This window comes from Fringilla coelebs, assembly GCF_963513975.1.
Source record: "Fringilla coelebs genome assembly, chromosome: 3".
Taxonomy (NCBI): Eukaryota; Metazoa; Chordata; class Aves; order Passeriformes; family Fringillidae; genus Fringilla; species Fringilla coelebs.
The window spans coordinates 100,756,585-101,042,825 of NC_140030.1; the positions used below are offsets into that span (position 1 = coordinate 100,756,585).

Here is a 286,241-nt window from a genome sequence, read left to right on the forward strand (position 1 = left end):
ACAGGCCAGGAGCACAGACACTGGTGTCCGTTCTGTGCTGCTGCCACAGCCAAGAGCCAAAGGTGTGCTCATGTTCCCCCTTGCTCCTTTGCTCAGGTCCCTGTTCACAGAGCAGATAAAAACACTATCTCCCAGGTGAACACAGCTCAGCCTCTCCACCCACCCTTCCCCCAGATCTCAGCAGGGAAACTTGGACTAGGTTTGGAAAGGACACAAAGCAAAATGCAGTTGTTATCAGCTTGGCCTCTGTGTTGCACAGCCCTGGGTACAAGGCTGATTCAGGGTTATTGGCAGGGTGTTTGGCTAAAGGTAAACAGACTCCTCAGCAAGCTGCAGGACAAGTGTGGACAAGTGTCTGAGCTCCCACTGAAACCTGGAGCACTGGGCAATTTGTTTTTAGGGCTCTTTTGCCCTAAAATCTAAGAGTAAACTCCCACCCTCCTTGGCTCAGGAGCCAACCTCACAGCTGGCAAGCCTAAGCTCAAACCACACACAGAGCTCAAAGCAGGCACTCAAGTGAGTGACTCTTTGAATACTGATCTTCAGAGTCTTTAACAGGAACCAGGCTAATGCAAAGTACAGGCAGTCCCACAGGGACTGGGGAAATGGGGAATATCAGCATCTCAAGAGGACTACAAGATAGAAGCAGCTTAAGTGCTTGCAAAATGGCTTAAGAGCAGCTTCACATGGAAAGTGACTGCTGCTTAAGCAGTTTAAAGACGAGCCCCTCTCAAACATTGGTCAGCTATGAGCAGCTTAGTGCAGGAAGGGCTCCTGCCAAGGCTGCTGGGATGGCAGCATGCCACAGGAGAGAAACAAGTGTCCCCTTGGAGCAGGAAGCCTCACCCCACACACATTCCACCCAAGAACGTGTGCCATCCTGGCCTCGGAGCTGCTCTGTCCTCCCTGTGAAAGGAGCCTTGTCCTTCGCCCGATGTTCTCCGGAAAGATCCACAAAGCAGAGTTCCTGGAAAGCTGAGTCTGCTTTCAGAAATAAAAGGAAATAAAATGAAAAAAAATTTAAAATAATAAAATAAAATTTAAATTAAATTAAAAATAATAAAATAAAATCAAACACATAAAAATTAAAATAATTTGTAAATAGTTAAATAAAATAGAAATATATAATAAAATAAATAAAATAAAATTTAAATAGAAAAAGAAAAAATTTAAAATTATAATACAATAAAAAATAAAGTAAAAATTAAAATTTAAAAAATACAAATTTTAAAATAAAATAAAGTAAAAATTAGAAAATAAATAAAATAAATTTAAAAAAAAATTAAAACTAAACTAAACTAAAATGTAGGCTGTGCTGACAGTCTTAGGCCAGGAGCTCCAACTCATTTCTTCCTGCCAGTTTCAAAGAGTAAGATTAGCTTCTGTTGTTCTTGCATCCTTGAATATCCCTGACCTATTTCTTGGGAATTTTCAAATTGTGCAGAAGAACAGGCTTCGTTTGGAAGCTATGGGAGATAAAGAGGAAAGCCTCCATTTCTTCTTTTTTTTTTTTTTTTTTTTTTTTTTTTCTGCAATGCCAGGGTCATCAAAGCACTAGAGCACTGGAGGTAATGGCAGGGGCAGATTGAAGCAGCACTCAAATGTGAATGATGTGTTATTTGCCTTGTGAAGAAAGCAAGAAGAGCGGAGTTGCACTCAGCTGTGAACTTGGGGTCCACATACTTGAAGACCTGGTGAAATGTTATTTCTTCATGAGAGAAGCCTGCCCTTCAGACTACTTCAGGTAGGGATGTTTTTATTATTATTACATGAAAGAGTTCAAAAAAGCAAGACTACAGAACATGTTACTTTGAAATAAATCGATAGCTTAGTCCTAATCTGGAATCCTCTGGCTAGCTCTCATTGCTTCCTGTTAAAAGGACACAAAAAGGAGGAGTTAGGGGCATATAAAGGATCCTTATGCAGGCACAGACAGGTCTTTGCCCATTCAGCAATAAAAAAGATGGAAAAAACACCACAGAAATCTTGGGCAAGGGAAACATATTTAAGTGTAACTAAAATACTCCCATTTGAGCTCTATCCTCAGAAGTCAGGAGTTTGTTTTGGATTTAAAATGCACCCCAAGAAGATAAGAGAACTAGAAGTTCAGTAAGTAGGATTCCCACCTTCAGCTACTGAAGTTTTAGGTTACTGTGGTTCAATCAGAAGCCATGCAGCAACTTCAAAAAAAGATTACCAGGTCACTGTCTGACCAGGCTATTTCTTAGACACTTCTGAAACCTTTTGACAGGATGCTTATCTAAAGCTCACTGATTTAATCTGATTTAGCAGTTACAGTGCTGTGGTTAACAGAAGAGAAAATAGAAGCATAATCTATATTACATGCAAATCCCTGCATCCATGCCATTCCATTTAAAATGGCCAGAAGTTTGCACTTTGCTGATAGAGAAAGCATCACCAAAATACAAACTGTGCTTCCTCAAACATCCAAAGTCTATTGTATTAAGAGCCTAAGAGACAGAAAATTTAGGATTTTCAGTAAGAAGCACTCTAATAGCTTCTGGAGGCTTATTTGACTACTACCCACTTGAATTTTGAATGGAGCACAAACAATTTAATTTTTTTAGTAGCTTGAAGAAAGATGAAACCACAAATGGAAAGATGGCAAGAGAAAATAAACAGATAATGGCTTATATGAAATTGAGTAATTACATCCTGCATTGTGCTTCAACTGCCAACCTCAGCCATCCCCCATCCTACAATCCCATTCCAGTATTTCATTCTGAATACTGCTATACTGCCCCTGCCAGGATTAATCTGTTTTCCGGGATCCCAGATGCTTCGGAAAAGAGGGTTAATTATCATGCCATAGTTGCTGGCTTCCTGGCACATTCCTGCAGGTCTCACTCCCTTGCATGAAGAGCCACTCAGGCTGCAGCTGCTCCATGAACACCAGAGAAGGAAAAGTTAAATAAATCATGCCAGAAATTAAGACCACGCTTCAGCAGCTGCAACAGCGAGAAGGAAGAGCAGGGAAGCCATCTGAATTCATGTATGGCTCCAACCCAGGGAGCTGGCTGGGAAAGGCCAGGACAGGAAGGCTTGGCACAGGGCAGATAAAGCTTTCTGAATACAAGAAAAGGGACTGAGGTTACTTCCTTCAGAGAGCCATGGTCAAAGCACAGCACAAGTAATCTGGCTGCATTAGGTTCCTCCACATCCTGTGAGAATTACAGTCCTTGGAGGAAGAAATCCTCTGTTTTTAACAGAGAAAGGCTATTTTGCATTAGGAGACTAAAAAGAACACAAGTATTTTGCTCTTTTAACTTGATCATGCAGCTGTGTAGAAATGGATTGACCCTTTATCAAATCAGATGCTTTAGCAGTAGAACTTGGGGGGGGGGGGGGTCTCATCATCCCAAAAACGCTGAACACCTATTTGGTTCAGGTTATTTTTATCTGACTCTGGTTTTAAGGAAACCAAATGGCAGCCTAGAAACATCACATTATCACAGAAGCAAGCACATCTGATCACCTCTCCCCACAAGTGATTAATGGTGCAACTGAGAAGATATTTGAATTTCACAACAAATCAGTCATGCAGCATACTTCTCTCTGACTGGTTAGACATAAAATAGACACAAAACCCTGTAATGGCTAAAAAACCCACTGGTAGCTACAGATGTGGGAATGCAAGGTATTTACAAAAAAAAAAGGAACACACAAAAGAATCCCAAATATATTTAAACACATCCCTGAGATGAAAAAAATAATTGAGCAAAAAGTGTTCATGTTCCCAGACCTTGATGCATTATTTAACGGAAGAGACTGAATATTTCCTGCTAAGCCACCAGCACATTCAAACAAGTTCAAGAGCTGTTCACAAGAAAACACACAGCAGGAAAAGGAACAAGTTGCATTTAATTACAACAAAAGGGTTTCAGCCAGTAACAAGCCAGCTTGCCCCAAACATTATCCCTTTCTAAAAGTCAGACTTGGTGACACCGCATCCAGTTATATCATTCCTTTCACAAAGCAGGACACCCAAACATGACCTCCACATTGTGTTTTAACTCTTCTCTTTCATCACCCCAGCAATACACTCTTATCTTGCTGTGGTGGTATAGAAAGTCAAAAAACAACTCTTCACACTTCTTGCATATAAGGAAAAATAAATATAAACAAGAATTAGGGTATCGTGAGAAGAGGAACAAATCTCTCTCTGAACACATCTTTACCCCAAACAAAAGGTGATCAATTGGAAAAAACAAACAAAACATCACCAAAAAACAAACCCAACAAAACAAACAGTGGGACAGACATGAAGACATTACATTGTGAATGACAGCTGCTTACAAGCAGGGAATGTGCATAGCAATGTTCAATGTTTTGCTTGTGTGACTTAGGCAAGAGACAGGAAAAAAACAAAACCCTGCATTAAGAGACCTTGAAGGTTTAATTTTAATCTAACAAGTATGGTAATACCACTGCCAAATGAGAGACAAACTTCACTCCCTATGGAGCAACTGATTCCCCACCTGCCCCACTGTTTGGGCTCTGTTCTAAAGAGCAAGATTAAAGGTGAACACAGACCTCGTGTGGAAGAAAACCAACCTCATTCCTTCCTGAGGACAAGCATCCACTCTTGTAGGCCCAAGAGAAAACATTATTTTCTTTTAACAGCAAAACACCAACAAAAAATCTTTCCTGTTCTCATGAAGACATGAATAAGATGATTATTTTGTGGAGAAAGAAGCTTGCACAATTCTTCATTCTCCTCTCTCTTCTGCCTTACATGTTATATAGGCTACTCATTTTGCATACGGGCCTTCCAGCTGCTATCAAGTACTCTATGATGCACCCAGAAGCATGCTCCATTTGATCTGGGAAGACACAGGAAAGATGCCTTTCACCTGAACATCTTGGGCACTGAATGCTGTGATCCACTGAGGAAACCAACACATTAAAGTGCATTTCTTTTTCTTTTTTTTTTGTTTAATGAAACCTGAATGTTTTAAGGGTCACTCATCCCACACTGCAATTTGAAAACAGACTGTTTTTAATGCTCAACTACAAACTGACTTCTGGAACTACATTAACACAACTAGCAATGGAAATTGTGACAGAAGAAACAGGGTTCCACAGAACATTCAAGCTGATAAAAGAGAAATGAGAGGCTGGGAGAGATCTTTTACAGTTAAAACACTAAGCAGCACAGAGCATTTCACCAGCAGCAAGATAGGGCACATGGACTTCTGCACTGGAGCTGTCTAGAAGCTCTTTCTGGGGAAAGAGCACTGGAGCTGAAAGAGTCTCAGCAGTGCCCCTAAAATGAAAGTCTCATTGCTACCTCACAGACAGGAGGCTGGGATTATTCCAAACCCTGTGCTGAAAGACCTGCCAAAGAGCAGCTGGTTTTCAGTTCCCAGTTCAGACATATTAAAAGCCTGATGTGAATACCTAAAACACCCATTAGCTGAAGCATGAACAAAATGGAGGTAGACAGGGAAAAAATGAATCGTTGATGAGAAAACCTGAAGGACATCTGACTCATTTTCCCTTGTATGATAAGGAATATTTGCCTTGAAATTAAGAATGGGGAAAATCCAGTCTATTGAAAGATGCGCAATGCCCACAGCCTGTAAACATCCTACAACATAACCTCTCAAGGACAAGCACTCTGCACAAATAATCTTGCATAAAGGATGGATATAGATAAAATCCATAAAGACAGAGCAAAGAAATTGTAGGAGAAAGCATAAAATAGCTGATAAAGTAACTTCTCATCTAAGAACAGAACTGAAATGAGCCCTCAGCAATCCACTGCAAATTCAGAAAGGAGAACACACACAGAGCCTAGAATAACAGCTCCCAAACGCCACTGCTTAGATTCCTCTTTCTGGGGGCTTAGCCCAAAGAAGACACAACTCCAGTTCCAGAAGAGAGGTTTCAAAGTACTGGGACAGAACAAATCATCTTCTCCAAAGTGAAAGATTTCTCACCTCATTAATTTCACATCACACAGTTACTTTACCCAAATCCCAATCTCATCTTAAACTACAGAGAAGCAAAGACTATTCACTCAATGAATTCTTTCATGGTCATAATAGATGTTTAAGGTAAATCAGACAGAAGAAAACATTGAATTAACTGTCCAGGTATGAAAGGATATGGTGGAGGCTTTCTTTTTGTTTTAACTACTTTTACCACCTTAGTTTCTATTGTGGTCCATGTTGTCAACCTCCCATGACTTTTACCATTTAGTATGTTATAACCACTGCTTTAAAAAAAGAGTCAAAAGGATATGTTAAACACCAAAGATTTAAGTTTAAATCATGGAAAATGAGGATGAACACATTGATACAGGCTTGCAATTTTAATTTTTAAAAGGCCCCTACGGTGGGACTAGCTGTAGATGGCATCATGCTAATGCAAATGGAAAATAGGATTAAAAAAAAAACCAAAACCACTTTAAATAAGTATGAATTCATACCATACACGTGTACATAATAATTTTCCACGCTAGCTCTGTTTGAAACTATAAATCAAGTCTGTACTACTAAAAGTTCAGTATGTGCAACATTAACCCAATCAAAGCATTTTATAAATACAAGCTTCTTTTTAGTATTGCAACATACTTCACTACTTAACATACTGAAAAACAAGTTCTACATTTAAAATTCTGCTAGAATAGTTCTATCTGCCAATTAAGACTACAAATGGAAAAATACTTGCTAATCTTTAACATTTTGAAAATGCAAATATATTTCATTTTTTTAAAAGAAACAATCTTTTTTATCCTACTGGTGCTTCTTTAGACATTTGAAGATACTACACTAACAAAATACAAACTTCGTAGTAAGCTTACAACATGTACTCCTCAGAGGCAAAAATAAAAAAAAATCTGGTTTGTATTTATGAAGGAACATCCATTTATTATAAAACAAGATAAAAGATATTAGAATTAAGTTGAAACAAGGCAACATTAGAACAACCACTTTAGAGCTTTGTGAACGAAGTGTAGTTTTTAACTTGCAAATCCAGGTGAACGTAGCTCTTAACATGCTGTCCTCTTCTCTATAAATGGGATGAAGTAGAGAAGCAAAGCTTCAAGGTGTAAGGGTTGGAGCCATCTGTGAGGAGACAACACAGAACACACTGTGGGCACAGCTCTCCTGCTGATTCACCAGTTCTGTGTGTTGCACACTCACACATCCACTGGGGTTTGCCTTTTTCACATTGAAAGAGAAAGCTTTTCTGCTGCTACCAACTCTCCAAACTGAGATAAAATTGAAACTGTGAACAGTGTGCTATCTATGCTATCTTCAAAAATATCCTGTCCCTAAGGTCCGTTATCAATAAGTGGACCAAAGGTGTGGGGGAATAGAAAAGATTTAACCTCTTAACACCTCACAGGGAGACAAACTTATAACAGTTAGGAGGAGGTAGTTTAAAATAATATTAGACACTGGCCTGGATTCAATGTTATGTCTGGGAACACCTGGAAAGATTCCATTTATTTCAGTAAACTATCCTAATTGTTCAGTGCAAATCTGGCCTATTGTGAACTTATTTAGCAGGTGAACTCACTCCACTCTATTCTTGCTAGTTTGGAGCTAAATTCAGCTTGGCATCACAATTTCTGGCTTCAAAGAGAACGTGCTACAGGAGCAGTAAATTGAGAGCAATGAGCTGAGTAATTTAAAGAATCAATCCTCTGTTCAAGACATTGCAGATTACTCTGTATTTATTGTGAAAGAATCACAGAAGGCTTTGGTTGGAAGGGATCATCTCGTTGGATCATCCCATTCCAACCTCCTGCCTTGGGCAGGGATGCCACACACTAGACCAGGTTGCTCAGAGCCCCATCCAGCCTGGCCTTGAACACTTCCAGGGATGGGGCAGCCACAGCTTCTCTGGGCAACCTGTGCCAGTGCCTCACCAGCCTCACAGTCAGGAAAATCTTCCTAACATCTAAAACCTAAATCTCTCTGAGTTTAAAATCCTTATCCTTTCTCCTATCACTATTTGCCCCTGTCAAAAGTCACTCTCCCTCCTTTTATAGGCCCACTTTTAAAGCACTGAAAGGCCACCATAAGGTTATCCTGGAGCCTTCTCTTCTCCAAGCTGAACAACCCCAGCTCTCTCAGCCTTTCCTCACAGGAGAGGTGCTCCAGCCCTCCCATCATTGTTGTGGCTACCAGAACCCTCAACTCCTTCTCCACAGAAAAAAAATTCCAGCAGTAAGATCAGGAAAATTTACTTACTTGGGACTCTTATCTGGTAGTGATTAAGTACAGTGAGAGCTTCCACTGCATCTGTCTTACATTCCCATTCCAATAGACCAGACAGTGTTTTGGCAGAAGCTGTCAAAATGAGAAACACAAACGGGAAGGAGGGGGATCAGTAACGTCTGACAGTGGAAACTCAGATCAAAACTGGAATCAAGGCACTTCCCAAAAAGGTCAAATTTTACTTACGTTTTGGGTCAAACACTTTGTATTTAATAAAGCTGAGAACTTCATGATCCTCACATAACTGTCACAAAAATAAAATAAGATATAAAGTTCCAGCAAAAGTGCACATAAACAAATTAGCAAAAATTCCAAGTTCCTGGAAGAGACACACAAAAAGGAAGATTCTGACTTTTTAAGAGAGTTTACAAGAATTTATGGCAAATAATTTAAAAAATATGTTTAGATTGGTAACTCTTTAGAATACCATTCTGTAGCATAAAAAACAAGGCCCCTGTAGCTGTGATATCACTGCTATCTCCAAAAACATATTAATATAATATCAAGTGCTCTTTTTTGGCATTCCTATCCCAATACAGTAGCTCTGAAGTTGTTCATACAAAGACACCACTTGGGAACCAGAGTTTACTTTCAGACAGAGTTGGAAAAATTTATTTTATTGAAATGAAAAAGAACTCACTGAACTGTCAGCAATCTTGCCACTGCCTCCACTTAAAGAGGCCCAGTATTGCATGTTTTAAGCATCCAGAGTTCATTTAGGATACAACTGTGCCAAGGGTTCTAGGTGCATGCTTGTCTCCATTCGAAAACATCCTAGCAGTCATTACAGGGAGTCAGTAAAGCCTTTATGAGTTGTAGTCCTAACTTTCATCTATTTGGCTTTATGTCTTTTCCCTTTCCTCCAAAAAAACCCCAAATTAAGCTCCTCAACTTTAAAAAAATATAAATAAATAAAATGGAAACAGTAACTTCAGAATTGTAAACATATCCAGATGGGCTATAAATATATTTTAAGGAACAGCTCTCTTCCAGTGCCTGTGCTACAAGTCTCCCAGTTACTTGTTTTTAAAAGCAGCACCAGGAAAAACAAGGATAGGGCCCAGAGAGCACTGCATGTCAGTCACTCCAAGTGCTTACCTTTACAAATGTTTCCTCAGTCACACACAGGGGAACATTGTAATAATGCAGCACACAGGAAGGTGGCTGGATGATGTTCTTGGATGCTTGGCCAGCACTGGTGAAGCGATTGTTCTTACTCATGGCAAAATCCTTGTAACTACTCGTGCCATCCTCCAGTTCAAATATCTGGCTTGGAACTACTGAGTGCTGCTTGGAAACACTGGAATTTAAGGATAAAATTCCTTAAATAATTGGGGCTATCATACTTTGCAGGTTATTATCTAACTAGAAAAGACCTGGTGTTTCTTTACAATAATTTGAAATAAATAAAGTAAGAGCATGATGGGTTGGATTTGACACCTTCCTTAAAAAGTACAGAAAGAATGGATAAGACACATTAGGGAATACAGTTTATCAGTGGCCAATCCATGTATTGACAATATGCTTTATGAATGTAAATAAATAAAACTATAAACAGTAAAAAATCAGAGTGGTTGGGGTTGAAAGGGACCCTAAAGATGATCTCCTTCCAATCCCCCTGCCATGAGCAGGAACAGCTTCTACTAGAGCAGGTTGCTCAAATCCCCCTCCAACTTGGCCTTGAGCACTTCCAGGGATGGTGCATCCTCAGCTTCTCTGGGCAACCTGTGCCAGTGCCTCACCACCCTCAGAGTAAAGAATTTCTTCCTAATATCTGACCTAAATTTCACCCTCCTTCAGCTGAAAGCCAAAATAAACAGTCGCAACAACGATAACAGAGTAGTGTGATATTGTCCCTTCGAAACCTCATTCCATCTGCCCACTGGTGGACTATTAATCTGATAAAACATATTTACCAGACATTGAGTCTCTTTCCAAATAACTTGACATTATTGAGATGTGTGACCGCTCTTTCTACAGCGTATTCATCACCCATTTCAACCAGTGCTGTGCCTGGAATAGTCTTCATAAATTTCACCTAAGACAGATAAGGGAAAAAAAATACGCATTGCAACAAAGAGCTCAACCAATAGTTTTATAAAACATTAGGATATATTTTTAGACAATCCTAGGCAAGGTTTTTACAAAGCATTTAAAAGAACTATAGCAGTTTCCAAGTTTCTAATCAATTATGCCTTACCTTCTCAATGTTTCCATACAAGCAGAACAGGTTGAATACCCTTGAGCAGTTCATCTTGAGCTGATGCAACCCACTAACCATGACAACTGACCCAGAAGGATTTCCACCGTGCATGTAAGAGGAGGATGCCTGTGGCAATGGGTAAGCAACGAGTTCAGGAGTGTCCCGAGATCCCATTCGGTACCGGCTTGGCAAGGGCAACAAAGGACCATGGGAGCCTGAGGAGATGAGAGACCATGTTTTTATGCTGTTTGAAATCATTTGCACTATTTAATCATGCATCAAAGCCCACATACATAATGTATATTTAAAGGAGGGGTAGAAGGTTACAGCAATTGCTGAAAAAAGATACTCCAGTAATTACAGAAATCATTATCTTCCCTGCAGCGTGCAAAATATTTGAACATAAACGTATCAGAGGAAATAATTAAAATCAACATTCAGAAATATTACCATCTAGTTACAGAGCTACATGGCACCAAGAAAGAATGTTACAAAGTCGGGATAACAAACCAAACAGAGTGAAACAGAGGTCAGGAGATGACACAGCTCTTTTTCCCAGAGACACGAGATTAAGTCAGAAGCCTGCCTGCCTTTCTACAAAATGCTCATTTGGAAGAAACAGGAATACTTAAACCTCCACACTAATGCAAAATGAAGTGGTCCTATTTTCCACTATAGATAAAGTGACAAGTTTCAGTGAAATAGACAATTTCTTTGTTTTTTTTCCTTTTAGTGATGAGACACTACTAGTAAGCAGTACCTCTCTTCATGGAAAATGTCAGTATTGCAGACCAAGGGGAGGATCCCTGTTTTTCTGAGACAAAAATAATGTGAAACTCACATAAGCCAAGTATAAAAGGAAGTTTTGTCTTTTTTTTTCCCAGCAAAAAGCAGTAATGACAGGGAAAGAGTGGTATAGGAGGAGATGGACACATTACTTAAGGTAGAAGGATGTATCAGAAGAATGAAAAAGAACATCACTGAATCAAGGTGGGACTTGGAAATGCTGGAGATTTGAAGAACCTTTGGAAAGAGTAGGTAGGATGTCAACCTACATTGTAAAATATCATAAGTACCTTTGCAAAGAAAGAAGCAAAACAAATCACATTGCACCTGACAGCTGAGAGAGTAACTAACTAGAAAAGTCACATGTGAGTGGGGACATTTGTTACTCCACCCTGAGGTCTTTGCTCAGCACATGAAAGTGACAGCAGACCTTGCCTTAGAGAGAGCAGTGGTAACAAACATAGTACTTTATAGCACTGATTCCAAAACATCATTCCTCTACAGTCACATAGCTGTACCTTTCCTGAACCACCTAAATTAGAAGTGCAGATGCCAACAATTCATAGCTTTGCATACAAAAACATCAGAACTCTCTGTCGTACCAAAGCACTGATCACACTATGTTGCCATTCTCTAGAAGAAAACTGCTTTCCCAATCCAGATATCATTTTCTACCCATTGCCAGGGTGATGGCAACTGAAAGGAAACTTTCTTCCAAGGAATAAACCTGTAGAGCTGAATGCTTTGGGTGACAGGAAGAGGTGAGGCAATGAGTGCACATGGATTTCAGTGAACCAGCAGTGTTTCAGTAGGCAGACTGACAGCACTGCTCATGCTGAAGGGAACCACAGACAAGCATTGATTAAATATGTAGAGTTCCACAAAGCATGTAAGAAATCATAACCAGCTGTCATCCTATGTTACTTACCATAGCCATCATGTCTAAAGGATGATGGGTGCTCTCCCAAAATAGCTTGTCTCTGCCGGCCCTTCCCTCTGTCTAACGTGGGAAGGGAAAGAAATCAGTTTAGTATGCACAACCAGGCACTTGATTTCTCCACTTAAGACACAAAGCTTCTAGTTAAGAAGTGAAAAAGTAATTTGAGTCCTTGTTAATTTTATAAACGATTTCTCATTCACTCTATGTCTAAAAATACAAGCTGTAGCCCTGGGACACCAAAATTAAAAGACTGCCATCTGTATAACAAATTGCACTTAAGTTGATTGGGGGCAGTGGCCAATGAGGAGATGCAGACATTTAAAGTTTATGGAGATACCCAATAGTTCTCCTAAACAGACATCACACATTAGTATAGAAAACACCATACAGCAGGATTTACCCATGTGTCTCTTAAAACAAATTTGAAATGCAGTACTTTTGAAAGACAGTACCTGAATCATAATATTAGCTTCAACAGCAACACATTTTCAAAGTGGGCTTCTTTCAAGAAGTTTCAGCATAAGCCAACAACAACCTGTATTACATGGTTTCATAATCAGTAAACAGAGAGCATTACATATGTGTACATATATATTTACAGAACACCTACTGATTTATGGGTGTGCTGAAAGGATTGTACATTGTGGCATTACCAGCAGCACATAACAGTTCAACTGAGGGAAAGCATCACTGAGTAATGCACTTACACAACAGTCAATCCTTTAAGAAAACCCAGTTCTCTAGGATATAAAGTTAAGCAAGGGGTCTACATTAATGGAGGGAAGCAGTGCCTCACAGCCAAAGCTGTATTTTCCAATCAGATCCATGCTGCATGACAAAAAATAAAATCTAAACTTCCAGATTTCTTTGTGGTAAGCAACAATTATTTTCTTACAATTAAAAAAAAAAAAAGCCACATTGAAAAGATGGGGCAAGGCATTTATCAGTTTACAACAATTCTCAGGAAATTTAAGTATGACTGCAGAAAAGAGTAACTCCAGCCCAGTGCAGTTGGAGATATTTTCCCCAAAACCAGGAACTATTTGGTTACACAACAGTGGCAGATGAAAACACATGGGGCCATTTCTGCTCAGGATCTCAAGGCCAGGTTCCAAGTCAGATATTTACTTTGGCAGTAAAATCTGAAGAGAGAGCAGTCCTGAATACTTTCAAATATATAGAAGAAAGATTACTATAGTCAAGTTTACTTTTCCACTCCCTTTTCAGGATAACAGCTCTGGTTCTTGGCTCTAAAAAGCAAATGAGCAGTCAGATCAAGTATTTTGAGCATTTAAACTGTACATAGTAATCATCTCTCAGAAAAATCAGTTTTGTAATTCCAATCTGTGAAACTAAGTGCTTTGAAACTGCCCACAGTAAAATATAGTCAAGAATCACATTCTTCAAATAAAGAATTCTGTGAGAAAATTTTGACAAGTATTTCCTCTTTGTGCTGGTGCAAGTCTCTCCTTGCCCCATGCTTATTCCTTCCTTGAACAAAGCCCCTGGATTGTGCCAGTACAAGTACTTGTGTAAACAAGCACTGAAACACAAGAACCAACCTGTGTTAAAAATAATTCTGAAAGGAAAGGTTCTTAATTATCTTCTTTAAGCTTGGGTTCCTTGATTTTTAGTTTGTTTTTACATCAGGTCCTTGAGTCACTGAGTAAGCTGGTATTACCACCAAAAGAAATGCTCCAAATGACAGTTAGAAATTTCTGGCTAAAGGCCAGCAGAATACTAAGTCAGGTGGGTTTATTTCATTCAATCTAATGCAATATGAGTTCACAGCAGCAGGCACTTGTTAGGAAGCTTACTTTAGTGGAGAAAGACTATGGGCAATTTATTACCATAAAAAACTAAAAACAGTTCTTAAAAGAAATATTAGTAAAACCCATTTCCTTCCTAACATTTGAAGGGCAGGTGTGAAAGTCTGAAAGGATTTATTGGCATGTCTGTCCTTGGAATGAAATTCCTTTGGGATAAGATCTTTGCTGCAGTGAGAGCCCTACAGCTCAGGTCACATTATGTTCAAAATCCAAATAGTGCTGTTGCAAGAGTGAGTTGAAGGACAAATACATAAACTCTTTCAAAGAAAACCCCAACTCCTTGATTACTTTTATGAGCAAAACTGCTCTAGATGCCTTTTTTGTCAAGTATATTTTACTGTTCATTCAACAATTTATATTCCCATTGTCCACATAAATGGATGTGGATCATTAGTAAATGAAAAATCATATTACATACAATATGTAAAGATTGAGATCGATAGATATATAAAATACAAGTCTAATTTTTTTTCCTCTTGTGTATAGTAGGGTGCTTATTTATAGAGAATAGAGACAGTAAAAAAGGAAAAACAAAAGAGCAGAGTTCTTGAAAAGAGCAAGCCACACCTATCCTAAGTTTTTCATATTCCACTGTTTGCTCAAGTTTGGGGAAGTTTCAGTTCATACAGTCATACCTATCTGCAGACCAATTACATAATGCATTTAGATGCACAGTGTTACAAGTCAGTCTCCAAACACTGCAATGATCAAAAGACACAAGGGTCAAATTAATCCTTCCAATTTTTCAAATTCAAACCTTTAGATTTTTTTTCTTGTCCTTGAGTTTCGTCAGAATCCCTTTTCTTTGACTCAAGATTTTGAGAAAAAAAAATGAATCCAAATACAAATAGTCATAATCTACAAGCTGCAACCAATACTGTAGCTCCCTTGTTAACTTTTTACAAGAACTTCATTTTGAAAAGCCAAGCCCTAAGTTTTTAGTTGTACAACAATTATACAAGCCCAGTGTCTCTGCAGAATTACTCTGAAAGTGCAAATCTCTTGAGACAGCCAAAGCCCTGGTTCTCATGTAGCCTTTGATAAGTAGATATTCTATCTTGGTCACATTGTCTTCACTTTTCTAACTTTACATTGAACATATTATTGTACATAGGTTACTGAACACTGCACTCAATAGTTACAGATTTTTGGTTATTTTTAAATAAACACTTAACAGGAGTTAGGCTAGACAGCAGTTTGACTGTACATATATAATCATAGTTTCCACTGACATGAGTTAAGCCCTGAGAATTTTACAGCTGAGTACTCAAGAGACAGTATGCCTGTACCAATTATGGATCTCCCTATTTTATTACTTAAGTATAGCTGAGGGGAGTTACTGGTATTGCACTCAGTTCCAATTATCTGCATATAAGGATTGAACTTCCCTACTACTAAACAATATTTTACATTGTTAAGTCTGAATGCAACTCTCACATACAGCAAGTAATAAAAAGATTACAACGTCAATGATATCAACAAAAGGTTCTTAATTTTGTAGGTTCTCGATTTTTCAATGGTAATTTTAAGGGAAATAAGACCAGCATACATACAAACTTGAACAGAATGGGTACAGTCTATCATGTTTTTCATCCCACACAAATCTGAAGTACTGAAAATGTCCTCCTTTAAAAACTTGTGGTGGTGGTGCATGCAGTATGCAGACATGGTGAACTGCAAGTCTGAGGTTTTTCAGAGGGTTTTTTTGTTTGTTTGGGTTTTTTTTTTGCTGATGCCGATGTGGTGCATGATGAAGTGTAGAGTCAGCCTGCTGAAGTCCTCTATCCTTCTTAATGCCTTGTCCAACATAGGGGAAAAGAGTCCTTTCGAAGGAGAAGCAGTGTGCAAGTTTGTAGTTTATAAGGAATAGTCTGTGCCAGGTTTCCTCTCCTCCAAAGAGAGAGAGCTGCTTGGAGAAATGCAAGTCCTTGAGAACTGCGAAGGTGCTTGGAGGTGTGGGCTCCTTGTTGCACTAAGTGGCTCAAGCACACGGCAGTAGGGGGCACTAGGGCTCAGGGTTAATTCCCTGCGGTGGCACAGCCTCCAGCAGCACTGGCCTGCTTTGGAAGGACTGCTGCCACACAGCCTGACCACGTGTGAAGGGCTGGCATTAGTACAGTCAAACAGCTACAGTGAAAATGGATCAGAACCTACCTCGGCGGCCCAGATATGGCTTAGTGTAGTCCCAACTATCGTTGTCGTTCCTAATGACATTAAGTCGAGTTGGCTGTTCAAATAAAGTAAAAGAGGTTAAGCCTTGACTACATGTATTTTTTTTTGGAGTAAAATTAAAAGACAAAGTTAAGCATTACCCTTGCATATTCAATTTTTAGTGTGCAGCATCCTGCATAGATATCCGCTCCATTGAGTGCAGCCTTTGCCTTCTGGGCACAAAACACTGATTCAAACATACACATCATGTTAAGGATCTTTTTCCCCAGGTGTCTCATTCACGTCTCTTTTATCTGATAGGGCCTTTTTACTTTTGTAGCCTGCAGGTATTTCACTATTGTATACACTACAAGAACTCCAAAGAGACTTATCACAGTAGTTATTTTACATCAAAAGGATTAAGTGTACACCCTTTTTAATTCATTAGCCAAAAAAACCCACATAACTAAAAGAGAGACTTGGAGTGAACAAATACTCATCTTGCCTAAAAAAAAATAAAACAGGCACATGCATGTACCAGGCTCCAACACCCAGGTTATTTCATATGCTGCTCATACTCCAAGATTAGTTTTGTGATTAGCAGAAAAATGTGCCTGAGCCTTGGCACATCACAACCCATGACCTCACCCATACTCAATAATATATGGCGTCAGAAAGCCTGAACTTTGCAGCAGAACAGACCTTTTGCACCATCTCTTGATATAATTTAGTGACATTTTAGAAAAAGTCCTACACAACAGAATGTGCCTTGGTTTTTCCACATTCCTGCAGCCCAGCTTCTTCCAAAGTGATGCAGGTTCACTGAGGAACTTAAAAATTAGGAAAGTTAATCTTCCCACACCTATAAGAAACTGGAACTGGAGAAATAATGGGTACTTCAAGTAGCATTTAAATTTGAGCAAATTTTTGAACTTTTCAGATAAGGCTTGTCTCGAAGCTCACTTTCCTTGCCAACCCCAACTGTTTACCTTGCTGCTGCATTACCTCACTCACATTTGTGAGTTTTCTTTCAATTGTTGGCTGGTTTCATTTTCAATAAAAGGCATGTTACAGAACTTAATTCAAAGGACATAAGGATGGCAGTTTCTGAGTGCATGCGGGACCCTCCCCACAACTTCCCTAATCTCTCACAAGATGAAGAATAACCCCCAATTGTGCAAGTCATCTGATGGGACAATTCCATTTAAGAAAACTTAACACACACTAAGTCAAATTATTGTCTATTAGGACACACAGTTTAAGTTTTCTACATGGATAAAAAGCAATTTGTTTGAGTTAATAGAAGATAGGTCGTTCCCTTTGCCTAAAAAATCATCAAGGCACCCATCACATTGATAGTATCTGGAATCACAAAATAATGCCAAATAATTTGGCAAATTTTGTCCAGATAACAGTTAAAAAATGGATGTAAATGAAGCTTTAGGAAGAGGGCTGTCAGAGTTCCATAAATTAAGGCCGAATCATATCAGACTTTGGACTTCATAAACCACAGCAACACACCACAATTCTGAACATTCAACCCAAGAACAAAGCTGCAAATAGAGTCAACAGTAGGATAATAGAGCAGGGAATTTCTTCAACACATGATGCCCAAGAATCAAGGTCAAGGATGCCTAAGTTGGCCTTTGCTTTATGAAGTCAAAATAGTAAGACAAGCAGTACATACTGGGACTATTTTAGAAGAGTCTGAAGAAGACAAATTGCATCTCTGCAATCCCTTACCCATTTCTTGACTATCAACACAGGCAGAAGCCATGAAAGTTTTGTGTAGAAATGTGCATATAAGGGGTTATCAAATCTGTGATATTATTCATATCTGCAATTATTAGACCCAGGGGACTATAAACATGTTTATCAACCACTGTTGACAATGCCATTTTCCTAAAAAGATATGTGCAAGTACTACTTTTCTTATAGACATACAAAAATTAGAAGTTATCATGTCTTACACAGAAATTAAGAAATTATTTGGTCTCAAAATCACATGGTATTTTATATGGTAAACCAATTTGGAGTCAAAAACCTACAGCAAAAAAAAAATCACACTCAAAAAGGATATTCAACCATGGCTTGTATTCCATTTCTCTTGAATATAACAATGCGCTGAACTTTTCCAACAGGGTTGCACACAGTGTACAAAACATCCTAAGGAAGAAGAAGAAAAAAATTCTAGTCAGATGTGAAATTCCAATCACTTTTGGTCCACAGAACATTCTCCTGCAGTGGCCTTTAAGTGCCAAAGATCAAAGAAAAGGCTTGTTAACTTTCCATTTCTTATTTTCCCCTCTACAATCAATACATTCATGATTGGCATTTTTATCAATCAGTATACTACAGGCAATCAAATCTTAAAAACAGGAAAAGACCTCCATAAGTAATACTCAAAAAAATACTGGTTTAACAGTATCTTCAACTATGTCAAAACCCAGTAAATGCATCCATGTCTCAAGCTCTGCTACCTTTGAAGCACTGTCCTGCAGTAGTTCTACCACAGCAGAGAGACACAGCAGAGAGACACAGCAGAGAGACAAAGTGACACTTGTAGTTGTAACACATTTTGTAGGTTTCCAGCAGCTGAGCTCATGTTCTTTTTCAAAGAGTAATGGGGAATAGCTCAAAATGTAAACTTAGCTTATCAAAATGAGAATTTCAACAGTTTTCATCCACCTGAAGCAAGTGGGTGCTATGCTCCTTCCTTTCTTTTTATCTAAACAAAATACCTCCAGAATTATCATTCCAAGGTTTTGGTGTACATACTCAGGTTTATTTGGGAGTCAAGAGGGAGAAATAGCAAAGGAAGTAGGTATAATATTTATTATTATGTTTTACAGAGTAGAGGAGCAATTGGGAGGCAAAGGAGTAGGGGGCATGTGGATTTCTTAAAACTAAAACAAACACAGCCCACACAGCCTGAACCCATAAAAAAATAACACCTGTGAGATCATTTACAGCATACTTGGCAGCACAAAAGGCTACCCACCATCTCTCCTGTTTGGGAGAAAAGATTCCTAGAAACTTTCCAGCTCCAGGTGACATTAATTTTCATATGACTTTCCTTCATAATTTATCGCTCAAAAAATTTATTCACAACCACTTAATTAAAACCAAAAAAATTGTCTTTCAAAACACAAGGTCTACTCAAAACCTTATAAGTGTCATTAGCCAGCAGTCACACAGACAACTGGATTTTTAAATTATATTTCATAATTCAGCTACTTTATATTACCAAATCAATCAAGTGGTTCACCAGACACAGTAATGAGGGCTATTTATTAAGAATTTAAGCCCTTGTATTATATACATACTAGAATATCAGAATTTCAGTTGCCAAGGTACACCACACCTTCCTCATGCATGTGGGAAAGTTTCTTTGAACAGACAAATCCCTGAAAAAGTTCTGCTCACAGGTAAGGAAACAACGAAACTGAACTTCAAAGACCTGTACACGATATCTTGGGCAAAACTCTTCAAAACACCAACACCCCCTATCACATGGGGATGAAAAGCAATTAGGAATTAATTACAGTTAATTTGCCCTTCTTGCCCTTTGCTGTTAAAGCCCTCAAAAAAACCAAAAATGTTTTGAGAGAGAGAAGTTGATCACAATTGCAATTTTAGAAGAATTTTGCTTCTGCCACAAGAGGCCTTTGAACCGACCAATTTCTCTCCAAAAACTCCATCTTGTTTTGAAAGTAAAGCTCTTAAAAACTTTACAACAGTTTACTGCAGGTATTCAGACTTGCCACTTAAAACTGGTTGCAATTTTTCATCTCTTTTTTCTAAGTGTAGTTCAAATTTAAGAAGAGTGTTGAAGAGGAAGAAGTAGTATTGGGCGTTGTGTCTTTTTTTTTTTTTTTTTTTTTGAGAGGGAAGAATGTTTTGCTGATTTTTGTTTTCTGTTGTTGGGGGTGAGTTTTTTTAATAATGCAGACTTTGCCTGAGGCATTCTTAAATTAACTAGTTTTTAACCCACTGGACAAGTGCAAAATTTGTATTTTTCTCACCACATTTTTAGCTGTTATGGGCACAGCTGCTCTCCCCAGTTGCTGTGACTATGCTGCCTTCAATGAGCTCTGCTGCTTGCCAGGATTTCTGGAAATCTGCCTGCTCCCAGCACTCATTTGTAAATGCTAAAGAAACAGCTGGGGGCAGTGGGAAGGAAGAGGTTAGGGGTGGGTTGTTTGTTTTTAAAAGAGCTACTGTGCCAGAGGCTTCATCCTCAGAATTCCCATGGAATTCTCCTAGCCCAGAACCAGGCTTCTGCTCCCAGTTTCTTCAAGCATCCACCTTCAACTGAGCAGCTCATGCAAGGCAAATTTAAAATGCATGAATGAAACAGAGTTTCCAAAATTTGTATTACAGTCATGTGCAAAGAATACTTTAATTCAGTCAGTGGATTTGTTCACACAGCTCAGAGCAAGTTTGTTTTTAAACACTAAAAACAACTCATACCATGGCATGCTTTTCTACAAAGAAAATTGACAGGAAAAACAAAATTCATCACTCACTGATAAATCAACAGACAAAAAGCTACTGATACTCTCAAGACAGTGAAGCAGAAAGCATGATGTGGAACTGACTACTTGAGTAATTTCAGGAACACAGTTGCAGTCAATTTGCTCTCATAATATACAGCACATTAAATAAAACTTGATGCTTTCATTAAGTTACTTGGTTCCACACACCCCAAACACTTTGACTGATCCATACCATCCTACATCCCTAAGAAAAGTGACTCATATTTGTATCATAGTACACAAATTTTTTTTTCCCTGAAATACTTCATTGCAATTTAACATCTACTATAAAATCTCCAATGAAAAATATAAGCATTTAATGCATGATAAAACATAACTGCTTAAATAACAACAACAACAAAAAACCCTGTGTCTTAAAAAACCATGTACACATGCCATTAATAAATGGCAATAAATTAGAATGCAAGTGTATAAATGGTACAACTTGAAATACTAAAAGGAAAAATATGTTGGCCCAAATAAAGGTAAGGAAGATTCCATCAAACTGGAGTTGATTGTCAGAAGATAAAGGTTTCACCTTTCCACAAAGGGAATACTTAAGAAGGACTGCAATAAAATAACCCCTCCCTACTGTAAAAAATCCTTGCTCTTTAAACATACACCACTCAGAGCCTAAAGGCCCAATAACAATCTTGATGTTGCGGCAACACATTTGGAGAGATTCCAGAAGCATGCAGCAACTTAAACATTTCAAAATCTTCACTTCTAAAGTCTTCAAATGTATTGCAAGTCATCTGTAGGAGACTGAATTGTCTTTATTTAAGAACATGTGTGCTACCTATGTGAATATACAAAAAAATAAACAAAAGAAGAACACAAAACATACCACGGTAATTGGGTAGAGAGGATTCTGAATTGACAACAGGAGAACTTTATTCCCACCGGATGGGTCATCAGTGTTCCCTGGCCGTGTGATCCTCTTGCTTGTGGAATAGTTGAAGAAAGCCTGCTGCCCAGCAATGTACACAGGCTCATCTGCTGCAAAGGTCACACATTTCTTTGCACTCTCCACATTTTCAAACTCCACCAGAGCCTGGCGCTTGAACGGCATCATCATGACATAGCTGGTGAGGGAAACATCACAGTAAGGTTTCCTGCTCACTCAAAACAGCTCCCAGGTCCCATGATGGTCATTTATGACATGTTTTTCTCCAAACCATTCCTAAAAAAGACATACCATATGGTTCCAAACTTCTCAAGAGCTTCCACGAGATCTGCTTCCACGACAGATTCACACAGCCCTCGGACATGGACAACAGGAGAAACAGAGACTTTGTGATGACTTCCCCCGGCATCCTAGCAACAAATTTAAAATTCATTTAAAAATTCATTTTAAAATTCAACACAGAGCAAGGAACACTCCTATCATTAATTAAAATTAAATACTTGGTAGACACTACACTGGGTCCAGAAGCAGCCATCTAAATGCACAATCTAAGCAAGTGTTAAATAATTTAACTTTTGTTTCCAAACAGATTGCCAAGTCCAGTTGCTGAAGTCTACTTAAAATAAAAAGCTTTTCTGATTTAATTAATCTGTTTGCACACACAGAATTTTTCTTGTAGTAAAAAAAAGCAGCCATTTAACACTGATTGAATTGCAGGAGGTCTTACACACACCCTATTCATTAGGAGCATTAAAAAAAAATTAGGACATGTCTGACGGCTAAAATATTTCTGACATTCTGCTTGCTGATGCAGGAATTTTTTTGAGACAGGCTGGGAGAATAAAAAAGCAAGAACAAACGAGGGCCGTCCCCCATTGTAAACTGAACACAAATTGAGTATTTTTCCAACACTCCACAATGCAAGAAAATGCCAGGTCTGGATTATGGTTGAAATAAACCCAACCTCTCTTTTAATTCTGAACACACACTTTTAAAAACTCACAGTTCTGTACATATGGGGCTCTTTTCACCCCAAGGCTGACTACTATTAATGGATCCAGACATCATACATTAGCACACAGAGTTCCCACCATAAATATTTTTCAGAGCTACTTTCAGACAGGCTCAGTTCTGTGCAGCTGAAGAATGTGGGCTGGAATCAGCTTATCTTTCCATGAAAACCCTGAAGTAAGGCTGAAATTTACCTTAAATATTCTAGGACACAGAGGGAAAAAAAAAAAAAGCCAATAATGAGAGATGATCAAAAAGATATTAGAGATAATAAAGGGCACACTAAAATATACTGCAAATACCCAGCACACAAATTTCATATTTGTAAGAGCAGTGTGAAGTTGATGTACTCAAATTTAGTGACTACATCAATGTGTTCCATCTAACAGATCAAGTCTTGTTGATTTGTCACTTAAGCAGCAGCACAACATCTTCTGGAACATGAGAGAGATTCTCATTTGTAGCACAAAGGAGCATTGAGCTCCAATAATTAAGTAACCACAATGACTGCTACTACTGTTAGACATTCCTCTCTTCTCTGTCCATTTGAACAACAGATGCCAGGATAAAACACATTCCAGATAACTACAAATTGAGTTTTGTGTGTTTAACTCCTGTGGTTCCATGTACAGTTATCACTGAATAATTACAGATTTTTTCCTTTAAATCAAGGATTTGACCATTCTGTTTGAATCAAAAGCCAGCACTTCAGGCTTCCTCAGATGTCAGAACAATCAGCTGTGTAATATTTTAAGCTTACCTTACATTTTATTTGTTTGCAATACAAAAGCATTTTATGTGGCAATACATTTCTTTGAATAAGAACTGTGGCAATGCTGAGAAAACTCCACTAGCGATATTTGTATAAGTTACCTTGTATCCTGAATCAATCAGCTCCAGTGTACAGCAGGAGCAGTGATCAAAGGAGTCAGGAAAGGTTAATACTTTGAACTGCAAATGCTTAGGCAATTGCAGAAGGAACAGAACTACAGAGAGATTTTATTTTCAGATTGTATGTTCTTAACCCACATACATACTTTTCAAAGCTGAAAAAAGCACCTGAGGAAATCTTCAAGAGAAAACTAACAACAACCACCACTTTTTCCTGCAGACCCTATTACTCTAAGATGTTGAAATAACAGGCACCTTTATTTACAGTCTACAGAACAATCAAAAATTATTACATCAATTATTCATTGCTCTGCATGCTTGCTACTATATTAAGACCCCAGTTAGTGCTAGGGGGATGCATTTTCCTTTTAGGTTTCTTTAATATACTCAAGAAATCCCATCTAATATTATTTGTGTCTAATCACATGGTGAATACAAGCAATGATTTACTCATTGAAGCAGACTCACCACAAGGAATAGTTACCAGCAACCTAGTACTTGCTACTTACTACCTTTTTGAACTAATATCTCCATCAATCACATCAAGCTTTTCAGAGAATGGACACTCAGAAGAGTATTTCTCTCTCCCTCCCCTTCCCAGCTCAAACTTCTGGTTTAGTTTCAGTTCATGTTCCTTTGTTATGCACATCCCTTTGTATTTTTATCTACTAGCAAGTACTAATAGGTACAAATCTTCCTAATAGTGCAAATTCTCTCAAAAGTTAAGACTTTTACACTTGCATCTTCAAATCCTTTATGCATGAGTTACATGGACATGTACTGGTGTCTGCATTTCTGCAAAATATCAACTCATACAAATTTTGCTTTCTGTTATCATTAAAGCAACCTTTGGCTTTCCAAACCCAATTTCCTTCTCCCAGAATACCATACAGAAGACATTCTTTTAGCAAGGTTTAGCAAGAGATTTAGAAAGTACCAAAACCTGCCATTATAGCAACCTGTGCAGAAGCTCCAGAAGCATTGAATAAAAAAAAAACCCAAAACAAATAACAGAAAAACAACCCACCCATACCCCCCCCCCCCCAAAAAAAAAACCCAAACCCAAACAAGTGATATCTTGGCGACTTGCCACGAACTTAAAGACTTACCTACAGAGAATTTCAGAACTACTTTTATTCACATAAAACCACTGAGGTGGCCAAATCAGAGGGTCTGTGCTTTACTCCAAATAGTTTCTAGCCAGCAGCAGTGAACAGCAGCACAAGAACCAAGCACAAATCAGTCCTGAGCCAGGAAGCCTCAAACTAACATTCACATAGCACATGGGCTGCTGAAGGATGGGGACATGTGCCACAGGTGCAAGAAAAGTCTCCACAAGGGGCAGACACATATTATTGTCAAACAAGTTTTGCAGCTACAAAGCTGCAGTATCAAGCAAATCTAGAATGATCCTGGATTTCCTCTATGAGGACAAATAAAATCACCAGACCACTTGAAAAATCAAACGTGTCTGAGTGTAAAGTGCACAGCTAAGGTCAGAACATTCACAGCTCATCCAACTGCTGCTGGAATTTCTCCCCAGAGAAAAACAATGCAGGATTCTGACCAAGATCTCACAGCTACTGTGTCTTGAAAGCTCCATGTGCTACAGTTGGCACACAGACAAAGGTTACATCAAAGCATCTGCTCACACACTGACTAACAACCACCAGTATTTCTCTGCCTACAAAGGAGTCTTTCAGTAACTCAGCTCCCACGAGAGCACAAAAGCTCCATGCAAAACTCCAACACCACACTTGCACTCCACCAAAGCCAGGAGAACAGAGTAGCCAATGTTACAACTGTACCATTAATACATACATACATACATACATACATACATACATACATACATACATACATCTTAAGAGGATTTAAAAGCTAAATACTAATTTATTGAAGAATCATTAGGCTGGACAGAAAATGCAGTTAATTTAAAGAGATAATGGAACAGACTTCCTGCTCAAGACCAGTAACAAGGACAGAAAAGGTTTCCCTCAAGAAAGAAACCAGGAGCATAAAAATCCTTACCCTGAAACAAACCTGAGGCACAAAGGGAAGCACTGACATATCCAAGCAGATAAAGTACAAACAAGTGACTTCACATACTTAAGACTGCAACAGAAGCAGCTTCAAAGAATGGCTGTGGCATTTTAACATCCATTTTTTTGTGACCTACATACCTCTAGACAACATTTGAAACATATCAATGGTTTCTTGCCAACCAATTACAGTTTGCCATTCCAAAAAGGAAGAAAGTCATCATGGGCTGTACAATGCCTGTCTTGCTCATCAACTCCAGATTAGAATTTTCTCACCGTTTGCACAAAAATTCATCCTTTATCCTTTCTCCAGTCAGACACATTCGGTATACTCATATTAGCCCTATTAATTTGTACTACCTTTTTTTGAGTATCTGCTTCTTTGTCTTTCACTATTTACCTCCTCCATCTCTCTTTTTTCCCCTCACTGCAAAAGGATGGCACTTCTCCTTCATATTCCCTCTGCCAAGTACCTAAATATACTCTTATTTAGTTTCTCACCTTTTAGATTATCTTAATTCACTCTCAACTTTCTCCTCTCTCTGCATCCCTCTTAAATGGTCTGAAATTTGTTTTACAGATACAACAGAACTGGTGGTGGGTGGGGGGAAGTGTCTCAGAAGAAACAAGCAGACAAGCCTAAGTTAAGGTTCCACGGCAATGGAAGAATGTATCACTTTTGTATATCCTGGATTTGTGCTTTTTTAATTGTTGGTGGTTGGTTTAGGGGCCTGGGGGGCAGGGCTACACAGAAGAGGGGGGTTAAGATTAATCACACCCCATATTCTGGAAGGTTACCTGGCAATTTAGTTTTGTTTTGGATGAGGAGTTTAGGTATCATTTCTCTTTGTTTAATGCATCTCTACCACTGTGTCCTTTCAACAATTTCAACTGCTACAAAAAGAATGCCTGTACTATGACCCCTTCTGTTAACTCTGAATTTGACCTGAACTGGCCAGGTATTTGGACTCTATCATTGTCCCAGGTCCCTTCCAACTTAAACAGTCTATTTTATTTTCCTCTCTGCTCGTGACACTCTGAATATCCTTAAAAATATATAAATAAATAAAACCAAGCAAACATCATCCCAAATCAAAACCCCACAAAACACAACATCATCAGGAGATTCAGCCTGAGATATTGGAAGAAGAACCAACCTGAAGGTAATGTTTCGGATTTTTTTTTTTTTTTAAGGAGGACAAAGGAGGGAAGATGACTTACATTTACTCAAAACCAGCTTCTAGGACAGAGTTCATTAAAGAAATGGACAAGTCAGTGCAAAGTAGGTGAAGATCTGAACTCACTGCATTTCTGCCTGTGCTAGACACAAGCAACTGAGTTGCAAAGAGAGCTGCTTTCCATTTAGCACCCAGGGGGTTTCAACAGAGTGGCTGAGAAGCTGCAAGATCACATGCCTGTTTTACCTTGCAGCAGCTGATAGCTCTGTTTGTGTATTCAGACACCACATCTCACTTCCCCAACTGTAAGAGCAGGGATAACAGATCTTCCTGACTTCACAAGAATGCTTAGCAGTAGGTATGTCAGAGACAGTGAGGGAGGTGAGTGCTACAGGTGGTACAGATATGACATCAATCCATAGAACCAGCATTTAAGGGAGGAACAGGGGATGGAGCTGAAAGGACCTCAAAATTCTGTTAAACAGCCCACATTATCCCAGTGTCCTCACCCTCTGCTACACTGCAATTCTGATTCCCCTGACAGGGCTTCACTACCACTCAACACTGCTTCTGTAAAGGTCATTCTTCCAAATCACACTCTCTCCCACTGAATACGTCTGCAGGAACACATCCTGCTCCTTCCCTGGTCAACATCCTGGTCTGTTCCTGGCTCCTCAGCCTGGAGATGAGCCATGAAGGAGAGGGTACACCTCTGGCTTACAAGAAGTCTCCCCACAAGTGGGAAACAGAAAAACAAAGAGCAAAATAAATGTTGGATTCTCTCTGGATCTCGCATAGAGATTTCTAGGCACCCTTTTCAAAAAAATCAAACCAAAACGAGCCCCACAACAACAAAAGACACAAAACAAAACAAAACAAACAACAACAAAAAAAAAAAAAAAAAAAAAAGAGGAATGAAGGGCTTCTTCAGCCAAATGCAACAATCCCAGAACAGGAAACTGCCACAATAATAAATACAGCCCAGGAGGGTGACCCCACCAACCTGCCAGAGGAGTCCTAGCACAAAAGACCTTTTATACAAGGGCATATAACCCATATGAGTTGGGTTAACTGATACAGTTTAGTACAGTTGAGTACAGTTGACTGATATTTCAGTGCATATGTGAGGGAAAAATAAATTAAAATAAAATAAAAAAATAATTAGAAAAAAAATCCCACCCAACAAATCATATGGCTGCCAGACTCATATCACTCTTTACCCTGATCATCCACTCCTTATCATCATTTCACCATCATTTCCCATTTCTCCTCCTAATTCCCCATTCACTATAGTTCCTCCTACTTATTTTTCTGCTCTCTTCTGAGGAATCCAGGACACTTACACTTCTTCCCTCGTCTCAGCCTACCTTCATCTTGTATGTCTGAACCACATACAACTTTTATAAGCTGAGAACATTTCCCTGCAGAGGAATCAGCAAGATACATCACAGAATACATAAGTTTCCTGCACATTTTTGTATTTGTTAGAAAGAAAAAACCATGAAAATTCACATTTACTAACTCAACTTAATAGAAGTTGGCATTTTGCTATTAAAAGCTTCACATAAAATTACTAACAAAAGCACTTGGTCATTCACTTTTCATATCTCCATTTGATGTTACAGCTTATGCTTAAGAAACCAGTTCCATCTCTAGCATCAAGACAACTCCTGCCTCCCCAACACTGAATCTGTGAATAGTTTTGCCAGTAAATTGTCAATGACACTGTCAGTGACACAACCAGCTGATGAAAACCCCTCATATTCTTGACTTGCTACACATTTGTTTCAGTTTCTTTACTCACAAGCCTCAGCACATGCCATACTTGAGATGCAAAAGGTGAAGTCACATACCCCATGGTGCCATTACCATGAAGGGTAAACTTGAAAAAACTGAGACATTGAGATATCGTGACGACACTCTGAGCCAGAGCCCAGAAAGAAGGAAAAAGAGACATATAAGAACTAGTTGATTTCATAAAGGTGCAGAAAAGAGGAAAGGCAAAAGCAGAATTTCCTTTCTACTTGAAACACTCACTACGTGGCGTTCAGCTCTCCTACATGACAAACTTTCCAGATAACTTAAGCAAGTATAAGGATTTCTTTCAGCACTGGCCTTTAAGACAGAGCACATTACTAAGTCTTGACTGCAACAGAAATGACGCTCTGTCACAAGAAACTTGAGAGTTAAAACAGTTCTCTTCGGAAATTTATTTTGTAACAGTTTATCAGGAAACTTTTGTAATAACGTGCTGCTTTGGGCTAAGGTAAAATTAATTTTCTCCACAGTAGTATGGGCAATATTTTGGATACGTGCTCGAAACAGTGTTGATAATACAGAGGTTTTCCTTCCTGCTGAGTAAGAATAAAGGTTTTCTCTGCTTCTCCTGCGGCTCCACATGTGAGCACAGCCAAGACAGTGACCCCAAGTGACCTAAGGGATATCCCAGACCCTATGAAATCCCACTCAGCACATAAAGTGGGGGAAGAAGAAAGAAGAGCAGGATTTTCCTCACCTGTACCCTTTTGATTCCCTCCCCCATCAGCTGGGCAGGAGTCAGCTGCGCAGCGCTTGGTTGGAGAGGGTTAGAGAGGGTTAGACCACGGCAATAAATTTAGCAGGCACCTTCTCTATCAGTAGATTTAACTGATAGAGAAATGAGAGAAATGGTAGCAGCAAATACTCCCTCATGAACTCATCCCAGTGATAAGCAAGTTCATTTTCACAAATCACAAAACAAGCTTTGATATTAAATCAATGTTTTCTTGATTTGGCTTATTCAACTAAGAAACAGAAAGAGCCATCAAGGAGAAAAATGGTTGTAATCAGATGGACAATTAGTTAGATAAGGAATCAAACAGTAGACAGAAAGGTCTGGTTAGCTCAAATTTATGGGTCAAGGACTACGTTGATACTTAGATGCAAATTCACGAGAAAAAGGTACCTAGCAAAAAAAAAAAAAGTGAACCATCGTGCTCATAGCAGTGGGAGGGAGAAAGTAGAATTAGAAATTAATTTTAAAAGGAGGCAACGGTTTAAGATCAGCCTTATCGCCGTGTGGTGCCAGACACAAAGGTAGAAGGGAGGATGAAAGGAACGCTCGGCCGCGGTTTCAGCCCCCGCCGCCGCCCCCCCCGCTCGGTGTTTCTATAGTTACGCTCAGCAACAGGGCCGGCACTAAACTTGCAATGGCGATACCCCGAGAGGCGCCCAGCTGCCCGCGGAACAGGGGCAATCCGTGAGCTCCCGAACCCACACCCCTCACACCCATCCCTCCCTCAGGCTGCCGGCTCGGCCCATGCCCGCGGGCGGTGAGGAACAAGCGCACGCCGGCGGCGGGCAGCACGGAGCGAGGACCCGGCCGGGAGCCCCCGCCATTCCCACCCCGCCGGAAGCGCCTCCATGCCTGGGAAGCGGGCAGAGGGCCCCGACCCCGGGAAGGCCTCGCTGCCGTGGGAAGCCCCCCCGCCCCTCCCGAGCACGGCCCCCTGCCCGCGGAGCAGCGGCGGGGGCGGTCGCGGCCTCGCCCGCGGTAGGGGCGGGGCGGGGCGGGTCCCCTCCCCCCGCCGGCAGCCTGAGGGGAGCCGCCCCCTGCCCGCCAGCCCCGCGTCTCTCACCCCGCCCGAGAAGCCGCCGCCGCCGCCGCGCGATGCGGGGGGCTTGTCCCGCCGGCCTTCGCTCTCCTCCGCGCCGCTGTACTCGATCTCGCCTTCCTCGGCAGCGGCACTGGGCTTCAGCCGCTTGGCCTGGCTCTCGTAGGCGCCGTCTTCCTCCTCCTCCTCTTCCTCCTCATACCGCTCTCCGGACGACGGCGACGACATGTCCACGGGAGGGAAGGGGCTGCCGGCGGGGGAGACGACGCGGGAGCAGGGACGGAGCCGACGGCGGCACCGAGCCCGAGCGATGCTCTGAGCCCCGGCCCCCGCACACGGCCCGCCCCGCGCCGGCACACGGCCCCGCCTCCCCGCCCGCCACAGGCGCCGCGATTGGCTCCAAGCCGAGGAGGGTACGGGCGCGCCGCGACGATTGGTCTTTAGGCGTGTCCATCAGGAAACGGAGCGGTTCGATTGGACGGGGAGCGCGCCCGTCACCGCACTGTGGGGCCGCCTCGGCCGCGCCCCCTCGCCGCCGTGCCTGAGGGCTCGGTCGGGGGGAGGCGGCGGGAGACGCTCTGAGGGTCCCTCCGCGCCCGCCCGGCGCCCCCGGCCCCGGGACCTCTTCCTTGCCGATCACCGCCTCCGGCTGTCCCCGCCGCCTTTGTCTCCTTCCTAGAGCCACCGGCTGATGGGGCAGCGCGGGACGCGGACCCCGGCGCTGCGGTCCACTCCGAACGGCGTCGCCGGTGTGTCCCGGCTGCGAGGGCCACGGCAGCCGTGAGTTAGCAAGGTCACAGAGGCCTCGGTGAGCCGTGAGACCGCTCCTCACCACCCACACCTGGCCCTCGGCCCCGAGCAAGAAGCTGGTGCTGGTTCACGTGGCCCGATGGGGTCCGGTGTCCAGCGGGTGAGAAACAGCAGCGGCCTTGGTGTGGTCCCTGCGAGCTCGGTGAGCTGGAGACCTGTCTGGATAGCTGGCACGGTAGTGCATGTAGGTCTGCTTGCTGGCAAATGGTAGGGCTGATCTAGTTCCTTCTTCAGGGCGATGTTGGTGAAGGTGGCTACGGGAGCCCCTGCCTGTCTGCACAAAATCATAGAACCATGGAATAGCCCAGGCTTGAAGGGAGCTGGGAAGATCATTGGTCCGACTTCTGTGGGAGGAAGACGAGATTATTGAGCACCCCGGTAGCTTGGAAACCTCCCTAGGGCGACAGGGACCATACCACTGCATTCCTGTGTTTCAGTCATTGGTTGTTCTCACCGTAAGAAAATTTATGTTGTGCCTTCTTTTCTCCATGTGGTCCTTTGTGAGGAAAGCCTCCACCCTCTTTGTAGCCCTCTGGTATATATTGAGATTAGCCTCCAGCCTCCAAGCCTTCTCCAGGGAGATAAGATGTAACTCCTTCCATCTTCCCTCACAGGGCAGGTTGTCCTTACCACCCAGTTTAGTGGTATCAGCAGCCTGGATGAAGGTGCTTTCAAATCCATCACCCAAGTCCTTGTGAAGATGGACAGTGTGGAGCCCAATGGCAATCTCAGGGAGACCCCACTTGCAACAGGTTGCCACCCTGAGCTGAAATAATTGGTCACAACCCTCTGAGTGCAGCCTCTTGGCCAATTTTCTATCCATCTTGCAAACCACCTTGCAAAACACAGTCTGCATCTTGCCACTTAGTCCAAGAGAAGGAAGGCTTCCTCATCAGTGGAGGAAGCCTTACAGTGTTGTAAGTGGCTTACAGAACTTCCTAGCTGAATTCATTTCTGTGGCTGCCAAATCCAGAGAGATGTGGAGTGGAACCCTGCTAGAAGTAGATCAATGGAGAATGGATATAGGATTGCTTTCTCAGTTGAGCAGCCAAATAAGAGGGAGGCAAATAATTCAGAAGACAGCCAAAATAAATATTATTTTCTTCTTCCTTTGCTCTGTGTGTGGGGAAAAAGTACCCCCCCACACTTGTATCAGATAAAATGTTGTTCAATCTGAAATGGTGCTTGTAAGTTTTCTGAGCTAGAAAGGAAAGCAAATGGTGTGCTGTTTACTCATTCAGTTATCCTGAAACACGGTGATAAAGGCAATTCTCCAAGAAGTTGGAGGAGGTTCAGTTTCCCAATTTGCATCTCTCAGATAACTCATCTCATCATCTCATCATCTCCTCTGCAAGCACATACATATGATTTAACTCAGCTTGCTGTGTTTCTCACCTTCTTGTTTTCTCTTTGGTCTTTGTTTTTTAGTTTGTGCTTTCCTTTCAGTATTATAGTTGTACCTATTTTTATTCCTAACAAAAAAAAAAAAAAAAAAGCTCTTGCAACTGTGAGAGCACACAGCCCACAGGGCTGGAGCTGTGCACACATCTCTTGTGGTTGAAACAGTCAATGAGGAACATGCCATCTGTGAGCACGAAGCTTTCCTTTCTTGGCACTTCTTTCCAAATACACCACTGAAATTTCTGCTTTGGACAAAAATGCTTACGTGCCAGATGACATTTCTAGTAAATTAGTTTTGTGTGATAGGGCCCTGGGATTTTAGCAGACAGTTTCACCATAACACTTGAAAAAATAACAGCCTGAGAAATCACAGAATGTACCAGAGTCAGAAAATTGCATTGGAACACTGCAATAATCAGATTTTCTTGAATAATCTAATTTTCTTTCGTGCATGTTTTTAGAACTGCTTTTCTGAAAATGAGGAAATGACATACTGTTTGACCAAATTCTTATTTACTCAGTGTTCCCTGAAACAGAAAAGTTTCACCTGCTCCTGTGCAGCATATGGTCACTGGGCTGCAGACCCTGCTGTGCTGACTTAGTACAGTGTTTAATGATCCCGCTGTGGAGACATTAAGATATTTTAAATATTTAAGTTGAAACATTGAGGCTTCCACTCTCAGCTACTGTGAGCAGCCTTGGAGCAGACATTCCCTCTGTGCCTCGAGCACAGGAAAGGAGGGAAGGAATATGGAAATACACCCCAATTATGTAAGTTTGAAACTGAGCAGCAGACTCAGCAGAAGGATTTCACTGTCATGTTGCTTGTCAGACCTGCTTCTTTTGTATAAAAAGAGAAGAAAGATACTAAAGCTGCCTGAAATAGATCTTTTCATACAATTTTTATTACCTGGAGCTGAATTCATGGTTTTAGTCCACTACCCTCCAATAAGAATAACAATTAGTGTTATTTGCTTACCACCATGCAGTCAAATACAACCACATAATTGCAGAAAGAGGAGAACAATGACATGAAAAAAAATCCCCAAATCTGGTAGAAATTTAAATCATACCATTATGCTCATAGTTTGGAAGAACATGTTGCTACAAGGACATTTTAATCCCCTCTTCCTTTTGTGCCTTGTCTTTCTTACATCCTTTACTGTAGTTTAAATTACATTATTAGTTCACTGTGGCAGGGAATGTGTCTTACAATGCTGAAGCATTACACTTGCAGAGTTTTTGTTCCTTCTTTGGAATTTAGTCTCAGCAGTTCAAAAAAGCAGTGCACTGATCACCCTCCTGTTGGATGGTAACACTACCTCGGTTGCAGAGGGATGGTGAAAACACCAGCATACCTGGACAAACTGAACTAGACATTTTTTCTCAGTTTTAATTTTTTTATTATTTTCTTTTCAGTTTGTCCATGCTCTCCTCTAGGCTGGACAGCACTTACTGCTCCTTGCCACTTGCTACTTGGCATCAGACTCCAAATAACTCTGAGTTTAATTCTCTAAGTAAACTTGGTCTAGTGAGTACTTCTGGGAAAAAAAAATTCCTTTGATTGCAACTGAAAAACATGATTTTTAAATGCTCCCATGCCAGGGGAAACCCAACTGTGAGTCCAAGTACACGATCCATAAATTCCCAAAACCAGAACTGAGTGCCAAATAAAATTGCATTATCTGTGAAATGAGGTCGTAAGCATTCTAAATGGTCCCTAAATAAGTACATGGCTGGAACGTATCTGGCCAAAAGCTATCTACACATCGCTGCTCTGCCCCTGCAGCACAGTACAGCAGCTGCTCACCTCACATGGCAGCGCTGCACTTTCCCTGAGGCAATGAAAAATACTCCGAAGAAAACAAGGCTGCTTTACCAGAGGAAGGAAGAGCTGAGGAACCGCTCTGGGCACGGCCTGGGCTTCGTGGCTGAGTGGGAGGAAAGCAGAGCCTGAGCTCCTCTTTGCTACCTGGGCTCAGCCTGCTCAGCGCACCGAGGGAGGCTGAGGCCCCACCAGAAAATGAATCAATGGCTGTAAAATAGAAGTCCTTATCGCAAGAAGTGAGGCATGAGGGGACAAAAGCAGTCTGGCTTTTGCAACTTTCGTCTTGACATTTTCCATTATGTGTATTTTTTGACTTTGCATGCTTTGTTCTTTTTCTTTGTTATATACAGGGGGTGTGATTAACCTCTGTTAAAAGGATAAAAGGGCAACCTGACAGGGTTATCCTGTGGGATTTTTCAGATGTGAATGCAGCGGAGATACAGCAGCAGATAAGAGGCACTACACTTGTTTGCACTAGTGCAGCCACAGCAGAGATGAAAGTCCCATTGTCACAGCTTTTACCCAGGTATGGGGCCCCTCGGTGGGGGGTGGTTTTTTACCTTTATGGTTTCTTTGGTCACCGGCATTCCTGCTTGGATGGACAGTGTAACCACTCAAGTCTAGTCAGTACTTCCTCTCTCTGGTTCATACCACTTTTCTCTGCATAAACTCTAGACACTATTTGTTGTTCAAGACGCTGCAATAACACTTTCACTTCTCTATCCAGGGATGGCTTTGCTTCTTTGGAGCTGTAGAATAAAATTACTGCAGTTCTGAAATACCTTCCTTTTGCTGACAGGTTGCTGAATTGTCAGCATCTTTGGAAGAGTTGGACGCCTCCAGTGACATATGGATGTGCTGCACACGTTGCTGGTGCCCTGTGCAAGGTCGAGTGCTTGGAAAGAAGCCCAAACAGCTTCCTGGCTCAGGAAATGTGGACACAGAGTGAGCAGGACATTGGGGTAATGAAGGGAAAAGAGGACTGACGCACGTGGCCTGCAGGGTTAAGAGGCCCTGGCTACCTGTCAGGGTAATGCTCTCAGGACTGCTCACACGAAATAACCCTGGGGCACCTTGTCTTGCTGAGAAAGCCAAAAGCCTTCCTGTCCCATGGACACAAACCATGCCCTTAGCCAGCTCTGACCTTTGCTTACACCCTGAACTGTCATCTGTGGGGACAGTTGTATCCAGACACCCAGACTGTCCTCCCTATCTTAAAATAGCTGCTCCATTTTAAAGAGATTTTGGAAGCATTTTTTTTTTCCTAAGTGTGGTATCCCCAGAGGAGGAAGGGGTAACAATGCGGTGCTTACATTAGGCAACAGCTCCTAAAAATTATCAGTGCTCTATTAGTGAAGCAGGGTTTACTTCTCAGACTCACCATTTGGTAAGCACCTGTGAAGAGCTGCCAGAAAGGATATGATTGACTAAAATAGTAAATTAATTGATGTCTGGTGGCTTGTATTTTGGTCTTGGATGGTGAAAATTTAACAAGCATAAAGCTCAGTGTCAAAGCAAGAGAATTTTTGGGAGCCAAGTGCTTTCCTATGAGTTTTTCCTATTTCTAATCTTGATTTCCTTTGTCTCTTTCCATTCAGGATGAAGCAGCAGCACTGGACTACTTTCTTTGCTGTGGTAGGAACACAAACTGGTGATGGATTTTGATCTGACTGGTACACAAGGATATCTACAGGGTGAGGCTGGGTACAATACAGGGGTTTCCCCACTTTTTGCTGGCTGGAGATGCACCACCCCAGAGCACAAACTTGTCTTTGCTTGGGTTCCCAGAGTGATTTGTGCACATTACACAGCATGAATACTTTGTAAGACCAAAGCAGCTCTGCTTTCTGATGTCCTTGTACTTGATGTGGTACATGAGGATTGGTTCTATTGATTAGCACTAAAATGTTGTCTCTGCCTATTTTTGCCTAGTCCAAAGAAGGCTTTTCTGGCTAAAGCCAAACAAAACATTTTGTACCATTCCACCCAGCTAGCTGCAATAGCCTTGGTGTAAATCCCTTGTGATTTCCCTACAGCATTACTTTTACCACGTTCCTGGACTCCCTGAGCCTGACACTAAGCACAAGGATTTTGACTGTAACAAAAGGGGTGAGTTCACCAAGTATTGCTTCACAAGGAGGAAATTAAAATAAAATGAAATAAAATGAAATAAAATAAAAATTAAAAAAATTAATTCCCACTTGTGCTTTGTCCTAACTGACAGCATTTAAACCTGTGACAATGACGTGGCTGCTGCTGGCAGCTGCAGCTGACAATGCTCTGGTGGGGGTGGAGCATCAGGCTCAGTGAATTCATGGTAGGTATCTCTGTGCACTCAGCTTTCTCTTGTGCAGTTGCAAGGAAATTCACCACCTGAGCTATGCAGGACTACTCATTCAGCTGGCACAACCTCGCTGCCTGAGGAAGTGCTGTTTATATGAGTAAGGGCTGTGGAGCATCTTTGCTGCCCCTTCAGAGCTCCAGTGACTTGGCTAGGAAGTTGCATTTGATGAAGCATGTCCCTAAAGTACCATTGACACATTTACTTGGGTGACACCTCAGCTTTTCACACTGCAGGAGCATTCAGGCATTGTCCAGCTGTTGCCACACATTTAGATAGGCTACCTGCCAAAGATAAGTAATTGTAGTGATATATGTGAGAGCAAACTTTTGAGATTTTTTTTTTCATCTTTTGGTGTCTTTGCTGGAGAAGAGTTGCTGATGAGAAGAAATCCTTACTATGCCAGCAAGAATACTTGTCTAGCACAAACAGTTTCTCCAGTAAAGTTGTTGCAGCCTCCGTGAATTTTTAACGTAGCTACAGCTTTTGCTCTTAATATAACAAGGCTTCCTGGAGTATATGTTCTAAATCACTAGCAGCTCAAATGCCAAATATCAAATAATTAATAACAAAATTTACTCCCAAATTAAAGACAAATGTAATGGTCCAGAAATACTCTCATTAATCATTCTGTAGGCCTGTAGAAATCAAAAGTCATGAATTAGCCCTGTCCTGTTCCTCCCTAAGCCACGGCTTAAAAATCAGTAGTCATATTTTTGTGGTTAAATCATTCTGAATTATTTTGTTCACTTTGTGGTTACTTGAATCTGTATCTCATAGCTGGATCATGTATTCAATTATGATTTGAAGTCCCCACAACAGCTGCAGATTTCCTGTTTAAGGAAAGCCAAGATTCTCCCATACCTGATGCATTATGGGTAAAGAAATGAATGTTGTTACTTTGCTAAAAGTGCAGGTATTGGCCACTGTGAATACAGGGGGTATGTTTCAAAGACAAACAATAATCTACAGAATCAAGTATTACACTGGACTGACTGTGAAATTTTATCTTCACATGCCTTAGAGTTAGTTTTGTTTCCTAAAGCATTTCGCCAGATAAATACTCGCTTTCCCCGCTTTGCATTAAGATTTTGCATCTTAAATATTTTTTCTACTGCTGTGCTTCAGGAAAAATTTTAAGTTCTTGTATGCCACAATCCACCAGGACTAAAATTTCTGATACAAAAGCAGAAAACAGCTGAAGAGATTTATAAAAAGGCCCTAGGAAACCCAGCTTTAGTTGCAGCAGTATTATTAAATTCAAGCCTCAAACAGAAGAAACAGGTGGGCATGGCAAAGGGTCCTTTATCCAGCATTACCTGGGGAGAGTGAGGATGCTCACTCATGTAGCTCCCTGCTGCTTGAGCTCTTTTGGTACAGCACTGTGCTTCAGCTGCAGAGCTGTGCAGGCACAAAACCTGGGTGTATGCTATGCCTAAATTGGGGAGGGGGTGGGGGTGCACATCTACACGTGGGAAGCAAGTTCTTATCACCTGCTGCCTGCAAGCCAAGCACATCTCCCTCACACATGAAGGCCCAGTTTTGCCCTGTGGTTTCCCCAAACACCCCCCTCCCTGCATCTCTGTGTAGCTGTTGCTCAAACAGGAACTGTTTTGCCTTCACAGCCTTTAGCAGATGATGCTTTAATCTCCCTTTGGCATCTCCCTGCCAGTTGCCAATGCAGCCATGTGCACATCTGAGAGCAAATTTTCTAGGACAGCACTGGGAGGTAAAATGCTTTCCTTATTTTTCTCTCTGCCTTCATCCTAGCTCCTCCAGCTCCCTTCTCTGACCCCTTTTTATATCATCCCCACCTTTTGCTGGCCTCTGACTGCAAAAGCAAACTGGTACTTGTTGCTGGTGCTGGGACCCTTATATAGGTCAACTGCTGTAAGTCAAGAGTCTGAGCTGCAGTCAGCCTGCAGCTGCTCCATGATGCAGGAGGGTAATTGGGCTTCCACTTCTTGTGCCACTTGCCCCTGCCTCTCTTCTGCTTCCTTGGCAGATCCAGAAGGGCCATGCTGTGCCAGCCCACCTGGCTGCAATCTGCACAGAAATCCCTGGTTTGTCAGTCCAGGAGCCCAAAGCAACTGAAAGACCTTCCCAGAGCCATGGGCATGGGGCTTGTCCTACTGCTGGGAAATGCTTCTGCCCAGTGTCCTTTCAAGCAGACATCCAGAGCTGCAATTTAAAATGTTACTCAGAAATGTTCTATGCCTGCAGGTGGAAGGGGGGAGGTGGCATCTGCCAGCTGTTGGGTTGCCCTGAAAGGCTGTTTTGTCCACAGTGAGACCCCCTTGCCCTCTCCAGAGATGCCAGTCCATAGAGGAGTTACCTCACCAGAGAGAAAAACGTTGAATGATGCAGAGCTGCCCTCCTTGTTACGTTCCTTCTTGGCTTGCTTAGGCCTCTGAGCCCCCCTGACAGTGTTTTGTAGGGTCCTTAGCACGGTCTCAGCATGAGCCTCAGTCCCTCTCCTATCAGCTTTCAGTAACAATAAATTGAAAGCAAATCCAAATCTTTGCCCCATCAGAAACCGCAGCTGCAAAGCTGTCCTATTGTTTCATAAGCTGCTTTTAGTTTTGAGCCTTCAGACCTGTGGCACATCCGCTGCAAAGGTTAAATTCAAAATTTGCTGCACAAGCGTAGTGAGGAAAGTCTGTTTCTCAGCATACTTGAGAGTCCCCAGCCCCCTCCAAAACAAAATGGAAGTGTCTCTGGTTCAAGGCAGCCCACACGGCAGCGAGCTGCAGGAGCTGTAAGCTATTATTTTAGTTCCCAAGAAAAGTAATTACTATAGCAACCAACACATCCAAATGGCTCTTTGGCTGCTGCCGAGACACAAACAACTTGCACACAAAGGCACATCAGAAACATGCTGTGTAAAATGTTCTCCAGTAGCTCTGTGTTTTCCAGAGCTCTATAAAGTGTGCGTAACAGGCTTCTGAGAAATGACTGCCAGAATAACAGCAAGCAATTGTGCTGTGCCACAATCCCAAAATAACCTAATCAATGGCTCAGTATATTTGCCCCTGAAGAGATGAAGCAAAAAAAAAAAAAAAAAAAAAAAAGCAGAGGCTCCATTTTAAGCCTGTGCACCGGGAAGTTTCCAGCAGAGCTGAAGATACATACAACAAACAGACAATAAAATGGTGGGGGAACGTCTCTGCTTTTGTTCTGCCTGCTGATTGCTGATTCCAGTTCCCTGCAGGCTTCATGTGCCAGCTCATCCCCTCGGGCTTGTACAGAGAGTGTTGGAAAAAGGGATTTAATTACAGCCTTGTAATGCTGGAGGGTGTAAGAAGCAATGTCTGCATTCCTTTCTGTGTCTGTGCAGCAACCAGCCCCCACAGATCACATCTCCAGCTGCAGTGCTGGGCACATCACTGCTGCTCTTACTGAACAAGGAAGTTTCTTGAGCAACACTAAGCTGTAATCATTGGCCATTGGCATTGCTTAAGCATTACAGTGTTTGGAGTGTCTCTGTCACATTCAAATCAAAATGCCACTGGTGTGATAACAGCTTAAGAGCTCCTGGCCTCTGCCTGCAAAGCTGCACCACTTCGTGGTGCCGAGACAAACACCCTGAGTTCCCCAGAACAAGAGATCTGGTCCAAACAACCTGGTCCAGGAGAATTGTCCAAAGTTTCCTCACAGGACGCACACTCTGTCACCTGTCTCAAGGAGGGTGAGTGGCATTAACATCCCTCTCCTGTTCTATTGCAGAAGGCAGCTGTGATGAAAATGGAGGTTATGGACCTGGGTAACTCAGAACAGAGTTGGATCCTATAAGTGAGCACAACACATCAGAAACTTGAATTGCCCTTTAAAATTATTTTCTTAACCAGTTGAGTCTCAAGTCTTGCTCTGTGTCCAGAATAAACTCAAAATCACAGCTGGATTTAACATAAAGACAAAATAAAGGAAGGAAATGTAGTGATGTAATTTATTACAGAAGTGCCTGATGACTGAATAAAAAGGGATGTCATAGAGACAGTTTTGGTTGACAGTAGCCTTTTAAGCAAAGTTACTTTATTTTGGATTAAAGAAAATCATGGGGAAAAAAAAGCAAAGTATTTTGAAAAATATATTGAAAAATGAAGCATTCCTACAAAAATAGCATAAGTATGTATAATACCCATGCTTCACTTCTGTTGTGCAAATTGGTAGCTGCCTTGCAGGCACCTGGAATTTCCAAGCTTCTGATCCCAGGTAAATAAATTCTCCTCTAATTTTTCTCATAACAACTTTATTTTGTGATAGGAGTTGACTGTATGTTAAAGGGCTCCCTTAAAAAAAAAACAAAACCAAACAAACAAGCAAACAAACAAACAAACAAAAACGCACCAAAACCAACAACAACAATAGCAAATTTCTTTTTCACTGTGCACGTTTTTACCAGCTTTGCAGGGGGGAAAAGACAGGATCAGTCACAGGCTGACTTCCCAGCTTGCCTTTTGTACTAAGCAGAAATATCTTGCCTGGTGTAGAGGAACTGGGACCAGTGGGACCAGGCACATAACCTGCCTTCATGTCACACTTTTTCTATACCTGCTGTGATAGAGCAGATAAATCCTTGTTCCTCACTAGCATTTTGCATTTTGGCTTGGGAAAGGCTGCTGCATTTTCCAAGTGTGAGAGAGGGCAGATAAGGACTAGAGAGCTGATGCACTATCCAGCTGCTTGTGCAGAGCTGCAAGGCAGAGAAGTGAAACCAAAGTCTGAGAGATGAATAGTGAGCTCCTCTGAGCACTCCCTGGCTGTGGAAGTGCCCTGCTGCCATTGCCAGGTGTGTTCAGCCCCAGTGCTGCAGTTTTTTTCTGGAATGAAAAAGGAGAAAATGAAAGGAGCTTGCATTTGACCATCAGTTTAAGCAAAACTCAGTGTCACAGTGATCAAGGCCCCAACCCCCATTTTCTTAAAAGTAGGAATGACTAAAAAGAAAATCCAGTGAGGTGAGATGTTGAATATGACTTGCATGTATCCTGCCCTCCCCCTTGCTCACCTCCCCCAGTCACCAGTGGCAGAGGGGCAGGATGAATGAGAAGGTCAGCCTTCTCATTTGAGAAATCCTCAAAGTCATGAAGCAGGATTCTTGGAATACCTTGCTCAGATCCTGAAGCTGACATTGCTCCTTACTGTTCCCTGCAGGATTCAGGCTTGTGCAAGGTGGTTTTTTTGAAGTTTATCTGCCAGCCTGAAAATTGTGTGGCTGGTTCATGAACAGATTGGTCTCTGGTATTTCTTTGGCAAGCACAGAGCCTTAGATGGCCACTGGGGCTCGAGTGTCTTGCATCTGTGAAGGGAAGTGAGAAAATCAGTGCTCATGACTGTTACATCAGACCAAGAGGTGGACCTGGACCTTTTCTGATGTGACTCAGAGAAGTAAATCAAAATGGCAACTCCTCTTGTGTTAAAACCCCCACAGCTTAATGAAGTCTTGTCTTTGCAGAGCAGAAATTCTTCCTGCGTCCGGAGAAGTACATTAAGAGAGAGGTGTTGTGGGAGCTGAAGTGCTAAGGAGTGAACTTCTGGGAATGCTCTGCACACAAAAACACTCCATGAATCAGTTATAAACGAGACTATCCTTCCATCCATCCATCTGGAGTATTCCTCGCTTCAAAAATTGGGCTGCTCCCTATCCTGTCTCATATGGGAGGTGCTATTGATGAGTAGAAAAAAGGTATGTTTTCTTAAAATGTTGTTTGTGGATAGAGAGCACGGGTTATGAAGGTGCAGAAGGAAACACAGGAACTGCCTTTGCTAACAAATGCAGATTTCCAAACCATCTCTGCCCAGCCCCACTTGGGAGGTTTGGTTTCTGTGTTCGCTTGGAATTTGTAGCTGGTCTTGTCAAAAGATGATGGCTGTGTTGGAAATTAATATTTACCAACTTCTGGTTGACCGATTGAAGTTTTTTGGAGGGAGTTATTGGTTCTTTGAACAAATTTTGAAAATGGGCCCTCATAGAAACACAACCATACCAAACTGTAGTGAGATGCTCTTGTGCTTTGCACTAGAGAGGTCAAAAATGTGCACATACACCACTTAAATGTTGCCGGGGTTTTCCCTGCAGACTAAAAATACCTGCAAAGACAGGCACAAGTCGGTATTTCAGAAGATGATGATTTTTAATGGAGCCTGGGTCAGAGCCACAGGTTTAATAATATCAGTACCCTGGCCAGCAAATGCCCTGAGCCTGATTTACAGCACCATCAGCAGTTGCTGCTTTGTGCTTCTTGTGGGGGGGGCTAAGGGAGGGCACAAGCTGAGGAAACAGCATTTTATCGTGCCACACTTTGCACGGGCCATGAAAGTCGTGTCGGTGTGATGCAAGTGGGCTAGAGAAGCTGCTGGCGGAGATGCTTCGGCCTCCGAATATGCGAGGTGGCGGCTGGGCTGCCCGGCCTGGCAGCGCCCGCAGCCTCGCTCCCTCCCCTCGGCATCCTTCCCGCTGCCCCCGGCATCCTTCCCGCTGCCCGCGGCCCTTCCCGGAGGCTGCTGCTCCCGGTTACAGACGTTGAGCTGTCACAACGGTTTAGCGCTCCGCTCCGCCGGACACGGCGCGGCTCCGCCCCGCACGGGAAGGAACGAGGATTGTTCTGGCTGCCCTTTGGAGCTGGGAGTGCTCCGCTCCCGCCGCCATTGCTTCTTCGTCCTGAGCGTCCTTCCCCGGTAGGACTGCGGCTCCCGCCGGAGGTGCCGGTGGCCGGCTTTTAGGAAGCGATGACGACGGTGCGGAGAGAGGCGTTCGGGCGGATGCCTCCGGAGGAGGGAGGCGGAGAGGTGGAGAAGTTCGTCTTACAGTCGGACAGCGTGAGAGTGGAGATCCTGTCTTTTGGGTGCATCATCACCACTCTTGAGACAAAAGGCAGGGATGGGCAGTTTTCAGATGTTGTCCTAGGATTTGACACTTTAGAAGGTGGGTCTTAATACGTTTCTTTGAAAAACAAAATTTAAAAACCCACAATCAGGCAGTTTAACCAGCACTTACTGGTTTATTGCCACACTGCCTGACCTGCTTGTAAGGCGCCCCCCCTCCAGTCATGGGCTGAAGAGATACAGTTTCTGCTGCCTCTCCTGGGCTCGTGGTGGATGTGGAACAGGGACACTGGTGGCAGTGTGCCACTCTGTTGGGGCAGCTCTGAGTCATTCCTTAACTGGCAGTGACAGAGGCTTTTTCTTTAAATCTGCAAAGAATACAAGATCCCATCAGGCGGCGTTAATCAAAGATGCTCAGGACTAATGAGCTGTCTGTCCTGTGAAACGCTGGGACTGCAGTCACCTATTTAGCGCTGGAGAGAAGCAGAGAGAGACACTGAGCCTATAAGCAGGATGGGCAGGTCCTGGAGACTGCTCATCCTATTCCATGGTTCTATTTAACCATGTGCTGTTTCTCTGGCCAGGTTACAGGGGGAAGCACCCGTTCTTCGGCACTGTCGTGGGCCGTGTTGCCAACAGGATTGCAAATGGGAAGTTCAGCGTGGAGGGGAAGGAGTATCAGCTGTTCATCAACAACGGGCCCAACAGCCTGCACGGAGGAGCCAAGGGATTTGACAAGGTGAAAATCCCAGTGTCCTGTCAGCATACAACCAGTGGGGTTGCGGCAAGAGCGTGTGATGTGTTCACCCCTGAACCCTGTAGCATTTTCTGGTGGTTACTGAGTTGATCAGGTTACTGAGTTAATCAGCTCAGAAAGTGCTGTGAGTGCAGAAACAGGGGGAAGTGAGATCCTGCAAGCTGCTGGGTTGGCTTGTCTTTGCCTGAGTTTGCAGGACTCACTTATGTCATCCTTGGATGCTGAGCAGAGGGTTGCTGTGCTTCCTCTGTGTGACTGCAGCTCTGAGCCTCATGAGCCCCTGAGTTCTGACAGGGTTGTTCTGGGCAAGGTGCTGCTTCTGCACAGCCTAGGCTGGGACACAGCAGTGAGGACCTACCCTCAGGAGCAGTGGAGGCTCCCCAGGCACCAGTTGCACCACCCCGGAGTGCATCATGGAATTGTGAGAGTGCCCAAAGAAAGTTTCCCGGGGAACAGTGGTCTGTCCATGCAGACTCATTTCCATCTGCAGTTTCTTGGCTGTTACTTGCCCATAGCTCCTCCCAGGGTCAGAAGGACATGAGTTTGCAGAAACTTATCATTGTTGCTTGCCTGTGACAGCACTCCCAAGTAAGGTGAGAGCAGGGTGGTGCTGCAGATTCAGTCATTGCATCGCCCCCTTTAGTGTTGCTTTCATCCTGCAACAGGTCCCCCAGGCTCTCACTCTGACTCACAGCACAGGGGGATTAGATCAGGCCTGCAAAATGCCCCAGGATCACTGCCTCTCCTTCCCAGCCCTCCTTTATGACCTCCTGAGAGGAAACAACCTTTCCCTGGCCTCAGGGCAATCAGCTTTTTCTCTGTCCTCCCAAGAGCTACTGCTCAAGTCAGGTATTTGTGTACAGATGGTAAGAGCAGTGGAGGATCTCTTCTCTTGAAAGCCTTACTGATAACCCTGCTCCATTGCAGAGCAGGCTAAGAAGTCTCTGCTTTCCTGAAGCCTTGGGTTTTGTTGGATCAAATGCATTTGTAACCAGCAAGTAGCTGATCCACCATTTCCCCCAAAGAGCACATGAATGTGCTGGTGCAACTGCTTTCATGGGGTTAATGAGATTTTTTTTGGTGAAAGGAATCCAGGCTGATGGGAAAAAAGCCAGAGTGTCTGGAAAAAAATCACAGTGTGAACTGGCATCAGGTTGGGATGAAATGCTCCTCAGCAGCCTTAGAAAAAAGGGAGTACTGGGGATAGCTTGGCTGTTGTACCCCCAAAGAAGACAGTTTGGTTGGTTTAAAGTTTCTTTATACACCCTGACACCTGTGATCTGCCGCTGAAAACATGCATTTCCTCACACCCAGGGCTTCCAGGCTATCTTCTGCAGGCAGGGGATGTGGTCTCTTCTTCTGCTTCTTCACCTTGCTTGCTTGCTGAAGTCTCACCAGCTTGCTGGAGGCAAGGTAGTGACATCTCCCAGCTGGAGCTTTGTGTCCTCTGGCCCACAGGGCATGCTTGGACACCAGCCCAAGACCCCCTCCAGCCAGGAAACAGTCACTGTTCAGAGACAGTGAGCCCTAACTGGTCAACCCTAACAAAATCCACATTCTGGCACTTGGCTGTGATTATCTTGGTCATCTTCTGAGCTTTTCCTAATTTTGCAGACATCAGTGCTGCGGTCAGCGTGTGGTCTGATGAGAGCATCTTGCAGCTGCACTTACAGGGCTGGAGTGTGTGACCACACTGCTGGGGGATTTTTGAAAATAACTCTCTTATCTTAGAAAAAAAACCAGTGATACCTGTACATTTCCTGGACTTTAATAGCTTTTTTTCAAAGAACTTAAATAGAAACTTGTACTTAAAACCCGCAGCATCCTTGCTGTAGTCATGGGAGTTGCAGTCAAACTGCACACTGCGTAGGAGGGCTACTCTGCAGCCAGGTGTATTTGTCACCCTCAGGTTCTGTGTTTGGTGAAAATGCTGGCTTCTGACCATGTCCCATGTTGGTGATCTCTGTGTAGGACATGAGAGGGATCAACTCAACAGCGTTGAGCTGGCCCCTGTTCCTAAATCTGTCCACTTTGATTGGACAGTAACTATTCCTCAGGGAAATGTAACACTTCAGAGAGCCTCTTGTTGCACATCCATCCTCCCAGCATGAGGCCCATGGCCAGGGCCAAACATGTTTGGGCAGCTGTGTACGGTGTGCTGGCTTGCTTCCCTTGCCAGCATGTTTGGCTCCAAGCTGAGCACTCTGGCAGGGACAAGAACCGGGGAGGTCCCAGCTCTCTGGATGTGTCTGACAGCATATCTGATACTGTTTAACCCAATCCCAGCCCCTGGGTAGGAGCCCCCAGTGTGTTCTTACACTGTCCTAGAAGCCAGTGCCTGGGTGGCAGCTTGTTGAAGTGGTGTTGCACATGAGAAAATCCATGGAAAGGGGGATAAGTCCAGCTGCAGGGCAAAAATCAAACATGTGGACTCTCAGGCATGGCATTACACAGGCTGGAACAGACCCCCGGACAGGCTGCCAAATTGCCTTCTTTGTTTGGCTGCTCAGTGGGAAGCTTGTTCCCTGCTGGTGGTCCTGGCTGACCAAGTGCTTGTGTGTTCTTTGGAAAGGTGATTGAAAAAGCCTTTGTTTCAGTGCAACATCCCTTGTGTGCCTTTTGTCCCTGTTTTTAGCCCAGCCTAGGGCAGGAGGGAAGGGCACTGTGCTCCCATTCCTGTCCCACCAAGGCCAGCTTGGGGCAGGAGGGAAGAGCACTGTGCTCCCATTCCTGTCTCACCAAGGCCAGCCTGGGGCAGGAGGGAAGGGCACTGTGCTCCCATTCCTGTCCCACCAAGGCCAGCCTGGGGCAGGAGGGAAGGGCACTGTGCTCCCATTCCTGTCTCACCAAGGCCATGCTCTGTGCAGTTTCTCTGGAGTGCTGAGGTGCTCCCGAATGGCGTCCGCTTCTTCCGGCTCAGCCCTGATGGCGAGGAAGGCTACCCTGGTGACCTGAAAGTCTGGGTCACCTACACCCTTAATGGCAGCGAGCTGGCCATCAACTACCAGGCCCAGACCAGCAAGACAACCCCCATCAGCCTCACAAACCACTCGTACTTCAACCTGGCAGGGCAGGTAAGTGTGGGGAGATGGGCCCCATGGAGACACACTGTGCAGGGGAAGAAAGCCTGGGGACCCGAGGGATGGTCATTGGTACCAACGTGCTGGTCTGGGGGCACATCATGGTTTTGGGGATGCAACAATGAAGGTTCTCTCTGTGCGTCATGGGCTGCATGCAGGAACAGGACCGAATCACGTGGATCTCAGCTGAGGACATATTGTCTCAGGGCTTCTTGAACAGAGACATCCAGCTGAGCATGTTGATTCTCCTTTTGTGTGTAACTGGGGAATTTTGCTCTCTCTTCATCCCTTGGAAAGACTAAGGAGGAGGTGCAGAGCTGGCATGCCCTACTGGTGTCCTGGCATTTCTTAGTTGTATTCTGTTGGCATTTCTGAGAGGATGATGCAGGTTGAAATCAGGGCCTGGAGTGGCAGCACCAAAATACCCAGGTCAAAATGGGCAGAAGAAACATCACAGAGCGGGGGTATGAGATAGCCAGGATTGCAGACTAGCAAGGTTGCAGCAGCAGGATGCAGAGCGCTCCCACACACCTGTACAGGGTCATGTCAACCACATGGACAGTGAATTGCAGCTGTGTTTTAATCTCGCAGTTTATAACTGGGCTTGGAGGAAAAGGATCTGAGAAATAAAGTGTTGCTGGGCAGAGCCATAGGATAATACAGTGCAGTCACACTTGGGTGTGAGATAAAGGCCCTTAAAAGTGTTTGTGAGGGACTACTCAGCCCCTCTGGGCAGGAGCCATGCCCAGGCTGCTGCCCTGAGAATGGCTGTGCAGTTGTTGGTGCTGCTGCTCCTAGGGGCGCAGTTAATACCAGCACTTGCAGTGTGCAACTCAGGCATGTTCCAGAGGAACAGAAGACCTTTGGGCACAAAATTGCTCATCAGATTAGATAGCGACCTGAAGGCTCAGCTTTGAGCCTGCTCCCCTTCCAGCCCAGCAGGTTCCCTGCCAGTATTCCTTAGGCTGTGGAAGAGGAGGAGGAGAACACCCCTGCGTTGATGCAGATGAGACAGCAGGATGGGTTGCATTTCCCCTTGCTTGCTTCCTTCCCCTTCTCCGTGCTGCTGTGTGCTCAGTACCCAGCATGTTTTGGCTAGTCAGTCTGCAGGGTGATAGCCCTCAGTGAGGTACAAGTACAGATTGATGGCCTCATCCCTGTGGGGTTTACAGCTCCTAGGCCCATGAAGGTTTTTGCCCGGGCTAGTACCTTTGTCCTGTGCCCAAGATCAAGATGGAATGAGGGCCAGGAGGTGCTCCAGGCACTACCAGATCAGCTGGGGCGCCACTGTGGACTATCACTTCACAACTGTGCTTAGGGCTGCTTGAACAGAGGCTACAGCAGGAATCCCAGCATTTCCCATCCTCCTGCAGGGCTCCCGGGATGTCTATGACCACGAGATCTCCATTGAAGCAGATTCCTACCTGCCTGTGGACAGCACTCTGATCCCCACGGGTAGGTGGTGCAGCACTTGTGGCACCAGGTGGAAGTGATCTTTCTGAGCAGTGTTGGTGGGTGTGGGGAGCAGCACTGCCTGGCAAGGGGGACACACCAGCAGCCAGGGGACCCCAGGCACAGCGGGGCCTTCACCTTTGGGTGCAGTCCCACTGCACATGAGCAGGGTGGGCAGAGCCAGGTGCTGGTAACCAGGTCCAACACCCGCCCCAGGGAGCAGGCAGGAGCAGCTGGAAATGGGGCCAGAGGCACATGGGGTATGAGGCTGTTTTGTGGGTTCATCCAGGAGACAAGCTCCCTGGGGCACCTGGATGAGTGGGTTCTTTGGTCCAGGTGGCTTCTGCTCAGCCTGGCATGCCTTGCTTGTGGACAAATAGGGGAAGAGCTTAAGGCCATACCCAATCCAGTGCCCTACTTCTCCCTGCTGCTTTCACCATGGAGCTGTTTCACATCTTAGTTGTGGCCAGTTTGCTGCCCCTGCCTTTTGCAGTTCCTTCTTGTGTTCCTTCTTAGTCTTGGGGTGAAAGTAAGACTTGTGCAATTATTAAAGACAGACCCTATGTGTGCAATACCCGCTGTATTTTATGGAAGTGCCTGAATTGGAACAGTTTCATTTTTTTTTCAAGGCATTTATTCTGCCCTCCATGCAAAACCCCTCACCTTTGGGTTGGGGTGGCTATTTTGCAGTGTGCTTACCATGTCCTGGGGTTCTTTGTGCTGCTTTATCACAGGACACTGTATTCCCATAGCAGTCTTAACACGGACAAGGGAGAAAGTGCTGGGTTTGTACATATACAAACTTTCATGTGTTTTCTTGCTCATTGTCTGTGCTTTGTCCCTGCTAAGTACAGCAGTGTCCCCAGGAACTGCCAGCTATGCTGGGGGACAAGGTAGGCTTTGCTGGCATGTGGCTGAGTGGCTGAGTCTGCTGTTCCCCTTGCTTAGGGGAGGTGGCCACCGTGCAGGGCACTGGATTTGATCTCCGGCAGCCTGTGGAGCTGGGCAAGCACTTCCAGAAGTTTCACCTGGATGGCTTTGACCACAACTTCTGCCTGCATCAGGGGCAGGATCGACGCCTTGCGGCTAGGTAGGCTGGGACCTTGGCAGGAGTCCCTACCCCTGGAGCCAGGGGGTGCCCGTTCAGTCAGTCCCGTGTCATCCACCACTGACATCTCCGCAGGGTTTTCCACCCGCCCACTGGCAGGACCATGGAGGTTCACACCACCCAGCCTGGCATCCAATTTTACACTGGGAACCACCTGGATGGCTCCCTGAAGGGCAAAGGTGGTGCCACGTACCCCAAGCACTCGGCTTTCTGCCTGGAAACCCAGAACTGGCCCAACGCCATTAACAAGGTGAGCTGTCCATTCCCCTCCCATGGGTTATCTGGGTCTTGTGGCAGGGGACAAACCCCCACCACCCTCCATGTCTCTGGGGCCCTAAATGTAGGAACAGAGGCTGCTTGTCATGGGAGCACTGAAGACACCAGAAGCAAGGCAGGCACAGGTCACAGTGGCTTTAGACAGGGGTCAGTCAGCACAGCAGGGACTGGACCTGTGCAGCTCAGCTTCCCAAAAGTGTGGGGTCTAGAGCAGATGGCCCCACTGCGGCCTTGCCGCATCCTCTCATATCTGAATTGTTTCTCACGGCCTGGATTCGACCAGCGGTGGGACTCACCCACTCAGCCCCCTGGCAAGTGGTGGGTGGTTACACACTGCTGCTGGAAATGGCTGGGGACAGCTGTGGGAATATGCCTTCAGAAGAACAAAGGGATGCAGCCACGCTTTCTGGTCCCACAGAATGTGTTCACAGTCACTGATGTACTGCTGCTTCTCCCCAGCCTAACTTCCCCAATGCCCTGCTCCATCCGGGTGAGGAATACAACCACACCACGTGGCTCGTGTTCAGCACTGCTTGAGGAGAAGGGCTGCTGACTCCCAGCACTAAGAGGGGTAAGTGCCTCCAGCAGCTGAGCCAGAAATCCTGCCAGGTGCCAAACAGAGCTTTTCAACTACCCTGGGTGAATGCATCTTATATGGGAGCCTCTATCCTCCTCTCTGGTTTTCACACATGGTTTCTACTGGCTTTAGCTCCTGTCACTACCTCTGCTGCTGTCTGGTCTGTGCAAAAGTCTCACACTCTGTCCAGCCTCTCACCCTGGGCATTGGGTTTTGTTTTTCAATAAAAATGCACTGAGAACACCTTTAGGGGCACAACATCACAGCTCCAACTACAGCAGGGGAATATCTAGTAATATTCATGTGGAGCATGTGGGAAGGCTGATGCAGTTGTGGTTGTTTGTTACATCTGCTCCTTCCACCAAAGTGCTCTCTCTAAGTGGTGTGCAGTGCTCATGCAGGATAGCTTTGAGGAGAACAGTGTGCTGGGATTATCCCAGCTGGCTGCCCTGGATGCTCTGGTTAAACTCCTATGCTCTGTCTTGGTTGCTGAAGTAAAGTGGCCACAGCCATTTAGTCCTGCATATACAACTGCAGGAGAAAATCCATCATCCTAACACTGTGTTTCCACATGAAATCTCCAAAATCCTGGATCAGGGAACTATGTGATGAAAACCTCCATGTTTCTGAGGCTTCAGAAGAATTGGCACAAGCCAGGGGATGACAGGACTATCTTATTAGTGAGCTGATAGCCCACTCCCCAAGGAAACCGGCAGACAGTCCTTGCATTAGGCGCTGTGTCCCACCTCCTGCCATGCTGCTGCACCCAGGCTTGCGGCACTTCACCAAGCTTCCTCAGCTGCAGAGATGCAGGAATGCCCTTGCCCCCAGGGGAAGTGCCTGGCCATTGGGCTTGCAAATGTGGCAGCCCTGTCATAGTCAGTTCTGCCACCCTGACACCGAAAGAGGGCTCCCCCGCTACTCTCCTGCGCGCGCAGGTCACATTGTCTGCGAGGGCTGGTATCCCTTGCAGAACAAAGCCCACCAACAGGGAACACTAGGCTGGAAACCAGGGGAACCCCATTTTCCCTGAGAGGGGAGTTTGCCCACCACACTGGAGACCTCAAATATACTTCCCTTATCCCCCACCCCCGGCCAGCCTGTGTGGGGTGTGCACATCCTGCCCAGAGGCACAGGTTCACAGCAGCACCTGTCCCACAACGCACCCCTGTGTCAGGGCATCTTTTCCAACTGCTCACAAACACTGCATGGAATTTGTGGTGAAATGCTACCAAACTCAGGCCAGAGCTCGATTTTGGACAGCACAGCTGCACAAAAGCACAGATGCCATCTTTGTCACTGCTCCCCCTCTGCACCTTACAAAGTGCTGGCTGTCCTTTGGAGTGGCTGCCTGCACCAGCACAGCCCCGCTCCTTGCTCAGGTTCTCATGTGTGGGTTTAGAAGAACCCCAGCCCCCCCCCGAGAGATCCAAGGCTCTTCTGCTCAGTCTTCCAGTGTCTCTGGGTACTGAAAAACAGGTACTAGTAGAGCTGTCGTGTCAGTCTGCAGGTTTATTGTGGAGCAGGTTTGTCTTGAGAGTACAGAAGAGAAAAGGTGATGAAATTCCAGAGCAGTGTGCCCCTCACCAGGTACACAATGCGCAACCAGTAAAATATTCCAAACACTTATCACAGGCTTCAGGCATTTGGGCTAAATCACTGCAGGGTAACATTTGTGTGAGCTCTGCCACGGTGGGATTTGGTGAGTATGGCCAGAGTCCACCTGTAACACCAATGACTATGGTGAGCCCCAGAGAGAATCCAGGCACAGCAAGGACCAGGAATAAAGGCCAGAGGATGCTGCAGCAGAACAGCACCTTCAGGATCTGGACTGTTGACTCATCTTCCAGAAAAGCTCCATGCAATCATTAACAGGAAATCTGTTTCTTGAAAACCATGTGTTACCCCATGTGCAACAAAATCACCTTGTAACTTTATTTAAGCTGTTCTGCTGTGGTTTACACAGTGGAAGCAAACTGCTGATAGAGTTCATCAGAAGCCTGAACAGGCCTGGCTTTCCATTTCAGTGCTTACTTGCTGCTGAAACTGGCCTTTATTTCTGCTAGACAGCCAATCCCAGCAAAAAGATGTTTTTCACTCCTCTGCCTACCAGTTTTTTGTTCACAGTCCAGCATTGTTGCCAGTCCCTTGCTGTGTTGAAGTGCTTTATCATGCAATTCCTTCATACAGAATGAGGACAATTTGACACACCTATACACAAATAATGACTCCTGCAGGTTGTATATTTGCTGTAAGAAACTGGGATCATTCAACAAAGCCATCTCCAGGATATGGGCTGCTTGACAACCATACCAGTTTCTGTGAAGGTTAGAACTCCTGAAGGCAGCTGATAATCTTGAATTTTAAGGATCTTCCCTCAAAAAAGGAAAACACGCCTTGAGGTGTTTTAAAGTTTTCTTTACATCAAGAGCCCAAAATGCAACAGGTTAAAGTAGCAATTGTCAAGTTATTAATAATTTCTATTACCTTTAAAGGTTTCAGCAGATGTTATTTGCTTAAAAGATGTGTTTTGGAGGAAAGTTTATCCTTAGATTTTTGAGGCATCTGGTATCAACAGTCAAACACCAGAGAATGAGCTTTGCAGAATAAGCAGATCAGGCAGAAAAATGAATGCCCACTAAATATCAAGGAATGGAAAGGGCATATGCAAATTTTTATCCATCTGCAGACAGAGATGGATTTTAAATTCCATTTCAAGGAGAAGAAGAACTAATCCTTTTCACTGAAGACCATTCAACAGTAGATGTGAAAAGTGACTACCTTGAGAAGATACCAGCTGGGATTAGTGATTCCCATTTTAGACATTTTTCATCCACGTTAGATGGCACATAGCTAAAATTACCCAAATGTTAACAGAAGCAGCAGGGCTACTACAGAGAAGTTTTAGTTAAAAATACACATTTTATTTCAATGTGCCAATAAAAAAGTCCCACATTTTCATATCACGGGAAGTTAATTCATACAATAAAAAGAGACCTGTGCTAGTCTATTGGTGTGACTAACTCAGAAGACCCAGATCATGCCAAATTTTAGTTGATATACTCTTCTATCTACATTCTTACATTTACAAAGACACCACAAAATCCCTTATAATAATGTAAGCAAAATAACTTTCTTCCTAAAAGATTAACTTCATAACTTTAATCCATTCTTTCAGGACTTGCACTCCGTTGAGGGCTTCCTGATGGTGAACGGCTGAAAGGAAAACAATCCACAATTAACATTTCAGTAGTTGCTTGGGAATCACAAATACAGGAAAAAGCAACAGGAGTATACCCAGACTCTGACTTCCTTTAAGCATTTTTTAATAAAATAACTAATCACTACTGACAAAAGTTAATGGGTTGATGATCTGGAGATAACACTTTTTTTTCTTTACTGTTATTTTTAAAATGAGATCACTTTAAGGCCATCCAAAGGGTATTACTTACAGTGATCTCCAAAGGGGCAAGATACTTCTTCACTGTTCTGATACAGCAGCTTGTCAAAACCTATCATGGTGATCACTCAGCATTTATGAGCACTTCTTCATGCCCTTGTGATTGTTTAACACTAAAGTTGTAAAAATGAACTATTAAAAAATTCCAATCAGGGAAAAAAATGCTGCTGCATCTGTCACTCCACATATTCTACACATTACTCTGTGCATATACTGAGAGAGAGAAAACTATTTACTGACTTACTGTGAAAGAAAAAAAATAATCTAACAGCAGTGAACATAACAGGCCTGATCTTCCATTCCTGACTGCTGTGCCAGGGTACTCCACTCTACCTTCCCCAATGTCAATGTAGCTTTTAATGAGACTGAAAGCTGATTTCCTATATTTATTCTATGCTTTAAGCTCATCAGTCTCTGTGCAATAAAACTGTCACTGAACCACAAGAAACCGGGGAGCAGACAAGAAGACACTGCTACATAACCCTGAGCATTTATCAGCACATACACATATTACCATATAGAAACCAACAACCACACCATTATTGCTGTGAAAGAGATCTCAGCAAAATACCTTTCCAGTACTTTGCTACAAGCAGCAAACTCCTCAGCAGAGATCAGTGCAGACACTACAATGCCAGCTCTATGGAGTCTATGCTATTAGTAGGAGACCAACGTACCTTCTCTTTGGAGATGGTGACCGGGACTTTGACCGGCTGCCAAAAGAGAATAGCAACAATGCAGCTTCAACATCAAATCAACTTTTATGCTTAAAAAAGCCCTAACCTATCAGAAAGCAAATTATAGGAATCTAGCCAGGTCCTTCCAATGGTAGTTTTCAGATCAACTTTTACTCTGATGGGGATTCCCCACTTATTTAGTTAGCATGGAGATGCATTTTAAGCAACTTTCTTCAGCAGACAAACAGAAAAGGGGTGGTACTCAGGTGAGGCTTTGAGAAAAGCAACATCACCAGACTGCTGTTTTATGAAAAGCATTAACAGAGCTCAAGGTCTTTATCTGATGGATAGAAAAATTTAACAGAATGGGGACAAAGGCACAAAAAATTAGTACTATGTTGGAAACTACCAAGAATTAATGAAAACCCAGAGACAGGTAAGGAACACACTCCAAAGAGCTGCAGAGGAAATGCTGTAATTTCTGTCATATCACATAGTGATTAGCTGGGGACTCATGTTAGGGGGATATTTTTCTAAAGGACCAGGCTTTGTTAATCATGCAAACCTAAATTTGAGATGCTACTGCAGGCTCCATGTGTGTGTGCTCACCTCTTAGCTGGCGAGCCAGACTTTGATCTGCCATGAGACCTAGACCTGCAAGAAAAAACATAGCTCAGCAGGGAAACAGAACATGCAGGTTCCCACATTTGGGACAGCAGGATTCACACCCAGTGGATAAGCACTGTCATGCTGAATACACAGAATCCTGCAAGTTTCCAGGGTTTTGCCTGCAAAGGTTCCAAAGAAGTCTTTTTACATGGATGCTGCACATGTTGCTCTGTACTTTGGTTTGGTCTCTAGCTGATGACCAGTGTTGGCCAATGCAGGTGGCAGGAACACAGAACAACCCAAATCCTGACCAGTATTTTCAGAGAGCTAATAAAAAGCCATGCTCTAAACTTGCAGGTTTTGTTAGACTTGAGCAACATCTGTCACTGCAGTTGCAGACAGCTCATTCCTAGAAGTATATTCTCTGTAAAGTTCATCTTATATATCCACTTACTTCAAGTATTTTTTTTAATGTTTGAACTTAATCCTTATGAAAAAATACGTGGAAAATGTCCACCTTTGAGGCTGCTGCACCACAGGAACACTAATACTGCCTGAAAGCCTCACTGAAATTCTGAGATCCCCCAAGAAGTGTTCTACATTCCACATCCAAGTCTTTCCACAACAATTTCCAGTGTGAGTTGTGACACTGTCAAACCAGCAAATGTCATGTACTCATTTAGTTGGTCTCCCTCATGAACCCAGAGCCTGTCTCTGGGTGCAATGCATTCCTTGGACTCTTCTGTAAATAAATACTCTTTCAATTACATTAGTACAATTCTTCTGCCACTTCTGGCTAGCTGTAACTTCCTATGCCTCAGTCACTTAATCCCTATTTACAATGCAGAGTGTCACACAATAGTCCAGAAGTGTCACTACAAGTATCCTTAACCCTGCAGAAAACCAGCATGGTACCAAAAAGAGTAAACAATGGTGGTAAAACCAAGATGTTTTCCTCTTTGAGAGTCTACTGACTGCAGCTGTTTCTGGCTCATCACTGACAGTGAACAGTAGTAAGCCATGATTAAGTCATGTTGGAACAACCAGTACTAAGATTCAACATGGTTTAGCCACAGGTGTACCCAGCCAAAGAAAAGCACTGCTCTACTGCCTTGGGCAACCGTCCTCTCTCCTTACCAGCTTCTGGACTATTTGTGTGAGTTTCTGCTCTTAAGTAAGCCATCTGGTCTTCATCTCTCCCTTAAAACTCCCATCATTGCTTGCTGTCCATCCTCAGAAAATGCCACCTTCAACTGTGGGCTTTTCCACCTGCTCCCTTTAGCTGAAGCTATCCTCTATTTTCCTGTGATTCTTCATGGTTGACTATTCCTTGTTTCCAAGAGCAGCCATTAAAACCAGCACAGCAGACACAGGGATAGGCTGGGCCATAAGCAATTCCATATCCAGAGCAGAATTTCCATTTACTCTTGTTCTTGTTGAGGACACCCAGTCAGCCCTGCTTCCAGGACAAGGTTCCACAAAGCACAGGCTGCTCTTACTTACTATCAAGTAAAGTTTAAGGGAACAAATAGCATCCTGCATTCCTTTAAATCTGACTGTTACTCTTGTGACACGTTTATTGGTACAAAATAATTCTGACAGGTGTTTATCACAAATCAAAATCTTAAAATCAGCTCCTGCAGACTGACACTGATATTCAACAGAGCTGAGTTGCAGAATTGCAGCTGTAACACTCAGGACACCAGCAAGCCCTTCAAGACTTGCTGGCTGCAGACAATAAAACATAAACACACTACTGGAAGGGCATCCTGGTTTCTCAGAAAAATAATGGGAAGAATCCCAATCCTGTGTGTGCTACACAAAGAAAAAGAAACTTTTGAGATTAATTCTACATTTGTTAGCTGTTAATGCAAACTGATCAAACCAGTATTCCTGATGACTATGGTGACCTATATGTTAGTGGTGTGCAAAAGAATAAAAAGAGGAAGAACAATCTTCTGTGCTGCTTTTTAAAACTACAAACCCCTAGATTAGTGGAGGAAAAACACATCTTTTCCTGGAAAAAAAACTTTAACAGTTGTTAGAGAGGCTAACGAGACTTCTAAGAAACTCTTGCCAACTACCTATAGTCACGTACCTGCTTCGGGGCCATGTAACAGATCTGGATCTAGATCTGGATCTTGATCTAGACCTGAAATTAAAAATTGAAATAAATTAAAAATTGAAATAAACTCAAGAAGAAATTATGACAATTACAGCACTATATAAATTAAAATCTACATGTGAACTTCAGACCTACATGATCATAGACCTTCATGATCATTAGACATTTTACACAAAGAAATTCAGTCATGAGAGATGCCACTATCTCAAGGTAAGGTCTCAAAACTCATTAGTACGTCTGTGAATTTAACTAGGATTATCAGAAACTTTTAAAAGCAAGCTGACTTCTAGAGGTCAGCATATTTGGAAACCTGCTATCCAATACTTTTTGGAATCTAATTAAGATAAAAAAACACCAACAAAAATAATTCACACAGTAAAAATTAATACTAATTACCTTGATCTCTTCAAGGAACCCGACCGGGACCGGCGGGGAGACACGGACCTAGACCTACGAGGAGACACGGACCTGGACCTACGATAGGAAGCTGACCTGGACCTGCAAAGAAAGCAATTCCAGGAGTTGTACAAGTGCAGCTTTTTCGAGGCAAAAGAAGGCAACAGGAATAAAAGACAAACTCAAACACACCTCCTACCACGGCTGCGGCTGCGTGACCGGGAATACCTTCTTCCTCGGGACCTCGAGCGGGATCTGGATCGGGACCTGGGTTTAGGTTAGAAAAAACAGGTATCAGCAGACAGCTGCAGCAACCCACACATGTGAGGCCCTGCTGAAGTCAAAACTTTTTTCAGACAACTAAAGAACTAGCATCTGTCAGTTGGAAAAATGTCTGGGCCTACTTGTCTTGAGCATTTTTACTACCTAGAAAAATGTTAAAAGCTGAATTACATTGCAGAATTACATTAGAATAGAAAACACTGTAATGCGTATTTAAAATAAACCTTGCAAGTTTGCAGGTCGACCCTCTTTGGCCCAAGGTCTAGCAGATCTAGACGATCTAGAAGTATCTATAGGCGAGCGCTGCATCTAGGTAGGTGTTCTCTTCAATCTAACGACGATCAAACTGACAGCCCAATGAGCCAGGGTGAGGCTTGATTGACGCAAGAAGATTTTTCTAGGTGGGAATGTGGTCAATCTGGTGTTCCTCTTTCTAAACCGGAGGGGGGCCCCAATTGAAAGCCAAATTTACTGTTACGGCGGTCACCGTCTCAAATTTTCTGCCCTTAAAGAATAAGGTGAAGCTACGTGTAGATGGCTCGAGGGGATCTGGCCTCTTATGCTGATCACCTCAAGGTCTAGGAGGATCTTAAGTGTCGGATTTGCAAGGCGCCTCAGCATGAAATCTTAAGGCTCGTGACATTCTGAATCAAGGCGACTGACTCAAACGAAGAAACCTGAAAGGTTTTGACCAGGTTGATTATTAAAATAGTAACATTTGATAGAAATAGCAACAAATTGTAATATACACCTATACATTTATTCTACCGTTAAAGTTTAAAGAAAACTGGTGTAACATTGTGTTCTTTGCTAACGAGAACTACACAAAAGCGAGCTGGCGAAGCAACGAGGCCACCCCAGCCCCGCACGTACCTGCTCCTCCTTCGCCGGCTATAGCGGTGACAGTCATAGGCATAGTGGCCTTTCTCACCACACTCGTAGCATCTGTCGTTGGGGTCGAAGGGGCGCCGGGCTGGGGGCCGGTCGTAGCGGGAGCGGCGCGGCATCCCTGTGGATACTTCCACTCTGACCCTGGAGCCGCAGATCACCCTACAACAAGTCCACGAAGGCTCTGGGTTAAACCTTTCACTCCACGATAGAACTACAAAAGCACAGGGACCAGCGAGATTAAGCCCGCTTCTCTCTCAGAAGCCTCGGCAAACACGCGAAATGGACACGTACTTCCCGTCAAGTCCACGGACAGCATCTTCAGCATCCCGGGGATCTTCGAACTCCACGAAGGCGAACCCCGGCGGGTTCCTGGCGATCCACACAGTTCTCAGCGGTCCGTAATAGCTGAATGCTCTCTCCAGCTCGCCTTTGCCGGCGCCCGTGCCCAGGTTCCCCACGTACACCTTGGTCTCTGCGGGATCGGACCGGGGGTCAGCGCGGGGCCGGGAGCGGGCAAGGGCTCAGCCCCCGCCCCGCCCTCCCCCGGCCGCCGCCATCTTGTCCGCGCGGCCCCTTCCCGCCTTCACCGCGAGCGCCGCGCGCCCGGCCGCGCGCCCTCCCCCACGGCCGCTGACGCAAAATGGCGGCGGCGACAACGGCAGCGGCGGCCGCATCGCCTTCCTCCCCTCCCCACCGCTGCCCGCCGGTCGCTAAGCTCCCCGCCGTAATCGCCTCTCTCTCAGACCCGTCTCGCCTTCCCGCCCGCGCAGCCGCCCGCCGCCCGCGGCCCCCGCGAGCTCTCACCGCCTCCATAGCGGCCGTAACGCGACATCCCGACGGCTCCGCCGCCCGCGCGCACGCGCCGCCTCACGCGCCTGCCCCCTAGCCTGCTCCCCCGCCTCCCCCGCGCCGCGTGGAGGCGCGCATGCGCGAGGGGCGGGCTTCTGAATGGGACTTGGGGCCTGAAATTGGAATTGGAGCAGTGAGTAGGAGAGCCTTTTTTTGAGAAAGCGGAGTCCTCGTCCTGCTGCTGGCGCTGCAGGTGATCATCTGCCCAATGGAAGTAAAGCCAGCGGGGCCTTTCTGTCCTGGCATCTCTGGGGTGGGAGCAGTCCTTGGACGCATCCAGTATTGGAGGTGATATCCCCATCAGCTGGTGCGTAGCCGCCTCTGGAGTGCAGGCCAGTGCTTGTTCTTAGAGTGAAAACTATTAGATTTGCTCTCCCTGCTTTCTAATAAACGAGCTGTGACTGAAAGAAAGCAGTAGCTGAATGCAGTGGCGCAAGCCATTTTTACGCAATTCCTGTAGTACTGGAGAGGCTGAATTGAGACTGCCGAAAAGAAAGGAGAAAAAAAAAAAAAAAGGAAATAGCTCATTTAAGCCTCCAAAATACGACTGTCTCATTTTATACCCTTTATATTTTTTGTGTTAGCACTCACAAAACCATTGCATGCTCGCGTTCACAAATCCCTAACAAGTTCCCGAATCGATGACTAGCAGTTTGTTTGGTTCATCCACAGGAAGCACTGCATGAGTGCTGCTGAAATTGAGCAGGTGTGGGGTGGGGGTGGGTGTTGGAATCAAGCTTCCCACCTTCACGGCGGTATTGCAAAGGTTGCTGAAGGCAATCCAACAACCAGGGAGCAAAAATACCTTATTTTTATGTAGCAGATGCACAGAGGGTGCATCTCCCCATATTAACACGCACAGACGAGGCACGGCCTGGCATGTGCAAGCTGCAATCTCACTGCGCCAGCAGGAGCATCCCAGGAGCAAATCCAGCTCCAGAGGGGCAGAAGGCAGCGGCGTTGAACTGCCACACGCCCCCCGACTCCTTGTTTGGCGACCCGGCCTGATGCGTGCGAACCTGTGTGTCATGTATGTGCCCCCCCGCAGCTGAAAACTCCGCACGGGAGCATTTGGTGCGTAACCCGGGCCGGGGGAAGGCGCTCGGCGGCGGCGTCAGGAAGCGGCGGTGCCGCCCGGGGCAGCTCCCAGGAGCCTTCGGCGGGAACGGGAACTGGGGCCGGTGAGCGGGAAAGCGGGATGGGGACGGGGACCGGGGCTCCTGCCCCTGCCCAGCTGGGCTGTGCAGGCTCTTCCTGCCGGGAAGGCATTCCCGGGGAACAAAGCGCTCTCCGGTCCTTTGTGCTCCCCGAACCCCGCTGCGCCCATCGCTCTGCGGCCCCGCTCGGGGCGGGGGATAGTGCTGGGCTGGGAATGCTGGCCGCGGGGGAAAGAGTGAAACAGCACTTGCTGGTGCTCCGGCGCAGGGCATGAGGAAAGGGTAGCATAGCGCTTATCCAAAGCGGTGGAAGGGCTCGGGCACCAGTGATGCGCCAGTGCACAAAACAAAGGCGCTGAACTTTTACCTCCAAGGTTTTGTAACAAAGCAGAGCAATAGATGGAGTGTTGGATGTAACTGGAAAGCTTAAGGTTACCAGAACAGTGGGGTTTGAGGCTTTGCTGTGAGCCTTTAAAAACAAGCGGACTCCATTGGGAATTACTGAAGTGCAGCTTTATGCAAACCACTTGTGTGAATGTCTTTTTTTTTTTTTTTTAAGGCAAATTCTGCTAAAGACAAATCTTTACATGGAGGCACACCCTGTCCTGACGTGAAGAGTGTGAAAAATGCATATTGTATGATTGGCTTTTCGCAAATATTAAAATGAATATGTGTTATGTTAGAAAGTTATGCTGTATTAATTTTCTTAAGTAGTGTGTTAAATATAGTTTTAGGTCATAGCATTAGGTTAAAATAGAAACTATGCTATGTAGGATGCTTTTTTTTCTAAAGAAAGGAGTTGTAGTGAGATAGCAGCCACAGGACACCTAAATATTTCAGAGAAAGAGAATTTATTGCCCCATTATCAAAGAAATGAACTTCTTCCTGCCTCTCTCAGCCATGAGACACCGTTAGGATTAAGAGGAAGAAGTTGAGGAGGACCAGACAGAATCCTTTGTTTGAACGGAATTTATGCATCATGTATGAAGAGTAGGAATATGCAACAGGCTATTGTTTTTAAGGGTTAATCCTCTGTTAATGTGTGTTCTTTTTCGGGCTTATGCTGCCCAGAAAAAGGTACCCGGACATCTGTAACTCTTTGTTTCTATTGTCGGATATTGTCCTAATCCAAATTGTCCATTTTTTTTTATTACTCTAATTATATTGCTATTTTTATAACCATTTTATTACTATGAAGCTTTTAAAATTTTAAAAACAAGTGATTGCCGTTTTTCACAAAGAGCAAACCAAAAAGATTGATTGCATCTGCTGACTGATCTGGTTGTTTTCTAGGTCTTGGATGTAGGAAATATGAATGACTGGCAGAGAAAAAGCCCTCTAGACTGGGAAACCTATGTGAACAAATTGGTGAAAGTTGTTGCAGTTGAGAAACATGAGTATGAAGGATGGGTTTTAACAGTTGACCCAGTTTCTGCCACGTAAGTACCAAAGCTTTTATGAAAAGTAAGATTTTTAGGAGGAGAAAAGATTCCAAGGCTGAATAAACTTATTTGGAGCAAAAATGGCATGTTATCTTGTTAAGTTGCAGTTTCTGCTGATGGCTGCAGCCTCCTTATCTTCTGGTTTGTACTTCCTGTGCACCTCATCTCTGGCTGAGCATGGGAAACTAAAAAGTCCTTGATTTAGAATAAGCACTGCTTAGCAACAACCAAAATACCAGTATGCTAGGAATGTTATTCTGACTGTAAATTCAAAACTCAGCACTGTGCCAGCTTCTAGGAGAATTGCTAAAAAATCAGCTCTCTACCAGCTGAATGCATGTGTTCAAGGTGAAAGTTCAGAGCTTGCAGCCAAGGCTTCAGCAAACCCAGCTACTCATGCTAAGTAAAGCTAAGTGAACAGCATATTAAATCACACAGTATTACAATTCCAAGTGACTTACTCTAATTTAAAACTTACATATTAACTTACATATTACTATTACCTCTCAACAATCTTTAACAATGTGTTAAGGGTTGCTTTTGGTAATATACCAAACCCTGCTTTGGAGTGCTGGAGTGTTTTCAGTGCTTCAGGTGTTGAAATCCTTAGCCTTTGTCCAGAGTTCTTGCAACGATGCCTGGCTTTCCACTCCAGCCAGATACCCAGGAAGGTGTCAAGGCTTCTTTGGAGAGCAAGCAGGGAAAATCAGGGCACTGGACAGAAAGTGGTGCCACACATCTCTGGTATCCCAAGTGAGTAACTTGAAAGTGAGTTTGAAAGGCAAAATGCACCAGGGAATGGGCAGAAATTTGTCTCCTTGCTGCCAGAGCTCTTTCATACCTTATTGGATGTGAGCTTGTCCCACATAAACAAACACAGGCTGGAGGCTGAAAATGAAAACATTCAGCTTCTGATGTGTTCAGAAGAATTGGTTGTTGTTTCAGCTCTGAAGTAGCTCCAATGATCTCCTGAAGTTTCCTATTATTTTGGTAAGGAAGGTGCATGCAACTGTGAGTGATTCTGGTGATGGTCCAGGCCCAAATCAAGGCATATCTCACTGGACACATACCCCCAGAAAAGGCATTACTTTCACTAATGGTGGCAATAATAGACTAGTGAAGTGCTGGGATCAAGTTCTGGAAATTTGCTTCCCACAAGAGGAAGAAAATGGTTTCTAATGCTCTTTGTTGATATATGAGGGAGAGATCCTAGAAATATAACCAGCTGCCTTCCTATTTGCATTTTAGGACTTCTGGGATGCAAGTGCCCTTGGGAAAATACCAGGCTTCTACAATGTGAGCCTGAGCTTTCTGTTGTGTGTTCTGTTGTATTTTCATTTCATAAACTGGCAACAGTCATTTAAAAAAATATATTCTTTTGGCAATGATCAATAAATATGATCTTTCATTAAAAGGTTCTGGTGTTGTCAGCTGCCTTCAGCATTCAAATGCTGTATGTATGAAGGTATCACTATTTCTGAATGTTGAAATGTTTTAGGTTCTTCAGCAGTGTTGGGAAAGATACACAAAAATATTTAGTTTTCCAGACTTGACTTTATTTTTTTGAAGCAAAGTGTACATTAATATTTTGCTTGATAGTGTCTAGAGTAGTTTCAAATTCAAGACCAGCAATTCCCTGCAGAGCCCCACATTTTTAGTATTTTAAGGGTACAGCAGCATGCTTTTCAAAGGATGCTGGGTGCTGAGTATTGCCTAAATACCTGGGTTAGGCTGACGCTAATGAGCTTTTATCTCCAAAACCGTGGAGGCTGCTTCTCAGTCTTCAGTTAAGAACAGAAACTTACACAATCTTCTTTCCTTGACAGCATTGTCCTCGCAACATTCCCAGAGAACGAGAAAGGATCCGTATCATTCGTCATGGGCCACGCTGTCCAAGAGGTGGAGATCCTGCAGGAAGGTGACAGTGACATGAAGCAGCGCCTCGCTCACATCCTAGCGCCCGAGGAAAGCCAAGCCTACAGCGCGGAGGAGCTGGAGAAGAGGAAGAACGCCTTGAAGACTTGGCTGGAGACAAACCACATCCCTGTGGGCGAGCAGGGGGAGCAGGGCAGGACGCTGAGCGTGGCGGGGGTGCTGAGCATCGAGCCGCCATATGGCCCCGAGCAGTGCAGCAGCACCAACGAGATCATCCTGGCGCGCGTGCAAGGCCTGCTGCAGGGCTACCTGCACCAGCAGCGCTGAGCGAGGGCTGCTCCTGGCGGCCCTCGGAGCTCTCCTGGTTTAGGAACCATCCCGGATTAGGAGCTCTCCTGGGTGTCAGTAGTCACTATTTGCAGAAATGCTGCGTTTTGGGTGCTTTTGTCTTGATTTTTTTGTACGTAAAGGAAGGAATAAAGAAGAATAAACTCAAAGCACAAGCATTTTTTCATGTGCTTTTTTTATTAGAAGCAAACTGTTGGATAATGCTGATGTATTAAACTGATTTGTCAGTTTAACTTGTCAGTTTAGAGTTTTTGTAATAGTATTGTAAAAGATGATATATAATACATTTAAACTGTTTTCCCTTGAAAACTAGTTTAATTATCTTGTGCTGAAGGCATGTTTATTTGAACTGCTTACCAAATTAAAAAAATGTTCAGAAAGTTTTTTTATTCTGTTTTCATGGCTGGTTGGTTGGTTGTTTTTCCCATTACTGTTCTCCTAGTTTAGAACATAAACTACAATGTATGTCTGAGTTTGTAAAATTATTAGGAAAGGTTAGCAGGCAAGTCGCAGGTTTTAAAATCCTTATCTATCTATATTTGTTATTTTAGAGCAGCAGTGCTTGGAAAACCAGTCTTCTGTAAAAGGAAAATGTGTTGCAATTCAGTAAGTTTCTTTTTTTTTAGTGCTCTGTTTCAAGTTTATGCCAACACATGATGCAGGAATCATTATGTGATTATTCCTGAGATTATGAATGCACTGAGGAACATTTAGAGCCCTCATTTATCTCGGTGTATTTGTTCTGCCTTATTAGGAGATAAGCACATTGGTATGCTCAAATGCAGCCGGGAAGTCTGCTTAACCCTTGTTCCTAAAAGGCTCTCCTCATTTGTGCTGGGATTTGCCTAAAATGACTTTTCATCTGTCAGGTTTGTGTTGATTTTTTTCTTAAAGAATGTGTGCTGCACATGCATTACTGTGTGTGTGTCTCCCTGGAAAGGTTGGGAGATGCCAACACACAACAGCTCCAGCTGCATGTCATATGGGGGGATAAACCAGGGCCTGAGCTCCCTAGGTTGGTTGGGATGGACCCGAGGTGTGAGCTATCACAAGAGATTTGGAGCAACTTGGGGATGCCTCGTTCCAAGCAAGGCACCACTCCTGGCCATGGAATAAGGACCATGGCGTCAGCTCCTTCACGCTCAGCACAGGCAGAAGCCATGATGGGTCACGCATGAGGGGTGCAAAACTCAACAAGTGGCTCCCGACTGGTCTGTCCCCTCAGAGCCGGACAGGAGCTCTCACTGGGGGCTACCGAGGGCGAGTGTGTGCCCCGGAGGAGTGGGGGCGGCTCGTGCCCCCTCACGTCCCCTCAGGCCCGCTGGGCCGCCATGGCCGCCGCGCGAGACCCGCCTCTCGCGAGGTCCGCGCGCGCCGAGGCGCGGGCCCGCCCCGCCCCGCCCCCCGCGCGGCGCGCAGGCGCAGCGGCAGTTCCTCTATATAAGGGTCGCGCCTGCCCGGGCTCGCGCTGTCATCGGGAGGATGTCGCGATACGGGCGATACGGTGGGGACGGCGGCGAGCCTGGGGCGTCTCAGAATCGCGTCGGGGCTTCCACTGTGGGCAGGGGGGCGAGGGGGAAGGTGGCGGGAGCGGTGGCGTCCGTGCCGCTCCGGCGGTGGGAGAATGTGATCGTTCCCTCAGGAGGCTGCTCAGAAGCACTGCGGCGAAGGGCCGGGACACGCCGGGGGCGGCCGCCGCGGCCGCGGGGTCTGTGGAGAGCGGCCGCGGCCCGGCGGGAGCGCTCTAAGATGGACGCGGTGTCAAAGATGGCGGCGGGGAGGGAGCGGGGGAGGGGCGGCCGCGTGCCCGGCGCCGCGCGCGGCACTGACATGGCGGCCGCTTGTCCCCGCAGAGACCAAGGTGTACGTGGGGAATCTGGGCACGGGCGCTGGCAAAGGCGAGCTGGAGAGAGCATTCAGCTACTATGGACCGCTGAGAACTGTGTGGATCGCCAGGAACCCGCCGGGGTTCGCCTTCGTGGAGTTCGAAGATCCCCGGGATGCTGAAGATGCTGTGCTTGGCCTCGATGGGAAGTACGTGCATGTCTGGAACTTCTTTGAGGGCCACAGCCCTGGATTTCCCTACGCCACACCAATCAGGGATTTGAGCGCATAAGAGGAAAATATTTCTTCCGTTAATAGCTGCTGTGTTTTGCAGGATAATATGCGGCTCCAGGGTCAGAGTGGAAGTATCCACAGGGATGCCGCGCCGCTCCCGCTACGACCGGCCCCCAGCCCGGCGCCCCTTCGACCCCAACGACAGATGCTACGAGTGTGGTGAGAAAGGCCACTATGCCTATGACTGTCACCGCTATAGCCGGCGAAGGAGGAGCAGGTACGTGCGGGGCTGGGGTGGCCTCGTTGCTTCGCCAGCTCGCTTTTGTATAGTTCTCGTTAGCAAAGAACACAATGTTACACCAGTTTTCTTTAAACTCTAACTGTCGTAAGTCAACAGGTGTATATCACAATTTTTTTTTTTTGCTAATACATATAAAATGTTACTATTTTAATAATCAACCTGGTCAAAACCTTTCAGGTTTCTTCGTTTGAGTCAGTCGCCTTGATTCAGAATGTCACGAGCCTTAAGATTTCATGCTGAGGCGCCTTGCAAATCCGACACTTAAGATCCTCCTAGACCTTGAGGTGATCAGCATAAGAGGCCAGATCCCCTCGAGCCATCTACACGTAGCTTCACCTTATTCTTTAAGGGCAGAAAATTTGAGACGGTGACCGCCGTAACAGTAAATTTGGCTTTCAATTGGGGCCCCCCTCCGGTTTAGAAAGAGGAACACCAGATTGACCACATTCCCACCTAGAAAAATCTTCTTGCGTCAATCAAGCCTCACCCTGGCTCATTGGGCTGTCAGTTTGATCGTCGTTAGATTGAAGAGAACACCTACCTAGATGCAGCGCTCGCCTATAGATACTTCTAGATCGTCTAGATCTGCTAGACCTTGGGCCAAAGAGGGTCGACCTGCAAACTTGCAAGGTTTATTTTAAATACGCATTACAGTGTTTTCTATTCTAATGTAATTCTGCAATGTAATTCAGCTTTTAACATTTTTCTAGGTAGTAAAAATGCTCAAGACAAGTAGGCCCAGACATTTTTCCAACTGACAGATGCTAGTGGTGTGTTTTTGTTGTTTTGTTTGGTTTGGTTTTTGGTTTTTCTATTTTGTTTTATTTTTAAATCTTCTTTTTAGTTGTCTGAAAAAAGTTTTGACTTCAGCAGGGCCTCACATGTGTGGGTTGCTGCAGCTGTCTGCTGATACCTGTTTTTTCTAACCTAAACCCAGGTCCCGGTCCAGATCCCGCTCGAGGTCCCGAGGAAGAAGGTATTCCCGGTCACGCAGCCGCAGCCGTGGTAGGAGGTAGGGCTCTGCTTTTTGTGTTTTCATTCCACTGCCTTCCTCTGTGGGCTCCTCCCTTTTCTGTATTTGTTGCAAAAAGTACTTTGCAGTGATGAGTTGGTTTCTGCTTTGTTTTGTAGATCCAGGTCAGCTTCCTACCGCAGGTCCCGGTCGATGTCTCCTCGTAGATACAGATCATTCTCGCCCCGCAGGTCCCGCTCTGGTTCTCTGAGACGCTCAAGGTATGTGGTTGCTGTGGCATTGTTGAAAGGCACATAATGTGGAGCTGAAATACAATGTATCTATATATATATTTATAGCATTTATTATGTAATCAATAAGTTTGTTTTGCAGTCCATATGTTGGTAGGATCCTTTGTGGTGCATAAGAGCTACTTTGAATACTTTGTTTAAAAAGAAAGTGTATAATTTTGGGACTGCTGTTTCAGAGATGTTTTTCTTTTTAACACTGTACCAGAGTTACAGCCTTTGTGGTTAAGGTTTCCAAATTCAACTTCGAATGTACAGGGTGTAATTGCTTAGTCTGGTAGGAGGTGGGATTCATTTTACTTGCATGGCAGTACTGACCAAAGGCGCTACAGCCTTCTAATAATAAAAATTACTTCTGCCAAGCCAACAGATCAGTCTTCTGGGACATTTACAATAACTGGTTTCTGTCTCGCCTGTATGAAGCGTGTGCTAGTAGAGCTTCCATTGATTTTTTCCAGATCTAGGTCCAGGTCACGCTCCAGGTCCAGGTCTGTTGTATGGCCTCGAAGCAGGTAAGACACTTGTTTTGATTCAAACCAGTAATGGTTTTGGTGTTTGGTTTCTTTCTTTTTTTTTTCTTTTTCTTTTTTTTCTTTTTTTTTTCTTCCCTGGGGGAATTTGTCTGGAAGCACTTAGAAGGCTGTCCAGCAGAGTAATATTTGCACTTAATGATTTATGCCTTTTCACAGACAAAAGTAGTGTACAATTTAAAGTTTGTGGAGAGAATTAAAAAAGAAAAGTTAATTTTTATGTATGTAGTAAATTGAGGATGGTTTTGTGTGCTGCCTTCTACTTGGCAGTGAAGAGATGCTCATGCTGCTGAGTACCAGTTCTGGGTGGTTGTGAGCATTCCCATCTTCAGTAACTGTGACCCAGTAGGAAGTTACTTGTTAGGAGGGAAATGGGCCAGACAGGATAGAGACCAGGAAGGTTTCAAAGCAGTGGCACATAACATTTTGTTTAGCACATGCCAGCAGTGTCCTTGTAGTATTTCTGTGAGTTAGTAGGTGAGGTAAAGGTGAATTTTGATTATCCCTCAAAAACAGAAATAGAGTACAAGTATTTTGCTTTTTGAGCTAAGCATGTTGAATGGAGCATTCTGATGTCGAGTGATAGCTTGAATTCTGTCACTCTAGGAAGACATTTTTTAAGTAACAACAAATATTTGAGTTGATAAAGTAACATAATAAATGTGGGAGGAAATTTTCACTGTTCAAGTAGATTATAATTCCTGAGATAAACTGGGAATAGTTTACTCATTAGTAGCCAGATATTGGTGCAAAATCTGTATTATGCTTGAATAAATTGGCATTGGTAACTTGAGCTGAAGAATGGACCAGCTCTTCAGCACACACACTTACTTGTGGCTGATTCCAGGCTCTTAATGTGCTATTAAAATACTTTATGAGATGGTACTTGAAACTATTCTTCCCTTTCTAGAAGGGATACCTGCAGGTAGGAAGGAAGTGTGGGAGTCTGGTCTGGTGTTTTGTGGAGCTGGCAGCTGAAGCTTTGCTGGGGAGCTTCCTGTGCTTGCACTCCTGCCTTCTCATGAGTGGGGTGTCTGCAGTAAGATCTGAAGGATTCCCTTGGAAGGTCCTGGGGAAGGCCTGCAGCACCAGAGCTGTCCCTCTGTGGTTGGTGCTGCTGCGTGGGGTGAATTTGCTGTTGCTGGTGTAGCTAACTCTCCATGTGTTTGCATGCCCACTGGCTGCTTTGCTGAGCTTTATTTTTCTCCTGTTGTAGGTCTGAGTCTCATGGTAGATCTAAATCTGGCTTACCTGCTAAAAGGTGAGCGTTCAAATACAAGTACCACTCAGTTGGTTTTTGTTTTGGTTGGTGGGGTTTTTTGTGGGGCTCTTTGGTTTTTTCCCTCATGATTCAAAATCTCTGTTTGGACTGGTATTTCAGTTGCAGGGTTGATTTTTTTTACTTTTCATAACTGGTTTCAAAAACATTTTTCATACATTACAGGGTTTTTTTGAACAGCTGATTTTTTTTTTTGTGGGGTAGTAGGCAATTCTTCCAGGATTTTGCATGCAGATGTTATACACTCATTACTACAAAAATACTTTTGACAGGATTTGGGGCATGTTTTCTCCTATCTTTGTTTTTAAGTGTCTATAGTTCTCCCTCTCCCTAACTCTGCTCGATTCACTGCTCCTGCTTTGCAGGGTTACTGTGATTTACAGCAGCTTTGAAGCTGTGTGTTGCTCTTTTCCTGAGGGCTCCGGCTTCCTGCATTTTTTCTTCTCACCTGCAGCTTCTTGCTTAAAGTACCTGGGTACACTTGATACCAGCAGTGTCAATGCATTTAACAACATCAGATTGTTCTGGTTTTAAATGGTCAGAAGTGGTTACTGAGAGCACCCAGGTGTACCAACCACACTGACTGGTTTGTTTGTTTGTTTGTTTTTAAACAGCCGCTCAAAGTCCAGATCACCATCTCCAAAGAGAAGGTAGGAATGTCTTAAAACTGGAGTCTGTCCTATGGCTCAAGTAGCACTTGAGCTGGAGCAGTTCCTAGAGAAATTAACTTGGGCAAGGATAAAAGCTCAGGATTTTTACTTGCCTAAATCCGAACTATGAGAAGATGAATTGTTTATGGGCATTTCCTGCTGCTGGTAGTCAGAATGTCATGATATACAGCTAAGGAATAAGAATAGCTGCTGCTAAGGAAACCTTTAATGAAATGTTTCTGAGGAATTTAGAATTCCTCACTAGGGAACAAGTGAGTAATGTAAGGTGTGGAGCAAGCCAATGAAGTGGTGTAGGATTAAATTCCTGCTGGTGACTCCTGCAGCCTCAGGAGTTGCACTTTTGGCTTTGGGCTTTTATCCTCGCCCATTAATGTGCTCCACGAAAGAAGTTGTTTTCCTGTGTTACCAGAGAGAAGTATGTGCTGGAATTGAGATTTCTGAGCAGGCTTGGTGTCTCAGCTCTCTTAATTAGTCTTCAGCTTTCAAGCTTAAAGCAGTTTTAAAGTGTAAAATACAACATTTCTTTTATTATTTGAGAACTGTAAATGAAAACGGGGCAGAAGTCCAGAGGAAACCTGGGGGTAGCATGCACAGTTTCTGTTGGTTTTGCTGTAGGAGTTGTTCTTAATGGTTTCTTGTCTTTTTTTTTTTTTTCAGTCACTCACCATCAGGAAGCCCTTGAAGGAATGAAAGTCCTAAAAGAATGGGTTCAAATTTAAGAAGTTTAGTAAAAGAATTATTTTGTTTACATTATAAGGGATTTTGTGATGTAAGGGCTTAGTCCTAGAAGGCTGTTTCTATTGACTAGCAATTGGCATGAATCTCTATCTTCTAAAAGTCTTGTTAGCAGACTAATACAAAACTCTTCTGTTGTGTTTGTGTTCTGTGATCTGAAAATGTTGGGCTTTTTTTTTTTATTGGTGCATTGAAATAAACTGCATTTCTAACTAAGGAATCAGTTGTGATAACCCTGCTGTTCACAGTTGGGATGGGGAAGCAGGCAGTGTGCCCCTGGGGTAAAAAACGGGGCAGGTTGGGCCAGGCATCATGTGTGCCTTCTGCATCCCTATGCAGCACCAGCTAGAGGGAAAAGCTACCAGTCTGTTGTGTGTATACTGTATGTCTATGTCTGTATTTTAGGAAGTTCAAGGGGTTTTGTGGCGATCACAGGTCCCAAGCATAACCTGCAGGTTGTGTTCAAGTAGCAGGATCTGTGGGGAATTGAGAGCTTAAGTTCCTGGTGTCTGCCTGGTTCCATCCTGGCAGTGAAGCGTACCCAGGGAAGGGCCTTGCTGCTGTGCTGATCTGTGGTTGCTTTGGGTTGCTAGACTGACCCTATCTCACCACAGATAGGTTAGTGAATTAATAGAATAGTTCAGGATTTTTGCCAATTTGCTTTATCTTTGCAGCTGATAATGGCTGTTACCAGAATAGCAAGGAAATTTTGGAGTAACTGGTAATTTTAGGAATAGTAGGAAGGACAGCATGCTGTTTTCCTGGAGTGGCTGAACACCTGCCTGCCCAGGGAAGTGGGGAATAAATTCTTTTGCTTTTGTTTTATTAAACTGTATCTCAGTGTGTGAATTTCCCACATCCCATGCTTCTCCCTCCTCCCAGTGCCTGGTCATGGAAGTGGGATGGAGGAGGAGGGAGTGGAGCCAGCTGGGGCTAATTCATCCTGGGAGAGCTGCAGTGGCCATTCTCTGCACAGGCATGTTGGTCTTGATACTCCTGTCATCTTCCTCACAGGAGGATGTGTTGGTGTGAAACTCCTACAAACAATTCATGTGTATTTTTTAAAAAAACCAAACTCTTCTCCTAATAGTGTCCCTCCCTCCACTCATCATTCCCTCAGGCTCAAAGGTGTAGATCAGACTGGTGCTGGAGGCAGTGTTCACTCTGGTGACAGAAAGGTGACAGCCCAGTCCTGTCACGGCACTTAGTATTTGAGCAGCTTGGCTGCAGCAGTGCTCAGCACTGCAACTAAAAGCTGGGCCAAAGGGAGGAAATAATAGTTCATATTGCTACAGCATTTTACCCCACAGTGGAGCAGCCCAGTCCTCAGAACAAGAGTTTGGCTGAAAGCTTCCAAAAGTGGGACTTTGTTCCAGCTGTGCAGGGTGGCAGGAGGACTACCCCATACCAGAACATGTTGGCAATTAGCAATGGCATCTGCCAAGAATTCATTTTAATGCACTACAGCTGGTCCCCTCTCAGTTGTTTTACTTATTCCCAGTGCAGGAAGGGCTAAAACAGCCTGTCTCTCAGGAAAAATGTCCACACTGTCTTGGAGTTTTATCTTGTCACCAGAGCAACCTGCACTGATCCAAAACCACACTGACTGATCCAGTACATCTTACCACAGGACATGGTCTGAATTTCAGAACCTCAGTGCAAATCTAAAGGTGCTCACTTGTACAAGGGCTTTGGGTTGAACTGTAAACAGAGGGTCCCAAGTCAGCCAGACTGCCTCAGTAAAGCCTTAGTCAAAATGTAGAAGTGAGTTTAAACCAATTTGGGAGCAGCTCCCTATGCCACATGCTGCCTCCGGCTGTGACTATTACAAGAAATATCTGGCTAGCAGGTGTTTGTGTGACCAGAAAACACTACTACCAGGGCCTAGTCCCATAAAAAACAGGTTTCTATTCCTTCTGGAAGAGTTGTCATTTTCCCATTTCCCAGAGTCTAGTGTAAGCCACCTTAATTTCAACAAGCAAGCAAAAAAAAAAAAACCAACCAAAACTCAACAGTACAGTTGCCAACTTGTTTTTCCAGAGGTTAGGGCCTCATTTTGGACCAATAAATATGTCAGGACACTTGGTCTGTTCTCAGGCAGCAGCCATGAGTGATGCTTTACAGAAAGTTGTTCTGATGTCACTGCGTGGTCACAAGCTTGACAATCATCCCGATGATCCGAGATCCTCGGGGGCACATGCACAAATCCATGCTGGGATTCTTGATTTTATCCTGCAGCAGCTGGTCCAGCTCACAGCGCAGCTCTTTTACCAGCTCAGCCACCTGACACACGCGGTAAAAAGCAGAAAGGCAGGGGTAAGGCTCAGCTGCAGCTCAGCTCTGCAGCTCTCCCTGGACGGCCCCTCCTCCTCACCTGGTGAGAGGCAGCCACAAAGCGGATCCAGCCATCGTCCAGGGAGATGACAAAGTCCCCCTTGAGCAGCTGTATGTGCACCTGGCCGCCGCCCAGCAGCACCAGCGGGTACACGGACACCATGCTGCAGTCCCGGATGAACACACGGCTCGTCTTGATCTTCTCGTGGTACACCAGGTACGGGCTCTCAAAGTGCCTGGTCTGGGACAGGGACACAAGAGTCTGGTCAGAGTGACACTGCTCTTCCTGCCTCTGCCACACAGGCCAACTCTGCCTCTTCTGCAGCGGCAGAGAGCAGCAGATGTGCCCACAGTGCACCTGCAGCACTAACAGACCCTCCTTGACCCAACAGAGCTGCCAACTACTGTTGGCTCCAGAGGCTGTAGTTTAACTCTATGCCCAGGACACTCCTAACTCAGGAATGCACCATTATTTACAGTCCTAACACAGGACTGTTTGGTCATTAAGATTTTTTTATTTTAAACATCAATAGGGATCCTCACTGTAATTTTAAACACTCAAGCAAAAGTGATTTCTTTAATAAAAAGAGAGTATGCTTTGCAGAAAAAAGCATCCTGACCTGATAATTCACAGACGAAGGATGAATATGAACATAACCATCATTTTTAGTAACAAACTTCAGCTCTTCTGCTTTTGGTTGCATTTTGACCGCTCCTGTACTGGTCTTCTGGTATTTACCCTCTGGCTTTTTCACCTGTATGGTAAGAAAAAATGTTATAAAAATCTGCTGCACCAGAAAACATTTAACTTCATGGTTTAAATTTTTCAAAACCAGAAATTCTGTAGTAGCAACATGCCAAGTCACTGGAGACAGGTATTACACTCCAGGTGCTGTCCAACCCTGACCTCCTTTGTAACCTCAGCCTTCTAAAAAGGTGTAATTTTAAGTGGCTTCATCACATTTGCTGCTGGCTTCTGTGTGACACTGTAATCAGCCTGTAGGAGCAGCAGCAGTCAGGCAATACAAACTGGAGCTCTGAGACCACAAGCAGCAAACTGTCAACCTAAGCCAGGCTCAAGGCTGCCACACTGAGCCCAAATGAAAGTAGGCTGTGTGGACATACTAGATCAAAGAAGGGAAAATGAAAATGCATTCTTTTACCTGGACAACATTGGGATAGAGTGCAGCACACAGCATAGCTGAGATCAGCTTGATGTTCTCTGCATTTGAATTTGCCTGTGAAATCAATGGAGGATCATTAGGGATCCTACAGTTCAGTCTCTAAAGGTAAAACTCTGCTCCAGGAATGACTGAATTCCTGAAACTGCTTCGCTTTTACGGCTGCACTCCTGTGCTTTATAGAGGAGGATGAGTCACTGCTCCTGCTGCCTCAGGTTGGACCTGAGCTGTGTTTCCCCCCACTATCAATGGAACAAATTGGCCACCACTGTCCTGGTGCCCAGCTGAATTGTTCTCTGACATCTGGCTACAAAGTGGCTTGCAAGAGAAAGCAAGCACAATGGACAGGAATCCTACAACTACCAAACCCTGATCACCCTGATCATGTAACCCCAGGACTCTGGCCCCAGTCTTTCTGACAGCCCACATGAAAAACTGCACGGATGAAATGCTGTGAATTACCTCCTCTCCTGTGGCATCCAACACACCATCACCTCCTTGGGACCACTTCTTCTCAATATCCCTGGCTCTCAATCCCTCCTTCACAAAGCCAATGTCAGAAAGCAGCTCTGCAAACTGCCTCTTCAGACTGGCAATTTCCTACAACAGACAGAGCACTGTGATGGCTGCCACACCCAGCAGGAAGTCTTCCACAGTGGCTCATTTCTGTCACTGGGATTCCACCAGTCCCTCCCTGTGCCAGGCCACAAACACTGACCTACCTGAAGAACTCTTCCCGACAGAAAGTTCTCCCTGCAGTAGTTGTAGCTTGCTTGAGAGCCCTCTTTGATACTTAAACGCCATCCCTGATTGAGAGGATGGGAGGAAGCCTTTAATAAAACATTTCTGCTTGGATATCAAACACATCACATAACCCCAAGAGAGGCTACTGAGTTTTAACTCACCTTATAGGCCTGGAGAAGAGCCAGGTAGTCACTGTTTCCTACTGCAAACTCCAGCTTCTTTTTGTTTGCTTCTTCCCTTTTATCCCATGGTGACACCTAGACAGGCAGTAACAGGTTAGTGTGTCCTTCCCCTCACCACTTGGATGAGCCATTCTAGAGCTACATTGGTATTTTCACAGCAGCTCACAGGTCACAATGCAAATTTTCCCTGTGGATAACAGAAAATATGAGCCATTCAAAAGAGCACCTGATTCAATAGCCAAAGTGACAGTGAAGACACAGAGATCCAAACTGACCTCTGCATTCACAGCTCAGACGTGTCAGCTCCATCCATTTACACTATTTCACAATTTATATTACCAGCAATTTTCACACCAAATTCAGACAAAATGTGTGCACTTCTTAGCTAAAAGAATATAAAAAATAATATTCATTGTTTCTACCAATATAAATACCACTCTGGCTGCTACCACATGGTTTTGAGCTTCTGCTTTTAATGGGACTGTTTTAACAAGCACTGCATTAATACATAAACAGTTTAGGCTAGAAAGAAGAATTAAAATATCAAGTGTAGCGTGCTGCAAGTCACAAGAGCATTTTGCTGCTGCACAAAAGCACAGCCCTCAGGTTAAGAATACTTACAAAAGGTGACTTAAAGGCCAGGCTGGCTGCTATGGTGAGCGCAGGATCCAGGCAGCGGAAGATGGTACCAAACAGCATGAGCTTGCCAATCCTGACATCCACAGGCAGCGAAGCCAGGTGGTATCCCAGAGGAGTGAGCTTTTCCTCCGGAGTTAACGCTCCCAGGTCACGCAGTCGTGCCTTTGATGCCTGCAAGGACTCAGTCCTGGGGGGCTCGATCAGTCGTGATAAGACAGAGTGAAGACTCTGCTCAGAAAACATCTCCAGGATCTTAATTCTTAAGAGGAGGGGAGGCAAAGTTAAAAAGACAAAACAAAGAAAGAAAAAAAGCAGCTTAGTTCCATATACAGGATAAAAAAAGCGCAAGCTTTTGTAAAAAACAATTGAAAAAAGCAAACAGAAAAAGTGCATTGAAGAGCACACTCCATAGAAGAGGGCCTGTAACACAAAGCTGAATCAGGGAGCAATGTAGAGTAGTGAGTCTGTAAGAATAGATCTCTATTTAGTACACTGAGGTTTGAAATAAAGTTTTTACTGCAAAACTGTAATTTGTGCTGCCTTGTTTCCTTTCAGTACAAAGGGGTGTGCAGCGTGCAGCAGGGACAGGAAGGCCTCTTCCTTTTATGTTTGCATGATGATGGTGCTTGCTGTGGGTTGTTGCAGGTGCTCCCTGCAGCAAAGGAAGGACATTCTGCACGCTGGCATTTTCAGGAAACACAATTTACCTTAGACAGAGCTGCTCCAAGGGCACTCTCTGTATTTCTGGAAGCTGTTGTTTTACAAGCTGATGGTTGTAGTGGTGGCTGCTGAAGAGGTGGAAGCAGACGCCTGAAGCCACACGTCCTGCTCGCCCTTTCCTTTGCAGAGCATTGGCCTTGGACACAAAAGTGTCCTCCAGACTTTCCATTCCTTTGCTTGGGTCGTATCTACAGGAGAGCAAGAGACAGGCTTGTATTCACACAGCCACAGAATGGTTTGGCTTGGAAGGGACCTTAAAGATCATCCAATTTCATCTTCCTCTGCTACATGCAAGGAAGATGAAATTGGACTACACCAGGTTGCTCAGAGCCCTCTCCAGCCTGGCCTTGAACCCTTCCAGGATGGGGCAGCCACAGCTTCTCTGGAAAACCTGTGCCAATGCCTCACCACAGTGAATGATTTCTTCCTAACATCCAATCTAAACCTGCCCTCTTTCAGTCTGCAGCCATTTATCCTGTCACCCACCCTTGTAAGGAGCACACAGAGAACAGGCTGGAGGCTGAGCAGGCAGATGCTGCCAACTTCTGCATGGATACAATTCCCACCCCTGCACTTGGATCTGACTTAGACTGGCTTTCTCCACCTTGTAGCAGCTTTCTACAGACCTAGTTTCCTTCCGGTTTTTCCCAGCTCTTTGGAAAACTCAAGGCTTGAAACAGTTTACAAAACCCCAAGGAATAAATGCCAGTACCTCTTCTCTTTCATTTTTCCAGAGTCAATCACATAGACCACGTCATCAATGGTGACAGATGTCTCTGCAATGTTGGTAGAGATGATGATTTTGGTAACTCCTGCAGGAGGCCTGAGGAACACAGACTGCTGTTCTTCACTGGATAGTGAGGAATGAAGTGGATAAACCACACACCTGCAAAGACAACAGGACAAGATGCTCAGGGCATCTCCAGCCTCTTCCTTCTTGGGAACAATCTGCCTGCACACACTATCCAGACACTATCCAGAGTGTTACTTCTCCTTGTAACCATCCAAGGCCAAACACAACCACCATTAAATGTAACTCAGCAAACATTCTGAGATTTCAGCAGCCTGGATCATGCAGAGCACAAAACGGAAAACACTCTTCACTAGGGTCTCCGAGAACTTTAACAACTGACCTTCCTCAGCTGAGGAGACAAACAAAAGGAGGGAGCCAACAAGATAGAAAAGGAGTTATCCTGACTGGAGTCAGTTCACACATTTAATCAAGCTAATTTATCCCTGGATAAAGGCAGGCTTTGTGCAGGAACTAACTCTTTATTTATGGGTAAAGACTGAGTTTTGGAGCTTCTCTGCCTTACCTCTTGCTGTGCCTGTTATTAAAAAGAGCATTAGTCTGAAGCTGTTCATAAAGCATCTTGATTTCTGCTAGGCCAGGCAAAAATATCAACACAGCACCTATATATGTAGATAAAAAAAGATTAAAAAAAATCACTCAACAAAAAGGACAGCACAAAATTTTATTAATGTGCAACTATTGTACTAAAAAAGCACACTATAACAGTCCTTCACAAAAGACTTCTCAAAGTAGACAATTTTCTCACCTTCCCCCTCCCATGTATATCACAAGCTTTGTAACTCAACTAGCAATTTATTTTTTCAAAAATAGTCAGTAGCTACAGAACCTCTGCATGCAAATCATTAGCTTTGGGCTGTCCAAGAAACTTCCAAGAATCTTCTATCATTTATCTCCCAAGGACAATGAAATTACCTGGGGGGTATGAATGTCTGCCAGCAACTATCCATTCCAGCAAGGCTTCAATTAATTCTAGATTAACTTTGTCCAAATCCATGACAGACATTGTTTTCAATACTGCCTTGCTAACCCCTGGGAAAAAAGAAATAAAAGATGCAGTAAATCCATGTCTTGGAAAAAATATCTGTAGATGCATGGGACCAGTTACAGCTTTGTTTAAAGAGCACCTGGCTTAGACCTGAAGAGAGGGCAGATCCATGCTGTGCCTCAAGCAAAGCTGCTTCAGCAAGAACAGATACAGAGAGTGAAGTGGGACTAACAAAGCATCTGAAAAGGGATGGAAAGAGACAGTAGCTGAAAATTGTCCATTTTCAGATGCTAAGAACTAGTTTCAGCCAAGACCTTTGCGTGTAGTTTAAGAGAAAAATGGGTTCTCTTTTCTTTTTTTTTTTTTAAACCAGCAGGAAGTTTCTCATCTGGAACTTCACAAGTGCAAAACTCTGAATTATAGATAAGCATTCAGCTTACAGTGATAATATCCCACATTGTCTGTGTGCCAATTTATTAAATTTAAGAGGGGAATTCACCTTTATATCGTGTAAGGAGCTGCTTCAGAGTTAATTTCTGGTCTGGGTCTGAATCTCTGACCACAGTGTCAGTGGTTTCCAGAAGGCCAGCACGCCTCAGGTCTTCCTCTACTTCTTCAAATGCAGTTCTTTTGTGTCTCCCATTCTGTTCTTGCTTTACCTTCCTCCTGTAGGGACTGCTGTCCTCTAAAACATACCTGGACAGCAGAAGAACATTTGGTAGTGTGAAAAGAAGCCAAACAGTCTCCTTCTAATAACTAACTGCAGAGATAGGGTGTCTAAAATATTTTTTTTTAAGTCTGAGAGGAATTTTGTATAAACCACAGATAATATGAAGGTCAAGGTGCTTTAGTAGAGCTCCAAGAGTGCAGGTGACAAGGGAGATCTGACAGGATTTACTTTTAAAATAAATGCACAGAACTACTGCAATCTCAAGGTCAAAAAGTGTAACCTCAACCTCACCACCCAAATACATCTGAGAATGTGTGAATTTCACACCTTGTCATTGCAATCACATCTTCCAGAAAAAACTGGTCCACAGGAAACGTTCGACCTGAAAGAAAACACGAGAATAAATCTATCTACACAATAAATCTATCTACACAACAGCATGGAGAAAAGAGGAAAAAGACCAAAGATTATTGTAGTTTTATACAGGTTACTATGACATACACTGGTTTCACAGCTCTCATCTACACTGCACTCTTCAACACAATTTCTGACTAGGACAAATAGTGGGTGTCTTCCAAGCCCAGAGTGCTCAAGGCCAGGTTGGATGGGGCTTTGAGCAACCTGGTCTAGTGACAGGACATTCCTGCCCATGGCAGGGGGTGAAACTAGAGGACCTCTAAGGTCCCTTCCATCCCAAACCAATCTAGGATTCCATGGTAACATGCACAATGAACTCACACAGGCAGAGAAGGGCAGATACACCCAGGGGAACACACCCATGTTCCTCTCCAGCTCTACGTCATAACTCAGCAATTTAAAAGGCACATTGGGCTAAAGGTGCCCACATCCAGCTGGATCCTCTCACTGATCCTTTTCTCACAAGGATACAGGAGAGTCTTCAGCTGTGGTGAAACTAACCCAGGGAACCATGTCATGCACACACCATATAATGATTGTCTTCTGAGGAGGGAAATTCTGCTGGTATACAGACAGCACAAAAATGTCAAAATTTCCAAGTCCTTTCTCTCCTAAATCTCATCAGTCTCTCCCTTTAAGTCTTCAGCATCAAATTTCTGGCATACATCCTCATCTTGAATTGAGAAACACTTTGCAAGAAGAAATAGTGAAAACAAATCTCTAAAAGGATGAATGACAATAAAAATGAATGGTTTTCACCTGGTATGTTAATGATTGGACAGGAGTGGAAGTACTGAGAGAAAAGCTCAGCATTCAGGGTGGCACTCATCAGTATAATGCGCAGGTCTGGCCTCTGAAGCATTATATCCTTCAAAACCAGCAGCAGGAAGTCACTGAAGAAAACAGGTAAAAGAACATTTGAGTGTCTTCAGCATTAACTTTCAGACTATTTTTCTCCCCTTCTGTCCATCTTCCTGGTGTTTTCAACAGCACAGCAAAATCATCAGAGAAGTATGAGCTTGTTGGAATAGCCTAGTGAAAAGCAATCTGACTCTTTTCTGGTTGTCCCTTACTGGAGTGTCAGGATTCCTTAGCAAAACCATTTAAACAAAAAGTTTTATAAACGACTTACATTAATGACCACAAGAACATCAGATAAGAAATTAACTCAAAGTAACAGATGAGTCCTTATTGCTCCTCTTCTTCACTGGAAGAGTTACTCAAACTTACCCACTCTTCCCTGCTCACTGTATTTTTCCCTCTATATTTATAGCTTTTGGGGCACGACTAGAAGACTGTCTTGAAATGATTTTAAATAAGAAAGAAGAGGAATCCTTGAGAGACACAAGCTCTTTTAAGTAGCTGAAATACCACCTGAGCTGCAGAATAATGGGTAAGAGACAAAGCCTCTCAGAAACCCACTGCACTGCAGTGTTTGACAAGGAAAACGGAGATGTTTGCCACTTAATTTACAGAGATACTGACAGACATTATCTTTTGCCTGTGATCAGCAGCTAAGTGAGGTAAAACTGCAGGAGGCTAGAGGATAGGACAAGACTGTCAAGTAAAATCTACAGGCTGGAAGGAAATGTGAGCCTTTGTCCCTTGCTCTGCTGAAGCCTGCATGTGAAGAATTACAGTATTTGATAAAAGTTGAAACAAGGAAACTTTAAGAAACAGCTTTGGTTAAAGAATTACTTAACCCTCCAGCCCTATCCAAAACCTCTTTTCACCGCTGCTGCAATGTAAGGGCGCTTTGGAGGCACAGCAATTTCTGAGAGATGTGCTTTCTCACAAGCTGCTGCAGCACAATTTCCTACTGCACAAAGACAAGAATGTAAACCCAGACTCTTTCCACCATCCCATACTACTGCCACAGGATCAGCTATTTGCACCTTAGCCATCTTTGACTACGTTTCTCCATTTTGCTTACAAGTTAAGAGATTATTTACCTTTCTTCTGTTCTTTCGTGAACTTCATCAACAATAACATGAGTGACTCCCTGCAAAGTCAGATCTCCTTCCAGCCTTCTCAACAGCACACCAGTAGTACAGTACAAAAGCCTGGTAGCTGAGGACTTGAAGGGTAAGACAAAGCATTCAGTTGACTCTGGGCAAATTAACACAGTGCAAAGAGAGTATGTGCTGCTGTAAAGCATTTGGTTTCAGCTCAATGCCAGGTTTGACTGAGAGGGAACAAGCAAGCCCCGATGGAAATGGATTTTTATTTCTTGACTGACACTGACAACACCTGCTTCTTACCAAGGGGCATATGAACTGATTTTCCTGTGGATACTGTTTTCTGATAAACAACTCAGATCTCTCTTTCTAGGAAGATTTGGCGAGTCTCTTCCTAGGAAGATTTGGCGAGTCTCTTTTTTAGAATACTTCTTGGAAAAAGCTGCAACACAGACAAAACTTCACTTCCAACACAGCAGTTTTTGTCTGTCTGTAGCTGTACCCTTCAGTCTCCACTTGGGAGACACATGGGAATGCAACAGGCAGAAAAGCAGCCAGTAGCCTTCCAAAGGGCAGCAGGATTATTCATGCTCTCAAACCCCATCACCTCGCTCAATAGAAAGCAAACCCGCAAGACACAGCACTGCACTCTCATTCTGCAAAGTGAACTGTGCAACTTGAGATGAAATAAAACACAGAACATGTTTCATAGTATTTTATAAATATAGATGATACAAACTTGCTTATCTCACTGCATGGTAGGTTTAGAGCAGAGATTCTGTACACTAGAGAAGCACTAAGCACATTTTAATAGGAGTAAATGAAAACCAGCAAGCAAAGCATATGTACCTTTACACTTTCCAGACGGATCTGATACCCAACAGTGAGTCCAATCCTTTCTGTTCTTTCCTTGGCTACACGTTCAGCCACAGAAATGGCAGAGATCCTGCGAGGCTGAGTGCAGATGATGTTTGCAACTCTGCTTGGAGAGCCTTGTAATGAAGCATCCAAGATAAACTGAGGAATCTGAGTGGTTTTCCCACATCTGCACAACAAAAATCAGGAATTAATTAAAAAACCCACAAATGCAACACCTTCCACCCACATAAATGGACTGCATTCCACTGGAAATTTGCTTTGTTTCATTTGTGTGATCCTTCACATGAAGTTCACCTAGGACTGCTGTCACTGGTTACACTGGTCAGAGATAAGCCACCACCCCAACCTTCCCAGAACATGGATCATATTTCATGTTATTCTGTGTATACTTTAATACATAAAATCTCTATGTGCAGTGACATTCCTTACCCTGTCATGCCACTCACAACAAGAACTTGGTGGCTCTCAAGCAAACCCAGAATGTTTTCTCTCTCTTGCCATGCAGGGAGCTTCTGTCTTTCATACAGCATGGACTGAAAGTGCCTGGAAGACTGATGAACAAAGACAGCACAGCAATAAGAACACCACTGGGATGGAATAGAACCATCTGAAACAACAGCTTGTCTCTTAAATATTTATTTCTCTAAAGTAAGCACAAAGCTATGTTCTGCACACTGTACCTTTTTCTGCCGAAACTGTGCGCAGATTTTAACATTTTCATTATACAGAGACTTTGCTTGCACATCATACTTTTTGGAAAGCTTCTTCTTCAAGTTCACGTAACTCTCATTCTCCACAACAACTTGTTCAGGCTCTTCCTCCTCCTCTTCTGCCACCACCTCTTCTTCCTGAGGATCTGACACTGTTGAGGCTTGAGACAGAGAGTGTACAGTTAAATATTGTTATTAGTAAGGAACAGGCAATGAAGGAAAGAGACATGTTCCAGCAGCATTTCCAACAAAGAACCTTGTTAGACTGGGCCTGAGGGTCTGCAGGAGTGTTTCTGACATGCATTTAATTCAACACCATCAGCAAACCTCCCCTCACCTCACCAAACCACCCACAGCTTCTCCAGCCCCATCCCACTTGTCCCTACCCCTGCACCAAGGTCTGGGTGGCCACACTGGGAGCCAGCATGGTTAAGTGGTTTGCCTTCCTGCACATTTTCCATGTGCCTCAGCTCACTTTTCCAATACACAACCACTTCTGTGCAGTACAAAATGCTTATAAATTAGAGTAGCTTTAATTAATTAAGTGTTAAGTCACTGTCAAATACTTTTAAACCAAAGCTGAAACTGGACCAGGTGCTTCAGTGCCTTTGCCTATCAACTGAAGCAGGACTTGCTCAGACTGTCAGCCAGCCCTTGAAAGTTTTAAAGCTACTTTTACTAAAAAAAAAAAAAAGTATTTTATAGCATAAGGAATATTTTATAACTAAAGAAAATTATTTGGGATCTCAGTTTCTGGAACAAAGCTGTCTTTCTGCAGAAGTGTTCAAAAAATGGAATACTCTGTCTCACTGTAGCAAAGCCACAGTTTGTCACTATTTAAGAGCTCTACAACTTGATGCACTTGAACACTGTCTTAAAAAAAGCTTGCCTTAGATAAAAGTAGTTTTGGAATTGAGAGCTGGAAAGTCACCCTGCCACAAGTGACACAGACCCAACTCTCCCCCTATGAAATCAACCTGTCTGCACCAGCATAAACAGAAAGGAATGATGCTTGAACAACGTTCTATAACCACTTTCCACATTTGCTCAGCCTTAAATCCACCTTTCTAAGTTAATCTTGAGGAGCTGCTGGTAATTTTAAGTAATCTAAAAAAAGAGGTTTCTGAATTGATGAGTCGCAGATGCAGCAAAGCTTGCAAAAACCTTCCCTGTTCCCTTCCAAGCACACTTCTCTGGTCCATTCTGGTGAGCTCACATCTCCCACTGCTTTCCATGGATTGTGTGGCAATGGGCATCACTCACTCTGCCAAACCAAACCTTGTGCTCCTAGAACTCAGTTCTGGCCAGCACAAAACCTCTCTGCTGCAGCTTGTTTACAGAAGGAACTTCCTGAGGCACAGACAGATCACGGATCTGGCTCACCACATGACTTCAATCTCCAGAAATAGATTTGGAACAGATGGCTGAACTGGGGGCTCTGCCTTGTCTCTCTTTTTTTATTTTAAATCTTTCTGACTGTTCTTAGCCCAGAAACCACAAAGGAGATTTGGTGTACCTTCAGCCTGTTGATTTGAAGCAGGTGCACTCTCTGTCTGTGGCTTTACAGGAGGTGCTGCCAGCAGGGAGACAGGAGGAACACTGAACTTGTGATGAGTATTGCTCAGGAGCTCACTGATCTCATGTTCATCTTCTAAACAAGTCACCAAGGTGTACACCACTGGCTCATGAGATTCTGCAGCTGCCAAGGCCTTTCCAAAGAGGAACTCAGCAATGTGCAGACGACAAGCAAGAGGCAGATTCTCGTCAGTGGAGTAAAATGCCACAAGAGGTGCTTGAAGGGGATACTTGTTCTCGTCAGGAAATCTCACTTCAAGTTCATATATGGGACCATCATTATGTCTGAGATGAGCATCGTCTACAGAGTTCTTGGATGTGTTTAATGGATGGTTTGGAGGGAATTCATGTCTAAATCTGCATTTTGAACCAAACCTGCAGCCTCCTTGGAGGTAAAATTTACATATTTCCTTTGAAGTCTGTTTTGCTGTGTCCCTTGTACTTTTTTGTTTAGATTTACTGAACCTGTGTGCTAGGTAGTCCAATTCCAAACTAAAAGTCCAAACACGATTTTTAATCCTTTCTATGAATTTTTCTCCACAAATTGACCGGAGGGCAAAAGCTTCTTCTTGTCTCTGCTCTAAACATTCCTCTTGACTGGCTTCAGCAGCTGCTGCAGAAACTTGCATCTTCTCTCCATACCTTTCAGAGAAGCACTGCAACAGCAAATCCTCCAATGATGCCCCAATATTACCATTGCAGGATCTCAGCACTGCCCGACAGCGCTCACAGTCAAAACCATACCTGCACCAAAACAGAGAAAACAGGACAACAAGTGAATGAGAGGCTCATATGAAGCAAAATAACCACAGAACTGCTTGATCAGGCCCACAGCAAGGGAGCATGCATGGCACTGCCTCACACCTCAGAATGCAGCACTTAATAGTTTCAGGGTTAGATTTCCCCACTCAACTACAGAAATTAAACTCTTCAGAAAAAGTTGTCACATATAGAATGCTCCCAAACCAAGCAAATGTATTGAATAACTATTAACCTCTGAGCAAAATGGATGAAGAACACAAGGAGGGCTTACAGAGTATTGAGACCAGCGATCTACCTCTTCATAATACAAATTATTCAATAAAGCATCACCTGGAGAGTTTGTGCACAGCAAATGAAGACACTTCACTGTCTACAATTCTGTGCTCAGCTGGCTCAGCAGACAACCTTGGCATTACATCAGAAGCTTCCTGCTCTGTTGACCAGCACTGTTCATCATCCAGGTAATCAGGCTCATCATCATCTTCTCCAGCTACACTGATAAAAAGAGTTATCAAGTTAAAATGAAACAAAAATAAAATGTTGAGTAGACATAAAACTCTGCCTCTACAGTTTTAAATCCTTCATTTAAAAGGTAGATTTGGCTACCCATCTTCCAGAGTTAATATTGTAGAATATTAACAAAGCAGAGTCAAAACCATAGGATTTGAGATATAATTAAAAGTTAAGGGAAAAAATACTGTTTCCATTTCTAACAGTATGCCTGCTAAAGCATGCTCATGTAGAGAAGCTGGAAGTAGTGCCTCCATTTAAACTAACTCTGATTCAGGTGCCAGCTCCTGCCCTTGCAGCTCTTGAAGGAGTTCTTTCACTCTTCTCTGGTTCTCTGATGTCATGTGTATGGTCTGCAGAGGCATTCTTGCTTCAGGTCTCTGCTTCATTTGCCCTCCTCTTCTGGCAGGGGCACTTGATCTGAAAATTAAAATAGGACATAACCATGACTTATGTGCCTGGCTCAAATGTTCTTGACTGAATTGGGATACTAGGGCCCAAACTTGTAATTCAAAACAGGAAAATCAAAATAAGAGAATTCCATCCCCTAAGGATTATTTAGCTGGAATCACTCTTATGTGACCACGATTTCTGAGTCTTTATCTGCACACACATTGTATCCTATGTCAAATCCAAAATTATTTACTGAACACTTTGCTAGGCAAAGCTGTTCTTAGACAACAATACAACCACATATTTCTAAGCTAGATGGGTCAAAACTCACACAGGATACTAAAATAATTCCAAATTGCTGATTTTCCAGGGCCCAGCTTCTGTTTTGCAATACACAAATATTAATATCCTGTGTTTATTAATGTGTTCTGACCAAAAGTGTCCTGAAATTACTTTATGACCAAAGAAAAAAATCAGAGGTTATAATCTTTAAAAAATAAAACACTTAGCTAGGTATCAAATCCATAAAACATTACTCAAAACAGACATGTAAAAACCACTTCATACTGAAACAATTCCATCACCCTTTCACTCTTCTCTATATTCAAACATGTCCAAAAACCAGCCCCAAATGTCTATGTATGTTCAACATACAGTATCTCAAATGGTCCAGAGTATGCCAAACACCTCTATGCCAATCCCCCCCCAAACCAACAGAAATACCTGGATTCTAGCCTTGGTTCCTCAAAGAGACAAAAATCATCTCCATCATCCCAAATTTTGGTTGAACATTTCCTACTTCCCCCAAGCTGAGGCTTGTTTGAATGGCCACTGCTGCCTCCACGTCTTCCACCACCTCCTTTGCCTCGTCCTCCTCCTCTGTTGGGCTTTCCTCTTTTCCTCCCTAACCAACTCATGTTTCCTTGGGGAAGAAGAGGAAAAAACAGTCCTTAGTTGTGAAGATGATTAAGCCCATTGTGTAAGTCTGAGCACACATTATTTTTCTAAGTGACAAGGCACCCTCTCAAACCACTGTTGATTATCTGCATGTTGGTGTGTCTGTATGCACCTGGAGCAAAAAATATTCTTCTGGAGCATTGTTTAGTGAGTTCTGTGGCTTTAGAAAATAAAAGTAATATTCCTCAGCCAAAAGCTGCAGGTTTGACAAAACCCTCTGGCAAAAGCATGAGCCTACCAGCAGTGCTGCCTAAGCTGGGAACCCCAGTTCTGCTACTCTGATGGGACCCTCTTGGACACAGAAGCCCACAGGACAAACCTTAAAGGGAAATTTCACAGAAGCCACTGCCCTGTCACTTTTTAATTCAGCAGCATGCAGGGCTGAGACTAAAAGGTGGAAGGGAAGCTAAAGCCCAAGATACAATGTTTTTTTCCCACATTATCGCACACTGGGCTCCCTTCTGCAGGGAGCTGTCCATGCTGCTGAGCCTGGTCAGGGCAGTGACTGGACTTGTCCTGGCAAACAGGCGGCCTCCTCCCCTTCTCTCAGTGTCTTTCCCAGCGCTGACAGCCCATCAGCACTGCCCAACATTAACACATCCTCCTACGGTACCTCCTGCTAATGGGAAGCTATTGCAGGAGACAGTGAGCAGCTGGGGGCAGCCCGGCAGGAATTTATTCCCTGGATCTCTGCATTGGCACATCCACAGCCAGGACAAGACCTGATGTGGCCGCCCACAAGTAACAGCCCAAAGGGCTTGGGAAAGGGGCAAATTCCCCTTTTGTGGACGCTCTCCCACTCCAGCTCCACTGGGGCTGGCCAGGAGCCCACAGCCACGCTGACCCCGCCGGGGCCCTTCGGCAGAAGTGAGGGAGGGAGAAGGGAGACCATGAAGGGAGACCACGGCAGGTGCCCCGCGGCCTCTGTCACACACGGCTCCGTCTCCTTCCTCCCAGCTCAGAGCACAGAGCCCCGGGCACGGAGCAGCTCCGCCGGCTCGTCCCGCCCTTCCCCACGGCACCTTCCCCTCCCCGGCTGTCTGGGGACCCCCAATCCTCTCCCAGCCCCGCTCTCCCCGGACCCATCCCCTGCCCACCTCCCCTCAGCCGCCCTCGCAGAGCCCCCGCGCGGCCCCTTTCCTCTCCGCGGAATCGTGGCACCCCCAGCAGCTCCACCACTCCTTTTCCCCAGCGTTCCCACCTCTCTGCCCGGTACCGGCCGGACTCTCCGATCCGGATCCGAGGCGTTTCCCTTCCGGGCCACGGCGCCTCCGCCCGCCCCGCCCCGCCCCGCCCCGCCGCGGCCGCCCCGCCCCGCTCCCCGCGCAGCGCCTGGCGGTGGGAAATGCGAGTGGCTTTAGGCTGCCGTGCCTTTGGATATTTGTGTGTGTGGCCGGAACAGTGACACCGGCTGTTTGTTTCTCAGCAGGCGTGCTGATTTTGAAAGTGTCTCTCGTATTCCCGAGTGAACGATGCTTGAAAGTCTTGGTAGGTGCTCGCTGCACCAAGCCGCAAGTTCCTGAGGGAGCTGGGAGGGCTCGGCCTGGAGAAAAGGAGGCTCGGGGGGTCTTCATCACTCTCTGCAGTTCCCGACAGGAGCAGCCAGGTGGGGGTCAGCCTGTTCTCCCGGGTTGCAAGTGACAGGACGAGAGGAAATGGCCTCCAGTTGTGCCAGGAAGGTTTAGATTGTCTATTAGGAAACGTGTTCATGGAAGGGGTGGCCAGGCATTGGGACAGGCAGCCCAGGGAAGCGCCATCCTTGGAAGTGTTAACCCTGGGATGTGGCACCTGGGGCCGGCCGCGGGTTGTTGGTGTTGGGTTAATGGCTGTACTCAGTGGTCAGAGGTCTTCTCCAACCTTCGCTACAAAACTCAGTGTGTGGGACTAAAAGGGAGGAAAGTGATACCAGTTTCAGAGTGAGGGTGACTAAGTGACAAGAGACCCCAAAGCTGTGTCACTGAGGGGGGGAAGGCCTCTCTGCCATGCCAGCACGCACAGGGTCGCCCGTGACAGCTGCCCTGCAGCACATCCTGTCGGGCCTTGACTCTCTGGATGGAGACCCCACAACCCCTCCAGGCAACCTGTGTCAGGTTGGAGTTTAAAGAAAAAAACTACCACAAAAATAAAAAGAAAATTTACACACTGGTTTGGCTGTATAAGAACTACTACAGCCCCCAACCCAGCGACAACACCTGCCATGAGGGTGTTTCCTCAGGGTCCTTCTGCAGATGGTTGCCACAGCCACCACTCTGATGGTTCATTTGGGTCTGCTCTGCCACAGAGAGGCTCCCCACCACCCCCACAAGGGGAAGAATGCTTCATAGCAATGCTGCTGACTCACATTCCGTGCCACCCAAAGGTGCCTGCTCCCCCAGGGCTTATGTGCTCTGTGGACCCACCTCTGGGAGCGGCCTGTCCACAGGAGATGGAGAGTCAGCTCTGGGAGAAGTGGCTCTCTACAAATGCATTGCTCTCTCTAAATGCAAATGATCTCTACAAATGCATCTCATGGGGTTTTGCCTCTCAGATGCCTTCTTGTCTTGAAGCGAAAATACTTCTATTCTCATACACCATTCTCATTTTTTAGAGGGGGACTGCAAAAGGACACCTGAGTTTGTGCTTGAGGAGAACAGTAGATTTTGTTCAATTTTCTTGTTTTTTTGCTTCTGAAATAGCCAGCTCCAAAAAACTACAACAAAACAAAAAACAAAACAAAAGCAAACAAACAAACAAAAAAAAAACCAAAACAAAAATCCCCTAAAACCTAAGCAACAACAAAAACAAAAAATCCCAACAAAGAAATACTGTGTCCTCTGTCCCTACTGCCTGACTTCATAGGTAGCAGCATCTTCCAGAGAGCTTCTGTTAATTTAGGAGCCTGTCCTTTCAGCTCCTTTGCTGGGGCTCCACATTTATCTCTGCTGCACAGCAATTATACTGAGTTAGGCTGTGCAGTTTCCCATTTCACATTTTCTGCCTGGAGGGTATCTTTGAAGCAGATCTTTGCCTTTCAGGGAGAAATCAGTCTGCCTTTTGTTACTGTGCCTTCTCCTTTATGTCTCCCTGTTCTTATGCTTCAGAGTAGCCCAGTGGACTGGCCCAAGCACTGCACTGACAGCCCTGCCCTTGGGTTACTTGCATTCTCCACATGCTCCCTCTGGAGCAAAGAGCCCTTTAGTGAAGGGCTGATCCTCCTTAGGGAACAAATTGAGCAGGTGTGGAGGGCTGCTGCTCCCCACCCTCCAAACCCATAATTATTTATACTCAAAAGAAAATTTTTCATCATCTAGCAAGAAACAGAAAATACTCAGGTGCTGGTTCATGTTGCTGCTCCCCTGCCATGGCTACTTTGGCAACCTTGCCCTTGGCCCCTGCGCCTTCTCGGCCCTGGCATCCCTAGGAAAGCCAGGGTGTCAGCAGGTAGGGAGGAGCTGGTCCTGTTTCCCTGTCCCCAACTGGAAGTTGTCTTTTTTGGATGCCACAGGAGGTACTTAAGGCCCTCTGAGCCTGGCAAAGCAGCAGGGCCACAGCAGCCACAGCACGGCCCCACGTGGCCCCGCTGCCGTCACTTCCCAGGGCTCCTCGTCCTCCCTCCCTCCCCAGCCCTGTGCAATGCTAATTAAAAAGTCAGAAATTCTGCATCGCCTTCCTCCAAGTGCACAGTCCTGGTTTTTGCATGGGCACATGAGGATGTGACCTGAAGATTATATAATTAGAAGGATTTTGTTATACTTGCATTTCAAATCAGTGATTAGCATGTGACAGTCCCATCTTGGGAAATGTCAGGCCACCATTGCTCTCCTCTCTCTCTTGCTCTCAGTGCTAATTCCCAACTCTAGCAACCACCAGTGCTGAAGGATCTTCAACTAGCCTGGGGTAAGTTTAAAATGTACTCTGCTTGGGGTGGGGTTAATTATGCCATTTATGCCATTTATGCCATTTTTCATATCATGGATAAAGCTAGAGCCATAACTAATTATATTGTGTGTGCAGCACATAAAATTGTATTTAAAGTGTTTTGCATCTTCAGCTCCCACGGTCATTTCCAGCTGATTTCTTCTAAGATTCTGAATGGAGATCTAGCTTCTTAGTGTGATGGACAATCTTGTTAGGCTGCATTTATAGTGAGGTTTCTAAATTAGTTAAAAAGGCTTTTTTTTTTTGCTCTCACCATTTACAAGCTAAATTGAAGTATCATGCTGAACTGACTTATATGGCTCACAGCTGCATTAGACTTAGTTGGACACAAAGTGCAAGAGTGATGAGAGTAAATAACTGATTTTTTGTTCTCTTTAGAGGACTGGGGGTTTTTCTCCAAGTGGGATATTTAAAACAGCCAGCAATCTCAGCCAGCAGCATTTAGACAGTCACCAGGAAGATCCCAAGCATTTATTTAGGAAAACTGTGGATGCTTAATAACTGAAGCAGCAAAAGTGCACATGGATTCTTGCACTGTTACCCATGTCCTGAATTCAGAAGCAGAATGAGGCAGGAAGCTGGACAAACAGTAACAGGCTCCAAGGCTCCAAGGCTAGGCTGTGAACGCTTTACTGAACCCTGCCTGCTTGCACGCTGAAGCTTGGTGTAGTCCCTCAGTCTTTTTGATCTGTGATCCTCTGCACAGCTGATTCTCTCCCCCAGCTGTGCCATTCCACGTGGGGTGAGTGCTGGGAGGGGGAACACGGTCGCACAGTTGCAGTTCAGGCTGCAGGACCTGCCTCCCCTCTCTGCACCGGGCATGGCTTTGTGCAGAAACCGCACTCCTGTGCTGCCTCAAGGGCACAACTCACTGGGACCTCATCCATCCATCCATCCATCCATCCATCCATCCATCCATCCATCCATCCATCCATCCATCCATCCATCCATCCATCCCTCCCTCCCTCCCTTCTCCCTCAGGGATCTCATGGGAAGTGTGTGCTGGGCCCAGGCTCTGTTAACAGGTTGGCTGCTGTGCTGGGCAGGAGGGGCTGCAGTGCCAGCTGCTCGTGCAAGGCACCAGGGCAGGGTTCTTTGCTGGCCACCAGTGGCCAGCAGCATGGCAATCACAAACAGCAGAAGTTCTCTGGTTCCAGCAGATTTGGCTGCTGGAGGGGAGATAGAAACAAAAGGGGAAAATATATCTTTTTGCCATGATGGAGGAATCTGGTGGCTTTAACACCTTCAAATTATTCTCTGGGCTTTGCTCTGGAGATATTATTCTGACTAGATGAGAACTGCAGGAGTGTAAATGAGTTTTAGTGCTCAGCTCTGAAGAAACAAGCACGTCTTTGCCATTTCTTGTCCCTAAAGCAGGCGACCTGGGCTTGAATGGCAGGCCAGGACAGCCTGGGAATGGCTCCATGTGACTGGGTACTGAGCCTGGCCAGTGGGGAGCTTGCAGAGGAGCAATAACATCTCCTTGTTGATGAGGGAACAACCCTGTGGTGGCTGCCATGTCAGACAAACCTGGGATTTGCTGCAGGTGGAGGCCTGGCAGTGGTTTAAGAAGGGGCTTGTACTTGCTGCTGATGTGCACATGGAGTCATGTCTGTGTGTACAGGGAGGGACTTGCTCAGGACTGAGACAAAAACATGAAGTGGGGGATCCTCTCCAGCTTTTAACTGCCTCAAGGGGGCTGTAAAAGATGGATCCAGAATCTTCCCAGAGGTGCACAGTGAAAGGCACTGGGTACAAACTGCAGCTAAGGGAAACCCTGACTGGATGTAAGGAAAAATATTCTTCTTCAGGGTACTGGAGGGCCCAGAGAGGCTGTGAAGACTCCAGTGTGGGAACTGTCCAGACCAGAGCTGGACTGAGTCCTGAGGAAGTTTGACATTACTCTTGATTTGAGCAGGAAGTTGAACTAGAGCCATACAAGGGCTCCTGCTCACCTTGATTCTGTTGTGAGTTTAGGACTTGTCAGCAGAGGCATGGTTTGACCAAGCACCCCACATCCAGGGTCTTTGGGCCAAATACCAATCCTATTCTCCAACCCAGTTTTGCATCCTTTAGGCACAAGCCAGACACTGTTCAGCCAGCTCAGGCTCCCTGAAATCCTGATTCCTGGTGAGGACAATCTTAACAGCTTCCCCACCCACAGCTGGGGGGAACAGAGGACAAACCTTCACTGCAAACTGGGGCAAGGCTCATGTTCTGTTCCAGTGATGAGGAAGGACTGATTAGTTTTGCTTCTTATATTCAGCAATTCAGGAGAACCAGGGAGAGAGAGGCAATGTTACCTATTCACCAAGTACAGCACTGAGCCCTAAGTTCTGGGAAGTAGCCAATGTTAATGCAATTATTTAACATAACAAAGAACCAAGGGGTAACTCAGGAAATTGCAGGCTGCAGATAGAGGACACACAAAGACTTACTCTGGTAAAACAGGTAGAGATTTTCTGGACCCACTTAACCAAGGTCAACCTACTTTGCAGTGCAGTCAGATAGCAAAACTCCTGGTTTGCCTGGAGCAGGAGGGGATGGAGGTTTCCCCGGTGTCCCAGTTTCAAAGAGTCACTCCTGAGCTCTGCAGAGGACACAGACTGTGCTTAAACATGTCCTTAATAGACTAGGCAAAAATATGCAAAAATGAAATCAATTAATTTCCAGCAAAATGCTGTTTTCTTTGTTTTCAGTGAAAACAGAGGAGGTTCATGTTTCTTACATATCTGTTTTGTCTTGGCTACTTGTTCCTCTTCCCCCAGCATTGCAAAAGCAATTCTGAATTTTAAAACTAACAGTTTCTGAATTTTTAAACTAACAGAACTTAACAGAACTAGTTCTGTTAAGCACACTAGTCCTAGTTCAAAAGCCCAGTCTCAGGAGTTTTCTGTGGTGCTGACTAATTTAAATTGGAAGCAAAGTTTTAACAACTCTGCTACTGAAGTTGAATTTATAAGTCTGTTTTGCTCAGAGACACACACTTAAATACGTTGTCCTCAAAACTTCTAGAGAGATTTAGCTATTTTAAAACAACTCGCAGTCTTGTCATTCTCTGGAATACCTAATACCAAAAAAGAAGGGTTTTTTTTTTGGGGGGTGGGGTTTGGGTGGGTTTTGTTTGTTTGTTTGTTTTTGTTGTTGTCTGTTTGTTTTGTTTTGTTTGTTTTTTTTTTGGTTTTTGTTTGGTTTTGTTTTGTTGGTTTGTCTTTGGGGTTTTTTTTTGTGCTGGAGAGGGCTAGAGCACAGAGCATAGGGTGAGAGGCTGAGTGAGCTGGGTTTGTCCAGCTTGGGGAAAGGAAGGCTGGGAGACTTCTATAGCCACCTGCAACTGCTTAATAGGGGTTGTAGTCCAGACAGCCCGGCTTTTCTCACTGACACAATGAAAGGACAAATGGCCATGGGCACAAACTCCAACAAAAGAGACCTTGATTGACCATAAGGAAAAAATTCTCCCTCATAGAAGCAGTGTAGCCCTGGTATGCAGGAGCAGAAAGGTTGAGAATTCTCTAACCTGGGACATACTTAGACCTTGACTAGGTGTGGCCCTGAGCAACCTGGTCTAGCTTTGAGGTTAGCCCTGTTTTGAGTCAGATAACTCCAGAGGTCCCTGCCCATCTAAACTCTGTAAGGACTCTAAGAGTCTTCAGAACAAAAAAATAACTGCTATACTATCAGCTGATTGAAAACAGATGTTACAAACTCTAAGATTTATCTCACTGTGGGAGCTTTCCCAGCCTATTTGTACAAATCCCACTTCAAAGGTCCCTCCATCTTTGCTCAGGTTTTCCACACACCTCACCAAGGGATCCTCTGTCCTAAGAAGTCAGTGGATCTTCTTAGCAAGTGATCTTCCAAACTGCTCTCTTACAAATAAGTTTATCTTTCATTAACTCTCAATCTTAAGATGATGCTTAACCTCAAGTCCCTCCAGTGCTGTGCTGGAAGCCTTTCAGTCCACACCATGCCCTCGAGCAAGAGGCCAGCTGGGTATTCTGTGGCACTGGTAGTGTCACCACCCTCCTCTCCTGGAAATTCCACACTCAAAAGCTCTCAGGTTTAATGTGTGAGACCCAAAGCTACACTGCTGACTGCACCAGAATCACCTGCTTCTGCTCTGACTCCCAGTAGCCACACAGGACTCTTGCATATTTTGCAGTTCTTCCATCTATTTAATGCTCTGTGCCTTTCTCTGTGCCTGCTTCCCTGAACACATCATCCCAGGCTTCTCTGAACCACCTTGGCAGAGCTGTGCCAGCAGAGCTGTGTGCCACAATTACGCTGGCCACTCCAGTCCCGTTAGCAAACCAAGGATGACTCACATCTGCCTTCTGCACAGCTGTGCCCAACAGGAATGGAGGTAGGAAGTTACTCTAGAGTCCTAAATCACATCTGGTCTCCTAGTAAGGATGGACAAAAGCAGACTTGAATCAAACCCTAGAAAGGGGAAGTGTGGATGTGGGGCATGGCCCATGTTGATAAGAGAAGTGTGAGCTGGTACAATCAATTTTTCCGTGTCTCTGCCCCTGTCATTAATCAGGCATCAGGGTCCTAATCTCAATAGCAGCTGAGTGATGAGATGCATTACCACGAGACTGGCTTGGGCACAGCATCATGCCCTGTTGTCCCTGGTTCCCACAGAGGCCACACCTCTGCACATCGAGGTGCCTTGCAGCACTCCCAGTCAGGGAGGCTGTGGACAGAGAAAGCAGGTACAGCAGGACAAGTGCCTCCTAAGGTGCTGGCAGAATTGTGCAGCAGCATTCTAAAGGCAGTATTTCTGTGGCCCAAACACAGGTCTGAGGCAGATTTTTGTTGACTGGTTGCCTAGCAAAAAGCTGACTCTTGGATGCAGAACACCCATGCAAGGTGTTCATGTGCTGTTCGAACTACAGCATATTTTGATTCAGTGTTCATACAGGAAGTATCTTGCTGAGAAGAGAGTCTCTGTGGGACTACATAGAACCTTTTAGTCCCCTGTCCATGGAAGCACAAATGCCTTGGGCTGGGAGGGAAGTGTTTGTACCAGCATCCACTCTGTGGAGGCACTGTGAACCCAAACAGATCTTTAGGATGCTTCATTCTCTCTCAAATCCCTTCTCCTTTCTCTGTTGTCTGAACTTTGAGCAGCTCTGCTCAATAAACCCTTTCTGCATCTTTCTGCACTCAGGGTTCAGATCAGCTGACCCACCCCAGGGCTCACATGTGGGCAGCTCTAAGCCATGGGATGTTCCCAGTGACCAGCCAGAACCCTCCCGAGTGAGGACAGGAGTCCCTGCGAGGACGCACACCCCACAGCAGCCATGGACACAAACAAACACGAAGGTAAAGCATCCTCTTATTTCACTTCTTGCTCGTATGAAAGACAGCAAGAGAGAAACATGCTCTCATAGGAGCTGTCTGCTGGCCACCAGCCAGGCCCCTGAGAGCACCTCTCAACCATGGCAGCTGTGGGCAAATGTTCAGTACTTTCAGTTCTTAGAAATATCTGGGGGTTGACATTTTTATTTCTTATTTTAGAACCATCTCCCTCTCCTCTCTGGAAAATACTCCTGTGGCATATGTAATGTCCAGTGTGGGAAGTCATTCCTTTTCTTGCCTCGTGCCCCATTTCTGCCTTAGGATGTAGAAACACTTCTGACTGTCCAAAGCTGTGTTTCACATGAGGGTGCTGTGATGAAGATCTGCTTCTCTCCCCCATGTGCTTTGTAGAGAAGGGTTCTTGTTCATATCGGTGCCACAACACAGATATCTGCACCAATCCCAATCTTGCAAGCACCAAGATGTATCCAGGCCACACTGCTTGCATGCAATTAATCCTTGCTAAGGTTGGCTGCATTCTAGAAAGTCTGCAAAGCTCAAATCCAGGGTTTTAGTGGTTACTAACTTCTTTCAGAGGAATGTGGTATTTGCTTTCCACCCCAAACCCCCTGCATTGTGCTTTGCCTTGCCACCTCAGAGGCCCTGTGTCCATATGGTGAGGAACTCTTGGAAATATGAGCAGGGGGAGCAGCTCTAGGAGTGTCCACAACTGTCAGCTCAGGAGAGAGACTGGACCACCTCTTTCCCTCTTAAAAGGTGCTTGGTGGTACTACTATTCATTGCATAGTTATCAGAAAAGTTAATTTCTCTCTTATTATTATGATTATTCTAATTTGATGAAATTAGGTCTATGTACCTAGGCCCTTACACTACAGCAGGCTGAAAAGGAAATTATCTCTGGGATTTTTTCCAATTAATTGTTATGTCCTCATGGGCTGCAGATGTTCACTGCAGAAACTGGGAGATGCACAAAGTCCCTTCTTTCCCACAGTGAGACTGTGAGGAGCCTCCTCTGCTTCAGCTCTTTGCAGTGACTTTATAGAAATGATCTGGGTTTTGACTGGGTGCATTCAGAGAGTGCTCATGGCAAAGGTGGAAGTAAAGTCACAGTAGCAGTGATCCTCTCCCCAATTCCAGTCGCACTCAGGAGCAGTTCCTCACTTTTAGTATATCCAAGGACATTACAGACTGATGCACAATCAAATCCACATGAAAGATCCCTACAGATAACTGCAGGACATGGTTCAAGCTCTGTGTTATGTATCAGATTGATAGACACTCAAAGAAAATTTGAGGAGGCTCTTCTTTGCTGTGCTGTGCTTCTACCTGACACCTCCAGTCCTTCACAGAGCTCTGCACTCAATACACCCACCCATGTTGTAAAAACAGCATCTCCTTGTCCTCCCAGCACCTGGTTTGTGTTGTACTATTGATTCAGAAACAAGTCCTCTTGCTCTCTTTGAGTCAGTCCTTACTATCCCCCAGCATGAGCCCAACAAAACTGGCATGGGCCTCAGTTTCCATGATTCAAGAGAATCACTGTACACAGAGCCCCAGCTCCAGGCATCAGGAGAAACTTCTGGCCAAAGGTCAGTTCCTAATTCATGTGGTTGCAGAGAAAATCTGGAAAAAAAGAACCAGAAAGACCAAAGCTGAAGATGAAAACAACCTGTAATTTAAAAATTGAAATGTGGGACTTGGTGCAGGCTGGCTGATGAGTTCTGACCCAAAACAGCTGGCAGTTTGCAGTCAGAGTCACTTCTCCCAGTCAGCCTGCTGCTTCTTGTTTTCCCTAGCTGGAAGCATGAGAGGGTATTTCCCAGAGGCTCAGTGTCTGACCCAGCTATTCAACCCCACAGCTGAGAGAGCCACTAGCACAGGCAGGAAGTGGCACATGGACAGAGAGGAGCACACTGCCTCTCTGCCTCTCCCTTCTGCAATTCATTGGGGAATTTGCTCAAGTTCCTCTGAATCAGGACAAATTCTAGAGACTAGAACAGGGCCATTTCTTAGGTGTCCTTGCTGGTAACCCACATTCCCCCTCAGGGGTAAAGAAAATCAGAATGGAGCTATGCCTTGTATAGCTCTGACTTCCAGGCTTCAACTTTCCACTGGCTGACTGTGCAGAGTCCTCCCTACATGCTTTTCCAGCCTCTGCAGGATTGCATTTCCATGGTCTTAAAGGCCCAGGTTGGAAAAGCACCAAGCATCTGTAGCCAGCATGGAAAGAAGGAGCTTGGCTTTCCCTGGAGTTGGGCATGGGGTTACTGGTCATGTCTGTGACTTAACAGCAGAGGCAAATCCTTGGAGGCAAGGGAAAACCCATCTCAGGAAGTGGCATTCCCAAGGGGAGGCAGTCCAGACGAGGAACAGAGTAGCATGGTGTTTTCTGGGAGTGAGATCCAGCCAGGGAGCCTGATGGAGGGAATAATACCAAGGCCATTGGACTGCAGTTGCCTCAAAGGGCAACGGCAGCACAGCCAGAGGAGATTTCTGTCTGACAACTGAAGGTTTCTGCAAAGACAGTTGGACTACATGACCTTAAAAAGGTCCCTTCCAACTCAAATGATTCCATGATTCTAGGATTAATGCCTAGAGATGTCTCTGCAGTGTCCAAAATACTTCTGCAAAATAGATTTAATCTCCTCCATCAGCTAAGTCTGTTTCAGCAATGTTAAGTTGTATGAGATCAACTGGGATCACCATACCACAAACCCCCAGGAATGACAAAACCAATGAAAAGGTGTAATTTTGGGAGGTTAGAAAAGACATCATTACTGCTTGGATTGCATTGTGACAAAATAAAACTTAAAATTTTCAGATAAGGTATTTTGCCTTTTGTGGAGGTAATAGAAATATGTACAGATATAGTAGAGGACAAAATTGACTGTTTCAGTAGAGAAACAGATCAGTAATGCTTTAGGACAAAAAAAACCAACAAAACCCTGTTAGCTAAGGTTGGTACACAGAATTACACTTCACAGGGAGCAATTTAGTCCTAATTGCACATACAGGCTTTCTCACTTCCTTACATGGATCAACTCTGGCCAGACAAAGGACAGCAAATAAGGTGAATTTAACATCTGAATTTAGGTGAGTCATTCCTATTTTATAACTGCAGTTTATTTTACAAATGATATGGTGTTCAGACCTCCTAAAGTGAGACTTGAGTCCTTTAAAACTGATTTGTTCCTCAAGAGGGACTTCAAACCCTCTGTTCCAGTTATTTATAGCAGCCATTATAAGTCATTTTAATTGACTGAAGTTCTTTATTCCCACAGGAGGGACTGAAAGTGTGCCTGTGAGTACCCCTGCAACACAGATTTCCCAGGTAAAGATGAGCAAAATGCCCTAAATAACTACAAGAGTTTAAAGAGTTACTAATATATAAACAGTAGTTAAAAGCTAAATTAAGTTGAAGGAAAAATGTAGGCATTTACCAGAAACATGGCAACCAAAACACTGCATGAATAAATATCACACATCTTGGGCCTCATCTTAAAAGACCTTTCAGTAAAATTTCTCTGCTCACAACCAGTTGTATTTAGACAGGTGATTTGTGAGCTCAGCTAATTAAGCAACTGACATCATTAGCACCAACTAGAGAATGTCAATTCACTGGGCTTGGGGGAGATTTCATGACTGAGCTTTGATGAGCTTTCAGCACACCTGATGAACTGTCCCAGGAGCAATGATCTGTTGACTGACATGGGGCAGGGGTGTCTTATGCAGCTGGGGCCCAAGTCTTCTCTGGGGCTTTGGGTTATCCTGGCAGCCTCCCAGCCTCTCAGACCATGGAGTGCTCTTGCCTGATAATCCAGAGCAGCCGGAGCGTTGAGTCTTTCTCCATGTCTTTGTCTGGCCTCCCAGCTAGAAACCCTGGTGATCGGTTCCTCCTGAACTCTGTGCCTTGTCTTTGGGCTAACATTTTTGCTGCAATTGGACACCACAGATGCTGTAAGGTTGTCTATGACCACAGCCCAAGGACTATCCATCCTGAAAGATGCAGTTTCAGCCTTTCCACAGTGATGTTTCCTACTCATTTCCAGACTGCAGGAAATGTGATAGAGTTTTAAGCACTTTAATCCCTGGTCTGGTTCAATATGGAACTGTAATCTGAGAGAGGAAACATACCCCTGAAGTGGAAATCCAGACTATTTGAGACCTCCCTTGTCACCATTGCAACACTAATGTCCATAATTGTTTGCAAGTGCACCATGGCAAGTGGAGAAGGCACTGCTTTCCATGAACTACCCAGCACTTCTATCATCTCATCCTCTTTTCCCATCCAGACAGCTCCAAGGGTCCAGCACAGTGCATCCAACGTGCACCTGGGACTGTGTGCTGGAAACACCATGCACACATGTTGCTTTCCAGCTGACACGTGGGTACCTTAATGAATCCTTACATATCAGTCACCAGCTGGCTCTTCCCTTCTGCTTCAGCAAAGGCCCTGTGGATGGTACAGTTACCAAAAGGGACTGCCCAGATGTGGAACAAGGGCTGATGAGTACTTGCAGCTCCCTTTAAGTCATCCTTCTCTTCTGTACTTACTCTGCTGCTCTGACTGTATGCCTACCATCCTTGCCTAGGAATATATATGCTGGATATACTCCTAGCACCAGCTTCCTTACCACTGTAAATCACTGCAGCTCTGCTGCTTTCCTGCTGTGAGGCACTGCAACCCTTCCTAATGCTTGGCTGTAGGAGTGCTGCCCTTAAGCACAGGAGTTAGTAGCTGTTCTAAAAATTAGTTGTTTCCTGGTAAAAGCATGCGTCATGCAACTCAGAAAAATCAGATCCAGGGCTTGTGTCAAACACTGGACTTTGTGCCAGATTGGTTTCAGGCAGTGTCCTCAGGCAGCCCTCTTTTGAGATACAATGTCTGTTTACTTCTTCGGAGCAGCCCCAAAAGGTCTACAGTGATGGATGGGAGATAAGCTGGGGAAGCACCACAGACAGTACTCCTTCATGGCCACAGAAAGTTCTGCTCTTTTCAAGGGTATATTTATAATAGCAGAATTGTTCTGTGCAATATTTCTTTATCATGAGCCTGTTTTCTACTTCTTTTGACAGGCTTCAGCTCAAGGTCCCAGACAGCAGGTCCTGTTCTAATGTAGGACTTAGGCTGCTGCCATGGGTGCAGATGCAAATGGCCATCCCTGTGGAGACAGGGCCCTGGACGGCCTGGCCAGTGCTGGGGGAACCTGTGGGGACACAGGTACTCAGAGAAGCAAGGGCTCCCTCTCATTCTTTCAGTGGCAGCCAGGACAGTGACCCAGCTCACCAAGGCTCTGCTGCCCTCTTTCCCTCCCACTCCTTCCTTCCATAAACCATCCCGCCATCTGCTGTCCGCAACCATCCTCCCTGGGCTGCCTCAAAGCCTGAACAAATCTTTAGGCTGAAAGGACTGTTATTATCTTTTACAAATGTCTCAAATTGCTGGCACCCACCGAGAGAGGGGGGGAGACTCTGCAGTTTTGCTGCCTTGGCTCCGGGAAGCAGCATCAGTCCTGTGCACCCTTTGTGAACAACATGGCTTTTCCAGACAGAGCTGAAAAACATCAGGGCAGCAGGTGAAATAGGAGTCATGGGGCCCAAGAAAGACATACCTAAAGACACATGGCACTGGATGCCTCACTGCTTTGCTTTGTCAGGTTTGAGGGCCACAGTCCAAAGGGAGATGGGCGCTGAAATCTGTAGCTAAATTATTTAGATGCCTAAATGCTTTTTTTGAACAGTTGTTGGACAGGTTTGAAGGACTCCCTATGACTGTGCAGATTCATTTATCCTCTAGGCATTAGTTCAATTTAAGTTATTGTTTCTTAAATTCCACAACTTAAATGTTAAATTACATCTTTGCTCCCATGAATGAGTCAGGGCAATGCATTATGGTTTAACTGTTGCTGTATTACACAATCTGTCTTTTTGGTATGTGTTGCACTTAGAAACTTTAGAAACAAAGAGTTGACTTGACTTTCCAGAGGGTCACAAACCTGTGAAGTACCTCTCTGGTCCTGTAACCATAGGCCATCCCTGTGGAGACAGAGCCCTGTCACTTGGCCAAGACATGGGCAGGGCCTGATACCTCAATGGCTTCCATCTGTTTTAACAGCTAATGGGATTTAAAGGATAGTTTTCTACAGCTTGCTTTTAGAAATGAGCTCAAACCAAAATCCATAGCTACACCATGCTTGGCAAGAGTTTAAAGATAACATGCTGTTCCTGAACCACTTCACTTGATTTTGGATCAACTCTGCATCCAATGCAACAAGAATGTATTTCCCCTTTATGCTAACCCTGACCTGCTCAGGGTTTCAGCACTCCTTGTTCCATCAGACAAGCTCTGTGGCTGGTTGGTGTTTCTGGCTGCATTCATCCCTCAAGCAGCAACACAAGGATGCATTTCAGTGTCTGAAACAGCCACTGAAAGCTGCATGGGGCTGAGGAAGGATATATGGGGCAGGACAGACTCAGGCCAAGCTCTGGAGCACTGAAATGGTTACACAAAGAAACTAAGCTAGCACTGTCACCACAAAAGCAGAGATTGGCCAAAAGCAAAATTCCAAAATAACAGGTCACTGTCTGCTCTTAGATGCAGAGGATATTTCATCCAAGCTCTAATCCAAGTCTTTCCTTATGTTGGCTGAACTCTGCTTTCATAGAGTGTTTCAGTGCACATGGACACCGAATTCTCTGCAGTGGTCCACTTTTGCTGATGCTTTGCAGTTTCTTACTCTGAAACCTGAAGATCAGTAATGATTCCCATCCCTATACCCTTCAAAGGATCTGTGTAGTTTACCCCCTTTCTGGAAGCATCTGAGAAGGAGATGGCCGGGCTTTTAGGCAGAAACATTTCATTTTCAGCTTATTCTTCCCAGACCATGTTATCTCCAGGGCCAGCTCCAGGACTGCTCCACTGGTAGCAAGAGTTGGGGCTGTGATACCTCCATCCTGAAGCAGATCTCTAAAATGGATAGCATAGGTTAGAATGGAATAGCATATTCCAGTTGGAAGGGACAGATTTAGCAAATGAACCCTTGTCACTTGGAGGGCAGTGTGTGATGCCCAGCCCTGATGCAGGCTGGCAGACAGACTGTGCCTTGGCCATGTCAGCTCAGGGTCAGTGTCAAGCACCTGTGAGCAGGGATGGGAATATTAACATTTTGCACAGTCACGGTACTTTATAACCCTCCCTCCCCCTTCTCCAGGCACATATGTTAGGATGTCTGATGATGCCACAACCATCTGGGCTGAGATATCAGAATTAGTGTGGTAATTGTCTGCCCTAAGCAGCCCCTCTAACCCTTCAGGCTATGTTCACAGGTCACAGGGTGTCACTGTGGCCAGGAGGGGTGGGGGAAAATGTTCAGCCAAGGAGTCTGGAGCTCCAGCTGGCTTGGGGACTCAGGGTTTCATCCTGATGAAGGAAGATGTCCTCAGCCTCCTGCTCCCCTCTGCACTGTCCCAGTGCCTGTGGTTCCTATCAGTCCCACTCCTCCTAACCAGGCACTCTGGAAATGTGTGTCCAGCCAGCTCAGAGTGGGGGCTGTGGGGTGAGCGCTGGGGTAGGAGCGGGGATGGCAGGCAGACATCCTCTGTAAAGACACTGCCGGCCTTGACCAGAGGAGGCTGGTGCGTGCCATTGCCCCGAGGTATCGGAAGCCATCTCTGCTCCATTTGCAGGACTCAAGCGCCTGAGTTCCCGGGGTGGCTCTCCGCTTACCAGCAGTGCTCCCGTTTTGGACTCAGTTTATAACCAGATGTTAGGCCGAATTTCTGTTGTAAAGGTAAAAACCTCTGTGCCGAAGCACCTTGGGCCGCGACCTCGCTGTGGGCTTTGTGCAGGCAGGACGAGCCTCGCTCACAGCAGTGGGGCAGAGTCCAGGGTCACCAGCCCGAGCTGCTCCCAAGAGGGAATTCCCTGCTTAGCTCTGTGCCAGCCGCTGATCCCCCTCACTGCCCACCTCCACACCTGCCTTGTCTGCTTGCTCTGCCAGCCTGGCTTGCCCCAGTCCATCTCCTGCTTCACCCAGCTATCACTGGCTGCCTCCAGCTTAGGTGGTGAGCACCAGGGCCTCTAGGGACAGAAAATAGATAAGAGTGGGCACAGTGTCACTGTATACCAGGGGAAAACCTCCTGTTCCCTCCCCAGCACAAGTTAGAGCTGCCTCCTTCCGTGGAAAGGGCCTGTGGCAAAGGACAGAGCTTCTCCACAGCCCTTGGAGAGTGAAGGGTTAGACCTGTGTGGGGAGAGTACCAGCCCCACAAGCACGTGTGGGAGGAGGACTTGCTCAAAACCGGACACGTTCTTGATTGCTCAGCTGCTTTGGAGATTAATAATTTGGCTGCTGTTATTGCAAACCTTCTTGGCAGGTTTCAGGCTGTCCTCTCCTACTACAGGCGGACAGGCTGCAAACTGCCAGGGAGCCTGGAAAAACTCAAAAAAGTTTTTTAAAAAAATCTGAAAAAGGGGTACATCATTGATTGCCCAAGACAAACACCTCCTACTCTGTACTGAGGCTGTAGCAGGGGCCAAACCTCTCCCCATGTTTCCCAGCCATGAAAGAAGGAGGAGAAAGAGGACAGCACCTTACAGGATGGGTTACACCCAGCCTTTGTGACCCTCGGGGACACAAACACCTGAGCCGGGGAGGAGGGACTGAACCCAGCTGTTTGTGGTTGCTGTAGTTGCAGGCATTAGCCTCTGAGCTGAAGGCGGGTTTCACAGAAGCAATGCAGGAGCTGTCACGCATCCAGCATGGAGAGTATGCCCTGGAAGAGAAGGTCAAGAGCTGCCGCTGTGCCATGGAAGAGAAGGTGGCTGAGATGAAGAATTCCCTCAACACGTTCAAGGTAGGAGTGTGACCTGTGGGGAGGCTGCATGCATTCCACGTGAGCTTCCCTGGCAGAGGGAAGCATTCCCCTGCCTCTATCAGTGCTCCCTGTTTGCAAAGAAAATGAGTTAGCAATTGTTTTGGATACACCTGAGGTACTTCCTTTGGCTTTGGGTCTCCCCTCACTGCTCCAACTCACAAGTATCCCACACTCTGGCCTATTTAGCCTTCTTGACTGGCCATGAGGCAGTGCTGAGGCTTACCTGGGCACAAAGCAGCCCTTGCTCTGGGCTGCACATGCCGTGGGTTTATGGCCTGTTCAGAGGCTACTGCTGGGCCACTGTCCCACACCTCTCCCTGGGTCAGGTCTCCTGCATTTCCTGCAGGAACCAAAGCCACTGGGGAGCAGCAAATTAACACAAAACTCTAAAGCCTTTCGAAGTCGCATTTCCACATGGCTGGGAGGAAGTGCAGCCTGGTTTGATCTGGCCCAAGAGGATAAAGACAAAGGGCTGGAGAGACAGCCTAGCAAGAAGGCTTGATGTACACTTTAGACCAGCCAGTGTCTCCATGCAGAAACTGGATGATGAGACAGGCAGAGGAACTCTTTAAAAGTTTTTATTGCAAATTTTCCCCAGGGGGTTTTGCTGAGTCAATACCTTGTGAAGCTAAAGAGGGCTGCTTACTGGAAAAAGCCCATTACTAACCCTGTGACAGGGAGACAGATGGCACCAGGCAAAAGGAGCCCTCAGTGCCAAATGGGCAAGCAAGACAACAAAAAGGGCATATGGGAGAGGTCTCTCAGCAACCAGACACAGGCTTACCCAGGACATTGTCGTGGGGGAAAAGGAGATTTAAAATGCAGATACAAAGAATTATGCAAGCAACAGAAGGGACAAAGGCTCCTCTCACTCTGCTCATGCCCATGTTGGCTATTCAAACACTGAGCTCCCAGTGAAGTCACCTCCTTGCTTGGGGGAAATCCTTTGGTTTACATGAAACTCTTGAGTAGTTCTCCTCAATCCTGCTGCTCACGTTCATGGAACCTGCAGGAACTTCATGCATCAGAGCTCTACATCCGAGTAGGGCTTGGCTGAAAGTGCTTGAGGGCAGATAGACAGGGACAATATGGAGGGCCTCATTTCCTTAGGAAACCAGGCTAAAAGGGCAGATCCATGGCCTGACTGGCAAAAGCTTATACATGTGAGTGCTCACAGTGGGATCTGAACCAAGTGCAACATGTGAATACACATGCTGGAAAACTGCAGAGGGAAATGTGCTCCCTAAGGCCCACCTCCAAATGCTGTTAGGGGCAGGAGTCCTCCCAGTGCTTTCAGCTGGTGGTGGATGAAGCCCTGAGTCTCATCTCCCCCCAGTGCCTTGATCATGTGGCACCACGCTGGCTTGGGTGAGTTGCCTGTAGAATTAAGGATCACCACGTTGTGCATGGCACATGTCACAAATGCTGGCCTTGCAAAGGAAGAGTGTCTAATCACAGAGCCACTCTCCACAGCACCCTGAAGCACCTTCTGTGCACACCAGCCAGCACTCAGAGCTGTGCCACATAAGGCTGATGGGCACCCTGGGAATGCTGTGCTTTTGCCTGTTTCTCAGGAGGAACTCAGCGATGCAAAGTCAATGATTGAAGAAATCAGTGCCAAGCAGGAGGAAATGCAACAGAAAATTGAGCAGCTGCAGCAAGAGAAGCGGCGGGAATCACGGAAAATGAAAGCTAAGTAAGGGTCCAAACTCCAGGGTGCTGAAAATGCTAATTAGCAGTGGTGTCCATTTTGTTCCTTTCTGTATAGCATAATTTCTTAATTTTTTTTCCTGGCTGGATGTGTGTATCAACCCTGTTTATGACCAGAAATGCTTCAGTTCACCCCAGGCTCCTAGACACACACCTCACAGATCAAAGACAGAAGAAAAATGCTAACACCTCACTGTGATTCCAACAGCAAAACAGCCCCAAGCAGCTCCCTGCAGAACCAGGGCCTGGTGGAACAGAGACCCTCTAAAGACATGCTGGGGCTGTTGAAAGTCAGAAGCCTCCACCATTCAGACAACAGCACTGCAATTTCCCCTTCCAAGCTTGCAGGACTCAGTGGGCTCCTGATGGTGCAGTCCTGCTCTGCTTTCCTGTCACCAGCCTTTTCTCCTCTGAGCACAGTCAGAGAATGTTCTCACACTGATGGTGTGATAAAGCAGACAGCTGTCCAGCTTGGTCCTAATTAGCCTCCTTCTGAAAAGAGAGTTTTGATCATGAGTCTATACAGCTGCCTTGATGCAAACACTTTGCAAATCTAGGCTAGCCCCTCAGCTAATTAAGCTATTTAATTAGATGAAATACGCTCTGAAAAATAATAGACCTGAAATAACCTCCTGTAGCCAGTGGAAGTTATTTCCAGAACATTGTTCATGAACTACCAATTCCATCAAAGCCAGCTCCTTTCCTGGTGTCTGCTAGAGTTGTCCTATTTCTGACAGTGTTGGCCACAAATGTAGTGTAGGAGCTTCACCTGTAGCATTCAGACTTTCCAACCAGCTCGTTCTTTGTGTTTGTATAGGAGAGCACAGAAGGATGACCACGGGTCACAGACAGTGCCAACACCTCTCCAGGGCAGCCCGTTTCGATCCATCAACCTCCCAGAACCTGTGCTGATTAATGAAGATTTTACGAGTCTTTTACACAATGTGACTTATGAAAAAGGTAGGAAACAGAATAGGCAAATGCAGTGCCTTCCTCAGGAAAAAAACAGAAAAACATCACTGGGGTAACCTGGGTTCAGGAAGTATTTGCTTTGCAAACACTGTCTCAACAGCCACTTCTTGCCTCCTCCAAGGAGAGGGATACAGGCTGGATCTTCATTCCTGTAGTGCCAGTGGCACAGATACAGAACCAAATGGGGGCTCTTGATAAAAATCCTATTTTTGTTTCTGTGTGAGGGAACAGGGCACAGGAAGGAGAATCACATCTTGATGAAGAAAACACTGTCAACTGCCAAACACTTGGAAGTTGGAATCAAAGAAAAGGAGATGGACCAGAGCCTTTAATTCTATAATTGTCTGGTCTGTCACCTTCTTGCTGTTCAGATAGGAAGATAATAAAAACATAAAAATGTAAACAAAGGCAGAGATTAGATCATCTCATGTGCTGTTTTCTACTCTGTTTTGCTCAGAACCTGTCAGTTGTGGCCTTCCTCTGCCCTATGCTCTGAGGTGGTGTGTCAGCCTCACACCCCTCTTGCACAACCACCTTTCTCACCCACTTCTCCCACTGCTCCTTTCTTTCCAGTCTCATCCCTCTGCTCTTCAATAAGCTCCTTTCCACTCAAAATATCAGCCCTGTCTCTGTGTCAGGTTTCCATCCTCTTTGTTCTGTGTCAGGAGTATCCTCCACCCAACATGCACCTGCATGCCAGGAGAAGCCAAGACTGCTCACGTTCCTCTGCAGTCACACAGCACTGAGCACAGCAGGGACCCCACATTATCTGTCTTCAAGGGCTACAGACCTATGACAGGAGCCCAGCAGAAAAGATCCTCCTGACAGGAGAGTCCAAGAGGGGTGTTTTCATAGCAAAACTGTGAAAGACTGGAGGATTTTGCCCTACTGACAGGGCTTGGCAGGAAGAAGCAAGCTCTACAGTTGCCTTCTGTTGCTAAAGTTCCCTTTGTTCTTCAACAGTGTCTGACACCAGGATCATGCCCATGGGAGAAGGAGGTGTGAAAGTCATAGCAGGCCCAGGTAATAAAATATCAAGCATCAAAAGACAGCAGGACAATGGTTCAATTAGAGTGCTTGCTTTACTGCTCTGAAGAAATGCTTTCAGAGAAGGCATTTCACAGGGGTGTCTTTCACTCTGCCCTGTACTTCCATTTTCCTACTTTCAATTGAGATATGAGGCAAACCTGTGTCCTTGAAGTGTCTCTGGTGGTCAGTGCCAAGGACTTGGCAGAGAAAGCCTTTCTGCTGTTGCTTTCTTAGATTCTAAGTGCTTCTGCAGAAAGGAAGAATTGAGGCTTCCTGATGTGACAAAGAATAGTGAAAGCACCATTTTTCCCACTTGGGAAGAGAAGTTGTTTCTGCTTCTCTAACATATGTCTAATTTTGGATCTTATTTGGCTTGAAAATAAATGCTGGAAGAGTGCAAACCTTGTTCTGCTGAAGAGCTCACCAACTGCACTTTGTAAATTAACTCTACAAGGCTACAGCCCTTGTGAAGCCCAGAGAATGCTCCAAATTCACCTTCCAGTGCTTCAAATGGATGGGAACACAGCGTAGCTGCTTGCTGTAGTGTAACCTGTCAGAGAGATGCTGAGATGTCAGAGTCCATAGAGCTGTCTGTCATTGCAGGAGCAGCCATAGAGACAGATGACAGCCTCAAGCCTTCCCTGGCAACAGAGGGGCAGTCGAAAATGCATCTGCCATCAACAGTATGGAAGCAGCCCAAGGACACCAAGGACTGGGGAGATGAATACATTTCCAAAGAGCAACCCGAGAGAGGCAAAGACATGGGCCAAAGCAGATACAGCTCAGCAGACAACATAATATGTGAACCCTCTTTGGCTGGTAAGGAGTAGAAAACTCTGGCTAGAGAGGCTCAAAGCGGGTGTGAGCTGGCTGGTGATCAGCATCCATGGAGGGAGACACACAGGCCAGTTTCTGCTGCTGGGGGGAATCTCTCAGGGCCTCACACTCCAAGACCTCTGGCCCTTGCATTTGTTGGGCTGTGTGACTGGCAGAACCACTCTGTACCCAGGACCACCCTTCTCCTTTCCAAGACCTGTCAGGTTCAGAGTACTGATGGGATTGCAGCAGAGTAGGTGCTTAAGTGAGTGAAAAATACAACTGCTCATTCTGCACGGTTTCTTCAGGATGGGAAACCCTGATATGAGTTGTTTTGCCTTTGATTGCTTGTTTTGTTATTCTTCAAAAAAATTTTGTACTCATGGGGGAAATACATCTGCTTTGGAGCTTTCTTAGCAAACTGAGGCACTGGTCATGGCTGGGGCATGCTGTACCATCAGGGTGGAGTTTTACATTTTGGGTAAAGAAGACACAAAAAGATGAGACATTAATATAAATTTTAAACAAGTTTCTCCTTTCGTGATCCCTTCACCAGTCTAACATGCAGCTGTCAGTATTTTCTATTTTTAAACTTAACCCTTATCTTCTGGAAGCCAAAAGGCAGAACATCGCCTTGGAGCTGCTGGAGTCAGAAAGGAAGTACGTCATCAACCTTTCCCTCATCCTGAAGATCAAGGCCACGCTGCAAGGGCCAGATGTGAAAAGAAGCACCAAAGAGAGAAGGTATTTGATGTAATGTGCTCTCTGTCTTTTGGAGCCTTTTCTTCAGTCAATATTACTTCTGCATTATCGCCTCACAAACTTTTCTTACATCCACACAGAGATCTTTGAACACTTAGTTTATTTCTAGTTGAAAACTGGAGGCACGGGGAGGTTTTTGGAGTCATTATAGACATTCCTGCCTGTCCCTTGCATCTCGTCCACCATCTTCTTTCTGATTCTGGGTGAAATCAACATGAAGTGGCAGAAAGGCAGTGGCACATTTTGACCAGCTCTGCATCAATGGGTTGTCTTGTGAAAGGGCCTGACAAATGGGACAACACAGAAAGCTGGGGAGCTCTCCTCCAAGCTCTCAGTGGGATGGCTCAGGGCTATGGTTCTGCATCACCAGCCACAGCAACATTGCCTTTTAGTGCCGCTAATTCTGGTCAGCTACTCAATGCATTGCAAGGAAAGCCTAAGGAGCTTTCAAAACACTTTATTAATAGCCAGCTGGAGAGGGTATGTGAATGTACACAGCAGCCAAAACAGGACCCTCCAATGCAGCCAGGGTTCCAGCCACAGGAGTCAGTAATACCTGTGCTATTGTAGCAATAATATGTGCAGTCAATATTACATGTGCAAGGCTGTGCTGACCACTCAGGAATGTCCACTTCAGCAGATTTCACCTATTAGGGATGAGGTTTTGCTCAGTGTAACCAGTCTGATTTGGTCTCCCAACAGCTTTTTCCCCAACTCTTTGCGGTTCCTGGTGCAGCAGCACGTGGATTTACTGCACGCTCTCCAGGAGAGAGTCCTCAGCTGGCCACGACAAGGGATCCTAGGAGACATCTTCCTGAAGCTGACAAATGATGAGGTATGTTAAAGACCTCTCCAGAATCTTCTGTCATGTTTCATTACGTTTTGTTGAGATGTGGGTGGACCATGACACCTTGAACAGAGGGGCTGTGCTGTGCAGCTGTGGCCTGAAGGGCAAGGCCTTTCAGTAATCCTCTTGGAGCACAGTCCTGGGGCATGGCAGCCCCTCTGGTGCTCAGGGATCCCACATGCCAGACCCACCTGTGGGCAAGCAGCCTCATAGCACACCTCCATAAACTACATGAGACCCAGACCTGCTTGCAGGAGCCACACGTGAGTCTTGACAGCTTGAATGTCTGTATTTCCAGTGAGGGTGTGAAAAGAAAGGGGTTCTGATGCTCCCCTGCCCCAATACACCTTGCTCAGAGTTCTGACAAGCAGGTGGGCAGGCAGAGGCCCACATGGTTTGTTGCACTCACTTCTGTTGCCCTGGTGAGCAGCAGGGATGTGTAAAAACTCATCTGATACTTTATGAATTTTAAGAATCTTAGATAAGAAGAGCTTCTTACTGCCCAGCCTCTCTACCCCTCCCCACCTGCAGTAAAGCTTAACACACTGCGCTCAACAGCTGAACACATTTTTAAAACAGACTTTCCTGACAAGTTCCAAGCCCTGAAGGAGTAAAACAGCAGCCCTGCTGCATTGGTGACCTTCCAGCAGTGATGGTGGGGAATTAACAGTTTGGCTGGCTCTGTGACCAAAAACCTCTGTTAAGTTTGTGTGTTCTTTTTCTCTTTTGTCAGAATAATTTTCTGGACTACTACGTTGCTTACCTGAGGGACCTGCCAGAATGCATCTCTCTGATCCACGTGGTGATCCTGAAGGAGGTAAACTTCCTGCCTGCTTCCCAGATGTAATGGCAACATGCAAGCCTGGATCTCTTCCTGTTATGCCTGCACAAGAGAGAACTCTCCGGCCAATCCACTTGTTCTGTTTCCTGGAGGTTGCCGTGACTGACTGGCACCTACAAAAGGCAGCTTTGACACCTTCCTCACTGTCTGAAACCAAAGCAGCTTTTCTGCTGTGCCATGAAACAATGTTTCAGATTAAACCTCCCAAAAGTTTTCCTATGCACATGCTATCCAGACCTTTTCCAGGAACTGGAAAATGGAGGACTCATCCAAACAGAGGGATCAAGCCCTTTATAGAGAAAAGAGTCTTCACTTTCAGCTTCAGCTATTTGGTTCTGGATTCTTGGTTTAAACTTGGAAAGTTAAATATAAAGGTAGTTTAAAGTGCACTAACCTAACCCCATTTGCTTGCTTCCAAGATTATTTTAGAAGTCAATCTCATTTTGTTCAATTAATTTGAGCCTAAATTAAGAACTTCATTCTGAGCAACAGTGTTTTCTTGGGGTTTCCCTGAAACTTAACTAGTGCACTTTCAACGTGTCCCCCTACTTTATTAGGCTGAGTGTCCCTAGCAGATAATCCCCAACCTAAATGCCTGGTGTGCTCCTGTGAACTATTGTAACTCCTTACAGCATAACCACGCATTAAACCACAGAACCATCTGGAAAGAGATGTGTTTTATGGGTGGAAAAGACTCTTAAGTCACTTTCTCTATTTCAGGTAGAAGAGGAAATCAAGTCTGATCTCTACATTTTGTTCTTTCATATAGTCCAGCGAATCCCTGAATACCTTATTCACCTACAGGTAGGGCTCCAGGATGGAAACTCTGTTGTTGACCTCTAATCACATCAGGTGACTTTTAACTCAGAGCTGGTATTTGGGCCTGTACAGGTACAGGGTCCTGACAAACCCAATGAGTTCTTTGAAGGAAAAAAAAACCTTTTAAAGGGAAAGCCAGCTAACAATAGGTTTAGTTTCATATTTTTCAAATGAGGCTTGCTTATATTTGCCAGTGTCTCCAATTGGCCTGAGAGAAACAGCTTTTGTCCCCTGGGAAGCCAAAGGCTCTGCTGCTCTGGGAAAACAGGAGGCCAGAGATGTGACACATCTGAGAGGGCTCCTAGGGCCCAACAACCTGTCCTACAGAGAGATGGCTGATAAAAAGAGTTCTGGTTCACAGAAAGCTTATCTGAATTGTACTGGAACATTTCAGACAAGGCAAATACACAGAAAACAAGCCCTAGAAAATCAAAACATTGGTTTATTCACCCTAAGCTAGTGCATTACCCACACATCCCATGATTACATTTACAGAGGTTCCTTGTGCATTTGCACTGGACTAGTGGGAGGCAGGCCCCATCCAAGTCCCTCAGAAACTCATGGTGCCTAGCAAAGCTCCCCCAGGGCACTGCCATGAGCACTCCAGAGCCCTAATCCATGGTTCCAATAGTGCCTCCTCCCCAGAAAGGGTCAGGACAGCCCCAAACAGCCTGCTCTCTTCTGTGCTTCAGAATGTCCTGAAGTTCACAGAGCAAGAGCACCCCGACTATTACCTGCTGCTGGTGTGCGTGCAGCGCCTCCGGGTGTTCATCTCACACTACAGCCTCCTCTTCCAGTGCAATGAAGACCTGCTGATTCAGAAGAGGAAAAAGCTGAAGAAGTAAGCACAACATCAGCTCATTCTCTCTGTCACCAGGGAAGGGGGGGGGTGGGGGAAGCCTGGCAAACAGGGGGTTTAGGTCCAGGCAAGATCAAAAGGCACATTGCTCTGTTGAAATAAAACAAAGCCCTTTGCATCTGAATGCTGCCGAAGAACCACTGTTGGCATTTGCCCTCCAGACTGAGGTTAGACTTGCCGTGGGCCCTTCTGCCTAACTCTGAGAGCAAAAAGAAAAATCACTTCTAAATCCTTCTAAATAAAGCAGCTACATGTTTCATGGAATCATTTGATTCCTTAAGCTGGTGGCAAAGTCATTCCCCAGTGGGAAAACACATGGGGATTTAGCTCTGGCAGCTCCAAGCCCTGATGAGGGTGAGGACTGTTTCCCTTATGGACTGAGACTCCAAAAGAATGGTGTTATTTTACTGGGGGAGGAGGTAGGAGAAACAAAAGTCTCCCATAACCTATTTAAGTTGAACTATGACAGAAATTACCCTAAATGTAGATTCTCAAGTTGCAGTTCAGAACAATTCCTTGAAATCAAGGCTTTTAGTAAAAATCAGAATCTGCCTTTGCTCTTTGTGATGATTTACCTGAGGAGTAGGACAAGATCAAATTTCAAGGGAAGCTTCCAAGTATGGAGGATGGTAAAGGGCTGGAGCAGATTGCTGGGGAGGGACTGCAATCAGGAGAGGTGTTAAGAACACCACAGAAAGCAGGATGCCCTGCTGGCTGGAGCAGAATAGGTGGAACAGGCTCTCCTTGGGGTGGGCAGAGGTGAACAGGAATATTAAGGTCCCTCCCAGTCCTGTTTTCTGTGATTCTACACGCTCGTGCTCATTCCCTGCCTTATTTCTTAGCCCGACGATGGATTTCTCCTCCCTCAGGTCATCCCTGGTGAAGCTGTACAAAGGTCTCACCTCCCAGTGTACAAGCCAGGAGGTTTCTCCAACACCCAGTGCAGCATCAATGCGAGACAGTGGGATCCACACTGAAGAGGCCATCCAGTCATTCCCAGCAGCACCTTCCTCTGGCACAACCACCCCGTAAGCCTGTTGTCCTTGTGGGCAGCTTTCAAAGTAGGCTGAAAATTCTCTCCTCACCCACACCATGCCAGTGACACCAGGCAGCTACAGGCTGTAATTTCCAAAACCACTCTCTGTATATGGATAGAGAGATGAAGGGCGGGCTCCATCCTGCTATCCCCTACTGTGTGGTTTACAAGCAGGGGATGTTTCAGAGCTCTATCCAGTGCTAAGGCACTATGTCAGGGAGGACGTGAATTTGTTTAGGCCTGACAGTGGTGTGCACAAGAGCACTCTGCAGTATTCACTGTCAACATTACAAGAGCTGGGAAACAGGACCAAGGTCTCAGAGCAGGGAAAAAAATACTTTTCCACACAGCACATAACTAAATGATATGATTCACCATTACAAGATACAAGTACAAAATGGGTTCAAAAAGACACAAGACTAAGTCAAGACAGACACGGCTACTGGTAACACCTGAAAATCTTCACAGAATCACAAAATATTCTGAGTTAGAAAGGACAAGAATCATTGAGTCCAACTCCTGGCCCTGCACAGAACCATCCTTAAGAGTCTCACAGTGTGCCTGAGAGCTTTGTGCAAGCACCTCTTGAACTCTGTCAGGCTGGTGCTGTGACCGCTGCCCTGGGGAGCCTGTTCAGTGCCCAACCACCCCCTGGGTGAAGAAACTTTTCCTAATACCCAACTTAAGCCTCCCCTGACACAACTCCAAGCCATTCCCTCAGGTCCTGTCACTGGTCACCAGAGAGAAGAGATCAGTGCCTGCCCCTCTGCTGTCCCTCATGAGGAAGCTGCAAACTGCAATGAGGTCTCCTCTCAGTCTCCTCCAGGCTGAACAGACCAAGTGATCTCAGTGACTCCTCATATAGTTCCCCTTTGGCCATTTCCAGCCTGATAGGTGCCAAAGAAGATGATGGTCAGAGAAGCACTCCAGACTTACCTTTATTCTTATGACAGCAATTTGTGGCTATTGTGCTTTCTTATTTAAATACTAACAAGAGTTTGGCTGCATCATTCCCAGTCCCCCTCTGTTAGCAGTTATAGATCAGTCCTTAGCCTCCTTCTCCCCAGGCTGCCCAAGCCAATCTCCCTCCTCTCACAGACAGATTGCTCCAGGCCTCCACCTTGGTAGCTTCAGCTGGCACCACCCCCACATGCATCCTGAGCTGAAGACTCAGCTGGAACACATGGAGGGTAGGAGCCCTCCAAGTACTCCTGACACGTTTTGGGGACAGAGTCACTTTACCTAAGGGAGCAACCCAGTCCACCTGAAAAGACAACCAGACCTCAGGAAAGTGAGGCACACCTCCTACATTACAGAGAGAGAAGAAAAGTTAGAATCTAAAATGCAGATGAGCAGGAGAGAGAGGGAGCAGTTGGCTTCTCATCTCAGTTTCTATTCATTTCATGCTGTAGAATATGAAAGTCAGACAAAGCTACTGGATAAGCAGTTCTGTCTTTCCAAGTTTGGTCCTCCTAACCAGCCAGGCCATTTCTGTAAGAGACACCTCTGTTACTGTTCTCCAAGACAGGAGAGTACCTTTTGGCCATAAAATCAACATAACAGGGCTGGGGGAGTGAAGGGGTGGAGGAAATTTATCATGCTGTCTCTGTCATCCTTCAGTATTCCACTTCCGTCTGTTTTTTTGTTTTGTTTTGGTTTTTATTTCTAAGGCATTTGATGCCGCAGATGAAGAAACCGCAGCCAACAGTGATGGAGAACATCCAGGCCGTAAAGCCCCCTGACTGGGAGATGGAAAGCAGAAAACACGAGAGGCCAGAGAACATCCTTGCCTCCTCTCAGCTGACAGAGCAGGAACTCAAGGCCTTGACAGCCCCCTTGCAATCCATCCCTGAAATGGAGTATGAAGCGCCACCGGCTGATGCGGTGGGGAACACCGAGAGAGCCATCAGAACCTCTGTGGAACTGCTGCAGGATGCCAGGAACTTTGCACCCAGCTACGAAGAGTTTGAATACCCTGGGGAGGTTTTCACCATGCCAGGCCCCTACGAAGATGACACCTTCCAAAACCTTGCTCTCTTTGAGAACTGCTCCCCGGCCTCTTCCGAGTCCAGCTTGGATATTTGCTTCCTTAGGCCTGTGAACTTCACCTCAGAACCGGAGAGGACAGACCATGCCTTGCAGCCACTGCCTAAGAGCTGCACTCCCGTGAGCAGCAGCACCTACAAGCGTGAGATGTTCCACAGCAAAGGGAAGCAGCTGAGCAGGTCCCTGAAGGAGCTGCCGCGCAGCGCGGAGGGCGTGAGCACCAGACTCTACAGCACACGGAGCAGCAGTGGGAGCCGTCTGCAGCAGAAGCAGGACAGGAATGTTCAGCCTCACATGATCTCAGCCTCATCTCGAAGCTCCCAAAGGAGCTACTTCCCCCCACAGAGAGGAGCGGGTGAAAAACCGAGCTTTTTGGAAGTAAGGAGGCTTAAATAGGAGGAGGAAAAAAAAAGGCACGTGGTGGTGCAGCAGCAGCAGGAGAGAGATCTGAGATACAGTTAGAGTAGAACATGCCAAAACAGCTTTCAAGCCCACACATTCCAAGACCTCAACTGCATGTACATGCCCAAGGGAGGGACAAGACGGCTCGTTTTCACACACATCTTCCCCAGGGACAAGCACGGGTTGAGGTGCACAGCTGGCTGAGCTAGAACACCTTTAAGACAAGGTAGCCTCTTGTGTGTCTCCACTGTCACTGAGCTTCTTCCCCAGGTCAATGTTCTGAGCAGGTCACAAAGTTTACACAAAGCTGTTCAAAATTAGTGCCGTGGTTGGCACCCAGTTAAACAGGTGCCTTTCCACCTGCTGTGAGGAGTGCTGGGTAAGTGCTGGATAAGTCATGCCAGTGTAAACCAGCATGACTTGGCCAAGCTCAGCCCATTTACACCAGCAGGGATCTGGTCCACAGGTTTTGTTTCACCTGTATTTGTTGCCTGGATTGTACAGACCTGTGTCAAACTCTGTGTGAGAACAGACAGAGCCCAGCAACTGTGTCCCTCAGATGGGACAAGGCAAACAGCACTGTAACCCTTCAGGGGCACCAGGTCCTGCAGGAGCAATGTTTCTGTAGCTTGCAGTGACTGTTCAGAATCAGCTTTGGACTGTCACAGCCAAGGAAGTGGAGGCCAAAGGTGCTCTGAGGTGCTTACATAGGAGTCTGTAGATGCAGATGATGATGGGAGATAGGTTCCAACAGCCTGACTGAAAAGGCAGCAAGGAAACTTCAAAACAAAATAATAAAAAAAAAAAGCCTAGTGAGTGAAGGAGGTGGTAGAAGGTTGAATAGGGGAGATGAGGCAGAGGGAGAAGAGCCATGGGGACACAGGCACCGCAGGGAAAGGGGCCAGTGAGCTCTTTGGCACTCACCTGCACAGAACTACGGCCCACAGCAGGGTGCACATGTGGAGCTTGTCTCCCCCACAGTGCAAAGGAAATCACCATGGCAGTGGTGGGCAGAACTGGAGAAAAGGGTCTTGTCCAGAGTCTTGCTGAGAGGAGCTTGGCACTCTCCCAGAAGAGGGACAGCTCTTTTAGTGCCACATTCACCACAAGGTGTGTGTGCTAATGAAGCCTTTTGCCCCAGCGATATAAAACCATGCTGCAGCAGAGCCAGTAGAAGAGTCTTTCACACCTTATCATAGCTCCAAAGCCTGATGCCTCCCTGCCCTAGGGAAGAAAGGAGAGGGTGGGAAGTTCTTCCAACTGCCCAAGCTGGCTTGCTCCCTCACTGGCAAAAGAGGCTAATGAGCTTCCCCTAAACGAAAAGCTTAGCAAGAAAGTCTCCAGCTCCCTCTAACAATGCTTATCCTTCTATTCCTCTGTCACTGCCTCAGCCCTAGAGCCAGCAACAAGCTCTCTGCAGAGGTACCAGTGTTGCTTCCCAGCCTTGTCAGCACCTCCTCACTCACCAGGTCCCTCCTAGCAGAGAGAGAGAGAAATAGAAAGAGAGAGAAGGGAACAAGAATGTGAGGTTGCAAATGCTGGTTAAATTGTCTTTTCCCTTTTAGGAGCTCCATGCAGAAGACAACACCAGGTTCTGCCAGAAGGATGACAATGAGCAAACATCCTTCAGCGACCACAACCCGCGGCACGAGCCCAAGGGGGGGTTCCGGAGCTCCTTCCGCAAGCTCTTCAAAAAGAAATAAGCAGCCCCAAGAAAGGCAGGCCACAGCCAAAGCACAGCAGTGCTTCCCCAGGTCCCCGAGGGTGGAGACAGACAGCAAGGCCCCAGGATCCCCCTGACTAACACAGAGGGTGGCAGGTGGGGGAGAGGAGACTCACGACTGCCTTACAAATGCATCCTGCTCTTTCTAGCACAGGGCAGGGCCAGGCTTTGGGTTGCAGTGGAGCTCAACCAGTGGGTCCAATAAGCACAGGAACTTGCTAGCTTTCATCTCTACCTGACTGAACTTCCCTCAGTTTTGGAAAGCTTTGGCCGAACCCTAGTATCTTCTCCTCCCCCTCATCCCCCAAAACTGCTTGATTTGCCATACATCTTTGCTCTTCCAAACTCAAGGCAGGTCTTATTTGGCCAGAAGTCTAAAATTCCCTTCTTTCCTCTAATTTCCAAAAAAAAACCACCATCAAAGATGCATTCCAGGAGGCCAGCTTGAATTACCCAGGTGGTTTGAGAAGGTCTAAGAAGCATCAGCTGAAGCACCTGAGCATTGCACTGCCTAATCAGCAACATCCATTCTTTTGGACTTCCATCACTTACTAAAATCCTTCTTCACCTTCTATGTGAATGCTTTTCCTGACTTGTGTCCTGCTGTAGGAATCACTGCTTCTGCTCTCAGAATCACCCATGTCTCCAGACAGGTGATGCAGGCTGGGCCCAGGGCCTGCCACAAGAGAGGCTCTTCTCCACCTTATCCCCAGTGTGGATCAGTGCAGACACTGGTAGTGCCAAACAGTGTCCTGGCTCCTGGTCTGTAACCTGGAATACACTGTGCTAACTCTTTGGCCTGACACCCTCATGAGCCTCATCACGTGCAGTTTTGGAAAGGTTCTTCCAGCTAAAAATTGAGGCACTAGGGCAGGAAAGTTGATGGTGCACCATGATCAGAGCCGTAGCCCTCCTTCTTGTGCAAGGACAGAGCAACGAGGCCACGCACAGGCCACCCTCCTCACACCTGGACGTGACAAACCCTCAGTACCTGGTCTCTGCAGAAGACTGAGAGAAGCTCTGCTGTGACACTCGTGTCACACACCAGCAGCGAGAGCACCACTGGCTCAGTGGGTTACCAGTGCAGTCCTGGTGAGCTCTGGTGTCACCTGAAGCTGGGACATTCTGAGGGCAGTTTCAAGAGCAACTGTGGTTTTATCACCTTGTTCTGACACACCTGGGACACTGGTCTGTCTAAAGGACAGCTTCACCTTAAAAAATTGTGAACTGTCCCCATGGGGCCAACAGCAATGCCTTGGGGGAAATACTGTGAGACTGGGGGCTTGGGACTCCCCGCATCAGCACAAGGGTGGTTGGTGTTTGGCCAAGAGAAGAGCACCCACCATGCTGTGTGGCTCTCCTGGCCATGGCAGCAGGACAGGGAGCCCAGAGCAGGTGTCCATGGATGCAGTGACCAATATCTCCTGCAGATGCAGGGCCCAGAGCTCTCCAGTGTTGACTGACCTGCACCTACCACCTGCTTTTCCTCCTCTGCTGGAGGCAGAGGGGGTGTGTGTGAAAAGGGCTATCCAGACAAGACAAAACTCATCCTTTACTGCAATCAAGGTTTTCCCAACATTTTAAGAATGTGACCAAGCAAAACCCCAAAGATTAAAATTTTTTAGCTTGTCCCTCTCCCATAGATTTTAATGAAACAAATATCCACTTTTCCTCCTTACAAAAAGGAAAGAAGTACTATACTTTCCTCCCCTAGATTTTGGAAACTACTCTGGGAAGATTTTTTTTAAATGTAAGGCTTTTAATGGCAAAAAAATACCCTTCCATCTCCTTCCCTTTCCCTCACATCATAAAATTACAAATTCCACGTCCCTTTCCAGTCAGGACTGTTTCATGCTGACCAGCCACTGAATCACAGAGTTCCTAGGACTTGGCAGCTTTTAGTCAGATGGTGCAGGGCCAGGATAGAAATTATGTAGGAAGAGCCAGATACTTTTAACTGAAGCATCAGCAAAGCCTGCTTGCTCTGCACAGGAATCAGCCACAGACAGAACTGTTTGTTGTCCATGGAACTAGAGCTGTATCATTATGGACAAGTGTCCATTGTAATGCACTGATCCTGTCAAGGGCTCTGATTCTTGTGGTTTTGGTCTCATGTATGTAGTGACACTTTAATCATCACAAAACAAACCTGCTTTTCATATTTGCCAAGCAGAATACCAGGACAGAAACAGGACAAAGGAAAAAACCCTACCTGCTAAGATCTCCTGGGTGAGGAAATCCTTCCAAAGTGGCAGACCCTTGCTTGTAAAATGCATGTGAATTTCAGCTTCTATTTTAGTGATTTAAGGCACAGTCAGAACTGATGGTTATTTCTTTTTGATTCTCTATGAGTTCTTACTTCAAGGCCTATACTTACCACTTGAGATGTCCTTGTACCTGCTCAGAATCTGCAAATGTAAATAGTATGAATGAATGACGCTCAGCACCACACACACACAACCTGTGGCAGGTCCATTTCAAATCCATCTTTAGTGTACATGTGTGCTCTGGATTATTTTTTTTCCTTTGCCAAATAAACTTTGCCTTTAAATACTGCTGTTGCCTCTTGCACTGAATCAGCCAGAAAGTTGCATCCATTAAAAGAAGAAACAGGTGTTTCTCTGGTCCCTTTCTGAGGCAACATTACCCACACAATCCTCTATCCCTACAAGTCCAGCCATGCAAACAGACTGTTCCCTGCATGAAGTTCTAAGACTCTTTATTCAGAACACAGCTGATTCACTCTCAAGGCTTCTGGTCAAGATCCTGTTGTTGGTGTAGCTCACTGTGGCAGATCTTCATCTCCTTTAAGTCTCTTCTAGACCACACCTGTCTATAGCTACACTCCCTGTTTAAGACAGCCATCCTAGACTCAAAAGAAAAAAAGGCTTACTCTGAAATAGATGCAACAAACTTGTCCAAAGCAATTCCAATAACATGTGCCCTTGATCACCTACTTTTGGTTACCTTCTTTTTAAAAACATTACAGATGTTCTGCACATTTGGCAGTTAAATTGTCATGCATCTGGCAAAAGGGTTTTTATTTTATTTTTCGCTTTCAACTTTTCAGCCACCCAGTATAGGATTTCACACTTGCTGGCTAGAAAGCAAGAAAAAAACTTACTCTTTACTTCATTTCCTTCATAATGCACTATTTTCTACTGAACACAAAAGGTAAATTTTCTCTCAGTGGGCAGAAAAATGCATTTAAGGGTGGTTTTGTTTTTTTTAATGGAAAATAAGGAATGGAGTTTACAAAATAAGTTAAGAGGATTTTTGTCTTTACACCTGTATTAGGCCACAGGTTTGTCTCCCGAAGAAAGACTTCACCTATGCACTGTATGAATTTAGAAATGACAATTCAACAATACTTTTCAATGAAGCACAATAATCTACTATGTTCAACAGTGGTACCTCCAGTGATTTCACTAGGAAAATCTAATTTAAAACACACGAAAGAAAAATGATTAAATAATCCCACAATGTCACTCTGAAACATGAAGGATCTAAAATCCAGTGTATTAGTGCTCTTTCAGAGACAGACCTCTCCCTCCCTGATTTAAGAGAGGCATATTAGAGCAGCAGGTTAGCCCACACTGGAAATGGCTTCTTGAGGATGGAGCACTCCAGTGCCTCCATGGCATCAACCCTGAAGGAGGACAACACTCCCATTAGCAGACAAGTTTGCAGCAGGGGCTGCTGAATGCCATGACAATAAAGTGTCACCATGGGGTCACCAGGCAGCACAACAGCGACTTCCCACACGGCAGCTGGACAGAGGCAAATGGTCAGCACCTGCAAAATCACCACACAATCATGAAATCTGGGTTAGAAAAGAGCCTTTAAACACCTTCTAGTCCAATCCCCAGCAATGAGCAGCGACATCTTCACCTAGGTAAGAGCTGGCTGCTGAGAGCTCTTCCAGCCCGACCCTGAATGTTGCCAGGGTTGAGGCATCTTCCACCCCTGGGCTACCTGTTCCAGTGGTTCACCACACCCTTGTAAAAAACTTCTTCCTTATATTTTGTCTAAATCTACCCTCCTTTAGTTTAAAGCCATTACTCTCTGTCCTATTGCAAGAGGCCCTGCCAAAAAAAGTTTGTCCCCAACTTTCTTACAAACCTATGAAGTTCTGCTACATAATCCTGCCTACACATCTTGCAGTGGTTCTGGCTGACTTTTAGCAATGTATCAGCTCTCTACAGTAATACAGCAACTCTCCAGGCCTCCACACAAGCACATTTCATTGTCCAGGCCACACCAGACCAAATCAGGGTCATTTTACCAAGGAGACAGAGAGCATCATCAAAACTATTTAATTTTCTATGTGAAAAGTATTGTCACTAATGCACACATGATCCAAGTAAGAAGCCATTCCAGCTCAGAAATTATTAACACACAGCTGCCATGACACAAACCAGTGGCTTAGCAGTTGCACTAAACTCCTAAATGCTACAGGTTTGATTCTGATCCTGTCCTTTCTGTTTGCAGCTGAGTCAACACCATGATCTGTGCACTGTGACTGACCCCTGGGCTCCAAACAATGTTTACTTTAGGTCCCAGCATGGTGACCATTGTCACCTGTTGTCCAAGTATGTCACCAGGAAAGCACTTTTATCCTCCACCACAAACAGGGAACAGCATTCCCCATTTCACAAAGGAAAGCAGAAACCTACTGACATTTAAGAAACCTGCTGATTAGCAGGAACCATGTGAGGTCGCTCCTGACTGAGCACCCTGACCACTGGGTGGCCTGCTCTGACTTGGCTACACAACAACACAGACAAAAAAGTGCTGAAGAAGAAATCCAGATCAGAAAGCCTCAATTTATGGAATTTTCCTGGTAACCCACTGAGGAACTAATAATTTAGGTAACACTGCCAACAGTATGCTCATCAAAGTGTTTTTATCCAAAGAATTCATAACCTAAACTACACCTCCTGTGGTTTGACAGTTTTTATAAAGCTCCCATACAACATTGTCCTCTGAAGCCAAGGTTTTGAGATCTTCACTTTTTCTTTTGCCAGAAAAAAATGTTTCAAAACAACATTGTTAAAGACATCTAAGAAGGAATACAACTGACAATTTCAAGATCTGACTTTGGTGAAAACCGCTATTCCTGTTGATAAAATGCTTTCCCAATGTAATGACCACCCCAAAGGACCAAAGGGCCCTGATCAATGGCATTGCTGAAAGCATAAAAAAAGGTGATTTCTGCCATCATTCAACTGACACTATCTGTAAGAGACTCAGCTTTCCAAGATCCTGAGATGTGTTCTTCTTCCAGAGAGGATATGTGAGGGAATTTTACTTGCCCCATGAGCCATGTGAACTGAAGATGAGACACTTTATGCTTCACATACCTACTGAAGAGGACATTACAGAGCTCCTTTTCTTCAACACCTGTCATCCATTACTGTCCCAGTCTGGAGTTGAAGAGCAGCATGCAGGTTTATGGACAAACCATGTCAGAATGCTTACAACATACCTGTTTTGTCATGTATATTTTGAACAGAAAAAGCCACTGTGAAGATTAATATAAGTTTGATTTTTTCTAATGTGTCATACAGGACATTGGAAACATTTGATAAGGAATAATAATTCACTTTGGGAGTAACCCAGCCTCTCATATATTACTGAGTTACTATTTTGTAACGTGCCAGAAACACCTCTTTAGTCTCTTATTACTAAAATACATACACTGAACTAGGAAAAATATGTATCACAAGATGGGCTTTTATCCCCCTCAGTGCTTAACTGAAAAACTAAGTAGAACATTTGTCCATTAATAATTTAACGTATGTCAGCCAAACATATCTTTATCTTTATTTCAATTAAATTAAAAACAATCTGCAAGTATATTTATGCAACATTCACTATATACACACGATTTATGCAACTGCAAGGCAATCCTATGTATGCTGATTAATCTATTGTTAGTAAAACATGACAATAGCTATGGAAGTTGACAAGTGACTGTTTTCATGGCATGACTGAAAAAGAATAGCTACTAGCCATGAAATGGATTATCAGTAAACCTTAAAAAGAACATGACATAACCTAGCAGAGATTAACAGTCTTCTAAATGTAGTATATTTGCTTCAGATGATAGTGCTGCTTTTAAAAAAAAATTCGCTGTCACCTTAATGATGTAAGACTTTCATCAGCTCTATCTAAAGAAAGCAATAATTAGACATTATGCTTCCTGGCAAAAATTTATTTTTGAACTGGCACCACAGTATTTCAGAAAATAATAATAAAGTACCTCTTTGGTGAAGCCTAGGTACCCCCTACTACTCATTGTAACAACTTGTAAACAGGACCGCAATACAGTGCTTTGCCTTAATTCTAGCTTGGTTAGGTACCACAGATCTTCCTCACAGTCCTTCTCATAATTTTAGGAAGGTATTTTAAAGCAGGGAGTAAGTAAAGCAAAGGAAAATTAAGAAGGATATAAAGTTCCCTGTTTGAGATTTAAAAAAAGTGCATAATGTTTTCATTCCGAAAACTGTGCCACTGTATGGAACTGATGGATACAAGACTGTTTTTCCTTCCTGTACTGGACATTATTGATCATTACACAAACACAGTCTCTGCTCATTGGCCAAAGAAGTCTCTCCAGACTGTTTTCTGGTACAATCAGCTGTCCAATTACTTTAGAACAAAGTCCTGCATACTAAAACAAGAATAGCAAGTTAACCGGGTTTTCCACTAGAAAGTCTGTTTTTGCAATTCCATTTCTGTACACTACATTTCCAACGCATTGGAGAGTTCTTAGTGTTTGGCATACACATCCCAACTCCTTGACACCACCAGGTTCAGTGCATCCATTGCCAGCAACAGACATAGCACCAGGAAAATGCGACTCCCAGCGCGAGGGACAGTTCAGGAGGAGGGGGCGTTCTCCAGCAAGGGCGGCCCATCCCGATGCATCGATGGGTGCGTGTGCTCCCTTTTGTAAGTTTTTGGAGGAAGCTTTGGGATATGTTGAGAAGTGCTTTGTCGTGGAGGAATGGGCGGTCCAGCAACAGAAGGGAGGTCCACATCCTGCGGTATCAAAGGCGGCGATGGCAGATGCCTCCGTGCTACATGTGGAGAAGGTGTCTGGGGGGGAGGGGGCGTGAAGGGAGAGGGGCTGTTTGGGAAAAAGGTGTTACCAAGTTCGCTTTTTCTCCCCAGGGGTGGAGGCTGGAGGTGTAGTGGTGAGCTAGAGAAAACATCTGGAGTTCGCACAGGTTCCCGTGGCGGTAACTCGGGGGGGTTTGCAGTGGTAACACAGGAGTCAGAGATGCAGGTCCGATCAGGCACCGAGTACCTTGGAGAATACACTTTAGAGGTTGGTTGCCTAGGAGGGATTGCTGGTGGGTTGTCCAGGTGTGCAGAAGTAATCTGAGGTACACAAACACTTCAGTCAGCAAAATCCCAGAGCGGCAGCAAAGCACAGGACCCTGCTGTGAAACAGAAGCCCCCTCCTGCACTGCAGATTGCTCTGAGCAGGGCTGCAGCAACACACGTGTGAACAGCCAAGGATGGAAGGAAGGCAGATGCACAGAGAGGGACAAGGGCAAGACAAAGAATGGTCAAAGGAACAATTTCCATGCTAGTTCCAGGTCTGCTTGCTGGGGAGGTCTGGATATCTTCCACCACCTCCCCAGTAAAAAGCACTTGGAATGGGTTAACACACCAGGAATTTCTTCAAGAAAACTAGAAAAGGGAGAGGCCGATGATGCTGAACAGGGAAAAAAAATAAACTATGCTCAGAAGATGGAGTTAAATAGTCAGAATTATGGAAGTGAACAGCTCCCAAGTTGCAGACCATAGTGACAGGATAACTGATCTCCAACACTATCACGTACACAAGGTTTTCAAATACATTTTGGTAGGATTTCAGATATATTTCGGTGATGTGTCAAGTTCTGCTGACTGGCAAAACAGTTGCCTGTAGTCTGAAAATAACTGAAGAGCCACTTATAAGCTCTCTTCAAAGACATATCTGCTCTGAAGTAATTTTGAGTGGGATTTTCAAATCTGAAGTCACAAACAAGCTTCCACTGAAATCAGGTGAAATTTGACAGTATCTGCAACAAAGCTTGGAACAGATCCCAGTTGCCAGACAAATGCAAAAGGAAAATGGAGCAATGGCTTAAGCAGGCAAGCAGACAGGATGGGTAAGCAAGCACTTGAGCACTACAGGATCAAATATTCTGGTGAAACTTTCCAGAGGACTGAGTTGTGTACAGCACTTTCCATCATTACTGTTCATCAGTTCTTACTCTTATTCATATTTCTTAAAACGATACTCTGGAACAGCTAATCCCAGATGGAAACACCTGCCTGAAGCCTTGAGTTCTCACAGGCAATGCAAGGGCTTGAGCATAGCACATTAGTAGATAAACCATTTCTAACTCTAAATTTAGGTCCCATCTATTTTTCATTTGTTTGAGATCAAGACATAGTGAGGTAGAGCTGTGAAGGCCTGAAATACATGGCTGCTTACTCTTTCACATACAGTTCTTCAAAAAATAAATGTACGGTCTTTGAGAGTTACTTTTCTATCATACCCCGCCCCTCTTCTCCCCAGAAAACAAATGACCTTTTTTCTGCTTACTTACTTTTGATGGGGAGGATTCAGCTGGGGCAGATTCTGGTCTTCTTCGTGGAGGAACAGGAGGAGGGACAGGAGCATCATCTGAAGTTTTGGTAAAGTTTATGGATGACACAGAAGCAGATCCTAAAGGACATAAAAAACCCCGTTGATAATGATGAACTTTTGGCTCAATATTGCTTCCAATAGAGGTGCCATAAATAATAAAGCAATTGCTCATAAAAAGCATCATGAATCAAGGAAGTGGCAAATAAAGCCTCTAACTTGCAGCTGCCAGAGAAACTGCTTTTCTGAACTGCAAAGACCTCTGTGGCCATCAGCTCCTGAACTTTCTTAAGTAATCCTTGAGACCAAAAACACACCACAAACTTATTATTATGTCACAACAGTACTAAAATAATATCCTGAACCTGCAGCCAATGGGCCCATCAACACAGAAATCCTTTCTCCAGAGGCTTTCCGAAGACCTGGCTTGGACACTCAGCAATGGCACAGCTCTGCTAAGGAACTTTTTCCTTTAGGAAGTCATTTCACCTCCTTGTGGCAATCAGCTGAACACAGGAGTAACCTCTGAAAACCCTCGTATGTGAAAGGAGCCTATATCCATTATTAAATACTGAGGGCACACCATAAAATATGAACTTCCTTGTATGTCAGGAAAGACAGAAGAAAAAGGTGTGGATAGGTCCCGATGGATTTAAAGCAAGCAAATAATGATTTTAAGTTCTGCAGGAAAACCATCCATGTACACTGAAATCAGTTCTGAATTGCAAGCAGCAGAATAAGGCACCTACAAACAATTCATTTTGTATTCTCAATGTTCACCATCAGATACTCAACAAATACAAATACATATGGCAGCAAATCCCACAAGTTTGTTTGGGCCCTAGAGATTACCTCTGCCTTCAGTTTTGACAGGTCCTCCAAAGACTTGTACAGTCCCTATTAGGTGTAACACACCTAATTCTGTTCAGTTTCTCCTTTACCAAAAAAACTTTTTAAACAAAATTGAGTAAGAAATATCAAAAGGTTTTGATGCTGCAAGGAAACAAAAGCAATGATTTTTACAGTCACTTGAGAAGGCTAAACCTGGTATCCCCTGCCTAACACCACAAAATGTGAGCACCTACGTGTATGGAAAGGACTGGAGGGGTCCGAGTCGAAGACGCTGCAGGCGTCCGTGGTGCTGGAAGTGGAGGAGGCAGGGGGTGGGGTCAGCGGGGTCCGCGGCGAGTTTGGGGCCGACGCCGTGGCTTCTGTCTCGCTCTCGGGGATGCGGCTGTAGCTGATTTTCCTTGGCTCCTGCTGCAGGGGCGTGGGATGTCTCATGGTACCTGGCCTTGGATTAGAGGGACGAACGCCTGGGGACTTGAGAGGGTAGCTGTACTTCTTGGGCTGAAAGGATAGAAAATATCAACCAAAATCAAAAGGCCGTGGGATCACTTAAATGTAGCTTTGTAGTTATGGAGTGAGAGATCTGAAATGACTTCTGCCATTTATGAAAGATAAATGTAAGCACTTTCTGAAAAATAAATACAAAAACTGAATACTAACAAATCTTGGAGGAGGCTTGACATTTCGTGGCTCTATCTCCAGTGACTTGTTGAAGAGATAATCTGTAAATTCTGTCTCCACACTGTTTCCCATTGGATTCAGGTTTTCAAAAAATCTCTGCAACACAAGAAGGCAGACAACTTGTCAGCTAAGATGCTTCTTAAAACTGCTCGTTTCTACAGCAAAATGATCCCAACTGTTCAAGAGAAGAGAGAACATGTTGGAGTCAGAGGTAATGACAGACTTAAGCTATTAAATCTGCTTGTTGCCAGGCCTTTTCTGGACATTGCTACTGCTATGCTTGGCCTGAAAACCAGCTGTGCAAGTACCCTAAATGCTTTCTGCAGTGCAAAATCAGACCAGGTTTGCTCAAACACTTCCAGAAGAAGCTGCAAACAATCCATCTTTACACTGATGCAGGGAAGACTGCTCCCACAATGCATTCTATCAAAGCCTGAGGAGAACAAATAAAAAAAAAACCTTGCAGAATCTTTCAAGGTAACCTGTCCTGTGACTCTCTGAAAGCACACAGCTCAAAAGATGGTAAGAAAAAAAAGAAAAAAGGAAGAAAGGAAAGCAACCAGAGAGGACACTGCTTAGACAACATCTCAAACCAAGGAAAACAAGCACCAGGAGAAAGAAAGATGTGAGTATCATCTCCATCAACACATGATGTAAACACAGTGCTATCAGGTAAACATGGCACATAAAGGCAGCGTAACAGAGGAGGAAAAGACAACTGGGCTCACTGAACAAATAATTACAACTGAGTGAAGGACAATGAGAATCTGCCAGTTTCAGTTCCTAACACTCATCAATAAGAAGCTATACCAATGTCCCAACAGCTGATAAAAAATGAAACAAACCCAAGAAGCTGCAAGCATTGAGCTTTCTGCCCTTTCTTACACCGAGACGCAAGAGAGGTTTTATGATAGGTCTTCTGCTCATCTCTGATCCAGTCAGACTGACTCTATGTGAATTCAGTCTGTCCTTATGGTTTGTCAGCTGACAGAATCCCCACAGAAGGAAATTGTGTCACTTACCCTGATGTCAAATTCCACTCTTAAACAATATGGCTGGTTCTGGTACTGCTGAATCTCCCCTGTTATCTCAGCTACCTTCCTTCTCTTGCTGAAGTTTATAAGGTCTTTCCCATGGCGCTTGAGAAATTCAGGATTGCCTTCTTCTGTTTTCAAAATGTTGGTTAAATAAATCCCTAAACAGCACACAGAAGACGTTTTCAACACAGAGTACAAAACAAGAACGAAGTTGTGACTGGAATACAAGGAATTCTTAAAAAATTTAATTTGTGCACTGCACTTATTTAGAAAACCCTTTGTTAGGGTCAACAAGAGAACTGCACCTCACCTTCCAAGAAGGGCAACAATTTAAACATTTAAACATGCCCTTTTCAGAAAGATGCCTTTTTGCATCAAAGTCTCAAAGCCTGTGCATCTTTCTATGGTTTAGGAAGCTCACAAACTGAACACTAAAAGGGGACACCGAACAGGAGTGCTTTCTCTTAACTCCCATCTCCATTAGACACCCCAGCTAAATGCCCAAAATTATTTTCAACTTGGCTTCATAATTGCATCAAATAATTTGAAGATTAAGAGTAAAAAGTGCTCTCCAGTTCACAGATCATGTGTCTGGAATTGTCATTATGACTTGAGAGAAATAACTGAAGCTATTCTCATGTGATCCTGCTAACCTCTACTCATCTCTGAAGCAGGACAGAAGGTTTCTTAGTTGATCTTATCTTTCTTTGCAGAGCTCTGGAGTATATCTTTCCCCAATCTGTAAAAGGCCAAAAAAGCCATCAACACTATTTTCTTTCAGTTTTGGCTTGAAGCCTACGTTGGACAAGTGCACTGTCCAGACCTGGAACTGATCTGTAGCAGACACTTAAGTGGCTAGCTTAAGAACAGGAGTGATGTGTGCTTAGCAACACAATCTGCTAAATGTCAGCAATCTACTTCAAAGAAGAACTGTTAAATCTGATGATAAAGAGGATGCTTGGTTTCCCAACTCTGTTTCTACAGAAATAAGACTTTTTAATAGAAATGAGACTCTAGCTGTATTTCTTGGAACACTTGATGAGGAAGAGGATCTTTCTTTTTCTCCCAGTCAATGGCAATAATATTTCCAATGTGACTGCCTTCTATTGAGAGTATATCTGGTTGTAACAGTTCAAACCACACTCAAAGTAAAAAACAGCAAATATGGATATTGCATAAAATAGGATATTGCAGATATACTTATTTTTACTGCAAATAATATCTTCCATGAATAATCACTTTAGGGTTTTTTTCACATATTTGTGTCTGGGCACCTGAAATTACAACCCACCTGTCCTATTAAAATTGACTTTTCTCTCAGTTGTTCATACTCTGTTTAGTCCCTTAGCTCAATACTTTCCAAATGTTAATGTGGGACACGGCTCATCCAAACCACACGTACTCACCAAAAAAAGGCACACAAGGAGGATTAATGGACCTGAGTTTTGCCAAGTATTTCTTATAATGGTCCTCACTCAGCTCATAAGCTTCTTCTAAGATCTTCTTCTGGCGACTTGGAATTTGCTTAAAAGAGAGATCAAACAGGTGGTTTGGAAAGAGAAGATAAAGGCATGGCCAAGCAACAGTACTGAAAGTAATGGTCTCCCACTGGCACCTGAATCAGGGACCACGAGGACACTGCCCCACCATCCTGAGACGCCTTTCTTAAGTGGGGATGGATTTCTTGCTTCTGAAACCAAGGAAAAACCCTCTCTCTTACACCCTGGTTGATTAATTTCTTGGGGCATTTACTTTCCTTGCTCCTTGGAAGCAAATGCTTACTGGCAAGACAGGCTTTCAGTGCAGCCAAGGTACCCTGCATGACACTGCCATAGCAAAAGTGGAAAACATTTCACTGTACCTCAAATGTGTGATCCAACCTATAAACTGCTGCGGAGTTCATAGCACTGACAATCTCAAGGACACCATTAAAGTTGTTTAGCTCTTGAAAAACTTGCAGGATCTCAATTATCCGGCTCACTACAATTACTCTTTCCTCTAGGTTTTCTGTTTCTACAATGCATCTAGATACACAAGAACATTGGGGTTCGTATTAAAGCACTGATGAGGTTTCCAAAGTCAAATATTAACTTGTAACACAAACAAATGCGATTTTATCAAATTACTTAAGGTAGTTCTGAAAATGCCTTGGAGATTTGAAAATATTCTAAGAATACAAAGCTTGAGACCACTATGTTAAATTTCTCACAGGGACCAGTGTGAGCATCTAAACACCAAAACAGGAATTCTCCTAGAATAGAATTTTTCACAGTATACTTGTGAATGGTCTGTAAATGTCCAGATATGGAGTAGGTGCAGATTCAGGAAAGTCACTTACTTTTCAAACCACAGAGTTAGGTTAGTTGTATGCCTTATCATTTTGAGAAGGTTGGGAGAATTAATTTCTTTATCTTCCTTTGTCCACACACTTCCAACTAGTTCTGATGGCTGCACAGCTCTGGAAAAGTAGATGTTTTATCAAAAACTGTAACTAAAAGCAGGAAGGTGTTATTTTTCCAAATCCTCTTGATTTCCAATGAATTTGGAATTCATATTTAGAAATAAATTCTTAAGGTATTCCTTCTACAATGTTAGGCTGCCCTCATGACTAAATGATATTTCTACATTTCTTTTTTAGACTGCAGATATTTCTTAATGTATGTCACTCTTAACCACCTCTGTTCATCTCAATGAAGAATGAAATCTCCACCTCATTCACCATAACAAAATGTGAGTTCCAATGCCTGAATAATTTCTTACAGACAGCTGATGAGATCTGTCATGGTCCTTAATTTGCTACACAAAGCAGGATGTGAAGAAAACTGACTTAATAACTGTTCATACTTCTCAAAGGTTGATCTACTCAGAAAATACCAAGTTGGAGCACAAGACCATTAACAGTATGCAACAGTCACACATACTGCACATGAACTTGGGGAGGATAAAACAAATATTGTATTTAAGAGAGCTTCCTCTGAAAAATGCAAATTAATACGCACCACTGGTAAATCCCTTAATTTCTGTGGGGCTTCACATCAGAGGCCCACAGAAACAATTTCAGGCATGGAGAATATTTTGATTTGTGCCATGTGTTTCTCAGTGGAGGAAAGTTACCTGTAAAAATCTGACTCCAGTAAAGTGAGCTGCCGAGCGATTTCTATGGGATGCAGAGTGAGCAAATCAAAAGTCTCTGTGTGGCCTGGTTTGCTGATATGCCACTCAATTGCTGGAGGGGGGCTCTCAAAAGTGATGTTGTGGCTCGGCCCAATGGCTTGTGCCTGCTTTTTCCTGTTGATTATCTTTGTGATGGATTCAACCCACTTCTTCATGGCTTTGCCTGGCACACAGAGAAAATTACTATTTAGTTAATACTGTTTTTCCTAAGACATCAGTATAATTCAGGAATCTTGGGATGTACCCCAAAACCTACTAAATTAAAGCAATCATATATTCTTTAGGATTGGCATTCTCTACACAAATGTAGAAGTATTCAAAGACAGAAAGAATTCCTCAAGAGCCAATGCTGAGCACAACTTTGCCCAAGCACAAATCAGAACACCCAAATTAGACTCCTGCTCTCATTTAGGTGCTTTTCTTTCTTTTCTGAGTTTACAGTGAGTTTTTGGGAACAAACCTTGCTTTGACCAAAATGCACTTCTGCAAACACCTTGAACTTTATAGTTTGGGTAAGAGCACGTGATTACCTCAGATAACCTAGAAAGTCAAAATAACAAACAGGGAGAAGCTTCTTCCTGTACTGCATTTACCATCAAAGCTGAGAATAAAACTGAAAGGCCAAAAGCCTTTTTAGCTCTGCACCATAAGAATTTCATGCACCAGTCCACTGAAAATTTACCAGTAACACCTACTGAATTAGCTGCCTCATTCTCCCCTCTTTTCAGTGGCTAAATAACCACTAAGTACTTCTCTGACATAGTCTTTTCCTACAAATTGCTCCTGTGTCTCTCTTGGCTTTATTTAAAAGGAAACAGGAAAAGTCTGTACAATCACAACAGCAAGGTGCCCTACAGTTCTAATACGCACTGTGAAGTAGCTGGAAACTCTTGTTTCAAAGAAATAATGGTTTCCACTGTCCAACTTTACAAAAATTACCCCTGTGTAAAGTTTATGATGACAATCAAAGCAATTATTCTGTCCTGATCATGACTCGGTTCTTATTGTTTTTTATTATTTCAGTCCCTCTACAACAAAACTCAATTTATGTAAATAAAAATCATTATTCTGAACAAGAGCCAGATTTTGAATAATAGTGTGTGTGGGGGCTTAATGAAAGTATTTCACGCTCTTTATGAAGTATTTAATAATAATATTTATTATTTAATAAGTATTTAATAATGTCCTGTTTTTCCTGAAAGCAAAATTGATCACACTCTGTATCTTTGAAATGGGATGCTTTAGGATAAATGTCAGCACTTAAGAAACTGTAACTACCTCTTACTGTTCCAATGAACTCCTCCAAACGTTTCAGAAGGTCAGCATCTCTTTCAAAGTCATAGAAATGGTGCTCCACCCAGTGTCGACACACATTTAATACTCTGCAAAAGCAAAGAATAAAGAAACACTCTAGAGCCCAGTCTATACTCCCTATCAAAGCAGCTGCAAGAAAGGCCACTCGCAGCACCAGGAGGCAGTGCAGCCAAAAGGTGGCACTTCAGAAGGAATTCAGGGGGGTTCCCAGGGATGCAGCACTCACCGTAGCTGCACAGGTTGAATGTACTCTTTCCTAAACCTTTTCAGCTCTGCACTAAGGGGTTGGTCTCCGTTCTCCATGGCAATACGGTCGGCTTCTGTTGGCTCAGGCTCTGGAATTTCAAATCTAGCACAGAAGATGGGTGTAAGCACTAGGCCTCTGTAACACCAGTCTTGGGCACAAGCTTCTGGATATAAACTTGTACATTTTACTGGCAATCCTTGAATTGGACAACTTTTTAAAAAGGTGTTTGAAGTGACTCAAAACCAACTGGAAAGCCAGAAGCTTACAAACTCCAAGTAAAAAGAAAAAAAAATGCACTTCATAAGAAGAGTATTTTTAACAGTGGCATACCTTTCTATTAGCAAACTCAGCAACTCTTGAGGTCTACAGAAGGATCTATATGTTGTGAGAAAAGTCCGAACAAAGTTGGGATCTAAGACAAAGAATAATTTTACACTTATGTCAGCAATTACCTGTTTTTTTCTTTTACAATAACTTCAATTATCTGTTAAAATTAAGGATGTCACCCTATCAACTTACAGAGAAGATGATGTAAACCAAAATGGCTTTGGTAACAGTTCAAAACCTCCAAAAATAGCAATACAAGGCAGAACTTAAAACAATTTTCATTCTGTTGAAGGTTCACAACAATGACTTGTTTCCTCCCCCTTCAATTGATAAAAGACAGGATTATTTTCCAATTACTTTGAAATTAATGAATAGATGATTAAATTTATGAGTAACCAACTTTGGTTTTGACAGTGATTGGGACACGAGAACTCAAAAAACACATCAAGTCACTTTGCACTGGATAGAAAGGGCCTCTTCCAGGGGAGAATATTTCCCCTAAACTGGCACAACTGATAACCACTCATGGTTAAGGCAGCCTAGATATTTTTTCACCTGACTGCTATGTTAGAGGTTATATTTATTTCACTTCTAGAAAATCAACTGATTTCATTTAAATTGACTAATTACATATCAATGCATTTAAAATATGACAATGTGTCTTAAAAACAATCAAAACAATCAGAAAACCAAAGCGTCTCTCGTAATTACAAAAGCAAACCCATTTGTTTTCAAATATGAGGAAATGCAGTGACAGCTCACTGGCACTGCACAGAGCTGACTAGAAACAAGGCTAACACTGTTATCACTGAACACAATTAATGAGCAGATTGCAACAGCTCTGCATATTAAATCCCTATCCAGATTTGAAAACCAAACCCCAGCTGGCAATTGTCCTAACGCAGAGTGGCTGAAGAGGAGCTCACAGGACTTGAAACAAGAATTCCTGTAGGCTATAACATGTAGGATAAAAAGGCTGCATTATTTGACCTAATGCTCTACTGGATTTGTTTCCTGAAATATGGATTTTTAAGAGCTGCTTAAAAATCCTTCTTGAATCTTTACCAGCATCTTGTCCATTTGAATGAATATTCCAACTTCCTTAGATCCCTCTAAGTTGTTCATTTGGGCAACAGTTTACTGTCATGTGCTGCACACCTTAACTGTGCCATGTAACACAGCACTTCCTTGCAATTTTGTTGCATGATAATTCTCATTCCTTAAACACTTGGCTATTCTGCTTCTCACATGTCCTTCATTACTCCATTTTCCTAATCATAACCCCTTTCCCACCACTCCTTGAAACTGTACAGTCCAAAATTATTTTCAAAGGCAGAACTCCAATACTTTTTGCAAAAAAAAAGGCATCCCTGTTCACATCATCTTCATCATGAAAATGATGTAATCTATTTAAAAGACACACATTCTGCTGTGCTAAAGAAGCACAGTAAGTCATGCTTTCACAGCTTGCAATCTGTACACAGCATCTACTCTAAATAAGAGATTTTGTCTACATGAAAAAAAGAGCTTTCATAGCAATTAAGATCTTCAGATCACTGCAAGCTCTGAGTCGTAGCTATTGTTAGTTACAGGTAAGGTCAGCATATAAATCCACAATACACATTGAATTTCAAATGAAGTAGATCAGAAAATCAAATCTAACTTTGTTATCTTACTAGCAACCACTGTGACTCAAAATAGTGTACAATATATGAGTAAGTGTTAAAAAAATACAGACACCACCAGTTAGCCAGGATGTCTGCTCATGTGATAATTCTCTCTTCAATGCAGCCAATTTGAAAGCTAAAAAAGAACAATAACTGTTCTATGAGGATTTATAAATAATCACCCTTGAATTCCTTAAGAAAGGAAACGGACACTATGATGACGCACAAGCACTCAACATATCTAAGCTTTAAAAATAGAAGAGTGCTGCCCTATAGATAAAAAAAATTGCCATGACTTTAAAATGTTGGTACCACCTAATCCAGCTGCTCTGAAACAAGAATCGGGCAAGAGGAGATGATGAATGCAGAAACACATTAAAACAAGGAAAACCTACCAGAATATGCAAATGGGGTCAGGACCTGAACTTCTAAAAATAAGGGCAATTTCTCTCATGTAAAAATGCCTGGAAAATTGCTTTTGCAGAGGAGATTTCTCTCTGTTTTGCTGCTCCCCCACAGGATAGTTTGGACAGTCTGCCACACCTTGTGACCAGGTGGACATCAGGGCTGCCTCCCTGTCTGAGCTGTTGTAGAAGCTGGATGCCTCCGACCCCTAGCAGAATTGTTTCCTTAGAGCTGTCCCTGTTGTACAGCAAAGAAATTTTGGCTGATAAAATGGTTTCTCATTTGTCAAGGGGGTGAGGGATGACAAATAAAAGGTCTAACACTCGTATCTACAAATGAGATGGACTGTATGGATCTTCATATATTACAAAAAATTGAGACCTGATTTGACCACAGCAATAACTAAACTGCAACAAATTTGTATGACATTTGCAAAGTGTATCTGTAATTATTTCTTATGCCATTTGACCTACAAAGATAAAAACATAGAGAAAAACCACAGCTAGAGTAAATACTGTCTTTAGACTGGCAGATCAAGGGCTGCCATAACCAGTCACACTGAATTTCAGAAAAACTGCCTCAAAAAGGTAAACACTTTCTGTTCTGGCATCTGGATATAAAGCCAATAAGGACTTTAAAGATCACCATCACAGATACACAATCCTGTGTGGGGCAAGAAAAGCATTTCTACAGTCTGTAGCTATTTGGTTACGTATCACCAAGGCACTCAGCTTCCCAGGTCTCCAAGCAGAGGAGAAGCCTTGAATTCAGCTGATACATGTGTGAAAGAGCTAACCTGGTACTCTGGAGAATTGTTGCCCTACTCACTGCATCTCACAAGATGCAACAAACCCCTGAATGATTTACATCACAAATGGATCATGTTTCCTGTACAACAGAGCATTTTTGGTTGAGTCACCATCTCTTATTTCTTTGCTGCCCTAGAAAAGACTGCACAGAATGGTGAGAACAATGATGTTTTTCCTCATAGATAACCAATTAAAAAACAGAAGGTATAGAAGATAAGAGTGTTGAGAAATTATGCACAATGTAGCAATGCAGCATCACATCTACCAAGATGATTAAGGCTACAAAGACAAGCTACATACATTATAAGAAAACTATTTTTATCCTTTTGGCCAAAGTCTTTCAGGCCACCTCTCAGTACCTATATTCTCAGTTTTCTCATACAATAGTTTTTGCTAATTCTTTGGCAAAGGCAATGCTAGGTTTAAAAATAGTAATAGTGAAGTGCCTTCCTTTCTCTAATGTTGAGTTGTTTGATATTAACTTTCAAGACTTACGACCTAAATTATATCATAAATCATGCCTATAAAATACAAGGCAAAGAGCTAGAAGTTTAAAAAGTTATAAGAAAATGAAGACAGCTACAAAACTGCTCAGATAAAAACTGCCAGCACAATATTGCATTTGGCTTTCTAGTAAAAGTTAAAAAAATTAAAAGAAGAGCAAGAATAGTAATGGAGTGAACAGATATAAATATAAGTATTTTAAAAAGTAAACAGAGTACTAAACTCCAGAAATTATATTCTGCTTACTACTCACTTCTTTCAAACAAATATCCCTGATCTGTGCAAGATATCTAGGACTGAGCTGCAGAAGACCAATCTACAACAATTAAGAGTGTAAAAAGGAAGAAAAAAATTGTTGAATATGAAAAGCACTAATACCAAGATGCACGAAGTTTCAGAATAACTGACATACAGACAGAATCAGAAAAAAAAAATAAAAATCCAAACCCCAAACACAAGCTCATGCTTTGCAGCACAGCTTATGAAAATCCTGGGCTGCTATCAAAATGAACTCCACACACTGAAGTCAGCCTGGATAACCACATAAATGTCTTTAACATGACTTCAACACAAACAGAAACCCTAAGTCAAAAGTCCTTAAATCAAATCCTCACTGAAGTTCTGATTAAGGCAAAGTTCTGAGGACAAAGTATGCAATTGACTGCATCTATCAAGTTGATATTGGTCTTTCCATGGCATGCCAGCATGGACACAGCTGACAGAGTACAACCCTGAACCGAAAACACTAGGCCCATAATTCTCTCCCACAATGCTGGCCCTTCCTGTCACCCAGCTTTAAAAGTCTGGAGGGAAGGCAGTTCTTGTAGCTTGGGGCACAAAGGAAAAAGTATTGTCTAGAGCTCAATTGCTGCAGGCTCCCACCCCCTCCCTTGCATGAGAACAATCTCATGCACATGTAATATCCCATGTGAACTGCCAAACATATTCCCTTTTTACTCACTTTATGTATTTTGCTGCGTGTATTTAACACAGAGAGAGAAGCATGAACAAGTTACTACCTTGAGTTTTGGCTGCACAAACCAAGTTCCTCACCTGCATACATGTGGTATGTCAGCCTCTCGATGAGCTTCACAACAGTTCCTGCCTTGATGATGGGGATTCCAGATTTGGGCTGCATGTTCTCTTCAAACACAATATTCTCTTCAGAGTCGGGTTCTGCAAATCTATAAAGCTCAGGATTTGGAAATCTCATCTGCTCCTCTTTTTCTTCCTGTAACATTGTTACATCCAACATCCTTTCCAGCGTGCTTCTATATTGCAAAGATATCAATGCTGCCATCCAGTTGTTTTTCTCTTCAGCTGATTTAGCAGCAAAAATAACACTGTTCTCATCTTTTAAGATGATTTCAAAAGCATGTCTATACTCATTAGTGTCATCTTTATCATTGATTTGTACCTTTCGCATGAAGAACTTCTCCTTGAGTCGATATTCTGCATTGCTAGCACCAGGAAGTCTTGGCTGGCCATGATTTGACTTACAGCAAATCATCAAGCCATCAAACAGGAATATGTGTCTCTCGTGCTTTGCTCCTACACGTGTGAGTGTTCCTTCCATGATGAACTCGTTACAGCACTGTCCAATGTCTTTACCCTCCCAACCATCAATATTTTTCTGGATTTCATTCATTTTCTTAATTGCTAGCTGCTTCCCCTTCATCTGCTGAGTATAGAACCGGCATGCGGATTCACTTCAGTGGAGGGTGGGAAAAAGGCAGCCTATTAGTACATGTTTTTAGAAAAACACAACCACCACTAACACAAAAACACCAAATCATCCTTCTGAGAAGTGAGGATTCCACTGAGAAGGCAATTTCATCATTCAATATCAGCACCATTGCAAAGTCTTGACTAAAGTATCTCATCTGATAAATTTTCTAGTTATCTTCAGCAATAGATGTTTTACCTAAACACAACCAACCAGAGGCAGGCAAGCTGTGAGTGCTTCTTAGCCCAACAAGCCACTCACTTCTGTAACCAACAGAGCAATTCTAGATGGCAATTATTTGAAAAAAGTACATTCAGAAAAAAAAAGCTGTTAAATGCATTCATGTTCAAGCCTAAAGGTTATCCCTGGCAGCACAAAAACTGTCTGGCAACAAAAATATTGAAACAATTTTAAGAGCAGTTTCAAATTCAAGAACATTACCTTCTAACCACACAGAAAGGTACTTTTAGAATATTTTTAGGTGGATATTTATTATCTGAGCACAATTAACCCACCAATGCCACAACTTTCTACTTACCAGTGAATTCTCAGAACGTCTCAACTACCAGTTTGCAAGGACACATAGAAATTAGAACTGTTTTAAAACAATAACAAATTATCTTGGCTTTGATGTCACTTCCTCTGAAAAAGCAGGCTTGTCACAAACTATTTTGTTCATTGTTTACTAAAAGAGGAAACCGGGAGCCCTGGATTTATAGCAAAGCATTAAGAGCAGAGAGCAGAAAAACCGGAAACGTTTACCTAAGCCTTCGCTTTGCAAGGCTTTTGGAGCATATCCGTTCCATACTGCTTTGAAGATTTAGCAGGGCAGTTATTGCTTGCTTCAAGCACTCCTTATCCTCTTCATCCTCACTTTTTTCTTCCAATTGCTGTGAACATTGAAAGTTAAAGACAGGAAGTGTTACAAGCATTTTGGTACGTGCAAATACAGAAGTTTGACCCAGGAAGAAGAAATCTAACCTTCTGCTGATTTTCCATGCTCCTGCTTGTTATAGAAGTTAATGGTAATAACCAGGTGTGTTACTGACACAGGTGAGAGACAACTCTCTGCTAAGAGCTTAATCTCATTAAAATACAGCACAGTCACTAAGGTCCCCCAGATACAAACACCCTCAGACATGCAGTGTTAAACTCAAACTGGCTTGATTTCCCTTACAGCTTCTTACTGGAACCCATTTCAGGTGTTAAATCTTAAGAAGAACAAGCAAGGAAGGAGATCTCCATACACACCATACTACAGGACAAGATCAAATCAGTCCGTAACACATAAACATCCTGCAACAGGCAAGCTGGACCCAAAGCTAAGCAGAATTCCTTCATCACATTTAAAAATAGAAGATTACAAGGACTCTCACCTCATGAATAACAGCCTAATTAATAAATCAGGCGGAAGGCGACCTTCGAAATTATCTCGAGTCAACCTCCAGCACAACTGCAGAGCCAACACAAATCAAGTTGGCCAGAGCTACAATTAGTTTTGAATTTAAAAACTAAACTAAAACTGGATAAGAAGGGTTAAGAGTTAATATTTTGTGTCTAACTATTGTTATGACCGGTAAATTTTTAAAACAAGATCTGCCATGTTTAAGATTGCTTAAATTAAAGATTTGCATCTCAGATCTTCATTTAAGCACTAAAATGTTTCACATGAGAGAAAAAATAGGTGACTAAAGTTGTGGCTTAAAGATCAAACTGAAATAACATTTGCAGAATTATTAACAGACAAACATTTTAGATTATCACACCTCAAGAATTAGCTCCACACAATTGAAGAATTTGTTTTGGTGGTAGAAGTGAAACCAAGGCCAGCATGAACCAGAATGAGACACCCTTGCAAAAAGTAAAATTGTGCTGTTCAATTCCAGTGTAAAATGTAAGTATTGTCCTTCAAAACTGAACAGAGTACAACACTCATGTTTGATATTTTAATGGGTCAGAGAACAGCACTAATTTTTCCCTAACTAGAGTTAATCATTCAGTGCAACAGCTGTCAATGCCAAAGACTACTTTATTTGTTTTCAGCCATAAGGATGACCACAAAGTTTATTCTAGGCAGCTTTGGTTCCTGTAGCATCATCTGCTGTACTCACAAACTAAGCAGCATTAGGTGGGAGAGCCTACTTGAATAACAACCACTGAAATCGGTCTGAGAATGCACCACAACAAGCATTACTCCCCAGAAGATCTTAGGGAGATGATAGCATCCAAGAAGGAACAGACTACCCTTTTCATATTCCTCGACTCTCCAGATTTAGTGGAGGTATCATCTCCCCTTTGCTTCAGTTTTGCATATCTGGGTTCAGAGAGGATTTCAGACCAAGGAGGGAAGTCCACCACTGGCAGAAGTCTTGAAAGAAAGCTTTGAAAAAGCTGTAACTACCTCTAAGATTTTGCATCTTTCCTGCACAAGCATTCAGAGAAGGCTCTTTGCCTTGTGTGCTGCCTTTTTACAAGCTTCCATCAAAACAGTCTGGCTGGGTTTCCTACAATTTCTGGGTTGCTACTCTTCAGCAGTGGAAGAGCTTGTTTAAGCCTGGTCTCCTTGAAAGTAAGCCTTACTAGGTCCTACAATATTCTGTACATTCTCTCCAGAAACAAACTAATAAAGATTAACATTCATTGCTGCAAAGCATTCTGCTCTTATGTTGCTTTTGACAGCAACCTCTGTCCAGTTGCAAAAATGTTGGTATTTATCCATGTCCCAAAGCAAAACACATATTTACATATAGAGAAAGCAGATAATACTTTCCCAACAGGATCCATTGGGAGTAATCCTATTCCAATGGTAAACAGAAACTACATCAAAATCCAGTGAGTGTAATTATGCTCCAGGTTTAACATTTAGAAAGTGCTACGTAGAAATGTGTGTTGTCTTCTGTGTAACACCAGCACAAATGGCAAATCAAGCAGTACTCTGAATTACTGTGAAGACACTTCTCTGGACACAGGAATTTGGAAGTTTATATTCCAGCATGGTACTGTACAGTTACCAAAACCGGACTTAACCAGAAGTCAGTGTAAATTACAGCAATGATTTCATCTTACACTGCCCCCAGACAGTTTAGAAAAGGTGGAAAGTGAAATGGCATAACTGGAAAGCACCCAGAAATTTTCTCTGCAAATCCCACTCATTCTTTTATAGCTGTGCAGTGCCCCCTAATGAAGAAACCAGGGAGATGCTAAGTAAATGGTGAGGGGGGTTTTGTTTGTTTTGGGGTTGTTTCCTTTTGTTTGTTTTTTTACAGAAAGTGCACTATATACTACAAAAAATATTATAATATTATGTGAAGGAAGTGCAGACTTCTGATTATCAGTAGTATTATAGAGATTGTGGGTTTTAACAATCTTATGAGAAAATATTGGCTTATCATTCATGTGATTCACAATACTCCAGGCACAAGACACTGCTCATTCAAGGAAAACAAACTTGGAAAATAAGACTGCTAGGGAAGTCTAACAAAAAAAGTACTCTATATTCTAGACCACAATTTCAGAAGAGACACCAAGAAGTGGAAGACAAGGTATTTTGTTCTATGTGTCGCATACCACAAGCATTACATATTGCAGAAAATTCCAATGAGATAGAAGAGAAATCTTTCTCATGCAGTGCACAATTAGACTGTGGTAGTTGACCTCTTACACTGTCAGAGTAGCATCAGTGATAGAAAATACAGAGGAGAACCATACCAGCAGGTGTCATGACAGATAAGAAGTCTTGAACTTCAGGGTTTGCATCACAACCTAGACTTCTGTCTTCCCAGAAAATTAAGTCTAACCACTGAAATTTGTGAACTGCAAGTTCCCCAGTTCCTCTGGGAATCAAGACCACAACCTCAGTACACAGAAGACACAGCTATTTTGTAATCAACAATAAAACCCAACAGGGTTTCTTCTCTTAGCAAGGCAGGCAGGTCTGCTGGCACTTGGCCATAAACCAATCCTGGAAGGTGGCTCAACAGCACGGATACTTGAGAGCACTCTCTAACTTTTTGTAATTCCCAAAAAACACCAAAAAAACTCAGCCCAAAGCAGCAGTGTACAAAGTGCTGTACAAAACAAAGTGCTGTCATATCTAGAAACTTTAAATTTTGAGAAAGCATCAGGAAATCATCTGGGACAGTAAATGGGGCCAACTGCAGGGAACACTATGAACTTCTGAAAAATGCTAGCAGACTAAAAAGCACCTCACACTTGAACCTTGAAGGAAACTCCACATGCCACATTCCTGAACATACATACACAGCTTCAATACACTGAAATTTGAAAAATCATTTTGTTCTCATATAAACTCAGACAATCTTGAGCACAGTGCAGTAATAGTCATACAGTTACCTGTTTATTTAGATCTACATTACAGCAGGAGTGTCAGTTGCATTGACAGTGGAACAGAACTTAGTATCTTACTGAAGCAATGATAAAAACCTTTTCTCCACTCAAAGTTTAATTATGTCTTCTCAGTTTAATTTTTAAAAGTTACATAAAATAGCACATGTCAAATATCAAACCCCAGATATCAGATAATTAGTTACAAAAAGCCTTCAGCATTCTCTTGGAAGTACATTTTAAAAGGCTCTCATCTTTTATTTCATGCTACTTTTAACTCACAATATAAAATATGATCAACCCATTGGGAAGCATACTGGACAAGTAAAGCATCAAAACAGAGGAAAAGAAAAAGCATTTAAACTTCTACTACAAGATTACTTGTTCCTTCACCTCTTTACTGTGAGAGTTAAAATAGATCCTAAATATATGTTGAAAAAACAAGTATATCAAAAGTCATCCAAGCCCAAAAGACATAAAAACATTTGGGCTAAAGAAACATGTGAATTTAAGGAATTGTTACTTTGATTGCCCAGTGAACGTTCTTATTTGGGAAGGGGTGTGTGTATATGTGAAATCAAAATAATTATGTTACAGAATTCAATTACATTACTCTGAAGTCCCATATTGAAAATCAGGATGGACACTGAGGAAAAGTCAGGAAGACCCATTGAGAACTGTATATTACACAAATCTGTCAGCTGATGTTTCACCAATTCAACAGTTCAAAAGGTTTCTCATGTGGCCAATTTGCCATTAGCATTTCCATAAAGGACTACAGCCTGTCAGAAGACCATATTCCAGATGTGCTCCAGAGCTGGGTGCTCCAGCACCCTGCTAAGTGTTTTACCTGGTGTCTGCTCAGCAGGAACAGGTACAATTTTGCTCTCAGTTTCTGCAAGTTTGCTCTCAGTTTCTGCAGCTGGGAAGGGATTCAAGTATGCAATCAATGTTAGGTTACACACTCAGCATCTCCTTCACTAAGAAAGGGAAAGAAAAGCAAAGCCTTTTTTTCAAATGTCTTCCGAGGTTCTCACAGAATTATTTCCTAAACATTCAGACTTCTTGTAGGTTATTAGCAGCCATTTATGCATTTTACATTCCATTACTGGGATTGGCTACTTTGCCTATAGGAGGCCTTGACTTCTCAAAGTACAGAAAACCCATTTACTCTGCATTTTTCAGAAATATGGGGTTTTTGGTTGTTTTTCTTTTTTTGCATGTGCTGATGTCTCCTCCACAGCAGCATCATTACCTTTCTGCAACAAATGTACAAGTTCACACAGATCCTTCCAGAGCCTTCATGCTCTGAAACTCTCTTCTCTCTTACTGTCACTTTGGTTTGTCTCATCACTATTAGCAGACCTGCAGAATACATTAGAAATTTAAAACTCATAATTTAGTTCATAACATTTAGTTAGATCAGTATTTGAAATATCACAGAATATTTACCTACGTGCTTCCACACTTGTAATTGAGGTCTTCCATTTTCTTCCCACAAATTTTCCATCACAGTAAAGACAATGCAATTTGAAAACATCTTGCCTTTCTCTTTTGTAATTCCAAAGTGGATTAAAATCCACTTTTTCTGTTTCAACACAATTCAAGTCTGATCTTTGCCAGAAAATTTTGCAAGGCTGTAAGCAAAACTGGATGACACCTCTCATGTTTGGACAGAAACGTACAAATTTTTGAACAGAAATGCATGAATATTTTGACACTACATAAGGTGATTGCACAATTTCAGAGATAATTCGGAAAAGGAAGGGTAGAACCCTGTTGATTTTTTTTAAGAAGAACCCTGGTGGTTAAGTAAACAAAAACCAGCAGGTGAAATGAAATGAAACAGCAAGTGACAAGAACAAACCACAAATGGCTTTGTTGTTCCACTTGTGTTTGTTATTTCCTTTGTATTTCCATCAGTTTCCATTGAATATCTGGAAGTATTGACAGAAAACACAAACCTCCACTTTTATAAGAGAAACAAAGAAAGCTGGCAGTGGGACTAAATCCATAGCTCCATATCCAGAAGTATTTCCAGTTAAGAGATGGAAGCATATGGAAGTCTCAACCACTGCACTACCTCTCTCCAAGGATCTGCCTTTTGTACACAAGGGTGGCAGGAGAAGAGGACAGGGAAATACACTACGGTTTTTACAAGATTATGCAACAATACAAGTGTATCAGAGACTGTATCATGACTGCCATAGTCACAAAAACTAGGAGTTGGAAATCCCAGCTAAAATAAGCTTCTTAATATTCAATCTTTGATGGATTTTGCCAAAACATTAATTTAGCAGGGAAAAAAAAAGAACAAAATTTGTACAAATTCCTGTAACACCCATCCATTTTCATAGGAGCATGGCCTTGGGTGTTCAGCACAAGCTGCTGCCATGGAAGTTGAAGTGCTCTCTACCATCACTAACAGCAGCCACTGAAAAATGGGAACAAATCAGTTAATACAGCTCTTGGCTCCCACAGAACTACAGAGCATTTGCCATGCAGGTGGTTCTGGAAAATTGATTGGAAAACAGGACTTTGGAACCCTACGGTTAAATGCGCAAGTGAAGTCGTAAGTCTGGAGTTCAGGACATGCTTCATTTGACTTCCCAAAGTAGTCTGGCCCTGTGACATCCTACTCCTGCCTCAAGGGATCAAAGTACAGCATTTGCTGTTACAGGTCCAGCAGGATTGACTGACACAGCTCAAGCGCCACTGAGGACTGGAAGGCAAAGGGTCACAAGGAATATTTTATGCTCACTTTGTTATATTTTATCCAGTTTTTGCAGAAAAGCAATTTTAGAGGGATAATGGAAAAAATATTCTCAGAGGTACCTATTTAGAAAGATTATTAGAAATTATTAGAAAATTTCCTGGAAAGAGACATCTGCTTCTCAAAATCCTAGGTACATCCAGTGTATAAGGAAAAAACCCTATGAAGCAAAACATGCAGCCCCATTACAACTCCACAACAGATGACATCAATCACTGATAAACGAAGTGACACCCATGTGCATAGATTCATCTGACACAAACACAGGCAACACATCAATGAATGTCACAGCTAGAAAGAAAATTCAGAACCAATTAGTTCAATTAAAAATAACCAAATTTCTGGGAAAAGTGCACACACACCCACAAATGTATGACAAAATTTTATTTTCCTCTTTCAACTTCTCCCTTTTGGCTGATGAACACACAACTGACTTAAGGCATAAACTCACTAGCACTTAAAGGAGAAAAGAAATAGAAATACTGTCAATGAAACCCCACAAGCAAGAAGTAAATACAGAATCTCATTTCCTCATTTCACCTGGCTGTATCAACTCTGGCTTCTACCATATGACAACTCCTGTACCTTTACAACACTCCAGTTGTAATACAAGTCTTCTTAGCTTAACAATATGAAGTTTCTTAAATTTTTTACCTACTGTAACATTCTAGGAAACCTCTTCTTAGACTTCAGTCCAAATTTTACATCACCCCAGCTTTTTCTCCTAAGAAACACCCAAATACACTGGGTAGTCCTTTTTAAACACTAGCAACAGTTTGGTCAAGCTACACTTTAACACACAGATCTCCATCTGTCACAGAGACCTAGAACTACACATTATCTCCAGTGGATGTAATAAGTCATCCACATCTGCAGCTACATACACAAAGATATGTAAAACTTTAATACTTCTGCTCTTTATTTATTTCAAATGGTATTGTGCATACAAGTTACTGTCCTTGGAAAGAAGCACTGAAGAAAAAGTGATTTCAGGAAGTAAAATCTTGTGCTGATATTAAGTGAATATATTCTAGAAATAATTCACAGCTAGTTCAAGTCCATGATTTACTGGTTTTAACAGTAATTAAAGGATACTTTGCAAATTGACTAAAGCAACAGAACCTGCTAATCACAGCGCTCATACTGAACACAAGCAGTCCAGACAGTGTTGTGAGACAATGATCTATAATTGCAGATATTGTAAAACCTTTGCAGACTGACAAAGTTCAACTAATTAAGACTTTGATTCTCCACCCTGGGCTGGGTTACACCACTTACAGATGGGATTGCAAACCCAATTCACTCAATTTGTTACACTCTGGAACACAACACTGAGTGAAACAAGGCAAGAATCAAAGTGAAGTCAAAGCCCAAAACACTTTGGGATCTGCTGCCCATAAACACACAGCAAGAAACTCAGGGGGTCAAGCTCAAGATACTCTAGTCCTAAACTAACACTGTACTACCTTGTGCCTTCTTCAGCAACATGTAACAAATTTAATACCAACAGGTTGGGGAAAGGAGAGGTTATCATCTTGAAAGACCTTGTCAAACCAGAATTATTATTTTTACCATTAGCATGGTGGAAGAGGAAGATAAAAAGATTCAACTGAAGAGTATTTCTACTTGAGCGGAATTGCCAGTCAGTAAAACCTGAAAAGTTACTTATTATCTAAGAACAAAATTTGGAAAAAAAACCCCATAATAGATGCTGTTGCAAAATGAAAACATCCTGAGATTTTTAGTATACTATAGATAGAATTCAAATTAAAATAGAAACATTTAAAAATATTAGCATTAATTAAAAATATTAAAATATATTAGCAAAGAGATGATAGTTATCATTCCTAAGTCATAGGACTGCCCTTGGCTTAAAAAAATCCCACAAAACCACACAAAATCCCTACCAAGTTCTCTCGTTGCACAAAAGATATTGTTTTACATAAGCAAAGTTTATATATGCTTTGCAGCATTTCTACATGGAAAAAAAAAGAACTTTAAAGTAATCTATTCACACAGTGAAAGAGTATTATACATGCACACAAATGTGCAGCATTTGAAACAATGCCCAATTCAATTCAAAGGTCTTGAAAGCCTCATCCTTCAATTACTAAATATCATAATAATGATTCTATGATTTAGAAAAGCTCATTTGTTATCTGGAACATCTGCAGAAAAGTGCAGTTTCACACAAAGTTGCTATTTTACATAGTTCCTATACAAAAGTTTGAGGACTTTCAGGTTGGTTGAAGGAAAACCCAGTTCTTACTCCTTGGCTAATTACCCAACAATGTAACAGCAAGAAAATTCAGCTAAAATTAGAACATGCATTTGTGCATTCCTGGTACCCTGTCCAACTTCAGGAAGGCTTTTGTTTCTAAACAGGATAACTTTTAGTGAATAGAAATTTACTTTTTTTTGTAGTTAGAAGGTAACTGAAATGCATTTTAAATAGATTACATCAAAATAGACAACATTACAGAACACAGCTCAAAGATAAATGCTCACTTCTCTATCCTTAATTATATCTATATTCCAGAGAAATCAAATGTTTTTCCACATGCTACTTTGCCAACATTTTGTCTCTTCATAACCAGAGGTCCATTTTCATAGCATTTTTAACTTGATTATTCATAGACATGCTTGCAATCACTAACTCAGGCCTCTTACCACACAAGAGAATTCAATACCTTGTATCAGTGGAACTGCCAGCATGATATAATTGCACAAATATCCTTCTGTGGCAGATAAAAATCAAGCTGGAATCTGTTCAAAGATTCCAGATATAAGGAAGAAAATGCAACTGCTAGCAAAGACTATTTGAGGCAGGGATTCATACTTAATTGCACACTGATGTACTTGGTAATAGCTGAAGATGCTGCCACCAGAAGTGACACCTCTCTCTTCATGTGCACCAGTTATCCCTCACTGCCTATTCTGTGCACATGATATGTGTGTGCTGAGAGACCACAGTGACAGGTGTCCAGCTAAAACGTGACATGAGCAACATGGGGGGAAGAAATTCTGTATCTGATAATAAGCTCCCAGGTTAAAATCCAGCACAACAATATCAGACTGACACAGGGTAGAGAAGTTCTGTGTGTCTGTGTGTGTAGAGCACGAATGTGAAAAGAAGAATTTTTCACAAAGCAGAGGTCATGAGTTACAAAAAGAATGATAAACTTTGGAGGAGTGGGGTCAGTTTAGACTCCAGCCTGCCCTAGAAAAGGCAAACACAGGCTGCTCCCTGTTCCATAGGCACACATGCTCTCCTTTCCCCCCTAAAATTGCCAGTGGCAAGAAGCAGGGCAGGATGGCTGGGTGTCAGACAGCACTAATCCTTCATGCTTTGTCCATTAGGTAATACAGCGCCATGTTCACATGGAAGTATGCAAAGCCTTCAGTACTGCATTTTGAGACTGTGTGATAACAGTGTGAGCAGAGATACCTTATGTCTGTGCAGGTCTTTATTGTACAAAATGCAAACAAGCTGTGTTAAACGTCCCTTCCAATGGACTCCCATGAAAGGAAATGCTTCATATTTTAAAGATATCTGAAGTCAGACCAAACCCATGAAAGAGCAAACAGATTAGGCACACATCCCAAAATTTTTCAAAAAGCATGTTATACAAGAGGTGCTACGTGCCAAAGGTGTACAATCTAAAAATTAAGTTACAACTGTAGACACTTATGCTCAAAGATGAACAACTGGCTTATCCAAAGACAACCAATCAAACACTCAAGGAAACACAACAGGTTTCTTAAAAATTGTTTTGATCTTTTGTTTGTTTGGTTTTTTGTTTTACTTCTGATCCAAATTTTCATAAATAGTTCTTTGGAACATCGTATATCTTGTGAATTTCCATTAAGCCCAAAAGAAGATCCTACAGGAACATTTTACTCAAAATGTTTTACAGTCCTTAAGGATCATTATGCAATACTGATAAGTGACCCAGAGAAACATTCTGCAGCTATTATATGTATACGTTATTGTTACCCTATCAATGCAAGGTCTAATTACAAACAGCCCAAGTAAAAATATTAACCAAGCCTTCCCTTTGAAGGAAAGATATCACCTTTACAACCCTGTGGGAAATGCACTGCAAGAACACTGAAGCTTGTGTTAAAATAAAATTAAGTCTGAAGGGAAATCTTGCTGTGATTTCAAATTTACAAAGTAACAGCTTGACATTTTCTGTAATACAGCCATGTGCCATCAGCTCCTAGCACTGTTGAAACAATCATTCCAAGAATATCAGTGTGTAGATCTCTACTGCTTTCTAGATTGATAATTTAACAGAAATAATTATCAGCTGATATTCAGTTAATTATAGAATCCACCTGCAGAGCATACAGCCTGCTTTTCTCTCAACACAGCAGTTTTATTATTCATATTCTAGCAAAATATTTTACACCTAACTGAGTATCCAAAGCTCTCACCTAACACTGAGAACCATGAAAAAACCCCCCAAATCCCCAAATACATCAGATTTACACAATATTCTTACTTTTAGCAGTTCAAAATAATGAAGACAGTGGTAGACAGGGGCGAGGAGGAGCCGGGGTAGAACATACTGAACAGCTTCTTTAAAGCCTTCACCTATTGACTAGAAACAAAATAAGTTTCAGTCTTAAAACAATACATGTAGTGAAGCAACAACACAATGTAATTAACGTAGTAATATCAACAACATGTCTTATTTAAAGGCAAGTTACCTGTAAATAAAATGCTGCTCCTGGCTTCGATAATTGACTTAGAAAATGATCATGAAACCCGGGTCGTAAAATATCTTGTGCATATGATTCATATGGATCAAATGCTAGTTCCTAAAAAGAGACACAGAGTAATTTTACTGTCACAGAATCCCAGAATGGCTTGAGTTGGAAGGGATCTTAAAGATCTAGTCCCAACCCCCTCTGCCATGGGCAGGCATGCCATCAGTTTACAAAACTGATTTAACTGCTAAACTTCATATTTCTTATAGAAAATACATATCATACATACGAGAGACTTTTCTGCATACTTTTCCCAAAACACCTATAGAGAAGAATCCATACTTTTACATGCCAAGACTTGTGGATAAATCAGCCTAAAAGAGATTTCTGGAAGTCAACTGGTCCAATTCTTTGTTCAAAGCAGTGCCCACCTCAGGGCCAAAGACAGATCCATCATTCAACCTGGTTGAGAATGCTCAGGGTCTCTCATCCTGTTGAGTTCTAACTCTATGACCGCACCAAAACCTCTCTGGGCAGCCTATCCTGATGTTCAATAGTTCTCATTTCAAATTTCCCCCTCTCCCCGCAGTATCTCATCAGGATTAATCTTTCTGCCATTTTCATATTCTCTCTCTCATCTCACAGTTCACAACTGAGAAGAATCTGCCTTGGTCATCCTCACACCTTCCCTTCAGGTAAGTAAAGACAGCAGTAAGATCTCCTGCTTCAGCCTTCTCAAGAATCAACAAACCCAGCAGTCTCAACTCTCTTTCTGCATTGTGGGCCTCAACTCCTTAATCCTCATGGCAACTTTAACTACAAGCCTATCTTGCCTATCCTGTTCCAGAAAGCCCAAAACCAGACACAGTACACCAGATTTGGTCTCAAGTTCTACACAGAACTGCCAGCAACAGATTCCCTCATACAACCCAGGAACTAGTTAGCCTTCACATCTGATCTCCAAGGATCTCCCAGCCCTGGCAAGCAGTGGTGCTCCTCAGCTGAGACACTGCATGGCATTGTTTGTTCCCAGGTGCAGAATTTCATGTTTGCCTTTACTCAGCTCTAGGAGGCTCCCATAGGTCCATTTCTCCAGCTTGTCAGGTCCCACAGGCAGCAGCTCTGTCCTGTGTGTCCCCCCACAATTTGGGAGCACCTACCAACTAGATGAGGCAGACCTCCTTCCACAACACCAATACCGACATTAAACAGTATCAAACCCGGAGGAATGCTGGCATCCATCGTCCTCCAGGTGACCTTTGTGCTGCTGATAACAATCCTTTAAAAGCCTGACAGCTCAGCCAACTGCCCATGTTCTACTATTCAAGCAGCTAGGCTGCAGCTCACCCATGCTATGACAGACTGTGCTGAAGGCCCTGCTTATTCACATAGGAGATAATAACTGCTCTTCCCTTTGTCCACAGACACAGCCATCACTCTGAAAGCAGTCAGCTGGACAGCCAGAGTCTGTCCTTTGGAAATCTGTTCTGGCTTTTGCCAACCACCTTCTAGTCCTTCACATGGCTAGATGTGAAGTCCAGAAGATGTGCTGATCTTCTCAGGCACTGAGGAGAGGCTGACCAGCTTCTAGTTTCATAGGAACCTCCCCATAGGTGTCGAAGTTTTTTTCACCTCCACTCTCTGAACTTTAAACAGCCACTCTAAAAGCTGAGATTTAGAGACTAAAAAGATAAGAGCACTTTAAAAAATGGACAGTCCCTTCATCACAGTGGGGTTGGAAGAAGAAATCTGAAACTGAAGAAAGCCAGATGGAACAGATATCTAATTGCAAGTATTAAAATATGAACAGCAAAAAAACCCACCAAAACCCACAACACCATTCTCTTACCTCTGCCATATCTTCAAAACAGCTGCCTACTAGTGGGTGAGGACTACCTTCATCGGTCATTTCAACAGTGTCCTCTATATGACCCAGTAACTTCACACTAAGTTCATGGATGTCTGATATACGACTAAATATATTTTCCACATCCTGCAACAAAACAAGACAAAAGTCAAACATCCAAAGCTACTCTCTTCTGACGTGAAAGTCAAGAACTTCCTTAAATATTTAAATATTAAAGATTTTACAGTAATTGTGATTTATGTAAGATCATAAAATGTATTTAAAAAATAATGAATATAAAAAAATATATAAAATGTACATTATTGAAACATGACAAAGAGCAGTGACAGGTATCAAAATTACAGGCCTGTAAGTAAACATAAGTAAATGGGAAGGTTTCTTCCACAGTCCTACAAAACCTGCAAGTGCTCTTTTACTATTTCCATATCAGAACTCAAGAAGAGTGCTTTTTCTACTACTGATACATTAAACTCGACAACAGTTAAGTTTGGGAAGTATCCTATATTTATGGATATGACAGTAGGTGCCTTTTGCGTGTGTGGTTTGTACAATACTTACATGAGATGAAAACAGTTTGGAATTGGAGGCATATGGCTCTCTAAAAACTCTGATAATGAGATTCAGTTCCCTTATATACTGTCGAACTTCTGCCATAAATGACTTCACTAGGTCATAATAGGTTTGCTCCCCTGAGGTGGAGGGTTCTTCATCAGATAAAGTTAGTGCACTTAAATCTTCTACATCTTGATGAAACATATCCATTAATACCTAGGCAGCAAAGAGAGTGAAATCCACAAAATGAGAACCTTCTCAAAATTGACTAGTAAGTTACCAATAAAGACAGCCTATTATTCCCATGAAATCAGACTGATGAGCAATAAGACTGACATATTATCCCTCTGCAATCAGGTGAGCATTACAAAACCAACATCCATTGCTATGAATTTGCAAGCCATTATTTGCAGTGGCAATTTCTGAAGACTCCCAGTCACTTAGACCAATCCAGGCATCTCTCCAAGAACATGGTCCTAAAATCAATTACAATTTCAAAAGGTGAAGTACACAAAACCAATTAGCATTTAGCTGTGTTCTATTGCTCTGAATCAGCAGTACACAACCTAAGTTTCTGAAGATACTCTCTGAAGTTAAAAGTTGTGTGTATTTTGGCTTTTCAGCTTTAGCTTTACCAGGAACTCACACATGATCATGCTCAGAACCCTGTAATCTACCTGCAACGAACACTGGCCTGTCCACAGGCTGCACATGGCCCAGTTTCTGTCCTTAACTGCTGAGCTCTCTTGTTAAAACGAGCCCTTGAGGAAGGGCAGCAGCTTCAGAAACCAGTCCTGTTGCAGAACTACACACACAACAGGAACTCTAAACACTCTAACTACCAGAGGTCCCAATTCATACCCAAGCAAGATTTACCAAACACAAGCAATCAGTAACTTAAAGTTCTCAAGGAAAGTGGATCACTGAACACTTCCTCCAAATGTGGTGTGTGAGGCAGGAGTCATTACAATGACTCTCTAAAAGCAGAAAAATGCAGGACATTTTGCATGAAGCCTGACTTCTGAAGTTCTAAGAACAGAAGGTGATTCATGCTTCAGAGTCAGTGACTGTACACAGAACTTGGGTTAAAATGAGAATCCTAACTAATTCTGGGGAATGGGACATTACAGCATCACTACTGTGGGAAATCACACAGAATAATCCAAGTATTCAAGGAGACCCCACCATTTCTAACTTCCCTTCACAGATATAGCTCTAACACACTGCTAGGAGATTCCAGGCTGTATTCCAGGCCCATGTCTCACTACTAAGGAAAATTGGGCTGAGATGCTAAGGAGATGGGGGTTTTGTTTGACCCACAGAAACACTACTTTTTACAGGCAATACAGTCTTAAGTTAGTGCTGCTTCACAGTAATTATTTTAAAGTATTCACATGTTGCTGACATTAGGCAGGTACAATCAAGAGAAAGAGAGATTTAACAAGTACAAGCAAGAGCTTTCTAAGTTCAATTAGCTTTCTGGTAGTTTTGTTCCATTACTAGAACCATATTTTATGACACTAATTTCTTCTCAGAAGATATAATATTCCATGTACTCACTAAGAAAAAGACATTGTCCTCTCAAAATTACATCTAGATTTAGTTGTTTGTTAACCTGACAAACCAGAGTTGGGCTTACCTTATCAGCACACATTGCTACTTTAATATCTTGTTTTGTAATCTCATAATGTCTTATATTCCGCACATAATTCCCAACCAGTTTTAAGATGTCTGCAGAAATGTATTCTAATACTGCTACTATGTAAACAGACACTTGGTGGTCAATTTTGTAGCCTAGAACTTCCTGAAAAGGAAAAAAAAAACCAAAAAAAATTAAAAAAACCAGCATTCCACTGTTACTCAGTTGATGAAACAGACACTGTAGATTACAATTCAAACCAGTCAGTAAGCTTAAGACCCTGCTCAATAAAGATTCACCACATAACCACAGCCTATTTTAGGAATAGAAACACAGGAGTGTGTAGGCCTAGAGAAGAAACAGTAACATTGGAGATGCTGCTCTATTAAATGTGGAAGTGTCAAGAGCCAACTAACTGTCCCAAAAACTTCACTTAAACATTTAGGGCTATTTCCACAAGTGTCTTGAGTGTTTTCTTAGTCATGGAAAATGAAACACAAAAAATCAAAGTCATACTATGGGTTCTTGATCTTGTTTGTCCAAGAGAGAATTGAGTGATTTTTAACTCAGAAATAAGTATATTCCATTAACTGGAACACTTAGATCTATGCAACAAACATAGATATTCTTAATTCTTTTAGTTCACAGTTCAGGCAGCACACAGACATTATATAAAACAAAACATTATATAAAAGGGGTTGACCTTTAACCGTGTTCTGAATGCAAGATTCCATCACTGCTTACCTTTAACAAGGGATGGATTTTTTCTACTGGAAGAGATAATGGATTCCTTCGTTTCCTCTTCTCAATAGCGGACTGGGCATCAGCTATTGCCCACTTATCAATAGGATGGGGGAAACTTTTTTGAACACGATCCTTAAGACAAGAAAACATGACCAAGGAGTAAATGCACCATCTGAATGATCTCAGCAATATAACTGTGTTATCAAACTGCTTTCTATTACTTAACAAAGAAATAGTTGCTAATATTTGTATTTCAACTATAAAAGCTGATACAAGATGCGGAAATGTTATCATTTTGGTACATGCTACTCACTACATGCATAAGGCTGTTTCAGGGTATCATTATCAGAGAATTATCTACTGCTCAAAATTTAAGAATTAAGCTGCAACTGAAGACACAGTTTGCTCCCCTTGTGCCCATGCCTGGTAACTAGGTCTTTGAATCCATGACTACATACCTACACTTTATTCCCTGCACAGGATGGTCACTGAATGAAATGACAACAGGCTTTTTGTTACTGATCAGCACAGTCCAGTCTGAACACATGCAAACTGCTCTGAACATAAGAGGAGAAGAAAATGTCCAACAGCACCCACATATTCTAAACCAGTTTCAGGCTACAGGTGGGCCAGGTATGGCCCAGTTTATTTACTCCTTCCAGCAGTGCCTGACGACACCTGCACACTCCCATGCACTGAACAACTCTCCTGCTGGAACTCACACACAGGTCTCTGGAGGTTTGAAAACATCACCATTCTATTTTGTAGTCCTAGTACCCACAGATGCCAAAAATTTATTTTCTCACATAACTTTACATTTTATTTTTTCAGACCACAGTTCTCACTGACTGTTTCGGTTGCGAGTGCTCACTTATGTAAATATGGCTCCTGTTTGAGTAACCATGAAATGAGGAAGACAAAGTTAATGACCACTTACAGAGAGGTGGCACAGGAAAAAGTACACAAACAAAAACTTTCTAACAAAAAAAAAAAGTGACAGAATACTATTCTCCAAAGGTAATACTCAACTTTTCAAAGTGCAGGCCTTTTTTTTCCCTCACAATGCTTCGGCAAAAGGAAAGCAGAGGTCCTACCAAAAAAAAGTCTGACTCACTATCTAATACCAATTCCCACTCCTAGTGTGTTGACTGAACAAGGAAGGTGTCCCAGGAGAAAAAAGAATGTGTTTGACCATATAATTAAAAACAGCATCATTGTGCATGAACAGCAAGGGGGTAAATGATAGTTGCTTGATCATCTCTACTTTTTGCATTTCTCCTGCCTTCACAGCCGTAAGACTCATAATAGAACACTTTGAGGTTTTTTGTCAGTGTTGTTTAAAACAGCATTAAACAACCTTCCCCAAATCTCCTGTCTCTTGAGCTGCCAGACCAGAATGATGTTGCAAAACAGGTCAGCCATTAAAGGGGACACTGGAACACTACAGGAGGTGTCCGTGTTCAAAAGGGAAGAGGAAGAATGAAATTCATCAGTCTTGAGCTCTAAGACAGACACATTTTTAAGGGTTTTTTGTCAGTGAGGTTTTATTTGCCATTAGTCCACTTTCTTCAGAACCTGAGGAAGTCACTTGGTACAGGCCCTGACGCCAAGCACTAGAAACCAACAGGCACACAGACTCTGTAGCCTGGCACCAAAATCTTTAAACCATGGCTAAGAACCAAGTGCTACCAAGGTATTCATGGTCCTACAAATTTAAGTGATACAGCTTCACTGATTTGTTCCTCAGATGGAAAAACTCTTCAGCTCAACCTCTCTTCTTAAACATCAAGCTGCTCTGCTGAGCAGCAGAGGTTGTAGATCTTTGAAGAGGCAATGGTAAGAGATGAGGTCTCTGCACAGAGGAAAGAAGTGTTCCTAAACTTTCTTTTTCTGAAAAAGTGACTGAACTTTTTTTAATTTTATTTTTGGGAAAGCAGGAGATATATCAGCCTAAATTACCATGCTGAAAAAGCAGCACAGAGCCTCAGACTATGCAGCTGTAGTTTGCATACAATATCAGCGGGGAAAAAAAAGGTCTTTTGAAAGGAACCAGTCAGCTTTTTACACAAAACTTACACTCACCATCTACTGAAAAGTAATATAGCACACAGACAGTTTTGCTGTGCACTGAACAATAAATTCAATTGATAGGAAAATGAGCTATTAGGGAACTCAGTAGGCTTTATGCAGAAAGCTGTGCTACATAAAGATACATAATTACTGGTTTCCTTTTTGCATTGTGAAATGATTAATATAGTAGCTTTCATGCAATAGTTCAAATGATTTGCAATAACGTTTGTAATAAGTGTTCTCTATACCTCTACATCCAGAAAACTTCTTGGTTGAGCTTGACACAACATATTTAACAACTGAAGAATTAACTCCTCCACATACTGCAATGCATCTTCAGTAGAGGAAAGCTTAGGATGGACTTGCACCTGAACCTAAAGGAAAGAAGAATTCAAGGTTTGAGTTTTGTTCTTCCCCAAATTACATGCTTTACTTGTAGGAAAAAAAAAAGATTACAAAACCCAAGCCAAACAGCCCAGAAAAATACAATAATGTAGCTCTGTTAAGGTCCATGAGACGAGTGAAACCCTCGCACCTGACAGAGATATAAATCTCAAATGCTTTATGTACTCAAATCACTATAAATTGTATTTAATGTCAAGAAAATGGTTAATTAATAACTATGCTTAACAGTGCAATTAGAAAAACTTTTAAAGCCCTTGCATATACTTATCTCTCTCCACTAGCTCTTTAACCACTGTTTTGCAAGAGGTTTCAGCAGTGGGGATTTTCCCCCTTTGACACAATTCATAACAACGAAATACAGAAGGTTTTTCACAGAGCACACTACAGAAACAATGATTTCAGTAGCATTTATTATTCCAAATTATTGAATCCATTCTCAGTAAGCACTCATAAGATTCACTCAGAAGTTTGTTTCCATAGTGTTTTTTTAAACTATGTCAGCCTCTACAGTAAAAAAAAAAAAAAACACTTCAAAAAAGGCCACAGTGTTGTCCTGGCATTAAGTGTCAGCTGAAAGATTTTGAAAATTTGGTCCCAATATGTTTACCTGTCTGTCTAACTTCTTACTGGTGCAAATTCAACAAGGAACAATGCCCCTTGCTCATTCCATTTTTTCTCCAGACAGTCATGTAACTTCTGAAACCTGAGGTATACTTTTCCTTTGCACTTCTGTAGTTCACAAATTAGCACAGTTTTAACCACCCAAAATTTCAGGTACACAAAGCTCAGTGCTTCAGAGTTTAAGCAGACAGTTTAATCTCAGCTCTTCACCGATGGCAAATATTATGCCAGAGCAAGCTGACTGCTGACTTTCGCAACGCATCTGTCAAGCCCCAATTTCATCATTTTACTGTTCCCCTGCACACAACTCAAAATGCCTTCAGTTCTCTCAATCACTAACATGAGAGCCTAACAACTCTGAAGCAAAACCCAACAATCTGCCTCATCCAAATGTTAAACCCATGTCTGTATTCAAATAATGCTGCCATAATTATTTAATTTCACACCTGAGTCTTAATTCCTGTTTGCAGTTATAGAAAGAACTAAATGTTATGAAGTTCAAACACACAACAGCCTCAAACAGAAATCCACCTGCCTGCTAAGGCACTCATTAGTCTGGAAGCTTCATGTCTGGGCATAGTCCTGGTGCTCACTTAACTGCTGTTGGGATTCAAATACGCTGGATCACGCGTTTGGCTTCTTGCTGACTGCACACCCTTATTCAGCAGGTCTTAAAAAACACCTCCAGAAGTCACTGCTTTTTAAACTTAAAAGCAGTCTGGCAAAAATAGAACAGAAGAACTTCTCTCCATTTGACTAGCTAACGCAACTATTTTGATTATGCCAACAGTTTCACTTTTCCTAAGAACTTCACTATGCACAGCTAGAGTGTGTTTGTGGAGCTACACGAATAACAGCATGCCAGGCAGTCCCAAACATTATTTACAATTCAAACACTGACATCTGAAATACTGTAGCAGCTTGGAACACCTTAACACCAGAAATTACAGACTTGCCAAAGTGTTCTCTTAAAGAGCAGAGCTGATGTGAGCTGTCTGGAAGATGCTGCCTTTAATGTGTGCTTTTTTTAAAGCAGAACTGAACAGATTTGTATTACAGTGTCCCTATATTATACTCCAGCACTCTGTATTTCAAGAAGTGTTAAATTACCAAGTCAATTCAACAAAAATACTCTAAAAATACAGAGCATGATGAACTGGAGTGATGAAGAGCAGCTCTATTTTCTCCTTTACTTAGAAAAGAGACCAGACTTTAATCACCTCATTACAACTCCTTTGGTCTGTAACACACGGCCTACAAGAATAAGTACAAACAAACAAAAATACCACATCAGGCCATAACCTGAAACATTATCCACAGTCAGTCAAAACAGAGTCAACAATGATAACCTACTCCGAGTTCAGGAGATAAAAGTTTCATTTTCCCTAAGCATTTCTGTCTGGGGACAGTGACAACATCCTTCTCAAAGGCCACTGCCCAGCTCCACTTTAACAGAACATCCACCTTGGCAGAAGAAAACATCATGAGTTGCCACTGGCTTGCCAACACAGCTTATCTATATTAAGTAGATGGTAAATAACCTTCATTGCTACGTGACACTTAGTATCAGTTAGGGTTCAAAGTCATGCAAGTGAACAAAAGAAACAACCAGACTAACAAGGAAAAGTACAGAATGGTTCGGTGCACAGTTACCACAGAAATGTGTAATTTCAGTATCTGCACTACTGTAGTACCCAAAGGCTCAGACTGAGAATGACAGAGTGTTATTTGAGGGTACTCAGTGCAAGTCCCAAGTCCATTATCTAAGACATGATGCAAGACTGGGTAAGATGCAAGATTTAGTAAAAGAAGACAAGAAATGGGAACATCTGTTAGCATAAACCATCACATGATTAGTTTCAAAAAAAAGAGAAGATCGAATTACCAGGGGCTTTCCATCTTTCTCATAAAGTCTTCACAGATTTTAAATTAAAAAATCTGGGCCACCCTGCCTTATCACCCTTGAAAAGGGGGAGTATGGCTAGAATCCCACCAGATCCTTCAATCCCACTTAGGAAAACACATGATAAAACAGACTAACAACTTCTAAAGTGTTGTGATGTTTACATCAGATTCTTATCTAAACATTTAACCTCTCCCTTAAATAATGACAGAATCATTCCCTTCCCTCCTACACACTTAAGATAAGGGAAATTACTAAAAAAGCAGTTTAAAAATTTTTAAAAGAAGCTTCAAATCTTCAAAATACCACATAAATTCCATAGGGCAAATACAACCTACATCAGCTACAAATCCCTGCCACCATGGCTGTTTTCACTCAACTCATGTATTCACTTTTTTGAATATCCAATCTTCTCAATCTTTCCTAATTATCAAAAGAGAAATAGCCAAAGTTTTCTTTATTTAAAGATAACCAGATTCAGCACTTCTTGAACAGCTTTTCAGGATCTGCTTAAGAACATCAGCAGAGTGCCTGCTTAAAAATAAAATAAATGAAATATATAACACATAAAGAAAATTCTACAATATGAACACTTGGCCTTTTTTCCCCCTGCCATTTTTGTCCTCTTGCCTTAAAATCCACAAAAGCATAGAATTTCTATCAGGAACAGCAAGACCTTAAAAATTAGGCAGCCATAAATCTAAACAGCAGAAAAAGTCAACGAAATCAACAACAAAAAGGAAGTGATTAATATATAATACAAATATAGCTGATCTTTACTTAATAACCCATAGCAGCTTATTTTACAGAAAGTCTTCTCAAATAATTTTTTTTCAAACTCTCCATATTAAATTAGAATATAAACATTCCCACAAGCCTCACACAGAGCAGTAGGAACTTTAAACCAAACCCTGAGAAACATTTCATTTCAAAGACTGCAGATCTAACAGATTCAGGTTAGACAAAGGCTTGGTCTCCCAACAGGTCTGACACAACAACTCCTAGGCTGGTCACAAGATGACCCAAACCCCAGTCTAGAGTGACACTCAACAGCTTGTTCTGCACTAGAAAGAGGTGTTTGGTAATAGATAAGGAAGAAAGACACAGTGAATTTAAAATTCTGAGTGATACATCCTCAGGAACAGTTTTCAGTTACCTTTTCCTCAGTGGCCATGAGAAAAAGCCCAATAGGTTACTTGTAAGCTGAAAAACTTCAATTTAGGAGGAAAAATCCTGGCTCCAGAGACTTCTTAGAACAACTTCACCTTACATAAACACCAGCTTTATGCTCCCAAATCATCATTAACAATCAACACAATCAGATTTACGCATGTTCTGTTAAGTACAGAACACACCAAGCAAATCCTGCTGCTTCAGAACAACAGCTTCAGACCTGAGTCCATCAGGAGCAGCAGAAGCTCCAGCACCTTCAGAAAACAGCATAACAAAAGGAAACAATTCTAAAGGAAATCATTCTAAAGCTATGTAACAAACTGAAATAAAAATGAAGCATCAACTGTGGGTTACAGATAATTTTTTCATAACTGGGCAAGACTACCCCTGTACTGCAAGAAGTCACATTATAAACCAAAAAACAACTCCTGCTAAAGAACAACTGTACTTCACTGCTGAGCATGGGCTGTGCTGCCAGTCTGGCCTGGTGGCAGCTGAAGGGCTTGTAAAAAAGGGTCTAAATGGAAAAAGCATTGTATTTACCACATCATACCAATCATGGAAGGAACTCTGTAATGAGCCAATATGCCAAACCACCCTCCAAAGCATTATCAGAGAAGATAACACTTGGCTCACTGCAAGTAGTTTTCTAAACTGAAAATTTTCTAAACCTTTGGAAATGGATTATTAGTAGAAATAATTCATAGTAGAAACAAATTTGGCAATGGAGGAGATGATTCTGGCAAGAATTTTCTTCAATTCAGCCTCTTTGAAAGTCTTCACTAATGCTCTCATTTTCACTCAACACATCCTTTCTTTATTTTCCCTCAATGACTAAAAAACCACTGACAAGCTTACCACTAAACACTCCAGGACAAAGTACTTTATGTACACCTTGCATGGATGAGTGTTCTTATAGAGTCAGCATTCTTTAAAAGGCTTTTTCTTCTATTCTTGTACATCTCTGATGATATTTGGTGACCCTGACCATGTTTTGTTACCTTGATCAATTAAAAATACAGGAAATTAAATCAAATACAAATGTCTTGGATGGACTCTTCAGCAACAATTCACCAAGGATGCAGGACTCGGATTTTTTGCTAACATTTCTGCTGATGTCTCAAAAGGGCAGCAGTATTACACTGCTCCACTGAGCAGGTGAAAAAAGCCATGCATTGAAGACTTCAGCCGTAGGAGGTTCTTAGTTTTATCCTCCACAGCCATCAGAAGAACAGACGACCCACAGTAACCAGAAATTAAGAAAGCTCAACATCTCGTGTGAAGCAATGCTAAGAGTAAGAAGTGACATTCTGAGTAGCAAGTGGCAACTGGTTTGTCACCAATTTCAAGAGCCAGGTGATTAAAAATCAGGTAGAAATATCTTTGTCAACAGCAGCTTCCTGAGAACTCTGTAGTGACCAAAGCAGCTTTTCCCATATCTTTTGCTCCACGAGAAGTCCAGACGACACATGGAGTCCCTGAAAGCACGCTGTCAGGAACAGTTTCCTTAACTGAGGAAGCAAATCCCTTCAGCTGTCAAGCCACACCAGTCCAATCATTCTGACCACAACAAATTCCAGCAGTACCCCTGGTTAATTGCTCATCTGATTCAAAACATTCTTGAGGTATGCAAAGAGCAGAACATTCTTTTGTTTTTCCCCATCATGAAATGGCTTAAGGTATCCATCAGTAAGGATGACGTGCTTTCTACTGCAAAACCAATGGATCAGGGAACAAGTGCATCATACAAGTGCAGAGAAATTCTGACTCCATGAACAAGTTATACCCATGAGATGAACTCATAAAAATGATGTTCAAGAAAAACTATCCAAAAGGTTACAACCAGAATAAAGTGTGTAAATTCACTAGCAGAGGAACACCAGTGCTGGAAGAGGCATCACATGGCAGGTGTCACTCCTGAATCTGTTTTCCAAGGTGCATTAAAAGCTGTGTGTCTCTGTCTCCAGGTAACCGAGACCTCTGGTATTTCAAATGTCTTGAATCCTTCATCTTCAGCATCTCACCTTCTGTCCATCCTTGCAACTACAATTTCAGACATCTGCTGCTATTCTTTCTTCCTTCCTTTTCTTGTACCTCATCACCATGATTACTGCCTTTCGCCAGCAAACAAAGATCCCTGCAACACTCCTCTTTTGCAGCTTCAAAATAACTGTGACCAGGCAGAGAAGAATCTCAGTTGACATCATTTTCTTCCTAATTGAGTGCACTGGAGTCTATCTTGACAGCATCTGAAGAAGAATCAGAAGAAAAGGGATTACATTATGATCTCAGTGGTACAAGAGCTGCCCTTTGCAAATGCAGCTGTTCAAAGCAAATGCAGTTCTACTGCTAAGGTTCATGTCTAATGAAACACAAGGCATGGTCTCCTCTAAGAATTGCCTGATGTAGGAAGAGATTTATTCTTACTCTATATTCTTGGGTTTGCTGCTTGATAAAAAATAGAATCAAAAAAATCCACTGGGAAAAAGAAAGCTATTTGCAATGATTCAACAACACCCATTTTTTAAGAAAGCAATCCCGAGGCTGTAGTTTGAGCGCTGCATTAGAAGCCAGCTCACAGTTACAAAAGGGCAATGGCATTTTAATGATTCAGTCCACGTGTGGCAGCTTTCCCTGAGAGCTGCAAACACTCCATCCTGGTATATGTGCTCTTACAACGTTAACTTAAATGGCACTCTCCTCAATGGACTATTAATTCAACACAGGTCTCCACAAACTGTTAAGTCTAATTTCCAGCTGTGCAGGAAGTCACCACATTTCTGCCTCTACAAGCACCTGGTTTCAGGTGGAGTTCAGCTGCTGTCACTGCCTTAGAATGACTGTCAGCATCTGGTCAGCTAAGGGAGAAGTAAAGGAAAGGTTCTCCTCTTGCAACAATGGGACATACGTGACCTTCCAAAAATCTGACTCCTACTGAGATAGCAATGCTCTGGCAATTCAGCAGAGTCACAAGGCACCAACTGCCCTCCAGGACAGTCCTGCCCTTTGACCCCACCGGGAAATGCTGCCACCCTCTACACTTTACCAGTCCCACGTGCTGGACTGTAGGTGCAGCTCAGGTCTTTGGTGAGCTACCCAAGGGGTCACTGACTGCAATACTGCAGTGTTGCACCTGCCTTGTGAACCACTCCTCAAGGTTCATGGGTTTACCTGCCACCTGTGACAGGTTCACTACTTTAGGGGCCTTTATCAGGGCAAAACACCCTACTCAAAACTATCTGTACCAGTGTCGTGTTATGTATACACAATATCGTTTATCCATTAATGAAAAAGACAATAAGATAATAATTTAAAATTTTCATCTGTCATCTAGTTTTGCCGTAACTCAAGTATTTGGCTCCTCAGTAAAGCTGGTGACAATCTGGACAGATTCTTTATTTCCATCTTTACAAAAACAGCAGTAGTAAGCAGCCGGAGAGAAGGTAAGAAACAGGTGGTGATCTCATGAAAAGCTGAGGTCAAAGAGCCAACACCTGCCAGACAGTTACAAGTTTCAGTGTGAAGCCTTCAGAACTAACTCCACCTGCCTCCTGTCACCCCTCTACCCAGAAAGAGAAACAGAGCAGACAAAACCAAGACAACTGTACCTTGCAGGGCCAGCTCGTCATCCTTGGTAGCTTGTTCTCGTTGGCCTTCTCCTCAGACTCCAGAATTCCTTTTCCCACTGCAGAATTCACCCAATTCCTTCAGGAAGCATCTTTAAAGCATCATGACTTCATGAATGGCTTGTCCACTAGGAAGAAATCTGGCACTTCAGATGTCACAAGTTATCCCAAAGTCTTAATGCTTGCTTGCTTTGAATCCTCACTCTGTGTACTCCAGTTATCAGCACTGAGACTCCTTCCAATTCTGACAAACATTTGCTGCACCATGGAATAAAGCATCTTCCAAAGGAACAAGCTCTCTGTGGCTGGGACCTTGGGTAGCTCCAGTTTCCAAGCAGGCTTCAGTTGGACGGGCGTCCAAGTGCTCACAAGCACCACAAGTGAGCCGTGTGGTTAGTGCTGAAGTTTCAAGGAAGCAGCTATCCAGGGATAAGACATTAACAGCACGTGCTACGGATGAGACAAGCAAAAAGACTTCCAAGAACTGGACAAAGCCACACAATGCTGGAGACCTCAAAGAGCATGCCCAGAGAAGAGAGGCAGTACACTGCAAGGGGAAATTAGGAAGAAATACTGCATGGGTACAACTGCAGCGCCTGAGACCTCTCAACCAGCCCAAGGAAGGAGCCTTTCAGGCAAAAGTTGCAGTTAATCACTGTAACCAGACAGTAACTCGGAGAGTGTTGCCGTGCAGGACTAAACCATGTGAAGTTCTGCAACCTGAAGCCAGTACAGGTAACAGTGTCAGAAAACTTGTTTCTTAAGCCTTCTACTTTCTGGGTTCAGGATGGAAGAGGAGGCCTCACAATTTTTTCCTCTCTTCCAAATAAATTCTTTCCATGCCACAGGCACAAGCCTCACCGTCCTGAGGGAGCAAGACTTGCTAGTTTGTCCTGATTAAGCCTTCTCAGCAAAAAGGTATTTAAACTACGAGAAGGTTAACTAAAAGCCATTAGACACGAACACTAATTAACAAAAATTCTCTCAGGAGTTGCTCATAACAATCCCCCCCTATTCCCAGTCGTGTCACCAAGGGAGACCAGCAGAAACCCGCAGCAGCACCACTTGCGTTCCTCCGGGCCGAGGGGGAACAGGACTCGCGTGTCCATCACACGGTTTTTATCTACACGGCTCCGTCCGTCAGAGCATCGCCCCGGCGCGGCTGCCGGGCCCCTCCGCGCCGGGGCACCACCGAGGCAGCCGCCTGCGCTGCGGGACGGCGCCGACCGACCCCCGGCAGCCCCGGAGCCGCTTCCGGAGCGCGGGGAGCCCCGGCGGCCCCGCGGCCCGCCCGGCGCCCAGACCGATCCCGCGGCCGGGACGCCGGGGCGCGGGCACCCTGCCGCCCCTCACCTTCTTGAGGGCGGGCACCAGCAGCCCCCGCCACTTGGGCGCGTTCTCCTCGCTGAAGAACTCGTAGAGCAGCGGCTGCGCCTGCATGGTGCCGCCGGGGCGGGCCGGGCGGGCCGGGAGCCGCGCGGGAGGGCCGGCGGCGCTCAGCGGGAGCCCCGGCGCTCCCCCGCCGCCGGCGGGGGCGGCAGGCCCGCAGCAGCGGGGGGGGGCGGCGGCTGCCGCATTCCCCGCCCCGGCTCGCGGGGGTGGCCGCGGGAGCGGCGGGGGGGGGGCGCGCGGCGGGACGGGGGTCGCGCGCGGGCCGCGAGGGGCGGGGTCGGAGCGCGAGCGCCGCCGCCTCCCCGGTCCCGTCCTCGCCCGCTCCGTCGGCGGCCGCGACGCATGCGCGGAGCGGCGGCGCCCCGCGGCCCCCGCGCCTGCGCCCCGCCACGCGCGGCCGCGGCCTTCCTGGCGGATGTGACGCCGGCGGCGAGCCGCCGCGAGCGCCCCCTGCCGGCGGGAGGGCGAATGGCCGCTCCCTGGAACGGCCGGTGGCCCGGGGTCCGGGACGGGTGGGGATGGATCGGTCTGCTGGGACACTCGGGGATGGATCGGTGTGGGACACGTGGGGATGGATGGGGCTGGGAGAAGATATTAGACAAATATTCCAGAAGGCCCTGTGTATATAGACAAGGAGCTCTTGGACAAGCTCAGATACTAAAAGGAGGCCTATGGAGGGTGGAAGCAGGGGCTGAAGCCTGGCAGGAATACAGAGAGGTTGTCCAAGCAGCCAGGCATCAGGTTAGAGGAGATAAAGCTCTGAGAGAATTAAACGTGGCCAGGGACATCAAGAACAAGAAGAAAAGCTTCTGCAGGTATGTGGGTGATAGCAGGAACACTAGGAAAGATGAGGACCCTCTGGAAGGAAAGGGGAGACGTGATTTCCTGAGACGTGGGAAAGGCTGAGGTGCTCAATGACTTTTTAGCCCCTGTCTCCACCAGGATGTGCTCCGGCCACACTGCCCGAGCTGCAGAAGGGAAGGGCAGGGACTGGGGGACTGAAGAATCACCTGCTGGAGAAGAGCAGATTCAAGGCTATCCAAAGCACCTGAAAGGGCACAAGTCCATGGGACCTGATGAGATGTATCCACACATCCTAAAGAACTGGTGTCTCCCTCCCCAGACAAATTTCTACAGCTTCTTCTACACCACTCATAGATGACACAGGCCTTCCCATATTTTAGTTGTGTTTATTGGAGGGAAGCAAGAGGTTTGGGCACACTCCCTATTTTTACCAGCTATTTTCCCATGCAGTCCTTCAAAACCCAACAGGGCTATTGCTAAAGCTGAACCCCATGGGGTGTAAGAAATGTCCCCTGCCTGGGGGACACATCCACCCCCACCAATGCTCACAACATTTCTGGGCTTCCCCAGCCCCACTGCAAGTTCCCTGTGGCAAAGCTGCAGGCAGCCAGCACCGTGCTTTACTGTGCACAGCCCTTGCTTTCATTTAGGGGCTGTGGGATGCAGAATGTGAATCTAAGCCCCCTCTTTTTTATACCACCAGATCCAGTTTCTAACGCAGGCAGGCAGCACTGCATGGACAGATGGGCAGGAAAAGACAAAAGCAGTGTTCATTGCCCTGTGATCCCAGCTTCCAGGAGCACTTCTGTAACACACACAATGCCACTGTTTTCTTTGTTCCCTGTAAGAAGGCTCAGTTTGGGCCAAGGCCCAAGCTCAGCCCCTGCACTGATGAGATTTGGCTGCCAGCCTGGTGAGTGCCTGATCCTGTGGTCACATCAACCCTCCTGCCTGCTAGCAGCTCCTTGCAATTGCTAGGAGCCAGCATGGAAGGAAAAGGGAAGCACAGAGGTGGTTGGAGGAGCTGTGTCCATCATCCATGGCAGAGGCCTTGCTGTAACTTCATGGTGCCTGGGATGGGGTTTCCTGGCTCTGACTGGGCTCCCATCACTCAGCCATACTCTGATCCCAATCCTACACCAGGATTCCAGTCATAAGCTCCTACCAGGCATGGCTGAGGAGAACTTTAGTTCAAGGCAGCTTCAGATCTAGCAAAAGAGACCTTTTGATTTACCAGACACCCAGGCTCAGCTGGCAGCAGCGTATGCAAGCAGCCTAAGATGTGGGAAAGGCAGTTTTGTGGCACAAACCCCAAATTCTGCAACAGGACAATTCCTCAAAAAAGCAGGAACTCTTCACTTCTTATCTTCGAGGCTGAGAGCAGCATGGGAAAAGCAAAGCTGTTCTGATTATACCAACAGACTGGAAACACGCCTGCCCTAGCACAATGCTCCCTTCTTCCCATCCCACATGCTGCTGCTCTGTCCCCTTTATCGTTAGCCCTTCCAGCTGCATCCCTGCATGCATGCTCATACCAAAAATGCCCAAGCAAAGTAAAAACCAGTAGCCCTTAGCCTCTGGTGCCTATAATTCAGCAATGGCCTGAGGAACCTGGTCCCAGCTGCTACAGGACCCCCCCCAGGAGGAAGCACATTCATAGCACATCAGCTGTAGTGCACTTTGCTAAATTTGAGCGACTTTCTGCATGTCCAAGTGAGAAACAGTCCACAGGAGGCAGGATGGAAATCGCCCTTGGGGATTTCACAAGGGTGCTGTGAAACACACACAACTTCTCAGCTTTTCTGAGAACTCAGCTGCTCAGCAGCGAGGCTTGTGCCACCACCTCTTTCCCCACAGGGTGAGATGACACTCGGGATAACAGCCACGATGGGGCTGGCAGAAGCAGTGAGCTTGAGGCCCACAGGCAGAAAAATAAACCTGCTGAAAAAAAAGAAAAAAACAGTTTTGCAATCAACAGAAGGGGAACAGCAGGAAATGGAGGGAAGAAACCGCACAAGGTGGAATTTGAAAGACTTAGCTCAAATCTACATGTCCACTGCCCAAAGGTCAAAAGGGTAGTGATACCAACCCAAACTGAGTGGAGCTCCAGCAACCTCTGTTCATACATTCAGAGACGCCCAGCTTCTGTGTTTCGCACAACCATTTAATAGCAGAATTGAAAACTCAGTATGTTCCATTTTAGTCTTATGTGGAAAATCAGTGCAGGTGATAATCTAATTGTACAACAACATGTTAAAAAAATTTATTTTACATTATATACATTAGGGAACATATTTCAAAGCATTACCCATCACAATAACGCAGGCCATAAATCACTTTTAATTTAGTTTGGTTTTAGTGTATATTATCACAATAAAATATAAAGAACATATACAAAAAAAGGAGTCGAATGTGTGCATTTTGCTTAAAACTTAGCATTTACACACTCCATTGGAAAATAGCAATCAAAAATACTTCTGATCAAAACTAAGTTCCCGTGATGCGTAGTAACCATTGTATTGTTTCCATGAGGTAGTAACTAAATTTTGGCCATGTGTTAACATCCTAAAATCAAGAAAAGTGTGAAAATGGTTATAAGGCCAAAAAAAAAAAGTCAAAATGGCAACATCTCTGAGCCATTTCCACAATGTGGAATGTTGCTCCTTTTCATCGTGATATGGAACTATTTAGTAAGACAAACAGTAATAACTACTTTTTAACATTGTATACACTAATAATTCAAACACCTATTGCAGAATTACAGCCAGATACCACTAGTCTGGGACTGACACCCATCCATAAGGTATTGTTTTCAAGCATAGAGAAGTAATCATAAGGAAAGTTTTAATTAAATATAAAAATACAGGTGTTTAACTGGTTTGTTTCACAAAGGAATCTACCCAAATAAACAAAAAAAAAAAAAAAGGAACTTTGAAGCCCAAGTCATATCCACAAAGTCACAGCTTACCTTTGTGACTAAATACATCACATCTCAATACATTGTGCAAACATGAACACCAGTGTGTTGTATTGAAATTAAAACAAGATTGTAATCTGATTACAGCCTTGGTTACAATTTCTAAAAGTTAATATTTATTTGTATTAGTAAATTACATATAATAAAATACAATAGTGTTGCTAAATGTACTATATTTGTTGCTAGAACCCCACTTTATAATAAACACATGAGACGTCCTTATAATAGTACCCCGATTTAATTTCTGCATCCTCAGTGACTTTTACATCTGTACAGGTAAGACACTTGTACTTAACAGGAGGACCTCTATCTACAGAAAGTCAGTGTAGGGCTTCAGCAAGAAGTTTCACTGAAAAATACTGCATATGTACAAAGATTACATAACAGTAAATTAAGCACTTCTGTGGTATCGTAATGCTTTTGTGTCCATACCACAAACAATTCCCGTCTTCCTCTCATGCCACAATAAATTATAAAGTAACTGAAATGGGGTTACTGCAGCTTTTGTGCAATTCCAGCCAGTCACGAGTGCTGCTGCAGCAGGAGTGTTCTCCTCACAGTGAGCTGCCTGCCACGTGCTGCTCTCAGTAGCTGTTCTCATGCCCTGCCAGGATGTACAAATTGCTGTTGGCTGTCGGGTTGTCCGTCGGCCTGCTCTCCAGCACCACGACCCTAAAATGGAAATTAAAAAAGCCACAATGTCAAGTGATCCTTCATTTAAAAACAACCCTGGGTTTAATTAAATATTCTTTCCTAGGATCCATCTGACTGGTTATTATTTCTCTTTCCCTGGATGCCTTTAGTCCAAATGCCCCTCAAACCAAGGCCAACCTCAAAGCAAGCTCATGGTTTTGTCCAGACAAGGTCTCCAAGGATCTCCCATAGCCTTTCTGGGCTCCTGCTACAGTGTTGAACATTTCTCACCAATCATGTTTATCCCTTTTAGGCAGCTGGAAATTCCCTTGCTGCAATGTATCCCTGTTGCTTCTCATCCTTTTAGTGAGGGCTTCTGAAAAGGGTCCATCACTCCCCTACTGAGCTTATGCTTTCCTGGAGCTTTGCAAAGCAAACCCATTCATCAGGCCCCAGTTCTGAGAGCTTTTTTTCTGCCTCTTGCCACAGGAATCACAGATGAACAAAGCTGATTCTTCTGTGAGCACCTCTAGTTAATCTCTGAGCCTGTGTAACCTAATCCACAAAAACTTCCTCCAGCTCTGAAAGTTGCAGAGACAAAAATTTGCAGGCAAAGAGAATCCTCGAGGAAAGAACTCCTATGTGAACAGTCTTTTCTCTTACTTCTTCTTGCCACCCACTTTTGGCCATCATTGAAGACAAGAGACTGGGTTACATGGGCCTGCAACTGCAAAGATCATAAGGGATGTCCTAGACCAGACCTTTCTCTTCAATGAAGAGAAATTAGCAATCACAATTTTGTTTCACAAGCTATTTAAATTTTTTTCATCAGGCAAGAACTGCTAAAACTGCTAAACAGACCAGGAGATTCATGATTGACTTCTCCACAAACATCCTGAAGTGAAGGCAGATGGTGGGAAACTCAAATCCCTCTTTTGGATTCAGACAGGAAAGTTTGCTTGCTGCAAAACTAAAAAACCTGAAAAAAACCTGACCTCTACTCAATGTGCTCCACAAAGGCAATGACACCTCATGCAATGAGACAATTGCCTGCCCATGAGAAGAAAGCAACACACAAGCTTTGATTAGACTGACATCAAGGTTTTTGCTTCTCAGAACACCAGCTCCTGTGAACTGCGTAGGAAAGGACTCCTGCTACTGGAAAAAGGTTTTACACTCAAGCACAAAACAAGACAGAGCTGCGAGGAAAAGCATGTATGAAGAAACTGGAATTAATGTTTGCTGCAGAGCAAACTCTTTAAACATTGTCTTAGACCTGAAAACTATCAGAGCAAGCCAGAAATAGATGGGAGCATATCTGGGGAGGAGGACATTCTTACAAGGCAATTTTTTGCAATGCCATTCTAAGATGCCACATGGCTTTACTGCAAGCAGCGTTAAGACAGAGGCAATTCTCCAAAGAAAAGTTAAAGCCTATCTTTGCAGTTCTTGTGAATTCATTACTGGTGAAACTGTAATATCAGCATGCATTCCCCTGAAGACAAAACAGCTGCTGCTTCTGTGGCTCTTACAGAAGTACAAAGTTCAACACCAGGGCAGAGAAAGTTGAGGAAGTCAGTGACACTCCTAAAACAGCCCTTGGGTCACACAGACAGGTCCCAAAAGCAGATGCCAAAGAACAGTCATCAAGAGCTCTTACAAGACCTGAATTGTCATTCAGGGATAACTGGTAGATTTCCTTTCTGGTGTAAAACTGAGATATTTAAATTTTTAAGTATTTTTTGCACTTATCTCCAGAAGCAGATTTTGATGAGCTACTGCTGCAGAACATCTAAAAATAAAGATTTCATCAAGTTAAACAAAAGAATTACAATACAAAAAGGAAAACACTCCTGGAGATTGTGACTGCAGTCAAGTAAAAGCTTCTTGCCTGGCTGAGTAATTCTGGAAGCTCACAAACACTTTTAAAACTTTTTATTTTTTTAAATTTCAGAAAGAGAAAAGTAAAAGTGAAGAACTAGAAGGCAGACATGTACACAAAGGAATGTCTAAGATGCCTAAAAAAGAATTTGCAAGAAAAGGCAAAAAGAACTTTGACAAGGTAGGGGAACACACATCATTCCTTTATTTTAGTATGTCTTGTTTACTTCTCATCTTACCTGTCAGATCCCAGAAGCCTGAATATCCTTGTATTATCAGAAATTTCTTGTGTGATCTAGACAATAAAAAGAAATATTTACATGTTAAGAGCACATGTGTTTTCATTTTGTTTTTAACACTAGTCGAGAGAAAAGAATTGACTGTGACTGATGTTAACAACTGACTGCCAATTAAAATCCAGTAGAGATTATAATGCAACTGTCACTTTTAACTAAGATATAAAAGTTTTCTGAAATTCCTCTCAAATTACATGAATTTCTCTGGTAGCCACTGCAAGCACAACAGCAGGGCTCAGCTCGGTACCTGAGTTACCAGTGAAATTCTCTGAAAAAGACAGGGTGCAATTAGTGTCACTCTAGAATGTATATCCAAAAATGGGTCAGGCAAATCACACAAAAGACATTTTGTTGAAATGCTGAATTATAGTAAGAGTGCATTAAGTTCATATTCTGAAAACCCTAGCAGAGAAACAATCTAATCTGTGGTACTTATGCCCACTGCAAAAAGAAAACTTCATCTTTTGCCATTTCAGACATGTGCAACAGACCCGTGTGTTCTGTTGGTGAATTGCACTTGTGTGATACATCTTTATGATTATATGAATATCAAAGCACCCAGAAAATCACCATGTTCATTAATGAAGTCAGCCAAAGCCTCGTGCATACTCCATACTCCTGGGTGCATACTTAGTCACTTTGTGATCAGGCACCACTGTTTACAAAGCTCCTCTTCTACACAGCTGAATTTCACACTCTTGGGGAAAGTAAACATTCTTATCTCCTTCCCAGACCCCAGTAATGTTAGCTGACTTAGTGAATTCACTTCTGGTGCAGAGAACTTGCAAGAGAATTTTAATTCACAGCAATGAAATCCTTCATTTTTCTAAGAAAATTAATTTCTACTTTCTGGGAGGCTAAGGCTGTACAATCTTTGCCCAAACTTTGAACTTCTTGTGTCAGAATTCACAGTTCCCTCTTTCATTTTTCACACTTGATCAAACAATGGCAGAAGGTCACAGCTGTGGAAGGAAATAACTTTGCAAGCTGCTCAAATCATCCCCAATTAGGCCAACTCTATTAGAATAGGGAGTCTGAACTAATGATGTCTTCAAAGAAAGAAATGCTGTAAGTTAAGTCAGTCAGCTTTTTGTCCCATGCAACAACTTCCTACCTACTACGTAGCACAAAATTTCCCCCAAAGTAACAAACAGGGTCAAGACCTGAGCCTGGCACTGGAGGCTTTGCATATTACAGCAGAAAATACACTTATTTCTTTTAGCTGCAGCTAGTGGGACAGCTAGTAAGGATAAGGAATTTAAAAAGGCCTAAAAGCTTACCCTAGATGTGTTCTACAGGGAAAAAGTTCTGGGTGGCTTGCTTTTCTGTCAACAGCCCAGTTCTGCTTTCAGTTCTTCATTTAGGTTCTGGCTTTGGCTTGACAGCAACAAAGCAAGCCAGTGTCCCTGACATAAACAACAAAATGCATCTATTTGGGTTGCAGCACGCTGGGACATGGCTCTCTCACTTGGAGAAGAGCCACTGAGCGCTCTACCAATGGGTAGAGCAATGCACAAATGCCACAATAAACATTTGCACCTTGGAAATAAGAAGCAGTCTGACTCCAGCCTTTAGTTCACACAGAGCAGGCTCACTGTTAGCACAGACTGGGTGTATGCCTCACAACTGAGGCTTTGTGCAATTCAGTGTAGTGCTGGAACAACATGAGATATCTAAGCTTGGTGTGGTGTGACTGGATGTGTACCTTAAAATACAATTAGTCATAATGAGCTCAATTTCTCAGCCAATGAAACACTGATGGAATAACTGGTAGTATTTGTAAATATTTATTAATAACCAAATTAATTAAATTCCTACAAAGCACAGCATTTGCACTAACAGGTACCAACGTTTGCAGCAAGGAAAAATAAAAACTATTAGGGAAGGTTGTTATAATGGTTTAACTCTGTCTAAAAATCACATCAAATGGGCTAAAAAGTGACTACAAGGAGATTTTAAGGAAAACCAAACAAACCATGTTTAGGTCAATCTGGTATTTTTCTGTTGAAGATGGAAAAATATTTTTTGTGAAGCTGGACAATTCTTCAAAGTATTTGTAAGCCAAGTGAACACAGAAGAGACTAAAAAACATCAGGCAACTCATCTGACACTGTGACAAAAAGCTGAAGTTTAGCAGTGGAACCACTGGCAAAGCCCAGATTTTTGCATCCATATGTGAGAGGCTAAGGAACTGATAGTGGTCTTCAAAGCAATTTAAGGTGAAGATTAATACTACCAAGAATTAGACTTGGATATTTTCTGTGGCATCCTGGCTTGGTCTTTTGTTTCTGCTTTGCTTGTCAGATGTGAGGAGGCTCTTGTACAGCTCCACCAATGCCTTATAGCTTATGAAACAAGCGCAGAATAAGAATCCAGCTCCTAGGTCTAACCTAGGAAGTTACTGAAATGTCTCACTCTTTTTCACACAACAGCATTATGCATTTCTCCTCCATGTGGCTTACATTAGAAGCCAGAATTTGAAGCAAAATTTAGTACTCACCTCATTTGATCTAAAACTCCTTCCTTGCATGCCGTGTTTCCAGAATGCTAACACACTGTCTTGTAGACAGACTGGTAAGAAAGAACACTGGAATCAGTTTTAAGGCATAAACTCAACCCTTGCTTTTAAGGCCAAAAGCACAAGACTATAGTTTTGAAATCTGTACATGTATGTTCCATTGTATGACACCCACCCACTCAGACAGCAGAATGTCTCCCACACATCACTGACCCTGCCTCAAAAGTAGCTGCATTTATACATTCATTTGTTTAAAAACATTTACACCTGACCAGAAAATATTCTAAATATCTAGTCCTAAATATGTATTTTTCTTTGAACAGGAAATCCCTTTAATACCTGCAGACAATATATATGGAATTTTAACAGAAAAGTTCCAGGAGTGTCTTTGGAGACACTGCCAGGACAGTAAAGGCTACTGGAAGCTCATTTTGTGACAAGAAGGGTAAGGACTACAGTACATGCAGAGGTCCCAGAGCGAGAAGCTTCAAGTACATTGAATCCTTCCTTCCCCCCATTCCTAATCATCAAGAGCCATAAAAGTAATGCTTTCAGTGGCAATGTTTCCTTGTCCTCTTCTCTGTGGGAGGTTATCTTTCGACAGCCTGAAACTTTAAAGCTTCTCCTCAGAAATAAACTCCCTACAACTTCTGATGATTTTAGAACCTACTGTTCTTCCTCTTTTGCTGCTGCCCTTCATCTGCGCACACATCCCTCCAACACCTCTTTCAACAGCAGGTGGTGCAGTCCAGGCATGTAACTACTGGAGAATTGCCAAAATAATCTAGTCTGTTTCACAAATTTAATTCATTCAAATTCTGCACAAGGAAACAAAATTTATGCAACTTGTGACATATAATATAATTTAGTCTTTGAGCTGCTTTATAAAAATAGACTGCACAAACACACATGCAAAATGAGTTAGGCATGGGTGATTCAGAGTTTATGTAGGTTGTGTTAAGGTATTCCCTTGGAGGCTAGAAGTCTTCATCATGCTTCCAAGACATTTAGCTTAATCTAAGAAGACTCCAGCATTATTACTCCATTCCAATTGTTCCTAGGAAAGCACATGCTGAACCTTTCACTGAGTCTTCTCAAAGTGAAATGAGTGAGGTAGTGCCCCAAATGCCAAAGACCAGACACACAGCATACCTATTTCTTTACTGTACCATTGAACAAGTTAATCATAGAAGATCTCAAGTTGGAGGAGACTCATCAGGATTACTTAGAGCATTGTCCAGATGTTGCATGAGCTCTAACAGGCTTGGTGCTGTGACCACTTCTCTGGGGAGCTCAGTCTAGAGATCAATCACCCTCTGAGTGAAATGTATTCTCCTAATATCCAACCTGAATTTTCCCATATGCAATTTCATATAAATTCCACGTCCTTACTGCTGGTCATCACCTTCGGCTGCCAGAGCACACTGTAGACTCTTCTTCAGCTTGCTATCAATCCCAACCCCCAGATCACTTTCTGCAGAACTGCTCTCCAGCCTCTCATCCCCCACTTTCTACACAGAACTGGGACTACCTCATCCCAGATGCAGAATCCACCACTTGCTCCTGTTAAATTTCATCCACATGGTGATTGCCCAACTCTCTAACCTACAGGGATATTCAAGACTAATAATGAAACCCAGCTTACCTATTGATTCAATCTGAAAGTCAAACGTGAGCTCTGATGACAGTTTGCGGCTGGATTTTAACCTGCCTTGCAGATTCACTATTTTTATGCAGCCTAGATAATAAATAAGGATATGTTAACCAAAGATTATCTTCAGTACAGAACCTAATTTGAAGACAGACAGCATGCACATATATGCATACATATATATTTAGTTGACATTAAACTTACAATCCAAACACACCAGAATGGTATCTCTCTCCAGTTGAGTTACATGGACAACACTTGTCTCCGTAGTGTCTGTAAAAAAATGACAGCATTAGTTCATAACATACATTAGCATGAAATTTGAAATAGAAGCTCTAGAGACTGAGACATTTTGATGGATTAGTGTGTTTTATCTACTTAAAATCATCATCTTACCAGTGACATTTCTCTTAGAGATGCATGTCCACTTATCCAACATGTTGGCTGTGACAGGAAAACTGAAGCTACAATACTGAAGTATGGATTTAATTCAGCCTTTTCTGAGCCATGTCAAAAAATAAAACTGACGTCTACATTGTTCTCCATTTATTCTCTCTTGATGCAATTGAATATTGCCGTTGCAAAAAGCCAGATATATGTGATTGTCCACACTATGCTGTTTCATTGCACTTTTCTTCTGTCTTTATTTCTAAATCCTGATAGGGACTTATATATTATTATTTAATTCTTGCTGCTATTTGCAGACATTCCATCCCCAGATATTCCAAAAATAGGGGCTTATTTCTTTCTCCAAACCCTCAAAAGAAGGGCTATTTTTTTCTCTTCTGGGTTACAGCTGCAGCAGTCTCCATCACAGCAAATGGGAATTTGACCCACAAGTGATTAGCAGACATGTCAGCTCAAAAGAGAAGTGTAGTTTTGGTCCATTTGTTTGTTAACATTAAAGTAACATACAAAGCAACTCTTACTAATTCAACATTACTGCCAGATTCTGTAGGCATCTTTCATATAGCAAAGAGAAACTCAGTAAATCTATCAGACATGAGAAATTAGAGCACATTACCTAGAATGCAAGCAGCTTCCAGTTAAAATTATAAAAAACAAAAATCTGTTTGCATCATTGCTCTCCTGCCAGCAGGGGACAGGAATAAGCTGATGGAACAAAAGGGTTTAAATTTGATCTACAAAAATAGGAGAAAACAACAACAAAGACATGACGTGAGAACACACAAGTAATTTAAGGAAATTGCAACCAAGTGTGGAAGGCACAATGCAAAAAAAGAACACAGAAGGGATTAGTACTCTTGTATTTATGTACTAATGCAGACAACATTAAGAGAGAAATGACAACAGGACATTTTCTCTTCAACATGCTTCTTTTATAGGCTGTGCTATAAATTCACACAGTTACAGGTAGGAAAGAATGAGAATAAAATGCATTGTCTGAAGTAGTAAAGTGTGTTAATTGGCCATCCACTGCTCACTTCGGGTATTCTAACTAAGCTTTAAACGGTGTCAAAATCTGATGCACTTTTCAGCAGCAGCAAGGTCAGTGGGTATCTTCCTGGAGGAAACTGTTCTTCCTAGTGAATTCCACAGTACACACTCATCTGGACTCATGTACACATGTATGCCAGCACAGAGCTATGTATAAATTCACCCTGAACCAACCAGGGATCTGTGACAGGCAAAACCAAAGCTATTTACTGCTTCTGAACCTGCCAGCTATGACTAGCAATGGCTCCTTACTGCACCTAGGTTCAGCAGGCAATCTTGTTAGTCTAAAAAAGTAATTCTTAGCACACTTTCATGAGAGCATTTCTGCTGTTGCTCAGATGGCGGCCATCTCACTCATGGTGCCCACACTGGTGATGGACAGGCATTCGGTTTCCTGCTACCAGTGGTCCCAATCCCTTTTGCTTTCCATAAACACCAGAAGAATGCTCTATCTCAGCAGGAGGTGACAACACCATTTCTAACCATAGTGACACACTGCAGGAAAGCCAAAATACACCTTCCAGAGATGTCAAAAGGAATTGCTCAGAATGCAATTTTACTAAAACCTATTAAATAAACAGAAGTCATTGTGCCAGGGTAGAGCACAAAACAGCACAGGGAGTAATAAAGTGCTGCCTAATTTATGGAAATGCAATAAACCATAACTCCATCCTCTGCTATACCAAAAATCTCAAGGAAACCAATCAGTTCAACTAGGAGAAACATAAAAAAAAGTGCACGTGCAAGCATGTTCAACCAGACAGCCCTTTAAGCAGAGAACTTGCAATTGTCACTTAGCCTTAATGATTTAATAATTTGCTTCCTTAAAGAAGCCTACCTTTTAGTGCTTCAGCTATAAGAGAAGAGCAAAGAATATTCTGGAATGCAATGACAACAGCACACAAACCTGTTTCTGTAAACCACGAAGAGGTAGAATTTGGGTTGACAGTCTCAAACTTCACCACCTGGTTGAAGTCTCTTCCTCTACTGACACCAACACAAACTAAAGGGAATTCCTGCTCGGGGACTACCAGCATTTCAAACAATCTCAGTGGACAAGGTACAGGAAAATCTATGTGCTAGATGAATAAGCAAAAATAGATATTAGAAGGGAAACAAATGTAGTCTGAGTTGCTATTAGGTATTCAAACAGTATGGTAAATTTTATGACATACTTTGTAATGTTAGGTTTACTTCTTCAGATAACAGGAATTGATAAATACAAAAGGCCTGAGTTAAGAAGCTTGAAGCATCTCATGCCAATTCAGTTAAAAAAAAATAGCATGTCTTTTATCATGTGTGTCCTTTGCAGCTGCCCATGGACAACAAGAGTGCTCATCACTGCTCTTCCTGGCTACTGAGCTTCTAAGCCTTCTCTTCCAGGGTGACTGAGTTATAGCAGTTGCCTTTTTATAAACATGAGCCCACCCTGTCTCTGCCTCTTCAGGTGATGTCAGATGGGGAGATAACAAGCATTTCTGGGCACCTTAGTGTCAAAAAACATAGAATAAATGGTCACCTTCTCTCTAGTATCAGAGCAAGACCACTATTAACCCATGTCTCAGCCTCCCAGCCTCAGTTTTCTATTGTGCAACTGAAGGGCAACGTTCATAGATAAAAGGGCTTGGTTCTCTAACTGAAGTGCACCCCAAAAACATGAACATTTATTTTCAGTCAGTTAATACATGACACATTTAAATAGTTATTTTCAATATAACATAACAGAAACCAAGAGAAAAGTCTAATAAATCAAGAAATGGCTAATACTTATTCTTAGAAGACAACAATACTTATACTTAGAAGTATAAGTACAACATGAGAGTAATTGTAATTTTACCTTGATTAACATAAATTTTTGCATTGGTTCAACCCATTCTAACAAAACAATGCTAGACTGTAGTGCTCCACAAAGGTACTTGTGGCCTGTGTAGGGATTTCTCACTGCCAAGAAAGGATAGAGAATATTATTGTATTAAGCACATGCAAATTATAAACAATTTCCAACCATAACAGTCCCTTTACTTTTGGAAAATACTCACCACCCCCACTCTAATCTTTTATATATTTAAAAAATAGCTGATTGAATACACATTTGGAGTGCCTTGGGTGTCCTGTGTTGGTTTGCCTAAGCTATCCCAAAATCACCACAAGCAAGCTATTAAAGAATGGTTTTTTCTACAACACACAGTTACCCAGCAGGCAGTGAACAGTTCAGCTGCCTTTCAAGCACTATCACAGCCAGTGTGATATCCAGGAGCTCTGTAATTCTGATGAACAATTCTAGACCATCAGGAAATCCAGTTGAAACTGAAGAACAATAGAAAAGCAGGAAGTGTTGCTCTTCCATTGTCAGAACTCAATTAAAAACTGGCAGAGAACAATAAAGTTGCAAAATTGGGCCCTGTGAAGTTTCACAACTTCAATTCTACAATACTGACAAAATTTCACTCCTTAAGTGCTGCCAACATTTCCTTTAAGACAAACAAGTGTTATTTTGCACTTTGTAGAAATACATCTAAAGGCCAGATTTTACTGTGCAGTAAAGTGACTGTGGGCCATCAGGCAATAAACACAGTTTAGGTAACAGGATTCTACAACCCAGAACTATCACGGAAGTGAAATATGCTCACACTACCTGATTGCCACAGAAACTCATCAGCAATCCCTTGGCACCTTAAACATAAGTGCTTTATTTCATTAATCCAAGTTCTCACTCAACATCAGACTGACTACAAAGTGCATTTGCAAAGTGCAAAATAACACTTGCTGTGACCCTGAGTAAGGCTGAACTCAGCAGCAGAAACCACAAAACAACCACCAACACCTGTAAGGTGCAGAAAGAAGACCAGAAATTCTTGGTTTTTTCTGTCTCCTGTGGCACTCCTCCTGCCCTGAGGCCAAAAGCAGACTTATGTGCCAGCAGGAATGGAGGCTCAAGTCACAAAAAGTAAGACTCTTAGAGCCACCCTTGCTGTGTTCACAAATCCTCACTCACACTTATCATGCACGAAAGGCTCCAGGCTTAGGAGGCCGAGCTATCTCTAAATATGAAGACTGCCCTCATAATGTCAAGTACCAGAGCACCCTTGTTAAATTCTGTGCCTGGCAGGAGAGCAATCACAGAATCACAGAGGAGCACACCACAAGGCTTCTTATTTTATAAACCTAGAAACACAGGGACTTCCAAAATTAATTTTTCTGTCAGTCAGAGTTTTTACACACTCTGCCCTCTGTCACCTCACCCCTGTTATCCCAGGAGTATTCCCTGCAGCATTCATTAACAATCTCAGTGGTTTGGGGTTTTTTTAATCTATCTGCCTCCCTTTTAGAACATGTCTTAACACAGTGCAGCTTTGAGACTTTGGCAGCTGGCACATTATTAAACACATTATAAAGGCTTCAGAGACACTGTCCTCAAAGAATTAAGAATACTCCTTTGCTTTTTACCATCCAATATTGATAACTGAAACTTCTGCTAGGAATGCAGGTGGCTTAATCATGATGGCAACTTCTCTAAGTTTCTCAATCCGCAGGGATTAGGGTCTTCTGGAGAACTGGTTTGAATTTTGACATCATTCCGGTTCTCTGCATTTCTTGTAAATTCTCTTTGAATATAAAGAGCTAAATGGGAAAGTTTCTACTGCTTTAAACCCAAAGACGAACCTGAATGAGGTGACTGTCTGCAAACACACAGCTTCACAATAATGACAAAAGTCTCTTCTCCCTTTACCTCCTACACCTGACTCAATAATCTTAATACTGCCACCATTTGTGCTGCCCCTTCACATTTATTCTCCAGACCTTCACTTACCAACACAACACTTTTGACACCATTTAGTGTCAGGAATTTTCGTAGATACCGCGAACTTCCTACAAAAGATAAACACAAAATTATTGATTGACTAAAACAATTGAGTGAATTTTCTTTTTAGACATTCACTGACAGAAAAACACCTGCCACACCAAAAAACTAAAAAATATGAGTTTATGTATTTCCTGTGAAAGCATGGAAACAATAATGTGAAAATGTATCAGATAAGCCAAAGTATTATTGGCTGGTAACACGACTCACAGTTTCTACATGCACCAGAAGACAACAGGCACTATTGAGACTGGCCACAGTACTCTTAACAATAAAAATAAGTAATCTGATGCTGTAGAAATGGGAATAAACCGATTGATAGACAGATGCTGCACCCAAAGCTATGAATTGTGAAAACAGCTGTGTAACATTTCAAATGTAACTATCCAGAAGTGACTGATAATGCAAAAGGAGTGAACAGCATGAAAACTGAGTACTGGGCACAAATTTTCACTGGAACAAGTCATGGAAGGTTTGAAAGGAGCTGCTCAAGGACACTCCAGGGAAAGAAGCTGGAAAGGAGACTTATCAAAGACATATTTTCTGCTACTGAATGTCTGCCTACCAAGTATCATACACTGAGGTTAGAACATTTTGCAAATGAATATACAAACCTCACAAATTACTTCAAATCCAATTTTGCTTTTCTTTTCTCTACCAAAACCTCTGCTTTTACCATTTTACATGTAGCACTCATCATCACAGTATCCAGAAATGTTTAAGAACACACTTTATGGTCTGGTAGGAAAAATTACGTTCTCCTACATACTTCAAATGTCTGTCTTCTGCCCAGGTAAATGTGACTACCCTGACACCCGACAACCAGAGGTAAAACAGGAAAACAGATTATTTAAATTAATCTTTCCTGCCTTTGAATGACTTGCTTGGCATGCACATTCAGGCTGTGCTGCATTTTTCTTGGGAAGTGACATGACTGGACAAGAAATTTTTTGAGTCCTCTGCAACTTAGGTGACGTACCATTCCAGGCAGAATCTAGTATGGTTTTCCTAGCATGATCCTTATGGTAATTATGGTTATTAGTGCACTGCTGATTCAGTCCTCAAGCCAAAGTCAGGCACCAAAGTCAAATTTGGGAGAGAGGAGCAGAACAATAGTGCAGGTACACAAAAGGTAACAATTCAAAGCACAAATTATTTCTTAGTTATTTAGAATTTACCCTCTAGAAAGAACACAATTTTCAGACAAGTGTCACACCATTATGTTTGCAGGTAACTGAACAAGAAGAAGCCTTTCCTGAACCCAAGAATTACCTGTTAATAGGCTTTTAACAGAACCAAAGGTAGCAGAGAATTAAATTTTCTATAATATAATTTCCTAACAGAAATCCCACTCTATTAGAAGAACCAGTGTGTCACTATGCACTTTAAAAATCAAAGATTTTTCTGCAAACTAGAGTAGTGTTACTACCTCCTTCTGCTGGGATTTGAATGGGCTACTACTAAGGCTTGTTTGGCAGTGTCCTGGTTCTGGCCAGGACACGGTTACTTTCTGCAGCAGCCAGGAGGGGCATGGCCATAGCTTTTGTTCAGCATCAAGTACAAGCAGAACCTACCACACTAGACTATACCTGAAAAGAGCTATGCCTAGAAACAAGAAACCTTCATAACCAGAAGGTAAGGTGTACCAAAATCCATTTTTCTAACAAGGGTAATACACATCCCTATCTGTGTAAATGTAGGGCTCAACCCTCTCATTAATGCACATGAGTCATTCACTGCAATCTGTGAACAGAGCCCCCCACTATTTAGTGTTCCCAGAGCTTCACAAGCATCTCCTGAACTCCCAGAGTTAAGATATTCTGATATATCCGATGGTGTGTATTTACCTGGGAAGTATTCGGTCAGGGAGTTTATGTGCTGGAATAGCAACAGGTAACTTTTGCATTTGCCTTGCATAATCAAAGAGTCCTGGTAGATTATGGGAATAAAGCTGAGAAGCTTTACCTGGCAATTAGAAAACAAACCACACTTCAAATACGAAACCAAGTGTTTACCAGCGCTACCACTGAAAGATAGCACAGTAACTTACCAGATATTGATAACAAACAATTGTTCATGACATATAACCAGGTACATCTTCGAGGAAATAGCTGATAAATGGAAGGAAGAACAAAGAAGTAGCATTCAATTTCATATATACCAGACAATTATCAATTAGTATCTGCTTAGGTGACCAGACAAAGCTAATACTGACTTGCTTTTTTGCAGCAGAATTTAAGCCAAGTAATGTTTACCTGGATTCCAGAGCTAATTCAGAGTAAATCTTAGGCACACACACAATATTTAATATATGAATTAACATTTGGACAATTAGCACATTTTATACTCATGTCTTCAGGTATATTATATTCCATAAGATGTCATTATAAAGATCAATCAACTCTTTTCCAAAAATTTCAAAAACCACTGAATTTTTTCCTTCAAAGAAAAAAAGCTCAACAACAAACTTCAGTAAACCAAGTGTGGTCAACAAACCACGTTCTAAACAAACCACACTGTTCTAAAGCCTGTGACAGTCCAAATCTCTTGAAACAATTAAAACTTGCACTCTGAAGGGATTCTTCACCTTCACCTGCATGATTACACATTTCCCTTAAGTGATGAATGAGTGCAACAAATTTTCAAGGTGGAGCTGTTTTTTGTCAAATCCTGCAATTCCTAAAGAGATGGGGTTGAAAGGAACAAGACATCCCTTAAAAAACCCCAAAAAACCCACAACTACTTTTTTCCCCCCCCTCACTTAACTTTTGGAACTCATTGACACAAGATGGCATAGAGGTAGAAAGTACCAACACAAACAAGGGATTAGACATACCCATGTTCAAGAGGCCCAAAACAGGACAAAAAATGGGCAGGGATCCTCTAACATCCCTGATTCAATAACTCTAGTGGAGTATGGGGAGAACACACAGTGAACAAGCTCATCAACATTTCCCACTGCCACTTTAGGAAAGAGACTACTGGGCTAGATTGACCACTCAGGAGGACAACTATTTTGCTCTTTAAAAAAAACCAAAACAAAACCAAACAACAACAACAACAACAAAACAACCACAAAAGAAAACAAAACACAAATCTTCCAAAAAAAGAATAAAATATTAACCTTGAAGCTATTCTAACCCCTGGAAATGTGAATTATGTCTCTTTTGTCCACTGATGAAGTGAAATACAGAGAAAAATATTCAAGGACAGTACTTTTGCTTTTATGCTGAGATGTCAGAGTGAGAGCAAACAATGACATAAAACACAAAACTTGGAAATGCTATTAAAGCCCTGCTGACTGTTATCATCAATAACGATGCAATAAATGGTTAGCACAGAGGGTGCACTTCTATTCCTGAAGTCTTCTAACAACCTAAACACACTGTAAGAAACACCTATGGTAATAATCTACCACACTGCTTGTATCAAAATTTAACATGCAAGGCTGATTGACCTTCTGTAGGCACATGAGCATTTTGTGACTCAGTAGGTTTGGATCTGAGGATTAAAGAATAGCAATTCTTGAAATTAGCAGGTTAATTGACCTGTCACTCATTCCTTGTTCCACACATGACTGGCTGTGTTAGCAAGCATTTCTTCTTGTCTCTAAGTGCTTATTAAAACATTTCCCTGAAAGCTCACTAGGCAACACACTACATGATTTTCATTACAGCTCTTCTCCTTCCTTGCCAGTTAAACCAAACCAAAACCAAACCCCAAACAGTAAAGAAAAAATCCAAACCTTTCCCTGGTCTACCTGGCCTATAACAATTATTATTACATTAGTGATATTTCTCAGGGTAATTGTTACAACTGCAGTGCAGCAGCAGAGTGGTACCTGAGCTAAGTTTAAATCAGGTAACTTGAGCACCAGTATGATTATGGGTTACACTGAGCTCAGTTCAACTAGGCCTCCCTCTCAACAAAACAGACATCTCTAAAATGTCTGGACCCATGGAGGATGAACAAACACCAGTGCCTCCAGCTTACAGTGTGAATACTGTCCTTGCAAATTCCTCCATTCTTGATGGCAGGTGCACAGCTCCCTATGGTAGGGAGAAGGCAAGAAAGAAACAAGTCTCTTAGAGACTAACAAAACAGCTGGAGAATACAGAAAGGCCTGCAACTTTTCCCCTCCCCAGCAACCCTTTAAAAAAATTACTTATTGTAAGACTTTGCAAAGACAGAGCTTTAGGTGGAATTCAGTAAGCTGAATCTCATCAGCAAAGCTGCTTTTAAGACCACAAGAATGGACTCCTGTGAATAAAGGACCTCCTTTCTTCCCTGTAGCTGAGTCACAATGTTTGCTGCAAAAATTCTGCATTGTAATGAAGTTTTAAGGAAAATACAAACTTTCATCCCAAATGCATCAGGGAAATTCCATACTATTCACCTAATCATTTAACTGCAGAACAATGCACTATGATGAAGTTCAAAACACAGAATAGATGAAGATCTCCTATATAAACACAGTTCAGCCTACAAACACAAACATGAGTGAAAAGTATCCCCAATAGCAAATATTTAAGGTAATTCTCAATGTAGCCAGTGCCCATGTAAATATAGTAAAAACCATTTTTTACAAGGATTATAAAACATTAATATGAGGGGTTAAAAATGTGATTTTTTTTTTAAACCAGAAATATACCTGCTCCATTGATGTTTCATGAAGTTCATTGAGGTTCAGTGTGTAAATACCTTCTTCTGCTCCAAATATCAAGTACTGATCTGCAAACACAAACAAAAAGAGGTAGAAATTTAATTCAGGAAGGTATACACACCTTCACCAAAAAGCAATGTATACATACATGGAAACAAATCAAACTATAATAGTTATGGTGTTTGAAGGCATGGAAAATTAATCCTGATAAGGAAGCTTTAAATTATGAATGGGGCTGTTTTAAGTCATTAAGAAAGCTCAGGGGTTTTTTTGAGTAATAACTGAAATTTAAAAAAAAAAGGCAATTCAACCACAAGCAGGAGATCATGTGAATAATTTCAGCATATCTTACTTAGACATTTCCATGTATTATGAAAATATCCATTGCCTTCTTTAAGAGTACTTCTACAGCAGTAGTGACTTGAACATTTTCCCAATAGCCTGTGGGTATCTTGCCTCTTAAACATAATCAAATCCCTGGATTGTACATAGGCATGCAAACAAGGCAGACATCTCCTATGAGATGATGTCAACTGCTAAGGATTTACCCTTCCCTAATTCCAGTTTCTAAAAAAATCCAAATATTTTCTTGCTGACCAGCTCGCTAGAATGTCTACATTAGCTTATAATCAAAGGGTGTAATAGCAGGCAAAGTGAGTACAGTATTACCAACTATTCCTTTTATCAGGCTAGATATTAAAGCACTAACATTTATGCAGAAAACCATAAAAAACCAGCTGCAGAATCCTTCAGGGCCAGAAAGATCTCAACTAAGAAATCAATCTCAGCTCAGACCTCCAAAAGTCAGATTTTTTACAGAAAAATTAGGATTGTCCTCTTTTGCACTAAAATGTTGAGAAGAGTCTTTAACTTCAATATGCAATTTATTCTTTTAAATCAAAGCCAAAAACTCCATCCAATATATCTTAAAAACAAAACTTTAGACAGCAGTGGCAAAATGAAAGAACAACTCCTGCTTGTATGAATATATGTCTGTTTTAAAAGGAATAGTCCTGCTCTTCTAAGCACTCTTGAAATTCAAGGAGAGGACAAAATGGGTAAAATACTCATCATATAGTACCTCTTGTATCTGGATTTATCCAAGATGTTGCACAATGAATTTTTAATGGACAGCCATTGAAAACCTTTGAAAAACAAGCACCCATCTGTAGAAGTAAAAATATTAAATACATACATATGAAAAATTAAAATGTGACCTTCCCAAAAGGATTATTTTTACTTCAAGTAGTAACAAAAGGTTAAGAGTCATACCACTGGCATAGCATTGCTAAGTCATATTAGATTTTTTTAAGTAAAAAAGAAAATAATACAAACATTCAAAAAATGTGCTCTTTCACCCTGCTCCCAACATGCATTTGTGTGACTCAGCAATACTCACATGTACTTTAGGTGTGGGAGGAAGGCCGTTACTAATTGGTTTCTAGAAAATAAAATTTAAAAGTATGCTTACACTCACACGCACACTATGCTTGAACACGTACATTCCCTCCCCACACACAGCATAATCACAAACACTCAGCCTAATTTTCTTTTCATTAAAATCTCCACTATGATTCCCTAATTGAATACCTCCTCATTGAATGTTTGCACAGTCTTGTGCAACATGTTCACACTGCAGTGGTGCCCCTAAAAACGCCATTTCCAGTACGAGAGAGTTTAAGCAATATTGTAACAATTGCCCAACTCTTCAGTATTACACCATGAAATGTTACCACTCAGTGCTACATGCACTTTTCTGTGTCAGTATCAAGTTTTCCTAGCACAAACAAGCTTCTGAACAAACCCATTTTACAAGTAAACTTCAAACACACAATTTCCAATGAAGAGTTCAAAGCTGCCCAGGTAATCCTACTTTTCCAAGTATTGCCAGTATTACTGGCACTTCCTCAAAACAAAACAAAGATTCATCACCACGTTTCTAGTCTATTTCCTCTTCACGTCTCACAAAAAAATCACATTTCCAGCCTCACACTTGGAAGGAGCCTTCAAAGAGGGCAGTCTCATGTTATATTTAATCTAGTTTAACTACAGCATATTCCATTCCCTCATTTCACCATTTCCTTAAACAGTCATTACCCAGTACAACACAAGACACGGCTCTCATTATGTCTCTCAGGTGTGTGAAAGACCAAGAAAATGGCATATATTTGTGATTGTTTCTAAGGAAAATTAAACACTGACAAACTTCAGACTAAGGCTGTATCACAGCTAGACAATCAGGGAAAACTGTGTTTCGATTCAAAGTAAACAAGATGCCACCCAGCATAACTTCCATAGTAAAGAGCACACCTGCTCCTTTTCCTTGCACAGGCAGAACACTCAAGACAACTCTAAAAGGACACCCAGAAGCTTAAATACCTACCAGCATTTCCTTCTTTTCTTTCATTGAAAAGTTAGTGTCTCTAGCCTCATTCTGTTGATGTGGCAGTTCCTCTCTTTCACCATTTAATTGCACAGAAGGGACTCCATTACCTAGAAAGATTCATAGTTAACAATGCGCTTCTCTACCTTCACCTCAAAGAGTAATCTAACCTAAAACCTCTTAAGTGGGCCAGAATTTCCAATTAAGTCAGAACACACACTGTACACAATATAGTCTAAAATACCCTAATTTATTTCTGAAGCATGCATGTTCTAACATCTGCACGTATCCGTCAAGCCACCTTCAATCTCGGTCCATGACTTTTGGTATTTAATGTAACAACTCTAACATAATAACTCAAATCTAACAACTCTAACAGGAGCACAGAAAGGAATGCAGCCACAGTTATGAGGGAAAATGTGTTGACCATACCTAAAGAAATACCTGCCAATAGCTAACACTTCAATTATTGATTCCTTAGAAACACAACCTTGTTAGAGTCAAATCTTTAAGAAATCAACAGCAGTACTAAGTATGAAGCAAGGAAAAGCTACCAAAGTAACAACTAAGAGGCAGACATTGAGCTTGCTTAAGAGAAGCCAGTCCAAGACAGCTCTCACGGCATCAGACTGACAAAGGCATAAAATGAACAGTCTGAGCAGACAGTAAACAAATACAATTACCTCCTCTACTCCCCACCCCAGTTCATTACTTACAAAAGCAAACTTTGAAAGCAGAACTCTGTTATTGACGTGACAAATAACAGCTGACACACTCAACCTGAAACCTACAAACATACTTCTTTCCCATCTGGATACTCTACATTATAAGCCTTAGGAAAGCAATTGTGTCACCAATGGCACCAGCAGGAATTGTGCCAGTGACTTTGATAGAAGGTACATTTGACCCTTTTAAGAGTTAAAGCATGCTTTTTTCATGAATTTTGGTTTTCATGTACTTTCTGTCACTTGCCCACCATAGAAAAATTACCTCAATATCTTTTAATGTGTGCACAGCTAAGAATACAGAAATAAAATCACATTAGATTATTTAAGAAATACTTGTATACTCCTTGGGGTCACGGTTATTACCTAAAGGATTGGATTTCTGTGGAGGTAACCGAGGAGGTGGTGGTCTGGGTGGAACGTGAGATGTAGATTTTGCTGGACTCTCTGATGTTGGGCATCTCTTGATTGTCCCTTGATTTTCATTTTCAGAAGAATAAGTTTCTTGGGGGATAAATATGGATTTAGGCTGAAAGAGATGCAGTAATAAACAAAACATCATCAAAAACGATTCAAGGCATCCATGCCACTTATCAGTGACGAAAAAGCCCCACATGCAGCATTTTGATCCTGAAATTTTCACTAGTAAAGAGCCACCAATACAGCAATGTGAATATTCTCAATTTATTTGTTTATTTAAAATGCATTTTTCTGCTGAGCAACCAAATTCTCCTCACTTACCTTTGGTGGTAAAGGAGGTGGCACTTTAGGTTTCATAGTAGCACTATTAAAAAAAAAAAAAAAACAAAACAAAACTGAGAGAGAAAACTTGAATAGCAGTCTTCAAGAAGAGACAGGGTTTTTATAAATGCCATACAAATAAATACCATTAACTTGTCAAGAGCCCTATTATATCCAAGTAACTGCATCACAAATACTTTCAAACATTTTGTTATACCTCCGATAATATGAAAACAAGGATCATATGTTCCCCCCCAGAGAGCAGAGTGTCATGAAGATTTTTTGCTTGTTGAAGATGCACAAACTCGTGCAGAACAAAGTAGGGAGAAGCAGCCTGACATTTGCTGTGTTGAGAGGAGAAAGTTAAGGGTATCAGTGAGCTGAAGGGGAATTACAAGAAAACTAATGAAGACCATTCCCTAGAAAATTTACACTGATGACTTAAAACAGCCTTACACAGAAAAGTAAAATCCATCTGCAGCAGACAGCTACCCTCATCTATAGGTTGGTTGGTTGATTTTTGACTGATGAGTCTCTTTTTTTACGTAAATCTTGGGAAAAACAGTTTTTCACGCTAGAGCAGTTTGGTCCAACAGTACAAGATATTATCAGAAAACAACATAGCTGAAGCATCACAAGCATTCTTCTTCTCCTGGCTCTATGATTTAAAAAATATGCTGCATTTAAAAAGAAAACACTAAACTCTGAAATTTTACATGTTTTAAAAACCAATTAAAAACTGGTTCCAGTGTCCTGTTTCTCAGTCTTTCAGGAACAGAAAATTATTTCCACTAAATGAACTAAGCAAACTTGACGTTCTCCCACAGTAATTTCCTTATTTTTAAATAATGTTCAAGGTAGTAAGATATCTGCCTGTTTGTTTACAGGCCAACAACTTGTCTGCTTGGTTTCATTCTTTCCAGGAGTTTCTGTCCTTGCATCTTATCTGTTGCTTGTATTTCAGAGAAGCTGGAAGGGGATTTTGAGAACAAGTTCCCCTGTGTCATGCATTTTAGCTGCTTTGGTGGAAGAAATTATCTTCTCTTAGTAATAGGGGGCCAAGTCTAAGTCCTCATTCATGAGGGTTCAAGCTCCATTTCCATTTCTTTTGTATTCTTCCTGCATTTCAGACAACCAATGTTACTGGGCAGCCAAAGAAAGCAAAAAGGCAACAATCTGGCACACATGTGACAGATGTGTGTACAAAGGACCGTGTGCCCTTGTCTCAACGAGAGGGTTTAGGTGCAGTTTGTCACTGCTATTCATGCAGGGCAGTGCCCCAGTAATTGCTACTTCCCATAACCAGGAAATTCAAGTATCAGCAGCCTTGCTGCACATGAGAGAAAGAGAAATATCCAAACAATCAAAATTATTAAATGAAGAGTGATAACTTTATATTGTTCTCTAAAACATGGGTTCTCTGCTGCTACTATCACTCAATTTCATGCAGTGGCACCAGTTTGGGTTGCAAGAGGTACACTGGATTCACTGCTTTTGTTCTGGGTCTGAAGGGAAAAGTAACTGATGTCACATGTGCTCCTCAACTGCAGCTCCACCTCACAGAATGTAAATCAAACCAAAGCCTTGAATCTTCAGTGGGTTTCACAGAAAGATATTCAAGACCAGGCAGATGAACCAATAATTGCAGCAGATCTTTGGGGTCCAGCAGATATCAAGAAAAAGGCACAGATGCAGAATCTGTCTGACCCAAGGTTGAGGGATTCAAGGTTTTACACATTGTCAGGCCATCTCTGTAGGGCAAAAGTACTTAGGATGATATATCAGAAGAAACAAACAGTACCAAGACAATTCTGGAAGACAATCAGTGACTACTGGTCCCCAGGGTCAGACGGATTAGAATCTCTCCAGAAGCTATCTCAGGTTCTTTCTTGACTAACCTAAAAAAGAAAATCTACAGAAACACAACAGCCACATGAGCAGCTGAAGCCAATGCTGTTTGAAGGGCCTGATGGAGCTCGTGCAAGGAACAAGGATCTCAAAGCACTCAAAGAAATCAGTGCTACAGTGCTAGCACTTCAAGACAGCAGGGATCAAGAGGTTCCAAGCCCTGGAACATTACTGAATTTATGGTACTGGCTGCAAGCAGAGCAAGAAGTGGCGGTGGGGGGGAAGGGGAAGAAACATTAAACAAAAATGAACAGAAACGGAGCTGTAGACAAAAAAACATCCAGAGGTTCATATGGATGGAGGAACCAAGCTGAGATGGTTCACAAAAGCAGTAAAATTACTCAAAAAAAACCAAAGAAGAGATTATAGTTTGGTTCTCTGCAAGAGAGAGATGCCAGCAATAGATAACACAAGTTTTAAAGGTTTGTTGTATGAAGCAACAGCTTTCCAAATTACCCATTAACAGAAAGCAAACAAAAATTATGTCTCAATGGCATGGATCCTTTTGGTCTTTACACCAGATTTCTTTAGGAATGTAAATCTACACATACTGGTTTTGCTTTTTAAATTGTTTCAGCTCTCATCTATAATCAAATAGAGCCCAAGAATACTTATACCAGTGGAATTTAATATGAACATCAGTAATTTGACACATGCCTTTGCAGTCAAATTTGTTCCCTCTGAGTAAAGGAAGTCAGCTCTATTCCAAAAACCAAGCACCCATACAAGCATCCTCCTAACTGAGAACACAGAACAAACTCAAACATCTAGAGAAGCCTGTAATGTATATATTTTATCTACTTTTCATGAGCTTTATTTTGATATATAGTTATCAGCTCTAAAGAAGGCACTAGGACTGTAGTCAGACATATTAATGGCTCAACATAATGATGCCAACATTTTGTTCCATAATAGAAAATAAAAAGAAAACTGTATCAATCAAGAAACAAGATTTCCCCCTCCCCCAGTTTATAACAATCAGCAGAATGAGATGACTTACGGTGATGTAATCTAGCAACAAGATGGAAATACCTATCTTTAAGAATGCCACAGCAAAAAGAATACTAAGTTGCTACAGAATGTATTCAACCTTTTTTTCTTTTTCCAAATACTCATCTATTCAAGAATGTGATTTTATTTATTTTTACAAGAAGGACTTACTGTTTAGAATCATCGTCTGCATCATCATCATCTTCTAAATGTGCCACATGCCCCCTAAGAAAATGAACAAAGTACTATGGTTGAGTGAGTTGTATTAAAATTACCTTGACTGTTGTGAAAGATTCTGAGCTCAAAATTTACCTCTTTTATAGAATTTTACTGTCTTTTTAAAAATCATTATTGTTCTTTAAAGTACAGCTGCAATCTAGGCAACTATGCCTCTCTCACAGGCTCTCAGCAAGCACAGGGACAAACAAGAAGCAGTTGGGACAGACAAAAAAATCAATGCATGAATTACTTTTGAAACACACACGAGAGGAAAAAAGAAACAGAATTACCGCTGATGTAGTTCTTCTTCAACTGATTTTAAGAGACTCCTTCAGCATTAAATAAGAACAAGAACATAATTTAATTGTGGGACACAAGCACAATTATCAAAAGCACCTATGATTCTTTCAGTAAATAATTCTAAGTATGTTATTTCAGCTGGCTTTCAGAATATTCATCCAGCATCCACATAAAAATGAACACAGCTGCAAATTTTTAAAATTTATTGTTCACACAGCACCCTTTCATGTTTGTTTATTCATGTATTGCCATTAAGTGCAATGTCCTTTTTCCTCTTACTGTAAAACAAGGACTGTGATACTTTAATCCAATTTAAAAGAAATCCATAAGAAAATCATAATACTAAATAAAATAAACAGACTGACAAGTATGAAACTACTGTTGGGATAAATTAATCCTTCCCTGGTTAATTTTTTGTAACATTCTGGACTTCATACTCATGTTTTTGTCTGAAAACACAGAGAAGAATCACAGTACTAAGGAACAAGAGGATTTCAAAAATTATCAGTACTGATTTTTTCCCAGTTAAAGACTATGCAAAAATAGCATGCTCCATGCTTAGGTTTTTTGCATTTTAGTATGATTTAATTTAGCAAATCAAAGGTAGGCATCCTAATTCTGGCATGCATAAATGTAATTAAGCAATTGTGTGCAAAGGCAAAATTACATGGAGAATTATTTCATATGATTAATACATCAAGATGATTAAAGGTATGAGCATGAAGTTAAAGGGCTTGCTAAGAAAGGTAAGTTGTATTTTTTAAAGCATCTATAACTGCATGTTCCTAGTGCCCTACAAGAAGGGCATAAAGTAATGTCGAAGAGCAGCACAGGCAGTTCCCAGATGGGGTAAAATTGTGCTCTGTGGGACCTATCATGCAGAACATTCCATAAACAAGTAGACCAAGATAACAGCTCTTAAAAGGAAGATTACACCTCCACAAAGACAATATGGTCAATACAGCCTCAAACACTGAAAAGTGTTGCAATTCTGTATCATTACAGTTGCTATTATTTTAGAAATAAATAAGTGATTTTAGAATTTTAACTGACAGAAACAAGTTTGACTTATTTTACTACATCCATTTCAGCTAATGAGTCTTTATATTAAAATAGTCTTGAACGAATTAAAGACAGAAAATGCAGTAGCTTACTCACTTATTTGCACCCAAAAAGTAGCCACACTGAGGACCATGACCATATTCTAGCTGTAGATCCTAAAACATAAGAGAATGAATCTTTTAAGGTGAACAGGTGAGCATCCAACACACACCCTGTGCCATGCTGCTGTTATTCCCTCTGCAACACCTGAGATACCAAATAAGCTGAATTCTCTGGCCTTCCTGCCCCCTAACACCACTCTCAGGCCCACTGCACCCAAAATCTCCTCTCTGCCAGTGTGCTCCACCTCTAATTCCTTTTAACTCTGACCTCTGCCCCTTCCTTGCACACAAGAGATCCTTTGCTCAAATAAAGTCAGTTGCATAAAAAGAAACAAAACAACAACAAAAATAATACAATAATAAGAGAAAAATAAAATTCAGGACTTTGCAATCTACCAGATTCCATAGAGAACCCAACTACCCCTCACTGGCACATTTAGTAGTCATTTCAGACGGGGAGTAGTTCTGGCAGGGAGCCTGAAATCCTTTACCACATGGAAACATTTAAAAAATAAGCAGAGAGGACAGTAAGTGTTTTTATCACTCTGGTTATACCAATATGTGCATATATTAGGAAGACCTTTTCTTTGGAAAAAAAAAAAGCCAAAACAGAATTAACAAAGTCAAACAATCCAGCAATCATGGAGTGCAGGCTACACAGAAAAAGATGCGCTAATAGGCCTTCAACACTATTTTAAAATAAAAACCATAATGGTATAAATATTTAATGCAATAATGGAATACAGGGACCCCACTGAAGCACAATCAAATATGCATCTGCTTGGAGAATACTCCTATAATTACAGTCTATTTTTTTTCTTCAGGTGGATCACAACAGGAGAAATATGGGCATAAATTTGCTCCCAAAATAGTGAGTGTATTCGCCAGGAGAAACAAATTATTGATGACCTAAATTAGTGATAAATGGAGCTACACTCTTCCTTCTCAGGAAACATTTTAAAGGTCTCCCAAACACCTTCTGTTGAAAAGGCCCCTTTCAGCTGCAACTCATATCAAAAAGTATGTGACCCTTCATCAACAGGCCCAGATATCCAAGCTTTAAGAAGAATTTAAGAGGAAATCTGGATTAGATGGGGCTGATCTTTCAAAAGGGCATTTTTAAAAATCAGAGGAAAAGTCTCACACCAGATTTGCCAGTCTTCCAAGCTGATGAAGTAGAAACCACTGCAGCCCCCAGTTCCAGGCTGAAGGGCAATCACATTAATACAAAGCTGTAAATACTGTTTTTTGCTTGCCAAGGAGTTTCAGGTTGTTTACTGCACCCTTTAACCTGCCCTGTAAAGCTAAGTAGTAGTTTGCACATGGGTGTGTCTACCACAGCTGTCAGTAGCATTTGGTTGCTTCAGTGACTTTATGTATTTTCCCAAAACAAGTGAAATATTGTGGAAAAAACACTACGCAACTCTTAATGACTCGACATAAAAGAATGTATAGATCAGAGGGCTGAATAAAAATTGTAAATGCAAGCCTGGTGCTGGCATTTCCTGAACCATGGAGAGATTGACTTTTCAATCTCTCTATCAACTTTATTATACATCTTTATTCTAGAATTAAATGATTCCCCAAACCACCAAACTCCATCTACATCTATTGACCTGATTCCTCACCACCAGTGGATGTTCTATAATCCACCAGCAAGAAAGAGAATCAACTTTCTTTGCTGCAAGTACTTCTATTACTTCTATGCAATCTCAGAAACTTCCACCTGCAAGCACAGATATTTTGAGGATTCAGGCTCTAGAGCAGAAAATCACAAGACTGGAAACATAAGGTGTCACCAGAGTCACAAGTAAGTAGGTTAAACAGGTGGTGTGAGTCTCTGTAAAGAGAACAAAGATTGGGAAACTGCTGAGAAAAGTAACCCTGCAACAGTGGGGTTACTGAGGGGTTACAGAAACCTGAGATTTTCACCTTGAAGAGACAAGCCCTCAATGTTGCAAAACGCTGGGCAGACCCAAAATGTCTGTCCATCTGAATTTACACACAGTTCAATGTATGGATACAGAAAGACAGATACATTGTACAGCAATGACAAGGAAAATATTAAGAGAAAATAAATAAATACATCTAAAACAAAAGGAGCCCTCCTCTGCCATGAGATCTTTTAAGAGTTACTAGAATTTTCCTTATCAAAGATGACATCTGTAAGAATTATTTATGTCAAAACATTTTAAAGGGCAAAATCTATCTTTTGGTTCTGTTTACTGTTGCGTAACATAAATTTGACTATGACTTTAATTGGTCATATATACTCTTCCTAATCCCTTTAAATACTGCTGGTTTTCACTCCAAAGCTAGGGTCAAGTACTCCCTTACCAGGGAAATTTCTACTTTTGATCTCTTGATAAATACTGAGAGCTAGAGACGTTTTAAAAATGAAATACATTTTTCTTCTACCTTCTATTTCAAATACACACAGAACTTATAATTTTATATTAACTAAATCTACTCTAGCTACATATTTGATACAGAAACATTCATAAAAACTGCATGTATCCAGCAAAGCCTCCAGTGAGCAGTTACACTGCACCAGAACACCCAGTAGATTTTTTAAAGCCACACATAAAGGTATCAAACCTTATAAGTTACAGATTTCTACTGGGAAGAACGCATTAGCATTAATTACTAATATATGCAAAGTTACCCATCAACTTCATCAATATATATTAATATTTTCATTTAACACACAAACATACAATGCTGGTTAGTTAACTCAAATTCCCTGATTTTAGATCAGACAAAATTGACACGGAATAAATCTGAGTGACTAGACAGATATATTCCAACAGATCTTGAGATCTACAGCCAGTAGCAATGAGGTCTGTGATCCTGGTATTGAATCAAAGATGCAACCCCAGGTTACCAACAGCTCATTCCTGAAACAACTCATCCATGTGCAAGACCTGAGTGCTCTTTGCTGGTAGGGACTGCTTTGGAAAAATGGTAATACAGGGAATAATCACCAGTTCTTCTCAACAGCTTAGGTAACATTAAAGGAAGCTGCCATGTAGAAAGCCACACCATGCCTTAGATAAAGCACATGTGCAAAGTAATCAATGACTAAAGAGAGTATTAAAAACAGTATAGAGATTTCTAGAAAACATGTGATGGTAAGGCCATGCTATGAAAAAAATTCCCAAGGAATGATCAAATCTACAATACCTTCTGTGGCTTAAGTTTAAAAACCTGCTATTTAATGTCTGTAGAATTTTACTGTAAGTTAACTGCTACTGTATCTTTAACAGTCTTACCATCCTAATTTGTTCTATAGGGCTGGGCTGTCCAGGAAATCTATTTTTCAGTGTTCAGGCCTTCAAAAACAGAATGTATACAGCAAACCAGGAATTCACAGTTACTTCCTACATTTGCTGTTCTTGAAAACTAACAAGACCAATCAAAGTGGCAAAATTAAGACTTGAAATATACAAAATACTGCCTGAGTAACTCATTTTCAAAGAATACAAATCACCTTTTGACTACTGACATATCAAGTAAGAAGACACATACACAACTCTATCTCAGTAAAATGACAAAGCAATTCCTATCTCATTGTTTCATCAAAGAGGAAGCTAATTTTTATAAGAGCCTAGCACTACCTACGGCATATTCTATATTTTAATGCCTTTATTTCAATAAAAAGTGCATTCTTGAATTTCTCTGGATGGCCTAATGCATCAGAAAAACCAAGTTGAATGTATTTTTTTTTTTGAACAGCCTAAATATAATTCTTCTCTGGTGGCTGAGTGAGGTTTTACTGTGCATTACTGCTACACAACCCCTGTTCCCTTCTTCCTTTGTATTTCAGTTCTCCATGTATTTTGTCTGTGAACATCCCCTTGCCTCCTCAGCAGTAAAACTGAGCATCTCATTTTCTTAATTACTTTTTCCAAGCAGAAAATACCCAAAACATACACAGGAGGAAAACAAAAGAGCAAATCCACTGGTACTTTTCCACTATTTCCACTTATTTTCTTCTGATCTAAGGACCATGCCCCATTTCACTACCTGAAGCTGGAAAAGGAATGAAGACTGTCCGAAACCCCAGACTGATAGCTGCAGTATGTTTTTAGAGCTAGGTTAGCTAAAGTAGGACAGGAGTCTTCATGGCTTGCAGCAGAGAAAAAGCATATGTATGTATGTGTAGTGAGGAGAAAAAATGACTGAAATGAAAGAAAACTGCTCCTGGGTAAGGTTCTCTGTTATCTATGTCAATCTCTTTAGTTAAGTCGTTTCCTACCAATATCTTAGCTTTTCTGCCACACCTAATTAAAAATCACAGAATAGCTATGAGAAACATTATATTCCTAAAAGTAACTGCTACCAAAAATGATCACAAATTATTAAGCCCAGAGCATATTTATGAGGCAAAAGAAAACAAAAACCAACCATGACAAAAGTATTTAAATAGGACCAACTGTGTAAATGCACCTGGCAAGGACAACAGTGCAGACAGCATGGGAGCTGCAAACCTCTAACTGAATTCTTTGCTAAACAAGTCCTAAATGAATGTTACATTTGTAATAACTGAAAACAATTATAGGTTGGAACCTGAGATACCAAAGCAAAGTTTTATTCAATCCTCTGTCACCTTAACAGTAGAATTCCACACTTTTTACTGTGTGTTATATCCTTCAGGTTAAATTACTCCAGGCCCCTAGTTTAAACAGAAGTAAGCTAGGGATCACCAGGGGTTCCTTCCCACTTCATCATTTTTGGGAAATTCTCTGATGGTATTTCTCACTTAAGGTGTGCAGAACAGTTCTCCATGTATGAACCAGAATTATTTTTCAGCTCACTACAAATGGGAAGAAAAATGTTTTGCCACAGAATTTCATTGTAGACCAGGATAAGCTAAATGAAAATATTTTCATTTGGTTCAATGTGACATTTTGCTTTGAGTTAGAAAAACAATAAGCTTTTGTGACTCGGGTTCAATAGCATAGGTTAAAAATGTCCCAGAATAAGGAGTACATATTTTTAAAGGTGACTTTGATTTAGACCATTTCCTGAGCTCACTGCAAATGCTCAGCTCTGCAACTTATTTGAGCTGTTTTTAAAATATACAGAAAGATGATGAAAATATCTACCTTATGCAAACTCTAATGTGCACATAAGACTAAGAAGACAAAATAGGAACATGAAGAACTCCAAATGACAGGAAGGAGCATGTGCAAAAGAATCTCAAAGGATAGAAGGTACCCAAGAAAGTTTCTGAGAAACTTGTTGCCTAGTTGCAGAAAAAAGAAAAAATATCTATCTTGAAAGACAGAAGAGCCTGTATCTAGAGCAAAATAGTCTGTTATTTATTTAGCTATGAATCAAAGGAGTATATTTGTATAAGATGAAAGAGAAGCACTATCTCGTCCTTTCTGATTGCAATTTGCATTAAGAGATACTGGGGTTTGGATCCAAAATTTTCCCTGCAAACGAGACCTGTACTGAATTTCTCCATTCTTCTGGCAGATCCAGGTAGGTGTCTCAGAAAAGCACAGGCAGAAGGAGGGGAAGAAGAAAAGAGAGAAATGATTTTTAAGTGTAGCCACATCATAGGTATCAAATGTTTGAAAGGTAATGTGCACAAACTGCCATGTGATCAATCCAGCTGTGCAAAACCCTATCACTCAATCCCTAAATTTGTTTCAGCATCAACTGTATGTGGCCCAAAATATGCCTCAATCTATGACAATTTTGTTTTATGATCTTAGCTCTGCAATGGAGTCGTTAGTTAGGGGGTATTGGATAAAACCAGTACAACAGCAGGGAACAGCCCAACTGCAGTAGGTGGTACATCATGCTTAGGAAAAAGTACAATCATTTCCTCTTGATAACATTTGAAAAACTCACATACCACTTCTCAATGAACATATCTGAAACCAACACTGTCAGAGCAGGAGTGGGGGAGGAGACAGAGAAAATTTCTGATCAGTGTATCCTAGAGAAGAATCAACCAACTAGTAATTATCTCCTCTAAGGGTGAGATCTTACTGAAGAATCTCACAAATAGGTGATACACTACCATCTACTCTAAATTCTCTGCTTTGATTCAAAAATGAGCACAGGAGGATGTGAAGAAAGCAGTGAAACAGAGAAAGTGCTGTTGAGTGACTTTAAAAACACATCGCACGATTGTGACAACAGTAAGTTTTATAACAGTCACAGTTTTTGAAGAGTGTATCAAACAGCATGGGGTAGAAGAAGGATGGGAAAGGACAGTCCAGTTATGAGACATGTTCTCATTCTGGTCTTAGACCCACAGATACCAGGCTAGCAAGATATGTGACAACACAGAAAGTAGCCTTAAACAACAACAAAAAAAAACCAAACCAAAAAACCAAAAAACAACAAAAACAAAAAAAGTGTTAAACTGCAAAGAGGAAACCAAAACCAAACCAAACTGAAAAGCAAAAACCAGACTCAAAACGAGAGGCAAACCAAACTGAAAAGCCAAAACAAGACTCAAAACGAGAGGAACTGCACAGGATGGGGTGTTGCCACCACATAGGGAAATCTAAGCTACTAATCTCAAAACAATTTGTGAAACATTCTTTTAAGGAAGCAATACACAAATTTCTTGCCAAGAAAGGCAAGACAGCCTAAGCTTTCACTAACTATGTTTCTGGTAGATTCAAGTCACACCAGGACAACAGATGATTTAACAAACAAACAAAAAACCCCCTAAGAACAAAAATCACATAAAACCCAAGACATTCTCACACACCCCAGTCTCCCATCTTCGTCTCAGTGCACTTATATTAAACATCTCACACATCCAAGAAAGTTAGTAGATTAATGCTCTTAATTTACTACAGAATCTTCCTTTTTCTCAACAGTCTGTGTCTAACTACACAAAGAACAGAGAATTAAGAAAAGTAAGAAAACTCACAGAGAAGTAAGAAAACTCACTTCCTAGATTAATTTCCACAGTGTGATGCAAACAAACTAAATTTTTTAGCAGTGCAACAACAGAAAATTTGGAAAATTTATCAGATTTTAATGATGTCAAATGCCATTGAAAACAGTTATGAGCCCGTTTTCTGCTATTTCTATTAAATGTATATTCATTTTGTAACATAATTATCATCTGGAGAATTCACAGACTTACATAATTTTATAGTCTTGCATGGGATCATTTAAAAAATCCTACCAGACAGCAACACAAAGAAAATGTTTCTTCTATATTCAATCACCCTCCAAAGAACTAACAAATTATGCCCAGTATGACAGTAAAGAAATTACAATGAATGCATGAATGCATAACACTGAGCCCCTTCTGTAAGAGTGATTCGAGTAAATATGATTACAGGCTAAATACTGTCAATGCTGCACATAAGAATTTCTTTCCACACTACAGAAATACACATACACACCAACAGTTACATTTAATGATTTTTACAGATGAAAACACCACTACTACAACAACAGGACAAAACATGAACTTTGAAAAGGAAAACAAGGACAAAACTAACACTGACAAAGAAAGGCATAAGATGAAAAATACCAGGTTAGATCTTGCAGTGAAGTATATGTCTTCTGAATTGTCCAAAAAATCGCTACTGTCAGGCTGTTCATTAGATAGAGATCAAGAAAAGCAAATTATTTATATTGTGACTGAAAGCCAGATGCACATAAAGGTAAATTTTCTCGCTTAAAAAAAAAAGAGATACTGTTAGTTGAAACTCAAAACCATGTTAAGACAGTTCTTGCAATGGAGGTACAACACAGTTAAGGGAATGGTCACATCACCAAATACCAAAATGATTAATTACTGTTCATCAGCTGAACTGTGGTAATGTGTGACAAACTGCCCCAGCCAGGGTCCAGTTCAACATCTCAGTGCAGCACTGACAGTAACTTCTCATGCTGCAGGGGTCCAGGGCTTTGAGCACTCACACAAATAAGTAACTGAGCGCAAGTTTAAGCACGCTTGGTGAGACAGAAGGAGAAGCATCAGAACTGCTTTACTGGAAACACATCCACACTGTTACTGCTGGAGGAAGAGACAATCATCTCTTGCTCCCACTTGCATTTCAAAGACATCCTCTGTCGGAGTGGGCAGATTGTTACAAACTTCTCCCACAGACTGGTTTGTGCTGAGGCTCTTAGCTAAAGCTTCCATTCTTTGAATAGGTCACTTGTTTGCAATTTGCCATGCCAATTTAAATTGTCCATTGGTTCTTCAGCTAATCTATAAATATATGTTTATAATTTGGTCTCTCGACCCAACATCACGTCTATATCAGGTCTGCATGCTTCTTCCTGACATAAAGCACGGAGCAGTTAATTTTCCTCTTCAGAAAGATTTAAACTAACAGTTACAGGTATTCTGTATAGACAGGGAGATGAGGCAAGTTCCTTCGACAGGTTTCACATATGCAACATCTGACCAGAACAAACGATGCTAAGATATTTTTTTATCAGCAGAATTCATTTGGATGGTTCAAGTCCCTTCACAAAGCAGCAAGAACTTCTGCGATTCCACAGTACAAAGGTGCTGTCTGCTAACACAGAGTGTAGGAAAAGGCTAGATTCCTCCCTTCCAACAACACCTGTCAAAGAACTGCTCTCAAAAGCTGTGCTTTCAATCCCTTAGAAAATCTCTCTCCAGTTTAGCAGCTCAAGGTCCTAAAGTGCAATAAAAGCACAACTGCTCCATGGAGTTAGCCACTATGGTTTCTATCATCAGTGACTGATAAGAAAGAAATGGGAAAAGTATTTTTAAAGTTTCAATCTCTCCACTAACATCTTTTTACAATTATAACTCTGTGTGTGTATAAATAAAACTCTTAATGAGCAAAAGCATGACAGTTTCAACTATACAATGCTTCCAATTGTATTTTCTTTACAACAAGGAAGCAAAGACAAAATAACTTGGAATCAGTTCAAAAATAATTTTGAGTTAAATGATGGGTTTGTAGTGGAAGCACTGCCTTCATTATCATACTTAATAAAAACTTACATAACCAGGGCTCCTAAATAATGCTGTTATGTGGTTATGCCAAAGTCTAGTAACACATCTGAAATCCTGCCTAAATCCTATGAGTGATTTGGTAAGCTGTCCTCCTCCATCTCAAACAGGCACCAGAAACTGAGGCTCCCTGTCCAGCCAGTTCTGAGGACAAGCAAGATTAAATACAACCTCTTACACCCAGAGTCTGCTGACCCACTACCAAAGGGCAAAGCACTTGGAAGGATTATTTCAGTACAACCACAGAGCACCACAAGGAAGTCTGTGTCAGAAATCCGACTCACATGTGGTTTGTACACTACAGAAGTACATTCCTAAGCACACACCCTTCCAAAAATCAACTCTGAGCTAAGTCAGCGTCCCTCCCACCTAATTACTAAGCCAACTTTTTCTCCCTAATACCTGCCTTAGAAAAACAGAGAAAACACATAAGTCTGCAGTGAGGAAGCAAAGGAGTGTCTTTTCATCTTGAAGAAATTGCCCGAGTGCACAAATGTGGAAAGCAACAGTCTCCACAGAAGAGAGGAAGCTACTGCAATTGTGAGACTGCACAGACACCTCTTCCCTCACAGCTTGAGCTCTCACACCCCTTGTATTGATGGGTCCACAAGAGGAAAACATTGGCAATACACCTTGCCCTAAAATAGCTGTCAGACTCAGCACGGCTCAGCTGTGATGCAGGGCCACAGAAGGATTATTCACAGAGGAAAGTCTTTTAAAATGCATCATACCTTTTCCCCAAGCTCTCAATTTTATTATTTCAATTGTCAATACAAGAACAAGGGTGAAGAAAGAGATGAGTACACACAAGAATTCTACAATCAAAAAAATAACTCTGCAAATAAAGGGAATGGTATACTGGGCAGTGAGAAATAAAGGCTAGAGGAAACCTGCAACACAACTGTTGCTTAGCTCCATACAGCACACCTGGCAGAAACCACAAATAAGGAGGTTTGCTACCTATAGTGAATGTCATGGCACAAAAAAACCCACTATGTTACAATTTGTCAGTAAAATCACTAACAAGTTCAGTAGTATCACTGAACTTGCTACACATCTTGGATTTCTCCTCCCCCACAGATATTTGTAGAGATTAAAGGGTAGTGCATAGCCCATGCTGCTTGTTACTCACAAATTCATGATGTGGCTCTGTCTCTTTCCTCAACGGTGGATCAAACTTTACCTGGCCAACTAAAGAGGAGAAAAGGAAAACAAGAAGTTGGGCTCCAGTTAGAAAAGACTTAGCACCAAAGGCTAACAAAAAGAAAAATCCAGTTTAATGAGTGCATCTTGTGACTGCTAGAAAAACTAATGGGCACAGAAAGTACTCTTTTATCACAAAGGCAGCCCAATCGGCATTTGCCTCACCTTCTGGTTAGAAGGAACAGGAAAACCACTGAGCAAAGGGTCCTCTTCAGAGGTGCAATACAGCTGTACTTTATAGAAAGAACTATCCATGATGTGAATTCACTGTTGGATCTGCTTTTCTGAGAGACTCACTAGCACTAAAGAGTGCTGAATGAAGTTTGGTGTGAATTAAGCACATCTTCCAGAACAACTCATTGGCAGGACTTCTTGAACAATCCTACTCTAGATTTTACCTTAAGAAAAGACAGCTAAAGCTCTAAGTATTTAATTCAAGCAAAGTAGTTACTACAACTTGGGGGATGGAGTCTGCTTTTAATGGCCAATGATCAATCTCCTCCCTTCCTGACCTCTGTGTGAATGTTTCAATTCAAAAGCAAGTCCAAAATACTAAATTAAGGAAGAAAGAATAATCCTTTGCCATTCTGTTACCCAGGTGAATCTGGCATTGGTCTGAATAAATTTCCTGGAGTAACATGTAAAACAGTGTCAATTTGCTCTCAGAAGAGCTCAGGCTATGTCTTGTTCAATTAAGATGAAACAATAACCAACTCTGCCGAAGTGCGGACAAAGGGTGTATAAAAATATTTTACACATCTTATATCCTTAAGTGAAACAGTCTAAGCTTTTATTTTCCTATGTATCACTAAAAATGTTTCTATGTATGTCAGATACCCAAAACACCAGCTGAAATAATATCAATGATTAGATACATCATATTGTCACACCACACGTGCTTACAGTTTATTTCAGAGCGTGTCTTTTCTTCTCTCCCATTTCTACTTGTTGAATGAATTCTGTGAGGCACAATGAGAGGCTAGAATAGAAAAGTAAAATATTTAATGCCAAAATATATTCACTTGAAACCTTATATTGTGTAACACTTTGTAGCAGGCTTCTTTAGCATAACATAAAAAAAAGGAAAAAAATCAAGTGAAGGCTAAATGTAAAGATTGTATGCATTTTTTAAAATATATTAAAGTTAGAATTATTTGGAGACATTTTAACTGTTGAGTGCCTTCAGTATAAGGGATTTTAGAACACTGCATTTGAGCAAGTAAAGCTAATGCTGGCCAGCTTTTCTCTTTGCTCACATTTTCTTTTTCACCATTCAGTTTAAGGATATTGGTAGTTTTTAAAATAAGCAGTAAGACAAAATCTGACTTACTGGCAGATCTCACTCCATGACATACTGAAATAATTTCCCCAGCTTTTAACTTAAACTGATTTTGAAAATGTCATCAGTTACGTTATTTAAGCACATGAGAAATTTACCTGAGGTTTTCAAAGCTGACTAGAAAGGAGTATTCCAGTACTCATGTGCTGTGTGGCAAGAGAGATAGCAAAATTTCTACAAATTCACCTTCATATTTATATTCCACTTCTATTTTTCCCCTGAATTTCCATTTACTTCTCTACAGGATAAAGTGTTCTGCACTTTAAGACCTGGCTTTCTTTTTTTGCCTCTGTTGGATTTTCCCCTCTTCTTTCTACATTCACCACTGCAAGCTCCCTTAGAAATGTGGGGGCATTCTGCATCCTTGTTCACTGCCTCAGGGTCCATGGTGGGCATCTTTGCATGTGAATTACCCTTTTGTAACTAACACTATTGTTGCTGTACTTTCACAGTCATGAATAGCTCAGAGACTCTATTTATTCCTAAAATACAATCTGCAAACATGATTTCCCTTCTCCCCTTTTCATCACACACTACTTCCTTGATTGCTGTTAGGATCAAACACATGTACATGGTGTTTCACCTCCCATTTTTGTTCACTTTGCTCTTCCTTGAAACTGCAGAGATTTACAGGCTGTGGATGTGTATTTTCTCCATTCTCACCAGCAGTTTTTTTTTTTGTTTCTCACAGCTTGTGTCAATCTTTCCTTTCCACAGTTCCATTCTGTCTATTGTGCACTCTTTGGGCTTTGAAAATGGTTGGCTACAGCATGTCAAGGTTTGATCTGATATCATGTGCTGAAAGGTTGCTCATTTATAATCCTTCATTAAGAGGCACTGCCTGGTCATGTCTGATATGTGTGCATCTGCAATTCCAGCACCAGGAGCCCAGCTGAAGCAGGACTAGGAGGTATTTTCACCTTTGCAGCAATACTGTGTGAGCACTTGCACCCTGACACAGATGCACTACAGACAAAGCCTGTCCTCCTGTCATCTTCTCCATGACCACAGAATTACATTCAGGATCAAATCTTCATCCCTCAGTCATGAGGACAAAGTCCTCAAGTCACCTTGAAATATCTGCACTGACATCTGAGCTGTGCAGGAGGACAAAGGAATGTAGGTTAACTTCCTGACACAAATGCCATTTGGGCACAATTTCCACCATGGCACAGATCTCAAAAGCAATCTTATCCCCAAAATTTGTAGTGTGCTAGGCATAAAACATGAGCACCTTCCTCTTTGCAACCTTTTCAGCTAACATCACATTCATCCTGGGAATCACTGTCATAGAAAGAGGGAGAGCAGGCAATTGCCAACATCTCCTAAGTCCAGACTCCCAAGCAGCGATCCTGTCCATGACTGAATGAGAAATTAAGTGAAGCCTTCCACAAGCTGGGGTAGGGAAAAATACTGGAAATGTCAGTTTCAGATACAGTTGCTAAATGAACAACAGCTGCATGAACAGAAGAACATTTTTAATTAAACTCAAATAATAGAATGGGTTTTAGTTTTCACACATTAAATACTTTACCTTTGAAGTGTTTCACTACACCTTAGAGTTTAAAATTATTTAAAAATGTAGTATTAAAATTATTTTGAAATGTAGCAAACTCAGATCTACCTCACAGCTCTGCAGACTATCCAAGCAGTATCAGATTGCATCTGCCTACAAGCAGCACAGGCCAAGTGAAGACCTGTCACCAGAGTGGGCAGTAGACCTGCCTTCAAAGACCACTGACAGGGAGAAAAGCTCCCCTGTCTCGAAAAAAGAAAACAACATACCAAAACCCCTCAAAATATAAACACCACAACCCCCAAAAATCCATAGCTCTAAACAAACTGGAGAGTAGGTCTGAAGCTCTCAAGTCTCAATGGTGTTTTTGGATATGTTATGTTGTACCACATTTTGTCACTTTTGATTTTTGATGGATGCATTCAGGCAATCCTGACAAGCCAGGACTGGCCAATCCCTAAATTAACATCTCCAGATGCCTCTACAAGCAGGTGAGTTTTGAAGAAAGTTAAACTGTGCATAAAAGAAGTATATACTCTTCTTTCTTCACTTGTTTTTATTATCAGAAAGACTACAATGCCAAGACTGCCCTGCCTGTGGTGAGAGTCTCCATATGAAACACAAAACTTGCTGAGCTTCTCCCCAGAAAAGGCACAGCTTTTGCTCCTGATACCACCCTTAACTATGGGGTAGTTGATAAGTCATACAGCAGACAACAGAAGAGCCTTCTTAATGCTAAGTCAGAAGGGACATATAAGAGGGAACACTATTTTTTAAGCCAAGAAACACCTCTTAAAGGTTCTCAGAGCTCTCACTCATCACTGAGCAGAGAGAGAACTAAAGCACAGTAAAGAGCTTATGGTGAGAAGATCCAGGTTACTCAGTGCAGACTCCATGTGGAATCAGACACCTTTCTCTTAAGTGATCTGAAAGTCAATCACATTAAGGGAGTTCTTGTGTGTTTGACTTGTCATTTTTTTTATCAGAAAAATCGATTAAATTTTTCTTCCACTGCCAGCACGTACATTTGCTTTTAGAAGTATTGACAATTATGTCATCCTTATGCCTTCATCTCTTTCCCTCTTATTTGGAAAATGAGTAAGCACTGCACTCCATAACACAAAAAAATTTACCTATTTCACTTTTGCTCCTTTCCACATTTTTTATTTTAGCTTTTAAGAAAGACTTGGTGAAAGTCAGCTGGTCTTTGCTGTTCAAGTGAGTAAAAGTTCATTTAACTTGTAAAATCTGAAAATTAGTCCCTTAAATTAGTTGCCTCTTTTAAGCTTCTTTTCCTCTGAAGGCATTTTTAGATTAGTTCACCCATTAAAAAGAACAAAAAATATGTAATTAAAGAATCAATACATTTGTGTTAAATGTATTGATTTTCTTTAAAAGAAAAGGCCATCAGTGTAAACATTCGAAAAGTATTCACTAATGTGCAGGAAAGTATGAAGACAGGATGAAGTAACAAAATATCTCTTTTCTCTTATTTACTAAACACTACAGTCTTGTGCTGTTTATCTTCTTACATAAGCAGACTCCTTTTTCCCAGCTGTTTGAGCACTAAGTCAGAAACTCTTTCATAAAACTGCAAATGAAATCAAGTTTCAGAATATTCTAAGATGGAAAAATACAATCTGCAAAATACACACATCAAACTACTGAACAAAAACAACTACAGGATCATTCTCTCATACACAGGTTAATGAATCAGTTTTATGAATGTTTTCTTTGCAGATGGAAACATAACTTCACAAAGAAACATACAGCAGAATGCATGGCAGAACTCAGGACTGGAGAGGCCTATCACATTTACTGTTTCAAAATTGTCGAAGAAAAGCAATGAACAAAATTTTGAAGCATTTAAATCTCTTTTTCTTCAATCTTCCCTTCCCAAAAATATAATTATTTTTGCTAAGGGCCTGTATGAGTGAAAGAGCAGCATAACTAAAAGTAAAAGCAACCGCCGAGACGATTCCCAAATCACAAAAAGTCCTGGGGCTCAATAAATCACAATAATTTAGTTTTGCTGGCAAGAAAAAACCTAATCTGATTCTATGATTAGAAGATATTCCTACCTCAGGATCATCATCATCAAAATCATGGTAAGTGGAATGATCAGGATTATTCATTTTATCCAAAAGTTCAATGGCAAGACTTCGGTTTAATGGCTGGGTAACAAAGGGATGCTGAAAGACAGAGGGAAACACAGAGATTAAAATTCCAGCCACTCACACTAAACATATTTTAATTTTGTAACTTTAGAAAAGACCCCTCATACATAAATTTATACCTGTAGCAACTTTTCAGCTGTAGGTCTTTTTTTAGGATTTTTTGTAAGTGCCATTTTCACAAAATGATGGAAACTATTGGACCTGTAAAACAAAGTGCTAAACATTAAAATCAATTTCCAAGTACAGTACATTCATTATCTACTGAAACAAAAAAGCACTTACCATTTCATTTTGTCCTTTAATTTAGGAGGTTGGAAGTTGCTTTTTGTCATTAGAAAAAGTGCTCTGAAAAACAAGAACAACAGCATTTCCATGGGTATGCTGCAATACATGAGATAAATTATTAAACAGTTCCTTTAATAGGCAAGAAGAAGCCACATCAGTTTAAGAGACTCAACCAGGACTTTACACATTTATGCACCAGAAGGAGTTGCTATAATTTCTGTCCAATTTCTGTTCACTCAGAACACTCACAGCCCAGTGCCCTTGCCCTTACAGTACACCCAAAACCCACAAGCACACACAGCTATTTCTTCCAATGGATTATTTAATTAGCTGCATTTACCCACCAAGCTCTAACCGTTTACTAACCTCATTGGATGTAGGTCAAACATTGGAGGCTGAAGTTCAGCAAGCTCTATTGCAGTTATTCCAACTGCCCACAGATCACAGAGTTGGTTATAGCCACCCTTTCTTTCTACTGCAGCAACTTCTGGTGCCATCCTGAACAGTAAGAGATATTCTTAGGTAAACTTCTCACCACAAATCAAACATTCTTTGTACACATTGTATTCTCTTCCTTAAAGTTCTCAATTGATAAGGTCACAGTATATATAGATACACACACACAAGTGTGTGTGTAAAAAATTATGCAATATACACCTGAAGTTTCCCTTAGTCATCTTCTAATAACTAACAGGCAGTTTCTACAATGGTCATTCAGGAGTAAGTGGATGAAATCAATCTGTCTCAGACTAAACACTACTCAACAACCAAAGAGCCTGAAGTATAATTATTCAATTACAATAAAATCCACATAATACTCAAATTTACATATTGCCCAGAAAGTGATCCACTGACTTTGAAGAACAGAACTCTAACAAGAGAAAAAGCAATAAAATGTCAGCTTTCTTGTACCCTGAAAGCATGAGACTCATTGTCACCTCTGTATACAGCACTCCTTGTTTGTAAAGTCTGTCTCACTCATGTCAGGTGACCTCTTTATGTCAACAAAGTAGTTTCACATTCTCAGGTGGCAAAAATGAACAAACATAACTGGCACATAAATAGGAATACCTAAAGGAAATTATTCACTTGGAATTGTCACATGTTTTTCATGGCCAAAGTGAATTATGAATTTGATTGTTCTATGTAGCCCTACAAGGTGGCCAGTATGTTAGTATTTCTTAGCTTTAAGCTTTATCAGTCCTGATCACCTGCAAAGTAGCACTAAGTAACTCAATAAATGTAACACAGATGAAGACACTTAAGAGAGTGCTCTAGTAGATCATCAAGCAGCATCTCAACTGATGCATTATTCAAATACAGATATCCTGTGGTCACAGCACCGAGCCTGCCAGAGCTCAAAAAGTGTTTGGACAATGCTCTCCCACACATGGTGTGACACTTGGGAATGTCCTGTACAGGGCTAAGAGTTGGACTCAATGGCCCTTGTGGGCCTTTTCCACTCCTTATCTGTAGATCTGAAAACATCAGCAGGTTTGGTGGTAGAACTTACTTCACGTTTGCATAACTAAACTACATTTAGACACATTTCTTCCAGAGTTCATTAAAATCCCCATCACTCTAAATCAAAAATGAGGGAGTTACCATAGGAGAGGGGAACATGGGTTAAACACTTAAATGGAAGGGTTACTAGCCCAGCAGTTCACCTGCCCTGAGACACATGTAGATCTAACGATCACTAAAACCTTCACATGGTCTGTTTCAACTAAATTTTCCTCTCTGCAATCTCAAAAATTTTGCTTCCTTTCTTCTGCTCTCAAATCTCTGAGAAGCTCTGCAAAGTACAACCAATGCTTTTCATCAGCATTTAACCTATGTAATACTTTCAAAGTTATTATTTAAGGCCATTTGAGAAGACTGGCATGATTTGAAAGTTACAGGACTTTCAAGCACTGAGGTCACCCAGACTTCTTGGGAAAGAGATACAAACCAATCACATAATTATGACTGATGGGTGTTTGTGCTATTCTGAAAGGGAAGTGAAACCTTGGTGTGAAGAAAAAAGCTAAAAATACTGTGCTTGGCTATTTCAAGTCAATACTTGAACATAGGGTTTTTTTCATTATATATATATATATATATTTTTAATCTTGCACCTACTATGCTGTCAGACTACAGAATTTTAGTATCTGTCTGTGAAACGTATGACAAAAGTGCTGTTTTACAGTAGAGAATGTGTCTTAGGTACTTCACGGTGAAAGGGGACAACCACTTTCAGCAGGAAAAGGATTAAATGAAAGGCAGAACTTCAGATAAGAAAAATTACACACACTAGTTTAATGGGGAAGAATAGAGAGGCAGCACAGGTAGAACTGTATCACAGAATTCAATCAGTTTAGGTAAAAAAGTGAGAAAATGGCTCAGAGAAACAATTCACAAGCAGCGAAAGTCTGCGGATCTGTGAGGACAAAGGAAACTCATCAAGTAGAAAAGCTTTATCTAGGCTGGAGGGGAAATAACATAAAATACCAAAATCAGGGGAGTAAAAAAAAATCAGGGAATAAAAAAATATTTAAGATCAAAGTTAAAAGCAAGCAAAATTGCTGTTAGTTTTTACTAAATTAAGATAAATTAGTCAACAGTGTTGGCACTACACAGCCTTTCAAGTTTTCAGAGCATGAAAGCCTTTTCTCTGACACTCAGCTAATTCAGGGTTTGGAATAAGTAACGCAGCTATGATCACCAGAAAGTCTGACACAGACTTTAGCAGTTAGTCTACCCAGGAATGACAGAGCATGTCTTTATCACAATTTTTCAACAGTATTGTATTACCATTATATTTATGGTCAAGTAAAACATAGTTACCAATATGGGGTGCCAATGAAGGATTTCCTTTTGGCAATTGTAGCTGTTATCTGTGCAGACACTCCAAAATCAGCTATTAAAAAAAAAAAAAGGCAAAACCAAAATGACAGTTAACAAGTGATTTGATGCAATTAATTGGTAATGAACACAAGTTTGGTTTCCCCACTGTTAAGAGGTCCTCAAATATATTGGAAATATTTAACAAAAAATAAAAAACAAAGGCAAATAATAGAAACTTGTCTGTCTCAGGTACCATTGGTCAGCTCCCCTCAGTCACTTGCCAAACATGCACACAAATGTCCCTCAATACACACAAGGAACAGCAGCCTGGCACAAAAGACTTAACAGGTACATGAAAGGTTTTGATAAGATAGAGCACCTCATTTTGTGTTACTGAAGAGATTCTTATCTTATTTCAGATAAGCTTTCAAGGTACATTTCACATTTAAGGACTCTGGATGGTAGATTTTATTAAAAATTTATAAACCCCTGTGATTTGACTTTTATTTTTCCTTTACAATATCAGGTCTTTTACTTCACTGTTCCAAGATTACTCCAACTAATCCTCAGATACTAATTCAATGGTTTAGTTAAGATACCACCAGCAAAGTAAAAAGAATTCTGATATTCAGTAATTCCTTACATGAACCATCACCTCATTAAACAAAACAGAGCATGCTGCTTCTTAAAGCACATGAAAATATTAGTTTTTAAGCACTAAGATATATTAACTCACCTAATTTTACATGTCCATTATCCGTTAAAAGAATGTTTGCTCCCTTTAAAAAAAGAAAAGCTTACTTGAATTAAAACATGCCATTCCTCCAATACAACATTAAAAAAATAAATATGCGGGATCTTACAGCAAATTAGGGGTCAAAGACAAAGCAAGGATTGCGTTCAATAAATCTGCAGCCTTATCAAGGAAATGTTGTGAAATTAGCAAGCTGCCATTCTGTTATTAAAAAATCTCCTTGGTATACAGTGTTTTTCATTAATTTTAGTTAAGCCTATGGTACTACAGAGTTTGCATTGCACACAAAACCTCTCCATAAACAGTATTTGCCTGTGCTGATTAATTCTTACTTTTTTCTGTTTACAATGACTCAAAGGAAACAGGAACTCAAAAGGTCAAAGTGGAAACAATTTCATTTTCTTTTCATAAGTAGGAGCTCATTTTGTCTCGTTTGAGAACCATGCTTATAATTACAGCCTCAAGGACCTGCCTCAATAATCAAGCTTCCGTCCTTATGCAACAGAGATTCTGTTCGTGCTGGACTTGGAGAGGTCATTTTTGTGTGGCTCCATGTTCCACTCACTTCAGCTCAATAACCCAAATTAACCCAAAGCAGAGGCTTGTATTACAAAATTATAAGATAAAAGGACTGAGAACAAACCTGATTTGAAGACTGAAACCAGCTACAGGTTGAGCTGAGTGAAGGTTAGAGCTGGTTAAACACAGTTCCAAACATCAGCACTGCCCATCAGGTAGATGGAAAGGCAGCAAAGATGAACCTCCAAAGATGTGTGTTTTTACAGATTATGGCTTTTTTCAGAGCAGGAAAAGTCAGGCCTGCAATAAAATGCAGCTAACTTGGCCCACACTGCACAAGCACAGTTAATGAGCTTGGCAAACAGTGTAACAGCCCTGCTTACATGCTCTTGACCTTGTTCAACTTTCAAGCTAACAGGACAGGTACTCTAAACATGGAATTTAGCTACCGACGGAAGCAACCACAGTTCAGCAGTCAGGCAATCTGCAGATGAAGACAGTACTTTTCCATGCTCGTGAGAACAGATTAAAAAAAAATCTTCACAATGTAAGCACTGCAAGCATTTATTAGCACAGTTCTGCTTAGAAAAAGTATCTATGGACTGTATGCTTCCAAGCATTCTATAAAGTATAGTGGAAAACATTTAAATTTGTTGCCTGAAGTAATCTTTCATTCAGAAATTACTTTTATGATTGCTCAAAACCCAAATTGCTTTTGTGATTGCTCAAAACCCACATATTCTCCTGCAGCCATTGAGAACGACTTGGAATCAGGCTGCATGAAGACAACTACAGTTAAAACTGCTGGGGAAAAAAAGAAACCAAAACCAGCCAAACAAACAGTATGCAACAACACAAAAGAATATGATGATTTACTGTCAGATTTCCAAAGGGAAGCTTGCCAGGTTTGGAAGGGCTTTGGAAAGACTAGGTAGTAAAACCTCAGGAACAAAAAGTCACCAGGAAGCACCAGAAGGAAACTATGACAGAGTATAACAGTCTGAACAAGCCACTTTTGATATAGCTTTGCTGAGATGGAGATTTAAGTAAGTCAGTACTAATAGCCTGATTTGCAGCACCCTCTCTATTTTTAGCATGCGAGGGAGGGGACAGAAGTAGTCTCCAAGAACTGCACAGAACAGCAGCCTCTGCCCTGCAATCTGCTCACCACGATGCAAGAAGCCAAAGCAAGAGCTCTGCTCACTAGATGATTCAAAAAGAAGGGTATATGGAGCTCCCTGGAAAAGCTGTGGGAAGAGCAAACTTTTCTTTTGCATAGAGCACACACCATGACAGCTATCAGAACACATACTGCTCTGGACACCAGCTCATGGCTCAATTCCAAAGTGCTGGTCCACATAAAGAGTTTGTGTGGCTCCAAGGAAAAGAACAAACTATTTCCTTGCATATATTTTAAAGAAAGAATTTATTTTCCTTGGGCAGAAACTTTTATTTCATTCTAATAGATTAAAAATCCCACATATTCAAAAATGTACTGAATACTTATACATAACTGTAAAGATCACTAGAGGTGATGCAACCTATTTTAAAAGCACCAAAAAAACCTTCAGTTTTTACTTACCTTTATATCTCTGTGCATTTTTCCTTTACTGTGAAGGTAATATAGTCCCTGCATAAAATATTTAAATAGTAATTTAGTCCAACATTTTTCATTTGACATACATTTCTTATTTAATTACCACGTATATTTAGGATCCAATTTAATCATCTAAATGACTCACTCACTGAAGAACATTTTTATATTTCAGTGTAATTTGCTGTAAATTTGCAGATTTAATATATGTAGCAACATATCTAATATCTTTATATAAAGCAGCATACCTAGGCATCTTTATATAAAGATATTTAAACATTTATATAAAATACAGGATAGATGGAAGTAATACCAGTCACCACATCTATTGGAAGAAGAGTATTTCCCAAACATGTTTTTCTCTGGACATGGTAACTGTCACATTTTTAGACCAAAGTAATTACTGGCAAATGGCCTAGGAGTCTTCTATTCAGCAGTGAGATCACTGGACCACTAGTGAAGCTACCTCCTGTATCATTACATATTTCAATCAAGCCTAGAAATTCAACTCTGTTTCGTGGATTTCTGCAAAAGCATTCAGCCGCCTGGGTCATGTACCAAAACATTTTTAGACTCAACACGAGTTAGAAACTAAGTTTAAATTCTGGAAGAATTCTGTAGAACCAAATCCCTGCATGACATATCAGAGACCATGTTACTTTTGGACACTCTAGGCTTATCTCTAAAATTCTCTTCCAGAAGTAAAATCACACACAAACATCTTCCTTGCTCTGTGACCATGAACCTTCAAAAGGCTCCATGTTCATGGGAAATATCCATGTGAAGACTCATATTTTTTTGCCAGTTTATGCAAGACATCAGACAGTTGACTGCAAAATTTAAAGTGTAATTAATCAAAGCATCTACCAGACCACTGCAACAACTGGCATTAGACAGAAGAGTACCATGCACACTCCTTAAATCTCTGGATGCTACTGGCATACAAAGGCCATTAATTCAGACACTTTTAGTACTGCCCTGGAAGAACGTGAAGTCACCCTTTTCAAAACTGAATGTCTGGAGACAATTACTTTGAAGGTCATATTTAAAAGATACATCTTTTCAGAATCAAATCTCACAGATCCCAGCAAAATGGACAGCAAGTATATTTTGAAAATGGAGGATTCAATGGGCTTCTATATATGGAAACTGAATATTAACATCAGCATCCAAGTGAGACTCTGAACTCACGGACACTGGTGGCAAAACTAATGTTGGACAAATTACTTCTATGGATGGACAATAAGCCTATATTCTCAGACTTCTTACTCGAGAAAATAGTGAGAAAATTATAAGCCTCAATAAGATATCTGAACCTACATGCATTATATTTGGTCAGAGCACTACAGACATGTATTTACATACAATTTAAAATATAGAAAAATGGGTCAATGACTAACACCTAAGTAAGCTTTTTTCCCCCCACACAATTTATACATATTAACCAAGATATCTTCCCACACAAATAAATGGCTTCATAAATTCCATTCCAGACTACTCACTCCTCCATATCTAAGCAGATTATGGAACTGATTGATGGACTATCTGGTGGGTAATTGATTGCTAAATGGTTGTATCCAGAGAGCAGTGGTAAACAACCTCAATGTCCAGAGTGACAAGTGGGGTCCCCCACACTAGACTTTTTAGTATCTCCATCACTGATATAGACAGTGGGACCAAGGACATTCTCAGCTAATGTGCAGAGGCCTCATAAGAAAGATAGGGAGAAACTTTTTAGCAGGGCCTCTTGTGACAGGACAAGGTAAAATGGTTTTCAAGTAAAGGAGGGTAGATTCAGATTACATCTAGGGAAGAATTCTTTTATTATGATGGTGATGAACTACTGGAAGAGGTTGCAGAGAGAGGTGGTGGATGCTCCATCTCTGGAAACATTCAAGGTCAGGTTGAACTGGGCTCTGAGCAACCTCATCTAGTTAAAGATGTCTCTGCTCATTGCAGGGGGGTGTCTTTAAAGGCCCCTTCTGATGCAAACCATTCTAAAAGTGCCTAAGAACAAAAGGGTTTAAAGACTCAAAACCCTTAATGCTCCCAGATGTCACATAAGCCTGATCTGTAAGTAAAAAAAAGTGCCACATCCTGCAAGTCAGAAGGCAGCAGTCTCTGGCATAGCACAGGGAGATGCTAAGTGACAACCAAGGGAGACGGCTTAGAACAGAGCCATCTTCAAAGAGTGAGAGGCAGCAGATCTCAACTGATGGCATTCAACAGGTTTGCTTTCACTACAAGTCAAGAACTGCTCTCTCACTGAGAAGCAAGACATCCATCAAAAAAGCAGTCTCTGATTAAGTTTTACTGCTGTATTGAACCTGTAACTTAGGAAAGAAAAATGAAAGCTAGCATACCCACAAGGGGAGGCTAATGACTTCAACATCTCAAGCATACAGGCCATTTTTTCCTATTGGCACAGATCAATTATTAGATATGCAAAATGGAGTGTTTTAATTTTCCTTCAAACATGCATAACTAATTTATATCATAAATATGGATCAATAAAACACAGTGCTTCCCCCTTTTTAAAAACAAATATAAAATTAACAGCAGAAAGATGACAAGAGCTTTCTTCAAATGATCCAGGGTAATTGAGGATATGCAATTATACAAATTTCTAGGCTGTAATATGGGACCTACTCAAAAGTCCGAGAAAAGCGCTGTGTCATCCAGTTACCGGACTTCCATGGCATCACATGTTATTTGTAGCTTTTATTCTTAGCTTTTAATACTTTTACATTAAAAGACAATCACAAGAACCTAAGGAGACACTACCTGTAGTGTTTCTCTGCTAACATAGGCAATCTGTTGCTCTGATAGTGGTCCAGTCACTGAAATGGAAGGGAAAAAGAAAAAAAATCTCAAAATCACGTAAGATACCACCCACTCCAAATTCATACCTCAATTACTTTTATTTGAACTGACAGGACCTTACACTACTAGTCTCTAGGTAAATGTGCTTAGTCTTTATCCCAGACTGAGCACCCTAAAGATCATAGCATTTTTTAAAGTCAAAAATGTCCAGTACTGTTAGAATGGAAACTACTAATTCTACTGTATTTAAATCTAACAGCACTTAGGAAAAAGAAGCACAAGTAATGATTTAGGCCTAACTCTTTCCTCTGAACAAACCCATTGTGTTCTTCTATAGAGGGCTGGACTTTAAACTCAGTGACTCGGAGCTGCAGCCAACTCTGTTCAGTCCCCTTTGAGCCCTGGGCAGTTCTTTGTACCATTTGTGACCTGCTCTGTCTTTCCATCTTTTCCACTGACAGAGAAACTGTTCCCTCCAGCTTCTCAGCCTTGCTCTGAAATCAGCTGTCAGCACGGCTGCTCCTGGGCCTGCCACACCAAGCACCTTCTCAAACTCCCCCTGTAAGCAGGTTCAGCAGTTTCCCAAGGTAAGGAGGAATCTTGCTCCCTCTCTTTCTCTCGAGGGTCGAACTTCACTCAAGTCTCTTAGAGGAAGACAATTAAATTCTGAACAAATATGCAAACCAAACAGTGAGTGGCAAGCAAGGAATGGTCTGTGACTCGTCCCAGTCACTGGACTTTGATCCTGAAATTAAAGGGGTTTAAGACCAGGAAATGCATTCCTGACCGTAAGCTTTTCAGGTCTTGCACAGAAAACAAAGAGAAGTTGGATGGAGTTTCTCAAAGGACACTGAAGGAGTAGAAAGTTAAGACAATCTAGATTAAAGAATCTAACTGCTTAGCTTCTACAATATTAGTATCATGCAACATATCTTCAAAGTCAGTCTACATCCAACTTCTCTTTTCTGAAAGAAAAACTCCAAACCCACACAAAACTATATATAGTGGCACCCACAGTAGGTGGATCTAGGCACCTAATTTTGTTTTGAGAAATTTCATTCTGCTTAACTCAAATGACTCGAGATTACAGAGGCCTATAGTTCAATTGGAATAGGACTCTCTAAAACATAATAAAGACCAGAAAAGAACCTTCCATTCTAACTACCACCAGAGAAGCCAAAAATCAGCTGCAACGGGAAGCCACTCCTGTAGACATCTGCTCAGGCATTTATGCGGCATGAGCTCATTTCCTACTCTACAGGTGTTCCACAAAACAAAGACATTAAACATGATGCTTTTCTCAAAATTCGCAAAGAGTTAAAGGATCACCAAGGCCACACTCAAATGACTATGACAGGAACATGGCAGGAACTTGTGAATTGGTGCTTCTTTTAATTGCACCCAAGGTAAACATAAAAAGCTGTTTACGCACAAGAGACCCTCACACAAAATTTTCACAAGTAAGAATATAGATAGACTTCCTCAATAAAAAACATCACCTGAGAATCCCAAAGCCATTACTCACTTAGAGCATACTCCTTTCCTACAAAGGTCTTAATTCCAGGGCAATAAAGTCCTTCAAAACTGATTTTGTCTCTTGAAAAATAGCAAGCAGTTGATTGATCCTGTCTTTATCCAACAGATTCACAGACAGCCCTTGTTTCTTTGACTGCTCACTGAAGCCAAGCCTAAAGCAAATATAGAGACCACCTTTGCTTTTCACACGTCATACATCCAGCTTAAAAAAACCCTGAAAAAACTTAAAAATACCCTCATGGAATACAATACTGGTATGCAAACATTCAAACAGTTTACAAAGGACAAGAGCAGTCATGCTAATCAATCCACGTACCTAGGTTTCTGTAGGAAGTGGTATAGATTATACTAAAACAAACTTCAAAAGCTCAGAAACAAAATGGCTATGAAGCAAGACAGCACATCAAGACATCAATTTTTTTTTTACAATGTAAGATTGTCAAATATTTTACAAATATTGCCAAAAATTGCACAGCCTTTGAACACCAGTGACAGGCATATGAGCCCCTGAAGGATGGAAATAACTTCTGCTGCACACCCCCCCACCACTAATGTTGTTTACAAACCCCAAACCAATTACATAAAAACATAAGCTAAAATTGATCTTCAGTGAATTATTATGGATACTAAATTTAGGATTCCTCCTCTAATTCCAAAACACTGCAATAATTTCCATTTTTGAAAATAAGCTGTACTTTGATTTTAAGGAATAAAGTCTTGACATACCATGATAAATATCCTGTAGAGAGCCACCTCCACAGAACTCCATGCAGATCCATAGCTTGTCTCGTCTAAAGAGTGAATAAAACCATTCATTAGCTGTCAGATTTGCGGAGGACTTGTAAAAGATAAGTCAGAGGACTCAAACACTATAAAGCACAACACAACATGCTCTGTATAATGGAAAGTACAAGTCAAATAATGAGTATAATTTAGTCTTTAAGTGACACTTCACTGTCTAAACAGTAACTAATGAAAAAGTAAAAAATATTCTACTTTAATAAAGCAATAAAAACAGTATTAGTGAAACATTCACACTGATTTTTGCTGAAATACATTTTTCTGAGAGTAGAGACAAAACAGATGTGGGTTCTTATTGCTTCCTTATTTTCACTTCTCCACTTTTTTCATAGCATAGGAGTTAACACAAACAAGAAAAAAATACAAAACAAGAAGCCCCAGGAGTCTCTCAACTCAATTTCTTTCACAGCAAATTAAGTGAAACTGTAGTGCTTTAGTCAAAGCTAGGCAGAGCACAGCCCATGCTGTGGGTAAGTACCTGCTCAGATAAAGACTTTTCCTTCAAAAATACCTATGGATATTTTTGGTGGCAGGGTCAGAAGGAAAGTTATTTAGCTCTTCTTCCCTTATGAAGGGAATCAATTCAGTGTGATTCACTGTACCTCCAGAAAAGGTGCTTTCCAAGAATAGACAGTGGGCTGAAGGATTTAAAGGTATCTTCTGTCATGGCCATTAACTCTATTTTCACCCAGTAATTTTCATTGGTAAGATGTGGCCGCAAAAAGGCACCAGGCAGAGCAAAAAATCTGGGACTTGCCTAGTCACTCCTGGCCATCAAAATACTCAGGTGGAAAAAAAAAATCCCATACAGCCACCTGAGAGCAGACAGTAACACAGAAGAACCAAAGGTAAGACTGACGGTTGTTCTGCAGCTCCCTGATGACCTGGTCTTGCGTGTCTTGCACTCAATAAGGCTCTGATAGAACAGCTGAGCCACATTTGTGACAGGATTTTTGCAAGACAGTGGTGGAAGTGCTGAGGTTATCTCCTGAGCTGCAAACTGCAAGTGTTCTCATCAGCAGGTGACAGCTAGAATAGCTGCTGCTCCAAGGAGAACTCAGTCTTTCTTGGATGTCATCCCCTTTTATGTCCAGAGTGCACATGGTCCTCAAAGCTACATTCCCAGCTGCTTCCTCTAGGAGTGGGAAAGGTATTGTCCAAGCATTACAGGAGTTTTAAGCAGTAGAACTCCCTGGCTGTTAACTCCATTCATTTCAAGGGGTCAATTAAAGCCTTGCTTGAAATAATATTAAAACTTTCCACTGAAATAGCTGGCCAAAGCCAGACACAGAAGCATGTGACAGCCCATGCAAGAAAACTGAGTAAGAAAGAACCACTGAAGAGACATCTCCAAGTCCCTTCTTTGTTCCCCACAATGATGCAGGACTTAAGACAGGGACATTTTTGGGGGCACTGGACTCATGGGCCCACGTGGTTGCATCCTATTTGATGTCAAAAGTAGCAGCACTGTGGAAGTGGAAGAAGCCAGAACTCTCCCAGCAAAATAAGAGACATGAAGCATTAAAGTGTTGCAAATTCTCACTTGCTTACTGGGCATTCACTTCCCAGTAGGCAAGCCCCACAGAAAACAGAAAAAGAACACAAGAGGATCAGAAGAGGTGACTAGGTGACTACATTTCTTAGGTTTAAATCTAACCTTTTATCACTGTGCCTAAGCACTTTGAGACAGGTGAAGATCCCTGTAACAACCAAGAGCAACAGTGTAGAGTGTAGAGTCTTTCTACAGAGCATATGGCCTGAGCAGCAAGGAAAACAGAGACAGGACCAACAGTACCATCGAGGTTCTGCAAGTTAACACCCAGGCTAACAGGAAGGCAGAAATGTCACTGTTTGAAAAATCCCTATGCAAACAGAAGAAATTCTTGGGGAACAATATGCTGATGACTAGCAAGTATAGGACAATAGTATTTTTCTTATTCTTCTTAGCTTTGAAATATGCTTAGAAAACAAAAGCTCAGGCAGCAAAAGGTCTCAGACATTGATTGCCCAGACAAAAAAAGAAGCACTCTCACCTCCAACTTGAGTACAGAAGAGGCAGTGTTTCAACACAAAAATGGTCAAGAAAGTTAAGTGCAACAACAGTAGTTGTGCACTGTTTTCACATGAAATTTAAAATATCACCAGAAGCAGCTTTTTATTAGTTGTGCTAAGCAATCTGTTCCCACTATGACTGGTTAAAAGAAGTAGCTGGTAAGACAACTGAATACATTTATCAATGTTTCTACAATGCAAATAATCTCACCCCCAGAAACAAACACAAAACCCTCACATTCTGGTCAGAAGTTCACACGTTGGAAAAACAGACATTCTATTGAAACAGATTTAAAAGATACTATATACACAGACACTTCATACTTGACATACTTCTGCTTCATTTTCCACTTACATATTAGATTCAAAACTTTAAGCATCAACTTATTTGCAAGAAAACATGACTATGTGGTCACTGAACAATTTTGCTGGAAGAAAGATTATTTAGAGAGAGACACTGTAGTAAATAGAAGAGATTTGAAGGTGAATGAAAAAAATACACCAATGGATAATACTTTGTAAATTATATTTTGCCTATGTCACCTTATAGATTTGTCCTTGACAAGGGGACAGCGACACATTTTTAAGTGAACAAAAGAAACAAACTGTACCTGAGATAGCTGCCAAAATAAGCAACAATGTTCGGATGTTTACAGTCTTTCATCATAATGATTTCCTGCTGCACAACAGCAAAATCTTCTCCTGAAATGCAGTAGAATGAGTATTTTCTTTGGCCTGGGTTATAGTCACATCTCAACTTTCAGCACATGTTTATAAAATAAACATTCTTAGTAATTAAGACGAATTATCTGCAAGTTTCATAGACATAAATCAGCTGTAAATCAGTATTTATTAGCACAGGCTTAGCAAAAAGTAATGATATTCTGAAGTTCCACGCTGGGACAGATGGACCTCACATCTACTGATAGCTCTTACAATATTTGCCATAGCTCTTTCTCAAGGCCTCATTTTCCCTCAGACCCCACTGTGTCCATCTGCATAAGCCCTGCCAATAGCCTGGGTTCTTAAAAACACAACAAAACTTTGCTATTTTTGACCACATGCCCATTCTCGTTAGCTCATCTTCTTAAGCAAAAAAAAACCCCAAAACCAGTCGCTAGCAGACTGCTGCTGCAACATTTCAGCAGACTCCACAAAAATGTAAATTTATGGACTGTAACTCACATCCAGAAAACACTGACACAGGGGTGATATTTACCTGAATCTCACTGTTTGGTACCATGGCTGTCCAGTCTTTCTATTAAAGGTTCTTACCAGATGTGTACACTGAGAAAATCATGTGTGAAACCTAACACACAGCTGAGATGTTTTTCTTTTGGGAACATTTTAAGTTTTTCCCAGTACATTAACACACTGATGACCTATCCATTGAGTTATTTATAACCAGAAATATGATACTCCCATGTATTTTATTTAACTGACAGCAAATTTCAAATCATAAGCTGCAAGTTAACGTCTATCTATAGTGTGCTGCTGATGGCTTCCAGGCTGGACTTTTAAACACACTTATTTTCACATGTGGACCTCCCTGAAAGGACACAGGTCCTCCAGTGTGCAGCATTTTCACTGCATTTAAAATAAAAGTAGCCTAAAGCCTTGAAACAAGTTCCTAAACATTGTTAACCCTCAGTCTGCACACTGTACACCAATCTGCAAAACTTCCAAAACAGGGCAGCTGAAGTCTACTCTCTGAGCACCACTCAGGTGTCCAAAGGCTGCCAAAAAATACTTCAGTGCAAGATGCCAACCGTTCACCCATCACCACAGCATGGGGGCAAGTTCCCCCAGCTGCAGGGCAGCCCCATGCTCTGCCCACAGCACAGTTAGCTACTCTGATGACCCATATCATGCACAGCCAAGGACTACAGCAATGGGAACTGATGTAAGAAAAACAGAGAAGCAGAACTAGACAGGAGCATCTGAGATCACACTTTCAGTGTGAGGACAAGAAGCGTGATTAACACACACTTTTTGAACTACCTAGTAACATACTGTCCTATCTTGAACTTTTAAATGTGTGTGTACTGTGAAAACACAACAACCCCTTCCAGAATTGTAAGGGGAAAAAAATGGAAAAAACTTAATACCTTCTTTCCCTTCTTGCCCACACAGACCTTAAGGATCAAACCAGGTAGTTAAAATATTACACACCCCAACATTAAATCTGGAAATGGAACACCAGCAGTTAGAAGTTAGACACAAAGTCTGGATGTTTTATTTCCCAGATTAATCCTATTCAAAAGGCCTACTCTTATTAATAGAACAGACTGCAGGCTGAGGACTGATCTGTAGGGCACATGTGCTTTGTGAAATCACCACAGAAGCACAGTGCAAGCATAAATCTAGCACAGAGTGAAGTCCTAATCAGAGCTTCCAAAAGATTTTCAGGAAATGTACTCAACTCCCAGATACTAATGTTCAGCTATTATTGCACCCTTCTTTTTAGTTCTTCCTCTACTCTTTTACCAGGCAAATTCTTTTTTACCTTGCTGCCTTCTTGTGTTCCAGAAATTTTTATAGCACATGGGTCGAACACCGGACAAAAAACCCCAAAATTCTCAATGAAATTTTAATCAGCTTTCACTTAACTGTTCTCCAATTACATTTTTCCTCTTACATCTTATTTGCCATGATTTTTTTTTAGAAAAGTGTATTTTTTCCTACACCAGAACAGTGTAATTTTTTTTAGAACATTCTACTTTTTCCAACACCTTCTTTCAATAAGTGGACTTGACTGATTTTGTACAATTGTTCTCTTAAGCACAAAAAAATTTAGTTTCTGCGGCTTACTTAGTTAAGAAACCACTTACCTGGTTCTAGTTTTATTACTTTAATTGCTGCAAGCTCACCAGTGTTGACATTTCTAGCCTATAAAAAAACAAAAAAAGGAGTATTTAGAAAGCAGAATGCAGTACCCACCTCTGCATTCCTGACTTGATGTTCTCTGGCAGCAGTAGCCAAAGAGTAACTGAAGTACACAAGGGTTTAACACAGTGGAACCACTTGTTGGGGAACACTAAACAGGTGATTTATACTGAGAACTGAAGTTTTAAGTCTGCTCAGGAAACTACAATGCCACACAACACTTGAATTATGCAAGTCCTCAACCATGCTGTGCTTCGTGTGAAAACCCATAAACAAACCAACCACTGAGAGACTGAAAAGCAGGTGTAACACACGTGGGTCTCTCAGCAGCCAAGGGATCCAGGGCACACCAAGGGCTGTGCTCTGCAGTGTGCAGGACCACTTGCAAGACTCCCAGATGAGCAATGCAACCCTTCTTCTTCATTTTGCTATGTGCAAGGCCCTTGAACCTTCTTCTCCAAAAACAACAGCCTCGCCTTGCTGCAAAGGGTTGAAAAAAGCAAGGCACCAACAAAGGAGTTAGGGAGCATTCCCTTCAAAACATTCCCTTTGGACACACAGCAGCCAACTGTAGCAGCAATGACTCAGGTGCTTCACTGCATTTTCACACATGGAATGTTCTGAATTGGAAGGGATCCACAAGGATGAAGTCCAGATCCTAAGTGAATGGCCCATACAGGGATCCAACCCGCAATCCTGATGCCATTAACACCATGCTCTGACCAACAGAGCTCTGTCCTGCAAAGGCCTCAGTTCTACTGAGCAACCAAGGAAGCTACATTTTTGAAAAGCTATTAAGAAGCAGCAGAAATTACTATAAAATTATTTCTCTTCTACAACTAATTGAAAGCCAAGAAGCCATTTGCCTAGGGCTTTCAGAGCATTTCTGTGCCCCTGCACCCAACCATGGAGAGAAGGCAGCAAAGCTGCTTCCCAGCACTAAAGCAGCAGCTCCTGAAGGATGCTCAGCTACAGCCTCTTCTATCCCCAAGGGAGGCTTGCACCCTGTAGGAGTACAGATTGCAGTGCCCAGTCTACCCCTACATAAGGCTCAGAGGCTGCTTTTGCAAAGGTCAGAATTACAGAACTTAACACATGTAGCCAGGGATCCACCTTGTAAGCTGCTAATAGTCTCATTTAAGTCACTTTAGGAAGTCAGGAACTCAGAGCCTTTATGGACTCACCAAGTATGTGCAAGGTTTGTTACATGGCAGCTTGGGACCCAGCTGTGGAACCAAAAGTGGAGGGGAAAATACCCCTAAGGCTATAAAAAGTAAACAAGAATAAAGTGGGGAAATAAATGCAGAAGGTATTCCTGCGTTTAGATATTTACTCAGCTCACTCCTTGGACAGCTGATCTCAAACCTCTCACTATTCTTTGGTATGGCAACACTGCTGCAATGCTAAGAGCGCTGGCATTTGCAAATCATTTGCAGGCAAAGAGATTCTGAGACCAGTGGGAATCCTATGAAAGTCAAGGAGAAGTCCAAACCTGATTGACTGTGGGAAAAAACAGTTAACAAATAAATTTTCTCTGGCAGCCTTCCCTTTAAGTCATTATTTATCCACCCCACCAATGGCAGCAAGGTCTCCAACCATCACTGGTGGAAAAAAGATGCATAGACATTAATAACTGCAAAAACACGAGTTCCTTTCATTTGTACCAGAGAATAAAGGCAACACATGAATAAGTGCCACCACTGAAGCATGAGCTAGGATCTTAACTCCTTATTTCTTTTCCTAACATACTTTCTCCACAGCAAGAAACAAACAGAAGCAAAAAGTTCATTAATCAGACATCAGCATTTTTTAACCTCCAAGACAAACAAGAAAAGTTACTGAAGCTTTAACAAAGCTGAGCTGTGATCATCAGAGGGGCTTGTTAACACTTACAGACTTGTTTTAGGACAACTTGTACTAATAAAATGATCAATGAAATACAACTGTAGTGGATACAAGTGAGAAGACCCTGAAGTTACACACTCTGCGCAAGCCGGGATGGAAACATTTCACAGGCCTCAGAAACCCTGCTCATTATTTTTTTGTTTTATTTATTTTTAACAATACTATGTCCAGCTGTCAGGAGTTTGTGTCACTGACTATGGCTCCATAGGTCACTATGAAGACACCATGACAGAAATTTTTCCTGGGCTTATGAAAGCCAGAAAGGAGGAAGAAAATCTGATTTAATGCAGGCCACCAACACCTTCAGCAACAGCAGGCTACCCTGTGCTTAAGGGCATAGATTAAAAAAACATGACTCCAAGTTGAGAACCTGTATAAGTTATAATTTTGCATCTTGCTCCATTTGGGTTATCAGCATTGAAGGTATTATCAACAGCAGGAATATGAATTGTCTTTGTTAATCTGAGTAATAAAAAGATTATTCTGACTGTAGTGACACAAGGGCTCCTTGTAAAGGCTAGGGATGAGAATGAGGTACTCCTGATAGGTTTTACTAGTTCTCAAACACCTTTCAAATCATCAGCTGTGAAGCAATTCCTCCTCCAAGCTCACTTGAATGAGAGACTGAGAATGACCGAAGCACCGTATGGTTTTCAACAGCTGTGGGAGCTGGCTGTGACCCTGAATTTGGGGGTGCCTAAGTATGCACCATACAGCACCTCAGAATGTGTAGGACACTGTCTTGGACTTTTATTTAGGAAAATCCCACTGAAATTGCCAGTTCCTTATAGGTTTTGACACTGGAAAATCAATAAGCAGTAGGTGGGTGAAGAATGATTTCAAACAAGTATTTCTGAGCTGAAAAAATGCAACTAAAATTTTGAAGAGGCTCAGATAAGAAAACCCTAGCACATTTTTTGTCACCACTTACACTCTTACCTGCTCTAACTCCCAGCCTTTGTGATGCTGAGGTTTACAGCACCCATCCATGTGCAGGAACCTTCAAATGCAGATTTCATTGTGTCAATGGAAATATAGGTTTTCCAGAGGCAAAGATTAGCCTACAATGCCTTCATCTACATGCAGACACTTTACCAAATGTATACAGCATTTATAGAATGTCTGCTCTTGAAAACTCTAGAAGGATGCTAATCCTATCAGCAGCTGAAAGAACTATACTCTTCCAGAGATCTAGACTGCCATCTGAGCAGGAGTTTCAACTGCTAAGTCAAGCTGAAGGAGCACTACCTAATTAAACAGGAAATAATTACTAGTGTACTCTATAACAACAGCAGGATATCAGAAAAAAAATTATATAAAAAATCACCAGCAACCAGAAATAAAAGCTAAAACTGTCAGGCTTTGATTATCCTTCAAATGGAAACTGATACTATAAAGCATACAATGCTGCAATAAACCCAAAAAAGCAAAAGTCTAAGACAGGGGCTTCTGGTTTTGACCACTTCCTGTGTGAACTACTGAACAAAATGATTTCTAAACAGGTTACTACTCCATGGGAAAACTGGTCCCAGTGTACAAAGAGGCTTCCCGAGCCTGATTAACTCTACTCTACAGGAAAACGCACCCAAGCAACTCCCCAGCCCTTCTCTTCAGCCTCTCTCAAACCCTCACAGCTCCCCCAGCTAAAAATAATTAGCTTCCATATTCTGGTAGAAAGTGTAATACCACAACCCAACACCGACAATTTCAGAAAGCAATGCTTTGATAAAGTTGATGTTAAACAAAAACCTCTGTGCAAGGCACAGATTACTGGTTAAAGAAACCACAGTCCCAGAAACGAAGCCCTATAGCACTTATTCAGTGCAGTAAAAATGGGATGGCAAAACATCTACCTCCCTTCTCTGCCTACCTGACAAGCTTCAAAAACCAATTAAAGCTGAACAGAAAGATGTCAAAACACAGACATTTATTCCTAACAAAGTGAAGATGCTTTCAAAAGCTGTAATGTCAATCAGGAAGAATGGAAGACTAAAATGCCTATCAAAAAACATCATTTCAACATTTCAGAAGCAGCAAACTGAAGAAGAATTGATGCCCTAGTGGATCACCCCAAAAAAGAGGAGCAAGGGCACACACATGTAGAGAAGAGGACACCAAAAATTAGAAGTTCATCAAAATTCAGGTTCATCTGACCCGGACACATTCTCCTCCAGCAACACACAGAGGCACTATCAGCAACCAGACACCCCAAAATATGGATGGCAGCAGAAAGCATTAATAGTCACCAGCTGTTCTCCAGAGATACCCACAGAAGTTTTCAGCATGAGGCAGTTAAGCTGGTGGGTAAATGACTTGCCTCACCAAAACCAACCTCTCTGCCGAAGGGCTAGCGAACAAAAACCAGGCTTTCCTTTTTGAAAAATGAGACCTCAAACAATGTGCACCCCAATGAGTTATGTTGTCTTCATTTGTTATCTGGCTGAAGTCATAAATGCCAAAAAGAACGGAAAGAAGACAAACACAGTATAATATATAACCTCTGCAGGAACAATAATCTCGCTAATTATCACAGCTGTTTGAATTTCAGCAAAATAAGGGCCTTTTTTGCAGTAAGGTGTTGAAAATCTTTGGAAGGGTCCACCTGCACTAGACAAATGACCTGTGAGATGACAAATGAAGTTCACCCTTTATTAAACCAAAGCAATGATTTTTTTTTTTAAACATATGCTGTGATATAAATTAATCATATGAACAAAATGGACCTACAATCACCTCAGAAAATACTTCCAAGCTCTGTGCAGTCACTACCAAAATCAAACATACGGGGATAGGGACAAACGGGAAACCTAACAAGACAGTCTCTGTCAGAAAACCCTGTGAAAGCATTTGTGACCCAAACCTTAAAAAAAAGGCACAACTTACAGAATATCTGGGACTAGGGATTGTTAGAATGGCAACTTCATAGCAAGAGACACAAGAGTCTTCCTAAATGTGAGAAGGACAAATGCAGAGCAAACAAAATTAAGCAACTACCTCATCTTTAGGAATATTTCCTGAAACTAACAGGACAGGACACTATCTCTGTTTCACAATCAAATAACCCTAATTCTTCTCTTATGCTTTGCTGACCACCATATACAACTAAATTCTTTGCAAAAATGAAATATAGAAAATAAAAACCAGAAATGACCCACACAAGGAATACATGAAGAATTAAGCAATTCACAGAACACTTCATCTCTTACAACAAATTTGCACTGGTGCAAGCTAGAATAAACACATTACTGTTGACTGTGAATACTTGATAGAGAGCTAATGGCATGACATGCTACCCATTACCTTTCTTGCAATGAATCCATTATGATTTGCTCCAAGGCCCTTTTGAAAGCTAAACTTTGGTGGGAGTGCAGACAACTGTAAAATATTGGCTTGAGCCAAAAATCTGTACTGGCAGCGCACTGACATGCCCCCCTTTCCAGATACCAGGCTAGAGAGCAGGACCACAGCAGCAAGATTGTATCCATCTGACCACATCCTCCTTTCCCTCCAACCTCTGTAGTTCAGTCCTCATCATCAGCTCTTAGGTCAATAAACTCCAGACCAGCAACTCAGCCTTTCTCCTTTCTTTAAAAAATATATATATATAAAATTTTTTTAAACAAAACAAACATTTAAACCATGGCCTGCCCTAGCTCACTTCAACTAGAACAGAGTAAGAGAAGTAGATGTTACTCTGCTCTGCATTCAGCTCCTGAATGCTTTGCCAGGAAATAAGGTTGCAGAAAGCCAGCATTTAGCAAGACTCAACATAACAAGACTGTCAGCTTATTAAGGCAATAATCCCTGCTTGCTAACAACAGAAACACTTTCCTACATGGCACTCTCTGCTAAGGGGGCAAAACCACAAATTACAGCTTGAAGCTGTCCAAGCACTCTGCTGAAATCCCACCACTGATGAGCACTGTTGGCACACAGCTGATTTCAACTCCACACAATTATTTCATCCATCTCAGAGTTCACCTACAGGTGAAGGCAAAAGAAAGGGGCTTTATGAAACCACTCATGAACATAAGGCATTAGTAAGTTCACACGTGGATGACACTTCAGACAATATTACTACTTGTCACATTAGAAGTAACTGGCTTTCATTGCTGTTTTTGGGCTACTTTTATGCTTCACTTTGAAGACAGCTTGAGCAAGACCTCGTCTCAGAATGAAACAAGCAATAATCCACACAACAGAAAAGCACCTCTCATCTTCCCTACAGGGTCCACAATCTAATCAGGAAACACTTACCTCTCATCTAGAAAAAATAATTATAATACCAGCCTAGTGTATCCTGATCCTGCTATATCACCATCAGCTGGTACAGGCACATTGTAAGCATCAACAAATCCACTCTGTGCCTCAAACAAGAAAAAGTCACAAGCAGTGCCAAACACTGGCCACTCACAGAGCACCAAACTGAAGGTTACTGCAATCTAAGTGTGATAAACATCAAGGAAACCCTCACAAATCTTTATCAGATTTCACATGCACGGTGGTATTGCATACGTAAATATTCCAAACTCTGTGGTTGAAGATAATATCCTTAAAATGAAACCAAAAAGATAGATGACTTGGTTAATTCGCATCCTTCAGTCACATACAGAACACTGAAAAAAATCCAATTGATAAGGTATCAGAGTCAATATGCCAGTTAAACCAGCAGCAGAAAGATACATACACAACATAAAACAGTTAGCAGCAAAACAAAAACCCAGAGCATACGGCAAGTAGACCTGAACAAGTAAAAGGTCAGCACAGTACACAAATACTCAAAGCAAGCTAGCAAGGTGGAGCAAACAACATAAAACACCCTTTCAATTAAACAATTAATAAAGCAGGGAGTTAGCACACCAAGACTGCAGGAACAAGAGGATTTAGGTCCTGAAACTTCCATGACATTTAAGAGAGATGAGATTAAACCAAAATCAGCCCAACTCAAATAAGACTTCATTTTAGACACATTCAGCTAAAGTGAAAGGCAGCATTAGCACCAGTTCTGTGCACCTCAAACTGTGGAATGGCTCTGCATGTTTTCCTACAGTCCTGCCTCCCAAAGCAAGTTTCCTCACACCCACCCTGCGATGACAAAAACAGGGCAAGAAGATGCTTGGAAAGTACACAGTTCCAACAAGGCTTCCACCAGGCTGCACATTACAAACTCAGCTCTCCCCTCTGCTCCAAGGCCACACAAGAGCAGGTTACAACCAGCGTCATCCTATCCCAGGGAGAGGCTGCCACATCCCAACTGCTAGCTGGACACACAAATAACAACATACACTGGCAGAGCAGAGAAAAATTACAAATGCATTATAAAGCCCCTCCAAATAAAGAAAAACCAAATCAAATTATATTTAACTGCTTTTGCTTTAGCTTTGTTTCTCCTACGCTTGCTGAAGTTAGATCCGAATTCTGAAAGACTCTCATCCTAAAGACAGCAGTTCGCCTTCCACACGGTCAGACTCACGTCTCACACCGACACAAACACAATACACGGCATTCCCACACAAGACGGCGACGGGAGCAGCGACCGCGACTAATACGATGACATTTGGGCTGGAACCGAACTAGTAAGCTCCCCACACCCCTACAGTCCGCGGCTCGCTCGACCCCCAAGCTCCGCCCGTGACACAGCCGCCCGAGCCAGCAGCCAGCAGCAGCGGCCAGAGCCGGCCGCCGGGGCGGCTCCACGGCCGCCGGAAGCCGGGACGGGGCCGGTCCCGCACCGCCCGCCGGCCCCGGGGGTCGCCCCGTCGCACGGCTCTGCCACCCTGGGGACGCGGCCGGGCGGGGACGGCAGGGCCGGGCGCCCACCGCGGCCGTGCCGGTGCGGCGGCGCAGACCCCGCCGGAGCGGGGCGGCCTCGCTGCCCTCGGGAGGGCCAGGGCACGCCGTTGGGCGACAGAAGCTCTCCCAGATTTTGGAGGACGGGGGTGCTTGACAGCGGAGAGGGGGACACAGGTGACACCCCCGCCGGGTCGCGGTGCAGCGCCCACCTTGTAAACGTCGCCGTAGGTGCCGCTACCGATGCGCTGGATGAGCTCGAAGTCCTCCTGGGGGTTGCGCCGCGACAGGTCGCACACCCGCCCGCCTCCGCCGCCGCTCATGGTGCCAGGGGAAGCCCCGCTCGGCCGCGACCCCCCGGGCCCCGGGCGGAGACGGGGAGCGAACGCGGCGGCCCCGAGCGCTCACCGCCACCGCGCAGCCCGCCCCGCCAACATGGCGCCCTCCGCCGCAGCGCGCAGGCGCGGGGCAGCGCCCGCCCCCCTTCCCGGGGCGACGCGTCCTGCGCGTGCGCGAGGCCGGGCCGGGCTGTGGCAGAGCCGCTCCCCTCACGGCACCGCGGGGCGGAGCCGGTCCCCTCACGGCACCGCAGGCCCGGAGACCGTCCGCGCCCCGCCCCAACAACCCAGCGCGCCCTCCCGCTAAGGCGGAGCCGGAGCATTCAGCCGGCCCCCCCTCCGCAGCCGGGCTCATGGCGCGGGAGCCCGGGGGTGCAGCGGAGGACTCGCAAATTCACCAACCCCTGTGCCCGGGGCCGCTGCAGCACCGGAGCCCAACGACACCGCGGTGCTGACCCTGTGCACCAGGGACTGCCTTCCCTGTTCCCTGGAATCCATCTCCTGCTCTCCAGCTTGGGGCAGGGCATTTGCCCGCAGCTGGGTCTGTGGGAACACAGCGCTCCTCGTCCTAGCGCACACAGTGGGAAGCCACTGAAATCCCAGCGTTGTCCAGTTGCCCACATCCTCCAGTGGTGGATCCTGCGGGAGATCCTGAGGCCCTTGCTGGCTTTTGGGAGGTATCCGCCTTTCCCCAGTGGGACATGGGAGCCACACGTTTCAGGTGTCTCCACATCTGTGCACATGCCAGTTCCCTGCCACAGCCTCTTTGCACACCCATCCAATGCACTCCGTCTGGGCAACATATTCCTCTCGTCTGTGGGAGGCTCCCTCGTGTTTTGTGACTTTTTAGAGCACTGTGCATGTCCCCATGGGATAAAGCGTGGGCCCCCTCTCCTCTCACACTAGTGCTGCCGCTGTTAGATTTTCACTCTTGCACACAGGTTTCCAGCACGGAGGAGGCATGTGGGGTGCTTGCCTCCATCCCTGTCTGTGCTCCCGACCCCCTCTGTGTGGGGAACAAGCACCAGACAGCTGTGGGAAACCTTGTTCCCAGATGTGCAGCCCCTGGAGTTGTGTGTTGAGTGGGTGCTAGGGCACCCCTTGAGCTCTGTGACAGCAAATCAGGCGCAGCTTCTCCCCCCGCGCTTCTGCTGCCGGCGACTGATGGGTGAAATAAACAGAATGGGATGAGGGGGAACATTGGACAATAGGATACGCCATCTGCTCGCTGCCTCTGCCTGCCTTGCCAAAGACACTGGTGTGGGGTCTTCCCTCTCTGCTGAAAAGGATTGGGACAGGAGGCTGGGATTGGCCTCATTTCCATGTGTGATTATCAGAGCAGAAACGAAGCTGTGAGGAGCTCTAGAGGAGCTTGAGCTCTGGCAGGTGATGCCTGTGAAACTGCATACTGTCTGTCGGTGCGTTTGCCCTTCCAACCACCCTGGGCCATGCATTCTTGTCCTTGGCTTGGTTTTCTGACCTTTGCTCTCACAAGCAAAATGGTCTCAAAGCTGCCAGATTCAGATTCGCGTGTCAGTAATTTTTCCTGGCGCATGACCAAGGTTTTTGCGGCACACTTTGCTGCTTTCTGCAGCGGAAGCACCAGGATAGGCACAGATTAGCTGTGCAGGGCTGCCACAGATGCTCTGAGAGGCAGTCCAAGGGGACTGGGCTCTGTGACAAGTTCAGAAGTAGCAGCAGCTCTGACCAAGTTACAGAAGGAAATGCCAGGGAATTTGAACTCCATCCAGAAAGGCTGACAGATATTCTGCTGGGGAAAGCCGATAACCTTGTCACCCTTCTGCTCTTGCCTCTCAGTCTTCATTTTTATCCCATTAGAGGGGAACTGGCTTATAGTTGTTCCCATATCATGTTCTTGCCAAGTTCTGCTTTGGTAGAAATGGTTATGAATGAAGAAAGCAGGATTATTTTCCCTCTTAAATCCTGCTTTCTATCCATGGCAGCTGCCTGTTCTTCTTCTGCTCTTGTAAAAACACCCACAGGTTTCTCTGGGAGTGTCTGTGTCCCTTCTCTTCAGTAAAAGAGGCAGATGGAGCTGAGAGGTGTGTCCTCCACTGCCTTTGGAAACAGGTCAGATCAAATTAGTATCAGGCGTCATTTGCTTTCCCACACTTTGGGAAGACTTCTCTCGCTTTCTCTTTTTCCTCCTATTCCTTGGATGTGTCTGTGGTAGGATAGTCAAGCATATGCCGCCGAGAGGCAGGCTGGCTCCTCTTCAATACCATAGAGGAAAGTCAAATGAACTCAATAGAACTGCGTTTGGGTATTGGACATTATCGTGAGAGTTCTGTCACTGCCAATAGCTTGAAGAGTTTTGGTGCCTTTGGGGACCATGAGCCCCAGCTGCAGTCAGTGCCATGGCACCCCACAGCCACAGAAAATTCCCTGCTAAGACTGGATGCCTTGTTGTTTCCAGCTGTGTTCACAATCCATCCATCCTGCTACTGCTGTTCCTGCTTTGATCTGAAATGCTGGTTTGTGTTCTACAGCCCCAGGTCCTGGCCACTGCTTCGAGTGGGAGCTGTGGTTCTTTCGCCAGCATGAGTTGGCAGACTCCACCTGGCTCCAGCCAGGTGACACCAATGCAATTTGTCACAGTTGAAAACCTCTTTGCAACTCTCTGGCATCTTTCCATGCCAGACTAAAGGGCAAGGCTCTGCATCTGATGGTGCTGCAGAGGGAAAGTGACCACTGGCCTGCCTGTCCCCATTTTGTTTATGGGACTGGAGCTGCTGTGAGAGGGAAGGTGTCCTTAGAGGGTCCTGTTTGAAGTGGGATCAGACATGGAGGTTGGAAGGTTATTTCTGGAATGCTGAAGGTTGCCTTGGTCAGGGGAAGAGGTGCATTTTTGTTAGTTTCAGGGCAGGTTGGTTAAAAAGGGGTAGGAAAGAATTAATGTAGAAGTATGAGGGAGGGAGGGAGGGAGGGAGGGAGGGAGGGAGGGAGGGAGGGAGGGAGGGAGGGAGGGAGGGAGGGAGGGAGGGAGGGAGGGAGGGAGGGAGGGAGGAAGGAAGGAAGGAAGGAAGGAAGGAAGGAAGGAAGGAAGGAAGGAAGGAAGGAAGGAAGGAAGGAAGGAAGGAAGGAAGGAAGGAAGGAAGGAAGGAAGGAAGGAAGGAAGGAAGGAAGGAAGGAAGGAAGGAAGGAAGGAAGGAAGGAAGGAAGGAAGGAAGGAAGGAAGGAAGGAAGGAAGGAAGGAAGGAAGGAAGGAAGGAAGGAAGGAAGGAAGGAAGGAAGGAAGGAAGGAAGGAAGGAAGGAAGGAAGGAAGAGGGTTGCCTGTGTATACTAGTCTTATACTGATATAATTCTGTTGTAGTCACTCCTGATATCCAGAGGGAAGAGCTAACCCTCACACTTTCAGGGATGACTCTAAGACTGTAAAAAGGCAACAGTACAGTCTGGTAATTTTTCCCCTCTCCTCAAACATGAGACTTTTACGTTGTACTTCACAGAAAAAAAGACAATAAATCTTTCCAGCATGATGCCAACAGTCAGAATTCTTGGCTGCTTCTATGCTCTCTTCCTGTTTTAACAGTTCCCAGAGCAGTGTCTGACCCCCAGCCCTTCCTGACCTCAGACAGCATCTCCTCGGTACCATTTCCTTGCAGCATCCCACATCCACTCCTGTCTGCTCCCAAATGCCTTTTGCTGGTTGCTTCCCATTCATCTGAGCAAGCTCAGCTCCACTTCCCAAAGCACCTGGCACCCTTGCTCCAGGAAGGGCACCCTGCAGGATGGCACCCTTTGCACTGAGTATCTGCTTTATTTGTGAAGCAACTGCACAGCCTTTTAAAAGCCTTTTAAAGAAGCCACCTCCATGGTGTCAAGCTAAGGAGCAAGGTGCCAGCAGTGAGAGCTCATGCTAGCATTTGTTCTGCAAAGAACTTGGAAGGTAAAAATCGCTTTTTTGAGGTAAATGGTGCCCCAGGGCAGCAATGGCTGCAGGGGCAAGGTCTGTGGCATTTGCCAGATGGTGGCCCTTCGGGGATACCAGCTGGTGGTGCAGCATGTGGCAGCTGGAATCCAGCCAGACCCCTGCATCACTTTTTCCTTCTTTTTTCTTACCTCACCCCCCTTCCCCTCTTGCAAAAATAAAGCCTGCATGAGGTCCAGCCTGATCCCTGCCTCCTTCTCTCTCTGCTGCAAGTGCATGTTTCATCCAGCACTGCCAGTAGCCAGCATGGGCTGCTGGAGGGAAGTTAGCAATAGCCAGTTCCCAGCAGGCAGAGTTCCTGCATGCGATTTTGCATTAGTCAGAGCTTTGTTTCTCCTGCTGCAGCACAAGCCTTTTCTGGGAAGGTTTTTCTTTACCAGGAGGGACATGAGTATAGTGTGAGAGGAAACACACTGATCATTTTTGCCCAGAAGTCCAGTAGTAACCATTTCCCCATTTTTTTACATTTCTGGGAAACACTCGTTTGTGTCTTTCAGAGAGAAGCAGTATCCTTTTGGAAGGGACAAGGGGAAGGGAAGAAATCCAGCTCCCATGTAAGAGGTTATGTTTTATGAGTGCTGCTGGCCATCTGTGCATTGGCCATTGCTGCTGGTGGATCCAGGGTAACAGCTTGAAGCCCCACATTCTGATTTCACTGGGAAGGGTCCAGCAGGAGCCATGTCATAAACTGACAGCAGAAGCCACATGCTAAAAATAATTACAGCAGGACCTGTCTGCATGGAAACTCCACAGAATTTAGAAACTGGAGCATTTCTTTCCATCCAAACTACTTTACATTTGAACTCTAGAAGGAAATAGAGAACAAAATGCACAAAACCATGCTGCGTCCACATCCTGAAGGTCATATGGCTGAAGCTGTGTGATTATATGGTTCATATGATAGTGGGAAGTTCATAGCACAACTACAAAACTGCTGGTTTGTAGGAGCATTGCTGCAGCAGCAGTTTCTACTTACAGGTACTCACTCATAGCTCTCGGATCACTCCTACTGCAGGTCTACCTGGCACTGGCCAGCTGCCTTTGTGGCTATTTCTAGATGTTCCTCCACTTCCTCCTGCTTGTCTGTGGCAGTGCCCACTCTTAATTTCTTGGGTTTGGTAGAAACAGACTGGGGAATTATCATGGCTGGATTTCTGGGCATCTGGGCTGCAGCTGTTCTTTGCAGGTGTGTTCTGGCAGCCAACAGCTTCTTTGGGAGCAAATCCTCATCCAGCACATTGCAGGTCTCCTCTTCCTGACTGTGGTGTTTCTTCTCCTGCTCCTCTAGGCCACTCTTAGTTCTCAAGAACTCCCATTAGGTTTTGGCCTTTGTGTAATATTTTGGACAGTATCCCATGGACCTCACCAGGAGCTCTTGCATGGCAAAGGTGGAGCTGCACTGACTGTACTAGGAACTCCTATTGCCTGACCAAGGTCGGGAATGAGAGCAGGATAATCAGTCATCCCCTTACTTGGGGATATTACTTACTTGAGTTGTTGCCCAAGTGGAGTGGTACCATTTTTGGTGGACTTCAGAAAATTCCATAAATTGCCAACTTGGATTGTGGCCAGGATGGAAATTTACTGAACTAAAGCAAATCACCTTGTGACCCTATAAACATCGGTCCTAAGTGACACTCTGAGCTGAAAACCCTGCCCCTGCCATACTGTGGGTGGTATGGAATCAAACAGTTGTTATGGTTAGAAGGAAAAAGGAATAAGGAGGGAAAAACTTCAGTGTTGAGTGTTTAATACCACCATGTCACAGCTGGAGGATGTGGTTTCCAGCATAAAGCCCCTGGAACTTCAGAAGCAGGGAGGTGAGGGAATGTGGGGCTTCAGCAACATTGACTCCTTTCAGACAAAAAGACTTCTCACAGGTTTTATGTTCCCCCATTCCCTATCATTTGTTTGTCTGGAGGAGGGAGTTTTTAAACCACAGAGACTCACTCATTTGCCATATGGCCTGGAGTGGGAACAGTGCCATCCCTTATTTGGGGACAAAGTGGAAATATCTTTTCTGCATTTGTGGGCTGAGAATGAACCATTTACCTTTGTATCTTGTGGTTATTGCTATGTTTTCTTTTAGAAATTTTTTATTTTTGCATTTATATCTCTTTGCACTTGTCTTATTGGTAGAAGGGAGAGTGGTTAAAAACTGTCAGGAGGTAACTTATTTTGGAGTCTCCACCCCATAAATTGTCTCAAAATGAGACAACAGTGGTAGAGACTCCACCCCTTTTTTCATTACCCAGGACAGGATGTCTCTCAAAGCTAGCAAACCCTCATGTGAACCTGATAACAGGACCAAAATCTTCCACTCATTGAGCTTCAGCCCTGGCTCATTGAGAAATGCCAAAAATTCATCCAAGGTTACAACCCCCCCCCCTTCATCACACAAGCACCAGCGTTGCCCATGATGCACATCAGCCACACATTCGTTGCTGGAGCAGTGTTTCACACCTATGGAGCACAGGGAAAGAATAGTACAGGCCCCTGGAAGGTCCCCTGGGCTGCCCTGCAAAGGGCATGAGCTCTGTCAGGCTCTGTTGACAGAACGGAGAAGTCAATTGTGCAGTAAGGGTGGATGGTACAAGGTGAACGTGAAAGGGAATGGTAGAGGGAAAGGGTCAGGTACAGATCACTGTGAGCATAGGACTGGGAAGAAAAGAAGGGAGATGTGAGAGAAAGGTTGGTTGAAGGACAAAGGGGTGGGAGAAGAAAGAAGGGGAGGTGAGAGGCAAGGGTAGTGGAACACTACTAAAGTATTGCCTTAATGCAATAACCATCAATTAGATGGTTATTAGACAACAGCAGAAAAAGTCACTGCCAAATGAGGCTAGGAAGCACTACCCTACAAAGCAGACTAAAACCCAACAGATCAATTAATTGATCTGGGAACAATCAAGATGCCTGGAAGCAATGGCAGGAGAAACCAGCAACAGCACTAAGCAGAGCTCTGTGGTCAGCCTTCCCTGTACTTCTGTGCTTGGCTTTACCACTGAGCACTGAGCAATGTCTTTCAGCAAACAGGTAGGTCCTGTTGGAGTCATCTCATGCCGGTTTATGTGGTTGTCTTGTCCTACACAGGTCAAGACAGAAATACTCCCTCCAGGGGGTTTATACATTCAGAACAACATGAAGCTTTATCTTGGTTCTACTTTGAGTGAAGAGCACTAACAGCCACTGGTGACATTAAACTGGGAGGGCCACCTAACAAATGGCTGCCCAGAGGGGCCTCAGTCAACCTGAGAAGCAGCACCCTGTGGTGTCCAAGGAGGAGAGGAGCAGAGCTCTGCACAAGGGCTGACGCAACTCTGTGCATTCAGCCAGGCTGGAAGATTCAATCTGCTCAACAACCCTTCTGAGAAGGACTTGGTGTTTCAGCAGACAACAGGCTGACCATTAACCAGAAGTATGTTCCCATCACAGATAAGACAAACAGGCTGCACTGGCAGCCACACATCTAGCACAGCCAGAAGAGTCATTTCTACCCACTCTGTCCAGAGCTGGCGAGCCTCTCCAGGATTCATCTCCAGCGTTAGGTCCTCCAGTTCAGGAGGGATGTGGCAAAAAAGTAGAGGAGCCAGCTGAGACTACAAAAATGGTTAGGGACCTGGAGCACAGTGCCTCTGAGGAGAGAGGGCTGGATTTGTGTAGTCTGATGAGATGAAAGCAGAGGGGACATCTCCCAGGAGCCTGGGACTGCTGGAAAGGCAGTGACAGACATGAGAGCAAAACTCCTACAGCATCAGGCAATGCAGCAGGGATCACAGCCATAGAATGCAGCTTGGGAGGTCCAGAAGTAGATCTCAACAACAGGAAGTTTTAGTCTCCTGAAATACAATTACCCTTTAAAGTCTCTTCACTTACCCACCCAAAGCACCTTGCCAGAATCAAGGGAAAAAACAAACAAAAGAAAGCAACAAAAACCCAAACAGCCCAAAGCCCAGACACACTACTAATTGTATCTCCATCCTAATCATAGCAGAAGAACACAATGCATGAGTCCATCTCAGCTTGCCAAGTTGCAAATGCTTGTCCAACGTAGCATCTGAAAGCAATTTGCAGTAATTTTCTTTAAAAATACTTTACTGTCAGATCAACAGCAATAGGAAAGCCTTGAATTAGACCACCCTCCTCCTACCCCACAAATACCTTTTGTATAGACTGAAAGGACTGCTAAGAGCTCTCTCTTTTTGGTAGAATTTTTCCACATGTTTCTTTGCAGGTAGACATCATTCTCAGTTGTTCATCCACTTGGCAAGTTTTCTGTCTTCCACACTGTGTGCTTGGAGTAAAATTACCAAGTGAGGAAAAACATTCTTTTTGCTAGAAGTCTCTTCTCTTCACATGAAAAAGCTAAAGCATACCCAGTAGACACATGCAAGTGTTGCAAAGAAATAACACAGAAAATAGTTTATTTTCCACTTCAGGAGATCTCAATAACAACATCTCAAACTCACCAGAAATAAGATTTAAAGTAATGCTGCAAAACACATAGGAAAATATACATCCAGCTCTGAAAAAGAGCAGGAAAGTGCTTCAGGCAAGATGTGCTTCTAAAAATATTGCTGAAGGTGAAAATACATTTACATTTAATATTACCACATTTGGTTTTGCAGTTTCATAGGATCATTTAGGTTGGAAAAAAAACATTAAGACCATCCAGCCCAACCATTAACCTAACACTGCCAAGTCCACCACTAAAACATGTTTTAAGTGCCACATCTACACATCTTTTAAACATCCCAGGGCTGGTGACCCAACCACTTCCCTGAGCTTGAGCAGCCTGCTGCAATGCTTGACAAACCTTTTGGTGAAGTCTTTCTTTACCAAAGAAACTCCTCTCAAATACCAAGAGGCTTTGACTAAACAAGGATTTGGGGACTCTTATCAATAATACTATTTTTTAATACAAAGATTTTAAATACTTTTAGGCATCTTCCACCTCTCCTTAAAATGGAAGAGAGAAAAGCAGCACCTTAGGACACCCAAAGAAAGTGGAGTGAGCTAACAAATGGCACGATTTGCTCCAATCAGCAGTGCTCCACTGGATCACTGCCATACTGCTTTTCAAGTGTATCAGGGTTTACATTATGAAGGTTAGGTGTTCATCCTGTTCTGTCTGTGCAGAACTCAAAACCACTGACACTTCAGATACCAGCTGCAAATAATAAAACACCTAAGCATGCCAAGCATCATGGCTCTACTCGGTAGCCTGCATCTCCAATGGAATTACAACTCCCTAACTTAATAACTTCCTAAATGGGATAAATGGGTCCTAACTGAACTCCCAAACATTTCTAACCTAAGGAGCTCTTTTCATTAGTTTAGTAGGGAATATGGATCCAGCTTTTTCAGCCTTGGTATTCTTCCAAGGATCAAAGGATCAAAATCACCTTCAAACCCCAATTTTTGGGCTGCATGAGTCTCCCACCAGTCTGCAAAAGAAAAACTTCCCAGGGCAGAAAAAACTTCTCAGGTTGAAAAGGCAATTCTGAAGTGAGCTTTTCCTTTGGAAACTTTAAAAGGTCTGTCCTTTCCCCTGTTCCACTGATTCTTAATGGCTTTCAAACTCAGAAAATGGGATAATTGACCATTTTTTGCAATGCACTCTTCCTAGTATATGAGGAAGGGTTCCACTTGGCTTTGAAAGAGGGGAAAGAAAAGAAGACTAGCCTGGCTCAGCTCATGACAAGTGCATTGAACAGTCTTACTGGTGCTGCCAGCCATTCATGGTGATGAATTCCCTTCCTCACCTCCGACTTCCCAAGGAAACATTTTGCTTCAGATGGCCCAACAGAGTAAATATGACCAGGAAAGGACAGGCCAAGGGAAGGATGATCAGTGCAAACTGACATAAGATTCTCCTGCCATTCTGTGGGGCTGCCTCACCTTCACCATACTGCCACCACATTCCTGCACTGGGTGAGATTGATCAAGACTTACTGAAGACCAGTCCTACAGAAGAGGCTTCTTTTCAGCCAAGGAATGAAATAAAGGAGCAGATGGTTCCAAGTGCCCATTTGAAGCAGCCCACTATTAGCTTGGCTCAGTTCTGAGGCAAAATGACAGAGTGAGGACTGAAAGGGAACACCTAACAGCAGATCAGGTGGTGAGCTGGATATTCCAATATACAGGAACAGAAAGGAAAATGAACACCACTGTTTTCTGGTTTGAGATCCTTCCTGCCAAGGGGGACTGGTGAAAGCCTGCTAGTAAATCCGCAAGGAAGGCCTATGATTTTAGACAAGTAGACCTCAGCCAAGAAAGATTATTGCTGTATTTGCCTGGCCATGCTTTAAGCTTGCCTAGGTCATCCTTTCCTCTTTCTCCTTTCTGTTGTTACCATGCCTTGTAAAGAATATTTGTGAGTGTGGCCCCTGCAACAAACTAATTTCTTGTTAGCTGCACTGCCACTTCCACAGCTTGCAAGACAAGCCACAACAACCTCCACAGGACAAGTAAAGGATTCAGACTTCCCCAGCCTGCATAGGATCAGACCACAGAAGTAGAGAATCTTTGGAATCAAGCAAACCTGAAGCTGATGAATGTCACAAACCATCATGGCATTTACACAAAACCCCAAGCACGTGAAAGGTGACACTTAACTCTCCATTTCCTGGGCAATATCCAGTAGGAGCGGTATGTCTTTTGTGATCTTCAGCTTCTTCCCAAAAGAACATTCAAAGTCACAGAGCCAAAGCTTTCTGAAGGCAATGGCAATGCTGCAGAATAAAGGCATGTCTTAATCTGTGACACTCTGAGAAATGAGCAGCAGCTATGCCCCCGCTCACCTTGCAAAACTGCCTGCCAGCTCTTCCATGGGTTATGCAGCTCGGTTCATGCTCCTGTACTTATCCTCACAAACAGCACTATAAAGCCACCAACCCCATGCAGACTGGGAAGTGAAAAATGCATGAGGGCGTGGTTTAGCTTGCAGGTTCCTTGTTATTAGTGCTGAGACAGTATGACTCTCCTAACAGTGGGCTGCACGGTTGCAAATTAATTGCTGCTTCTGAACATTTAGTACATGTTTGCGAGCAAAACGCAAAAGAAGAGCTAATCTTCAGAGCACTTAGCACAGATGTTCAGATACACACAGACAAATGCCCAGGAACCCCATGTTAATTCCTCTTCACCCCCTTTTTCTCCTTCCAAGGATCTGTTTACCCCCCAAATCACTTGGCATCCACCCCAGCCAGGGTCTCTGATGTATTTCCCAGGAGCTTCTGCATCCTGGGAACTGTCAGTTCTCTTGACAATGGTGCTGCACTGCAGCCTTGTGATGATGAAGGCTGGTCACATGCCAGGCTGTACTGGCCAGAGTGTAACCAGCATGTGAAAGGGCAAGGTTAAAGGTCCTCCATCCCTCTGGGTGCTCAAAACTGACTGGACAAGGCCCTGAGCAACCTGATGTAGCTTTGGAGTTAGCCTCACTCCCAGCAGATGACAGGATGAAAGACCTCCAGCAGTCCCTTCTCACCTAAACCCCACTGTGATTCTCTGCCAGCCTTCCCAGGACTAGAGATGCTTCTTGGATCAACACTTGCAACACAACAATTTTATCTACAAGAGGAAGGGGACAAATCACCTACAGTTCTTCTCAAAACATACAAAAATAACAGCTTCTGACCGGTGATAGAGACAGCAAGTATTTGTTGCATATTAGAAAAGCTTGACATTAAAGTAACTCTCATTACCCTTGACACCAAAGCAAATCATACCTCTAAAGTAAGAAATCAAGCTACATATGTTGTTATTAATAAGAAATAGTATTTCTTGCCATTCCTGTAAAAAATAAATATTGCAACATAGCAAAAAAACCCCTCATCCTTCATCATCCATGCCCATGGGAAAAACACCTCGCTTTTGTCTGAACTTTGTGAATTTCCTACATAGGACTCACCTACACACAGGCTTTAAGGTCCAGAATGAAGTCATAAAATTATTTCCTTAAACCCAGCTCACGAAGGAAAAGAGATCCCACCTTTTGGAGAAATGTGTCTTCATTTAAAATACTCCTACTATAAAACATCAACAGTTCAACACTGATCTTTATGAGCTCATTTAAGTTACAAGCAACATTTTATCTGGATTTGCCTTGCTTGTGGTCCCATTAGACAGAAAAAACCCCCTCTCATTATATGTATTTTTCTGATATTTACAAGTTTACCATTATGGTCTAGGATGAGCATAAAGCCACCCTCAAGATAGCCTTAAGTTAATTAAACCCCATGAAAACTGAGAGACACCAAATGGGATCACATACCCACAGTTTTATTTGTTCCCCCACAAAGCTGTTAAAATGTCATTCAGAGCCCTCATCTTTCAGCAATGGATCTTAATCAATGACAACTTCAGCCTATTTACATGCTGAATGTTATGTGAATTTGATTTGGAAATAACTGCTTTTGATACCAACAAGCCTATAAAATAAAATAAAGATTTTGCTTAAAATTAAACAGTGGTTTAGGGTTTTTTCTGATTCATGGTGGTGTCTGATAAAAAAAGTTTGCAAAAGTTCCTTTTGCATCTGTGTTTGGGGGTTGAGTGTTAGGAGCCTGTTCCCAGTGCTTCTCTTAGCCTTCCTGGGAATTTCAAGGAAAGACATCTCTTCATTTCTCCCTTTGTGTCTTTGTGCAAAGGTTGACAGATCCAGCCTCAGCCTGAGAGTGCATTTGCTCTTTGAATCAGCTCTGCCTTGTGGCGGCTGCTCTGCTCAACTGCCTAGCGAGGTGGGCGAGGAAGATGCATTTTTGCTCCTCTTTTTGCTCCTCCATGCTGGGGCTCCAAAAATAAAAGTAATGTTAACTGTAAAAATACATTAATTAACACTAGATTTGCCTATATTCTATTGCATTTTCCCAAAAAGCTTCTATTAGAAGTCCGTACAAAACAACAATTTAATGTAATCACGGGATACAGCCTATGGGGTAATGCACAGGAAATGAATGCTGTTAATTTAACTGAATGTGAACAGGACTCTAATGAAAATGTGATCATGACTAAAGCAACAGTAGTGATAATTTTGGTTACAGAAATTACTTACCACAGGTAATAAAAATGTTTGCCTAAATTATTTTTATCATAGCTCAATAAAACCTTACCAGAGACACAGGTCCTGTCTCTTGTGGTGTGAAAGCTGTTTTGGGGAGTCAGTATAAAATCTGTCCAGTGTGTGGATGGAGAACATATTGCACTGTCTGTGCATAACTGTTCTCTGCTGGGCAAGATCCTCAATATTAGAAGAAAATACTATGATAGTCCTCTTACATTTTTAATATATCAGAAAATCTTAATCAGAGGACATTTTTTTGAGGAGACTTATTTTTCCACAGCTGTTCTACCTTTTTGTATATAAAAAGAAAACAATCACAACGTTATGGAATATCACGAAAAAAATATTTTGTGCCCCATCATGGAACTGAGGAAAGATTTAGAAGAAAAGCCTGAAATTGCAAAGCTTGATTCATGCTCCAGTTGCGTTTTTTGAGGGGTGTGTGTAGGTGTCATATTCCTGTTATGTCAATATATCATCAATCTTTCTCCTCAGAACACCATCCAGCGCTGTAGCCAAATGTTTCAAGTAATTTTCCTTTGGTACCTTGAGGCAGTTTGTTCCCCTGCCACCTGAGCCGGGATGGGGAAAGACACAATCCGTTTGCAGTCTCAGGAAGAAGGGATTACAGCAGAACCTCTTCATGCCTTTCCCAGTGCTGCAGATCCAATTGCAGACGCTTGGTGGAGCAGGATATTTACAAGTTGCAATGCACACTTAGTTCAGCGTCTGCATAACGAACAGCTCCCATTGCTGTTGGAAAAGCACATTTTTTCACTACGACCACTTGTTTTTTTGCCTGCTCTCTGCATAAAGGACGGTAAAAGGAGAATGGTACCGGGAGCCCATGTACCCTTCAGTTCCGTTCTCGCACTCAGCTGAAGAAAGGAAAGCTGCATACGCTGTAGCACTGCCTTTAAAATGAACCAAACCAGTAGGTTGAAACCAGATATTCAGAAAAAAACCTCTTCACGGTGAGGGTGGTGAGGTGCTGGAACACCGCTGTCAGGACCTCTGGTTACGTCTCTAATAGGAATTGCTTTGGGTTTTTATTAGTTTGTTTCTTTCTTTCGTTCCGCGGGACGCGCGGCGGCTCCTCCGTTGGGCTCGCGGAGGCTAAGGACGAACGGCCGCGAGCTCCGGCGGCTCGGCAGCAGCGGCAGCGGCAGCGCTTCTTTCGATCGGTTTTCCGCTCGACTTTCCGCTCGCTCTCCGTCCCTTTCTCCGTCTAACCGGAGAAAATACCGTCCCGTCCGCGTTCCGCCTTTCCCAGCCCGGCTCATGCCGCGTCCCGCAAGGCGCCCGTGGCTGGGGCGGCCCCCGACCCGGCCGGCCGCGGTCTCGCCTCCGCCAGGCCCCCTCCGGACTGGCTGTGGCGCCTCTGCAAGAGTCTCTGGAAGAGTTCGTCCCTCCGGTGGAGCTGCGGCAGCACCGTCCTCTGCCTCCGCCGGGCGCGGGCTCTGGCCCGGCCGCGGCCCCGAACGAAGCCCCTCCCGCTCCGTCCGCAGGAGCTCTCCCGCTCCAAGCTCCGCCGCTCGTCAGTTCGGCCACCGGCCCCGAGCTGCCGGTGCCGGGGACGGCTGGGCAAGCAGCAGCGCCCGGGGCGTTCGGGAGCCCCGGGCAGAATGGCGAGAGCGCGGTGCCGCCCGCACGGGCGGAGAAGCCTCCCCTGGAGCAGCTCTACCATGAGGGCCCGCTGTTGGGCAGCGGCAGCTGCGGCAGCGTTTACTCCGGGCTCGCCGACGGCGCCCCGGTAAGAGACGGGGCCCGGGCGGAGGGGGGCGAGCTCAGCGCGCCGCTCGCCTTGACTCGCAGGTGGCCATCAAGCGAGTGTCCCGGGATGACATCTCGGAGTGAGCGCGGCTGGTGAGTGAGCGGGGCCAGAGGGAGCAGCCGTCGGGGCGTGTCGGGCGGGGCTGAGGCGAGGCCCGGCAGGGCGGGAACCGGGGCACTGCGAGGAGAGCGGGCGGGGAGTGAGCGGGAGCGAGCAGCGTCCCGGGCCGGGCAATGGCGAGCAGAGGTGGGGCCGGGCAATGGCGAGCAGAGGTGGGGCCTAGCAGGGGGTGGCGAGGGCGCGGCGCAGCGCCGGCCCCGCTGACGGCATCGCGGTCCCCCCGCAGCACAAGGGCGCCCTTGTGCCCCTGGAGCTGGCGCTGCTGGGGATGGTGTCGTGCCCTGGCGGCTCCTGGACTGGCTCGATCTGCCCGACGGCTTCGCGCTGGTGATGGAGCGCCCGGAGCGCTGTCAGGAGCTCTGGTAGTTCCTGGACGAGCGGGGGCTCCTGACGGAGTCCGTGGCGCGGGGACTGTTCGGCCGGGTGCTGGAGGCCGTGCGGCAGCCGCGGCGTCCTGCACCGCGACATCAGGGCCGAGAAGGTCCGCGTCGACCTGGCCACGGGCGAGGCAAAGCTGGTCGACTTCGGGTGCGGCACAATTCTCCAGGACACGTTCAACACCCGGATGTCAGGCGAGCCCGAAGCCAGGCATCAGAGTTCCCCTCTTGGCTGGCAGAGGGGGAAGAGGGAGGGAGGGAGGGAGGGGGAATCCTGCTTCAGCCGGCTGCAGCCAAGCTGCTTCTCGGCGGGACAGGGACTGGCTGTTGTGGAACGGGAGCTGGCAGAGAGGGAGGGAGGCAAGGAGCAGCATCGGCCTGATGAGCTGCACCCGTAGGAACGCCGGAGTACAGCCCACCAGAGTGGATCCTCTTCGGCTGGTACCGTGGCCAGCCAGCCACTATCTGATCCCTGGGCATCCTGCTGTATGAGCTGGTCTGCAGGCACGTTCCTTTCCACAGCAATGAGGACATCGTCTGGGGCCAGCTCTTCTTCCCAGCCCGGGTGTCTCAAGGTGAGGATGCACCTTCACAGAAACGGTGGCCCTTTTCTAGGGGAAACAAAATTCAGCTCCCCAGTGTTTCAAGGTCGGGTCAGAGGTGGTGTGTGGAGCTCCAAGAGCAGCCAGTTACTGGACTATGATGTTGATGTTGGCAATATTTAGAGGCTTCCTATATGTACTTACAAAAGCTTTGCTTCCCATCCAGAGGAGCTCTCCCTCCTCTGAGCACCACGTGCAACAGAGAGCAGGAGAATGGGAAAAATGGCAATGGTTATGGTGATGACAGAAGAAAAAAACAGGAGTTGAGTTTAGAGGGAAAAGGCCATAGGGTAAGGAGACCAAGCTAAGTCCTGTGTGGTAGATTTTAAGCTTATGTGCTGTAGGAAGAGCTCTGAGAACTTCTCCTGTGGTGTGGGCCCAGGGAAGCACCGGAACCAAGGAAGAGCTCAGCGGGACACTGTGCTTCAGGCTTTGTCCAGAGAGAAGGGATGGGAGGTGGCCATGGGGAGAGCAAGCCCAGTGCCCAGGCACAAGATTGCCTTTGCAGCAGAGCCAGGATCTGCATTTGTTTTGGGTTTGCTGTGGGGTGCAGGAGGAGGGAGATGAACAGCAGCTTTGGTAGACACAATGTCCAATCCAAGGCCTGGCTACTTGATTTCAGCCTTGCAGAGAAAGGGCCCAATGTATCCCTGTCAGGAACTGACCCTTGGAGTGAACTTTGAACAGGTCCTGATTTGGCTCTTTAGCTGGGCCAGAAATGATGGCATACTAAGGATGGGTGTGCATCTGCCCCTGCTGCCTCCAGCCCCATTCCTGGCCATGGTGTGGGGGCCCTGGAGCAGCTTGGGCAGGCAGAGAGCTTGCAGAGAGCAGCAGAGCAGGGAGCTCTGCTGAACTTCCTAAATGGCAGAGAGCCTGAGATGATGGATGTGTGGGAGCTGGAGAGCAGCGAGCATGGCGAGAGCTCAGCAGCATCTGGGCTCAAAGGCTGCTGGTGAACTGTAGGAGGGAAGGGCAGCAGCAGAGAAATGAGGGGCTGGAGAAAAGCAGCTTTTGACATGCTGCAGAATGGCTTTGTGGGGCCATGGCTGGAGATCAGCACTGGCTGTGAGGCACCTTAGGGGCAGGGAGAGAAGAGTGATCTAAACCCACTGCCATGCCATCCCAAAGGCCAGTGGAGGCAGTGGTACCCCAGGACATCTTGATGTCAATGCCATCTGGGAATGCAGCCACACTTGCAGAGGAGTGAGCATGAGGGGAGCACAGAATGCATCTAGGTAGAAAACTTTTGGCTACACAGGATCTTTTCGATCCATTGTCCCCCAAGCGTATCAATGGTGGCCTCGTTGTAATGCCAAGTAATAAAGAGCAGCACAAATAACACACAGAAAATACCGCAATAGAGGAAGAGGAGAGGCCCAGTGAGGAAAGGATGTGGTGAGACACTGGCACATGGAGTGAACTGCACTCCCATAACCTCTAGGCTGGTCGGTCCTGGTCTCACATTCTCCTATGGTTTATTTGTAGTTTATTTATTTTTTTAGTTTTTTAAAATCATCAAAATAAAATATATACAATGAAAATATGTCATCAAAATTTAAAGATATAATCAAAACACATTTATTCAAAATTACATCTAAATATCAAAACATATGTACAGTTGAAACAATGAAGCTTAAAACATAAATCCTGTTCTTCAAACACTCTTCGGACAGTCGTCAGCTTCTTCTTGATCTTTGAGGAAAGGCTTCTTCTGGACTGTCGGCAAGGACTTGGTTGATACAGGAAAATGAGAAATTACCGGACAAAACTTGTTGGGAAGACTGCATCCAGCCAGGCCTGCAAAGTGGAGACACAAAATGTATCAGAGCCTGCAACGCAAACCTCAGGCATCTGAAGCTCCATATTTCATGGGACAGATTCCTTGGAAGCTTCTAAACAGCTGCACAGGGAAACATGCTCCTGCTGGCAGACACTTGAGGCAGGCCAGGGGAAAATCTTGCCCCACTTCCCCAGAGCTATCCCAGGAACAGTCTGGCCTCTGGGCTGCCCTGGGACAGCAGGGAGCCCAGAGCCCTGTGCTCTCCAGGAATGGCTCAGCTGCACCTGCAGCCTCCTGCTCCTCTCCCTGCCCCACAGCTCAGCAGCCCTACAGCTCCAGGGGCACTGGCAGCAGCACAGCTCCTTGCAGGGGGCACATGCAGGGCACAAGTGTTCCCTGCCAATGTGCACAGCCTCTCTGGGCTGCCACAAGACCCTTCCTCCCAACAGAGAGCGGCCCAGCTCCCGCTTTACCTTTCTGTGAGGCTGAGCCATCTTCCTGGGGCTCCTGGGCCAAGGCTCCCTGAGACGGCCGGGAGCCCAGACCTCCATTCCCAAGGCTGGGGTTCGGCACGTGAATCTCTAAACTGAATGGTCCACGAGATCCTTTGGGAACAGAGGCATCCCAGGTCCTGTCTTGCCCGGAGAGCTCATTTCATTCTTCATCTGCCTTTCTTTTTAAGTTCAGTAGAAGCTGTCAAGGAGGTACAAAAGAAGTGAGGTAATTGAACTCACGCCTTTATAATCAGCCCTTCTAATGATTTAGGAATTCAAAGTGTATTTTAGTTACTGAAAAGATTGCTTGGTTTTTTATTCTTCATGAAAGTAGCATCAGTTTCATTTCTCTGAACAATATGGAGCTGGCAAGCCAAGGGTTCTACTACTTCATGTGCTGCCTGTTACCTCCCCACTACTACAGAATCCCTTTCCTTCCAAACAGTTGGAAATTCACAGTGCTCTCTAGAATCTGACACTGTCCAAGAAGTAATTGTTTCCAAAAGGAGTTTTCAAGGCCTTTGTTTCTGTATTTCAACCTCAATTCCAGGTTGGGTTTTGCAGTTTTGGGGATTTTTTTAATATTATTCTTTACAAGAAAGGAAGTTCTGGGACACAAACAATGGCACCACGTGTTAGACACAAAAGCAGTTTTGCATTCCCCATTAGATGTGCCCAATATTCTGTGAGCCTGTATTTGTAGGGCAGAAAGTGCTCATTCCAAAGTTCCACTTTTGCTCTACTTCATTCTTCCAGGGGCTTATTTTCTGCTTTCTTTTCAGCAGAGACACCCAAACCCAAATAAACATGACCTATGTCAAAACAATTCTGATCTTGGCTAATCCTGACAATTCAAAATGTCCTTAATGGAAATAGCTGATGGCTGGTCATTCTGAAATACTCCCCAACAGAGCTGTTAGAACTAGGAGAACTTATTCTTCATATGGCTTCACAAAGGATAAAATCATGTGGCAGCCAAGCACTATTCCTTACTTACTGAGTAATACTTCTCCCTAGCTGCATTAAGCATTCCAGCTCCATACCAGCAATAAGAAGTCATTCCAAGGGAGCTGTACCCAGGATTTGGAAGAAATAATCTGGAGAAAATGGACCAGGGGATCTGATCCCTTTTCCTGCATCAGCAAAATAATTTCTTCAAGTCTCATCCCTCCTATCATTTCACGCCCAGAGATACCAAAGGAACAACAACAGTGTCATTGAGGCTTCCAACTTGAAAGCATTGCCTGACCCAGATGCACCAGACACAGCATTTTGTCTGGCACAATTCCACTTGTCAGGGATCAGGCAAGGCAGGGACAGGGACAAGGCAGAAGGCATCTCCTGCCCCAGCCTCAGCCTGCAACCCTGACACAGGCAGGGACAGCCAGGGAAGAGATTTATCATTGTGAACCTGCCACAGGTGGCTTTGGGCTTGTGCTGTCAGAGGATGACAAACGGACACCCTGCCCAGGCTGCATCCATTTGGAAGTCTCCCTCTCCTTCACTGGAAAATTCAAAAGGCCTTTTTGTCATCGGAAGTTTCCCTATTTCTCCCAGTGTCAAACCAGGCAATGTCCATGAATCTCCTTCACATCTCAGAGGGTTCAGATGAGAAACTACTCCAAGGAAAGCTTTTCTCCTTCAAGGGCAGGAGGAAGGAGTGTGAACATTTCTCATTTCCTGCTGAATGCCTTCCTTTTCTATTCTCATTTTGACACTAGAAAGGCTGCATGGAGATAAAAGGCATGTGCAGGATGGAGAGGAATGTTTCCTTTTCCTGCACAGCATTTCCAGGACCCCAAGGTACCACTCCAGCTCCTGCCACTTAACGCTTCACACTGCGGGAATTTTCACTGCACTACCAGAGAACACTCCCATGGACTGGGATGTGGGAGAGTCCATTGAGCCCAAATGAATTTTAGGAAATTTTTAAAAAATGGGTTCTAACCAAGCTTTCTGAATGTCACCTCTGACCATTCCAATAGTCATTTTCGGACAGACAGGCCCTGTACCTACCTGCATGTTCCGAGATCTTCTCTTGGCTTCTGCTGCTGGATCTTGACCTGGAGAAAATAGAGAAGAAAAGAACATATGAGGAGGCAGAGAGAAAAGGAGGTAATGGGCGTACCATAAAAGGAGGCAAACCTACTTAGCATGGTCACTTCTATGAAGGAGGAAATACAACAGAGAAAGCCCAAGAGGGTGCAAAGCTGATTAATTGTCCTAAAGCTTTCAGTTGCTGCAGTCACACAGAGCTGGCCAAGTTTTGCATGAAAAAATTAGCCAAGTCCAGCAGAGGACAAGTCTTGAGATGCTTTCAAGCCCTGGCTCCTCTTCCCCACCACCACCTCTGCTCTTGGGGCATTGCTGTTGGGTTTGGCATTGTGCTGGATCATCATAGATGGGCAAAATGGCGAATGCCCAGAGGTTTGCCTAAATACATGGGACAGCTGACTGTGCAAAATGACCACAGGAGGTGGAAAGAGTGAGGTGAAGAGCACAGTGGAGCAGCAGACACCCTGGCTTACCTCATCTCCTTGGACTCCTGCAAATCCAGCTGGGGAGAATTTCAGACAGACCCCGCAGCACTGCCAACAGGGAGACTCCCTGCCTTGCGAATTGGGGGGATCAAAGGCAGTCCCAGTGCCACCTTCTTCATTTCCCCACCACTTGGATATGGCAAGGAGGTCTGGAAAGAGTAGAACACAGTGCTCAGATCAAGCATCCAGCCTTGCCCCCATTCATGCCTCAAGACATTTAGGTGTGCCCTCAACTGGGACTTGGCAGGATTTAACAAATCAAACTGATGGAGCAGATTGGATATGGATGGGGAATGCAAAGGGAACTGGTGAGGGAGAGATGATATCACGTTTGACACCTCTCCCCTCATGCTCATTCATCTGCAAATGTGGGTGCATTCCCAGATGGCATCCCCATGTTTGACAACAAGATATTATGGGGTACCACTGCCTCCACTGGCCTTTTGGATGGCATGGCAGTGGGTTTAGATCACTCTTCTCTCCCTGCCCCTAAGGTGCCTCACAGCCAGTGCTGATCTCCAGCCATGGCCCCACAAAGCCATTCTGCAGCATGTCAAAACCTGCTTTTCTCCAGCCCCTCATTCCTTCTGCTGCTGCCCTTCCCTCCTACAGTTCACCAGCAGCCTTTGAGCCCAGATGCTGCTGAGCTCTCGCCATGCTCGCTGCTCTCCAGCTCCCACACATCCATCATCTCAGGCTCTCTGGCATTTAGGAAGTTCAGCAGAGTTCCCTGCCCTGCTGCTCTCTGCAAGCTCTCTGCCTGCCCAAGCTGCTCCAGGGCCCCCATGCCATGGCCAGGAATGGGGCTGGAGGCAGCAGGGGCAGATGCACACCCATCCTTAGTATGCCATCATTTCTGGCCCAGCTAAAGAGCCAAATCAGGACCTGTTCAAAGTTCACTGCAAGGGTCAGTTCCTGTCAGGAATAGGGCCTCACAGCTTTGCCAACAGGACACAAACTGAAAATTTACGATACTAGACTTAGCTTGGTCTCCTTACCTTAAATCCTTTTTCCTCTGAACTGATCTGTTTGTTTCTGCTCTCCCCATCCCAGCCGCTGCCAGGGTTCCCAATCTCCGGCTCTCCATGGAATAGCTTGCTGGTCTTGGCAGAAGCGGAGCTCTTGGGGATGGGCAGCAACGGCTTGGAGGGAAGGAGCAGAGAAGGACTTGGCAGAGAAAACCTCCTGGCAAGGGGGTAGCCAGTCAGGCCTGCAAAGTGGAGACACAAAATGTATCAGAGCCTGCAATCCAAACCTAAAGCATCTGAAGCTCCGTATTTCATGGGACAGAGTCTTTGGAAGCTTCTAAGCAGCTGCACAGGGAAACATGCTTCTGCAGCAGCAACTTGAGGCAGGCCATGGGGAAAACCCTGCCCCACTTGCCCAGAGCTAGCACAGGAACAGCCTGGCCTCTGGGCTGCCCTGGGACAGCAGGGAGCCCAGAGCCCTGTGCTCTCCAGGAATGGCTCAGCTGCACATGCAGCCTCCTGCTCCTCTCCCTGCCCCACAGCTCAGCAGCCCTACAGCTCCAGGGGCACTGCCAGCAGCACAGCTCCTTGCAGGGGGTACATGCAGGGCACAAGTGTTCCCTGGCAATGTGCACAGCCTCTCTGGGCTGCCACAAGACCCTCCTCCCAACAGAGAGTAGCAGAAATCCAGCCTCACCTCTGTGTGAGCCTGAGCCATGCTCACAAGGAAGAAGTGGGTTCATTGAACTCCCTCCTTTATCATCAACACATGTAATGGGTGAGACACTTGAGTTTTTTTTTAATTTTTGAGAGAATGCCTTTGGTTTTATTTTTGTGGAACTACCGTCTGTTTAATTACTATGAACAGTATTGAGATAGCAAGTCTGAAAGGAAAGATAGATGGCTCCAAAGGTAAGAGGGGACCAAAGATTCCTTCTTGAGGCTGGTCTTCTGTGAATACACAGGAAAAACCCACACAGCTGTGACTGCTATCTCTGCAAACCACCAAGACCTCTCATTCACCAGGCAGGCCTTATTGGTGTCTCTCTAGCACCTTAATACCGTCCTCAGTGTTGGACCCAATCAGCAAACAGAGGAAGAACGGGAAATTTAACTGAAGTGAGACCCAACTTTGATGGCAGAGAAAGCAACAGAACTTGCATCTCATGACCATGTCCTATCTGGGGTCAGCTGTGGCCACAGTCTCTGTCCTGGCTGACACTATCAGTCATTTGGCCACTGTCAAAAAGGTGAAAGCAGCATAAACTAAAGAGACAATGTTGTAATGCCATGGGTGTCCTTGCAGGATCATCTGCAGCTGTCAGCCTACTCTGACACAGAGCCAGCACTGACCACCATGGACCACTTTTCTCTGAAATCTGGGGCAATTTTTTTCCATTTGGCTCTGGTCTTTTAGCTTCCTTCTATCCTCACCTTTCCCTTCAATGTTTTTTCCTTTCCCAGTAAAATCCATCTTCTCACCCGTGCTTCTGCCAGGCAGAAGTGTCCGGGTTTGAATCTGGGATCGCTCTGGGAGCTGACAGCGACGGGAGCTCGGTGCCCAGCCTCAGAACAAGGCCGGGTGACTCCAGTTGCCAGCGCTCGGCACAGAGAGGCAGAGCCAGACGCGTCTGCTGCCGCTGTGGCCGTGTCAGGCACAACTTTCAGCAGCCCAGCCTGGGGCTGCCCCTTTGTGACACGCTGGCCATGGTTCTCTCGTTCCCATGGCTGCAAAACCCCAGCCCAACTCCATCCCCTTCCATTCCCTTCCCAAGGGCAGCCAGCCCTAAGCCCGGCCTGGGCAGACCTGAGGCTTTCAGACTGTTTAAGATGTAGACCCTCTCCAGAGCTACTTTTCAAGGCCTTGAGTTCTGTAATTCCCACTGAGTCCTGGGTTGCAGGTTGTCGGTGTGGGATTTTGTTTCATTCTCTTCACATCAGACAAAGTGGTGGGACAATGGCACCGTGCAGTGGAAGTAAAAGCAGCTTTGCACTCCGCAGTGGATGACCCCAGAATTCAGTTGACAGAGAGCTGTAGGCCCTCTGACCATCCAAACATTCCTCACTTGCTCTACTTTATTGTTCCAGCGTTTTATTTCCTGCTTTTTTTTGCAAAGATGCACAAACCCATAGTAAACATGATCAGCCTCAAAACATTTCTGATCTTGGCTGATACTGGCAAGTCAAATTTTTCTTAATAGAAATTGTACGGGGCAGGTCAATCTGAAATACTCTCCAAATGAACTGCTGAAAGTAAGAGAACTAATTCTTTACATGGTTCCACAGAGGTTTAAACCATGTGGTAGCCAAGCACTATGAGAGGAATACCTGTCTAAAAATTGGATTTCTTCCCCTCTGTAACATGTCCCTGTCAGTAAGAAAAGAGACAGACGTATGGATTAATGACATAGGTAATTCCTAGTCCAGAATTAATCCAGAAAAAATTTCAACTCCTTCAACGACCAATACTTCTCCCTAACTGCATTAAACATTGCAGCTGCGTATCAGCAATGATGGAGCCATTCCAAAGGGGCCATACCCAGGATTTGGCAGAACTAATCCTTAGGAACCAGGGGATCTAATCCATTTATCTGCATCTGCAGAATTATTTCTTCAACTCTCATCCCTCCTATCATTACCCACCCAGAGATACCAAAGGAACAACAACAGTGTCATTGAGGCTTCCAACTTGAAAGCATTGCCTGACCCAGATGCACCAGACACAGCATTTTGTCTGGCACAATTCCACTTGTCAGGGACCAGGCAAGGCAGGGACAGGGACAAGGCAGAAGGCATCTCCTGCCCCAGCCTCAGCCTGCAACCCTGACACAGGCAGAGACAGCCAGGGAAGAGATTTGTCATTGTGAACCTGCCCCAGGTGGCTTTGGGCCTGTGCTGTCAGAGGATGACAAACTGACACCCTGCCCAGGCTGCATCCATTTGGAAGTCTCCCTCTCCTTCACTGGAAAATTCAAAAGGACTTTTTGTCATCAGAAGTTTCCCTGTTTCTCCTAGTGTCAAACCAGGCAATGTCCATCAATCTCCTTCACATCTCAGAGGGTTCAGATGAGAAACTACTCCAAGGAAAGCTTTTCTCCTTCAAGGGCAGGAGGAAGGAGTGTGAACATTTCTCATTTCCTGCTGAATGCCTTCCTTTTCTTTACTAATTCTGACACTAGAAAGGCTAAATGGAGATAAAAGGCATGTGCAGGATGGAGAGGAATGTTTCCTTTTCCTGCACAGCATTTCCAGGACCCCAAGGTACCACTCCATCTCCTTCCACTCAACACTTCACACTGCGGGAATTTTCACTGCACCACCAATGAACAATCCCAGAGACTGGGATCTGGGAGAGTTCACTGAGCCCGTCAAGGAATTGAAATGAATTTAAATAAATTTTTAAAAATGGGTTTTAACCAAGCTTTCCAATGTCACCTCTGAGTCAAGATTACAAAGATCGTTTTCGGACTGACATGCCCTCTACCTACCTGCATGTTCAGAGGTCTTCTCTTGGCTTATGCTGCTGGATCTTGGCCTGGAGAAAATGGAGGACAAAAGAACATATGAGGAGGCAGAAAGAGAAGGGAGGGAATGGGCATGCCATGAAAGAAGGGAAACCTTCTTAGCATGGTCACTCCGATGAAGGAGCAAATGTAATACATAAACCCAACAGGATGTAAATCTGATTAATTTTCCTTAAGCTTTCAGTCGATGCAGTCAAAAAGAGCTGGCCAAGCTCTGGCTGAAATTAGCCAAGTCCAGCAGGGAACCCATCCTGAGGTGCTTTCAAGCCCTGCCTCCTCTTCCCCACCACCACCTCTGCTCTTGGGGCATTGCTGTTGGGTTTGACATTGTGGTGGATCATCATAGATGGGCAAAATTGTGAATACACAGAATTTGCCTAAATACATGGGACACCTGACTGTGCAAAATGATCATATGAGATGGGAAAAGTGAGGTGAAGAGCACACTGGAGCAGCAGACTCCTTGGCTTACCTCATCTCCCGGGACTCCTGCAATTCCATCTTGAGATTGCTGCGAAGAGACCCAGCAGAACTGCCAACAGGGAGACTCCCTGCCTTGCAAATTGGGGGGATCAAAGGCAGTCCCAGTGCCACCTTCTTCATTTCCCCACCACTTGGATATGGCAAGGAGGTCTGGAAGGAATAAAAACACAGTGCTCAGATCAAGCATCCAGCCTTGCCCCTATCCATGCCTCAAGACATTTACATATGCCCTCAACTGGGATTTGGCAAGAATTAACAAGTCAAACTGATGGAGCAGATTGGATATGGATGGGGAATGCAAAGGGAACTGGTGAGGGAGAGATGATATCACATGTTTGACACCTCTCCCCTCATGCTCATTCCTCTGCAAATGTGGGTGCATTCCCAGCTGGCATCCCCATGTTTGACACCAAGATATTCTGGGGTGTCACTGCCTCCACTGGCCTTTTGGATGGCATGGCAGTGGGTTTAGATCACTCTTCTCTCCCTGCCCCTAAGGTGCCTCACAGCCAGTGCTGATCTCCAGCCATGGCCCCACAAAGCCATTCTGCAGCATGTCAAAACCTGCTTTTCTCCAGCCCCTCATTTCTTCTGCTGCTGCCCTTCCCTCCTACAGTTCCCCAGCAGCCTTGGAGCCCAGATGCTGCTGAGCTCTCGCCATGCTCGCTGCTCTCCAGCTCCCACACATCCATCATCTCAGGCTCTCTGGCATTTAGGAAGTTCAGCAGAGCTCCCTGCTCTGCTGCTCTCTGCAAGCTCTCTGCCTGCCCAAGCTGCTCCAGGGCCCCCATGCCATGGCCAGGAATGGGGCTGGAGGCAGCAGGGGCAGATTCACACCCATCCTTAGTATGCCATCATTTCTGGCCCAGCTAAAGAGCCAAATCAGGACCTGTTCAAAGTTCACTGCAAGGGTCAGTTCCTGTCAGGGATACATTGGGCCCTTTCTCTACAGAGCTGAAATCAACTTGCCAGGCCTTGGATTGCACATTGTGTCTGCCAAAGCTGTTGTTCATCTGCCTCCTCCTGCACCCCACAGCAAACCAAAAACAACTGCAGATCCTGGCTCTGCTGCAAAGGCAATCGTGTGCCTGGGCTCTGGGCTGCTCTCCCCATGGCCACCTCCCATCCCTTCCCTCTGGACAAAGCCATGCCTGAGCACACAGCTGCCCAGAAGCTGATGGAGTCTGGAAATAGTATCAAGAAACAGCTGTGCAGAGGGCAGGGCTGTACAATTCACTAGCTGAGACAACCTGACTTGGCAGGTTCAAGCAAACCCCTTTTTCCATCCAAAGCAGACACAGCTGACAGAAAACACCAGCAAGACATAGAGGTGCTTCATAGATATCCATAGGTTAGTAAATGGACAAGGATTGCTTTTCCAGATTGGAAAACTTTAGCTGTTCTGATTGCTTGTTGGTGTTTTCTCAGCCGTAAGACAGATGAGGAACTAGGACACAGCCCAGGAACCATTCAAAGACCTCTCCTGTTATTGATACATGCTGAGCACATGAAGTCTGCACTGCACACCCATTGCAAAGACAGCCTGAAGCACAGTGTCCAGCTGAGCTCTTCCTTGGCTCAGCTGTTTCCCTGGGCTCACAGCTCAGGAAAAGGTCTCTAAGCTCTGCCTACAGCACATAAAGTGAAAATCTTCCACACAGGACCTAGCTTGGTCTCCTTACCTTATGTCTTTTTCCCTCTTCACTCTGCTCCTGGCTACTTCTTCTGATATCATTCTCACCAGTGCCAGTTTTCCCTTTCTCTCCATCATGCATCCGGCTTGGCTTGATGGGAATGGAGCTCTTTCCAATGGGAGGCAATGGATTGTATGGAAGAAGGAAAGAGGGACGTGTCCGGGGAAGACTCTTAAAAATAGTGTAGTCAGTCAGGCCTGCAAAGTGGATACACAAAATTTAAGAGACTCCACGAAGTAAATCTAAAGCATCTGAAGCTCCATATTTCATGGGACATTTCCTGGAAACTTCTAAACAGCTGCACATGGAAACATGCCCCTGCTGGCAGACACTTGAGGCAGGCCATGGGGAAAACCCTGCCCCACTTGCCCAGAGCTATCCCAGGAACAGCCTGGCCTCTGGGCTGCCCTGGGACAGCAGGGAGCCCAGAGCCCTGTGCTCTCCAGGAATGGCTCAGCTGCACATGCAGCCTCCTGCTCCTCTCCCTGCCCCACAGCTCAGCAGCCCTACAGCTCCAGGGGCACTGCCAGCAGCACAGCTCCTTGCAGGGGGCACATGCAGGGCACAAGTGTTCCCTGGCAATGTGCACAGCCTCTCTGGGCTGCCACAAGACCCTTCCTCCCAAACAGAGAGCAGCTGAGATCCAACCTCACCTCTGTGTGAGCCTGAGCCATGCTCACAAGGCAAGAATTGAGTTGGGTGAACTTCAACTTTTACAGTCCATCCATCTAATGGATGAGGCATCCAAGGGTTTTCTTTACCAATCTGAAGATCGCTCTGTTTTTATTTTTCATGAAACTAGCCTCACTAGAATGCTGTTGAACTGCTCGCTAGCCCAGAGAGAAAGCTTTTACAGATTTACTTATGTGTTGCTCACTGCCTATCTATTTTTTTGAAATCCCTTTCCTTCTTAACTGTTGGCAATCCACAGTGGTCTCCAGAATTTGACAATTACACCTAGGAAGTAATTGCTTTCCAAAGCTACTGTTCATGGACTTTGTTTATCTAACTCCCATTCAGTTCTGGTTTGCGTATTTTTCTTTTATTTCTCTTCACAACAGAGGAAGTGCTGGCACATAAGCAAGGGCACCTCATGTTGGAAGAAGACTTGCAATCCACATTGCATATCCCCAGTATTCAAGGGGTCTGAATCTGCAGGGATAAAAAAAACGTGGCAATCCAAATGCAAATTGCCACTTTTGCTCTGCTTCATTTTCCCAGGGATTTTTTTCTTCCTCCCTTCTGTCCTGCAGACACACCCAAAATCAACATAAAACATGACCTGCCCCAAAACATTTCTGATCTTGGCTACTACTATCAATTCAAAATTTTCTTAATAGAAATCGCAGAGGGGAAGTCATTATGAAATACTCTCCACTGGAGATGTTACCACTCAGAGAGTTAATTGTTTATATGGTTTCTCAAAGGATAAAATCATGTGGCATCCAAGCTGTTAGAGAGGAACACGTATCTTAACACTGGATTTCTTTTCCTCTGTTAAATGTCCAGATCAGTAATAAAAGACAGATAGGCAAGGATTAATGAGAAAGGTCATCCCTAGTCCAAAATTAATCTAAAAATATGGGCAACTCCTTTGATGAGCAATACTTCTCCCTAGCTGCATTCAGCATTGCAGCGGCATACCAACAATGAAGGAGTCATTCCAACGGGGTCATACCCAAGATTTGGCAGAACTAACCCTAAGACAAGGAACATGGGGATCTGATCCCTTTCTTTGCATCAGCAGAATTATTTCTTCAACTCTCATCTCTCCTGTCATTTCACGCCCAGAGATGCCAAAGGAACAACAACAGTGTCATTGAGGCTTCCAACTTGAAAGCATTGCCTGACCCAGATGCACCAGACACGGCATTTTGTCTGGCACAATTCCACTTGTCAGGGACCAGGCAAGGCAGGGACAGAGACAAGGCAGAAGGCATTTCCTGCCCCAGCCTCAGCCTGCAACCCTGACACAGGCAGAGACTGCCAGGGAAGAGATTTGTCATTGTGAACTTGCCCCAGGTGGCTTTGGGCTTGTGCTGTCAGAGGATGACAAACTGACACCCTGCCCAGGCTGCATCTATTTGAAAGTCTCTCTCTCTTTCATTGGAAAATTCAAAAGGACTTTTTGTCATCGGAAGTTTCCCTATTTCTCCCAGTGTCAAACCAGGCAATGTCCATGAATCTCCTTCACATCTCAGAGGGTTCAGATGAGAAACTACTCCAAGGAAAGCTTTTCTCCTTCAAAAGCAGGAGGAAGGAATGCGAACATTTCTCATTTCCTGCTGAATGTCTTCCTTTTCTTTACTAATTCTGACATTATAAAGGCTAAATGGAGATAAAAGGCATGTGCAGGATGGAGAGGAATGTTTCCTTTTCCTGCACAGCATTTCCAGGACCCCAAGGTACCACTCCAGCTCCTGCCACTCAACACTTCACACTGCAGGAATTTTCACTGCACCACCAATGAACAATCCCAGAGACTGGGATGTGGGAGAGTTCAATGAGCCTGTCAAGGAATTGAAATGAATTTAAATAAATTTTTAAAAGAATGGGATCTAACCAAGCTTTCCAATGTCACCTCTGAGTCAAGATTACAAAGATTGTTTTCGGACAGACATGCCCTGTACCTACCTGCATGTTCAGAGGTCTTCTCTTGGCTTATGCTGCTGGGTCTTGGCCTGGAGAAAATGGAGGACAAAAGAACATATGAGGAGGCAGAAAGAGAAGGGAGGGAATGGGCATGCCATGAAAGAAGGGAAACCTTCTTAGCATGGCCACTCCGATGAAGGAGCAAATGTAATACATAAACCCAACAGGATGTAAATCTGATTAATTTTCCTAAGGTTTCAGTTGATGCAGTCAAAAAGAGCTGGCCAAGCTCTGGCTGAAATAGGCAAATCCAGCAGGGAACCCATCCTGAGGTGCTTTCAAGCCCTGCCTCCTCTTCCCCACCACCACCTCTGCTCTTGGGACATTGCTGTTGGGTTTGACATTGTGCTGGATCATCATAGATGGGCAAAATGGTGAATACACAGAATTTCCCTAAGTACATGGGGACACTTCACTGTGCAAAATCACCACGTGAGATGGGAAGAGTGAGGTGAAGAGCACACTGGAGCAGCAGACACCTTGGCTTACCTCATCTCCTGGGACTCCTGCAATTCCATCTTGAGATTGCTGTGAAGAGACCCAGCAGCACTGCCTACAGGGCGACCTCCTGCCTTGCGCAACACAGGGATCAGAGATTTTCCAAATACCCCCTTCTTCATTTCTGAACCGCTGGGGCAAGGCAAGGAGGTCTGGAAGGAATAAAAACACAGTGCTCAGATCAAGCATCCAGCCTTGCCCCCATTCCTGCCTCAAGACATTTAGATATGCCCTCAACTGAGACCTGGCCAAAACAAAAAAGAAACTGATAGAGCAGACAGGTAAATTATACAGAATAGAAAGGAAACTGGAGAGGGAGAGACCACGTCCCACATTTCCGAGCACTCCCTGCCTTCTCACTTCCCTGGAAATGTGACTGCATTCCCAGCTGGCATCGCCATGTTTGACACCAAGTTATTCTGGGGTGCCACTGCCCCCACTGGCCTTTGGGATGGCATGGCAGTGGGTTTAGATCACTCTTCTCTCCCTGCCCCTAAGGTGCCTCACAGCCAGTGCTGATCTCCAGCCATGGCCCCACAAAGCCATTCTGCAGCATGTCAAAAGCTGCTTTTCTCCAGCCCCTCATTTTTTCTGCTGCTGCCCTTCCCTCCTACAGTTCCCCAGCAGCCTTGGAGCCCAGATGCTGCCGAGCTCTCTCCATGCTCGCTGCTCTCCAGCTCCCACACATCCATCATCTCAGGCTCTCTGCCATTTCGGAAGCTCAGCAGAGCTCCCTGCCCTGCTGCTCTCTGCAAGCTCTCTGCCTGCCCAAGCTGCTCCAGGGCCCCCATGCCATGGCCAGGAATGGGGCTGGAGGCAGCAGGGGCAGATGCACACCCATCCTTAGTATGCCATCATTTCTGGCCCAGCTAAAGAGCCAAATCAGGACCTGTTCAAAGTTCACTCCAAGGGTCAGTTCCTTTCTGGGATAGGGCCTCACAGCTTTGCCAACAGGACACAAACTGAAAATTTACGATACTAGACTTAGCTTGGTCTCCTTACCTTAAATCCTTTTTCCTCTGAACTGATCTGATTGTTTCTGCTCTCCCCATCCCAGCCGCTGCCAGGGTTCCCAGTCTCCGGCTCTCCATGGAAGAGCTTGCTGGTCTTGGCAGAAGCGGAGCTCTTGGGGATGGGCAGCAACGGCTTGGAGGGAAGGAGCAGAGAAGGACCTTGCAGAGAAAACCTCTTGGCAAGGGGGTAGCCAGTCAGTACTGCAAAGTGGAGACACAAAATGTATCAGAGCCTGCAATCCAAACCAAAAGCATCTCAAACTCCGTATTTTATGGGACACATTTCCTGGAAGCTTCTAAACAGCTGCACAGGGAAACATGCTTCTGCAGCAGCAACTTTAGGCAGGCCAGGGGAACACCCCACCCTGCCCCACTTGCCCAGAGCTAGCAGAGGACCAGCCTGGCCTCTGGGCTGCCCTGGGACAGCAGGGAGCCCAGAGCCCTGTGCTCTCCAGGAATGGCTCAGCTGCACCTGCAGCCTCCTGCTCCTCTCCCTGCCCCACAGCTCAGCAACCCTACAGCTCCAGGGGCACTGGCAGCAGCACAGCTCCTTGCAGGGGGCACATGCAGGGCACAAGTGTTCCCTGCCAATGTGCGCAGCCTCTCTGGGCTGCCACAAGACCCTTCCTCCCAACAGAGAGTAGCAGAAATCCAGCCTCACCTCTGTGTGAGCCTGAGCCATGCTCACAAGGAAGAAGTGGGTTGATTGAACTCTCTCCTTTATCATCAACACATCTAATTGGGTGAGACACTTGAGGTTTTTTTTAATTTTTGAGAGAATGCCTTTGGTTTTATTTTTGTGGAACTACCGTCTGTTTAATTACTATGAACAGTATTGAGGTAGCAAGTCTGAAAGGAAAGATAGATGGCTCCAAGGGTAAGAGGGGACCAAAGATTCCTTCTTGAGGCTGGTCTTCTGTGAATACACAGGAAAAACCCACACAGCTGTGACTGCTATCTCTGCAAACCACCAAGACCTCTCATTCACCAGGCAGGCCTTATTGGTGTTTCTCAAGCACCATAATACCGTCCTCAGTGTTGGACCCAATCATCAAACAGAGGAAGAACGGGAAATTTTACTGACGTTAGACCCAACATTGATGGCAGAGAAAGCAACAGAACTTGCATCTCATGACCATGTCCTATCTGGGGTCAGCTGTGGCCACAGTCCCTTGTCCTGGCTGACACTATGAGTCATTTGGCCTCTGTCAAAAAGGTGAAAGCAGCGTAAACTAATGAGACAATGTTGTGATGCCATGGGTGTCCTTGCAGGATCATCTGCATCTGTCAGCCACCTACTCTGACACAGAGCCAGCACTGACCACCATGGACCAGTTTTCTCTGAAACCTGGGGGTATTTCTTTCCATTTGGCTCCAGCCTTTCAGCTCCCTTCTATCCTCACCTTTCCCTTCATTGTTCTTTCCTTTCCCAGTGAAATCCATCTTCGCACCCGTGCTTCTGCCAGGCAGATGTGTCCGGGTTTGAATCTGGGATCGCTCTGGGAGCTGACAGCGACGGGAGCTCGGTGCCCAGCCTCAGAACAAGGCCGGGTGACTCCAGTTGCCAGCGCTCGGCACAGAGAGGCAGAGCCAGACGCGTCTGCTGCCGCTGTGGCCGTGTCAGGCACAACTTTCAGCAGCCCAGCCTGGGGCTGCCCCTTTGTGACACGCTGGCCATGGTTCTCTCGTTCCCATGGCTGCAAAACCCCAGCCCAACTCCATCCCCTTCCATTCCCTTCCCAAGGGCAGCCAGCCCTAAGCCCAGCCTGGCCAGGCCTGAGGCTTTCACACTGTTTAAGATGTAGACCCTCTCCAGAGCTACTTTTCAAGGCCTTGAGTTCTGTAATTCCCACTGAGTCCTGGGTTGCAGGTTGTTGGTGTGGGATTTTGTTTCATTCTCTTCACGCCAAACAAAGTGGTGGGACAGAGACAATGGCACCGTGCAGTGGAAGTAAAAGCAGCTTTGCACTCCACAGTGGATGACCCCAGAATTCAGTTGACAGAGAGCTGTAGGCCCTCTGACCATCCAAACATTCCTCTCTTGCTCTACTTCATTGTTCTAGGGATTTATTTCCTGCTTTTGTTATTTCGGACACCCAAAACCAACATAAACATGATCAGCCTCAAAACATTTCTGATCGTGGCTAATATGACAGTTTGTTTTGGAAATAACACGGGACAGATCATTCTGAAATACTCTCCAACTGAACTATTGGAAGTAAGAGAACTAATTCTTTACATGGTTCCACAGAGGTTTAAACCATGTGGTAGCCAAGCACTATGAGAGGAATACCTGTCTAAAAACTGCATTTCTCTTTCTCTCTGTAACATATCTGGGTCAGTAAGAAAAGCAACGCGGCTATGGATTAATGACATTGGTCATTCCTAGTCATGGGGAATGAATGACCTATGTCATTAATCCATAGCTGTGTTGCTTTTCCAGAAATTAATTAATCCAGAAAAATTTCAACTCCTTCAATGACCAATCCTTCTCCCTAGCTGCATTCAGCATACCAGCTGCAGATCAGCAAGGAAGAAGTCATTCCAAAGGGGCCGAACCCAGGATTCGGCAAAGCTAACCCTAAGGAACCAGGGAATCTGATCCATTTTTCTGCATCAGCAGAACAATTTCTCCAACTCTCATCTCTCCTGTCATTACCCACCCAGAGATGCCAAAGGAACAACAACAGTGTCAATGAGGCTTCCAACTTGAAAGCATTGCCTGACCCAGATGCACCAGACACAGCATTTTGTCTGGCACAATTCCACTTGTCAGGGACCAGGCAAGGCAGGGACAGGGACAAGGCAGAAGGCATCTCCTGCCCCAGCCTCAGCCTGCAACCCTGACACAGGCAGAGACAGCCAGGGAAGAGATTTATCATTGTGAACCTGCCACAGGTGGCTTTGGGCTTGTGCTGCCAGAGGATGACAAACTGACACCCTGCCCAGGCTGCATCCATTTGGAAGTCTCCCTCTCATTAATTGGAAAATTTAAAGTAACTTTCTATCATAGGAGGTTTCCCTATTTCTGCCAGTGCAAAACCAGGCAATGTCCATCAATCTCCTTCTCATGTGAGAGGGTTCAGCTCAGAAACAGCCCCAAGGAAAGCTCTTCTCGCACAAGGGTAGCTGAAAGGAGTGGGAACATTTCTCATTTCCTGCTGAATGCCTTCCTTTTCTCTACTAATTTTGACATTGCAAAGCCTGCAGGGAGCTAAAAGGGTTGGTTTTTTTATCCATTTGGCTCTGGCTTTTTAGCTCCCTTCTATCCTCACCTTTCCCTTCAGTGTTCTTTCCTTTCCCAGTGAAATCCATCTTCGCACCCGTGCTTCTGCCAGGCAGAAGTGTCCGGGTTTGAATCTGGGATCGCTCTGGGAGTTGACAGGGACGGGAGCTCGGTGCCCAGCCTCAGAACAAGGCCGGGTGACTCCAGTTGCCAGCGCTCGGCACAGAGAGGCAGAGCCAGACGCGTCTGCTGCCGCTGTGGCCGTGTCAGGCACAACCTTCAGCAGCCCAGCCTGGGGCTGCCCCTTTGTGACACGCTGGCCATGGTTCTCTCGTTCCCATGGCTGCAAAACCCCAGCCCAACTCCATCCCCTCCCATTCCCTTCCCAAGGGCAGCCAGCCCTAAGCCCAGGCTGGGCAGACCTGAGGCTTTCACACTGTCTAGGATGCAGACCCTCTCCAGAGCTACTTTCAAGGCCTTTATTCCTGTAATTCCCACTGAGTCCTGGGTTGCAGGTTGTCAGTGTGCGATTTTGTTTCATTCTCTTCACACCAAACAAAGTGGTGGGACAGAGACAATGGCACCGTGCAGTGGAAGTAAAAGCAGCTTTGCACTCCCCAGTAGATGACCCTTAAAATTCCAATGGCCAAGAGCTTTCGGGAAAAAATCACCATCCAAACATTCCTCTTTTGCTATCTTTCATTGTTCCATGGGTTTAATTTCTGCTTTCTTTATTGTAGAGATACCCAATCCCAACATAAACATGATCTGCCACAAAACATTTCTGATCCTGCCAATTCCTGACAATTCCAAATTTTCTTAATGGTATTAGCATAGGGCAGGTCATTCTGAAATTCTCCCTAAGAGAGCAGATAAATCTAATCCTTGATTTGGCAGATGTCACCCTGGGTTTTTGAGATTTCTAGAAAGGCCTTCTGATATTGACATTTTTGTAAAGAACTTTCCCACACACTTTTCTGTAAACAACTTATAGTTTACATTCTTGTGGAAACGGACACTGTTGATGGACTGTTGGCTAAGCCAGTGTCTGTGGAGAGGTGGCACTATCACCCTCCAATCCACTCTCACCTTTGTAAAACTATAAATTATGGAGTCAGAGAATAAACGCCCTCTTTTCCTTCTCACCTGGAGACCAGTGTGTGCGTGTGTTCTTTCGTGTCCTACAGCGACAGGCAGATATAAGCCTGGCCCACAGGACCTGTGGGTTTTATCCCTTTTTCTGCATCTGCAAAATTATTTCTTCAATTCCGATCTCTCTGTTCAAAGACCCTTTGCTCTCTGCATGAGATGCCCCCAGTGTTCAGTGGGCCGATATAATCAGCTTTTGTGCACACTCAGCCCCCATAGCCCAGCAGCATTCCTGGGACCCTGCAGCACCACTGGAGGCCAACATCCTCCAGGCACAGCTGCAGGAAGGAGATTGCACCAAGCCCTGGCTGAAGGAGTCTCCAGGCTGCTGCAGCCCTTCACCTGCGGTGGAATCATCCCTCGCTGCCATGGGGGGAGCAGTGGGGGTGACGGGCTCTTTGCAGATGAGGTTCTCCTCCATGTGCTGCTGCTCCCTGGGCTGATCCAGCTGCTGCTGCCTTCCCCCACAGCTGGATCAGGAGCCCGTCTGGCAAAATAACACTGCCAGTGCCAGTGCCAGCCACTGATCCCTGCCATGGCCCTGCCCACAGGGCGTCCTGCCCACCAAACTGCTCCAGTCAGGTGATGTCCGGCAACATCAAAATCCATTCAAATGACGCGTTTTCCACATTCTGGCAGAATCCTGGCAATACAGTGCACATGCTGGAGGCAGAGTGCTGTTGGCAGAATGGGGAAAGCCCCAGCAGCTGCTCTCCCCATGGCTGGATGGCCATGGCAGCAGATGCAAGTCTCCCACCGTGCCCAGTGCTGTGGGACCCAGTGCTTTGGGCTTGTTCCCACTGAACTCAGGCTGCTGCTACAGCAGCAACAGCACTTCACACATTTGACAACAAAGAGTTGGAATGGCACATTGGACTTGCCCCAAGAGCTACAAAAAAAAAAAAAAAAAAGGATAGGCAAGGTGTGGGGGGAGGGGTCAGGGGAATTAGAATAGTTTGCTCCTTTTTAAGTACAAGCATACCTGTATTTAAGCAGGGACGCTGGGCTAATCATACCAAGGACTGATTTGTAAGCCCTGTGTCTAGCAATTCCCACCAGTCTGCAAGCATTTTTCACTACAAAGGGGTAGATAAGATTTTACAACACATCCATGAGCAAGTCTGAGCCAGAAGTCAAAGCACAAGACATATACTCCCAAATCTGCCACCCCTGGGGAAAGGAAGCAGAAAAGCAGATGAAACAAGTGCCCTTGCAGCTGCATTGCCTGCATTTACCCCATGGTCCAACCTTCCTGTACAAAAGCACCTCAATTCAAACACACAGCATAAGATCAAGGAATAAAAGTGTTTTGAGAACATTTAAAGCCTGATTCCTATTACTTGCAAGGAGAGGTCAATGCTAAATTCCTTAAAAACACAAATGCAGGTCTATTTGGAACTTCATCCTTCAAAAAAGGAATGGAGGTTTAGAATTGCAGACCTGTTTCCTTTGGAAAAGACCTTTAAGATCATAGAGTCCTTCCAATAACCTGGGACCTCTGACACTGCCAAGGCCACCACTAAAGCATATCCCAGGATGAGATGCTATTGGCCTTCTTGGCCACCTGGGCACACCTGGCTCACATTCAGCCACTGCCATCCAGCACCCCCAAGTCCTCTTCTGCTGGGCAGCTTTCCAGCCACTCTGCCCCCAGGCTGTGGCCTTCCATGGGGCTGCTGTGGCCCATGTGCAGGATGGGGCACTTCACCTTGTTGAACCTCATGCAAGTGGCCTCAGCCCATGATCCAGCCTGTCCAGATCTCTCTGCAGAGACTTCCTGTCCTCCAGCAGATCAGCACTCCCACCCAGCTTGGCATGGTCTGTAAACTGCCTGAGGTGCCCTTGATCCTCTCCTCCACATCATTGACAAAGATGTGAATCACAACTGGCCCCAGTGCTGAGCCCTGGGGAACACCACTTGTGACCAGGCACCAGCTGGATTTAATTCCACTGAATTCCACCACTCTCTGGGCCCAGCCATCCTGACAGTTTTGACCCAGGGAAGAGTGCATTAAGTTCTTCAGTCTTTTCCTCATCCTTTGTTCTGTGTTTTTCCCCCACGTCCAGGAGAAGACAGAGATACTCCTTAGCCTTCCATTTGTTGCTGATGTATTTACAGAAACATTTTTATCCTCTTAGCAATTTTCTAGGAAGTAATTTTCTACAGTGAGGCTGGTGAGGCACTGGGAACAAGTTGCCCAGAGGAGCTGTGAATGCCTAAGAGGAAGGGTGTTAGTGAACATGGCTCAGCCTCACACAGAAGTGAGGTTGGATCTGGGCCGCTCTCTGGCACAAGGAAGGGTCTTGTGGCAGCCCAGAGAGGCTGTGCACATTGCCAGGGAACACTTGTGCCCTGCATGTGCCTCCTGCAAGGAGCTGTGCTGCTGCCAGTGCCCCTGGAGCTGTAGGGCTGCTGAGCTGTGGGGCAGGGAGAGGAGCAGGAGGCTGCATGTGCAGCTGAGCCATTCCTGGAGAGCACAGGGCAGCCCAGAGGCCAGGCTGTTCCTGTGCTAGCTCTGGGCAAGTGGGGCAGGGTTTTGCCCCCTGGCCTGCCTCAAGTGTCTGCCAGCAGGAGCATGTTTCCCTGTGCAGCTGTTTAGAAGCTTCCAGGAAGTCTGTCCCGTGAAATATGGAGCTTCAGATGCTTTACGTTTGCATTGCAGGCTCTGTTACATTTTGCAGACCTGACTGACTGCCTGAAGGAGGCTACCCTGGGATCTGTAGTTTCCCTGCCATTTTCCCAGTTTCTCTTACTTTCTAAGATCTTGCCTTCCATCCAGAATTGCTCTCTTTCCTCAAAGCCCAGATCTTACTCTCCTTTATTATTAAACTGGCCATTCTGCAGGGGCAAATAGTCCTGATTTACGACGTAGTTTTTTTGTCTACTTTGCTGCCTCATGATTTTATCCTCTGTGAAGCTGTTGTATAGAATTATTAGTTCTCAGAATTTTAACAGCTCTGTTGGAGAGTATTCCAGAATGAGCTCCATTGTTCTGCTTGCATTAAGAAAATCAACCTCTAGTCAGCCTGGCCCAAAAGTGGCCCAAACTCATACAGCTGAGAAGGAAAATCCTTGGGGAAAATGAATTACCTAGGGTCAAGAACACAATTTACGTTTGTGTATCACTCCTGCAACCCTATGCTTTTCTTTGAATGTCCTCTAAAATATTCCAACAAAGAGAAGAAAATGTTGATCTAAATGTATCCAGGTCTTAGAACCTGGGTGTTCTTTCAGGAGCTCAAAAGAGGCTGTTTACTAAAATAAGCATGAATAAGGGCAGATAAGAATCTCTGTTAAGAGCAATCTCCATCTCTGCCCTTTTCTATCAGACACAGAGGCTCTCCAGCTTGCAGGGGCTGAGGCCTTTGTCATGCAGCAGGTTTCAGTCTGTTGGCCAACAGAGTAATGTCATGTCTGCTGCCAGCAGCCCATCCCTTGGGAGAGGGTCTAGGCATTGTACCTTGGTGCTCTCAATGCCAATCTCTGTGTTTTAGGAGAGCTCTGCAATCTGCAACCTGTCTTGCCTGTTGGCCAGCATGGCATTTTTGGGGGCTTGAAGTCTGCCAGAGATTTACAGGAACCTTTGCTTCCATTCCCAGGCCTCCCACTGAGCCAGGCCAAGGAGACAGATCATCCCACCAGTGCTGGTCTTACGAGGGACGGCTCTGGAAAGGTAAGGGATAAGGACAGGGATGAGCAGACTTCCTTTCCAGTGGCTCTTTGGTGCGTGGCCCAAAATGTCACTGAAAATCATCATCTTCCACTCCTTGGGGGATGGGGATTCTCCTGGGAATATATTTGACAACTCCAGGGCAATTACTTGGCTATTTCCAGTGGTGCCAAGGTCACTGTTTTGGACATGGTTCTAAGGTCATGCCAGAAGCATTTTTTATGTGCAAAGGCTGTTTTAGAGAAGTTCTGAATGGCAGAGCAAGCTACACATCAGTGAACGTGGGCAAAGTGCATCCTTGGAAGCAGAGAAGCAAAGATTCTAATGTTGAGTGCAAGCAAGGCTGCAAAATCAAATGGAGAGTTTGATTTTTCCTGGTTACCTTTGTGGCTGTATCTCACAGCCCTCTCATTCTCAAGTTTTCTGCTCATGAACATCAATGCTTCTGCAAGTTGTTTTTTCACAAGACTCCTCCTTTTGGTCTCCTGGTCTGAGAGACCAAGTCCTTGAGAGCTGAGTCCTTGAGAAGCCAGGAAGTGAGAAACAGCTGCAATTGCTGGCCATGAGTGTTAAGCAACAGCTCAATAGCCCTCCTTGCTGGGTGTTGCACTTGGTTTTCATTCTCCTGCCATGGCCTGTAGGAACTGAACTGCCTGCTCACTGGTTGTGTGAGCTCTTCATCTGTCTTGGAGCACTCCTATGAGTTTCATGCTTCAGGCAGGGCTTCCTGACATAGGCTGCAGTTGCAGCAGTGGAAGGTTGTGGCACTACAGTGCTCCACCTCACTGTGTGTAATTGCCAAGGTGAGGATGGGAGACATTCCTCTGAAACTGTTGGAATGTATATGGAGCTGCATTGAAGCCTGTGGCACTCTGGGGACTCTGTGCTCCTGATGAGATGTTGTGTCTGGTTGGTGTGTCTCTGCTTAGAGTCTCTGCTGTATTTCCATGGCACCTAGGTCTGTGCTACGTTGTGGAAGCTGGCTCAAAAGAACTTGGAGTGGAAGAAAATGGAGCTTTTGGAAAAAGTGATGAAGATGGGACAAAATGAAACATCCTTGCAGCTTTCTCCTAAGGCAGTTGAGCCCAGGGATGCAGCTGAAGCAAGTAAGTGGTGGCCACACTTGTGGTGGTCCTTTCTGACCACTTGCTTACCCTTTGCACATTGTTGCAATCAGACTGGGGGGCTGTTCTGCTTGTACCTGAGTTGAAGCTTGCATTAGGATTTATTTCTGTTTCCCAAAGCAAAATACAGAGGCATGAAGTGTCTTGCCCATGGCCTCACTGAGTCATAACAGATCTTCTTTCAAAGAAAAAAATTCTCACTTGCAGTGTACACTGGGGCTTCAGATGTTCTCCTGCAGAGCAGCCTCCAGAGAAGGTGAGGCCAAAAGAATGCTTTTCAACCAGGCTGCAAGCTGGAAGAAACAAAATTCACCTCCCTCTGATGAAAACTCCAGAGATCCTTCTCCTGCCTCTCCCTGCTGAGGAGATGGCCCTGTGGAGCTGTGCTGAAGCCCCAGCCAGGGCTTCTGTTGTAGCCCCAGGAGCAAGCAGCATTCCTGGATCCCAGCTGAGGGGCTCTGCCTGCAGGGCTGTGAGCGCTGCCCGAGGGCGGCAGCAGGGCCTTGGGAGGCAGCACCCAGCCCGAGGGCATCACACAAGGCATCTGCATTTCCTTTGGGAACTTCCCCTGCCTGCCTCTGGAGCAGAACAAAAGCAAAGCAATACTGCGTTTGTCTTGTTCCTTAGGGGAAGCATCACTGCAGTTGGGTTTTAAGCTAGAAGAAAGTAGATTTAGATTAGATATCGGGGAGAATTTTTTTTTAAATGAAGGGGATGAAAAGCTGGCAAGGTTTGCCCAGAGAAGCTGTTGTTGCTCCATCCTTGAAGGTGTTCAAGGCCAGTTTACATTGGGCTCTGAGGAACCTGATCTAGTGAGGATGTCCCTGCTCACAGGGCTGGACTCAATGGTGGTTAGAGGTGCCTTCCAACACAAACTCTCTAGGACTCTCTGATTCTGTGATCACTGTCCCATGTTAGCGTGCCATTGTTATACTTGAAGTTCTTTGGGATAACAAAGAGATGTTGCCCAGCTCCAGCAAGTTTTCTGGCCCTTTCAATTGTCCCCCTGTCCAGCTGCCTCCACTTACAAGCTCCTCTTGGGTCCCTGCAGCTTTTACCCTACCACCTGTTGATGGCACAGCTCCCAGTGTGCAGAGGAAACACCCTGGTAGTGCCATGAAGGTTGTGAAGAAGCAGGACAACGAGCCCTTACTGCCCAGTACACCCACCCTCCATGGGGATGGCAGCTTCCCACGCAGCTCCTCAGGTAAGCCTCCTCCATGGCAGCTTTTTCCTGCAGGGTTTCTGCTTGCACAAGGAGCACAAACTGCCTCCTGCTTCAGCCAGCACAGCTGGGATCTTGGGTCCATAGCCTGTCCTGAGAATGAACAGCAAATCTACTTTTGAGTCACTCCAAAAGTTGGTAGCCTAGAGTATTTGAAGTCAATGGAAAGAGAGGCGCTGTCAGGTGTGAAGGGTCAGGTATGGCGGTTCCCTGGTCCTTGCTCCGTGGGGACTGAGCCGGGCCCAGCGGGGCTGGGCTGTTCAGGCTTGGCTTGGTGCTGTCGTGAGGCAGCTGCAGGTCTGTCCTCAGGGAGCTGCAGATGCCCCTGTCCTCAGGGCTGGGGGAAATGAGGGCTCTGAGACAAGAGAGGCCCCTGAGGGTTCCCTCCTGGGCCAGCCAGCCCTGCTGTCGGCGCTGCCTCGCAGGGAGCGGGAGCTCTGCGCCTCAGGAATTGCCGCTGGCGGGGGCACCTGTGGCACTTGGGAGCTGGGCTGGGGGGGCAATTGTCAGGTTCAGCCTGGAGCTGTGCCCAGCTGGGGAGGCTGGGAGCAAGCAAGGAGCCCCAGGAGCCAGAGAGCAGGGAAGTCTCTGAGCCGGGGGCAGGGTGTGCCGCACGGAGCCCCGGCTGGGAGATGGGGCTGCAGGCCGCGCCATGGCGGGTGCCTGGCCCGGGGCTGCAGCGCCCATGGCCGACCCTCTCCTTACAGCGACCTCGCAGACGGCCACCGGTGCCAAGCGCCGAGAGGAGCCGCTCCGTGGGCAGGGGCAGAAGGACAGAGCCTCTGCAGGCCCGCAGCAGGCCTTGCAGGAGGCACTCTCCATGCTGGGCAGCGATGACTGGTAAGAAAGGCCCCGTTCCCTCTGTGTCCCCTTAGCGCTAAGGCCGGTCAGAAGCGAGTCTTGCTCGTGCCTCGGAGCCCCGAGAGCCCAGAGGGCCAAAGGGCACTGGTGAAACCACTGCAGAGCTCCTGATTTTGAGAAATGGACTGAGTTGTGCTTTCAAGTCCCTCAGCCTGCCATTACTCCTGAAGGGCTCGTGGCAGAAGAGACGGAAAAAGAAATAAGATCCTCTAGGAATCTTGCACTTCTGGAATTCAACTTTTCCTTCTCACTGCTTCATATGGGCCTGAGATGTTTTGTCAATACTCACAATTTGTCCCAAAATTCTACGCAGACAGAAGGAGGCCCAGAGGTGATAACCCTACAGATGTTAGGTGATATTAGTTGTCTTTTGGTTGTCTGGGTTTGTATCCACTCACTGGTGGATGCTTCATTCCCACAGGGATAAGCATGAACAATCGGCCATGATGCATCTCCTTTGCTTTGGCCTTTCTCTTGTGCTTTCTCTTCCCCATTTCTCTTTGGTGCCCTGTGAGGTGCAGAGAGCTTCTGCAGGTGTGGGGGGCCCTGATGACACCCAGGGGTGCCCGTGGGATCAGCTGCCAGCCCTGTGCTGCTGCCCTGATGCCTCACATTCCTTCCTGAGGCTGAGGGCCTGCACAAAGCAAGTGCAGAGAGATGGAGTTGTTTGCACCTTTTAAATAACATGTTGCTGTTGTGGGGGTTGTTTTAGGTAGGAGTGTTCTGGGAAAAGCCAGAGTTTGAGCAGTTCTTGCCCAGGGGTGGAATCTTCTGGGACATCCTGCTGTGGTTTTGGGGAATGTGTGAGGTGGAGTGGAGTGGGTGACACACAGGCCCAGACTGTAGAGTGGAAAGTCAGCTCCAGAGTGGCAGTGCAGACTCTCAGTGCTGAACTGCCTGCTGGGGCTGACAAAGAAGGAAAATGTCCCAGTAACAGCCCAATGGGACTGTGTCTCAGGGACAGGTACAGGGAGGTGACAAGAAACAGCAGCATGGCCCGGCCTCACAGCTTCTAGGAAGTGATGACAGAGGGACTTAATAGCAGAGGTTTTCAGAAAGGCCACAAATGAAGACTCTGAAAGCCCTCTATTTGCCTCATGGATTTGTGTATGCTTTTGAGAGCCACAGCATCCTGTGGCAATGTGTTCCATGATTTCATTAAATACTCCTTGAAAAGCACCTCCCATGGTGTGACTGAGCTGCCAGCCTGGTCATTTCAGAGGGTGCTGCCTAGTTTTGGGGTAGAGAGAAAGATCAATTTTATTGGTACTTGCTTTCAGGGAACTGAAGAAGAAGGGACTCTTCAACATCCCATGTCTGGCTGAGTCCTATCCAGAAGTCCTGCTTTCCAGACTTCGTGAGATTTGCTTGGCAGTTACCAGCGAGGTGAGAACGTTGCTCTGAATTGTCCCCCATACTTCATACACGGCTTGTAGAGTAGATATGTGCTTGTTCATCTCCATGTGTGCTCAGAGTGTGCCTTAATTTCTGGTTTTAGACCTTCTGTTTCTAATTTCTGTCAGCTATCTGTAGGATCTGTGTGTGAATGCAGCTGTATTTACTGGTAGGTTGGGTGTCTGACACTTGTCTTTGAGTGTGGTGCCATTCTAATGCAAGGCAGAAACGGGGACACTAATGACATTATGTGCCAGAGTCCCAATCTCTGGCCAAGCTGTAATTGAACACTGCAAATTAGTCTGTAGATCTGAGCCTGTGTTTTCTGTTTCCTGTCTGAGTGCTTCAAGTACAGGTGTTGCTTTTTTGAACAGGAGCACCTGACTGCTTTCTCTTTATGACTTGTGCCTTTATGGTTTGAAGGCATCCCTTACTTTATTTTGCTTCTTTGTTTTTCAAATCAAAGGGCCTAAAATCAAAGCAGTTGACAGTATAGAAGGGTTAAGTAGAACACTTTGGTGAAACATATTGTTTTATGCCTGCAGTAAGCAGGTGTGAGGCCAGAAACTGGTGCCAGAATAAGTGCCTTTATGTGCTTGGGCTCTTCTGCTCTTCCTCTGCTTTTATGTACCTCTATACACAGTGGGACATGCTGTGATTTCCTGGGAGTTTTGTCCAAGGAAACTGGTTTTCTTTCCAAGGTGCTTCTTATGTTTCCCGTCACAATTTCCCCAGGTGACCAACCTCCGGTCCAAGGTGTCCTGCTCTGCAGTTTTCACTCTGGGAGAGCTCTTTGCCATCTTGAAGAAGGACATGGACTCTGAGGTGGATGAGGTTGCTGCAGTCCTTCTCCACATGTTGTGTAATTCTCCAGAGTTTATTCAGAAGGCAGCCTGTCAGAGCCTGGGGATGATGGTGCAGAACGTGACTCCTGCACGAGCAATGATGGTTCTCATGTACAAGGGAGTCAAGTAGGTTCTTCTTTTAGTGATGTTCTTCACCTTCCAGTGTGTGGGTGGGGGAAGGGATGAGAGAGAGAATGGGAATGCTGGGAGGGATGGATCCTGTATCCTGCATCTTGTGTGGATTCAGTGACTTGATTCTCCAATCAACCTCATTTCTTTCATCTTGTCACCTATTTCTGCCCTCAAACAGACTATTACTTCTGAGAATCACAGAACTGTAGAATATGGGGAGTTGGAAGGGGCCCATCAAGACCATCCAGTCCAGCTCCTGGCCTTGCACAGAGCAGCCCAAGGGTCACACACCGTGTGCCTGAGATTGTGGTCTAAATGCTTCTTCAACTCTGTCAGGCTTGGTGCTGTGACCACTGCCCTGGGGATTCTGTTGCAGGGCCCAAGCACCCTCTGGGTGAAAATCTTTTTCTGATACCCAGACTAAAACTCCTCTGACTCAGCTTCCTGCTGCTTCCTTGAGTTCTCCCAGTCTGTCAGAGTTTCCCAGACGTGGTGAACGGTGGGGAAGTGCACATGCCTGCAAAGGCTAAGGATAGAGCCTTGTGCTTTTGTGAGAAGAGGGACAATTGCAATTGCAGCTGTGAGGGCTGTTGCATATTTTGCAGTGCTAACCACAGAGGCCCTGGGGAAAACCATGTATTCTCATGATGCCATTAACCTGGGAAATAAGGAGGGTCCTTGCTGGGGCATGGGAATAATGCAAACTGATAGGCAAGGAGTGGTCTTAAAGGAAGCAGCAGAGAAAATTGGACACTTTGGGGGTTCGCCCATTGTGTTGGAAGTTGATTTGTTTCAATGCTTACTCTCCCTGCACCGGCACCAAGGCACACTCCCTTCTGTCATGTGCTGCTGGTCTGAAAAGCAAGTCCTGGACTACAGCTTTGCTACAATTCAGAGGCAAAGGGGTTTTGAAGTTTGCTTGGGATCCATCTGACTTCCCAAATGAACAGCTTTGCTGTTGGCATGAAGGGACACTGGCCCATCAGAGCTTCTGCAGAGCAGCCACCTGGAAGGCTCTACATTAGAGGCATTAGCTGCCTATTTCCCACCTTTCTTCTTTATCTTCTTTTTTCAAAGGGGAACTGATGATTCACCAAGTCCATTTCCTTATAGCAAACAGGTCTAAATCCAGCTGTCAGTGATGTCTTGTTCCACACGTTGTTTTGCATTGGGCAAGATGGCAATAGCAAATACCAGCCTAGGCAAGGGCTGCTGTAAATTCCTTTGCCACTCAGATTTAGGTCAGCTCTGAAAATGCCGCACTGGGGGAGTATGCCTGAAAACTGGAGTGTTGAAGAGGCAGGTCTTCAGGGGCAGTTTCCACTTTCTCCACCTCAACTGCTCTATGAAGTCATGAACTGCCTGAGTCAGTGCCTTTCTGTGTCCCAAGTATGGGCTTCTTCCTTTTTGCTCTGGGATGCAAAACCTTTTCACTGCTTCCATGTGACTGAACTCTTGAGGTCCCTGATGTGAAATGTTTTAACATCACTCCTGGGACAGCAGACAACTTTGGATTTACAAATGCAAAAGGAAAGATTTTCTTTTGGAATTTTAAACCTAGTCAATTAGGCTGGAAGGAAAGAAGAAAATAATTCAAAAGTCAGCAGAAATTGACTTTATTGTATAAAATGGGGTTGCCCTTGCCATTTCCCTGCCCACTGTCCTTTCTCCTATGCCCTCAGAAGAGTGAGCAGAAAGGTGTGTTTCACTTGTAGATGAAGTATCCCTGATGAAAGAGCTCAGCCACCAATGGAGCCAACTGAGTGGTGAAGCTCTGCTGGAGGTCACAGAGTGTATCACAGGTATGGCCTCCCCTTCTAAGGCAAGAGCTCTCTGAGGGAGTATTTACAGGAATGCCTGTGAACAGTCAGTAGAGTAGCTCCTCCACATCAGGAGGTGCTGAGCTTGTCCCTCCTGCCCAATAGCCAAGGCAGGTGTATTTGGCAGGCTTTCTCTGGCTGCTGCAGAGCTGTGCAGCATCTGAGGTGGGGGCAGAGCTCTCACTGGGGTTGAGCTGTCACTGGGGCTGTTCTCAAGTTCCATAGTGACCAATGTCTTTAATTGCATTTAAACTCAAATGAGGTCCCATTTTAAAATGGGTACCTAACCCTTTTCTTGCTTAGCAGAATTGGTTTGGGGTACTTCAGGAGCTCTTTCAATGTTGATGACTGCTGGTGGATTAAAAGCATAGAGAAAATGAAGTCTCTTCCAGCACAGAAGAGTTAATGGCTACTACATAACATTTTGCCTGATCAAAAAAAAAAAGAATGGTCTCCTGAGCATTTCAGGTTTCAATCTCTCAGCCAAATCTGCCTTGCAAGGAGCCTGTTGGCAGTAAATTTTTGTCTGTGTTTGATACAGTTCAGTTCAGAAAATGAGCAGAGAGCAGATTCCAGAGACAATGTGAGAAAACACTCGTGTTTTGGCTAAATTTCAGTCCCCTGTGTAGCCTTTTTCTCTCTCTCTATGCCCCTATTTCACGTTGTAGGAAAGAAATGCCATTAAAATGTGGAGATGCTCAAATGCCAGGGCAATGGGGTCTGGGTGATTGTCTAAGACATCCTGAGGTTTGAAAGAGTTCTTTGTTGGAAGCCACAAAAGCATTCTGCCAAAGACACCAGCTAGTCACTGATGTTTCTCATCCAGCTATCAAGCAGCACTCATCTCTGGTGGGCCGGAGTGTTGAAGTGTGTTCTAATACTTCCCTTTGCTGTGTGCCATGGAGCAAAGGGAAGAGCCAGATTAGATTTTTGGCCCTTGACATCAAAAGTTACAAAAATGGAATCATCCCTTTTATTAGAAATCTCTCAACTGCCTCTCTAGGGTGCATTTCCAAATCTTCCATGTGGGTTTAGACAACTTCTTAATGGAAATAAAAGGCAATTTGATGTTTCATTCATTGTTCATGCAGAAAGAAATTGTGAAATGATTTAGTAAAGGTACAAAGTGTGGCACAGGTACAAGGCTCTGGTTGTAGAAATTAGTCCTGAGGGGTTGGTGGTTCTGTTTCAGGCATGATCAGCTGCATTGCCCATTTCTGGGTCATGGGGCTCTGTGTGCTATTTCACTGATCTTGGCCAGAGGGGCATCCTAGAAGCAGAGCCAGAGGTAGATCCTTGTTTGCATTGAGGTTGCTGTTAAGGAGCTGTGTCTCTGTCCCTGCAGTGCTTGTGGAATGGGTTCATGCCAGGAGCCCTGAAGTGGTCCAGCGCTACGCCCTGCCC

At 43.6% G+C, this 286,241-nt stretch overlaps 9 protein-coding genes across 24 annotated transcripts; 4 read left to right on the plus strand and 5 right to left on the minus strand.

Annotated features, from left to right (window-relative positions):
• Positions 1-6,322: 6,322 nt before the first annotated feature.
• Positions 6,323-30,632, minus strand: HNRNPLL (heterogeneous nuclear ribonucleoprotein L like). Its single transcript, XM_084202849.1, has 13 exons — positions 30,349-30,632; positions 21,901-22,019; positions 21,550-21,787; positions 18,245-18,330; positions 16,326-16,422; positions 16,168-16,240; positions 12,173-12,244; positions 10,456-10,673; positions 10,172-10,293; positions 9,354-9,555; positions 8,442-8,499; positions 8,229-8,327; positions 6,323-7,094 (listed from the first exon to the last, which is right to left on the minus strand). Exons 1-13 carry the CDS (start codon positions 30,550-30,552, stop codon positions 7,039-7,041), a joined length of 1,644 nt encoding a protein of 547 aa, XP_084058975.1. The 5' UTR covers positions 30,553-30,632; the 3' UTR covers positions 6,323-7,038.
• A 12,572-nt stretch (positions 30,633-43,204) lies between these two features.
• GALM (galactose mutarotase) lies at positions 43,205-58,194 on the plus strand. Of its 2 annotated transcripts, none has more exons than XM_084203446.1 (8): positions 43,205-43,626; positions 44,111-44,265; positions 47,151-47,357; positions 48,737-48,818; positions 49,764-49,905; positions 49,999-50,173; positions 50,659-50,770; positions 58,059-58,194. In XM_084203446.1, the coding sequence occupies exons 1-7, from the start codon at positions 43,431-43,433 to the stop codon at positions 50,734-50,736; spliced, it is 1,035 nt and encodes a 344-aa protein (XP_084059572.1). In that variant the 5' UTR covers positions 43,205-43,430; the 3' UTR covers positions 50,737-50,770; positions 58,059-58,194. The 2 variants fall into 2 exon arrangements, with proteins under 2 accessions (XP_084059572.1, XP_084059571.1); XM_084203445.1 differs by lacking the exon at positions 58,059-58,194 and adding an exon at positions 53,955-54,900 and having other exon boundaries at positions 43,206-43,626.
• Positions 53,679-60,086, minus strand: LOC311152391 (serine/arginine-rich splicing factor 7-like). The gene is made up of 9 exons (XM_084203447.1): positions 60,021-60,086; positions 59,508-59,688; positions 59,199-59,375; positions 58,236-58,310; positions 58,044-58,145; positions 57,621-57,674; positions 55,523-55,567; positions 54,914-54,949; positions 53,679-53,992 (listed from the first exon to the last, which is right to left on the minus strand). The coding sequence occupies exons 1-9, from the start codon at positions 60,046-60,048 to the stop codon at positions 53,938-53,940; spliced, it is 753 nt and encodes a 250-aa protein (XP_084059573.1). The 5' UTR covers positions 60,049-60,086; the 3' UTR covers positions 53,679-53,937.
• An 85-nt stretch (positions 60,087-60,171) lies between these two features.
• Positions 60,172-65,200, plus strand: GEMIN6 (gem nuclear organelle associated protein 6). 3 transcript variants are annotated; one of them, XM_084203304.1, is made up of 4 exons: positions 60,172-60,372; positions 60,974-61,139; positions 62,516-62,661; positions 64,491-65,200. In XM_084203304.1, the coding sequence occupies exons 2-4, from the start codon at positions 61,098-61,100 to the stop codon at positions 64,864-64,866; spliced, it is 564 nt and encodes a 187-aa protein (XP_084059430.1). In that variant the 5' UTR covers positions 60,172-60,372; positions 60,974-61,097; the 3' UTR covers positions 64,867-65,200. The 3 variants fall into 3 exon arrangements, with proteins under 3 accessions (XP_084059430.1, XP_084059432.1, XP_084059431.1); XM_084203306.1 differs by lacking the exon at positions 60,172-60,372 and having other exon boundaries at positions 61,138-61,246; XM_084203305.1 differs by lacking the exons at positions 60,172-60,372; positions 60,974-61,139 and adding an exon at positions 61,455-61,857.
• Positions 65,201-66,314: 1,114 nt separating this feature from the next.
• On the plus strand, positions 66,315-71,946 carry LOC311151401 (serine/arginine-rich splicing factor 7-like). Of its 2 annotated transcripts, XM_084201797.1 has the most exons (9): positions 66,315-66,391; positions 66,741-66,921; positions 67,046-67,222; positions 68,184-68,258; positions 68,378-68,479; positions 68,965-69,018; positions 70,253-70,297; positions 70,930-70,965; positions 71,644-71,946. In XM_084201797.1, the coding sequence occupies exons 1-9, from the start codon at positions 66,370-66,372 to the stop codon at positions 71,666-71,668; spliced, it is 717 nt and encodes a 238-aa protein (XP_084057923.1). In that variant the 5' UTR covers positions 66,315-66,369; the 3' UTR covers positions 71,669-71,946. The 2 variants fall into 2 exon arrangements, with proteins under 2 accessions (XP_084057923.1, XP_084057924.1); XM_084201798.1 differs by lacking the exon at positions 70,253-70,297 and having other exon boundaries at positions 71,644-71,940.
• A 737-nt stretch (positions 71,947-72,683) lies between these two features.
• DHX57 (DExH-box helicase 57) lies at positions 72,684-89,398 on the minus strand. Of its 4 annotated transcripts, XR_014615996.1 has the most exons (25): positions 89,353-89,398; positions 87,918-88,116; positions 87,069-87,221; positions 86,622-86,786; positions 85,471-86,273; positions 83,925-84,115; positions 83,674-83,795; positions 83,215-83,410; positions 82,360-82,484; positions 81,167-81,300; positions 80,318-80,372; positions 79,820-80,016; positions 79,248-79,364; positions 78,838-78,934; positions 78,234-78,407; positions 77,509-77,709; positions 76,784-77,060; positions 76,142-76,237; positions 75,959-76,042; positions 75,699-75,836; positions 75,219-75,293; positions 74,676-74,810; positions 74,096-74,296; positions 73,724-74,004; positions 72,684-72,758 (listed from the first exon to the last, which is right to left on the minus strand). XR_014615996.1 is itself a non-coding variant. In XM_084201794.1 (24 exons), the coding sequence occupies exons 2-24, from the start codon at positions 88,109-88,111 to the stop codon at positions 73,861-73,863; spliced, it is 4,074 nt and encodes a 1,357-aa protein (XP_084057920.1). In that variant the 5' UTR covers positions 88,112-88,116; positions 89,353-89,398; the 3' UTR covers positions 72,825-73,860. The 4 variants fall into 4 exon arrangements, 3 of the variants coding, with proteins under 3 accessions (XP_084057920.1, XP_084057921.1, XP_084057922.1); XM_084201794.1 differs by lacking the exon at positions 72,684-72,758 and having other exon boundaries at positions 72,825-74,004; XM_084201795.1 differs by lacking the exons at positions 72,684-72,758; positions 87,918-88,116 and having other exon boundaries at positions 72,825-74,004; positions 89,353-89,397.
• Positions 89,399-97,375: 7,977 nt separating this feature from the next.
• ARHGEF33 (Rho guanine nucleotide exchange factor 33) lies at positions 97,376-120,113 on the plus strand (the record flags this gene model as incomplete). The annotated part of the gene is made up of 15 exons (XM_084202549.1): positions 97,376-97,397; positions 100,676-100,725; positions 106,086-106,250; positions 107,846-107,967; positions 108,799-108,941; positions 109,917-109,976; positions 110,586-110,801; positions 111,413-111,542; positions 112,263-112,395; positions 113,141-113,224; positions 113,969-114,052; positions 114,760-114,908; positions 115,769-115,954; positions 117,633-118,386; positions 119,976-120,113. 15 exons carry the CDS (start codon positions 97,376-97,378, stop codon positions 120,111-120,113), a joined length of 2,436 nt encoding a protein of 811 aa, XP_084058675.1.
• Positions 120,114-123,790: 3,677 nt separating this feature from the next.
• On the minus strand, positions 123,791-169,612 carry SOS1 (SOS Ras/Rac guanine nucleotide exchange factor 1). 4 transcript variants are annotated; one of them, XM_084202799.1, is made up of 23 exons: positions 169,310-169,612; positions 160,477-160,602; positions 158,159-158,290; positions 157,415-157,579; positions 155,782-155,991; positions 155,206-155,349; positions 153,357-153,467; positions 153,149-153,247; positions 142,286-142,413; positions 140,851-141,506; positions 136,416-136,497; positions 136,065-136,187; positions 135,803-135,906; positions 134,465-134,687; positions 133,689-133,808; positions 133,212-133,374; positions 132,757-132,874; positions 131,336-131,508; positions 130,293-130,409; positions 129,869-130,133; positions 128,746-128,864; positions 125,497-125,559; positions 123,791-123,928 (listed from the first exon to the last, which is right to left on the minus strand). In XM_084202799.1, the coding sequence occupies exons 1-22, from the start codon at positions 169,394-169,396 to the stop codon at positions 125,530-125,532; spliced, it is 3,495 nt and encodes a 1,164-aa protein (XP_084058925.1). In that variant the 5' UTR covers positions 169,397-169,612; the 3' UTR covers positions 123,791-123,928; positions 125,497-125,529. The 4 variants fall into 4 exon arrangements, with proteins under 4 accessions (XP_084058925.1, XP_084058922.1, XP_084058924.1 ...); XM_084202796.1 differs by lacking the exons at positions 123,791-123,928; positions 125,497-125,559 and adding an exon at positions 125,805-127,522; XM_084202798.1 differs by lacking the exons at positions 123,791-123,928; positions 125,497-125,559; positions 169,310-169,612 and adding exons at positions 125,805-127,522; positions 165,332-165,551.
• A 2,757-nt stretch (positions 169,613-172,369) lies between these two features.
• MAP4K3 (mitogen-activated protein kinase kinase kinase kinase 3) lies at positions 172,370-237,930 on the minus strand. 6 transcript variants are annotated; one of them, XM_084202075.1, is made up of 34 exons: positions 237,725-237,930; positions 229,763-229,820; positions 227,543-227,633; positions 224,805-224,869; positions 222,504-222,559; positions 219,708-219,755; positions 217,589-217,631; positions 216,853-216,925; positions 214,393-214,524; positions 214,024-214,086; positions 213,861-213,942; positions 213,646-213,756; positions 209,613-209,688; positions 208,639-208,697; positions 206,040-206,102; positions 198,516-198,574; positions 197,348-197,386; positions 197,010-197,063; positions 193,941-193,983; positions 193,566-193,728; positions 192,475-192,584; positions 191,491-191,532; positions 191,173-191,257; positions 190,080-190,159; positions 187,479-187,539; positions 187,276-187,393; positions 185,378-185,436; positions 183,404-183,507; positions 182,474-182,645; positions 180,313-180,381; positions 180,103-180,195; positions 178,440-178,510; positions 175,883-175,938; positions 172,370-173,801 (listed from the first exon to the last, which is right to left on the minus strand). In XM_084202075.1, the coding sequence occupies exons 1-34, from the start codon at positions 237,833-237,835 to the stop codon at positions 173,714-173,716; spliced, it is 2,697 nt and encodes an 898-aa protein (XP_084058201.1). In that variant the 5' UTR covers positions 237,836-237,930; the 3' UTR covers positions 172,370-173,713. The 6 variants fall into 6 exon arrangements, with proteins under 6 accessions (XP_084058201.1, XP_084058197.1, XP_084058196.1 ...); XM_084202071.1 differs by lacking the exon at positions 206,040-206,102 and having other exon boundaries at positions 187,276-187,387; XM_084202070.1 differs by lacking the exon at positions 206,040-206,102.
• Between the last annotated feature and the right edge of the window lie 48,311 nt (positions 237,931-286,241).

Excerpts from the sequence above, each read along its gene's own strand:
- HNRNPLL (XM_084202849.1), bottom strand. The coding sequence starts at position 30,552 with ATGTCGTCGCCGTCGTCCGGAGAGCGGTATGAGGAGGAAGAGGAGGAG. Across the intron at positions 8,500-9,353 it reads CTGAGGAAACATTTGTAAAG|TTATGTGAGGATCATGAAGT; the intron begins GTAAGCACTTGG and ends TTTTTGTGACAG. Across the intron at positions 8,328-8,441 it reads CAAAGTGTTTGACCCAAAAC|CTTCTGCCAAAACACTGTCT; the intron begins GTAAGTAAAATT and ends TCATTTTGACAG.
- GALM (XM_084203446.1), top strand. The coding sequence starts at position 43,431 with ATGACGACGGTGCGGAGAGAGGCGTTCGGGCGGATGCCTCCGGAGGAG. Across the intron at positions 43,627-44,110 it reads AGGATTTGACACTTTAGAAG|GTTACAGGGGGAAGCACCCG; the intron begins GTGGGTCTTAAT and ends TTCTCTGGCCAG. Across the intron at positions 49,906-49,998 it reads GATCGACGCCTTGCGGCTAG|GGTTTTCCACCCGCCCACTG; the intron begins GTAGGCTGGGAC and ends ACATCTCCGCAG.
- LOC311152391 (XM_084203447.1), bottom strand. The coding sequence starts at position 60,048 with ATGTCGCGTTACGGCCGCTATGGAGGCG. Across the intron at positions 59,376-59,507 it reads GTCCGTGGACTTGACGGGAA|GGTGATCTGCGGCTCCAGGG; the intron begins GTACGTGTCCAT and ends GACTTGTTGTAG. Across the intron at positions 58,311-59,198 it reads AGCCGGCGAAGGAGGAGCAG|GTCCCGATCCAGATCCCGCT; the intron begins GTACGTGCGGGG and ends ACCTAAACCCAG.
- GEMIN6 (XM_084203304.1), top strand. The coding sequence starts at position 61,098 with ATGTGCCCCCCCGCAGCTGAAAACTCCGCACGGGAGCATTTG. Across the intron at positions 61,140-62,515 it reads ACTCCGCACGGGAGCATTTG|GTCTTGGATGTAGGAAATAT; the intron begins GTGCGTAACCCG and ends GTTGTTTTCTAG. Across the intron at positions 62,662-64,490 it reads GTTGACCCAGTTTCTGCCAC|CATTGTCCTCGCAACATTCC; the intron begins GTAAGTACCAAA and ends TTTCCTTGACAG.
- LOC311151401 (XM_084201797.1), top strand. The coding sequence starts at position 66,370 with ATGTCGCGATACGGGCGATACG. Across the intron at positions 66,392-66,740 it reads GTCGCGATACGGGCGATACG|AGACCAAGGTGTACGTGGGG; the intron begins GTGGGGACGGCG and ends TTGTCCCCGCAG. Across the intron at positions 68,259-68,377 it reads AGCCGCAGCCGTGGTAGGAG|ATCCAGGTCAGCTTCCTACC; the intron begins GTAGGGCTCTGC and ends TTTGTTTTGTAG.
- DHX57 (XM_084201794.1), bottom strand. The coding sequence starts at position 88,111 with ATGAGTTGGTTAGGGAGGAAAAGAGGAAAGCCCAACAGAGGAGGAGGA. Across the intron at positions 82,485-83,214 it reads TCCGTCTGGAAAGTGTAAAG|TCCTCAGCTACCAGGCTTTT; the intron begins GTACATATGCTT and ends TTACCCTTCAAG. Across the intron at positions 75,294-75,698 it reads TGGATGCCACAGGAGAGGAG|GCAAATTCAAATGCAGAGAA; the intron begins GTAATTCACAGC and ends TTGATTTCACAG.
- SOS1 (XM_084202796.1), bottom strand. The coding sequence starts at position 169,396 with ATGCAGGCGCAGCCGCTGCTCTACGAGTTCTTCAGCGAGGAGAACGCG. Across the intron at positions 160,603-169,309 it reads TGGTGCCCGCCCTCAAGAAG|GTTCAGGTGCAAGTCCATCC; the intron begins GTGAGGGGCGGC and ends TCTTTCCTTTAG. Across the intron at positions 127,523-128,745 it reads CTGAATCCTCCCCATCAAAA|ATTACTTCTGCACACCTGGA; the intron begins GTAAGTAAGCAG and ends TGTGTACCTCAG.
- MAP4K3 (XM_084202075.1), bottom strand. The coding sequence starts at position 237,835 with ATGAGCGGCGGCGGAGGCGGGCGGGTGTGCGACCTGTCGCGGCGCAAC. Across the intron at positions 229,821-237,724 it reads CCTACGGCGACGTTTACAAG|GCTAGAAATGTCAACACTGG; the intron begins GTGGGCGCTGCA and ends GTTTTTTTATAG. Across the intron at positions 180,196-180,312 it reads CATTCTGGTGTGTTTGGATT|GCTGCATAAAAATAGTGAAT; the intron begins GTAAGTTTAATG and ends TTTATTATCTAG.